The sequence below is a fragment of the Poecile atricapillus genome, chromosome 18 (assembly GCF_030490865.1).
Source record: "Poecile atricapillus isolate bPoeAtr1 chromosome 18, bPoeAtr1.hap1, whole genome shotgun sequence".
In the NCBI taxonomy this organism is placed as follows: domain Eukaryota; kingdom Metazoa; phylum Chordata; class Aves; order Passeriformes; family Paridae; genus Poecile; species Poecile atricapillus.
In genome coordinates this window covers 7956701-8201063 of record NC_081266.1, presented here as the reverse complement: position 1 = coordinate 8201063, position 244363 = coordinate 7956701, and the positions used below count along the sequence as shown (strand labels likewise).

General features: G+C 38.9%; 4 protein-coding genes across 4 annotated transcripts; 3 read left to right on the top strand and 1 right to left on the bottom strand.

Moving 5' to 3' along the window:
• Nucleotides 1–44592: 44592 nt before the first annotated feature.
• LOC131586072 (1-phosphatidylinositol 4,5-bisphosphate phosphodiesterase zeta-1-like) lies at nucleotides 44593–97254 on the top strand. The gene is made up of 16 exons (XM_058852810.1): nucleotides 44593–44636; nucleotides 44752–44931; nucleotides 52999–53149; nucleotides 57451–57685; nucleotides 64187–64388; nucleotides 65956–66100; nucleotides 67944–68099; nucleotides 75314–75416; nucleotides 75617–75631; nucleotides 77146–77174; nucleotides 77679–77835; nucleotides 79762–79878; nucleotides 88806–88978; nucleotides 91879–92011; nucleotides 93561–93710; nucleotides 97136–97254. The coding sequence occupies exons 1-16, from the start codon at nucleotides 44593–44595 to the stop codon at nucleotides 97219–97221; spliced, it is 2076 nt and encodes a 691-aa protein (XP_058708793.1). The 3' UTR covers nucleotides 97222–97254.
• Nucleotides 97255–123099: 25845 nt separating this feature from the next.
• LOC131586071 (F-actin-capping protein subunit alpha-3-like) lies at nucleotides 123100–123644 on the bottom strand. The gene is given in 4 exon segments (XM_058852809.1): nucleotides 123100–123215; nucleotides 123218–123366; nucleotides 123368–123542; nucleotides 123545–123644. Coding segments are annotated over 4 exon segments (540 nt in total).
• A 115-nt stretch (nucleotides 123645–123759) lies between these two features.
• Nucleotides 123760–169171, top strand: LOC131586070 (1-phosphatidylinositol 4,5-bisphosphate phosphodiesterase zeta-1-like). Its single transcript, XM_058852808.1, has 13 exons — nucleotides 123760–123914; nucleotides 124927–125077; nucleotides 129420–129654; nucleotides 136154–136355; nucleotides 137919–138063; nucleotides 139801–139956; nucleotides 147171–147398; nucleotides 149598–149754; nucleotides 151681–151797; nucleotides 160727–160899; nucleotides 163800–163932; nucleotides 165482–165631; nucleotides 169053–169171. Exons 1-13 carry the CDS (start codon nucleotides 123760–123762, stop codon nucleotides 169136–169138), a joined length of 2088 nt encoding a protein of 695 aa, XP_058708791.1. The 3' UTR covers nucleotides 169139–169171.
• A 26327-nt stretch (nucleotides 169172–195498) lies between these two features.
• Nucleotides 195499–242456, top strand: LOC131586069 (1-phosphatidylinositol 4,5-bisphosphate phosphodiesterase zeta-1-like). The gene is made up of 13 exons (XM_058852807.1): nucleotides 195499–195653; nucleotides 196584–196734; nucleotides 201095–201329; nucleotides 207830–208031; nucleotides 209595–209739; nucleotides 211583–211738; nucleotides 218949–219176; nucleotides 221376–221532; nucleotides 223459–223575; nucleotides 232508–232680; nucleotides 235580–235712; nucleotides 237261–237410; nucleotides 240836–242456. The coding sequence occupies exons 1-13, from the start codon at nucleotides 195499–195501 to the stop codon at nucleotides 240919–240921; spliced, it is 2088 nt and encodes a 695-aa protein (XP_058708790.1). The 3' UTR covers nucleotides 240922–242456.
• Nucleotides 242457–244363: the final 1907 nt, after the last annotated feature.

Below are 244363 nucleotides of genomic sequence, written 5' to 3'. Positions count from 1 at the left end.
AAATAGGATGATGATTAATCCAACTTTGTGATAATTGCTTTAAACTTCCATCCAGAATAGTAAGCTATTAACCATGAGCCAAATTCACTTAACTTAGTGAATTTACCTCAGAAATACATTTGACCTTATCTAGTTTATATAAAGAGATTCTACCTTAGAATCACGAGCTTAAGCTCGTGAAATCTGATTACCATTTTAAAATAAATTTGAAACCTGTCTTGAACAATGCTTGAGAAAAAAAAAAATCAGTATTCATAATTTTCCCTGTGAAAACTGGGAAAGATTGGACCCAGTTGAGCAAATGGAAGTTACTAAATTTAGATATATCTGATACTCCAGATGTGCTGTTGATACTTCTCCAAATAAATGAGATGTTTAAATGGTAGTTTAGCATGTCTTAAACAATTATTAATGTCTATAGATTTAAAATAGCTTTTAAATTACCTTAATATTGTGAGAACACACAGGGATAAAGTATGAAATTATAATGGTGTAGTTTCTGAATTTTAAAAAAACCCCAAATAATCTGGAGCAATAGCCTAACAAGAATAAATTGCACTTAGAACAAATTCCCATGCTTCAGTCCCTGCATTAATCAAAAACTGTTGAGCAAACTGCATGTGGGCTGATAAAAATATGAAGGAAAATGCTCTCAGAGCGGGCCTGAAAGGTAAGTTTGCTTAAGAGAAGCTCATTTAATCTAAAATTTGTATGGCTGGAAATGTTTTTGCTATTTCACTTGCAGTGGAAAAATGCTTTAAATTTTAATCTCTCTATGCCATTTAAAAAGCAAACGTGGCGACATTCTCTCACTTCAGGAGAATGGAAAACTGAAACTGCCTTAAAGTCATTTGCCTGCTTGGATTTTCCATGGAATCTGAATGCAGGCTGTTACCTATGGCACTGCTGAGGAAAAGGAGAGGCAGACTGAGCCCCTCTGGCTTGGACCTCTGTGGGCTGGACTGATAAACCCTCTCTGTATTTCCACTTGCAATTGCATTCATGGAATGGACAGGACACCAGGCGATCCTCACAGAAAGCACCAACAGGACACCAAGAAAGGTCTTACCAGGGGGTTAAAATTGCCTTTTCCATTTAGAAGCCTTTGGAAATAATAGATTGGGATGGCTGTCATGAAATTTGCACCTGGTGCTTTTTGGTTTTCATGTTTACTGTGCCTAATTTGCCAGACTGTCCATGAATTACAGATTCCACAGCTTCTCTTTTCCTCACCAAAATAAAAGTGAGATGATGAAGAAAATCTGAAAAGCAAGGACAGGCACAGTAAGCAGAATATAATTTAGAATAAGTCTGTGATCTGATGCTGAGGTGATGCTAATGCTATCAAAGAAAGCTGCCTTGTTTCTTTGCCAATGTATTAAAGGTACCAGCTGTTGCTTTAAATCACCAAAACCTACACATATCAGCTGTAAATGTTAAGCAACTGAACTGGGGTAATGAGCAACTTTCAATCTTTGGCCAAAAATAGGCTTTCATCTTTGAGCAATGACAGACTTTTGCAGTGCAGGGTAGGTGGTTTTCAAATTCTCCCAGTAAACTGTTTCTAAAATGGTATTGCAAATTCAGCTGGAGTAAGGATTATTATCAGGATGTAGGGACAGAAGAAAGGTCTGGAGAAAGCTGAATAAGGGTGTGGATAAAACAAATGACACGTTCCAGAATTTGGGAACAGTTAAATCCTGAAATGATTGTGCTGTGAGAATATTTGCCTGCCTTTTACACAGACAGATCCGATGGAGGTGAGTTATATGTGGCCATGCAGCAAATCAGTGGGACAGTTAGGGCTGGAATTCAACTATTGCTGGCTGCAAAAAGAGAAACACTGTTGACCTACAGGAGTCTAATGACATTTTAATCACAAATGAGGGACAGTTGCTTCTCCATAGGTAGCCATGGCACAGTTCCTAGATTTGGTAATTAATCCAAGGCAGTTTTGATGCATGGTGCTGGAGGGAGCAGCCGTGGCTCCTGGTGCAGTTCCCCTCCTCCCCTTTCATCAGACTGGCTGGGGCTGCTCTGCCTTCCTTTTCTCTTTACACTGCATTCCACTTTTCTGTGTTCCTTCTCCTCTTCTCTACCACCATTTCTTAATGCAATATAACATTAACTGCTATGAGTGCCACAAATTCCAAAATCCAAACACAGGCACAAGAGAAAAGAAGGATTTGTTTGCTAAAAGCAGCTCCACAACATTTGCTGTAACTCATTTTATTGTCAGCCCTCCTGGACTTTCACATCTTCACTCTCACACCCGAGTAAAAATCAAACATAAAAAGCAGTTTTGCAAGGTTGATAATTTGCTGTAGGCAGTCATAAGCAATAGAAGTACAAAACTAGAATCAAAAATACCCAAGAGAAGCACATTTCAGATTTTTCTCAGTCTGGAACAAAGAAGGAAATTAATATACAGCTTCCTTCCAGCCATTTGGCTTTAATAAAAACTTATGAACTCATAAAAAAGGCTACTACATTTCTGTACACGGTGTTTTGGACAGCAACTAACTTAAGAGACAGCTGACTTATATTTTTAGTAGTTTTGCTTCCCTGGGGCGGCTTCTGCCTCAGTCTACCAGCCTTGGACAAAAAAATGCATCCAGAATGACATCACATATGGAGCAGCAGAGCTGCTAAAGCACAGGCATCGGGTTGGAAGGGGCCAAGTTCAGTGGAACCATATGTCCCCACTGTGATTAGCACTTCCCAGTGAAAAAGATTGAGCATCTGGGAAGAAGGCTCTCCGTTTTGATTAAGGACATTAAAGCTTTCACGGGATTTCTTTTAACAGCAGCGGAATACTCGTGAACCACAATTAAATCTCCTCCCAGTGACTAGTGACTAACTGCAGACGGGATTTTGGATTTCCTTGCATTCAAAGGTTTCTAAGAGCAATTTGAAAGATAATTGTCTTCCAGTGTTGCTGGCTGGCTCTTATCTGTTGTCCATTTTGGATACCTTACAATGAATGTAATGATATAATCATATTATGTTTGTTTGCTTTAAATATCTTTCAAATGTAAAGGAATTTCTTTAGACAGATTAATTAGATTTATTCCACTCTGATAGCGAAAAAAGAAGGAAAGAACAGAAAAAATAAAGCCTAGTTTCTTGTTATTCCACTGCAGTACTGTAGGGAGGGAAATTTGTCTCAGCTGTGAGCAGCAATACTACTCAGGGAGCCTTCTTACAGAACGCTGGAAGTCATCAGTGTAAGCAGGCAACTTTTGTAATTAACAGATGTGGGAAAAGAGAAATATTACAACTCCAGGACTGAGAAACGAAGAGATAAGCACTGAGACTCTGCTGACTAACCTAACCTTCATCATATCTTATCTATGGAACAGGGTGGAGTGGTAATATTTTCCACACCTTCTACTTTATAGCCTGCTGAAAGAGCATTTGTAAATTGCTTTGAGATCTTTAGGAGATTTGTTACATGTAATAATTATAATCTCCAATCCCACCTACTGTTTCAATCTCATCTGCCCTTACAAATGAACACAGTTTATACCACTTCCCATTCTGCCATAAATGCTTCTCCATACAAATGTTTCCTTTCACCCCAGAGGCATGAGCACTTCAGTGGTGTGTGAAAGAATCATATATAGCTGTGAACTAATGGCATTTTAACATGAAAAGAACCTGGCTATTCATTCTTGTGTTATCATTTAGGACAGTGACAGCCAATTTTCAAATGTTAATTTGAATAACAGCATCCATTCAATTAATACTTTTCATGCTATTGTGCATAACTTCATTCAGAACTGCTGGGTTATGGTGCAATGATGCTTGATCTCATTTGGCTAACGTGTAACTGTGGTTATGGGGTAAGACAGGGCACTGTGAAAAATCCAACTGTTTTCCTGAACAGAGAGACATAAAAGACACTGTTTCACTTCTGAGAAAGATGCAAAGCAGACAGTCATCACCATTTGTGGTTCTCCTTATGGTACATTCCTTCTTCTTGGTCACCCTCATTGCAATGGCTCTAAAAATGTTGTATTGTTGTTTTGTTTCAAGAGAGGGCAAAGCAAATAGAACAAATTGCACCTGTGTGGGTTGTAGGTGACCTGCTGGGAAGGAGCTCTGCAGAGAAGGACCTGGGGGTTCTGGTGGACAATATGAGCCTGCAGTGTGCCCTCATGGCCAAAAAGGGACCCTGGGGTGCATCAAGAAAAGCACTGAGAGGAGGTTGAGGGAGGTGACCCTGCCTTTTTACTCAGCCCTAGTGAGGCACATCTGGAGTGCTGTGTTCAGTTCCAAGCTCAGCAGATGAAGAAAAGCAGGGAACCACTGGAGTGAGTCCAGTGAAGGGCTATGGAGATGGTGAGGGGACTGGGGCATGTCTCTCAAGAGAAAACTCTGAGTGAGCTGGGCTCACCCTGGAAAAGAGACAGCTGAGAGGGGACCTCATCCATGTCTGTCAGCATCTGCAGGAAGAGGTCAGGGAATGTACCAGGATCTGCTCCGTGAGGCCCAGAAATGGGACAAGAGGCAACAGGAGGAACAGATACCCAGGAAGCTCCACCTGAATGGGAGGAAGAACTTCCTTGTGCAGTGATTGAGCACTGGAGCAGATTGCCCAGAGAGGCTGTGGAGAATCCCTCAGCAGTGATATCCCAGAACCATCTGGACACAATCCTGTGCCACGTGCTCTGGGATGGCCCTGCTGGAGCTGGGAGGTGGCACCAGATGACCACTGTGGGCCCTTCCAGCCTGACCCATTCCATGATTCCATGAAACAAGAAAGGGTGGAAGAAAGTGAATGGTACTCACAAGTTCATTGTAAGTAGGGTCAGAGCCTCTTGGAGCTGTTCTTGTTTTCCTTCGACTGACCTCATAAGGATCTGGCAGAAGATAAAATTCAGCGTGTGCACTTGGGGCAGAGCCATCTGGGAGGTGCTGGAAAATAAGAAGGTCATAAATATGAGTGTCCATGTTCTAGCAAAGAAAACAAATAAAAAGTACCAAATGAAATCTGTGTTTTTAGCAGACATAAAAACATGTTGCATTTTCAGTATTCAGTATTCCACTGGAGCGCCAGTGGAATAACAAGCATTAGTAGAATTCAGCTTAAAATGGAATCAGGAAAATAAAAAATAAATAACACAAAGACAAGGTAAAATTATCTGTCTTTAATATTTTCATTCTGATGGAAAAAATCCTTAAGCCTCAATCTACTCTAACTCATCTTAATCTGATACAAAGTCTGGCCTTTCCACTTTCCAGAGCAAGGCATAGGAACTGGATTTTAGATGGCAAGCTCCTACTGATTTTAACCCCCAAGTATCTGTGCTGATATTGGGGAGACCGATGGTTTCTAAGGGTGTTTTGTAAAACATATTGCTATAGAAGAGACAGGAGCATTTCCTGCAGCAATATGGGCAGAACAGGATTCTTACAGCAGCCTTTCTGATCTCACCCATCACACAGCTGCAATCTCTAATTTTCCAGTTCAGGTTACTGAATGATATTCCAGATATTCCATCTTATACGGCAGCAACTCGAGATCAGAGACAATCTATTAACCAGGCTCAGTCATCAACACCAGCCAGTGCTGGTGGGTGGAGAATTTTTTGATAACTTCTGAGGAGCTGCAAAGTCATTCCTAAAGCAGATTACAATTACTCAGGAAACACATGATATTACTTGAGGCTTCAAAAGAACACACAAGAAACATAAAAATTAAAAACTACGGAGCAAGCACGTGCCATTTAATGCTTGGCTTATAATTAAATACAAACCCTTGTGTTGGTTACACAGTATACAGTCAGAAAGCACAAAATGGAGTGTATCAAAATATCAATAATTTTGATCATATAATCAGCATTTTAGACAGGAAGTTTGCCTGTCAGCACCCAAGCAATGCAGTGACATGATGCAAATGAGAATACAGGCAAAAAGAAGAGAACTTAAAACATTTGGAGCCAATGAACCCAAAGGATTATACAGGCACTTGCATTTCTATCTCCTGTTGTAGTTTTACACCTGGCTCAGGATGAAGAAATTTCTCAGATTTTGATTATTCACAGTATGTGTCTGGAAATGTGGGGCTTTCTACAGCATTACCAACATCATATCCCTGGGATAGAAGAAACTGCTGTCTCCTAGCAATAAATAATTTCTCTGTTGGGAAGGAAAACAGTGCTTGTGTGTGTGAACAACCAGTTCTTGCACAACAAACCTCTGGTTTTTGTTATCTGAAGTGATCCTTCAAGGCAAATGATGTGGTCTACTGCAAAGCTGATTCTTGCTACCATTAACATCATACAGCATCAAAGGATGCCCCACTCTGTCGTTCTAATTAGGAACGGCGGAAAGAACGACACAGACTCTCAAAGGAGTCAGAACAGGAGAGAATCTCTAGTTTATTGTTACAGCCATGTTATATAGACTAGTTCGTGAAGAGTACAGAAAGGAAACTCTTATTGGTTAGTAAAGTACTACATTACCATCATTGGTCAGTGGGGTTTACCACCCCCTGACCTTCTCCTGCAAGGAAAACACGGGAATCAGAAAACAGCACCTGCAGGCTGTTTTGTGTCTTTGAGGATTGTTTTGAATCCTCCCATGAATTTCCCAGGCTAGCTTCTCAGGCAGGGCTGGCAGGCCATGGGCCTACAGCCTGCTCCAAAGCTAGCCTCCATAACTCACCCTTTCGGTTTAGGAAAAAAAATAAAAAATGTACAGTGTTTGTAACATCCTGCTGGGCCCTTGCAGGAGAGAGAACAAACACGGCACAAGTGGTTTCTTTTGCTAGATATTGGAATGGATATTAATTTGGAATTTTGGTTTATGATGATGTTTAAAGATTGTTTTCCTTGCAAGGATTTGACGGTTGAGTCAAATATCTTTAACTCAGTGAACTAATACAAAACATTGTTAGTCTGTTCAAACTGACAGTCTAACTTGTCAATATAGTAGTTTAAAAGAACACTAAAGTGGTCATGACTTTGTTGCGGTTCACCCCCTGCAAGGCGGGGGGGAACGTGTGCTGGCCGGGGTCTCGAGCCCCGGCATCGTCTCGCGGGGCGGCTCGGGTTCGCAGGAGAAGAACCTGGCAGCACAAGGCTGGCAGAACCCAGCCCGGCGCCTGTAGCACGGTCTGCGCGCGCGCGGGCCACGCTGACGGGCGCGGGGGGAGCGACGTTCGCTCCCCGTCCTCCCCGCCGCTTCCCCGCTGGAGCGCGGGTGAGCGCGGGGCAGCGGGGGTGTTGTGCAGGTCCCGCGGCTCCGCGCCGACCCTCGCGGCTCGCTCCACGCGGGGCGCGCACGCGCGGGGGGAGCAGGGGCGTCCGCGCGGGTGCCGCGGTTTCGCGCTGCTTCCGGCGGCACAGAAGAAAGGAGCTCAGGGGGCGCGCGCGCGCGAGCGAAAGGGGGGCCTGGCTCTCCCCCCGCCTCCCCCGCCGCTTTTCGGCCGGCACTTTGGATGGGTGTGTGGGGGGGGAATGCTCGCCACGGCTCCGGCCCCGGCTCCAGATCTGGGCTTCGGCTCGGCTTTTAGGGGGTTTTTGCAGCAGACCGGAGCTAGGGGGCCCGGCTGGCCGCCCGGCCCGCGGCCGGTGGCGGCGGGCGGCGTCCTGAGTTAGCTTTTTCTTCCTTCTTTTCCACCTTTTCTCTCGTTTTTTTCTCGCCGCTGCTGCTGCCGCTGTGGGGATTTTACCGGTGGCTGCGGTTCTTTTGTGTGCTCGGGCGTCTGCCCTGGCTCCGCGGCGGCGGCGCCCCCCCGCCCCCTGGGCGCGGCGGGGGCTGAAGAGAGGGTTTTTCGCGGCCACACTGGCAGGCACTCGGGGCACCGGCGGAGGCTCCACGGCGGCCGCTGGCAGCAGTGCTCGCAGCGCCTGGGGGTGCGGTGAAGGTAGAGCTGCGCGATTTCTGCTCTTTTGTTGTTTTTCTGCTGGCAAAACTTGCGCGCTGAGCTCCGTGGAGGGCGGGCGCTCAAATTTTTTGGAGAGGGAGATCTCTGCTCTACGGATTGCTTCTGCCCGCTGCTAAAGTTCTCTAAGGGTCCGGGCAGAGCTGAAGGACTGCTACACAGTTCGGTTTCACTGTTTTTAGGCTGGCACTGTTCCAGTGCCTTAAAAATCACTCCCCAAGTTGCTGCTAAGCTGCACGCACTGGTATCTCCCGCAGCTAGCTTAGTCTACAGGTGGTCTCCCACTGACCACCAAATCTCAAGGTTAAACACATCATTCACAGTCACAGCAAACTCTTGCGCTTTCACCCAGTGGAACAAAGCGCATTTATCTTCTTCAGGAATACAGAGTCTCATGCTCAGCAAGGCGTCTTGCCATGCAAAGCTGACAAGTTGCTTGTCAGCTAAATCACAGTTCTCTATTATGAAAACTTTTTTTATCTTGGCGGCTCCGCGAATGCAATTATGCAAACGCTATCGGCTTGGACCCGGGATTTCAAGCTTTGCTTCACTAAGATAGGCCGTTCCAAGCTCGCTCTCCGGCAGGCTCCACTATCCCGTTGGTTAGAAACCAGCTTCCTCTTGGAAAGCCCGGGAGAATTCCACTTTCCCCTCTAGGGGGAAGGGCTGGTATTTTTCTCGCTCGCTGCTTACCCTCAGGGGATTAGCAGATGTCTTCACGTCGGTTGCTTTCTGACCTCGGGGGTCGGCTGCACATCACGTCGGGTTATCAGACCTCGGAGGGTCGGTCCGTCATCACGAGGGGTCACCAGATGTCGTTCTAATTAGGAACGGCGGAAAGAACGACACGGACTCTCAAAGGAGTCAGAACAGGAGAGAATCTCTAGTTTATTGTTACAGCCATGTTATATAGACTAGTTCGTGAAGAGTACAGAAAGGAAACTCTTATTGGTTAGTAAAGTACTACATTACCATCATTGGTCAGTGGGGTTTACCACCCCCTGACCTTCTCCTGCAAGGAAAACACGGGAATCAGAAAACAGCACCTGCAGGCTGTTTTGTGTCTTTGAGGATTGTTTTGAATCCTCCCATGAATTTCCCAGGCTAGCTTCTCAGGCAGGGCTGGCAGGCCATGGGCCTACAGCCTGCTCCAAAGCTAGCCTCCATACCACTCAAACCATTACATATTGTCAGCACTATGGGAGTGATTAATATTACTATTGCTAAGTTCCCCAAAGCACATCTGATTTAAAATTCCCATGGGATTTAGATAGATGGGATTCAATAGCCAATGTAAGAGAGCCATTAAAGGGCAATGGAACTAAAGGGTATTTTCCAATGTGGCCACATTGTTAATGCAGGATTTATAATTTACACTGTCCACTTGAAAGCCCATCTCTGTTGATTTAGGACTGTACTAAAACTTCATTGAGGATTACAAGTAACAGTAAACTGAGCATCTCTTAAAAATCAGGAGGGAGAATGAAACACAGCCCTAAGTCCCAGTCCAAGGAACCAGGATTCTAAGTGCAATCTAGATCTCCACTTCTCAATGAATAGGTAAACATCACTGTAACTTGAAGGTCAACTGATTTTAGTTGTTTCAGACAAAGGAAGGAACCAGGCTGAGGTGACAGGCTCCAAAGGTAATGTAGTTTAACAGGACATGGGTGTCCAGAAGTGGATGTGATTAACTGAAAAGGAGTCAGGTAAAACTGTCACTATGCTTTTGAACTGCTCTTTCTCATGTTACCTTGCCTTCAGCCAACTAACCTTCCTCTGTCAGCTGATTCCTCCCAAAATTTAAGGGAGGCACTTTGCAGCAGTGTTTTGGCTGTATGAGATGGACTGAAAACTACTTCCTCACTATCTCTTTGAATGTATTTAAATCTGTGTTCAAAGAGGTGAGTGGGAGGAGAGGGTCAAGAGAGAAAATTAAAAAAGAGAACATTTTAGAGATTCAGACGGGAAAACTCGACGGGGGAGCTGTTGCTCTGGATTATTTCAGAACTAAAATAAAGCCCCTTTTCATGAATAGTAGCAATCAGCAGTCAGACTGTTAGAGGTAATTTGATGTGCAGCCACCTGAATTCCAAGTAGACATTGTAGTTCTGATTATTGGTTTTTTTCTCCCCCACTTTAGAGGTGACATTTCCCCCCTTCCTCCTCTCTTGCTGAGGAAAGGCAAACAGGCTGCTCCAAACCCCACTATTGTCCCAGTTTTCCATCTGCAGAGGCACTGTTATGCCACCAAACAATCAAAAAAGCTCATATGATGAGTTTATGTCGGTTTCTCTTTTGATTGGCACAAGAGCTGAATTTCTTTTCTTGTGAAAAGCCTGTTTAACCATAGGATTTCTTGAGGCAAGACTTGCAATGGAAAGAGTTGTACTTTGCTAGACACTTCCTAGCAGGAACAAGGAGTGATAGTGGCAGTTTGACTGTAATAGTGCAAAAACAGGGCTTGGATTAACGTGGCAAAAAATCTCTTTTAAAATCATGAGTAGGTGGAATTTGAAGTAAACTGTTTTATTAAGACAACAGACATAGCAGGCAAAAAACCCCCAAGTTTTGGGCAAACTAATCCTCTCCTAGGGTTTCTGAGTTGAGCACTGAAATAAAGGAGAATGGAGAATAAAGGAAAAATGAAGGAAACATCAGAAATATTTTTCTTACTAAGGATTATGACTTCTGTCATATTACAGTATCACATTTAGTGATCACTTCTAACTCAGACTGCCCTGGCTTATTTATAAATTTAGGTTAACATGAGGAATACCTGACCAAAACCACAGAATCCCAGATGGGGTCAGGCTGGAAGGGCCCACAGCGGTCATCTGGCCCCACTTCCCTGCTCCAGCAGGGTCATCCCAGAGCATATGGCACAGCATTGCATCCAGATGGTTCTGGAACATCTCCAGTGAGGGATTCTCCACACCCTCTCTGGGCAATCTGTTCCAGAGTGTGGTCACCCACACAGGAAAGAAATTCTTCCTCATATTCAGGTGGAACTTTATGGAGGCTAGCTTCAGAGCAGGCTGTAGGCCCATGGCCTGCCAGACCTGCCTGAGAGCTAGCCTGGGAATTTCATGGGAGGATTTCAAACAATCCTCAAAGACAGAAAACAGCCTGCAGGTGCTGTTTGTCTGTTCTCTTGTTTTCCTTGCAGGAGAGGGTCAGGGTGGGTGGTGAACCCCACTGACCAATGATGGTAATGTAGTACTTTACTAACCAATAAGAGTTTCCTTTCTGTACTCTTCACGAACTAGTCTATATAACATGGCTGTAGCAATAAACTAGATTCTCTCCTGTTCTGACTCCCTTGAGAGTCCGTGTCATTCTTTCTGCCGTTCCCAATTAGAACGACATCTGGTGACCCCGCATGATGATGAACCGACCCTCCGAGGTCTGGTAACCCGACGTGATGTGCAGCCGACCCCCGAGGTCAGAAAGCAACCGACGTGACGACATCTGCTAATCCCTTGAGGGTAAGCAGCGAGCGAGGACAAAGCCAGCCCTTCCCCCTAGAGGGGTAAGTGGAATTCTCCCGGGTTCTCCTAGAGGGAACTGGTATTTTAACCAACGGGATAGTGGAGCCTACCAGAGAGCGGGCTTGGAACGGCTCATCTTGGTGAAGCAGAGCTCAAAAACCCGGGTCTGAGCCATTAGCGTTTGCATAATTGCATTCGCGGAGCCGCCAAGATAAAAAAATTTCATAATGGAGAACTTGTGATTTAGCTGACGAGCAACTTGTCAGCCTTGCATGGCAAGATGCCTTGCTGAGCATGAGACTCTGTATTCCTGAAGAAGATATACGCGCTTTGTTCCACTGGGTGAAAGCGCAAGAGTTTGCTATGACTGTGAATGATGTGTTTAACCTTGAGATTTTGTGGTCAGTGGGGGACCACCTGTGGACTAGGCTGGCTGCGGGAGATACCAGTGCATGCTGCTTGGCAGCAACCTGGGGAGTGATTTTTAAGGCACTGAAACAGCGCCAGCCTAAAAACAGTGAAACCGAACTGCGTGGCGGTCCTTCAGCTCTGCCCAGACCCTTAGAGAACTTCAGCAGCGGGCAGGAGTGTTATAAGTATTTATAGTGTTACGATTGTAATTGTTAGTCTGTTGGTATGTTCTTGTTCTCCCCTATTAACTGTATTGGTTTTGACCCCAGTTGTCAATTATGTAAACCCCTCCCCTTATTCCTGAACCTTCCCTGCCCATCACCCCGGCCTGCCCTAATCCCCCTATCCATCATTGTAAACCCGACCCTTTCTTCCAGAACCTTCCATGCTCCTCACCCCTAGTTCGGTTCGCGATTGGTTCCCTAGTTGCCGTCCCGCCCATGACATGTCCCTATTGGTTCCCAGTAGTGTAACCGCCTCCCCTCACTCCTCCTCCCCTGATCCCTCATTGGACCCTGAGTTGTACCATCCCCTGGGGCTCAAGCGGTATATAACCTTGTGCACAGCTGTGTTGGGGGAGGTCTCCTTGCTCCTCGGGTTGTGAGTTGCAGGGAGTCAGGCTAGCCTGTCTTCCTACTCCTGTTGGTATTTTTGCCATCGAATAAAGGTTTGGCTACTTCTTTTAACATCCAGAAGAGTCCAGACCCTTGTTTTTGAAAGGAGCAGTCCGTGAGCCAGAAATCTCCCTCCCCAAAAAAGTTTGTGCGCCCGCCATCCGCAGAGCTCGGCGCGCAGGCTTTGCCAGCAGAAAAACAACAACAGAGCAGAAGTCGCGCGGCTCTGCCTTTACCGCACCCGCAGGCGCCGCCATCGCCAGCGCCGCGAGAGCCGCTTCTGCCTGCGCCCTCCGCGGAGCCTCCGCCGGCCCCTCCAGGACCGGCGCTGCGGGCACTGCTGCCAGCGGCCGCCATGGAGCCTCCGCCGGTGCCCCAAATAGCTGCCAGCGCGGCCGCGAAAAACCCTCTCTTCAGCCCCCCCGCGCCCAGCGTGCAGGGCGCCGCCGCCGCCGAGAAACCCGAACACACAGAAGCGCCGCAGCCACCGGCAAAACCACCTCGGCGGCAGCGGCAGCAGCAGCGGCGAAAAAAAAACGAGAAAAAAAATGGAAAAGAGAAAAAAAACCAAGTTCGAAGCGCCGCTGGAACTGTCCGGGGCGCCCCTGCCCGCTGCCGCCGCCGCCACCGCCGCAGGGGAGCCCGGGCAACCGGTCCAGTCGCGGCCGCCAGCCGGCCGCGAGAGCCCTGTAGAAACCGAGCCCAATCCCGGGTCTGGGACCAGAACCAGATCCGTAACATGAGTGACAAACCCCCGTGTACCAACGCGGCGGAGCGCGCGGCTCCCCCCGGCAGAGAAGCGGTGGCGGGAGGGGCAGCAACAACCCCGTTCCCCCTGCGCCCGCCCGCCGCCGCCAGCCACGGGCCGGGCGGCCAGCCGGGCCCCCTAGCTCCGGCCGGCCGCAAAAACCCCGTAAAACCGAGCCCAAGCCCAGATCTGGAGCTGGGGCCGGGGCCGGGGCCGGGGCGAGCATTCCCTCCCCCCGCACCCATCCAAGGTGCCAGCCAAGAAGCGGCGGGGGAAGGGGGGGGAGCCCAAGCCCCCCTTTCGCTCGCGCGCGCGCGCCCTGTGAGCTCCTTTCTTCTGTGCCGCGGGAAGCGGCGCGAGACCGCGGAGCCCGCGCGGACGCCCCTGCTCCCCCCGCGCGTGCGCGCCCCGCGCGGAGCGAGCCGCGAGAAGCGGCACGGAACCACGGGGCCCACACAGCGCCCCGCGCTCGCTCGCGCTCCAGCGGGGAAGCGGAGGTGGGCGCGGAGAGCGAACTTTGCTCCCCCCCGCGCCCGTCAGCGTGGCCCGCGCGCGCGCGGACCGTGCTACGGGCGCCGGGCCGAGTTCTGCCAGCCTTGTGCTGCCGGGTTCTTCTCCTGCGAACCCGAGCTGCCCCGCGAGACGATGCCGGGGCTCGAGCAGTGCACCGGCCGGCACGCGTTCCCCCCCGCCTTGCAGGGGGTGAACCGCACCAAAGTCCTGCAATCCCTGCGAGACCCAAATTTGCTCACCTTGTACCACTTTAGTGTTCCTTTTAACTACTATATTGCCAAGTTAGACTGTTAGTTCGACCAGACTAGCAATGTTTTGTATTCGTTCACTGAGTTAAAGATATTTGACTCAACCGTCAAATCCTTGCAAGGAAAACAATCTTTAAACATCAAAATCATAAACCAAAATTCCAAATGAGTATCCGTTCCAATATCTAGTAAAAGAAACCACTTGTGCCGTGTTTGTTCTCCCTCCTGCAGGGCCCAGCAGGATGTTACAAACACTGTATATTTTTTATTTTTTTCCTAAACTGAAAGGGTGAATTCTGGAGGCTAGCTTCGGAGCAGGCTGTAGGCCCATGTCCTTAGTGGGCAACCCATCAGTGATTGCAAAGATTCCTGGTGAAGGCAGCAGCTATTCCTTAGGAAGAAAGAGCATCAGTGTTTGCCAAGCCACTGCTCTTCAGTATTTCAGGCTAGAACTTCTCTTGGGGCAAGGTGCTACAAGCACTGGAAAATATCAAAGCAAAGTGTGGGATTTGTGGGTTTTGATTTTTGGGGTGGTTGACAGGGGAATAAGAATCTCTTATGATGCTTAGGCCTTGTTATTGATTATATTGATTAATAAGAGTCAAATTAGCAACTAATTAACAAATTTTATTAATCATAGCAGCAAAACATGGAGGCAATGCAGCGCTGGGCGACAGGGGGTTCTCTGTTCCGCCACTGCCGCGCATACTGAGGTTTCAGTCAGTCTTTTTAAGATGTTCACGAGCCTTTTGCGCATGCTTCGGGGTTGTTGTTGAAACATCTTGCTTCACTTCTATTCTTCTTCCTGGAAAGTCCCACGCCTGGTCTGTATGAAAACAACCCCAACCACAACTTGCGAAAAGCTTTCCACATTAGCTTGCGAAGGAAAAGAGAGCAAAAAAAAAGAAAAAAAACCAACCAACCACATCCTGATTAACTGACGAACATCATCCCAATTAATCCCAGTTAATGAACAAACATAATTCATAACAGTCCCTCCCCTTTTTATCTAGGACAATTCTTTGCTTTGTTCATTAAACCTTTTTGTTCTTGTCTACTCCATTCTAACTCTTCTTCATCCGGGGCTAGGTTGATGGGTTCATATTTTGCCCGTATTAACATCAGATGAGCTGCTTCTAGTCTTTTTCTAACAATAGCTATTATTTTATTAAAGATGCAGGGACCAAGAGTTAATGCTAGAACAAATATAAGCACTGGTCCAGCTATTGTTGACAGAAGGGTGGTAAGCCAGGGAGACTGATTGAACCATTTGTGATACCAACTCTGGTGAGATTCTCTTTCACGTTCCCTTTGCTCAAGTTGCTTCCTGAGCTCAGCCATAGTGTCTACTGCCACCCCTGTCGAATCCACATAGGTACAACATTGTTCCTTCAAGGCTATACATAATCCTCCCTGTTGTATTAACAGAAGGTCTAATCCTCTCCTATTTTGTAGGACTACTTCTGATAAAGACCGTACTGATTTGGTAAGAGCATCAATAGCTCTTTCTATTTTTAGCAAATCTTCATCCACTGATTTTCTCAATGTTGTTAGCCCAGCTCCTTGGGATACTAGAGAAGCTATACCTGTTCCTGCTCCAGCTCCTCCTATTGTTAACAGTAATGCAATCGTAAGTGCTGTAAATGGTTCTCTTTTTACTAAATGATGTTTTTCTGCCTCGTGATGGTCTAGTACATATTCTTTGGGATGGTATATAATTCGAGGGACAATGATTACTTGTATACAGTATTCAGATTTTTCATCGAATACTGTGGTGGACAAGCATGGTGTTACCCCTAACTTGGAGCATATCCATTTATTATTATAAGCTGGCACTAACCAATTAGCGACCTCCTTCTTCTGTATTTTTATAGTTTTATTACACAAGTACTTTTGCTCTGGAGGGATAGCTCCTATACATAACCCCTGTCCGGTAACTTGCGTTATTGTAATCCCCGGGGTTCCTTTTTCCCGATTCCATAAACACTCTCTGGGATTAGTTCCGTTCCTCCTTCTTATATTAGCTACTGACCCTATTGCTTCATAAAATGGAGGATGAATGTCATAACATAGCCAGCATTCTTTAGTTAATTCAGGATGGGTTTGATTTAAAACACTAAAGCTAGCTTGCATAATCTTCCAAAAAGTATCATATGCTTCAGGGGGTGAATGTTCTGTGGGTAGCATCATGATATCTTTTTCTTTAGATATACTATAGGTGGTATTACCGCTAGATGCAGGCTTTCTCTTCTCGGTTTCTCCTTCGATTATGTTTTTCAAGGGTTCATTGGGTCCTATTGCCTCTGGTAAATTATGAGGAATCCTTTCTTTCTTTATAAGAAAGTGTCCTCCTCGATCTTTTCCAGGTTCCCACACTCGTATTCCCCATGTCTTCCCAATAAACCAACCGAGGTCTGCCAATGTTTGAGATTCCACTGTAATTCCTAACCTATCACAAATGCCCTCCTCTGTGCAGGGTAGCCACTTTACAGAAATATATGGATCTGGGCCCCCTCCGGGTGTAAATCCTAATGCCAGGGTCTCACAACCCCAATATCCACAATAGAATTCTCCGGGATAATTACAATATCCTTTCCCAGGATTCGAAGCTGGGCATATATAGATTGGTCGTCTTGGTGGACCTTTTGCAACTAACTCAAGAAACTGACTTGGCTGATCTATTGAAAGTAACTCAAAAAGCCGGCATTCGAAAGTGGGCGCCCCTGAACTGATTACCGATTGAATTACTCTCTGCTCTTCTTCCCTAATTAGGGACCACTCAAAGGGTTCATGCGTAACTCTATCATTCCCATAAACTCCCAATAGATTCCAAAACAATATCCAGGATAACAAAAGGCCCATGGCTTTCCCATTCCAGTAATGGGGATCCCACCTCTTAGAGAAGTTATTCCCACTCTTGGGGCATCTCCTGGACCATAATATTGTGATCCCATTGACAACCGGAGAATTCCCTCCACTGTTTACTTCCCCTCTGCCTCGCCCGTCGACTCGGTTGCTTTGAGCCACGGGGTGAGCCATCTTCTCGGCAGCAAGAGAATTCTTCAGGAGGGAACTGTCTCCCTGTCTGTGTGAGCCTCAGTCTATAAGACTGCCAGTTACAATTCTTCACCTCCGGGGCTTTGCAGCTCGCTGATGCCACCCTTCGGCGACACAGTCCTGCCACTAGCCGGGCCACAAAGGGTCGAGGCTCGTTCGGGTGATAACAGTATAGGTCCGGATTTACCCCCTTTGTAAATATATTCCACCACTCGGCCGATCCTTTTTCTAGGTCTCCTGTTTTGACTCTTTGAGCTAATACCCAATCAGTTAATTCTCGCTGGAATGTCCAGCACGGCCGGCACACTCCTCGAGGGGGATGTCCGTTTCTGCAATGGGTCCACCACTTTTCCTTACAAACTAAACAAATAAAACAAACAAATGGATAGCAATTTCCCCCACAACTAATATCGGTGCATGTTACACCCACATCTTTGTTATAAATGTTTCCTTGCTCATTAAATTTAAGTGCCTTAGACAGGTGTTTAATTACAAAAGTTCTATTTTGGTTGCTCTTGTTCATCAAATTCTGAAATTTTAATGTCCCTTATTATTGCCGCGGTCTCTTGGACAATTTAACCTTCAAGTCTCCCGCAGGACTAGTGACCATCCACTCTCTATTGCTCACTGGTCCTTTAATACGGCTGGCATGAGTCCATCCCTTCTCAGCAGTTCGGATAGCTGTGTTGGTGGTCAAAAGCACCAGGTACGGTCCTTCCCAGCGAGGTTGTAGAGTGGTCTCTTTCCACGTTTTTATAAGAACCCAATCCCCTGGCTTGACCTGATGTAATGTAATATCAAGAGGAGGTCTCTGGGTTAGTTGTCCTTTTCTCCAAAGTTCCTGGCGATACTGCATCAGTTTATGAATATACGTGTGAGTAATTTTATCTGAGATTCCCGGGTGGTTCATGGGGATTCCTGCATCATAGGGCATTCCATATAACATTTCAAAGGGAGATATTCCTATGTCAGCTCTGGGTTGGGCTCTAATATTCAGCAATGCTAAAGGAATACATTTAATCCATGAGAGTTTAGTCTCAAGCATTAATTTTGTTAATTGTTTCTTAAGTTCTCCATTCATTCGTTCTACTAGACCTGAACTTTGTGGATGCCACGGAGTGTGTTCTTCCCATCTTATTCCCAGGGCTTCCACCAGATTCTTTATGATTTTAGATGTAAAATGTGGTCCTTGATCCGAATCAATAACTTCGGTTATTCCATATCTGGGGATTATATGTTCTAATAAAACCTTTGTTACTGTCTGTGCGGTGGCCCTGATGGTTGGGAAGGCTTCTACGAAATGTGTAAGATGGTCTACAATGACTAGAATATATTTATACCTCCCTACTTTGGGGAGTTCTGTAAAATCGATTTGAACTTTAGAAAATGGTCTCACTGCTAAGGGTCTTCCCCCCATTGGCATTTGTCTCCGTACAGCTCTATTAACTTTTAGGCATGTGGGGCATCCCTGAGTAATATATTTTGCCAGATCATGTAGTCCTATACACATATATTTAGCCGCAAAATGGTCTATTAGGGCTTGGCTACCCCAATGTGTCTGTTTATGTAGATTGTCTAGAATCTGAAAAGCTATTGACTTTGGTAACACTTTTCTTCCATCAGGTAAATGCCAGTTCCCTTCTTTATTTTTAGTGCACCCCATTTGAGCAAGTTTCTGTTCCTCTTTTGGGGTGAGTACAAAAATTTTCAATTCGGGTACTGAGGGCCCCATTCCCTTTTCCTTTAACACTAGTTCTCGTAATGCTGCCTGTTTAGCTTCCTGATCTGCTGCATTATTTCCCCTTGTTTTGTAATCTACCCCCTTCTGGTGTCCTTTTAGGTGTACTACAGCTAGCTTTACAGGTCCTCGCAAAGCGACTAAAACTGCTTTTATTAACTCCTGATGGATCAAATCTTTCCCTTGTGAGTTGATTAATCCCCTTTCTTCCCAGATTTTTCTGAAAGTATGTATTACCCCATAACTATATTTAGAGTCCGTGTAAATTGTCCCAACCTTTCCCTTTAATCTCTTTAGAGCTCGTAGGACAGCATATAGTTCACAAGCTTGTGCTGACCAAGAACTGTTCAATGGTCCTGATTCTAGAATCTCCAATGTCTTCCCATCTATAACTGCGTATCCTGATTTTCTTTTCCCTTCAATCACTCTGGAAGAACCATCTACGAAGATTCTCTCCCCATCGTCTAATTCTTCTTCTTCCAGGTCGGGTCTAATCTTTGTCTGTTCTTCAATGGTCTGAAGACAATTATGTGTTAGTTCTGACTCTTCAGACCCTCCATATAGAAATTGGGCAGGGTTTTGGAGGCTCGTTGTTTCTAAAGTTAAATTCGGAGCTTCCAATAAAATTCCCTCATATTTAAGTAGACGGGAGTCTGATATCCATTTCTCAGCTTTCTGCTGCAACACACCCCGGATATTATGAGGGGACAACACTTTTATGCAGCTATTAAAGGTGATTTTTCTGGCCTCTTCTACTAATAAGGCACATCCTACGATCACTTGCAAACAGGTAGGCCATCCTCTGCTTACGGGATCTAATAACTTTGACAAATAGCCTACCGGCTTTTTCTTCCCAGCCCATTCTTGGGTCAGGACCCCATATGCTGTGCCATCACTCACATTTATAAATAAATAAAAAGGCCGATTCAGATCCGGCAGACTTAAAACTGGGGCGTTTATCAGATCTTCTCGTAATGCCTGAAGGTTCTCCTCATCTTGCTGAGTCCAAGTAATTAAACCCCCGAGAGTCAATTTATGATATAAAAATTTAACTTTACTACTGTAGTTTTCGATCCATTGCCGACAATATCCCATTAGACCTAGGATTTGTCTAATTTGCCTTTTATTTTTAGGAGGTGGTAATGACAAGATTCCTTTTATGCGTTCGGGGTCTATTTTCTTTTCTCCTTTGTTGATGTAATGTCCTAAATATCGTACTTCTTCTTCTACAAATTGTAGTTTGATTTTTGATACTTTGAGACCTTTTAATCCTAAGAAATTAAGGAGTTTGATACTTTCTCTTCTGACCTGTTCTTCCTCTTTCCCCGCAATTAATAAGTCATCTACATATTGAATAAGAGTAATACCTGAAGCAGGCTTGTATTCCTGCAAAATGTGTTCTAGTGCTTGTCCAAATAAATTGGGGGACTCAGTAAAGCCCTGAGGTAAAACCGTCCACCTCAGTTGTTGTTTTCTCCCAGTATCAGGATCCTCCCATTCAAATGCAAAGTAATCTCTGCATGTTTCATCTAAGGGACAGGCCCAAAATGCATCCTTTAAATCAATCACACTATACCATAGATTTTCAGGGCCTAATTTAGTTAGCAACGTATAGGGATTGGCCACTACGGGAAACCGAGAAATAGTTCTTTTATTTATTTCCCGCAAATCGTGTACTAATCGATACGTCCCATTAGGCTTCTTTACCGGCAAGATGGGAGTATTAAATGGGGACATGCAAGGTTCTAATAGTCCTTGATTTATAAGTCTCTCTATTTCTGGTTTTAATCCCTTCCTTCCTTCTAGTGAAATAGGGTATTGTTTGATTTTAATTGGAAGTTCCGGGTTTTTAATTTTTACCGTAAAAGGGGGTATCTCTAGTCGCCCTACAGTCTCCGGGGTATACCAAACCTCAGGGTTAATCATCTCTTCATCTTCTACTCTAAGGGGACAAAGCTTTATTTTTATTTCTTTATTCTCCACTTCCAAGTTTATTCCTAATTCAATTATTAAATCCCGACCTAATAAATTAAACTCTGCTTCAGGTACTACTAAAAGATTCCCTAACCCTATCTTATATTTAGTTTCTACCTCTACATCTTTAACAATTCCAACTTTAAAGGGTTCTCCCTTAGCTCCTACAACCAGGGCTGTCTCTCTGGATAGTTTACATCCAGAGGGCAATTTTTGTACGGTAGATCTCTCAGCCCCCGAGTCTACCAAAAATTCTATTTCTTCGCGGTGGGGACCCACTTTTAGTTTTATCAAGGGCTCACGATGTTTCTGGGTCCCCAACAAGTACAAATTGAGCCCCTGACATCCCTAATCTTCCTTGAACATCTTTTCATCCTGCACCTTAATCCTGCAATTTCTTTTAAGATGTCCCTTCCTCCCACAATAAAAACAATTCCTTTCTTCTCTTCTTTCTTCCACTCCTCTATTTCCCTCCCGGTTTGGGGGCTTCCCCCGAAATGGCCGTCTTTCCTGTTTATCCAATTCTCTACTTTCCCTGACTGCCGCAACCATCATTCTAACTTGTCTCTTATGACTCTCATCCTCCCTCCTAACATAAACTTTCTGCGCCTCTCTAAGAAGTTCATCTAATCCTCTATCTTGCCAGTTTTCAATTTTCTCTAATTTCTTACGTATGTCGTCCCAGGCCTTAGCAACAAACTGAGTCTTTAATAAAGCCTGACCTAACTGAGTGTCTGGATCCAAACCAGAATACATTTGCAAGTTTTTACGCAATCTTTCCAGCCACTCATTGGGAGATTCTTCCTTCTTTTGCCTCTCATTAAAGGCCCTATTGATATTCTGACCCCTAGGAACTGCTTCCCTAATTCCTTGAATAATTATAGTGCGCAAATCCTGCATATGCGTCCTATGATCTCCGTTCTGGTGGTCCCACTGAGGCCTCTGCAGGGGCCATTTTATGTCTGCCTGGGGTCCTTGTGCATGTTGAGCGTCCCAAATGCGCATCCCTGCAGTCCTTATCATATTCTTCTCTTCAGTGGTAAACAATATATTTAAGATGGACTGCAGTTCATCCCAAGTATAGATATTAGGTCCTAAAAATTGATCCACTCGCTCAGCGACCCCCAGAGGATCTTCTAAAATCTTTCCCATCTCCTTTTTAAAATCTCTCACATCCCCCGAACTGAGAGGTACTGAAATAAATCCCATCTGTGGATTAGGACCTCCCATGGGCACTTCTCTTAACGGAAACAAGTTTTGTTGCCGCACACGGCTCCTAGTTCTGGGTCCCTGATCTTGGCTTCCTTCCTGCTCATTTGGTCTTTCTTGCAGACCCCGATCTCCCTGATTATTTAACTCCGGCTCCGCCTGTGGCGGTGGGGGAGCCATCGGTTGCGGTGGGACATACGGTGGGGGTCTTACAGGAAGATCCTCTTCCTGTCGGGGTTTTTGTTTTTTACTTTCCGGGTCTATTTCTGATAATTTAAAAATTGAGACTCCCGGTCCTCCTGGGCGTGTAACCCAGACTGCTGCATACTCACTCTCCTCTTGATTGAATGGGATTTTATTATTTACCCAAATATTTAATTTTTGTTGCATCCAATCCTCAGTAGAACCGAACTTTGGCCACCATACTGCCTCATCAATTTGTTTTCCTCCCCACACTTTTACACAATAATAGATCACCTTGGCCTTATCTTTATTCCCAGTCCCAGGATAATACTTCCACATCTCCAACATAAATCCCAATGGGGAGTCCCTGGGTACTGGAGAACGCTTCATGGGTGAAAGGGGCTTGCTTCTCCCTTGTCCCATCTTCCGGAGTGCCTTCTCTCGATCGTGTGTGCGTTTCACTCGCTTCACTCACTTCCCCTTTTTCGTGACCCACGTCCTCGCGGACAATGGGAAATGCACTACTGAGGGTCCGCACTCGCTTGGGGAATCCGGCTGCCAGTTCCCCTCTCAAACACACAAACCACAATCGCCACACTCCGGGAACCCGACCCCGACCGAACGGAAACCCCTGCCAAACAGGCAGTAACTTACGCGTCCGCGTTCCGCGTCTTCGCCCGGACTTTTGTGCACAAAATTTAAGGGGTCGACCGGTCCTTCCTTGCCTCCCTGTTTTAATTTGGGTTCGTCGGTGGAAGTAGGGCAAGCAACCGAAGCTGGGGCCGCAAGTTACAGCGGGGCGCCTCCCCAAACCTCAATAGCTCACCAATATTCCCATCCGAGTCACGGCACCAATTGTTATTGATTATATTGATTAATAAGAGTCAAATTAGCAACTAATTAACAAATTTTATTAATCATAGCAGCAAAACATGGAGGCAATGCAGCGCTGGGCGACAGGGGGTTCTCTGTTCCGCCACTGCCGCGCATACTGAGGTTTCAGTCAGTCTTTTTAAGATGTTCACGAGCCTTTTGCGCATGCTTCGGGGTTGTTGTTGAAACATCTTGCTTCACTTCTATTCTTCTTCCTGGAAAGTCCCACGCCTGGTCTGTACGAAAACAACCCCGACCACAACTTGCGAAAAGCTTTCCACATTAGCTTGCGAAGGAAAAGAGAGCAAAAAAAAAGAAAAAAAAACAACCAACCACATCCTGATTAACTGACGAACATCATCCCAATTAATCCCAGTTAATGAACAAACATAATTCATAACAGGCCTGAGACCAGGATTGGGAGTCATATCTTTCACCTGGGCTTTCAGGCTTGTATATCTCTCTCAATACATGTTATATACTGATTCCTAAAAGGCTGATTACTGCACAGATGTTGACTCTTTCCTAGCTACCCTGAAATATAGATAAAAAGCAGACAAAGTTGTGACTTTCATAAATCCTGTCTTAGTCTGGGTGCCAGATTACAGGGCAGTCTGAGACAAAATTTCCTGGTTTTGGAAATTTTGGTCAAAACACATCAGGAAGCTCACTGAATGAAGAGTTTTTGTCTAATACTAAGGAATACTGTGCAAGAGATGAGGCACAGGTGAGGCAGTCTGCTACATACCCTGTAGCACAATGCTGATGTCACGGTGGGTCTTGATGCTGATCCTCTCCACACAGATTGGAATTCATGAGCTCGATAGCAGAAAATGTAAAAATCACTGTAGGCTGATTCCAATAGGATTATTTTGTACAGTAGCAAAATATAATTTTTATGTATAGCTATTGAATAAAAAAACCTGAAAATTATTGTTTAAAATATTATTTCAGTTATTTATTTATTTATTTATTTAAAAGAGGGTGGTGAAACACTGGCACAGGCAGCCCAGAGAGGTTATGTGTATCCCATCCCTCTAACCATTCAAGGTCAGTTTGGACTGGGCTCAGAGGAATCTGATCTAGTTAAAAAATGTTCCTAAACCACAATATTTCTAAAAAATTATATATAAAAAATTAAATTGGATGTGAAGCACCATATTCTTGATTCCACTGTGTTTATTACACCAGTTTATGACTAGCATATACTTAAAGTAATTTCTTTTGAAAGCTATTTCTATTATGGTGACTATATGGCTGTGGTGAATTAGTTCATTCTTACAGTTACTTCAATATAACTTTAATTTTCCAGCTCATCAGTGGCCATCAGTTACCACGCAGCAGCATGTCAAGGACCAACAAAGCTAACCCCATGGTACAGATAGAAATCTATGGTGTGCCAGAGGATCAAGCAAGAAAGAAAACTAGTATTGGTAGAATCTAGTAATGGTAGAATGTAGTAATTGGTAGAATCTAGTATTGGTAGAATCTAGTAATGGTGAGCATCAGTCTGCTTCTCTAGGCTGTGAACAAAGCACAACAACATTTTATAAGGAAACACCAATTATTTCTCTCTAGACTAGGATTTCCTGGCACAAAATCTGTAGCAGTTGTTCATGCTGTGTGTGCCATTTTTCTAGATTGGTAGATTAAGTAGATTGGTAGATTAAGTAGATTGGTAGATTAAGGAAGCACAAACACACAGCTGGGAGCACTCCCCCTTTCTAAAGGAAGGTGGAATTGTTTTTTTTGCACACTGCTGTGGGCTCATCCTGGACAGCAGCTCAGCTCCAAAGAGCTGCTTGCTTGTTCTCCTCTAGTTGGATGGGAAGAGGGCTGGAAAGGCCAAAATGAGAAAACCCTCGGGTAGAGAAGAAGACAGTTTGATAGATAAAGCAAAAGCTGCCCACACAAGCAAAGCAAAATAAGGAATTCATTCACCGCTTCCCATGGCAGGCAGGTGTAGAGCCATTCCCAGGGAAACAAGGCTTCATTTTGGAGCTCTGAGGTTACTTGGGAAGACAGACACTGCAATTCTGAATGCCCTCCCTTCCTCCTTCCCCCCAGCTGTGAGCATGACACCATTTGTAAGGAACATCCCCTTGGCCAGCTGGGGTCAGCTGTACCACTTGTGCCTCCTCCCAACTTCCTGGGTACCCCCAGCCCCCTCACTGGGATGGGGAGGCTGCTCTGCAGTGAGAAAGACAGAAATCTCGACACTGTGGAAGCCCTGTTCAGCAATAGCTCAAACACTGGGGTGTAGTCAGTGCTGTTTGAGTCAAAAATCCAAAATGCAGCACCATAGGGGTTGACATGAAGAAAGTTAACCCTATCCCAGCCTTAACCACTTAACTTAATGACGAGGTTTTCTTAAGAAATTGCTGTAACTTCATCACTCGTCTCATTTGAAGTCTCTGGTAGGAGTAATCCCTTAATTGCTTGACAGGTGAAGTGTGTACTCTTTGTAGCTGTCTTTGAGCACTCCCTTATCTTTATAATACAGATCTTCTTGATGTCTCAGACTACAAGCTTTCTGTGATCTCATTTTGTCTGTGCCTCTGTCTTCTATGCTTCCTTTTTCTTTTTTATAGATAGCTGCTGTTTTAAATCAGCCCCTGAATTTCTTTTCCCTGTATGAACATTGCTAAAGACCAGGCAAACCCCTCCTGTTCCACATTCTCTTTTTGTATTTCTGGTCAAGTGAACGTTCTACTACCTGAATTTATTCATTTCCAGCACTGTGAAAGGAGAAACTTTGACAAAAGCATGAAACTGGTATGGCTATAGGAAAATTTAAGCTGAGCAGAAGTTCTTAACCTGGCTATCCTTGTCTCATTTTTCTCTCTTTTAAGGGATGACACCAACTATCTTAGGCTTTTGCCCCACTACAGTCAGTGGGAGTTTAGTTATTTGTTTAAATGGGCACAGATACCTAGGGTAAAAGAAACTCTTTACCAGTTCAGACTAGTGATAGCAGCTTAGTTATAGAGTAGAAAAAAAAGAAATCATATTTTAATCCTGTTTCTTTTCTCCTTTAATTAGCTTTGAGCCCTAAATGGAACGAAACATTCTCTTTTAACATCCAAGTTCCAGAACTGGCAATGATACGCTTCTGCGTGCAGGATGAGATTTCTCTGTCTAACAACGAATTCCTTGGCCAATACACTTTACCTGTGATGAGCCTCAATAGAGGTAATACTTTTATGAGGTTCTCCGGACCACCCGGAAAGGTGATCGGAGAAATCTCAATCTCCGGAGGGGTGTGCTTGGTGTCCCCGATGGCGATGTACTTACTGTCACGTCCGGTGTCCATTGTCTTTTCCTCCAGCGGGTCCACAGCTACTACTGTCCAGTGCTGGGACCGGAAGAGGATGTCTCGTGTCGTTACCAAGTGTCTCGTCCAGTGAATAGGCCATGTCCGGTTGGTGTTTTTCCCCCCCACCGCGATACCTGCCCCATTTGTTGCTTCACGCGGGGCAGGTTCGCGCCGCGCTTTTAGTTTTTTTTATTAAAGACTCCCTCTCCCCCTTTTCCCCCCATATTGCCCCTCGCAGGTCCAGGGCAGGGATGCGCGGCAGGGCAATCCCTGGTCATATGCCCCAGCTGCCCACAGCGATAGCACTGCAGAGGTTTTCCAGACAGTGGTGGAGGTTGGCCTGGCGGGTGCTGGGCTATTGCTGCAGTCGGTGGTCTCGTGGCCGCCGGTGGTAGAGATGGCGCCCTGGACGTCCCCACTAATGGCACTTTCTTCTCGCATGCATCAATGAGGACATCCAAGGTTGGCGGTGGATACAAAGGCAGGCTGAAAATAACTTGTTTACAAATGTCATTACAATTTGTCTTTGCCATCTCCAGGATAAGCTGCTCCTGCAGCTCAGGTCTGTCAACCTGCCTCTCTATCTGTTCCTGTAATCGGTTGACAAAAATGGTAAAGGGCTCATTGGGCGACTGCTTGATATTTGAAAAGTTGGTCAGGGGTTCCCCTCCCGGCAAGATGTTAAATACCTTCTCAGCGGCCTCTGTTATTTTAATTAGGACAGGCCAAGGTAAAACCCTGGCGTGTTCTTCTGGCTTCCCCCAATTCCCTTCACCGCACAGGTGGTCTATCGAGAGGGGATTCTCGTCTGCGTCAACCGCAAGACTCCTCGCTGCGCAACAGCTCAGGAAGGATGGCCTCCAACGATTTCTTCCACCTTTGTTTCCACAGCCTATAGTCAGCTGGGGAAAGGAGGCAGGCAAACAGTTCTTTTAAATCGTGGGGAACCATCTCGTTCGCCGAGAAGGTGGCCTTTAATAAGCCCTTAAAATATTCACTTCTCCTGCTGAACTCCTCCTGGGCTTTGCACAGCTCCCTCTTTGTCTGGAAGGAGAAGGGTTCCCATTCTCGGTACCTCCCTCCCCTTCCTCGAAAACTGACTGGTGCGGCAAAGGGAATCACAACCTGTTCCGGGTTCTGGTCCTCAGGCCTGTCACTTCCGGTCCCCAAAGCATGGGGACCGGATGGGGCGGCACGGGAACTGGGAGAAGGGGCATGGGAACCAGGAGGAGGGGCGTGGGAACCAGGAGGAGGGGCGTGGGAACCAGGAGCCAGAAGAGGCGGGGCTGGAGGGCCGACTGAGGAGGAGGGTTGGAGGGAGGAGCCGCAGCCGGAAGAGGTGGGGTTTTGGGAGGTTACACTTTGGGGGCACGCCCCCGAGGAGGAGGAACCACCCAAGGAGAGGTGGGAGGAGTCAGGGTAGGATAGAAGGGAGGGGCTAGGGAAGAAGGGGTTGCACTTTGTGGGAAGAAAGGGGTTCTGGGAAGAAGGAGAACAAGGGAAGGGTCCGACCATGCGGTCCCCGCCATCTTGTGCCCCTTGGGGGCCATTTTGAGGGTCAGGCAGGGCATGGGGAGACATAGGAGAGCACTGGAGACAAGGGAAAATAGGGGATCCAGGGTTCTGGGAAAGTAACTGGGGATCATTAACTTTATTAAACTGGGGATTTGCAACTTGGAAAGGGGATAACTTTGGATTGTCAACTGGGGGAACAGGGGAATGGGTAAGGGCTCCGGCAGCTTGGCCAGGGCTACTGGGGCAAGGGTTCTGAGGGAGGCTTGGGGAGCCAGGGAGACTGCTGCCGACTTCGGAGCCCTGCGTTCTACGGGTTGCTCCGCAGGTCTCCCCCAACTTAGGAGCATGGGGATTGGGAAACTGGGGAAACTGAAGAAACTGGGGAAGGCTGCGTTGGCTGCCTCTGCATTCCCTTTCTTTCAATTAAGGCAGTCTGAATTAAAACGAAAAGTGGGATTAATTTGGCGGCTGTTTTGTCACCCTGAACCACCAAAGCCGTTAATTTGGACCCAACCGAATTCCAAAATATCACTGAGATAACATTTTCAGGGGACACATGGGGAAAATGCAGGAACAGCCAACGTACTAGCCTTTTGACCAACCCACGCGAAAATTTATGATTCCCACCCTCGAGGATACCCACAACTTGGAGGAAAATCCCCCTCTGCGGAGCCGACAAACATGCGCCCATCTCTGATTCCCCCCTGGCTCCGCAGTTCCACCGCCTCCCAGCAGCAAATGTAAACTTAACTGAAAATAAGGGTCAGGACCCAATTCACAACACACAAGGGGGACTCACACACACACACACCCCTCCTTCCCCCACTGGGGAAACTCACCAGGTCCTGACTTGGGCTGTGGAAGGCGTCCGAGCCCCAGAAGCGGTCTCCTGCACACCGGAGGTTGTCGCTTCTTCCCCGGGAGTGCCGCCAGACAAAAACCGACCTGCTACAACCGGGGTAACTGCCGCCCACAAGTCTTTGTAATCCACAGGGTCGACTCCTCCGGGGGTCTCCACAGGCTGCAGAGGCCCCACGTTGGGCGCCAGTTAACGCTGCTCCTTTCGCGGCCTTTCCAGCTCAGGCTAGCTCTGCCTCACTGACCGCTAGCAGCGTCAGGAGTGGGGAATGATCTGGGAGCTATTTGTCCCAGACCGAACCTTCAGAGCTCTTAAGCCCTCAGGCACTGTGGTCTCAGCACGTTGTGGATGCTCGGTGGAGGAACGGAGGAGGCTCAGAGTCCAATAATCTTCCCAGAAACCGGATTTATTGTAGGAGACAGGAACAGTAGACGGGGAAGGGACTGGAAAGGTCAAAGGTAGGACAAACTGAGCGAGCAGCACCTCTGTGCGCCGCAATTTAAGGTGGGGAGGGTACAAACTCAGGAACCAATCAGGGTATTTCACGGGAGGAGTTGGGGGGAGGGTTTACAATGTTGGGGGCCAATAGGGATAACACGTGGGAGGGGCGGCAGTCATAATGCCAATGGGGCTTCGAGTAAGGGATGAAAAGCAGGGAACTTGCTGGATCAAAGGGTTGGGTTTACATAGATTGATAGGGCTCGGGGGCAGGATCAGGGTAATGTATGAGGAACAATCTGGAAAAAGGGGCTAGGGTTTACAATAATTGACAAATGGGTGAAACCAACACAGAACCACGGGGGGGGGGACAACAGGAACAAACCAACTAATTGTGTAAATAAAATTAATTGACTGCCTGCAACAACAGGTAATACTTTTATGTCAACCACCTATAACAGCTCAAAAAAATCTGCAACATTCCAGGCTTTTTTTGTTACTATAGCATTGAGAGACTTCAGCACTACGTTTATTCTCTAGAGCACAATTTTGTAACAAAATGAATAAATGGCACTCTCTGTTTTTTGAAATAAACATATTCTCTGAATGCAAATCCGTGATGTTGAAATCAGAACAATATTAATGGCAGGTGATTCTTCCCACTGCAGTGTTCCATTCTAGATGGAAACTGCCCAGGTGGTATTTTAATTTTAATTAAGTTCTCTTAGTCTTTGTATCCTTTACCATCCTTATGTTTTTCTCTTACATACACTGCTGTAAGAATTTATTTACATGGCGAAGAAAGGACTACAAAATATTTCTTAATTTTTAATATCAAGATATTCATACACCTTTTGAAAGCAAATCAATATAGTAAGTGGTTAGGAAAAAACATTCAACAAGACAAAATATCTATATATTATATACAGACGTTAGTTGGATTTGATTATTATCCAATAAAGGAGGATTAGGAAAAAAATCCACAGAAGAAATCATCCTTGCACTGCAGCAACCTCTGTAAATTACTGGCTGCCTCTAGACTAAATTAAAACCAGTAAGGAACGTGGAAGAACCATCACTGCTGCTGCTTTTCACTTCCTCTGAGTCCCTGTGTAACTGAGCAGAGGAAGGCTAAACCCTGTCTGTCAAAGCTGCAGCTTAATTAGCAAATATAGCCTCTGCCTCAGGAAAAAGAGAACATCCTCTGGGCTACTTCTAAGCTTGCAGAGCTGAGAAATTAGTATTACAAAGCAAGAGGCTCCTTCAAAAACAGGATATATAAACATTAGGAAAAATGGGTGGTTATGGTTGCTTCCCAAATATTAATGTGGTACCAAGACCCTTCCTTCTTCTTCCTTTGAGCTATGCATATACCAAAGCATGAACACCTCTCTTCTACCCTGCTACTTTCATTTTCCTCTTGCAGAATAGACCCAAATTGCTTCAAAGAAAATTAAAAATAAAATCCCAACTGCAGTAATTCAGTAATAATTACAAAAGAAGATAACCCACTCTGTCACTACGATACACCCTGCACTGTCTGCTATCGGCAAGACAAAACTAGAAGGCAACTGGCCAAAAGTGATTGCAGAAATATGACATTTTTTTTCCTCCAAACAACCACCTTTTTTACCTAAAATTTGAAAATATTTAACTGCTTCTCTTCAGCAGCAGTTTCTTTTTTTGTTACATATCCTGATCCAAATTTTTTTGGGTTATCTGGGTATGTGCATGAAGACAGAAGACACACTGACAGAGATCACTGCCATGGAGGTCAGTGGCAAGGCAACCAAAGAAGAAATTGCATTTATCTCAACTTCATGCAGGAGAATAAAAATATTTTGCTGTCAGTGAAATTCTGGAGAGCATTTTTTTGAGCAGGCATTTTCTACCTTTCAGAAATCTGGCAGCGTCTGTGGAGCGAGCCTCCAGATGGCTTTGTCATTTACCATGCTAAAAATGTAAAGATGCTCTATGCACGTTATTGATGTGAATATCCAAATATAGCTTATGTCCAATACCTTCAGCATCCTCATCAACCTGCCCTCAGCAGAGTGGCCAGGACTGGAGCAGCCTGGCTGGAACAGCTGCTTATGCAGCATTCCTGAGGGGGAACAATTGTGCTGGCAAAAATATGTGCCCTCATGGCCAAAAAGGGATCCTGGGGTGCATCAAGAAAAGCATTGACAGGAGGTTGAGGGAGGTGACCCTGCCTTTTTACTCAGCCCTAGTGAGGCACATCTGGAGTGCTGTGTTCAGTTCCAAGCTCAGCAGATGAAGAAAAGCAGGGAACCACTGGAGTGAGTCCAGTGAAGGGCTATGGAGATGGTGAGGGGACTGGGGCATGTCTCTCAAGAGAAAACTCTGAGTGAGCTGGGCTCACCCTGGAAAAGAGACAGCTGAGAGGGGACCTCATCCATGTCTGTCAGCATCTGCAGGAAGAGGTCAGGGAATGTACCAGGATCTGCTCCATGAGGCCCAGAAATGGGACAAGAGGCAACAGGAGGAACAGATACCCAGGAAGCTCCACCTGAATGGGAGGAAGAACTTCCTTGTGCAGTGATTGAGCACTGGAGCAGATTGCCCAGAGAGGCTGTGGAGAATCCCTCACCGGTGATATCCCAGAACCATCTGGAAACAATCCTGTGCCACGTGCTCTGGGATGGCCCTGCTGGAGCTGGGAGGTGGCACCAGATGACCACTGTGGGCCCTTCCAGCCTGACCCCTTCCATGATTCCATGAAACAAGAAGGGGTGGAGGAAAGTGAACAGTACTCACAAGTTCATTGTAAGTAGGGTCAGAGCCTCTTGGAGCTGTTCTTGTTTTCCTTCGACTGACCTCATAAGGATCTGGCAGAAGATAAAATTCAGCGTGTGCACTTGGGGCAGAGCCATCTGGGAGGTGCTGGAAAACAAGAAGGTCATAAATATGAGTGTCCATGTTCTAGCAAAGAAAACAAATAAAAAGTACCAAATGAAATCTGTGTTTTTAGCAGACATAAAAACATGTTGCATTTTCAGTATTCTCTGGGCTAAACTGGAGTGCCAGTGGAATAACAAGCATTAGTAGAATTCAGCTTAAAATGGAATCAGGAAAATAAAAATTAAATAACACAGAGACAAGGTAAAATTATCTGTCTTTAATATTTTCATTCTGATGGAAAAAATCCTTAAGCCTCAATCTACTCTAACTCATCTTAATCTGATACAAAGTCTGGCCTTTCCACTTTCCAGAGCAAGGCATAGGAACTGGATTTTAGATGGCAAGCTCCTACTGATTTTAACCCCCAAGTATCTGTGCTGATATTGGGGAGACCGATGGTTTCTAAGGGTGTTTTGTAAAACATATTGCTATAGAAGAGCCAGGAGCATTTCCTGCAGCAATATGGGCAGAACAGGATTCTTACAGCAGCCTTTCTGATCTCACCCATCACACAGCTGCAATCTCTAATTTTCCAGTTCAGGTTACTGAATGATATTCCAGATATTCCATCTTATACGGCAGCAACTCGAGATCAGAGACAATCTATTAACCAGGCTCAGTCATCAACACCAGCCAGTGCTGGTGGGTGGAGAATTTTCTGATAACTTCTGAGGAGCTGTAAAGTCATTCCTAAAGCAGATTACAATTACTCAGGAAACACATTCTATTACTTGAGGCTTCAAAAGAACACACAAGAAACATAAAAATTAAAAACTACGGAGCAGGCACGTGTCACTTAATGCTTGGCTTATAATTAAATACAAACCCTTGTGTTGGTTACACAGTATACAGTCAGAAAGCACAAAATGGAGTGTATCAAAATATCAATAATTTTGATCATATAATCAGCATTTTAGACAGGAAGTTTGCCTGTCAGCAGCCAAGCAATGCAGTGACATGATGCAAATGAGAATACAGGCAAAAAGAAGAGAACTTAAAACATTTGGAGCCAATGAACCCAAAGGATTATACAGGCACTTGCATTTCTATCTCCTGTTGTAGTTTTACACCTGGCTCAGGATGAAGAAATTTCTCAGATTTTGATTATTCACAGTATGTGTCTGGAAATGTGGGGCTTTCTACAGCATTACCAACATCATATCCCTGGGACAGAAGAAACTGCTGTCTCCTAGCAATAAATAATTTCTCTGTTGGGAAGGAAAACAGTGCTTGTGTGTGTGAACAACCAGTTCTTGCACAACAAACCTCTGGTTTTTGTTATCTGAAGTGATCCTTCAAGGCAAATGATGTGGTCTACTGCAAAGCTGATTCTTGCTACCATTAACATCATACAGCATCAAAGGATGCCCCACTCAAACCATTACATATTGTCAGCACTATGGGAGTGATTAATATTGCTATTGCTAAGTTCCCCAAAGCACATCTGATTTAAAATTCCCATGGGATTTAGATAGATGGGATTCAATAGCCAACATAAGAGAGCCATTAAAGGGCAATGGAACTAAAGGGTATTTTCCAATGTGGCCACATTGTTAATGCAGGATTTATAATTTACACTGTCCACTTGAAAACCCACCTCTGTTGATTTAGGACTGTACTAAAACTTCATTGAGGATTACAAGTAACAGTAAACAGAGCATCTCTTAAAAATCAGGAGGGAGAATGAAATGCAGCCCTAAGTCCCAGTCCAAGGAACCAGGATCCTAAGTGCAATCTAGATCTGCACTTCTCAATGAATAGGTAAACATCACTGTAACTTGAAGGTCAACTGATTTTAGTTGTTTCAGACAAAGGAAGGAACCAGGCTGAGGTGACAGGCTCCAAAGGTAATGTAGTTTAACCGGACATGGGTGTCCAGAAGTGGATGTGATTAACTGAAAAGGAGTCAGGTAAAACTGTCACTATGCTTTTGAACTGCTCTTTCTCATGTTACCTTGCCTTCAGCCAACTAACCTTCCTCTGTCAGCTGATTCCTCCCAAAATTTAAGGGAGGCACTTTGCAGCAGTGTTTTGGCTGTATGAGATGGACTGAAAACTACTTCCTCACTATCTCTTTGAATGTATTTAAATCTGTGTTCAAAGAGGTGAGTGGGAGGAGAGGGTCAAGAGAGAAAATTAAAAAAGAGAACATTTTAGAGATTCAGACGGGAAAACTCGACGGGGGAGCTGTTGCTCTGGATTATTTCAGAACTAAAATAAAGCCCCTTTTCATGAATAGTAGCAATCAGCAGTCAGACTGTTAGAGGTAACTTGATGTGCAGCCACCTGAATTCCAAGTAGACATTGTAGTTCTGATTATTGTTTCTTTTCTCCCCCACTTTAGAGGTGACATTTCCCTCCTTCCTCCTCCCTTGCTGAGGAAAGGCAAACAGGCTGCTCCAAATCCCACTATTGTCCCAGTTTTCCATCTGCAGAGGCACTGTTATGCCACCAAACAATCAAAAAAGCTCATATGATGAGTTTATGTCGGTTTCTCTTTTGATTGGCACAAGAGCTGAATTTCTCTTCTTGTGAAGAGCCTGTTTAACCGTAGGATTTCTTGAGGCAAGACTTGCAATGGAAAGAGTTGTACTTTGCTAGACACTTCCTAGCAGGAACAAGGAGTGATAGTGGCAGTTTGACTGTAATAGTGCAAAAACAAGGCTTGGATTAACGTGGCAAAAAATCTCTTTTAAAATCATGAGTAGGTGGAATTTGAAGTAAACTGTTTTATTAAGACAACAGACATAGCAGGCAAAAAACCCCCAAGTTTTGGGCAAACTAATCCTCTCCTAGGGTTTCTGAGTTATAAATAAAGGAGAATGGAGAATAAAGGAAAAATGGAGGAAACATCAGAAATATTTTTCTTACTAAGGATTATGACTTCTGTCATATTACAGTATCACATTTAGTGATCACTTCTAACTCAGTCTGCCCTGGCTTATTTATAAATTTAGGTTAACATGAGGAATACCTGACCAAAACCACAGAATCCCAGATGGGGTCAGGCTGGAAGGGCCCACAGCGGTCATCTGGCCCCACTTCCCTGCTCCAGCAGGGTCATCCCAGAGCATATGGCACAGCATTGCATCCAGATGGTTCTGGAACATCTCCAGTGAGGGATTCTCCACACCCTCTCTGGGCAATCTGTTCCAGACTCTGGTCACCCACACAGGAAAGAAATTCTTCCTCATATTCAGGTGGAACTTCTCTCTTTGCAGCAAAGAGTACCTGCTCTGATAGTTCATGACAGAAACAGAGTAAGATTTCTAGCAGACTCATAAGTAGTTCTGAAATCCAGCAAATTCCCTCTTATTAAAAGTTTTTAAAAAATCAATTATTTTTGTCCATTGTCCAGGGCAGATGGAAAATCAAAGGGTACCTTGGGAAAGTAATTTTGCACTTTACAAAACCTTTATGGCTTGAATGGACTTGTGATCAAGGTAACAGAAAAATCCTAAAGTTTTAAAATTAATTCTATTTGTGTTTAATTCTGAAGTAATTTCATTAACCCAAAAATAAAGGCTTTTACTTCCTTAAGGAGAAGTTATTCCCAATTTAAATTACTGTCTTAAAACTTTCATTGTGTTAGTTTGCAAATAAATCCAAGCTATAAAAATCTGCAAGACTGTAAAGGTGTAACACCAAGCTCCCACCAAAAATGCCATAGGTTCTCTTGATATGCTTAGGGACAAAACTCCCACAAATCTGATGATTTTGATCTGCCAATAAAAAAACCTGAATTTAGAAGTTGGCTCAAATTGAATTTAGAAACTGGCTGTATTTTCTTTCTTCAACAGCCAGGTGATGATTGAACTGTCTTCTCAGAGAATGACCAGCCTACTTGACCTTGATAATGACAGATGTTTTTTAAGGAACTCAGTTACAATTGCCTGTATTTATGTGAAAAAACGAATTTACTTTGGAAACATTATTTTCTTCTAAAGTCAGGCAGAAGGTGCTGAAAATCTTTAAGAATGAGGGAGAATGAGGGAGAGAAAATAATACTCTGGATTTGCTTCTTTTCATATGTCTAATTCAATACTGAAAACCTAAAATACAGAGCCTGCATCTGTTATGACTGTTCCATTTTCCACTCCAGTTTTATTTTCCAAAACCAAAAAATGTTGATATTTGCTTACAGAAATCCACACAGATAGGTTACATCCTATATAACTTAATTTTAAAAATAGTAGCTGTGGCTGGGATATAATGGATGAAATTCAATTAATTTTTCCACAAGAAATATTTTATCCTAATGACTTTTCTCCCATGATCATTACTAATGATCCTCAGCTCTCCTAACATAAGCATTCTTTGTTAGCATTACTATAGGCATAACTACTGAAAAATTTGCCACATATTCAACTATTAAGTGATTTAGCACCCAATATGAATATTGAGCCATACTCACATGATTTTTAAAATATGCATTTTAAGGATTATTTATTGTAAAACTTTTTAAAACTCACGTCTTCCTAAGCAACGTAAAATTTTCTTTTTAGGAGACTTTTGCCTCAAATTTAAACCATGTCATCAGTTTCTGTTAGTGTTAGACATGCAGATCACCTTTTGTCCTAGAGATTGATGGCTCCTGAACATTTGATAGTTCCAGCTGCTGTTCTCTTTTTCCCATTTTTCATTTTCAACAATTTTGACAGTAAAAACAAATGATCAACTTGTATTAACCAATGACATCTTTCCTCCTCTATAAATAACTACTTTTCTTCCCTGAAAAATTAATTTCCTTGACATTTTTAAATCTCAGTTTCTCTCTTCCTTTTCTTCAATGGAAAAAGAAATAATATATATCTATATAAAGATATATATATATATATATGGATATATATATCCAGACATTAGAAAGACTCCCATTTCAGCTCCTGTCCTCAAATAAAAATAATTCACTGTGTTCAGTAGTTCTCTTAGTCTTCCTATCCTTTACCATCCTTATGTTCTTCTCTTACATACACTGCTGTAAGACTTTATTTACATAGCGAAGAAAGGACTACAAAATATTTCTTAATTTTTAATATCAAGATATTCATACACCTTTTGAAAGCAAATCAATATAGTAAGTGGTTAGGAAAAAACCTTCAACAAGACAAAATATCTATATATTATATACAGACATTAGTTGGATTTGATTATTATCCAATAAAGGAGGATTAGGAAAAAAAATCCACAGAAGAAATCATCCTTGCACTGCAGCAACCTCTGTAAATTACTGGCTGCCTCTAGACTAAATTAAAACCAGTAAGGAACGTGGAAGAACCATCACTGCTGCTGCTTTTCACTTCCTCTGAGTCCCTGTGTAACTGAGCAGAGGAAGGCTAAACCCTGTCTGTCAAAGCTGCAGCTTAATTAGCAAATATAGCCTCTGCCTCAGGAAAAAGAGAACATCCTCTGGGCTACTTCTAAGCTTGCAGAGCTGAGAAATTAGTATTACAAAGCAAGAGGCTCCTTCAAAAGCAGGAGCTATAAACTTTAGGAAAAATGGGTGGTTATGGTTGCTTCCCAAATACTAATGTGGTACCAAGACCCTTCCTTCTTCTTCCTTTGAGCATATACCAAGGCATGAACACCTCTCTTCTACCCTGCTACTTTCATTTTCCTCTTGCAGAATAGACCCAAATTGCTTCGAAGAAAATTAAAAATAAAATCCCAATCGCAGTAATTCAATAATAATTACAAAAGAAGATAACCCACTCTGTCACTACGGTACACCCTGCACTGTCTGCTATCGGCAAGACAAAACTGGAAGGCAACTGGCCAAAAGTGATTGCAGAAATATGGCATTTTTCTTCCCCCAAACAACTGCCTTTTTTACCTAAAATTTGAAAATATTTAACTGCTTCTCTTCAGCAGCAGTTTCTTTTTTTGTTACATTTCCTGATCCAATTTTTTTTGGGTTATCTGGGTATGTGCATGAAGACAGAAGACACACTGACAGAGATCACTGCCATGGAGGTCAGTGGCAAGGCAACCAAAGAAGAAATTGCATTTATCTCAACTTAATGCAGGACAATAGAAATATTTTACTGTCACGGAAATTCTGGAGAGCATTTTTTTGAGCAGGCATTTTCTACCTTTCAGAAATCTGACAGCGTCTGTGGAGCGAGCCTCCAGATGGCTTTGTCATTTACCATGCTAAAAATGTAAAGATGCTCTATGCACGTTATTGATGTGAATATCCAAATATAGCTTATGTCCAATACCTTCAGCATCCTCATCAACCTGCCCTCAGCAGAGTGGCCAGGACTGGAGCAGCCTGGCTGGAACAGCTGCTTATGCAGCATTCCTGAGGGGGAACAATTGTGCTGGCAAAAATAGGGTTAGAGCTGTCCTGAGACACAAAATTTCTAAAAAGTCAACCAACAATTTCCAAGGGGTCCTGGCTGTCAAATGGGGAAAAAGTAGCCCTGTCAAGGGGGAAACCAGCAAGAGGTTCACTCTGTCAAATTGGGGACATCTCCTGGCTTGGCTTGGTTGAATTGCCCCCACATTGGTGCCTGGCCCCAGCTGGTTTGTGCTGATCCTGCTGCTTTGTATCATCACCAGTGACAAAATGTGTGTATGGAACCAGAAACTGGAGGGAAAATGGTCCATTCTGGGGTGACCACTGGAGGTTAGGCAAGATAATTCATGGTGTTCAAAACAGCCGTGGTCAGGCAGGTGATCCATCACAATGAGATGGAAATGTGATTCCAGCGCATCTCAGTTTCAAACTGAGCCCAAGGCACAGAGATACTGGGATTTTCAAAATGAGCAGGAATTATTTGTTAAATATTTTAAAAAAACAAATTTTTGGTTTTGTTTTTTTAATTTTTTTAAAGGAGATGGTTCTGGAAAATGGACTGGATCCCAAAAGACCCAGAGTTTTATAAGAATTATGCAAAATGCTTCTCATCTGCTTCAGTCATTTATAGAGGACAGCCCATCTACCTCTGCTTAAATGAATTATATAAAATGAAAGCTGGCCTAGGATACCCAGAAGCTCACATGGGTTTCTCTCCCTTTATTCAAGCCTTTATTTCTATGGTGCTCTGAAACCAGAAAGTTGAAGAAATGCACTGAAATGTATCTCTGATGACCCATTTAAAAAGAATAATTTATTGTCCTGATGATCCACAAAGAGATAAGGAGAGACACAACCCCAACTTGATATAATGTCAATAAAATATAAATATAAATATAAATATAAATATATATATATATATATATATATATATATATATATATAAAATAATAGAATGGAATGGAATGGGGAAGAGTCTGTACATCCACAGGATCTTCACTGATGCCTGGGACTCGATCACTGTGTGCTCCACGTGGCACCATGAGGGCATAAAAAAGTTACCAAGGCTGAAAAAAAGAATATAAAACAGAAGTGGGAATGTATGGAATAAACGTACAACTCCCAGTGAAAGAGCTGAGTGAGAATCACATAGATTTTTTTTTTCCTGAAAGAAAAGGCAATGTGTTTGCATTGCTATCTTTGAGACAATTAACTCCACTGGTTTGGGTTTTTTTTGGTTTTTTGTTTGTTTTTTTCTAATAGGTGAGAGAAATCAAGAATCAAGGCTCAGTCATGCTCTATTATCCTGTGGATCAGCAATGTTGGTGCAGGGTGAAGAATGCAGAGAGTAGATTTCATAAAGAAGTCTTAGAAGCTTTTATTTCAGAATCACCACCAAGCCCATAAGGAAACTAAATTCCACTGCTTTCAGCCTTGTATTACTGCTGTGCTTGGAACATGTTACTTTCAGATGAACATTTAGTCACAAAGTCTATGACACTGGCTGAGATAAGAATGATCTTGTTTTGACCCTTAGAAACATAGATCCCAGAATTTCTTCTTTTGAATAAAACACAAAGGAGAACAAATACTTTAGACAAATCCCCGTTTCACTTTCTTTTTGAAATCACTCAGGATTAAGAGCACTGCTGCCTGTTAGAGGGCATGAAAATAAATTAGCCTTTGAGAAAAGAAACACAAGCAGAGGCTGTTGTTCTGTTTCTATCTCTCTGCCACATACAAATTCTTTTCTCTCCTTGCCTGGGCCCAGATAGTAAGTGAATATAAAAATGTGTAAAGAAACAGTGAGATTGTGATCTGTGTCTTCATTCTGCACTATTTTTCTTCTCAATTTCTTAATTAGTTACTAAAGTCTGTATGTGCCTATCTTTAATTTCTCCAACTGTACAATCTCTCTGCACTTTTCCTTCAATTATTCTACAGCATGCCATCTCCCTGTGTAAGAAAGCATTTCATTATATGAGGCTTGCAATTTCTGCTCCTTAATTAGCTCTCATTACTTCTACTTACGCTCTTGCTCAATGTTCTAAATAATTCCTCTTGAACCTTCCTGTCTTCTCCCTTAAATATTTGCACAATTGACTCGTGTCCTTGTTAGTCTGTCCTTAACTAAGTTTTAGTAACAATAAATCACTCCTGAAGAATCAATCACTCCCCAGCAACCCTACTGAGAACTGTTCTTTGAACTTGTATTCTAGTTAAGAAAACATCCTGAGAGAAATAGTTTATTATCAAAGCCTTATAAAGATGAACTACTTCATTTCTGCCCCATGACACCAGGATCTGGCCTTTCTCATTGGCATCTCTTGTAGCAACCTCATGTCTCACCATGGGCTTGTTTTATCTTCCCATTTCTCTGGGATATAGATCTCTCCCTCCCTGAGGAAATATTTTTCATTTGTCTAAGCCGGTCGTAGGGTTCTGGAAATTATTTTTATTCTCTTGATCTTGCTCTGTCTGCACTATTATTTTTAATGTTTTCTTCATTTGCAACCAGTGGCAAATCTAATTTTTGTTCACCTTCATCTCCCAGATCACTCCTATCATTAAACAGAACTCACTGTTTGTTGTCTTGTCTTTTTTTTTTTTTTTTTCTTATTCAACACATATCAACTATGTAGGGAATTACTTATTTAAAAATGAGCAGTTAGAATTTAGAGCTGAGGCAGTACTGTGACTGTGACAGATTAAAGTGTTTAACAAGAAATAATAACAGAACTTTCTGTACAACATATTTGTCAAACACCTTTCAAAACAAATATGTTTGAATCCAACAGTAATCCCTGTGCCACAAGAACAGACCTCATCTCTTTCCAATTTAAACTACTGCTGAGTTGTAGTACCCTTTGTTTAGAGGTGTTCAGCTAATTTTGAGTCTCAAGGAGAACATAGCTTATCAGAGCTAATTTCCTTTCACTTCAAAAGAATTTTCTATGAATATAAAATTAAATACAAATGCTTTATAAGCTATAGTTAGTATGAGAGCTTTTTTCCTATGGCTTTTTGTTTTGTTTTCCTGTGCCAGACTAAGGAGAACTTCACCTGAATGTTACCTCCCCTCTGTCAGCCAAGCTGCTGATTTAATTCTGTTACTGATACTCTCTGGATAACTTTGTTCAGCTCAAAGTGATATTTTTCCCACTTGTTTTCCATCCCTGCCTTGCCTACCTGTGCACCTCCATTCCCATCCCTGTTGGCTGCAGTAAGGAAAGCAGTACACATTCATAATATTCTGAAAGGATAATGTGGCTTTTTATTTCACTGGCAGGCACTGCGTTGTTGGCAGGTATTCTATATTTTCCATTTAAATCTATATCAGGATAATCATAAAGTGTAAAAGTTAGGGAGCCCATGAGAGGAACGATGGGAACCAGCTAAGACTGAACAACGATCTCCAACCCTTTCCCAGCTCAAGCTGAAAGAAATGCCAGAAAAGGCAGCAGAGAATCCACCTGTACTGTAGGTGGGAACATCCCTATAGCCCTGTGCTGCAGGCTTAGACTTCATCCCTTTGGATTGGGGAAAGATTGGCTTCCACCTTTCGTCCCAGCACATTTAAACCATCGCATCTCACAAACATTTTTGAAAGCAATTTGTACTCTCACGGCATAGGACACGAAATGGAAAGAGGCTGGATGTCTGTGTAAGCCTAAAGCTGATTACTCATTTGTCACCCACATATCAGCTATCCCAGAATCATTAATCACCAGGAGTGGTACATGACAGCTTCAGAGCTTTTATAAAAGGAAAGCTGGAAGTACTTTTGCACAGAACTGTAGGAGTTTCTTTTTCTTGCAGCAAATTTTCCCCCTGTAAAATTGGTTCTGAATTCATCGCCCACGCACGCTTTCCTGAATTCTAGTAATATTTTACATTTACTGGCATGACGTTCAGGATAACTTGGCTTTGTTTCTCCTCCCCTCTATCCCTGAGGAGTTACTCTGTCCACAAGAAGTAATGGGCAAATATGTTTATCAGTGAGGATTGAAAGTTTAGCTGCTTATCTAGGAAAACAGGGCATGCCTGAAGTCATGGCAATGAAGTCAGTGGCAAAAACAGGCTTCCTCCTGAGCCAATGCTGAGCCACTGTTCCCTTTTCTTCTCCGTGAAGCAGGCAAGGAAATATGCTAGAAACCTCTCTCTGGATGTCAGCAATGGCTGTTTCTCTTGTCTCTGGTATTTTTTGAGGAGTGAGCAAGCCCAGCAGTAGGAAGCCTGGCTGTTTCTGCCTGTGAGGAGCTAAACCAGCCCATAGCCAGCCCTGTGTGAGACCTGGTGGGCTCTGGATAGCTCCCACTCTCTGTGTTGGTTAATGAAGGTGAACAGAACTGGACTTGTTCAAGTTCAAAACCTACATGTATTTCAGTGTTCAGAAATTCATCTCCACATCTGCACAAGCCTACATTTTTACAGTAGAGCAGCATTCCCCCTGTGTTCTGTTCCTGCCTACTGCTGCTTTTCTGGGTATTGTGCTGCCACAGTCGGACTATTCTTGTTCTAAGCTAACAAATTCTTTCAGAGGCAAAAAAAAACCTCCTCTGGGGCTCCTTTATATTCCTCCTAAGACTATTCAGTGCACTTTGCCAGGTACTGTGCTATTGTCTTTAAAAAATAAACCTGCCCTGTCTCACCCCTCCACCTGCCACATCCTCCATGACTCCAGAGGCAAAATCTCCAGGCCTCCAGGGTTTTCACCCCTACACAAATGTTTCCTTCTAGCCCAGCCTCACTTTATTAAGGCAATATTGACCGTAAACCCTATGCATAAAGTGCCCAGTGTTGCACTGTTTGTATTTGAGAGGAGCGAGCAGTGCCCCAATAAGCTGACTTCAAGTTATGTAATACACGCTTGGAAAATTGCATTTTATTGGCATCATGGCTTTTCTATATTTGAAAATGGAATTTAAAGTTATTTTCCTCAGCAATCGTGGTGATGCCATTCAAATCATAAGCAGAAGCAGTGAGCCATCTGACTTACAGAATCTCAGGATTCAAATGAACCTATGAATTGCTGAGGGAAATCTTGAGACTGAAACATTTTTAGTATCTTATAAATATCTGTTTAACAGAACTTGTCTTCATTGTGCACCCACAGCCTTAAACTGTAGGCAAACATTACCAACCAGTCTTAACATCTCTGTGTTCAAACAGTTTCCTTGGCTGCAAGTATTGCCTTAGTGAAAAAATACAGCTTTTACTTTGCAGAGGGTTAGATCAGATTAATGGTCCTTTCCAGTCACAAAATCCATAGGGCTGTTCTCCGTTGTTTGTCTTTGCAGAAATTTTGGTAGAGTTTCCCTCAGTCAGGACTGGCTTTTTTCACACATGACTGAAATGTTGCAGCAGTGAGGGAGAGGACACTCTGAAGCTGATCCAGGGGTGAGAGTTGTGCATCAGCAGCAAATCTGGCACGTGTGGATGTGACGGATCCAAAGGTTTTTTCTCTAGGACACCCCACGTGAATGGGCAAATTCCCTTCAGGGAATTCCCTCTACAAGGGACGTGGATCTCCCAACAGAGTCAGCAGAAGAGCCAAAGCCTTGGGTGTAAATACAAGGGCTTAGTTTACTGCGGTTGCAAGCCTGCGCTGTGGGCTCGTCATTTGACCGCTTGCTCTGACCGGTGTCTGGATCAGTGCCGGAAGTTGACTGACTCCAGGTTTCCAGGCTGCGGTGCCTTTTTGTTGGGCTTCGCCCTCTCCCTTTTCCAGGGACGGGTTTGTCCCCTCCCTTTCTCCGCCTTCCTTCCAGCGGGCTCTTTTCCTTACTAGAGACACTCTAGAGCATGCTCTCCGGTTGGACCGTGAGCTCTCCTCCCCTTCACTCTCGGCGCTGTCCGCCCGCCTCCCCTTAGACTCCCGATCGCGTATGTCCGCGTGTGTTAGGCACCCTTCGCTCCGCCCCTTGCTCGTGTCCCCGGCGCCATTTCGCGGCGCATATGGCGGGGGCCTTTCCCCGACATCTCCAGGGCCCGCGGTGTCGGGTGCGCCCCGTGGCATCGGTACGCCCCGGCGGCAAAGTGTGTTCCGCGGCCAAACCTGCATTAGGACCGGGCAGGCGGGACGGCGACTTGGGTCGGCCGTCATCATTAGATGGCTCGTTAAAATCGGTGGGGTAATCAATACACGTGGTCTGAGTGGCAGCTCCTACCCCCACCCGTGGTGTAACCCTTAAACAGCTTTGAGCTGCCTTGCAAACTTTCTGCTCGTGAAGCGCTTTTCTCAGCGCTTGCGTAACTCTCACCCAGCTTTTAAGGCACTTGCTGGACTTAATGCGCAAGACGTCATTTGTGAGCGCCTCGGAACACCTATCCCAGCAATCTGGGAGAATAATATCTACGGGATCATCGGTAACACGATTCTAACAATCTGACAACCACGCATTCAAAATTCCTTGATTTTTTGCAATCTATACCGCTCTGCTTATGCAGCTGCGAATCTACCTTGCTGATCGACTGCATCTCGGCGGTACGGGAGCGTCCTCCCCGCTGGAGTCGGTCCTGCCGCTCCAGCCGTCACTCAGCGTCCGGCGAGACTCCTGAACTCCGGCCGCTCGAACCCGCGTGTATCGGGGAGCGGTCCCGGGTTTCGGCACCACTTGTCGCCTCGGGGTGAGGCGTAGCGACCCGGTTCGTGGGTGACACGACGGCTGAACTTACAGGCCTGTCTGGCAAATCACGCGCTAACACCAATCTGGTGGACGGTGAAAAAGCCGTTATTTCCGGTGAGCTAGGTTTTTATATCACCGAGATATGATGACGTAATCACCGTAGTATTATGGGTTATAGAACATTGTAGAAGGAGGGGCCCTATCTTCGCGTACAACGCGAGATCTTCCGATCGGCTTTCCCTGTCTATCCACAGCACCCTTTCCATAATGAAGTGAACTGAACCCTGGATTTTATGTTTGCACTACACAGCTATCTATGCTGTAATTTACTTTCATTTAATTAAATGACCAGAACTTCCTAAGAACACAGTTAGGAACCTACACATTTACAAAGATGGAAACAAGGAGAAACAAAGACTAATTCCAACACCTGCAAATTGTGTGCATCTCCACACCACCTGCTTGAAATCTCAATGATATCATCAGCATGGCAATCACTTTGATATGCCCCTCTCACCAATTAGAACTTTATCAGAAGTTTATCAAAGTCACTTAGATTTAGAAAGCTCAACACAAAAAATAAAGAGGGTCTTATGCTACATCCTGAAGGTAAAGTTTGTATAAATTGGGCCTGTCAGCAGAGGCTGATCTCACCTGTCAAAGTGACACACAGGACACAGAAAACAAGCCTCAGGACAGAGAAGTATTGAATGTTACAGACCAGAATGGAGATGCTTGAATTGCAAATGAGAAGCCAGAGTGGCCAGCAGAAAACAGTCAGAGCTATGTAAGCCTCATGTGCTTCATCCCACTAATTAAACCATCAGCCTCATTTTATTTCTGGCTGGTGCCCACATAAGCCCCTCAATCTGGCCCCATTTAGGAAAAGGATTGTAATCCAGTTTGGGATGGAGGTGGAATAGAGTATGCACTGAGAACCCACAATAGCTCATAACTGCTCTAATCCCCAGGCTAGACAAGTAAAGGCTCTCTTGCCACAGATATTGCTGGAGACGTGAGCCATGGGAATTCGAGAGCACATCTAGGCAGGGAATTCATTATGGAGCAGCTGACACGCTCCTGCACCGAGAGATCACACTTCACACACAGCCCCAGCTCCATCTCTGAAGTCACCCTCAGCAGCCAATTCCACCTGCAGGAATTCTGTGCTGCAGGAGCACTGCCAACTTCCCCTCCCGTAGCCTGGCTCCAGGAGCACTCAACATTTACCTCTCAGCCTCCTGACAGTGTTACAAAGCTGAGCATCACACCTCCAAATGACATTGCTCCTTAAAATTCACCACTGCTCCCTCTGCTGAGCTCTTCCCTCTTCATAGACAGGCTGGACTAGAAAGCAATGTCTGGATAATCAACCCAGAGCTCCAGGCTGAGGTGCTGCAAAAAGTCATGCTGCTGCACCATGCCTTATGTCTGACTGCTATCAAAATGTGTCTGCTGAGAGGGCCAAAACAGTATCAAAATTGGTTTTCTTGGAAAAGGCCATTACCAGCCATTAAGGAAACCCAGTTTCTGTATCTGTCTCACACCTGTAACCATACTGAGTGAGCTCAAAGGGAAAAACCAATTGTTAAATCATGACAGAGCAGCACTATCACTACTTTGAGTTGAAATTAGTTCTCCCAGAAAGGCTGTTTGAAGATTAATGTTTTCACAGTACTCTGCAAATGCAAGGACTTACAGGTTACACATTCTGATAAAAATACTCACAAGGTTCCTCATGTGTTTCAGCATTATTGTCAGACGGCTGTTCTCATAGGATATGACCAATTGTACTCCAGGATTGTGACCAGCTGACTGAGGACCTAAAAAAGGCCAGACAGCTTGATTTTTTTTAGTTAACAACTTAGAGGAAGCAGATCTGTAAAATATTGAAATACATGTTAGCTAACATATTAAAACCTGCTCCATGCTTAAATCAGGGATGAAATTAAAAAACACAGATAAGGAGTGTGATGGAAGAAAGTGGTCTGACATGCAGTGCTCATTTTCCTTCCTGTTTGTTAACTGCCAGTGAGATTTTCTGTTTACTAATTGCCATCAGTCTGACATTTAGTGGCAAATTAATGCTTGAGTGACAAATAATTGGGGTGTTTTTTTTTTGGCAGTCACTGATGACACTATTCACTATTGTTGCAGTTCTGTCTGGTCAAAAACACTGGATTTTATTTTTTTTTTCCTCCAGTTTCCAAGAGAAAGGGAAAAATAACAAAGGGAAAAAAGAGCAAGTTTCCTGACCAGCTCCAAAACAAGTTAGAGAAACAACATCACATATAAATTCTCTCTTCCTCTTTCTCTACTTTATGTATTCCAAGTTGGTTTTCATGCAACCCATTGCTTTCATAGATTTTTCTACTAAGATGCACTTTAGGAGCCTGATACAATTCCCACTGAAAAAAGCTATTTTTCATTTTCCAAGCAAGAAGAATCAGTCTCATAACGTGGAAGAAATGACTAAGCAAATCCTGCTCCATCTTTCTGCTGGAGGCACTGAGGCAGCTGTCTTCAGTGCCAGAAAGGTGTGTCCTTGAAGCTGGTAATGTGGTTTACCTGCCCTGCAGAGACAGCAGGGAATCACAGCAGGGAAAAGATGCCTTTTACCACTGTAAATCAGGTAATGGTGAGCAAAACCTCTCCTCAATATCCATCTGACCTCCTTATTTTGTGGTGTTTCACCTGAGCAGGGGATGAGGAGCTGGGCTTGAGCCATTTTGCACCACCTGGTCAGCGAGGACAGCCCAGACACTGCCCGTGTGAAGTTGCCTGGTTTTATTCAGGCAAATAGGGCTACATTTAACTAGACCAAAGCTGTATTACAACCACAATTTACCCAAAAAAGTAAGAACTCAATCCTGCAAGGCTTACAACACAACAAGGATGTCTCATGAGCTGGGCTCTGCTCTCCCTGCTCCCTGTTAAAACAGAGACCTGAGACAAAGAAGTGCTGCTCTCCTTCCTGCACCTTGGGATCTGTCCCTGACACAGCAGCCCTGAACCTGCTGCAGGGTGACATAACAACACAAGACAAGACAATAGAGTGGTAATTAATTCTTTAAATAGAAACACATCTTCTGAGAAGCAGAGGCAGTGGGAAAGGATGATGAGAACGTAAGAAGAGCCACCACGCGCCAGGGTCATGCACTGCCACAGGAGGCTTTTCAGGGAGTACCAGGACTGTTCCCCTGGGTAGCAGGAGGGTTCCCACCTGTCCCTTTCATCCTCAGCTGGCACCTGGGCACTCCCTGTCCTGCTCTTGTCCTCTCCTCCCCACATGTGCCCCAGAGCTCTTACAGCCAGGGCGGTGGCAGCAAGAAATGCAACTCCCTCTGCTCAGCCTTTGCTCTGTGGCTCAGCACAGGAGGCAGCATGAGGCTGTTCTAATGAATAAGCCACACTGGGTGTATTTTTCTGAAGAAACCAAATGTGTAACCTCTGGAGCGAACAGAGACTAAAATAACTGCTCAGCAGACACAATGACAGTGGTGTCATGTACTACTGACAGCCAGAGAGCCGCTGTAATTGCCATTTATCCTAAGGAAGGGAACTCGAATGAATTAGAAATAACACAGTGTGTACATGCAGCTGCCATAATATAATTTTTCCAGGCAGCCTGGATACCAGCACTGCTGAGTTTATGATGCTTGGAATGGAATCTCAGAATATGAATCCATCTCCAATGCCTCCCCTGTAGAGAGTACAAAAATACATTTTTAATCACATCCTGACTAGAGAAGGGCCCGAGACATTCTTGAAGAATTGAAATTTGTGTTCTGAAAAAAAGGTGTTCTGAACTCCTTACTGCAGTGGAAAACTTGAATTTTTGTTTTTGTTGTGTATATAAATATGCATATATTATACATGTCAATCCTTCATTAAATTTTAAAATACAGGGAACTGAAAAAAAAATAAAAGAGAGGGATTCACAAGCAGCTATAAGAATGTGAATGGTTTTCAAAGCATTAGAGAGAACAGGAGGCAATTTCAGGAATAAAAATAATGAAAGTTGGCATATTCCCTAAGCAACAAAAAATCACTTACAGACAAAAAAGGGAGCAGTTGCAACTAAGTCTCAAAGACATTCAGAGCCATAAAAATGTATAAATAAAAGTTCAGTGAAGTTTTCCATGGAGTTGTACACCTTTAGTTTCTTCTCATAATCTTTATTCTTTCTCAAATTTCCACTTTCCAAAAATAAAAAAAAAATAAATAAAATAAATAAAATAAAATAAAATAAAATAAAATAAAATAAAATAAAATAAAATAAAATAAAATAAAATAAAATAAAATAAATCAAAGCCCATCCTGGAGAATGTAGAGGGAAAATTGGCAAAGCCTGTTTTGTAATTACCTTCTTCAAATTAATTTCATAGCATTGCTAAAAATGAGTAGGCATTTTCAGTGACATCAGAACATTTATTCTGCTGAAATTTCATCCTTCTGAGCAGCTTTTGTTACAAATTCTGGTTTCATAGATTCCCTCTTTTCTAGAGAAAGGAAATTGAAAGAAAATGAGAAGTTCATAAAGGTAGACTGATACACTGATACTACAATATTAAATGCTTTTTATTATTGCACTCTTTGCTACAGTTTTTCTATATAGAAACAGCATTTTAAAGTTGACAGAATTTAATTCTACAGAACAAAACAATGTATTGCAAAATCATGTCTCATAAGGGATTGATCTGGTGGAATAAATCTTGAAACTGAAAGTCATTTAACTGTTCCATCTTTTTCATCATTCTTTGTTGTTCCTTATTATTTGTTCATGCTCAATATTTGTGAAAAAATGATTTTTTTCCAATCCAGAATTTCTAGTGTTATATCTGTTTCTGTGAGCACTTACATCTATGGCCAAAATTTCTTCTATTTTCTGGTACTGCAGATATAAAGATATAAACTACACTCCCAATAAGCCATCTTCACTATAGCAGCCCTGGATTGTATAACATTTTTAATAAAATTACTCCTACTTTCAATAAAGAAATAATCACTTTTTCAACCAAATTTCATGTAAAGACAGCTACTTGTTCATTGAATGGTCTCCAGCAGGAAATAGGCACTAAAGGGTTGGATTGGTGTTGGATGGATCTCAGTAGCAGCTGTGGGGTGAAAAGAGAATGACCCAAAGGTAATGCAGCTCTCTTTGAAGAACGGAGGGAGCACAGAAAATGCTCTCTGTGCTCCATCTTTCTCTCTATTCAACTGCATTGGTTTCTCTGGGATATTTATTATCATATCCAGATACATAGAGAAAGGAACCTCCCAAATCAGAGGGCAGTAAGTATGCAAAATCTTCATTTGTCATCAGAAGAGTAATCTGAAGATGCCTATTTTTGCACAGTTTTTTCTCCTTGAAACCATATCAATGCATAGTTCTTTATGACATTTTAAAACCAAGACAATGAGAGCAATCATGGTCAGTCAGCAGTGAATCTATAAAGCCACAAATGAGTATTTACAAAAGGGTGTGTTTGACCCATGTGGCACTGCAATTCCCACCAGCTGTGATGAACAACAGCAAAATCTTATGCTTACAATGAAAACATCTAATATGTGCAAGAATAATGCTTGAATGTTTACACCTTTTTTTTTTTAAAGTGTAGTATTTACAGTAGTTCTTGCAATTAAACTTTGTTTCTGTTGAAACTCTAATTAAAAGTTATGTTTACAGAAAACAGCAAGGATGGTAGGCATTTGTAATAATCTGTGATAAATGTTAGGAAATAATCACTATCATAGTTTGAAAGTAAACCAAAATCACACGCATTCCTTTGACCTTTGTAATAAATACTGGGAGAGAGGAATAGCATTTCTTTATTCTTTAATGCTGCAACACCCAGCCTACATCCCTGGTCAGTCCTGAAATATCTTCTGCACTAGCTATAAGAAATTTATTCCTCCAGTGTCCTGATCTTCTCTTTGTTCATGTATCTATATAAGGGATTGAGAGATATATGCACAAGCAAAGCCTGAAGGCTGAATTTACAAGGTTTCAGTAGCAATGAAAAAAAAAATCTAGATATAATGTCCCAATGTCTTTGCTGATCTTCCTTACTAGATTCCTTATAATCAATGGTTCATTTGGTGTGAAATTACAAAAATGAATATAATTTTGGTTAAAACTGCGAAGGAAAGTAAGAATTTGCTTGCTATCTCAGCTGGAGCACTCTGCTGCCTTTGACATTTTGACTATTCCTGGTAAAGTACTTAAAAAGTACATGAAGAAAGTGAAAAAAAAAAACCCAAACAAATTATTTCCAGTCACTGCAGACCTGAATTATTTTTAAAGTGGTGATTGACTGATGGAAGTCTCTGTACTCTCCTGAGTGATCCAGAAATAAATCAATTAAACAACTCCATTTTGTCTTTTTTCCCCCATTTTTTATTTAGGCCATTGTATCAAAGCTGGTATTTCAGTAAGCATTGAGGCACTTCAGCATAAAATCTGTGGCAAACTGCCTTTGGTCTGTCACATTTCGAGTCTCACTCAGGCTTGCTGACAGCTACACGGAAGCTGGCAACTTCGAAGCAGTTTGCCTGGGGAAGAATTCCTGTAAAACGAGTGGGAAATGGAGTCAGGGTGTAAGTCCAGCCTGATTTCCAAGGGCTGTCCCAGTGATTTGAAGGCTGATACTGGTGTGCCTCAAAGCAGGACATGGACAGCTGCTCTTGCCCAGGCTGGTTTTGAGGACAGAGAAGTTCCCAGCAGGAAAGTGGGAGCTTGGGTGGCCTCCCAGCACTTTGGGGTGGCATCCCACAACTCTCAACATCCACCATCACCCTGTGCCGTGAAGCCAGCTGGTTCCCCAAGGCCCAAAGAAGGGATTTCCCCCCAGGTCTCTGCAGTGGGTTGGTAGCACAGTGCTCCTGGTTATCTGGGGGAAGATGTTGTGCTGGCAGCCTCTGCCTCACCAGCTTGTCACCTCAGACCGGGACAGAGAGACCTCGGCCAAGCTGGCCAAGCTCCCCTGGAGGACATTGGCACGGCTGGCTGCAAAAGGCCTGCTCTGCCCCACACAGCTCCTGCCAGCACACGTGCTGTGGGTGTGGGATATCCTAAGGGTGGGAGACGGGCAGGGCCTGGAGACGCTTTGTGCTGGAAGGAAAAGGCACAGGATGGTGGCAGGGTGGTGGAGCAATGGGTGGGAGACAGGGGCAGGGCCTGGGGACACTTTGTGCTGGAAGGAAAAGGCACAGGATGGTGGCAGGGTGGTGGAGCAATGGGTGGGAGACGGGCAGGGCCTGGAGACGCTTTGTGCTGGAAGGAAAAGGCACAGGATGGTGGCAGGGTGGTGGAGCGGGGGCAGGAAGGGGCCTGTGCTGGGCGCCTGCAGTTTGTGACATCACCAGAGCAACACTGGAGCGACACTGGAAGGATGGGGGAGTGAACATTCCATGCCATTCTGTCAGGTCACAGTGGCATGAGGAGCCCACTGTGAGCCCAAGTGAGATCTCGGCTATGCCACTGCAGTGAGGGGCCTGGAGCAGGCGGTGCACAGCCACCATGGATGAGAACAGATATCCTTTTCTTCTTCTACCTTCTCCTCTTCCTCTGCTCTCCCTGCCCTGTGACAGCTGCCATTGGGATGCCCCTGACATGGCCCTTTCCCCTCAGGCCTGGGCACACAGGGGATGCCCTGGAGGGCCTGGGGCAGCCAGTCCTGTCAGCCAGGGCCGGTTGATAATGTTTGGGTGGGCACAATGCTGGGAGCACTCGTTCCCTGGTGTTTCTTGGCACTCCCCACCATTCCCTGAGCCTGCTGAATCCCCTCGGCTTCCCCACGTTTCCCTCCTCTCACTGCAGCCCTTTTTGCACCCTGACCACCCCTTGATCACACCCTCCCTTCGGCCCTTCTGTCACTGCTCTCTGGGACTTTGAGGACAGAGCAGAAATCTCTTCCTGCACACCTTGGGGCCTGCTGCATTCTCAGAGGGCAGAATGCAAGGATGTTCTAGAGTATGAAGAAAGGGAAGCACAATCTTCTTAGGTTTAATGAAATTAAACTTTTCCCCCTCATCCCCTCCATTAAAAGGCAATTTAATTGGCCAGAATCTTCCTTAACCTGACGTCTCATACGTGGTTTTGGAATACAATTCAGAATGATTTCAAGAATGGGAATGTTGATTTAGAGGGCTGCAGGAGGCTGCTTGAAAAAATGCAAATAAAATTTGATGAAGACCATTTAAAACATATTTTCAAGGTAAGGTGTATGTACATTAAGCAATGAATGGTTTAGAAGTTCAGTTACACACATCATATGTTTGCTGATTTTTTTCAAGTTAATTTTTTGGGAAATGTATTTCAAGCTAGTGTGGTGTGCAAAATCAGCAAAGAATTTTCCTCCTCCAGGTCTTTCATGTCTGTGTAAAATAGATAACCCAGGGTTTGAATTTGAATCATGAGCCTTTAGATTGGAAGGTATCTCTAAGATCACTGAGTCCAACCATTAATACATTGAAAAGTCCACCTCTGCAACTTGTCCCTAAGCACCACATCTGCAAGCATTTAAGTACTTTCAAGGAATGGTGACGCAGACACTTCCCTGGACAGCCTGTTCCAATGCTTGACAACACTTTCAGTGAAGAAATTTTTCCTAATAGCCTGGCACAACTTGAGTCCACTCCTGCTTGTCCTACTGCTTGTTACTCGGAGAGACTGACACCCACATAACTCTGTCTTTTCTCCACAACAAATTAGTGTAAGATGGAAAATATGTTGGTTTGGATTCCCAGGTTTTTTTTTGTAACATGTCTGCGCTTGAGAAAAGTTAAAGCATTCTGGTTTCATCCTATTCAGCTTCTCTGGTCAAGCTAATGAGCCCAGACATGTCTGTCTGATTCTGGACAGAGCCATGAGAGCAATCTTCTCAAAATCCTCTTTCCAGGAGGATAATTGGGATTTCTCTGAGCTGTCCAGGCTTTAGATCCAGCACACATTCATTCCTTTCTCCACTATACCTCTCCTGTAATATTTAAGAGGTGTGCCTGAATGGATGGGAATCGCTCTCTAACTCCCTGGGAATGGATTTGGCCTTGAGAGGTGGCAGTTTTTAAGATATTTCTGTGAAGATGACATGATACAGCTAGAAGCTGGACTTAAGTTCATTTAGTGTAGGCAAGCAAACTACTGCCAAGCAGATCTTGTCTCAGTGAGCAAATACTAACAAATGAGTACTGGATACATATTTTCTTCATGTAATGACTCAAAATATCTAAGATTTTCCCTTTACATCATTTCCCCCCCAAAAAACCCCATCTGTCTGGTAATGCTTTTTCCCTAAGGGAATGAAAACAAGTGTGTATATATATATAAATATATATATATATTTATATAAATACATGTATATTTACTTACTTTCACCTTTATAGATATGATTCTTTTGAGAATGTTGCAACCAGCTGGCAAATTTTGTCCTGATTTGGCAGAGACAATTAACTATGGCAAGTCAGAAAGGTCATAAGAAGGAAGGCACTAAGCTTTCCTCACCCTGTCTTCCTCTCTCATTGTTTGCCTTCTCAAACCAAGGTAGAACCAGCAGCATGAGCTCAACCCTGGCTGAAGAGGCTTCCTGTGGTTTTTTGAACTTTCACTGCATGGAGAAAGTTTCAAAGCTAGAGGATCTCTTGAGAACTTAAAGATATTTCTCGTTGTTTCCTCTATCTTCCCCCTACTTTGGTTTCTGGCAGGAATGTGAGAGATGGTCAGCTGTGGGAAGAGAAAAGGAGATTTGAGGGAAGTGACCTGCAAAGAAGAAGTCTGATCTAGTTGTATTTAACAACATATTATACCCAATAGCCTGATCTAGTTATTTATAGCAGTACTGTTAGGTGCCCTATGCTATTTGAGAAAGATTTACAGGGGTTCAGTAGTTTGGGGGGTTCAAATATTTCATCAGCGAAACAATATGTAAAAATCCAAAGCATTCTGGATGTTACTGACATCTTTGTAATTAACTGCACATCAGCAGTTAATCTAATGGTTCTACATAGCAAAATACATTTTATAGAAAGCTAATTTTAAGGAATAATCAGCTTTTTTCTTCTCTGTTCTCTTTGAGCTTATTTTACTGTAATACTCTTTTGAGCAGTATCAGAATTATGAACATTAAGGTTTTAAGGAATAATAAATTTTCATCTAATTTCTCTCAAGACTTTGTCTCTTCTTTTTCTGAACAGCAAAAATTTGATGTGCATTAATAAAAATAGGAATGATAAAAATCTACCCCAAAAATTTACAATATCTTTTTATAGTGACATGATTTTTATCACTTTAATTTGAAGAGTTCTTTTGTGTAGTATTATTGCCTGTATTTCACCAGGAGGCAGCTAAAATAGAAACTTTACTTTTTTGTCCAGCTTCTCTTTGTGCCAGTAACTAAGTGAACATCCTCCAAGTCCTGATAGACTGTTTATTTTCAAAAGAAGTTGGTATTTTCTTTTCCTGCTTAATGGTTATAAGCAAATTTGCAGCACTGTTAAGAACATTAAAAATTGGATGGAAGAAATCAACCTTAGATGGGGAATTTCTCAGCAGTAATGAAATGTGTATAATTAGCATTTGTACAGAAATATTTTCTTGCTGGTGATTTCTGTTAATAATGATCATTATTATTCTCTTTTGCAAACTCAAAGCAAACACTGAAGTACTCATTTGTAAGATTTTTTCACTAGAACTCCTCATGAAATTTAATTTTGTACTCGTTTCAGTTATTTAATATATTTTTACTCCTATTGTACTTATTCAGAAGTGCAGAAAGAACTTTACTGCATAGGAAGGAACTGGCACCAGATCTTTAAACTTTTGGCTTTCATGGTATGGCTTCAAAACCAATCTAATTTAGCAGTAATCCAATCTCTTGATCAAAGAGCAGCCAGAGCTCAAGTAAGCAATTTCCTGCTTCTAGACATTTCTGTGGAAGCCAAAGCAGCCATAGTAAGGGCCATGTTTGGATGTTTGGATGCTGGAACGTGGTGTCTTTGGCATCTCAGTTTAAGGAGACAACAACTGAGAATTTTCATCAGTTTACAGTCATAATCACTGAGGCAGTGGATTGCCATTTGTGGTTTTTGTGAGCAATTTTGTCAGAAGATTTCTCTTGATTTGGCAGGTTTTAAGCAAAAATCAGGCTAAAATGTTAGAAACATTTATATTTCTATATTGATATTAATTAATTAATCAGTACATAATTAACTAATATATAACATATATACAATATACAGCATATAGCATATACTATATTTTATATTTTATATTAATAAATAATATTAATATACATAGTATATAGTATATAGTTTATATAATAGAATATATGTTATATATTATTATATATATGCTATTATATCTTAATATACGTATTACATATTATATCTTATTATGGTTATATTATATTATATTATATTATATTATATTATATTATATTATATTATATTATATTAATGTTTTAATAAATTTATATTTATATTTATATTTATATTTATATTTATATTTATATTTATATTTATATTTATATTTATATTTATATAGAAATGCAATTTATATTTATATATTATATATATTATATTTATATTTTTATATATTATGTTTATATATATGCAAGACATATATTTATTTCTATGCTTATTTATATATATATATGCAGTTACTTATTTTAAGTAGAAAATTTTAAAGGAAAAATAGAATTGTTAAACCTGTGAAAAATGTAAAAAGCAGAAATGGTAAAAAAGCATTATTCTTCTCAAATTCTTTTGTGGCCTTTTAACTTTTCTAGTGACTTTTATACTGAAACACATAAATTAATTACTATGGTAACATTCTGTAAGCTGTATGAAAACAAGCTTACAATTCAAGAATTCTGAAAGTGTGAATAATTAATCTAAGTTAAACATTCTGGCTTGTTAAGATTAGAACATGGTGTCATAGGTTCTTACAAAATATCTTGTCTTCAAACTTGAATATTGTTTTGTTGTGAAACAATAAACTTCGTTTATTGAAGTGTTGAAAGGTTTGTATTTCTTGGTAATTTGGTCATCCTTATTTCATTTTTAAGATTACTGGTTGCTGATTTTGTGTGCAAATTTGACTGACAGTATTTACAATATGGTGTAAATAGCTGTTGGAGAGGTATTATACTAAATATATTTTCCACTTGATAAGTTTTATGCTGCACATTTATTTTAATGCATAGCATTTTAAAGATTTTCAACAATGTGTTTGAATATTAAAAATGCATTAAATCTAAATTTATTGCACTTATTTAGATGCTAATTGTGTCATATGGTCCATTTTACTTTACATAAAATATTTGTAGCACACAAAGTGTCATCTAAAAGTTGAGGAGTGTAATCTGATTGTAGTCACTGTTGCCTGAGGATTCTTCTATGATGCTCACTCTTATGGTCAGTTATAAAAGAGTGTTTGGTGCATAATTTGTATAATTGCATGTTGTTTCATTAATTTCTTTTTTTTTTTTTTTAATAAATTTTGGTTGCTTTTTTCCCTCAGAAAACTATTGACAAACAGTCAGGAAATATTATTAGCATGGACGACTTCAGAGCAATTTATCGAGCTCTTGTACACAGGCCTGAATTTGAAGAACTATTCAAGGCTTACTCGACAGATGGCAAAATTCTACCTGACAGCCAGCTCCTTAAATTTCTTATAAAAGAACAATTTCAAACTGAAGCTAATGAAACAACTGCCTTAGAAATTATTATGAAGTATGAACCCATTGATGAAGGTATGTACAGTTTAACTATTTGATATCTAGCTCTTATTTCTCGTGCTTCTCTCAATGACTGTGTTGTCCTAAACCTCATATATTTCTTTCTTTAAAAGCATGTCTTTTCATCTATTTATTATGTTTTCTTCCTGTGTTTTAATTTCTTTTTATGGTGCCCTCCTTTCTCTGCTCTGTTCTTTTTTCTGTCATTTCTTTATCTTTTTATTTCTAGTCCTTCTACAAATTCTGTTCTTCAGCTCATTACAAACCATTTTCAATTTGTTTTTCTTAAAGTCCATATCTACCATTTTTCTTCTCTGCTCGTTACACTGTCTTCTCTCCCTTGAGTCACTTAGTGAAAATTCAAGGCCTCAGACAAGACTTTTATGTCCTTCTGACTTCCTTGCAGGGGCACTGTGGAAAATTTTTGTAGGTGCCTGGTCACCTTTTGTGAATCACTAGAATGCTGAGATGAGGAGGGCTTCATAAATCTGTAACATGTTCTTCACCTATTTAAAGGTGCCTCAAGTTGGGGTGTAACACTTCTGCTGAGCGTCACTGGTTTCAACTTGTGGCAAAATTTACAGCTAGGAAAAGGATAGAACTGCATTTTGCTGCAAGCTGTTACTTTATTCAGTGGAATATGTTCAATTCTTTCGTTTCCTTGGTTCCCAGTCGTTGAAAACGGGTGGAATTGATAAGTGGTTAAGAAAAACAAACCCAAGGGGAAAATATTTCTTCTGGGATAATAGCACTGGATTTTCTATGGTGACCTGTGGTGGAAGAAGAAAATGGAAAATGCCACTTTTTCAATGAGAAACAGAAGAACATTGGGTGTTTCATTTAGAGGCACTTACTGTCCAGTAATAAAAACATGTGACTCCTTATGCCTTTACTCTTTAAGGTTGCCTTTCAAATTTAACTGTATTTTATTAAACATATTCTGCTCTTTCAGAGGAGCTAATGTTTACTAATTGTTCAAATTACCAGCTTAAAAGGTTCCTTTTATTTTGTGTTACCTGTTTTGATGGGAAAGTTCAAATCTATAGCACAGTTAAACAATGAATAATCTTCAGTCCATTAGAAAACACCTTTATAAATATCAACTGAAGTTTCTATAGGTTTAATTTAATGTCTGGTTGAAATTTCAGATGCTGAGACAAATTCTTGTTTGTTTCTTCACCTGTGATAAATTTGTTTGTCTTGTTATTGGAAATAATCTCGCTGAACAAAATAACCTCTGTATTGTTCATGCTCCTTTGAGTGAATTCATACTCCCACTCAAACATATTTCTTGAAAAGTTCCAGTTATGATTGACATGAGAGATGATTCATATGGTATTGTGATAGACCATTTTGTGTAAGTGTCGTTCTGAATTTGCTACAGAACATTATTCATCAGGATGATCTGTTGGACTCATCTGTCACCCTTGCCCTCCCTGTGTCTTACAAAAAGGGAAAAGGCCAGGCTTTGACATTTGATTGACAGGTTTGCTAATAGTAATGACCATTCTCTCATAAATGTGATAGCACTGCTATGTCAAGATTAGGATGAAAACAATGACTACATTTGACATCTAATTTAAATAAATCCATTTATAGCATCCAGTGCATCCCTAACATTTCTGCAGAGAGATTTTCAAAGCTATTGAGCCAGATAACTTTGAATTTATTCTCTGTAGGTACTGTAGCTAGCTCAGGACAGTATGGAATAAACTAATCTTTCATTCTTGTTATACAATTTAGATGCCTAATGTCAAAATACTACACTAACAGGTTTTTTCACGTGTGCGCTAAAACCTTGCATTTTTGGTAGAAAGAGCCATTTCTATGGAATTGATCACAAAATATGTGATTCACACCTGACAGTTGTGTCTTACTAGCACCCCAATGAGAGTTTTATTCTTCCCAAACATTCCATTATCTTCCCATTTTACTATTAGCTTTGAATAGAAGACTCAACTCATTAAATGAGATTAAAGAAAACATGCTAACTAAATAATTTTTTTTTAAGCTTGGTATATATGTCTTTTTTAAAAAAAATTCTTCTCATTTACATGGATAGGATTAGAGGCACAGTGAGGATAAGAAAGTGCATCCCAGTATTATTTACAATGTAGAGCCATTCAAGGACTCTATTCCTGCCTATTTTCCTGCTAGGCAATACAAAAACAGGGCAAAAATGCAATCCTGTCTTAAAAAAACCAGCTTGCTTTGTAAATAACAATATAAGCCTGGTGCATCTGTCAGACAAGGACTTTGAGTAATCCAGAATGTATTTGTGAAGCAAAAAAAAAACATTCGCAGTTTATTCCTAGTGCACACAGTCGTGAAGGTTTTTTTTGGATTTTTGATGTATGCGAGACAGAGCTGAATGTAGAGCATAAATTTACAGAAGAGAGCATTTGATCCCATTGGCCAAGGTAAATCAAACTTAATAAAGGAGACATCTCTGCCAAACTCCCACAGATTTCATAAAAAATCATGTGAAGTAAGAAAGATGGCTTAAAAATCTCAACAAAGACAATGGCTGTGGCTGGATTTGAGAGACACAATATATCAGATTATGAAAAGATGTGTAAAGGTCTAGTCTCGGGGAAAAAATTCAAGACAAGGTGATTATGAGATATAAACCCTTAGAAAACTGAACTGCTGTTCAGATAGATACTTTATTCCAGCATGCACCAGTTGTAAGTGTGGGTAAGGGAGAAAAAGCCTCCCTAGAATATAAACTGAGACTAGAAAAGAATTAAGTGTATTATAACTTTAGTCAAGGAAATACTTCTCTCTTTACTGTTCCCTTAGAGCATGAATGTTTCATACTGATGTAGTCAAATTTCATAGTATGAAATTCCATCTGATGATGTTTCTGCCTTTTAATGACTGAAAGATTCCTCCTTCCATTATAGCAGAGTAAAACCCTTGTCTGTGATTGCAAGTATTTCTCATGAGTTCACCCCTAAAATTCCCAGCAAATGTATCTGTACCCACTCCACTCTCTCTGTCCCAAGTACCATAGACATTTAATTACTCATTTAGCTCTCTGGAAGCAAAGAGCACTCACATACATTTAAAAACATGGGAAACATCTCTCTCTCCACATTTCCTAGTCTCACATTCCGTTCAGGCTCTTCTCCTCCCCACTCCTGAGTCTCTATTTCAGTCCAGACACCTCTCCCAGACCCTGGCAGGGCTGCAGGTTGTACTCAGTCCCTTCAGGAGGAAATGGGTCTTGCAGGAGGCTCTGGCCAGTGCAGAGTGATTTCTTGCTTGTTTTGTCTGCCTCATTGTGGGTACTCTAAAGGCCTTCAGGGCAACAAACATCTTGTGATAGTTTTCCATTTTTTCTTTCTGAAGAGAAACATTTTCAAAGAAATTCCAAGGTAAATAAGAAAAATGGAATGTAATAAACTCTGAAAATAATGTATAATGTAATCCAAGTTTTTCAAATACCCAGGTTCAAATATCCATAATTCCTCTCTGATATGACAGTATTTGTATATATGGCAGAGCTGGAGTTTACCCTAACAGGAGGAATGAGAAAAATAATTTTATCTTAAATCAGATTTAAAAAAACCCCAAACAATATAAAGGAATATTGTTAATAAAATGAATTGTACACTATCCAAAAGAGGAGGGCAAGACAAAAGAAATCATTGAACTTTGTGAACAAAAAGAGGCAACGAGAAGGCAGAAATCTTTTCTTGCCTTCCCTTTCTACAACAAATGGATATGTGTGTGCACACTAACTACTGCTAAAAGGTCCTAATGGAGAAAAAGACTGAGGTTCCTCCAGGGGAGGAATGTAAGGTCTTGATGAAAGTCTTTTCACTGTGGAATAGTTATGGAGATGAATTCCCATTTCCTTTAATGTAGAAGCAGAAAATGTCTGTAAGTGGTCAGAAAATAGCATGGCTGGGCTATTCCTCAGAAATGTAAGCTCTGTAAAAATACAAAGATTTTTAGTCTGTTGATTGGAGACATGAGCTGAATGTTTTACTGAAGTCTATGAGCTTACATCTTGACTAACAAAACAATGTTAGATGTTCATTTTTTGGGGATTATGGTCATTAGCATATTTGCTTGAACATTAATTTCTCTTGAAAATATTGCAGTTAACTTTTGTCGATGACAAGAACAGCCAGGAAAACATCATAAATAATTCAGAAAAAAAGCAAGACTGAAAAGCCAGTATTTTTTCACTAATTTAATAAATAAATGCAGAAAAGGTAGAACATAAAAGATGTACACACACACACACACAAATAGTTACTAGCTCTACTTGTAATTGCTCAGAGAAATCTATAGACCATGAAAAATAAAATAATCCAAAATGAAATCCAGACAGCTCATGTAATTCATTAGAGGCAAAACATACAGGATGAGTGTATTCTGTTTTGAGTAATGTGAAAAAATTCAAAATGTTTTTTAAAGATCCAGACAGTAGAAATTTAATCCAGTTGTTACAAGTATAGAACAATATACCACGTGCATATGGATAAATCTATAGGATTCACTTTTCAAGAGTCATCAAGGCTGCAAGAAGTCATCCTGCAAATCTCTCAGCTAAAAGAAGACCAAAGAAATTCCCGATGCAATAAGTACAGTCGGTTCTGTAATATTATTAATATTATTAATCTGAGTAAGATAGTCAAAAATATGGATGGAACAGGGTAGGACCTTCTTAAATGATGTAATCAGGTCAGTGAAGACAGGTTGACAAATCCAAGTTCTTAGAAAATTGTAACAAGCTTGACTAATACAAGTCAAAGGTTACTTTTGAAAACAGGGGGGAAATGAATGATGAATTGAAAGACTGGAAAAGATCAAATGTAATATTTGTTTTAGAAAGGGAACATCTAAAGAACTAGTCACTGTCAGTGACTAGAAAAAAAAAAGGAGAAAATAATAAATACGTAAACCCTTCTAAGATGGTAAAAGTGAGTTGCAGTTTGTCAGGACATTCCATGAAGAAATAGTATCCTGTTTTCTCCTATGAAAGATTAACAATACAGATGGATAGCAGAAAAACGAAAATTATCAGAAATCTGAAACAGAAAATGCCCTGGATTGGATTTTTTTTTGAGGAAAGGAGTGGAAAGTGGGAAGTGCCAAAGCAGTGTTCATAGGAGAAAAAGTGTGAAAAAAGAGGAGAGGAATAATACCAAACAGAACAAATATTTTGGACAGCAAGGAAGTTTCAGGGTAAATTTCTGTTTCCTAATTATGAAAAATTTCCTAACAAGGTTATTTAGCAGTTGAAATGCTTTTGTTGGGTTGTCTGTGGATTCTTCATCAATGGAAGACTGGAAGAATAACTTCAGAAAGACTTCTGTTAGGAATAAGTTGTTGGGTGAATGCATGTTTGATGTCTGGATGCCCTTCTGTTTTTCTTTATCATTGTAAAACATTGCAAGTTTTCTAGTTCAAAGACCTGTGTAATTGAGAAACAATTATTTTCTGTAAATTCTCATCCAGGTGTAAAACTTCCAGTCTGTCACACACCAAAGATGGATAATTGCAATTCTAACTTGTACATTCTGATTCTTATAGCTGCAGTAAGAATTACCAGGGCAGAAAAGGGGGTTTTCCTACTGGTATTTCCAGTCCCCAAGTTTGTATACATCGACTTCTAAACTATTATTAACATAAAATAATCTTGGATTATTTACTTATTGTTAACTGCTAGCCTAACGGTGACAATAAAATTATTTTAGAGTAAGAACTGAGCAAAATCCCTCACTAATTCAAACTATATTTTGAAGCAAATCTAACTTTTGAGATTATATCATTTGTAAAATGACTGCATTACAAACATGACATTGAGAGCAGTAGCTGGCAGTGTAATGGCTCTGTTTGCCATTAAATCAGTCAAAACCAAAACAAATGGGATGACTATCACTGGTATGGACTCAATTAGTTCATTTTGTTATAAATATAGTAGTGTAATAGGCTTGATTTGCAATTCATCTGTGTAGACAGTTATTTCTTTGGTTACAATGCTATTTTTATTTCAAATATTTCTAAACATGATTTGATCAATATTTATTTGGAATTTTCCACCCCTGGCAAAGACATTTGGTGCTAGAAGTCATAGTTTCTGCAAGATTATATTGAGAATTTCTGACTTTTTAGAGAACAATCCTGGTTCTTTTAAAAGAGAAGATTCCCTTAACACGTTGTCTGGCATGTTACTTTCCAAAGTAAATGACAAATATTTTATTTATATTTAATTAGGACTACTGAAAATTCTTCTTAGTGCTGTCCATAGAAGAATAAAAGTGTCAAAACACATTTTTTTCCTCTCAGAAGTTTGAACCACAGCAATTCAGCTCCAGAGTCACACGTATCTGATGTTTGTGTTGTTTATACATTTGGTATGAATTTTAAAATTGCAGGAAAGCTTTGTGCTGTATAACCTTCAGCAGTGTTCAGAATTGGCTATTAAAAATTTCAGAAAGTGCATCAGAGTGGCTTCACAACAGAGATTTATTTTTTTTTCCTTTTGTTTTTGTTCAGTGAGGAAGAAAAGGCAGTTGTCATTTGAAGGATTTATAAGATACATGAACTCAGACGAATGTTCAATATTTAAAAGCCAGCACAAGACCGTCTATCAAGATATGAACCAGCCATTATGTGACTATTTTATTTCATCTTCTCACAACACCTACTTGATAGCTGACCAGCTAATGGGACCCAGTCACTTATGGGGCTATATCAGGTATATAGACATAATTTTTAATATTTTAAACTTTCTTTGGCTTTTTTTTTTTTTTTTTTTTAAATTAATGCTAAGTCACATACAATCCTACTTGGAAATAAGGGACAAAGCCATCAAAGATACAAGTTGAAATGAGAGTGGTATTTTATTTTGTGTGTACACTTTTCAAGATATTTGCCAAACCATCTGTTCATAGTCTGGAAGCAATCTATTTTTTTCACTTACATCTCAGAAAATCAACCTTGCAGCAAATGGAATCTATAGTATATTGTACAGTACACGATTAAATCAGTTTTTAATCTCAACGTGCCATGCAAAAAATAAATAACTCCCTGAAAGAAATGTAAAATTCCTGGGCAAGCTGTGATCTGTTCAATGTAGAAGATGTGTGTTGGAGTATGTCTGTGTCAAGGGTATCTGTGTTCAGTGCATGTTGCAGTGTGGGCAGGTTAGAAACAACAAAAACAACAAAACATGGGCATTCAAGTAGGCAGCAGGGAGAGGAACCTGTGCAGTGTGTGACTCCAAGAGGATGATGACCAGGATGCCTTATTGCCAAGACAGGGAAGAAAGAAATTAATTGTGTAGTAAATGCAACTCTGAGAGGGCAGGATGTATTAAGAATTAGGAGGAGATGTGTCCAGAATTATTTGTACTACTTTAATGAAGAGAAAGCAGCAGGAATCATCATCTATCTGAACACTTTGTAATTTTTTTTTTGGTTGCTCTCTTGATGTTCTTTAGTGACTTGCAACCATCAGAAACAGTACTGAATTTCTAACAGTATTTAAAATTCCATTATGTTAATGCTGCCTTGCTGAAAGTAATTGCAAAGAAGGTATAACCCCCTCTCTCTTTATCTCCTGTATGTGTGAGGAAAATGCTAAAATCAGCTAAAGGCATATTTGACATATTGTTAATGTGTGAAAAGCAGGATGTAAAAGACAGCTTGGTAATTAAGTAAAACAGTTTATAAGAAATGTTTCAGTTAGTTGCAAGTCAAATATTAGAAACCTAAGAATTTAAGGGATGACACTAACATATTCAGATTAAAGCAGTAAAGTCAGGGTGTCTCAGAAACTTTAGCACTCTTAGAAATGTGGTCTGGGGAGAGGAACTGTTTTATGTAAAGACCAAGTGCAACCTGATTCTCCAAGTACTATAGATTTTTAAATATAGTGATTCTCAAAATTCTAAGCAAGTTTGGAATAGTAGCACAAAATAGCATTGAAAATATTTATTCTTTTATTTTAAGTGGCAATTTGCCTTTGTTCTAAAATTCCTTTATTGAAATCTTTGATTTTTAGCCTTTTAAGGAAGATAATGCAGGTAATCCCATATTCTTTAAAGGTCTAATAAAGTTTATTAAATAACACACACCTAAAACAGGCAGAAACAGAAAGTATGTCTGTCTCATATAATTCTGTAGGATTTCTATTTATGGTGAAAATGAGGTGTTTTTTCTGTAATTAATCCCTGTGCTTGTAATTAGAAACACAGCAACTTGTATAAAAAAGTTTGCTATCTTTCTTTTGGCTGCAAAATTGTTTCTCTTGTTCTTCTGAAGTGCTCTGTTAAAAGGATGCCGTTGCCTGGAGATTGACTGCTGGGATGGCACCAACAATGAACCTATTGTGTATCATGGTCACACTTTAACAAGCAAAATTCCATTTCGCTCTGTAATTCATGTGATTGACAAGTATGCATTTATGGTACGTACAGATCTGTGTGTGTATACATGAGTTGGTTAGAATGGGATGGTGGCTTTAACTAAGTGGGGACATGGCTCTTGTAAATTCTCCAGGGTAAAAAAATGCAACTGAGCAATGGGTATTTTAAAAATTAATTGCAGAGCAATTGTGCTATTTGTTCTTAATGTAGTTTAAAATCTAGTTAAAGGAATCATAATCATTTTTCCTGATAATGAATATAAACCAAACTTAGTGCAAAGGATTCAGGTGATCTCACTCAGCTTGTTAGGTGGAATTCTCACCTGACATAATTTAAACAAGGACTGAATCTATATTGAAGACCTAGTTCAGATTTTTTCTGATGTTTTCCTCCTTCTTTATATCCCTTAAAGGTTTTTTTGTCACTTACTCTTCTGCTGCTATGAGTCTGTCTTGTATCCTCTGTGTGAATTTATAAAATAGACAAAAATATTAGATAATAGATGAGTTTGAGACTTTGTTTTCCATTTCCTCTCTTTTGATTTTGAATGTTGACACTGATAAATGTTAGCAGCTACTGATGTTTTTTGGTCAGGTGACCCATCAGAGCAAAGTTCCTTTTACCTATCTCTAGAAAAACACTGAAATCTGGAGAGTTTTTGCACCGTCTCAGGCTTTTGTATAAGCTTCTGGTGAAACTCCTGCTCAAAGGAAGTGCTGAATGACTATTAAGATAAATCTCAGAATCAGGCCAGCATTATGTGTATGAATATATACATCCACAATCATAAATTTATGTGGATTTTCATGCATATGTATTTATAGCCTTCTCAGTGTTAATCAAAGCTGTGTTTTTTTTCTGTTTTCTATATAAAACTTAATTAATCTCTGATTTTAAAAGTGAAATTAAAAACATGATTTTATTCCACTGTTTTTCAAAACCCACTGGATAAAACTTTCCTCTTCTTGCTAACACACAGCATATTGTGCTTAACTCTAATTCAAACTTCAGTTCTCAAGCCCAAGTGCCAATGAGATGATAAAATCACAACAGGTCATGGTTGGTACCAGCTGTCCACGTAGGCTGAGCTTTTCTTCTCTTAAAAGTCAATAGCAAGTGCTCAGGAGACAAATGTAAAGACAGGAAAAACATAAAATGGTGTTTTCCTTATGGACAATTTAGGCTCTGCCTGAGCAAAGACTTCATTCAGACTATATTTTTGGTATCCACCAGTATTATTGGCAACTTATGAGATTTACTTATAAGTCTAGATGGATGCATTTCTTTTGAGTTCTTCTCTAATTTTTACTAATTTTCTCTTTTTCACCTTTTAGCTTTAATTTTTACTCAATTACCCTTGCTTGAGTAGTGTGATGAGAAAAGTGTATACTGTCCCTAGAAAAGTTTGTGGTATTATCAAAAATAAAAAATATCCATAGCTTGTTCATGTAAAGGAAATAATTTCTGAACAAGCTTTGGGGAGACTATCAGAGTCTTGATAGACTATTTGAAAAGTAGTCAAAAAATCTGTCATAAACTAAAGCAAAAGACATTTAATTCTGATTTATGCTTTCAATTTTAATTTTAGAATCTGATTTTAGCTTTTAAAACCAAAACAAAGCAGTCCTTTTTTCATATATGTCTAGCTCTGTTTTAACTTTCTGAAGGTGCATTTCTTTTTTCTTCTTCAATTGTGCTTTCTTTTTTCCACAAATGTTACCTGTTTTATTGTGTTACTAACCTGGAACAAGTGATCTATATTCTGAAGTTTTTGAAAATGAATGTAAATACAGATGGCCAAGGGGACTTTTGTAAGATATTTTGGAAAAGCAATTATTCATATTTTTATTTATTAATAATAAAATCCTAAAATTATATTTCCAGTCATCTGCCTATCCAGTTATACTGTCTCTGGAGAACCACTGCAGCCCTAAACAGCAGGAAGTAATGGCAGACTGCTTGAAAAGTATTCTAGGTGACAAACTTCTCACTACACCAATTGGTGGTGCAGTAGATATGACTGAACTGCCTTCTCCTGAGGTAATAAGTTTTCATTTTTCTCTGTGAAAGAAATGGAAATGATGGTGGGGTTCTTCATTATTTTTTTTTTTCAGTCCTCTGGGACTGAATTTATGGATCACATCTGTGTCAGAAATAGACTTCAGGTAGTAACAAAAATATTTAAACTGCACCAAAAAAACACATGGAAATACATCTGTTATTTGCTGATTTATTTTTTTGTTGCTTAAATTGAAGGAAATTCCTGAAATTTAAGCATGTTATTGAAATGGAAACCTGAGCCTACATTTTTTGCCAATAACAGTGATGATGGAGGTTTTTTTTGGTCCTCTGCTACTGCAAAGCCATTCTCTTTCTCAGTGTGTTTCTCCCTCAGACAGCGTTTCTCAGCGGATGGCCCGAGACCCCTGGGACATGAAGTCAGAAAAGGCAATTAGATGGGTGTTGAAAATTTTATTGCAAACTAAAACAAATACATTTCCTTTGTTCCAGTCTTTGCACATAATTTTCTTTCAAGGACAAAAACTTTTTTCAAGTCTTTTGTAGCACAAATACGTGCACACATACAAAATACTTATTTCAGCTTCTCGCTGTTGCCAGTATAGCCATATTTTATTCCTTGTGTTTTTACAGTAGCTAAAAAAATGCAAATGAAAATGTGGGAAGGAAGCACTGCCATAAGGAAAAACAACACACAAAAGGTGTTTAAAATAATTTTTTAAGGATTTGTCAAGGAAAAATATTTTTGAAGTGATCTGTGCAAGAAGATGTGCTGAAGTATTACCGTACTCTTATATTTCCATAACAATGTTGTAATATTTAATGTTCATGTTTCTCCACCCTTTTTTTTTTTTATTGTAGCAATATATTTTTTTGCATCATGGTTTCCAACATAATTTTGAAGCCTTGAAAACTGTTTTTTCAATTAGGAAAAAATCTAAACTCTATCAAACAGGAGGGCTTGTTGTAAAGCTTCTCAAATCACGGCTGGATTCAGTGTAGGAGATGTGCAAGGATCATATGTCCTCTGAAGCAAGCACAAAATCAGTGAAATGGAATCACTGAATCACACACTTAAAAATATTAATTTCTATGATATATGTCCCTTACCATATGGTTACTGTGATACAGGGAGTTCATACTTCATATTTCCACAGCTTAGAGTTTTCATGAGTCAGCTCTGTAGAGTTTTGCCTGAAAATGGATTGCTGGGTCTATGTATGGAAATGCTGTCAGCTGAGATTAATTCTCCTGAGCTTTTAACATATTAAAGTATTGTGAGACATATTTCCCATCTGTGCAAGGTGTAAGGATTACCTAAATAACGCCACTGTCGTCACCTGATTACAAAAGTTTTAATTCAGAAAATTATTATCTTGAGAATGAACACAAATGAGGATCTTCTCTGTTTCTCCTAGGTTTTCTGATCATGCATGTAAGAAAAGTCAGTAGGACTTTACTTAGCAATGGAAATATGTAGCTATGACTGAATTTGTAAATTCAGTTATAAGCTTGACTTTGGCTGGCATCTTTTTGAAGAGCCAAAAAAGGAGTTTAGTGACATCACATCTTTAAAGCTTGGGACCTTGTGCATTTTCAAGGCCTGGGTAAATTCATTGTCATTTGAGAAAACCAAATTCTGAATTTAGTCTTCAGACTGCTTTACTCAAGCTGTGCAAAAGAGATGTTACAGAACCACAAATGATGAATTTGAAATGCTCTTTGTTGGAAGGATCCTCAGTTAGTGTGAAAAAGAAAAAAGCTGTCACCTATATAAGTTGTTGGTCCACTTTTTTCAAGACGGAGCATTAGCAAGAAAAGGGAAAAAGCCACCTCAGTGTTCTTCAAGATCAGAATTGAATGGTTATTTTGTGGGTACATGAAGTGGGAAATCACATAGTTTCTCCAAACACTTCAAAGAAACATTAGACAATTACAGGTTCCTTTTAGGTTTTGGAGTTTTGGAGGCTTCCATCGAAATAATTTTCTTTTATATGGTCAATCTTCTACTTCTTTCTTTAAGTAGGTCTTGAACTATACCTTTGTCAACTGAGATGATTGTGTGTGTGTGGAAGGAGGTTAAAATGAGGAACACGCCCACTCTTAGGTGGTTCCTTGGACCACCTTGCAATGATGTCTCCTACCATTGTAATTCTAAGTGAAAATCACATGGAGGCGCAGGAAATAAAAGCGGAGGATCACTGAACACTTCCTCTCTCTGCTTTTCCCAACACTTGCTTCATCTGAAAAACAAACCCCAGAAAATTTCAGGACTAAAGGTTTTTTAATTCTTTGCCTTCAGTCATATATTCACACTTCCATCTGACTATATTGATATTATTAATTCCCTGCAATTCCTGTATTCTGTGGCATCTCAGCACACAATTCCTCCTCTACATATGGAGGAAGGAGAAGACTTTTGCACTACTTCTTTCTTTCCCACAAACTTTATCCCATGAGAAACTGAGGCTGCTTTTAAGCTTCACCTGTCCCATCTCTTTCCCAAGAAGATGTTTTGCCACCCAAAGCGACAGACCTGATACAATTCTCTGCTCCCAGTCTTGGCCATCATGGTGCTTCTAAAGAGACTTCATGAACTCCCTCTAATCTTCACTGGAATAACAGGTCCTTTGAGTCAGGTCCTGCATTAAATTAGATTTGACATCAGTGACGGGCGCCAGACATCTCTGCTGGTTGTACCAGCACTCGTGGTGATGTGCTGATAGAAAGTGAAGGAATGAAGTGCCTTATGCAGCAATTTGTAGATGAACTTAGAAAATATCAGGATGCTAGAAGAGATAAGGTTTTACTTACCCTGCTGTGTTCTTCCTCTCAAGAGATCTGACAGCAATTGAAAGGAGCATGTGGGCATCCAATATAACACAGAAAAGAATGTAAGCACATTGATGCTTTGATGAAAGTTTGTTCCTCAATTATTTTGCATTGTAGAGCATTGAACTGCCTTACACTGCTGACAGGATAGATATATCAGATAGTTAGGAATCTTTTATTATTTGCAGGTTTCCTGTCACAAAGCTGGAATGAGATATTGCTGTGTGATTAACTGAAAGTGAAGTGGCAACTACTGTGATTTTACAAGTTCTCTTTAATGTTTACCACACAGCTGCAAGATCAATTACTGCATTGTGATGTCTCAGAAGCATTTCTGGCCAGGATTGCCAAGGCTTCCCTATGGTTGTTAAACCTGTGGTGTCCAAATAAAAGGATCTGTTTAATGAGATCCTTGAGAAAGATCAATAGAAGGTCTCCAGTACAACTTCATGGGCTATGGATATTTTAAATTCTGCTATTATGGGGAAAACCAGCTAACTCCATAAGCCAGGACTCATCCTTCACACTTTTCTTCACCTTTATCTACTCAGTATAAAAAGGAGAGCTTTCTCTACACAGTGAGTGTTTTCAGTGAGAAATTCAAGATTAAGCACATCTAATTCTGTTGCTTCATTTATGAGATTAATTCCTATTTATTTTGACCAACACATTCACATATGCAAATGTCTTGACCAAGTCTTTGCATCAGAAATACTTTTGTTTCTTAGCAAGTCAAAATGTTTCTAGTCACTCTTATGCCTTTTGATCAGTCTATGGCATCTATTCTTTACAAAAAATATGAAAAAAAAAAAAAAAAGAATGTGGTATGTCTTGGTGATGACCTCAAAAATAATAATAAAAAAATCCATACTGTTTCTCATAAAATTTCAGGAATCTCTAGGCTGTAGTGAGTACATACAGAAGACTCATCTAATTCCTTCACTATTTTTAGGCATTGCACTCTTGAGGGAACATGATTTTCCCAGAAATGTGGTAAACATGTGACAGTCATTATCTGTTAATAGCTTCTTTGCATTGTAAAGCAACTTCAGGAGATAACTAAAAACAAGACATTGCCATATTTTATATCATTACCCAGGTAGGTCTTGGGTCAATGGCTTATTTGGTGTATAAAAATCATGTGGTTTGTTTGGTAAGGCATCTTCTTGGACCATTGAACTTTGGTAAGGAATCTGTGCAATGAAGACTCTGAGCCAACCTGTAACCATCTCATCTTTCTCTGCAATCATCTGGACTTATTTCCAATGCATGCAGAGATTTAGTTGCCCATGTAGAATATAGTTTCAGCTATAGCACAGCTATTTATCCTTAAGTAGACTTAAGGTAAGTAGACTTACCTGAAGTCTACTACAGAGCACAACACAGAAATGGAATTTTCAGGGTAGGGTGCTTCTCACTGGGTAAATGTGTTGTAGGAAAACTTGCTATGAGGTAGCTAAAATGCTGCTCCTGATATAATTAATATTTGTTTGCCTAGAGCTCAGACCTTGCTGGTGGTATTGATTAAAAATATCTGTATAATAAGTATACAGTATTGATATAAAGTATCTGTAGATGATAACTGTGATTTATAAGGCTGCCACAAAGACATCCATTCACACTTCACTAAGTGTGATTCGTTAAAGATAGCTGGTGTTGGGTTTTTTTAACAGTTGTACTTAACAAATCTTGTCATTGTCTCAAAACCTTTCCCTGTGTCAGACTTCACAGGAGGTGTTGTATCTTAACCCTATATCAGTATTTAAGGCAGCAGTATCATTCTTGAAATAGAATATTATGTAAAACTCAGAAGAGATTTTAACTTTGTTACTTAGCAAGATTTTCAAGGCTTGATATTCCTCTAACTGAGCACCTACAGCTGGTCAGGAGAGAAGAAGGGAGAACAACAAGCTCAATTTAAACAGGAGAAGCTATTCTGTCTTTAATACTTCTGTCTCAAATCCAGGGTTTGTTCCTTACATTTCTGGGCACTGAATTTTCACATTAATTGTAGTCATCAATAGGTGGGTTTGCCCGATCCAAAGTGCTTGTGATTTTTATCTTGGAAACTTGGCATTACTTCAGCTGATTTGTGTTATACATCCCATTAACCAGAATGCACAAGAAAAAGGTTTTGTTCATTTAATTATGTAAATATTTGTTCTAGTTGATTGCACTTCGAGGTTTTTGCTTATGCCAGTCTTGAAGTCCCACTATGCTCTAGGGAGGTCCTATGATGTTTTACATATTTGAATTTTTTAGTATGCTTGCAGTTTTTATAGAAGTAAACAGCAAATGTATTTTTAACATATTTTGCCTTTCATAATAAAACTAGAAAGGAGAAGTTATAGTGAATGCTCAGACTTTCAGCTCATTAAAAGGCTTTTCAGCTCTCTTAGAAGACCTGGACATGTAGAGAAAAAGGTGTCACATGTTTAGCAGTGCTGATTACCAATTAAAGAACTCAGATTTCACACAGTCACTGAATTTGTAACCATACATTTGTTATAAGTTTTTTTGAAGATGTGTGAAGTTCAGACAAAAGCCTATGCCATTTTTTCACTCTGTGTTTCACTTTCAGTGATTGGGGGTAACTATTATTGTCATTTGCTTCTGGCCAAAAAATAGCAAATTCTCTGGAGTATTTTTGTAACTGTTTCTGAAAAGAACCATGATTTTAGAATGTTACCTTTGTAGAAAACAAAGCAAACCTTAAAAAACTTCTCCTACCTCAGGATGTTTATGTTTTTGCTAACAGCTCGCAAACAGAATTTTAGAGACTGATTGACATCATGACCCATTTTTATATCATTACACACACACACTATTGTCTTTTTTTACTTAAAGTTATGTTTGCATATAGGAGGCAGTAATGTAACCATAGATAGTTTTTTCTTCCCTTGTATACCAGGTCTTTTTTTATTTTATTTTATTTTTTTTTATTTGTAGAATGAAGTCTTCCCATGAATAACAAAATACAAGATCAAAAGTGGATAGAATTGCTTTTAGATACTGGGAAATGTGAACATGCAAAGCAAAATTCAGAACTCTTAAAAAACATGAGTAGCATTAATCATATTAAAACTCTTCTAAAAATACCAGAGAAAAATAAAAAAAAGAGTGCATTAATAAGAAATGAAGGCAATGTTAAAGGGCATCCTTATCCTGAGTCACCAGTGCAGAGAGACTAATCAAACCTTCCAGCAGCATGGCATTGATAGATATTGGGCATAGGATGTCTCATTCCACTGGCACCCTGGCAAACTACCAACACGAGATCTGAAGCGATAGGGGGATTATGAGCAATGGAGCTTGCAATGGAAATAAATGGAATGTCTCTATCCTTGCCTATGGCTCTGGTTTCTACTAAAAAACTTTGGCTTTATATATTTCTGTTATCCATACCTTTCATATTTACTTCGTGGATACCTTAAAACACAGCATTTCAGTTACCTTTCATTTATTGTGAATTTTTTTGTTCCCTCTTCCCGCCACACTCCCAGTAGTGTAATCTTCCTTTCCACTAGAGCATAGGAAATTCAAAGAACATTTTTGTGGATCACTTTATTCAAGAGTGACAGTAAGTCCTGTTACTCCCTGACAGCTCCTGTGTACAGATGTACTGCTGCATAATAGAAGCTTTACTATTAATATAGTTTTGTAAATTGAAGTGAAATATATACTCATAGGATTCTGTTCCATAGATGAAAGCCATGCTGTTAGAATCAATATAATTCAATGATGTTTTTCTCCCTCTACATTACATATTATGGAGGTTGATACACGTCCATTTAAAAATAGAGAAACTGCTTAGGCAAAATCACCAAACTTTTGTTTCCCTGGCCAGGTAAGACCAGCATAAGGTTCTACTGTAAAATAACACAAGTTATAAACAAAAGTTTTCATTTGGTACACCAGAGAGATATGCACAAAGGCATTAATCAAATAACAAATTTCCTGCAGGCTTAGTGATAGATGAAAACATTCCAAATGAATAGCAGACACATCTTTAAGTGTGTATATACACATAGAAGTACATTTAGGCTTAAAATAGAAGTAAAAAAATAAGTAAAAAAATATACCTTCTATGTCTTGCCTGGCTATCACTTTTGGCTCTTACTTAGCTTTCTACTTTTATCTTTTCATAGTTTCAGCATCTGGGTTCCTGTGGAAGAGAGCCTTTTTTCCTGTCAGGGTGTTAGATAGGCTCATTCTGTTGTGTACATTGATCCCCAGATTCTGTTTGGTTTCTTTGGCTTTGGCTTCTGCCTCACTCTATTTTAATTCATTTTGCAACCTCACATCATTATATTTAATAAACAACTTTGAAGATTGGTTAAATAACACCAAGAGATGAAAACCTAAGTAATTCTAGTTACTATTGTTCAACCTCTTTTCTATAGGCATTAAAATTCAAAGTTCTGATAAAAAATAAAAAAGTTGGAACAATTGAGGAAGGTCTGCTCAGGATGGATGCTGAATATGGTGGTGAGACAGAGGAACTGAGTGACTCTGAATCTGAGTCTGAGGATGACGACGCACATGACACGTTACCTCTTCAGCCATCAAGGAGTCCCACCAGAAGAAGAAGAGATCATAGACTTTCACCCCCACCTCAAAAAAAACCAAAGGTAACTTTTGCTGCAATTGAATATAGAGAACACACAGATTTTTTTTTTTAAAGAAACTCGATTAGCTTAAAATAGAGACTAAACTGAAAAGTTGTTATAAATAAGTTATTTTAAAATAATTTATATTTTAAATTTAATTTAAAATTTAAAGAGAAAACTTTAAAATTACTAAGATCAGTGCATTTGGAAATTACATTTTTTAGCTCGAGGTTTCAGAGTTTTCCTACTCTTATAAGAAAAGTCAGACTGGACCACATTTTAGTACCCAACTCAAAATCAACCCCTTCCTGTGCTCCCATCTTGAACTTCAACATTTTCCTCTCTCAAAACTTGTGCTTGTCCCAGGCTCTCGGTCCCACAGTAGATTTAAGATGTGTTTTGTTGGTGCCATGGCTCTCCTGGAACTATGTATAGAGAACACTTACAGCAGTACCTGATGACAACAGGCAGAGTTAACCATTTCTTCCCCAGGTCTTCCAGTCTATTTTTAAGATAGATAAAGTCTCCTATTTTCTTCAGTTCTGGATTTTTTTGCATTAAATTAGGTGCACATTCCTGGTTGTGCTGGAACATTTTTCAGCACCTGGAGCTGAAGAGGTGTTTTTAGATTTATCATGCAGAGACTTAACTTTATTTCTGAAAAAAGTGTAAAAATTTGGTGTTTGAAAGTCAAATTGAACTTAGTTTTTTTAACCAACTATAACTCTCTACCACGGAAAATCTGTTGCTTCATCAAGGTTGAAACTGCCTTGTTCAGCTTTTTTAGGATGTCAGGCAGCACCTGGTGTACCCAGTCACTCTTGCACATCATGCTCTGATTGCCTGAATGTGGCTAAACCAGCAGTGCTCCTCAGAGCCCAGCACTCTCGCTGAGAAGCAGTGTCTCTTTTTTTTTATATGATTTGAAAGTTTTTTTCTTCTTTCTCATTCCAACTGACATGGAGAAATAGTAAGGAAAAATTCTGAGGAAGGATGGACTCTGACCAGGAAGGACCAGCTCTCTAGACAATAGGTTTCAAGAATATTTGTAGGACCATGTAACGGACTAGAATGAATTCCACAGACTCTTAAACAGCAGCAACAAAAAGGATCTGCTCATGTTTCCCAGGCAGAAGAGAAAGTGGTTTCCAGGGTCCCACTCTGTTGGAATATTTGCCTTGATGTCCCACTGTATTGCTTTATGGGAGGGTGGGAGAGCATTTGAATCCACAGCCAAGATACCCCAGTGATGCTGCTGGCTTTGCCTGCCTCCAGAGTTGTATTTTTCAGGATTTCCATGGCAGTAGACTCCTGGTGTCCTCATGGGACATAGCCCCAGAATAATTAATGCACTTGAACGTTGCATAGTTTAAGAGCCATGAGCAGGTAATCTCTATTATTTTGTGGGATGAGAATTTGCCTTCAAAAGCTTTAATGGAATGTAAACATGATTAGCATCAGCAGCTCTCTGCTGGCTACTGCCCCCAATTAGCTCAGAAGTTATGCTGAGGAAAATGAAGTGGTCACACAGTGCTTCTCTGTAAGAGAGAAGATCCTGGTAAAATTTCAGTCACTTTGGCTTATTTTGGTAATTGAGCAAGACTAAATTAAGATTTTGGTGAGAGAACTTTCAACCTTAATCAAGAAGAAAAGAGTTTTCCTAACTTCAGGGCAATGCTTAAAGGAATAGGCCTTTGATTAATTTTCTTGGCGCAATGTAATATTTTCCTGTTATTCTACATTTTATAGATGAGTTTATTCTGTTGGTCTTTTCTAGTACTTTATATATTTATGAATAGAAAGTTGGAGGTATATTTTTAAGGAGCAACATTAAAAGCCATGAAAAATTATATTATTTGCAAACCACTCTTAGGAGCAGGAAAACTGTAAAGCTATTGAGAAGAACATTCTGCTAGGAAGGATCTCTCCACTCACCCTATGATTGCTGTGATAAACGTGGGCACAATAACCTCAGTTTTCTCTCAGCAGATCAGATCTCACTATTAAAGGTCATATTTATTAGATTCATTAACTGTGACATATTTTTTCATGCTTTATGCATCCAAAATGATTGTTTCTCTGAATTATTAATATTAATAATAATGAAATACTCATCATTGTGACTTTTTTATTCCATTATTCATCTGATGATGTTTAGGTGAGAAAGGGAAAGATTGCCCTTGCATTGTCAGACCTCGTGGTTTATACCAAATCTCAGAAGTTTGTGAGCTTTGAGCATTCCCTGCAGCATCAGCAGTGTTATGAAAATAATTCAGTTGGAGAGAGTGCAGCACGAAAACTTTTAAGATCTTCAGGTAATTTCTTTTGAGTCAATCAGTTAAAAGTTACATTGGTGCTATGATTGCTTCACTGCTTAGGCATTGAAGGGTTAAAATTTTATGAAACACCTGCTGTCTGATTTTATTTGGTTCTTTGTATAACACTGTTTTAGATATGTCCTTTGCATAATATTTTTATTTCTGTTGGCTTTGGGAGGAAAACTGAAATTCAACTTTGCTTTAATTCCGTGTATTTTTATAAGAACAAATATTAACACAGTCTAAAAAATGTACGTCTGCCTTTCGATTCATTGTTTTCTGCATCAAGTAATTTAGGAATTGCAGTCAGCACTTGAAAAAGCGTGGAATAAATTTCACCACCTCCCTCCCCACCCCCATGTCTGGGCTGAGAACTGAGCGGAGTTGGCTCGGCAGTCGCCTGGCTTTGGTGACAAGTGCAGATAAGAGAGTCCTCATTAATGGGATGGATAAACCCCAGAGCAGGCAGCTTGCTCCACTGGAGCAGACCTTCCATCCCAGCCAAACTGAATTATCCAAACCATTCTGGGCTGGAGCAGCTCCATTTGGTGCAGCCTCTGCTGTTTGAGCTCCAGCTGCCTGCAGAGAGCCCCGAGGGAGCGTTAAAAGCAGAGATCACCGAGCATGACAGTGACAATGACAATGAAGGCTGCCACATGCCCACTCACTTTGTGGAGGTGATTCAGTGGCTGGCTGTTGCTAAAGGACACAAAATGATTCACATGAACACTTTCCAGTGGCAGAACAGGAAGGAAGGAACTTTATTTTCTGACTCCAGTATTTATAGATTCTCAACAATGACCAGGAATTGGATAATTAAGTTACACCTTCCCAAGCACACTGGTCGTGTGAAACGTCCATCAAAAGATGTTTCTTAGAAGGAATGTGATAAACAACTTCTGTTTATAGAACTTCCATGGGAAAGTAACTAAAGCTATGAAAACATTATCAGGTTTTAGTTTTCAGGGCAACAGCTGGCGAGGTGAATGATGCTGAACAGTGTCACAAAGTAGGATTTTCCAGCCACTGAGTCCTCTCTCTGGTTCCTCCAGCACTCTAGGAGATAGAAAAGTAGCTCTAGAACCTCTCCTCCCCCTCAATAAAACCACCCCCAAACAACAAAGCAAACCAAACTCTACCAAACAAAACCGCTAAACAAACAAAAAATGAGGTGAGAGGAAAATGGAGATCAGAGAGATGACCCTGGAAATGTAGATTTTTGTTTAATCACTAAAAAGGAATCGTGCAGATAGAAGTCATCTGAAGTTTCCCACATCCCTGCAGTCAATGCTTACATATGAGAAAGGAGGGAACACTGCCAGCAGAAGGAAAAACAATGTACATGATAGTTATCTTCTGAGGCTTATATAACAAGAATTTCAGTGGCTTTTGAAAACGTGCTCTTCCCTGGTCCTAATATTATTTAGCCATTTTATTTAAACCTCCAAACAACAAACAAGCCAAGATCATCTAAAGATGATTTTTTTTCCTTTTTTTTTCATTTTGAGCTATTATAGAAGGGGGAAACTTTTGTGCAGTTTCCTGTGTCTCAGTTTCCCATGAGAATACAGTAGGCTTTAGTGTAGAAATCATAAGGTTACCCTGCAAAAAGGTGAAGAAACAGAATATTTCAGGGAAGGGATGGTTTTTGGATAATGAACTTCTTACAAAGGAATATATATTTCTTTATACAGGAATACTGTCAGATTCAAATACACACAAAATATTAAGGTTTAAAAATTAATTATTAAATGAACAAATGAATATATTTCAAAATAAAATGATGTTAAAATAGAATAAATTGGCATAATATTGTGTAAAAATATTGCTGGATCAAATTACTGTATTTTTATTATTTGTTCAAATAGGATTTCTTTAATAACAAAGGTTTTCTTACCAAGATTTTATCCTTCTGTTTATCAGCTAAAGAGTTTATTTCACATACTACAAGATTTATTACAAGAATTTACCCCAAGGGAACAAGAATGAGCTCGTCAAATTATAATCCTCAGGAGTTCTGGAATGTAGGGTGTCAGATGGGTATGTATCCTTGCAGAAACTATTGCATTCTAGGCTTTACAGATAAAGGAGTTTCTTGCTTCCTATAGTATTCTGGTGTTATGTAGGTTACGTATTTTCCCCCAGTGGCATTATTTTAATTTTTGTTGTATAAAATTTTCCTTCAACCCACATATTCCACCAGTTTTTTCTCACTAGTAATTGTAAATATCACTTTGTGTTAAATAGCTGTTTCCTATGCCAGATATTCCATTTATTCTATTTTATTAATCTCTTTAAACTACCTCTTTGAATTGGACATTAAGAAAATCACTAATAACAAGCTCAGCATTTTTAAGTTTCCGTTACTCAGCAATGCAAGTTTCTTCTGAAGGGTCTGTGGGTTTTCAGTGGCACTCTGTGACTTGCTTAGGTGCAGATGTGAGCACAACAATTGATAGTAGTGCCAAAAATTCCCAGAACAGGATATGCTACACAAGGCAGCACTCAAACATTCCTGGTCAGCACAACATCCAGAGACAGCTGGGAGCTGCTGGGAGTCTCCAGTCTTTATTCAGATGAACATACATGTAGAATTTTAATTTCCAGTACAAAACATATTCGTTTCCTGGGCAACAAAAAAAGTGGTAACTTCTGCTTCTTCATTGAAAGTTATTTATTTGAATTTTTTCAAAATAAGCATGGCATGACTTCTGTACCCAGCAGGCTTTGGAAAACCTCTCACCTGTAAGCATTTTGTCCTTTTTAATGGCTTTAGAGACAATTTTACCTTCACGTGTTTATTCTTCAGTTTAAAAGATTCTCAGTTCCAGAACATATTTCTATGTTTGCCTGCTAAATTTTCTTCAGCCCTAGGTAAAGTAGAGCAGAATAGTTTTTGTACCCAGGTATATATTCTGTCTTTGAGTCTTTGCCAAGGCCACCTGAGGGAGACTGTGGGGTGAGCAGGGCACTTTGCCTTAGGCTCTCGGTTTTGAGAGGTGAGAGGTGTGGATTCACCTTGTTATGTTGAAATACACACTCATCCAAGGACAGGCACAGATTTCATTCTGTCTGTAGGGCCCTGGAGCTTATGTCACCCTTGTTCCAGGCTTCCTTTTCCACTTGTTTCCTTTCTCAGCTCTCCATATATCTTCTGTGACAAGTTACTTTCTCCATCCTGACTGTTATTTTACATAACTACATAAGGAGTACAAAAATTACTATTTAGTATAAATTTGACTTGCTTCTATGTCCTCATAAATGCTTATTTGCAGTACAGATTTGGACTTGTGCTGGACTATCCAAGTATCTTCTCATCACCATACTGTGTGAAATTGGTTTGATTATGTTGTGTCCTTGTGGTTCATCCACACTTAGTGCCATGTCTGGATTATTTACCCGGGGTGCTGCCCTCCCTGTGTGCTATCATTGCTATCTAAACTATACATTGCCATTAAAAACTAGGAAGTTTGTTTCATTCTTAGAGAAAGCACTCGCCAGAGGTCCTTAATTTAAAATTGAATTAATCTCCCAGTCTTATCATACTGCAATTTACTAGTTTTCTTTCTAGCCTGTGAATCTCCACACTTATCTCTGCAAAGGATAACCATTTGTTAGATCACAGACAGCGCCAAAATCTTTCAAAATTACTACACTGGCTGTTTACTCAGAGTGTGCCTTAATGAGAAGTCAGTCTAACCATTTATATGCAAAACATATGACTTTTGGTGCATAGGGGGTTTGGGCCCCTTCCTGGAAGAATTAAAAATCTGCAGGAAGTGGTTAGATTTGCCCTCTTGGTCACTTCATTTGCATCTTCACTTAAAAACCCCTCTATTTTTCACATGGGAATAGGCTGATTAAAAACAATTCTCCACATACATTATTTCCAAGCTATGTTAGATCTATTTATTCCCTAATCTGCTTTAGATAGCTGTTTGGCAGAAATATAGCAGCTCTTCACAATGCAACTCCCAAAGTGAGGGTATCTCAGTGAATCTTCTGCTGATGTCCTTTCACTGATTTAACACAGACTTTTGATTTTTATATCTGTCCCATGTCTGTATAATTCACACACCCCTCCTGTCTGCCTGCCTTTGTGCTTTACACCCCATGCACAGAAGTGAATCCTCTAGATCCCTTTTGCAATTCCCTGAAACTCTTCAAAGGACTCTTGGATTTCTCTTTGCCACCTATTCCCCTTCTTAACTCCCTTCTCCTCCCCACACCTGCAAGCTTACATTCCTTTAACATCCATAACCTTTCTGGCTGGGCAAAGAAAATATATTAGGTTTTGTTCAAACCTACACATAACACTGCCTTCCAGGCCTCTGCATCTTGTAATTATGAGAACTGAGTTACTCCTTCACTTCCCTTAGTGATTGACTCAAAACAGTGCTTTCTTCTGTACCTTGCCAGCAATTTTCTCTGAATTGCTTGGAACATATTAACTTGGAGCAGCCTGGCACTCAGCTAAAGCAGGATGAAATGGTCCAACAGGCTCAAGACTTTTTGGGGCTGAGGACAAGACATGTAATTGTGTAAACCTAATTTCCAGAGGAAGGCAAGTTAAAAAGCTCAGTAAAAAGTACAGAGTTTCCACAAAATAGCTTTTGGATATCACTGTGTACTCCCTGTCCATTCTCTGAAAATTGAGACTCATAAGAACAGGAGGTTTTGGGAAAAAAGAGGTCTTATGGAGAAAAACCCTCACTTTTCATAGTCTGTGAAAATTAGTATGCCTCCTGCATACAACTGCAGTGAGGCACTGGAAAGAACTGGTTTGATGTATCCATGTCTCCTTTTTATTTAGGAAATAAAATGAAATGGAAAGATTTATGCAGGGAAATAAAATTCAGGACATTTATTTAAATAAACTGATATCAGTTGTTTTATATAGACTGAAAAAAACAACAAAAATCCAAAATGAAAGAAAGCCTTGGTGAAAATCATAATAAAAAAAGACTTAAATAACCTTTTGAATGTGGCATTTGGAAATGTTCTACATGTACCAAAGCACTCTGCAGGAATGACCAAAACATGCCATAACTTACAGGAGAAAACCATGGTGTTGTAGGTTCAGAATTTTATTTCAGAATATCTCATATGTGCTTTTTGGGGTGTGCATAAATTTATATGCTGCTGTGAAAGTTGTACTTGTATGATGGGTTTTTTACTTTCTGTAGGTTTTATTTTGGACTGTGACACTGAAATGCAGCTTGGCAATTTTGTCACATCTGTTTTGTGGTTCAGTCTTGTGTGCAATAATATGACAAAATATGGTAAAAAATGATGCATGAAAAGAGGAGTGATAAGGAGCTCTCTAACTAGTTCTGATTTTAACCTCTGAAGCAACCAAGGGAAAAGAAACCAACTAATTTTGATCTTGGTATGCCTCACCTGTGGAAATTAAAATGACTCAAACCTGACCCTGCTTGGGTTCTGTGTCAATAACTATATTATTGCTCTCTTCTACTGGTTTTAATAGTCCAGAAATGCCTCCTTAGGAAGTGAAACCTAGAGGACTAATTTTTTTTTTAATGTTTTCCCTTGAATTTCACTGATTTAGTCTTCACAAAGAGTGAAGTGGTACTGCTAATTCAGGTGTAGACACCTGCAAGATAGGTGGGATAATATGATTCAACATCTGAAGCTCTCCAAATGCACTCAACTTTCCTTTGGAATGGCTCCAAATGCTGGGAGTGGTTTTGAATGAAGGTTTTATGTCTCTTCTGCAGAAATGCTTCTACTGCCAGGTTTATGAAAAAGCTCTTGGGCTATTCTGCTTCTTTTTAGGCAGTTTTTGGTGTGTGTCATAGATACTGGAATTTCACTTTAAAGCAAAGAAACACTGAAATTCCATTTTATCAGTTTTTCCAGCTGTCTTCACTGCAGACAACCAATAGAATAGTAAATAATTTATGTGAAGTCTAATAAATTTTAAAGGAAGATGGGAAAAAATTGCAGGAACACAATTGTTTCTGAAGTAGTTGCTGATCTTGTTCTAAAACCTGTCAGTGACTCCAGACTAAAACAGGAGAGGGAAGCTGATAATATTCACTTTTCTGCCAAGAATCACAAGTTAAGTAAATTTTAAAAATTATTTTGGAAACGTTTCAGGTGTAAAATTGGTCAAATGACAACCAAAAATACTCAGACTTACACTGAAGTGTGACTTTCAGACTGACACATTAATTAGACAGCAAAAATCAATTTAGATTTTTAGATCTGATAATTTATCAGAAATGCTTTAGGTACTTTTCCCATGAGAATCTCACAAGAGAGGATCTCTACTTAAACCCTTTGCAGATTTACTTGGACAATGGAGGACTCTTAATCACCTGACATCTCTTTTCCAGTAGGACCACCTGTAATGAAGTAGGAGCAATGTCAGCAGTTATGAACTGTGTGACTGGATTCTTCACATTTCTAATGACAGTGTCTTTAGAGCCACAGTATTAAACTGGCCCAAAGACCATACAAAAAAGACTGACTGCACATTTTAAGGATGTTATGTCATGCAGTTATGCATTTATTCAGCTCTCAGAGGAGCAGTCCCTCTTCCTACGGCAGAATCCCTCACATTGTAAGCCATAAATCAAGCTTCTGTAGAGTGAAAACAACCATTTCAAAATGTGCAGGTGAAAAATGAAGCCAGAAGTTATCATTAAGATTAATACAATTTGGAGTCTGTTAGGGAAGAGAAAAAATACAGTTTTACTGATTTTTTTTTTTTTGCCAGGAAGAGAGGTGATACTTTTTATGCCAAAATGTATATTGTCCATATAAGCTTGCTCTGTGTTGTAGGAAAATCAATCATTATATATTTTATTTTTTTTCTGGTAGAAAAAAAAGAGTTTTTTTTCTTTATTTTTGGTCTAATAGACCAAAGTCCTTGCTCATAAAGTTTGTGTGGGGTCTCACCTCTTCACGGGTTTATTCTCTTTCACTTTGAAGCTCTTCCCCCCTGTCCTGTTATGCCCCTGTAAATAGTCTCGCTCCATCTTTCCTGGACTTCTGAAATATTTCTGTAAATTTGGGCAGTGAAGGATTGAGTGCAGCTGTGACCTGCATGTGAGAAGAAAGCCTAGACAGTCTGTGCCCAGCTTGGAGTGCTGGTGTGGAATGAAAGCAGTGGCTTCAAATCCAATCACATTGATCATCTCATAAGCAATGGCAACATTCCAGAGCATTAGGATACGCTCCTGTTTGCAATAGCATTTCCCAGGCTGGGTGGAATTCAGCTCAGATTTGGGATATCTGAGGCACAGATTTTCGTTGCATTCATTGTGAGTGGCCCACTTTAAGAGCACAGACAACTGGAAAGAGCTGAGAGCAAGACAAGAAGGCTGATAAAAGTGTGATCTATTACATCTCTTTAGATTCAAATGAGTGAGGTAAACCATGGGGATAGGAACATTGGCACTGTGAGTGCTTTCTGAATATGAGTTTTTTTGAAAGGGCATAAAATTGATACATTTTGAGATGCATTTTTAAATGGCATAAAATGCAATTAAGTAACTCATTTCAAGAAAAAATGGTGACAAATGTGTCCTTATCTATTTTAAAATCTTCCCATTTAAATGGGAAAATGCATTAAACCTTATGGTTGTGATGTAGCTGATAGAACCAGGAAGCAAAGAACAAAAAATAAAAAATTACAATTTAAAAGTCCCACTGGGAATATTAATGAGAGGCAGGATCAAAAGATGTGCAGTTTTCCTCAATGCCTTCAAATCACAGTCACAATTCTCATTTTGGTTTTACAAAGCTTTTGCTTTTAGTCCACAAATCAATTATGTCTTGAATGGTGGCACCTATAGAAGGTGCTGTGTATGAATATTTAGAGTGTCTTTAGTTCTGCAATTAGTGGTGGAACTGACTTCAGTTAACTGCTTGTGATACAGAGGTTTGGGGTCAAAAATAATATTCTTCTGTGTATTATGGATTGGCTCATTTTTTGGAGCTAGTCTATTTCCTAACCTCAATTTGCCATATGAAGTTATTTACACCTGGGGCTTACTGGGACTGCCATGGCAGCTTTGGTACTTTGCAAGATGATTTGAGTATTCAATACTCTGATCTGAAGGGGATTTAGCCTCATGGTTCTAGGAATAGTTAAATCTGTTTTAGGTGCAGGAATCACAGTGAAGAATTGCTTTGCTCAGGTTGTTCCCCAAGCCCATGTTTTGCTGTGCTGCTTTGATTTTGATGTCAATATTAAAATTCTTCTGGTGCTTAATGAAAGGACCGAGGAGAAAATTTAATGTACACCGTGTTCAACTTCAGATGCCTTTACTTCCCCATGAAAACCATGCATTAAGATTATGTACTGCTCAGATGGTTTCATTGCAAGCTCATTTGGGTTTCTTTCCAAAATAAACTGTCAGTTTAAATCTCTCTTCATACATGCATTATATTTATACTGTTTCATAAAACAAAAGTACAAAGAATATTATTGAACAGTTCTGCTCTTGAATTCACCAAAGCTAAAATGAAACACTGGGTAGAAGTTCAGGATTGTTTGCAGAAAGATATTGCTCAGCCCAAGCTGCTGGGCATAGCTTTTAGTTTATGATCCTTGCCATTTCTCAAGAAGTGTTAGGGCTATACTGCACCTGATTAAAAAGAAAAATTGTACATCAATGCACCATAAAGTAGTGCCCTGGGAGGCTCCAAGCAGCTATGAGCCCTGTAAACAGTTTTAGTAGAGGTTTGCATCTCAGAGAATATGACACAAAATCTCACATTTGCTTAATCACCTTAAAACTTGCAATACAAAGAAACCAGTAAGTAAATTAAAACTACTGTTCCATGCGTTTCTTAACTTGTTCTTAAGGTCAAATTAAATTAAGTGAAAACACAGTGCTGATGTTTAGAGATATCAACCCATAATAACATTGCCCTTCACTTGTGTTGCAAAAGTAATTTTCCTAATGTGATAAAATATAAAGTATTCTCGTTTGCTTGTTGCTGCTGTTACATCAGATTTTCCTGCTTAGTCGCCTATAAAGCTTGGTAAATTTAGCAATAGTCTCATTATGTGCAATCATGTAATTTGGTTCATCATGTGGAAGCTGCTATTTGAAGCTGACTGTTCGATGTGCCTAATTTCAGTTGCACTTTTAAACCCACGTATCCTGAAAGTGTGGCCTAGGACTCACCTGAGGACTGAGAGATCCTGGCTTATCTGTAGTTCAGACTTCCAGGGGCCACAGGGTTGCAGCTCCTGTAGCATCCTCTGCACAGCTTGATTCAGTGCATTAAAATATACAAGGATCATATAGCACCAAATTTGGGGCTGTTTCTGGATGATGGGTTGAGTCATAAAGAGAAAATTTTGAACCGCTGCCAAAACCATACCAAGAAAATACCAACCCTGTTTAAAAAAGGCAATGGTGGGCAATGGGCAATATGAACACTCTGAAGTTTGGTTTCTGTTGTTAAAGGTAAAACAAAATTCCTGTGTATATTAACATAAAATCATGTCTTTACATTAACACTTAGATCAAAGCAGGAGTGCATGTTGTGTTTTGTTTTGGAGGCTTTTTTTGTTTTGTTTGAGGTTTTTCTAGACAAGGTTTCCAGTTATTCCTACTTGCTGCATGTTGGTTCATGATGCAGAGCAATTTTAGCTAGCACAGATGGGATTCCTTTCAGATTAAACAGATGATGCACTCTGGGAGCACTTCATGTATTCCACCCATTAATTGGTTTTGAGACTATGGAACCAGAGCTCTTCAGAAGTAACCCCACCAAAAACATGTGTTTATATATCATATTATAAATATCAGGTCCATTGTACCAGCTGCTTCATTCCTATTTGTGTTGTTTGCTTCAGAATATTTTAAAATGATCATCAAAGCAGTGAAGGAATGAGTAATTTTTGCAGTGAAAACAATTTTGTGTGTTTTCCACTTGCAATAAGGATTTTTGCATTATGTCAAATGTTCATTCAATGCATTCATATTATCTCCCAGGAAAATGTAATAAGGTCCTCTTTATGAATTATTATGAGTCACTTGAACTGCTTAAAGTCTTCTTTTTTCATTCCTACCAAACCATCCTTTTAAGTAAATGACTTCTTATCATTCTCTGTTTAACACATGTCATGGGTTCATAATGTCATAATTCATTGCTGATTTGACTTCTGCATTTTCTATTTGGAATGTGACAAGAAGCTCCAATGCACTGGAATAGGGGGAAATTTCATTAAACAGGTCTATTTCAATGTTGGCTTTATCTCATGAATTACAATATCCTGTTGATGAGAAGTGTGATATTTTATTATTGGTGCTGCAGCAAACTGAAAATGTTTTGAACTGCCAAGGAAAGGAAAAAATCTGTCAGGTGTATTCTTAGAATAATCACCAGTACTTGAGGATTAAGCTCCAAGAGAGTGTGTGCTCACATAAATTTAAGAACACTTTTAAAATTGCTTCTAGTTCTATAAATTTATATGTATTTTCACTGAGTATTCTAACTAAACTAAAGCTTCTTAATCTTCTGGGTGAGATGTTTTTGTGATGAATTCTGCACCATAACTAAGGTTAGATACAATCCTGAGGTTTTGACTTCTGCACCAGATCTTTGATAGCAGGTTTGGAGTGCAGGGTCTTGCTGCTGTAGAGAAACTAGGATGTGAATTCAGTTCTTGCAGAGAGAAGGATCTCTTATTTCATATTCTCCAAGGTCTAATTTAGAAAGAAAAGGGAAGAGAGGTATAGCAATGTAAAAAAGATCTATAGATTAGTTCTTAAAAGAGGGTGCAGTTCTAAAGAGTGTACTGTTTTTGTGCACAAATAATCCGTTATTGAGTATCACTTAATTTAAGGGAAATAACAGGATCCTACATATGAATTGAAAGATGTAGATATCTTAAGCTCATTTGAAATTTTTTTTAACTTTTTTTTATAAAATGATATCAAATCTAATTCACTAAAATCAATACTGATATAATTTTACAGTGGCCTTAAACTTCCAAACACCGGGAACACAAATGGAATTGCAAGATGGAAAATTCCTGGACAATGGTGGTTGTGGCTATGTGCTGAAACCTGTATTCTTGAGGGATTGCAATACCACATTTACACCCCGAAATGTGGGAGGATACAGCAAACCAATGTCTCTGTCAATAAGGGTAAGATGACTGAAGCGTTGTTTTGTTCCATGAAAATGGGAAAGCAAATTTTATGTATTTCAGATGCAATTATTATCTAATTTTTTTCCCCATTTTATTCCTATTCCTGTTTGTTGGGAACTAATGTTTTCAACAAGATGGTAAAACTCTCACAGAGTATCAACTGCTGCTTGGGTGCTTTCCCATCTGTATTTCACTTATGCTTGCTAAAAATATGTAGGGGTTCAGAGCCTCCAGGAGACTGTAAAAATACATGATTTTTAATGATGCTGTACAAATAAATATAAATAATGTAGCTGAAAAAGGGGCCAGACAATTGTGCATGTGGAAGCTGAACTGAAAACACAGAATTCAAATGTGCACTTTGGGTGTTATTTCTTTCACTATCAATAATACCACCTGTACTATTATAATGTTAATTGACAAATGGAAATTTTTAAAGATAAGATAGGAAGCTTTATGCTTCTTTTAAGTCTCATTATCTTTCTATGCATATATAAAAGACTATTTATAATCCTTAAATGGTATAAATAAGGGTGAAAGGAGGGATGAATTAGTAAGTCTTTGAATTATTTCTACTTCTCCCAAATTATAATGTGATTGACTTCCCAAAAATACTTGAAATGCATGCCATTTACAAATAAATGATTAGATAAGGCCTTTATTTTGAGGTCAAGTAGATTTGTTATAATTGTTCACTAATTAGAAAAGTCCCTTTTCCCAATGAAAAAGTAATATTTCTGATTACACAGAATACCACTTGCATAAATGCTATTTAATTAGCATATAATTAGTGTGTAATTGCTATTTTGTTTCTTTCAGAGTAATAAATAGCAGAGATAAAACAATAGTTAGTGACAATTATAAAATACTTACATAATGCACGCACCTAATCAAGAACATTCTAGTGTCCTGACAGTGAGCATACCAATTGTGAATAGACATTGCTGGATGATTTCAGGCAGCCAGGCAAATACATCACTTATTTTAGCCCTAATTTGTATGAAGCTGGAATTAGGATGAGGAGAAACCCTGAATTGTAATGCAGGAGACAGGCAAAACCATTGTCAATGCAGAGGAAGTGTCTGAGTTTGGAAGGAGCTGGAGAAGAGAAAGGCTGTGTTTAAGATTGAGGACTTTAGACTGAGACTTCAGGCTGGATAGTGCGGGCTGCAGAGAGGCAATGGCATCCCACTGGCTGAGGGAATGAAGGGCACAGAGAGCCCCATTCATAGCCAGCAGCAAAAACCAGGAAATTGTGGTTGAAGACAAAAGCAATTTGGAGCAGGAGTCAAAGGAAAAGCAGCTTCTGCTGAAAAAGTTACTAACCAGATGAATGCAGAAATGACAACAGAAAGCAAAGATAGAAAACATCTAAAGGGCAAATCTCTCTGAACGAATGAATGAATGAACGAATGAAGAATAGAAAAATCACATAGGGCCTGATGTTACTGAATTCCTTATCCTTAACCCAATGTGCCACAATTCCCATCAAGAGGCATAGAGCCTTTGAAGCAGAAATAGGGATGTTCAAGGTGCTTCCTAAATTTTTACATCACTCTGTATGTCTGCTTCACCTTGGATGTCAAAAATTGATTTGATTTATGGATTTGGGTCATGGTGTGCTTGAAAGAACTCACTCTTTTCCCATGCCAGGGGAGGCTTAGGCTAGGTCTAGCAGTGGGTCATGCAGGCCTTGGCAATGGCCCTCAGGAAATGGCAAGGAATCTCCCATGTCCTTAGTGGGCAGCCCATCAGTGATTGCAAAGATTCCTGGTGAAGGCAGCAGCTTTTCCTTAGGAAGAAAGAGCATCAGTGTTTGCCAAGCCACTGCTCTTCAGTATTTCAGGCTAGAACTTCTCTGGGGGCAAGGTGCTACAAGCACTGGAAAATATCAAAGCAAAGTGTGGGATTTGTGGGTTTTGATTTTTGGGGTGGTTGACAGGGGAATAAGAATCTCTTATGATGCTTAGGCCTGAGACCAGGATTGGGAGTCATATCTTTCACCTGTGCTTTCAGGCTTGTATATCTCTCTCAATACATGTTATATACTGATTCCTAAAAGGCTGATTACTGCACAGATGTTGACTCTTTCCTAGCTACCCTGAAATATAGATAAAAAGCAGACAAAGTTGTGACTTTCATAAATCCTGTCTTAGTCTGGGTGCCAGATTACAGGGCAGTCTGAGACAAAATTTCCTGTTTTTGGAAATTTTGGTCAAAACACATCAGGAAGCTCACTGAATGAAGAGTTTTTGTCTAATACTAAGGAACACTGTGCAAGAGATGAGGCACAGGTGAGGCAGTCTGCTACATATACCCTGTAGCACAATGCTGATGTCACGGTGGGTCTTGATGCTGATCCTCTCCACACAGATTGGAATTCATGAGCTCGATAGCAGAAAATGTAAAAATCACTGTAGGCTGATTCCAATAGGATTATTTTGTACAGTAGCAAAATATAATTTTTATGTATAGCTATTGAATAAAAAAACCTGAAAATTATTGTTTAAAATATTATTTCAGTTATTTATTTATCTATATATTTATTTATTTATAAAGAGGGTGGTGAAACACTGGCACAGGCAGCCCAGAGAGGTTATGTGTATCCCATCCCTCTAACCATTCAAGGTCAGTTTGGACTGGGCTCAGACCAATCTGATCTAGTTAAAACATGCTCCTATACCAGAATATTTCTAAAAAAAAAAAATATATATATATATAAGTAAATTAGATAGGAAGCACCATATTCTTGATTCCACTGTGTTTATTACACCAGTTTATGACTGGCATATACTTAAAGTAATTTCTTTTGAAAGCTATTTCTATTATGGTGACTATATGGCTGTGGTGAATTAGTTCGTTCTTACAGTTATTTCAATATAACTTTAATTTTCCAGCTGATCAGTGGCCATCAGTTACCACCCAGCAGCATCTCTAGGACCAACAAAGCTGACCCCACAGTGCAGATAGAAATCTATGGTGTACCAGAGGACCAAACAAGAAAGAAATCTAGTATTGTAAGAAGCAATGGTGAGCATCAGTCTGCTCCTCGAGGCTGTGAACAAAGCACAACAACATTTTATAAGGAAACACCAACTTTGCATCCCAAGGAGTTATAGAAAATGCAATTATTTCTCTCTAGACTAGGATTTCCTGGCACAAAATCTGTAGCAGAAGTTCATGCTGTGTGTGCCATGTTTCTAGACTGATAGATTAAGGAAGCACAAACACACAGCTGGGAGCACTCCCCCTTTCTAAAGGAAGGTGGAATTTTTTTTTTTTGCACACTGCTGTGGGCTCATCCTGGACAGCAGCTCAGCTCCAAAGAGCTGCTTGGTTGTTCTCCTCTAGTTGGATGGGAAGAGGGCTGGAAAGGCCAAAATGAGAAAACCCTCGGGTAGAGAAGAAGACAGTTTGATAGATAAAGCAAAAGCTGCCCACACAAGCAAAGCAAAATAAGGAATTCATTCACCACTTCCCATGGGCAGGCAGGTGTAGAGCCATTCCCAGGGAAACAAGGCTTCATTTTGGAGCTCTGAGGTTACTTGGGAAGACAGACACTGCAATTCTGAATGCCCTCCCTTCCTCCTTCCCCCCAGCTGTGAGCATGACACCATTTGTAAGGAACATCCCCTTGGCCAGCTGGGGTCAGCTGTACCACTTGTGCCTCCTCCCAACTTCCTGGGTACCCCCAGCCCCCTCACTGGGATGGGGAGGCTGCTCTGCAGTGAGAAAGACAGAAATCTCGACACTGTGGAAGCCCTGTTCAGCAATAGCTCAAACACTGGGGTGTAGTCAGTGCTGTTTGAGTCAAAAATCCAAAATGCAGCACCATAGGGGTTGACATGAAGAAAGTTAACCCTATCCCAGCCTTAACCACTTAACTTAACTTAATGACGAGGTTTTCTTAAGAAATTGCTGTAACTTCATCACTCGTCTCATTTGAAGTCTCTGGTAGGAGTAATCCCTTAATTGCTTGACAGGTGAAGTGTGTACTCTTTGTAGCTGTCTGTGAGCACTCCCTTATCTTTATAATACAGATCTTCTTGATGTCTCAGACTACAAGCTTTCTGTGATCTCATTTTGTCTGTGCCTCTGTCTTCTATGCTTCCTTTTTCTTTTTTATAGATAGCTGCTGTTTAAAATCAGCCCCTGAATTTCTTTTCCCTGTATGAACATTGCTAAAGACCAGGCAAACCCCTCCTGTTCCACATTCTCTTTTTGTATTTCTGGTCAAGTGAACGTTCTACTACCTGAATTTATTCATTTCCAACACTGTGAAAGGAGAAACTTTGACAAAAGCATGAAACTGGTATGGCTATAGGAAAATTTAAGCTGAGCAGAAGTTCTTAACCTGGCTATCCTTGTCTCATTTTTCTCTCTTTTAAGGGATGACACCAACTATCTTAGGCTTTTGCCCCACTACAGTCAGTGGGAGTTTAGTTATTTGTTTAAATGGGCACAGATATCTAGGGTAAAAGAAACTCTTTACCAGTTCAAACTAGTGATAGCAGCTTAGTTATAGAGTAGAAAAAAAAGAAATCATATTTTAATCCTGTTTCTTTTCTCCTTTAATTAGCTTTGAGCCCTAAATGGAATGAAACATTCTCTTTTAACATCCAAGTTCCAGAACTGGCAATGATACGCTTCTGCGTTCAGGATGAGATTTCTCTGTGTAACAACGAATTCCTTGGCCAGTACACTTTACCTGTGATGAGCCTGAATACAGGTAATATTTTTATGTCAACCACCTATAACAGCTCAAAAAAATCTGCAACATTCCAGGCTTTTTTTGTTACTGTAGCATTGAGAGACTTCAGCACTATGTTTATTTTCTAGAGCACGATTTTGTAACAAAATGAATAAATGGCACTCTCTGTTTTTGAAATAAACATATTCTCTGAATGCAAATCCATGATGTTGAAATCAGAACAATATTAATGGCAGGTGATTCTTCCCACTGCAGTGTTCCATTCTAGATGGAAACTGCCCAGGTGGTATTTTAATTCATTGCAAGAAGTGAGACTAGTCAGAGCTGCTATGAAGACAGTGGTTTTGTGCACTTAGATAAGTTCAAAACCCAATACCAAATTAAAACAAAATCAACCACCAAAACCCCCTCAGGTAACCTATCTGCAACTTTTCAGAGTGGAGCACAATGGTTAAAAATAGGGCAAAATATTCATGGTATTTTTCTTGCTGGAGTTTCTTTTGTTAAGCCAGTAGAGTTCCTGGAACTTTTGTAATGAAAAGGCTGCTCATAAAGAGCAGACACAGAAGCCAATAGGCCAAGGAGAAAGGCTTATGTAAAATGGCTGTTTACTACACTGGCTTTCCAAAGCCATTTCTGACAAAACAAACAGCTTTTATTAGTGAATAAAGACGGCAAGGCAAAACACTGGAGCTGGCAACAGGCACCACACCTTTTTTATTAAGCTTAACAGGATTTGAAATGGTGCATTTTTTTTCCCTCATGTTTGGAAGTCATAAAGCTGCTTGTGATTCTTAGTTGAGGCTGAGGAGTTATACAAGAAAAATGACATTACTCTTAGAGCTCAGTTGTTTTTCTACAACATGAATTTTTACACTGATAACCTTTTCGTTTCCTTTTATTTGTATACTTCAGGATAATGAAAGAACACTCAACCTAACAATTCGCAATATCTGAGACAAATTCAAATATCAGGCACTGCTGCTTACAAGTACTTGCAAAATTATTGATTGAGGCTTTTTTAGATACAAATTTTCAGTGAGGCTTAATGTCTTTATAATTTTGGTTACAAATGAGGGATTCATATTTTGGAAAAGTAAGAGCAGTAGATTTCTGAAGAAACATTTTCAGTGCAATAATTAAAATTCTAGGGAGTGAGTCTAGGTACAAAAATTATAAATGATGCCAAACAAATTACCCCAATCCCCACTTAACACAATATAAAAAAAGTAATTTGCTATCAGAATGCCCAGAGGCCATAAATAAAATGCTTCTAAGAGGTAAAGTGATAAATAATTTCAAAATTTATTACAAGCATTCATTGCAATGCTTAACATTGAGATCTCTGAAAGCAGGTCTGGAACGATGGTTTTGCTTTAGGTACCCAAGTACTCTCTAAACAGTGAAATAGGAAAATAATGTTCTTGCAGAGGGAGTCACAACAAGCAGAAGACAAGGCAAGAACTGCCTAATATGCTGGAGAGTGAGCATGGATTTCAGTCTTAGTCTTCAGCATTCCAATTGCTTAAATCTGTACTACAGGACTGTCCCCAGGTCCCTAGGATTCATATCCCTGAGGTTTCCCTGAGGGCAAGTTGCTTCCAAAAGCTGAGCAGTGCTTACATCTTTTATTTTCTTTGACAGCCAGAGGGGCAAAGTTGTGCCATTTCCTCCCTCCTCTGCATTTTCTTTTGAAAGGATTCAAATCTATATCCACACTGCCTTCCTTTCCCCAGCAGCAGACTCCCAACTACCTGTAGACTCCACTGGGGAGGAATGCTCGCTGTCCAGCTGCAGCAGAATTTGATTTTCCATGTAGTGATTCTGTAGCTATACTCAGAGGGGCTGAAATTGAGAAAAATTCTCTACCTGGGTGGTTAAAGGCAAATAGGAGGGGGGAGTCCTCTCTTACAGTCCCTGTGCCAATGAATCTGCCATGGTGAATACTAATACAGGACAGGAACTCAATTTTTAACTCTATTATCATGGGATCCAAGAGTAGTTAATCATTTAATGCAAATTGGGGCAATTTCAATAACAAAAAAGAAGTTTTACTTCTCTCAGGAAACTTTGTAGAATCTTCTGTAGGTAGGGGCTAGAACACAAGTCTTCAGAAATTAGTCTTAGTCTTTGAAGTGTATCTTCGGATAAGAAATCAACCAAGCCTTCCACATATTGTGTGCATGCCTTAAAAACTGATCTCAAATGTAAATTGCCTACAACCAGCTTTAATATTTGCTGCCTAGAATCTGAACCTTAAATACCAGAGGAACTTATGTGTAGTGTGACAGAACAAGGGGAAATGGCTCAAGCTGTGCCAGGGAAGGTTCAGTTGGACATCAGGGAGAATTTTGTCACTGGTAGGGTTGTCCATTATTAGAAAGAGCTGCTCAGACAGGAGGTGGAACCACCATCTCTGAAGGTGCTCAAGAAACAATTGGATGTGGCACTCAGTGCCATGCCCTGGTTCACAAGGAGGTGTTCAGTCAAAGGCTGGACTTGATGATCTTAGAGCTCTTTTCCAATCTAAACAATTCTATGATTCTGTATGAAAGAAGCAAGAAATTCCAAACCCAGGTAAATGTGGCTCCCAAAGACTCCACAGGCATCCACACACACCTAAAGAGGGATTTTGAAAACTACTGTTCAGAACATGGATACTTCTACAAAACAGACTTACTTAAATAGCTGGAATTATTTACATATATACATAGAAAAAATACAGAATTTTTTTTAACCATAAGTGACATTGTCACTTGTTATTAAATAAGGGACATTTAGTCATATAAAGCAGTACAGGCCGGGATTTTTAAGAAAAAGTTGTTTTGTTTTCTAAGCAGGTAAGTGAATTATGTTTGAAATTGAGAACTATGGCTTTTCCAAATGCTTCAACAACCAGATGAACACATAGTTTCATGATGGCATGACTTATCTCTGATAAAGTGAATTACTCATATGAAATTAACATTTAAGAAGTCATGGTAGGAAGTCTTACACTTCACTTTTTTCTGCCTCAGCTGCACAGTGCATGGCTGCTGCAGCACCGTTCTGTAGGTGCTATCACTGCTGATTCACAAGTTCTTTCATTTGCTCTCAAAACAATGTGTGCAGCACATAACCTGGGATGTTACAATGTAAGTTTGCCCATGTTTAAATATCACTGGGCTGAAAGTCTTCCATTTGAAAAAATATCACATCCTGCAAAACACTGGGCTTTTTCACTCTGACACCAAAAATACCAGAATTGAAATACTATATATATATATAAATGAGAAAAACCAGCACAAATGATATTCAGTTCTAGTATAATTTCATTTTATTTTAAAGAGCTACTTACAGAATCATAAATTATGCCTTGTTTGCATTGGTGATCATAAAAACACTCCATCATAATATTTGTGCTTGTGGTTAATACACTAATAAAGGTGTCATTATATTTACAGGTTACCGTAACATTCCATTGATATCCAAAGAAGGCATCAAGCTGGAACCTGCATCACTCTTTATTCATATTTCATATTATCGATGATATTCTGCAGAAGAAATCATTAAAATAACATCTGTGGCTTTGCGACAGCCCCAGTGGCCTGATTCCCAGAGAGGCACATTCACAATGATTTTGTGAAGCCAGAGGGAATATTATGGAGGGGGTATCCCAAATAAGGGCTGCTGTCCTTGGCCCTACTGCTGTTTTTCTGTAGGAGAAGACTGGGTCTGAGAAAACCTAAGGAGCCTTGAGGTGCACAGGTCCATGGGACGTGATGAGAAACATCCACAGGTCCTGAGGAAACTGGCCTGAGCCGCGATCCCTCACTTGGGAAGTCAGGGCAGGTTGGGGAAGTTCCCACTGATGGAAAAAGTGGAAACATAGCCCACATCTGCTATCAAAATCAGCGTTGAGGGAGGTGATTTTACCCTCCTAGTCTGCTCTCAGGAGGTCCCACTTGGGAAGTTGCATTTAGCTTTGGGGCCTCCAACACAAGAAAGAGGTTGATCTTTTGGAGAGAGTCTAGAGGAGGGTCATGAAAATGATCATAATTAGCATCTGTGAACTTAAAGGAACCACTCATGTTAATTATTTAATATATAAATATATATTTATAGCTCTAAGTCTATTCAATGCATGTATTGACTTGAACCCCTTATGCAGCATAGGACTGCAATGTGGGAAGACTGCTGAACAAATATCTGTGGCATCATGAGCTTAAATAAATCCCCCCTGAAAGCTCACACTCAATATAATCTCTTTATTCATGAACATCAGCTTCTCCCTCCTCTCTTCACACAAATGACCAGTTATATCTGCCTCTTGGATGTCAGAATAAAAGAAACAATGATACATATTGTTGACAAATTAATGTCCTGGATTAAATGTGACATTGTATCAAAACTTCTAACATTCTTTAAAAAACCCAAAGTATTGATTGGATAAGATTTAATATGAAATTTGCTGGACATCTGCAGGGAAATGTATTGTCAGGGAACCATCCCATGGTCCTCTGGTGAACTCATCACATGCAATGATGATAAATTACATCATTACCAGCATTGTTTCAACACCATCAGTGGAATTAATGGGCAAAGAATGCGGCCCCACACACTGAGAATTTAGTATTTTTACTGTACTATTTAATATTAACAAAACCAAGCCCTTCATTGCTGTCATAAGAACTTCTGCATATTGCTACAAGTCCTTAGCACGTGATTCCTTAAACTCACGCTGTCAGGAATCTGTGGCAGGAACATGGTAGCACATTTAAGACAACAGCATTATGAAATGTTAGGATATGTGCTCAGCAGATGACTGCCTATTCTCAAGGGCAACTGAGACAAAATGTACCGTGGGAAATGGGATAAAGAAACATTAGTGAGTGGGCAAATAATTGAATCATCTCGGAGAGCATTTAAATTACACTGTTTCCCAGGGAGTACCACTTTTCTTCATTGAACTGGACACTGCTCAGCTGAATGTTAACAGCTCCCACAAATGTTCCTTTGCTTTTCACAACAAGCTTCAGTACACGGCCTTGGAGCTCTGGGACTCTGTCATATACAATCTGCAATAATATATAGTGAAATAGAAAAAAAAATACAAGTTTGTTAATCTATTTGACAGGCAAAGCACTTCAAATAGGATGATGATTAATCCAACTTTGTGATAATTGCTTTAAACTTCCATCCAGAATAGTAAGCTATTAACCATGAGCCAAATTCACTTAACTTAGTGAATTTACCTCAGAAATACATTTGACCTTATCTAGTTTATATAAAGAGATTCTACCTTAGAATCACGAGCTTAAGCTCATGAAATCTGATTACCATTTTAAAATAAATTTGAAACCTGTCTTGAACAATGCTTGAGAAAAAAAAAAAATCAGTATTCATAATTTTCCCTGTGAAAACTGGGAAAGATTGGACCCAGTTGAGCAAATGGAAGTTACTAAATTTAGATATATCTGATACTCCAGATGTGCTGTTGATACTTCTCCAAATAAATGAGATGGTAGTTTAGCATGTCTTAAACAATTATTAATGTCTATAGATTTAAAATAGCTTTTAAATTACCTTAATATTGTGAGAACACACAGGGATAAAGTATGAAATTATAATGGTGTAGTTTCTGAATTTTAAAAAAACCCCAAATAATCTGGAGCAATAGCCTAACAAGAATAAATTGCACTTAGAACAAATTCCCATGCTTCAGTCCCTGCATTAATCAAAAACTGTTGAGCAAACTGCATGTGGGCTGATAAAAATATGAAGGAAAATGCTCTCAGAGCGGGCCTGAAAGGTAAGTTTGCTTAAGAGAAGCTCATTTAATCTAAAATTGGTATGGCTGGAAATGTTTTTGCTATTTCACTTGCAGTGGAAAAATGCTTTAAATTTTAATCTCTCTATGCCATTTAAAAAGCAAACGTGGCGACATTCTCTCACTTCAGGAGAATGGAAAACTGAAACTGCCTTAAAGTCATTTGCCTGCTTGGATTTTCCATGGAATCTGAATGCAGGCTGTTACCTATGGCACTGCTGAGGGAAAGGAGAGGCAGACTGAGCCCCTCTGGCTTGGACCTCTGTGGGCTGGACTGATAAACCCTCTCTGTATTTCCACTTGCAATTGCATTCATGGAATGGACAGGACATCAGGTGACCCTCACAGAAAGCACCAACAGGACACCAAGAAAGGTCTTACCAGGGGGTTAAAATTCCCTTTTCCATTTAGAAGCCTTTGGAAATAATAGCTTGGGATGGCTGTCATGAAATTTGCACCTGGTGCTTTTTGGTTTTCATGTTTACTGTGCCTAATTTGCCAGATTGCCCATGAATTACAGATTCCACAGCTTCTCTTTTCCTCACCAAAATAAAAGTGAGATGATGAAGAAAATCTGAAAAGCAAGGACAGGCACAGTAAGCAGAATATAATTTAGAGTAAGTCTGTGATCTGATGCTGAGGTGATGCTAATGCTATCAAAGAAAGCTGCCTTGTTTCTTTGCCAATGTATTAAAGGTACCAGCTGTTGCTTTAAATCACCAAAACCTACACATATCAGCTGTAAATGTTAAGAAACTGAACTGGGGTAATGAGCAACTTTCAATCTTTGGCCAAAAATAGGCTTTCATCTTTGAGCAATGACAGACTTTTGCAGTGCAGGGTAGGTGGTTTTCAAATTCTCCCAGTAAACTGTTTCTAAAATGGTATTGCAAATTCAGCTGGAGTAAGGATTATTATCAGGATGTAGGGACAGAAGAAAGGTCTGGAGAAAGCTGAATAAGGGTGTGGATAAAACAAATGACACGTTCCAGAATTTGGGAACAGTTAAATCCTGAAATGATTGTGCTGTGAGAATATTTGCCTGCCTTTTACACAGACAGATCCGATGGAGGTGAGTTATATGTGGCCATGCAGCAAATCAGTGGGACAGTTAGGGCTGGAATTCAACTATTGCTGGCTGCAAAAAGAGAAACACTGTTGACCTACAGGAGTCTAATGACATTTTAATCACAAATGAGGGACAGTTGCTTCTCCATAGGTAGCCATGGCACAGTTCCTAGATTTGGTAATTAATCCAAGGCAGTTTTGATGCATGGTGCTGGAGGGAGCAGCCGTGGCTCCTGGTGCAGTTCCCCTCCTCCCCTTTCATCAGACTGGCTGGGGCTGCTCTGCCTTCCTTTTCTCTTTACACTGCATTCCACTTTTCTGTGTTCCTTCTCCTCTTCTCTACCACCATTTCTTAATGCAATATAACATTAACTGCTATGAGTGCCACAAATTCCAAAATCCAAACACAGGCACAAGAGAAAAGAAGGATTTGTTTGCTAAAAGCAGCTCCACAACATTTGCTGTAACTCATTTTATTGTCAGCCCTCCTGGACTTTCACATCTTCACTCTCACACCCGAGTAAAAATCAAACATAAAAAGCAGTTTTGCAAGGTTGATAATTTGCTGTAGGCAGTCATAAGCAATAGAAGTACAAAACTAGAATCAAAAATACCCAAGAGAAGCACATTTCAGATTTTTCTCAGTCTGGAACAAAGAAGGAAATTAATATACAGCTTCCTTCCAGCCATTTGGCTTTAATAAAAACTTATGAACTCATAAAAAAGGCTACTACATTTCTGTACACGGTGTTTTGGACAGCAACTAACTTAAGAGACAGCTGACTTATATTTTTAGTAGTTTTGCTTCCCTGGGGCGGCTTCTGCCTCAGTCTACCAGCCTTGGACAAAAAAATGCATCCAGAATGACATCACATATGGAGCAGCAGAGCTGCTAAAGCACAGGCATCGGGTTGGAAGGGGCCAAGTTCAGTGGAACCATATGTCCCCACTGTGATTAGCACTTCCCAGTGAAAAAGATTGAGCATCTGGGAAGAAGGCTCTCCGTTTTGATTAAGGACATTAAAGCTTTCACGGGATTTCTTTTAACAGCAGCGGAATACTCGTGAACCACAATTAAATCTCCTCCCAGTGACTAGTGACTAACTGCAGACGGGATTTTGGATTTCCTTGCATTCAAAGGTTTCTAAGAGCAATTTGAAAGATAATTGTCTTCCAGTGTTGCTGGCTGGCTCTTATCTGTTGTCCATTTTGGATACCTTACAATGAATGTAATGATATAATCATATTATGTTTGTTTGCTTTAAATATCTTTCAAATGTAAAGGAATTTCTTTAGACAGATTAATTAGATTTATTCCACTCTGATAGCGAAAAAAGAAGGAAAGAACAGAAAAAATAAAGCCTAGTTTCTTGTTATTCCACTGCAGTACTGTAGGGAGGGAAATTTGTCTCAGCTGTGAGCAGCAATACTACTCAGGGAGCCTTCTTACAGAACGCTGGAAGTCATCAGTGTAAGCAGGCAACTTTTGTAATTAACAGATGTGGGAAAAGAGAAATATTACAACTCCAGGACTGAGAAACGAAGAGATAAGCACTGAGACTCTGCTGACTAACCTAACCTTCATCATATCTTATCTATGGAACAGGGTGGAGTGGTAATATTTTCCACACCTTCTACTTTATAGCCTGCTGAAAGAGCATTTGTAAATTGCTTTGAGATCTTTAGGAGATTTGTTACATGTAATAATTATAATCTCCAATCCCACCTACTGTTTCAATCTCATCTGCCCTTACAAATGAACACAGTTTATACCACTTCCCATTCTGCCATAAATGCTTCTCCATACAAATGTTTCCTTTCACCCCAGAGGCATGAGCACTTCAGTGGTGTGTGAAAGAATCATATATAGCTGTGAACTAATGGCATTTTAACATGAAAAGAACCTGGCTATTCATTCTTGTGTTATCATTTAGGACAGTGACAGCCAATTTTCAAATGTTAATTTGAATAACAGCATCCATTCAATTAATACTTTTCATGCTACTGTGCATATCTTCATTCAGAACTGCTGGGTTATGGTGCAATGATGCTTGATCTCATTTGGCTAACGTGTAACTGTGGTTATGGGGTAAGACAGGGCACTGTGAAAAATCCAACTGTTTTCCTGAACAGAGAGACATAAAAGACGCTGTTTCACTTCTGAGAAAGATGCAAAGCAGACAGTCATCACCATTTGTGGTTCTCCTTATGGTACATTCCTTCTTCTTGGTCACCCTCATTGCAATGGCTCTAAAAATGTTGTATTGTTGTTTTGTTTCAAGAGAGGGCAAAGCAAATAGAACAAATTGCACCTGTGTGGGTTGTAGGTGACCTGCTGGGAAGGAGCTCTGCAGAGAAGGACCTGGGGGTTCTGGTGGACAATATGAGCCTGCAGTGTGCCCTCATGGCCAAAAAGGGATCCTGGGGTGCATCAAGAAAAGCATTGACAGGAGGTTGAGGGAGGGGACCCTGCCTTTTTACTCAGCCCTAGTGAGGCACATCTGGAGTGCTGTGTTCAGTTCCAAGCTCAGCAGATGAAGAAAAGCAGGGAACCACTGGAGTGAGTCCAGTGAAGGGCTATGGAGATGGTGAGGGGACTGGGGCATGTCTCTCAAGAGAAAACTCTGAGTGAGCTGGGCTCACCCTGGAAAAGAGACAGCTGAGAGGGGACCTCATCCATGTCTGTCAGCATCTGCAGGAAGAGGTCAGGGAATGTACCAGGATCTGCTCCATGAGGCCCAGAAATGGGACAAGAGGCAACAGGAGGAACAGATACCCAGGAAGCTCCACCTGAATGGGAGGAAGAACTTCCTTGTGCAGTGATTGAGCACTGGAGCAGATTGCCCAGAGAGGCTGTGGAGAATCCCTCACCGGTGATATCCCAGAACCATCTGGACACAATCCTGTGCCATGTGCTCTGGGATGGCCCTGCTGGAGCTGGGAGGTGGCACCAGATGACCACTGTGGGCCCTTCCAGCCTGACCCATTCCATGATTCCATGAAACAAGAAGGGGTGGAAGAAAGTGAATGGTACTCACAAGTTCATTGTAAGTAGGGTCAGAGCCTCTTGGAGCTGTTCTTGTTTTCCTTCGACTGACCTCATAAGGATCTGGCAGAAGATAAAATTCAGCGTGTGCACTTGGGGCAGAGCCATCTGGGAGGTGCTGGAAAACAAGAAGGTCATAAATATGAGTGTCCATGTTCTAGCAAAGAAAACAAATAAAAAGTACCAAATGAAATCTGTGTTTTTAGCAGACATAAAAACATGTTGCATTTTCAGTATTCTCTGGGCTAAACTGGAGTGCCAGTGGAATAACAAGCATTAGTAGAATTCAGCTTAAAATGGAATCAGGAAAATAAAAATTAAATAACACAGAGACAAGGTAAAATTATCTGTCTTTAATATTTTCATTCTGATGGAAAAAATCCTTAAGGCTCAATCTACTCTAACTCATCTTAATCTGATACAAAGTCTGGCCTTTCCACTTTCCAGAGCAAGGCATAGGAACTGGATTTTAGATGGTAAGCTCCTACTGATTTTAACCCCCAAGTATCTGTGCTGATATTGGGGAGACCGATGGTTTCTAAGGGTGTTTTGTAAAACATATTGCTATAGAAGAGCCAGGAGCATTTCCTGCAGCAATATGGGCAGAACAGGATTCTTACAGCAGCCTTTCTGATCTCACCCATCACACAGCTGCAATCTCTAATTTTCCAGTTCAGGTTACTGAATGATATTCCAGATATTCCATCTTATACGGCAGCAACTCGAGATCAGAGACAATCTATTAACCAGGCTCAGTCATCAACACCAGCCAGTGCTGGTGGGTGGAGAATTTTCTGATAACTTCTGAGGAGCTGTAAAGTCATTCCTAAAGCAGATTACAATTACTCAGGAAACACATTCTATTACTTGAGGCTTCAAAAGAACACACAAGAAACATAAAAATTAAAAACTACGGAGCAGGCACGTGTCACTTAATGCTTGGCTTATAATTAAATACAAACCCTTGTGTTGGTTACACAGTATACAGTCAGAAAGCACAAAATGGAGTGTATCAAAATATCAATAATTTTGATCATATAATCAGCATTTTAGACAGGAAGTTTGCCTGTCAGCACCCAAGCAATGCAGTGACATGATGCAAATGAGAATACAGGCAAAAAGAAGAGAACTTAAAACATTTGGAGCCAATGAACCCAAAGGATTATACAGGCACTTGCATTTCTATCTCCTGTTGTAGTTTTACACCTGGCTCAGGATGAAGAAATTTCTCAGATTTTGATTATTCACAGTATGTGTCTGGAAATGTGGGGCTTTCTACAGCATTACCAACATCATATCCCTGGGATAGAAGAAACTGCTGTCTCCTAGCAATAAATAATTTCTCTGTTGGGAAGGAAAACAGTGCTTGTGTGTGTGAACAACCAGTTCTTGCACAACAAACCTCTGGTTTTTGTTATCTGAAGTGATCCTTCAAGGCAAATGATGTGGTCTACTGCAAAGCTGATTCTTGCTACCATTAACATCATACAGCATCAAAGGATGCCCCACTCAAACCATTACATATTGTCAGCACTATGGGAGTGATTAATATTGCTATTGCTAAGTTCCCCAAAGCACATCTGATTTAAAATTCCCATGGGATTTAGATAGATGGGATTCAATAGCCAACATAAGAGAGCCATTAAAGGGCAATGGAACTAAAGGGTATTTTCCAATGTGGCCACATTGTTAATGCAGGATTTATAATTTACACTGTCCACTTGAAAACCCACCTCTGTTGATTTAGGACTGTACTAAAACTTCAATTGAGGATTACAAGTAACAGTAAACAGAGCATCTCTTAAAAATCAGGAGGGAGAATGAAATGCAGCCCTAAGTCCCAGTCCAAGGAACCAGGATCCTAAGTGCAATCTAGATCTCCACTTCTCAATGAATAGGTAAACATCCCTGTAACTTGAAGGTCAACTGATTTTAGTTGTTTCAGACAAAGGAAGGAACCAGGCTGAGGTGACAGGCTCCAAAGGTAATGTAGTTTAACAGGACATGGGTGTCCAGAAGTGGATGTGATTAACTGAAAAGGAGTCAGGTAAAACTGTCACTGTGCTTTTGAACTGCTCTTTCTCATGTTACCTTGCCTTCAGCCAACTAACCTTCCTCTGTCAGCTGATTCCTCCCAAAATTTAAGGGAGGCACTTTGCAGCAGTGTTTTGGCTGTATGAGATGGACTGAAAACTACTTCCTCACTATCTCTTTGAATGTATTTAAATCTGTGTTCAAAGAGGTGAGTGGGAGGAGAGGGTCAAGAGAGAAAATTAAAAAAGAGAACATTTTAGAGATTCAGACGGGAAAACTCGACGGGGGAGCTGTTGCTCTGGATTATTTCAGAACTAAAATAAAGCCCCTTTTCATGAATAGTAGCAATCAGCAGTCAGACTGTTAGAGGTAACTTGATGTGCAGCCACCTGAATTCCAAGTAGACATTGTAGTTCTGATTATTGTTTCTTTTCTCCCCCACTTTAGAGGTGACATTTCCCTCCTTCCTCCTCCCTTGCTGAGGAAAGGCAAACAGGCTGCTCCAAATCCCACTATTGTCCCAGTTTTCCATCTGCAGAGGCACTGTTATGCCACCAAACAATCAAAAAAGCTCATATGATGAGTTTATGTCGGTTTCTCTTTTGATTGGCACAAGAGCTGAATTTCTCTTCTTGTGAAGAGCCTGTTTAACCGTAGGATTTCTTGAGGCAAGACTTGCAATGGAAAGAGTTGTACTTTGCTAGACACTTCCTAGCAGGAACAAGGAGTGATAGTGGCAATTTGACTGTAATAGTGCAAAAACAGGGCTTGGATTAACGTGGCAAAAAATCTCTTTTAAAATCATGAGTAGGTGGAATTTGAAGTAAACTGTTTTATTAAGACAACAGACATAGCAGGCAAAAAACCCCCAAGTTTTGGGCAAACTAATCCTCTCCTAGGGTTTCTGAGTTATAAATAAAGGAGAATGGAGAATAAAGGAAAAATGGAGGAAACATCAGAAATATTTTTCTTACTAAGGATTATGACTTCTGTCATATTACAGTATCACATTTAGTGATCACTTCTAACTCAGTCTGCCCTGGCTTATTTATAAATTTAGGTTAACATGAGGAATACCTGACCAAAACCACAGAATCCCAGATGGGGTCAGGCTGGAAGGGCCCACAGCGGTCATCTGGCCCCACTTCCCTGCTCCAGCAGGGTCATCCCAGAGCATATGGCACAGCATTGCATCCAGATGGTTCTGGAACATCTCCAGTGAGGGATTCTCCACACCCTCTCTGGGCAATCTGTTCCAGACTCTGGTCACCCACACAGGAAAGAAATTCTTCCTCATATTCAGGTGGAACTTCTCTCTTTGCAGCAAAGAGTACCTGCTCTGATAGTTCAGGACAGAAACAGAGTAAGATTTCTAGCAGACTCATAAGTAGTTCTGAAATCCAGCAAATTCCCTCTTATTAAAAGTTTTTAAAAAATCAATTATTTTTGTCCATAGTCCAGGGCAGATGGAAAATCAAAGGGTACCTTGGGAAAGTAATTTTGCACTTTACAAAACCTTTATGGCTTGAATGGACTTGTGATCAAGGTAACAGAAAAATCCTAAAGTTTTAAAATGAATTCTATTTGTGTTTAATTCTGAAGTAATTTCATTAACCCAAAAATAAAGGCTTTTACTTCCTTAAGGAGAAGTTATTCCCAATTTAAATTACTGTCTTAAAACTTTCATTGTGTTAGTTTGCAAATAAATCCAAGCTATAAAAATCTGCAAGACTGTAAAGGTGTAACACCAAGCTCCCACCAAAAATGCCATAGGTTCTCTTGATATGCTTAGGGACAAAACTCCCACAAAACTGATGATTTTGATCTGCCAATAAAAAAACCTGAATTTAGAAGTTGGCTCAAATTGAATTTAGAAACTGGCTGTATTTTCTTTCTTCAACAGCCAGGTGATGATTGAACTGTCTTCTCAGAGAATGACCAGCCTACTTGACCTTGATAATGACAGATGTTTTTTAAGGAACTCAGTTACAATTGCCTGTATTTATGTGAAAAAACGAATTTACTTTGGAAACATTATTTTCTTCTAAAGTCAGGCAGAAGGTGCTGAAAATCTTTAAGAATGAGGGAGAATGAGGGAGAGAAAATAATACTCTGGATTTGCTTCTTTTCATATGTCTAATTCAATACTGAAAACCTAAAATACAGAGCCTGCATCTGTTATGACTGTTCCATTTTCCACTCCAGTTTTATTTTCCAAAACCAAAAAATGTTGATATTTGCTTACAGAAATCCACACAGATAGGTTACATCCTATATAACTTAATTTTAAAAATAGTAGCTGTGGCTGGGATATAATGGATGAAATTCAATTAATTTTTCCACAAGAAATATTTTATCCTAATGACTTTTCTCCCATGATCATTACTAATGATCCTCAGCTCTCCTAACATAAGCATTCTTTGTTAGCATTACTATAGGCATAACTACTGAAAAATCTGCCACATATTCAACTATTAAGTGATTTAGCACCCAATATGAATATTGAGCCATACTCACATGATTTTTAAAATATGCATTTTAAGGATTATTTATTGTAAAACTTTTTAAAACTCACGTCTTCCTAAGCAACGTAAAATTTTCTTTTTAGGAGACTTTTGCCTCAAATTTAAATCATGTCATCAGTTTCTGTTAGTGTTAGACATGCAGATCACCTTTTGTCCTAGAGATTGATGGCTCCTGAACATTTGATAGTTCCAGCTGCTGTTCTCTTTTTCCCATTTTTCATTTTCAACAATTTTGACAGTAAAAACAAATGATCAACTTGTATTAACCAATGACATCTTTCCTCCTCTATAAATAACTACTTTTCTTCCCTGAAAAATTAATTTCCTTGACATTTTTAAATCTCAGTTTCTCTCTTCCTTTTCTTCAATGGAAAAAGAAATAATATATATCTATATAAAGATATATATATATATATATGGATATATATATCCAGACATTAGAAAGACTCCCATTTCAGCTCCTGTCCTCAAATAAAAATAATTCACTTTGTTCAGTAGTTCTCTTAGTCTTCCTATCCTTTACCATCCTTATGTTCTTCTCTTACATACACTGCTGTAAGACTTTATTTACATAGCGAAGAAAGGACTACAAAATATTTCTTAATTTTTAATATCAAGATATTCATACACCTTTTGAAAGCAAATCAATATAGTAAGTGGTTAGGAAAAAACCTTCAACAAGACAAAATATCTATATATTATATACAGACATTAGTTGGATTTGATTATTATCCAATAAAGGAGGATTAGGAAAAAAAATCCACAGAAGAAATCATCCTTGCACTGCAGCAACCTCTGTAAATTACTGGCTGCCTCTAGACTAAATTAAAACCAGTAAGGAACGTGGAAGAACCATCACTGCTGCTGCTTTTCACTTCCTCTGAGTCCCTGTGTAACTGAGCAGAGGAAGGCTAAACCCTGTCTGTCAAAGCTGCAGCTTAATTAGCAAATATAGCCTCTGCCTCAGGAAAAAGAGAACATCCTCTGGGCTACTTCTAAGCTTGCAGAGCTGAGAAATTAGTATTACAAAGCAAGAGGCTCCTTCAAAAGCAGGATATATAAACTTTAGGAAAAATGGGTGGTTATGGTTGCTTCCCAAATACTAATGTGGTACCAAGACCCTTCCTTCTTCTTCCTTTGAGCATATACCAAGGCATGAACACCTCTCTTCTACCCTGCTACTTTCATTTTCCTCTTGCAGAATAGACCCAAATTGCTTCGAAGAAAATTAAAAATAAAATCCCAATCGCAGTAATTCAATAATAATTACAAAAGAAGATAACCCACTCTGTCACTACGGTACACCCTGCACTGTCTGCTATCGGCAAGACAAAACTGGAAGGCAACTGGCCAAAAGTGATTGCAGAAATATGGCATTTTTCTTCCCCCAAACAACTGCCTTTTTTACCTAAAATTTGAAAATATTTAACTGCTTCTCTTCAGCAGCAGTTTCTTTTTTTGTTACATTTCCTGATCCAATTTTTTTTGGGTTATCTGGGTATCTGCATGAAGACAGAAGACACACTGACAGAGATCACTGCCATGGAGGTCAGTGGCAAGGCAACCAAAGAAGAAATTGCATTTATCTCAACTTAATGCAGGACAATAGAAATATTTTGCTGTCAGGGAAATTCTGGAGAGCATTTTTTTGAGCAGGCATTTTCTACCTTTCAGAAATCTGACAGCGTCTGTGGAGCGAGCCTCCAGATGGCTTTGTCATTTACCATGCTAAAAATGTAAAGATGCTCTATGCACGTTATTGATGTGAATATCCAAATATAGCTTATGTCCAATACCTTCAGCATCCTCATCAACCTGCCCTCAGCAGAGTGGCCAGGACTGGAGCAGCCTGGCTGGAACAGCTGCTTATGCAGCATTCCTGAGGGGGAACAATTGTGCTGGCAAAAATAGGGTTAGAGCTGTCCTGAGACACAAAATTTCTAAAAAGTCAACCAACAATTTCCAAGGGGTCCTGGCTGTCAAATGGGGAAAAAGTAGCCCTGTCAAGGGGGAAACCAGCAAGAGGTTCACTCTGTCATATTGGGGACATCTCCTGGCTTGGCTTGGTTGAATTGCCCCCACATTGGTGCCTGGCCCCAGCTGGTTTGTGCTGATCCTGCTGCTTTGTATCATCACCAGTGACAAAATGTGTGTATGGAACCAGAAACTGGAGGGAAAATGGTCCATTCTGGGGTGACCACTGGAGGTTAGGCAAGATAATTCATGGTGTTCAAAACAGCCGTGGTCAGGCAGGTGATCCATCACAATGAGATGGAAATGTGATTCCAGCGCATCTCAGTTTCAAACTGAGCCCAAGGCACAGAGATACTGGGATTTTCAAAATGAGCAGGAATTATTTGTTAAATATTTTAAAAAAACAAATTTTTGGTTTTGTTTTTTTAATTTTTTTAAAGGAGATGGTTCTGGAAAATGGACTGGATCCCAAAAGACCCAGAGTTTTATAAGAATTATGCAAAATGCTTCTCATCTGCTTCAGTCATTTATAGAGGACAGCCCATCTACCTCTGCTTAAATGAATTATATAAAATGAAAGCTGGCCTAGGATACCCAGAAGCTCACATGGGTTTCTCTCCCTTTATTCAAGCCTTTATTTCTATGGTGCTCTGAAACCAGAAAGTTGAAGAAATGCACTGAAATGTATCTCTGATGACCCATTTAAAAAGAATAATTTATTGTCCTGATGATCCACAAAGAGATAAGGAGAGACACAACCCCAACTTGATATAATGTCAATAAAATATAAATATAAATATAAATATAAATATATATATATATATATATATATATATATATATATAAAAAATAATAGAATGGAATGGAATGGGGAAGAGTCTGTACATCCACAGGATCTTCACTGATGCCTGGGACTCGATCACTGTGTGCTCCACGTGGCACCATGAGGGCATTAAAAAGTTACCAAGGCTGAAAAAAAGAATATAAAACAGAAGTGGGAATGTATGGAATAAACGTACAACTCCCAGTGAAAGAGCTGAGTGAGAATCACATAGATTTTTTTTTTCCTGAAAGAAAAGGCAATGTGTTTGCATTGCTATCTTTGAGACAATTAACTCCACTGGTTTGGGTTTTTTTTGGTTTTTTGTTTGTTTTTTTCTAATAGGTGAGAGAAATCAAGAATCAAGGCTCAGTCATGCTCTATTATCCTGTGGATCAGCAATGTTGGTGCAGGGTGAAGAATGCAGAGAGTAGATTTCATAAAGAAGTCTTAGAAGCTTTTATTTCAGAATCACCACCAAGCCCATAAGGAAACTAAATTCCACTGCTTTCAGCCTTGTATTACTGCTGTGCTTGGAACATGTTACTTTCAGATGAACATTCAGTCACAAAGTCTATGACACTGGCTGAGATAAGAATGATCTTGTTTTGACCCTTAGAAACATAGATCCCAGAATTTCTTCTTTTGAATAAAACACAAAGGAGAACAAATACTTTAGACAAATCCCCGTTTCACTTTCTTTTTGAAATCACTCAGGATTAAGAGCACTGCTGCCTGTTAGAGGGCATGAAAATAAATTAGCCTTTGAGAAAAGAAACACAAGCAGAGGCTGTTGTTCTGTTTCTATCTCTCTGCCACATACAAATTCTTTTCTCTCCTTGCCTGGGCCCAGATAGTAAGTGAATATAAAAATGTGTAAAGAAACAGTGAGATTGTGATCTGTGTCTTCATTCTGCACTATTTTTCTTCTCAATTTCTTAATTAGTTACAAAAGTCTGTATGTGCCTATCTTTAATTTCTCCAACTGTACAATCTCTCTGCACTTTTCCTTCAATTATTCTACAGCATGCCATCTCCCTGTGTAAGAAAGCATTTCATTATATGAGGCTTGCAATTTCTGCTCCTTAATTAGCTCTCATTACTTCTACTTACGCTCTTGCTCAATGTTCTAAATAATTCCTCTTGAACCTTCCTGTCTTCTCCCTTAAATATTTGCACAATTGACTCGTGTCCTTGTTAGTCTGTCCTTAACTAAGTTTTAGTAACAATAAATCACTCCTGAAGAATCAATCACTCCCCAGCAACCCTACTGAGAACTGTTCTTTGAACTTGTATTCTAGTTAAGAAAACATCCTGAGAGAAATAGTTTATTATCAAAGCCTTATAAAGATGAACTACTTCATTTCTGCCCCATGACACCAGGATCTGGCCTTTCTCATTGGCATCTCTTGTAGCAACCTCATGTCTCACCATGGGCTTGTTTTATCTTCCCATTTCTCTGGGATATAGATCTCTCCCTCCCTGAGGAAATATTTTTCATTTGTCTAAGCCGGTCGTAGGGTTCTGGAAATTATTTTTATTCTCTTGATCTTGCTCTGTCTGCACTATTATTTTTAATGTTTTCTTCATTTGCAACCAGTGGCAAATCTAATTTTTGTTCACCTTCATCTCCCAGATCACTCCTATCATTAAACAGAACTCACTGTTTGTTGTCTTGTCTTTTTTTTTTTTTTTTTCTTATTCAACACATATCAACTATGTAGGGAATTACTTATTTAAAAATGAGCAGTTAGAATTTAGAGCTGAGGCAGTACTGTGACTGTGACAGATTAAAGTGTTTAACAAGAAATAATAACAGAACTTTCTGTACAACATATTTGTCAAACACCTTTCAAAACAAATATGTTTGAATCCAACAGTAATCCCTGTGCCACAAGAACAGACCTCATCTCTTTCCAATTTAAACTACTGCTGAGTTGTAGTACCCTTTGTTTAGAGGTGTTCAGCTAATTTTGAGTCTCAAGGAGAACATAGCTTATCAGAGCTAATTTCCTTTCACTTCAAAAGAATTTTCTATGAATATAAAATTAAATACAAATGCTTTATAAGCTATAGTTAGTATGAGAGCTTTTTTCCTATGGCTTTTTGTTTTGTTTTCCTGTGCCAGACTAAGGAGAACTTCACCTGAATGTTACCTCCCCTCTGTCAGCCAAGCTGCTGATTTAATTCTGTTACTGATACTCTCTGGATAACTTTGTTCAGCTCAAAGTGATATTTTTCCCACTTGTTTTCCATCCCTGCCTTGCCTACCTGTGCACCTCCATTCCCATCCCTGTTGGCTGCAGTAAGGAAAGCAGTACACATTCATAATATTCTGAAAGGATAATGTGGCTTTTTATTTCACTGGCAGGCACTGCGTTGTTGGCAGGTATTCTATATTTTCCATTTAAATCTATATCAGGATAATCATAAAGTGTAAAAGTTAGGGAGCCCATGAGAGGAACGATGGGAACCAGCTAAGACTGAACAACGATCTCCAACCCTTTCCCAGCTCAAGCTGAAAGAAATCCCAGAAAAGGCAGCAGAGAATCCACCTGTACTGTAGGTGGGAACATCCCTATAGCCCTGTGCTGCAGGCTTAGACTTCATCCCTTTGGATTGGGGAAAGATTGGCTTCCACCTTTCGTCCCAGCACATTTAAACCATCGCATCTCACAAACATTTTTGAAAGCAATTTCTACTCTCACGGCATAGGACACGAAATGGAAAGAGGCTGGATGTCTGTGTAAGCCTAAAGCTGATTACTCATTTGTCACCCACATATCAGCTATCCCAGAATCATTAATCACCAGGAGTGGTACATGACAGCTTCAGAGCTTTTATAAAAGGAAAGCTGGAAGTACTTTTGCACAGAACTGTAGGAGTTTATTTTTCTTGCAGCAAATTTTCCCCCTGTAAAATTGGTTCTGAATTCATCGCCCACGCACGCTTTCCTGAATTCTAGTAACATTTTACATTTACTGGCATGACGTTCAGGATAACTTGGCTTTGTTTCTCCTCCCCTCTACCCCTGAGGAGTTACTCTGTCCACAAGAAGTAATGGGCAAAAATGTTTATCAGTGAGGATTGAAAGTTTAGCTGCTTATCTAGGAAAACAGGGCATGCCTGAAGTCATGGCAATGAAGTCAGTGGCAAAAACAGGCTTCCTCCTGAGCCAATGCTGAGCCACTGTTCCCTTTTCTTCTCCGTGAAGCAGGCAAGGAAATATGCTAGAAACCTCTCTCTGGATGTCAGCAATGGCTGTTTCTCTTGTCTCTGGTATTTTTTGAGGAGTGAGCAAGCCCAGCAGTAGGAAGCCTGGCTGTTTCTGCCTGTGAGGAGCTAAACCAGCCCATAGCCAGCCCTGTGTGAGACCTGGTGGGCTCTGGATAGCTCCCACTCTCTGTGTTGGTTAATGAAGGTGAACAGAACTGGACTTGTTCAAGTTCAAAACCTACATGTATTTCAGTGTTCAGAAATTCATCTCCACATCTGCACAAGCCTACATTTTTACAGTAGAGCAGCATTCCCCCTGTGTTCTGTTCCTGCCTACTGCTGCTTTTCTGGGTATTGTGCTGCCACAGTCGGACTATTCTTGTTCTAAGCTAACAAATTCTTTCAGAGGCAAAAAAAAACCTCCTCTGGGGCTCCTTTATATTCCTCCTAAGACCATTCAGTGCACTTTGCCAGGTACTGTGCTATTGTCTTTAAAAAATAAACCTGCCCTGTCTCACCCCTCCACCTGCCACATCCTCCATGACTCCAGAGGCAAAATCTCCAGGCCTCCAGGGTTTTCACCCCTACACAAATGTTTCCTTCTAGCCCAGCCTCACTTTATTAAGGCAATATTGACTGTAAACCCTATGCATAAAGTGCCCAGTGTTGCACTGTTTGTATTTGAGAGGAGCGAGCAGTGCCCCAATAAGCTGACTTCAAGTTATGTAATACACGCTTGGAAAATTGCATTTTATTGGCATCATGGCTTTTCTATATTTGAAAATGGAATTTAAAGTTATTTTCCTCAGCAATCGTGGTGATGCCATTCAAATCATAAGCAGAAGCAGTGAGCCATCTGACTTACAGAATCTCAGGATTCAAATGAACCTATGAATTGCTGAGGGAAATCTTGAGACTGAAACATTTTTAGTATCTTCTAAATATCTGTTTAACAGAACTTGTCTTCATTGTGCACCCACAGCCTTAAACTGTAGGCAAACATTACCAACCAGTCTTAACATCTCTGTGTTCAAACAGTTTCCTTGGCTGCAAGTATTGCCTTAGTGAAAAAATACAGCTTTTACTTTGCAGAGGGTTAGATCAGATTAATGGTCCTTTCCAGTCACAAAATCCATAGGGCTGTTCTCCGTTGTTTGTCTTTGCAGAAATTTTGGTAGAGTTTCCCTCAGTCAGGACTGGCTTTTTTCACACATGACTGAAATGTTGCAGCAGTGAGGGAGAGGACACTCTGAAGCTGATCCAGGGGTGAGAGTTGTGCATCAGCAGCAAATCTGGCACGTGTGGATGTGACGGATCCAAAGGTTTTTTTCTCTAGGACACCCCACGTGAATGGGCAAATTCCCTTCAGGGAATTCCCTCTACAAGGGACGTGGATCTCCCAACAGAGTCAGCAGAGGAGCCAAAGCCTTGGGTGTAAATACAAGGGCTTAGTTTACTGCGGTTGCAAGCCTGCGCTGTGGGCTCGTCATTTGACCGCTTGCTCTGACCGGTGTCTGGATCAGTGCCGCAAGTTGACTGACTCCAGGTTTCCAGGCTGCGGTGCCTTTTTGTTGGGCTTCGCCCTCTCCCTTTTCCAGGGACGGGTTTGTCCCCTCCCTTTCTCCGCCTTCCTTCCAGCGGGCTCTTTTCCTTACTAGAGACACTCTAGAGCATGCTCTCCGGTTGGACCGTGAGCTCTCCTCCCCTTCACTCTCGGCGCTGTCCGCCCGCCTCCCCTTAGACTCCCGATCGCGTATGTCCGCGTGTGTTAGGCACCCTTCGCTCCGCCCCTTGCTCGTGTCCCCGGCGCCATTTCGCGGCGCATATGGCGGGGGCCTTTCCCCGACATCTCCAGGGCCCGCGGTGTCGGGTGCGCCCCGTGGCTCCGTGGCATCGGTACGCCCCGGCGGCAAAGTGTGTTCCGCGGCCAAACCTGCATTAGGACCGGGCAGGCGGGACGGCGACTTGGGTCGGCCGTCATCATTAGATGGCTCGTTAAAATCGGTGGGGTAATCAATACACGTGGTCTGAGTGGCAGCTCCTACCCCCACCCGTGGTGTAACCCTTAAACAGCTTTGAGCTGCCTTGCAAACTTTCTGCTCGTGAAGCGCTTTTCTCAGCGCTTGCGTAACTCTCACCCAGCTTTTAAGGCACTTGCTGGACTTAATGCGCAAGACGTCATTTGTGAGCGCCTCGGAACACCTATCCCAGCAATCTGGGAGAATAATATCTACGGGATCATCGGTAACACGATTCTAACAATCTGACAACCACGCATTCAAAATTCCTTGATTTTTTGCAGTCTATACCGCTCTGCTTATGCAGCTGCGAATCTACCTTGCTGATCGACTGCATCTCGGCGGTACGGGAGCGTCCTCCCCGCTGGAGTCGGTCCTGCCGCTCCAGCCGTCACTCAGCGTCCGGCGAGACTCCTGAACTCCGGCCGCTCGAACCCGCGTGTATCGGGGAGCGGTCCCGGGTTTCGGCACCACTTGTCGCCTCGGGGTGAGGCGTAGCGACCCGGTTCGTGGGTGACACGACGGCTGAACTTACAGGCCTGTCTGGCAAATCACGCGCTAACACCAATCTGGTGGACGGTGAAAAAGCCGTTATTTCCGGTGAGCTAGGTTTTTATATCACCGAGATATGATGACGTAATCACCGTAGTATTATGGGTTATAGAACATTGTAGAAGGAGGGGCCCTATCTTCGCGTACAACGCGAGATCTTCCGATCGGCTTTCCCTGTCTATCCACAGCACCCTTTCCATAATGAAGTGAACTGAACCCTGGATTTTATGTTTGCACTACACAGCTATCTATGCTGTAATTTACTTTCATTTAATTAAATGACCAGAACTTCCTAAGAACACAGTTAGGAACCTACACATTTACAAAGATGGAAACAAGGAGAAACAAAGACTAATTCCAACACCTGCAAATTGTGTGCATCTCCACACCACCTGCTTGAAATCTCAATGATATCATCAGCATGGCAATCACTTTGATATGCCCCTCTCACCAATTAGAACTTTATCAGAAGTTTATCAAAGTCACTTAGATTTAGAAAGCTCAACACAAAAAATAAAGAGGGTCTTATGCTACATCCTGAAGGTAAAGTTTGTATAAATTGGGCCTGTCAGCAGAGGCTGATCTCACCTGTCAAAGTGACACACAGGACACAGAAAACAAGCCTCAGGACAGAGAAGTATTGAATGTTACAGACCAGAATGGAGATGCTTGAATTGCAAATGAGAAGCCAGAGTGGCCAGCAGAAAACAGTCAGAGCTATGTAAGCCTCATGTGCTTCATCCCACTAATTAAACCATCAGCCTCATTTTATTTCTGGCTGGTGCCCACATAAGCCCCTCAATCTGGCCCCATTTAGGAAAAGGATTGTAATCCAGTTTGGGATGGAGGTGGAATAGAGTATGCACTGAGAACCCACAATAGCTCATAACTGCTCTAATCCCCAGGCTAGACAAGTAAAGGCTCTCTTGCCACAGATATTGCTGGAGACGTGAGCCATGGGAATTCGAGAGCACATCTAGGCAGGGAATTCATTATGGAGCAGCTGACACGCTCCTGCACCGAGAGATCACACTTCACACACAGCCCCAGCTCCATCTCTGAAGTCACCCTCAGCAGCCAATTCCACCTGCAGGAATTCTGTGCTGCAGGAGCACTGCCAGCTTCCCCTCCCGTAGCCTGGCTCCAGGAGCACTCAACATTTACCTCTCAGCCTCCTGACAGTGTTACAAAGCTGAGCATCACACCTCCAAATGACATTGCTCCTTAAAATTCACCACTGCTCCCTCTGCTGAGCTCTTCCCTCTTCATAGACAGGCTGGACTAGAAAGCAATGTCTGGATAATCAACCCAGAGCTCCAGGCTGAGGTGCTGCAAAAAGTCATGCTGCTGCACCATGCCTTATGTCTGACTGCTATCAAAATGTGTCTGCTGAGAGGGCCAAAACAGTATCAAAATTGGTTTTCTTGGAAAAGGCCATTACCAGCCATTAAGGAAACCCAGTTTCTGTATCTGTCTCACACCTGTAACCATACTGAGTGATCTCAAAGGGAAAAACCAATTGTTAAATCATGACAGAGCAGCACTATCACTACTTTGAGTTGAAATTAGTTCTCCCAGAAAGGCTGTTTGAAGATTAATGTTTTCACAGTACTCTGCAAATGCAAGGACTTACAGGTTACACATTCTGATAAAAATACTCACAAGGTTCCTCATGTGTTTCAGCATTATTGTCAGACGGCTGTTCTCATAGGATATGACCAATTGTACTCCAGGATTGTGACCAGCTGACTGAGGACCTAAAAAAGGCCAGACAGCTTGATTATTTTTAGTTAACAACTTAGAGGAAGCAGATCTGTAAAATATTGAAATACATGTTAGCTAACATATTAAAACCTGCTCCATGCTTAAATCAGGGATGAAATTAAAAAACACAGATAAGGAGTGTGATGGAAGAAAGTGGTCTGACATGCAGTGCTCATTTTCCTTCCTGTTTGTTAACTGCCAGTGAGATTTTCTGTTTACTAATTGCCATCAGTCTGACATTTAGTGGCAAATTAATGCTTGAGTGACAAATAATTGGGGTGTTTTTTTTTTGGCAGTCACTGATGACACTATTCACTATTGTTGCAGTTCTGTCTGGTCAAAAACACTGGATTTTATTTTTTTTTTCCTCCAGTTTCCAAGAGAAAGGGAAAAATAACAAAGGGAAAAAAGAGCAAGTTTCCTGACCAGCTCCAAAACAAGTTAGAGAAACAACATCACATATAAATTCTCTCTTCCTCTTTCTCTACTTTATGTATTCCAAGTTGGTTTTCATGCAACCCATTGCTTTCATAGATTTTTCTACTAAGATGCACTTTAGGAGTCTGATACAATTCCCACTGAAAAAAGCTATTTTTCATTTTCCAAGCAAGAAGAATCAGTCTCATAACGTGGAAGAAATGACTAAGCAAATCCTGCTCCATCTTTCTGCTGGAGGCACTGAGGCAGCTGTCTTCAGTGCCAGAAAGGTGTGTCCTTGAAGCTGGTAATGTGGTTTACCTGCCCTGCAGAGACAGCAGGGAATCACAGCAGGGAAAAGATGCCTTTTACCACTGTAAATCAGGTAATGGTGAGCAAAACCTCTCCTCAATATCCATCTGACCTCCTTATTTTGTGGTGTTTCACCTGAGCAGGGGATGAGGAGCTGGGCTTGAGCCATTTTGCACCACCTGGTCAGCGAGGACAGCCCAGACACTGCCCGTGTGAAGTTGCCTGGTTTTATTCAGGCAAATAGGGCTACATTTAACTAGACCAAAGCTGTATTACAACCACAATTTACCCAAAAAAGTAAGAACTCAATCCTGCAAGGCTTACAACACAACAAGGATGTCTCATGAGCTGGGCTCTGCTCTCCCTGCTCCCTGTTAAAACAGAGACCTGAGACAGAGAAGTGCTGCTCTCCATCCTGCACCTTGGGATCTGTCACTGACACAGCAGCCCTGAACCTGCTGCAGGGTGACATAACAACACAAGACAAGACAATAGAGTGGTAATTAATTCTTTAAATAGAATCACATCTTCTGAGAAGCAGAGGCAGTGGGAAAGGATGATGAGAACGTAAGAAGAGCCACCACGCGCCAGGGTCATGCACTGCCACAGGAGGCTTTTCAGGGAGTACCAGGACTGTTCCCCTGGGTAGCAGGAGGGTTCCCACCTGTCCCTTTCATCCTCAGCTGACACCTGGGCACTCCCTGTCCTGCTCTTGTCCTCTCCTCCCCACATGTGCCCCAGAGCTCTTACAGCCAGGGCGGTGGCAGCAAGAAATGCAACTCCCTCTGCTCAGCCTTTGCTCTGTGGCTCAGCACAGGAGGCAGCATGAGGCTGTTCTAATGAATAAGCCACACTGGGTGTATTTTTCTGAAGAAACCAAATGTGTAACCTCTGGAGCGAACAGAGACTAAAATAACTGCTCAGCAGACACAATGACAGTGGTGTCATGTACTACTGACAGCCAGAGAGCCGCTGTAATTGCCATTTATCCTAAGGAAGGGAACTCGAATGAATTAGAAATAACACAGTGTGTACATGCAGCTGCCATAATATAATTTTTCCAGGCAGCCTGGATACCAGCACTGCTGAGTTTATGATGCTTGGAATGGAATCTCAGAATATGAATCCATCTCCAATGCCTCCCCTGTAGAGACTACAAAAATACATTTTTAATCACATCCTAACTAGAGAAGGGCCCGAGACATTCTTGAAGAATTGAAATTTGTGTTCTGAAAAAAAGGTGTTCTGAACTCCTTACTGCAGTGGAAAACTTGAATTTTTGTTTTTGTTGTGTATATAAATATGCATATATTATACATGTCAATCCTTCATTAAATTTTAAAATACAGGGAACTGAAAAAAAAAATAAAAGAGAGGGGTTCACAAGCAGCTATAAGAATGTGAATGGTTTTCAAAGCATTAGAGAGAACAGGAGGCAATTTCAGGAATAAAAATAATGAAAGTTGGCATATTCCCTAAGCAACAAAAAATCACTTACAGACAAAAAAGGGAGCAGTTGCAACTAAGTCTCAAAGACATTCAGAGCCATAAAAATGTATAAATAAAAGTTCAGTGAAGTTTTCCATGGAGTTGTACACCTTTAGTTTCTTCTCATAATCTTTATTCTTTCTCAAATTTCCACTTTCCAAAAATAAAAAAAAAATAAATAAATAAAATAAAATAAAATAAAATAAAATAAAATAAAATAAAATAAAATAAAATAAAATAAAATAAAATAAAATAAAATAAATCAAAGCCCATCCTGGAGAATGTAGAGGGAAAATTGGCAAAGCCTGTTTTGTAATTACCTTCTTCAAATTAATTTCATAGCATTGCTAAAAATGAGTAGGCATTTTCAGTGACATCAGAACATTTATTCTGCTGAAATTTCATCCTTCTGAGCAGCTTTTGTTACAAATTCTGGTTTCATAGATCCCCTCTTTTCTAGAGAAAAGAAATTGAAAGAAAATGAGAAGTTCATAAAGGTAGGCTGATAGACTGATACTACAATATTAAATGCTTTTTATTATTGCACTCTTTGCTACAGTTTTTCTATATAGAAACAGCATTTTAAAGTTGACAGAATTTAATTCTACAGAACAAAACAATGTATTGCAAAATCATATCTCATAAGGGATTGATCTGGTGGAATAAATCTTGAAACTGAAAGTCATTTAACTGTTCCATCTTTTTCATCATTCTTTGTTGTTCCTTATTATTTGTTCATGCTCAATATTTGTGAAAAAGTGATTTTTTTCCAATCCAGAATTTCTAGTGTTATATCTGTTTCTGTGAGCACTTACATCTATGGCCAAAATTTTGTCTATTTTCTGGTACTGCAGATATAAAGATATAAACTACACTCCCAATAAGCCATCTTCACTATAGCAGCCCTGGATTGTATAACATTTTTAATAAAATTACTTCTACTTTCAATAAAGAAATAATCACTTATTCAACCAAATTTCATGTAAAGACAGCTGCTTGTTCATTGAATGGTCTCCAGCAGGAAATAGGCACTAAAGGGTTGGATTGGTGTTGGATGGATCTCAGTAGCAGCTGTGGGGTGAAAAGAGAATGACCCAAAGGTAATGCAGCTCTCTTTGAAGAACGGAGGGAGCACAGAAAATGCTCTCTGTGCTCCATCTTTCTCTCTATTCAACTGCATTGGTTTCTCTGGGATATTTATTATCATATCCAGATACATAGAGAAAGGAACCTCCCAAATCAGAGGGCAGTAAGTATGCAAAATCTTCATTTGTCATCACAAGAGTAATCTGAAGATGCCTATTTTTACACAGTTTTTTCTCCTTGAAACCATATCAATGCATAGTTCTTTATGACATTTTAAAACCAAGACAATGAGAGCAATCATGGCCAGTCAGCAGTGAATCTATAAAGCCACAAATGAGTATTTACAAAAGGGTGTGTTTGACCCATGTGGCACTGCAATTCCCACCAGCTGTGATGAACAACAGCAAAATCTTATGCTTACAATGAAAACATCTAATATGTGCAAGAATAATGCTTGAATGTTTACACCTTTTGTTTTTAAAGTGTAGTATTTACAGTAGTTCTTGCAATTAAACTTTGTTTCTGTTGAAACTCTAATTAAAAGTTATGTTTACAGAAAACAGCAAGGATGGTAGGCATTTGTAATAATCTGTGATAAATGTTAGGAAATAATCACTATTATAGTTTGAAAGTAAACCAAAATCACATGCATTCCTTTGACCTTTGTAATAAATACTGGGAGAGAGGAATAGCATTTCTTTATTCTTTAATGCTGCAACACCCAGCCTACATCCCTGGTCAGTCCTGAAATATCTTCTGCACTAGCTATAAGAAATTTATTCCTCCAGTGTCCTGATCTTCTCTTTGTTCATGTATCTATATAAGGGATTCAGAGATATATGCACAAGCAAAGCCTGAAGGCTGAATTTACAAGGTTTCAGTAGCAATGAAAAAAAAAATCTAGATATAATGTCCCAATGTCTTTGCTGATCTTCCTTACTAGATTCCTTATAATCAATGGTTCATTTGGTGTGAAATTACAAAAGTGAATATAATTTTGGTTAAAACTGCGAAGGAAAGTAAGAATTTGCTTGCTATCTCAGCTGGAGCACTGTGCTGCCTTTGACATCTTGACCATCCCTGGTAAAGTACTTGAAAAGTACATGAAGAAAGTGAAAAAAAAAACCAAATTATTTCCAGTCACCGCAGACCTGAATTATTTTTAAAGTGGTGATTGACTGATGGAAGTCTCTGTACTCTCCTGAGTGATCCAGAAATAAATCAATTAAACAACTCCATTTTGTCTTTTTTCCCCCATTTTTTATTTAGGCCATCGTATCAAAGCTGGTATTTCAGTAAGCATTGAGGCACTTCAGCACTGGAGACCTTGGTGTTCAGATGCTGATTGTTCCATAGTTTATTCCACTTCATAAAAGTGTGAGTAACAGGGAATTCCTCGACAGATTTTCGTCCCATACATCCTCTGACAAAACCTGAATGTTTTCCAGAATGTCAATACAAAACTTGGTGTCCTCAGCTTTCACAAGTTTCATAAAATCTGTGGCAAACTGCCTTTGGTCTGTCACATTTCGAGTCTCACTCAGGCTTGCTGACAGCTACACGGAAGCTGGCAACTTCGAAGCAGTTTGCCTGGGGAAGAATTCCTGTAAAACGAGTGGGAAATGGAGTCAGGGTGTAAGTCCAGCCTGATTTCCAAGGGCTGTCCCAGTGATTTGAAGGCTGATACTGGTGTGCCTCAAAGCAGGACATGGACAGCTGCTCTTGCCCAGGCTGGTTTTGAGGACAGAGAAGTTCCCAGCAGGAAAGTGGGAGCTTGGGTGGCCTCCCAGCACTTTGGGGTGGCATCCCACAACTCTCAACATCCACCATCACCCTGTGCCGTGAAGCCAGCTGGTTCCCCAAGGCCCAAAGAAGGGATTTCCCCCCAGGTCTCTGCAGTGGGTTGGTAGCACAGTGCTCCTGGTTATCTGGGGGAAGATGTTGTGCTGGCAGCCTCTGCCTCACCAGCTTGTCACCTCGGACCGGGACAGAGAGACCTCGGCCAAGCTGGCCAAGCTCCCCTGGAGGACATTGGCACGGCTGGCTGCAAAAGGCCTGCTCTGCCCCACACAGCTCCTGCCAGCACACGTGCTGTGGGTGTGGGATATCCTAAGGGTGGGAGACGGGCAGGGCCTGGAGACGCTTTGTGCTGGAAGGAAAAGGCACAGGATGGTGGCAGGGTGGTGGAGCAATGGGTGGGAGACAGGGGCAGGGCCTGGGGACACTTTGTGCTGGAAGGAAAAGGCACAGGATGGTGGCAGGGTGGTGGAGCAATGGGTGGGAGACAGGGGCAGGGCCTGGAGACACTTTGTGCTGGAAGGAAAAGGCACAGGATGGTGGCAGGGTGGTGGAGCGGGGGCAGGAAGGGGCCTGTGCTGGGCGCCTGCAGTTTGTGACATCACCAGAGCAACACTGGAGCGACACTGGAAGGATGGGGGAGTGAACATTCCATGCCATTCTGTCAGGTCACAGTGGCATGAGGAGCCCACTGTGAGCCCAAGTGAGATCTCGGCTATGCCACTGCAGTGAGGGGCCTGGAGCAGGCGGTGCACAGCCACCATGGATGAGAACAGATATCCTTTTCTTCTTCTACCTTCTCCTCTTCCTCTGCTCTCCCTGCCCTGTGACAGCTGCCATTGGGATGCCCCTGACATGGCCCTTTCCCCTCAGGCCTGGGCACACAGGGGATGCCCTGGAGGGCCTGGGGCAGCCAGTCCTGTCAGCCAGGGCCGGTTGATAATGTTTGGGTGGGCACAGTGCTGGGAGCACTCGTTCCCTGGTGTTTCTTGGCACTCCCCACCATTCCCTGAGCCTGCTGAATCCCCTCGGCTTCCCCACGTTTCCCTCCTCTCACTGCAGCCCTTTTTGCACCCTGACCACCCCTTGATCACACCCTCCCTTCGGCCCTTCTGTCACTGCTCTCTGGGACTTTGAGGACAGAGCAGAAATCTCTTCCTGCACACCTTGGGGCCTGCTGCATTCTCAGAGGGCAGAATGCAAGGATGTTCTAGAGTATGAAGAAAGGGAAGCACAATCTTCTTAGGTTTAATGAAATTAAACTTTTCCCCCTCATCCCCTCCATTAAAAGGCAATTTAATTGGCCAGAATCTTCCTTAACCTGACGTCTCATACGTGGTTTTGGAATACAATTCAGAATGATTTCAAGAATGGGAATGTTGATTTAGAGGGCTGCAGGAGGCTGCTTGAAAAAATGCAAATAAAATTTGATGAAGACCATTTAAAACATATTTTCAAGGTAAGGTGTATGTACATTAAGCAATGAATGGTTTAGAAGTTCAGTTACACACATCATATGTTTGCTGATTTTTTTCAAGTTAATTTTTTGGGAAATGTATTTCAAGCTAGTGTGGTGTGCAAAATCAGCAAAGAATTTTCCTCCTCCAGGTCTTTCATGTCTGTGTAAAATAGATAACCCAGGGTTTGAATTTGAATCATGAGCCTTTAGATTGGAAGGTATCTCTAAGATCACTGAGTCCAACCATTAATACATTGAAAAGTCCACCTCTGCAACTTGTCCCTAAGCACCACACCTGCAAGCATTTAAGTACTTTCAAGGAATGGTGACGCAGACACTTCCCTGGACAGCCTGTTCCAATGCTTGACAACACTTTCAGTGAAGAAATTTTTCCTAATAGCCTGGCACAACTTGAGTCCACTCCTGCTTGTCCTACTGCTTGTTACTCGGAGAGACTGACACCCACATAACTCTGTCTTTTCTCCACAACAAATTAGTGTAAGATGGAAAATATGTTGGTTTGGATTCCCAGGTTTTTTTTTGTAACATGTCTGCGCTTGAGAAAAGTTAAAGCATTCTGGTTTCATCCTATTCAGCTTCTCTGGTCAAGCTAATGAGCCCAGACATGTCTGTCTGATTCTGGACAGAGCCATGAGAGCAATCTTCTCAAAATCCTCTTTCCAGGAGGACAATTGGGATTTCTCTGAGCTGTCCAGGCTTTAGATCCAGCACACATTCATTCCTTTCTCCACTATACCTCTCCTGTAATATTTAAGAGGTGTGCCTGAATGGATGGGAATCGCTCTCTAACTCCCTGGGAATGGATTTGGCCTTGAGAGGTGGCAGTTTTAAAGATATTTCTGTGAAGATGACATGATACAGCTAGAAGCTGGACTTAAGTTCATTTAGTGTAGGCAAGCAAACTACTGCCAAGCAGATCTTGTCTCAGTGAGCAAATACTAACAAATGAGTACTGGATACATATTTTCTTCATGTAATGACTCAAAATATCTAAGATTTTCCCTTTACATCATTTCCCCCCCAAAAAACCCCATCTGTCTGGTAATGCTTTTTCCCTAAGGGAATGAAAACAAGTGTGTATATATATATAAATATATATATATTTATTTATATAAATACATGTATATTTACTTACTTTCACCTTTATAGATATGATTCTTTTGAGAATGTTGCAACCAGCTGGCAAATTTTGTCCTGATTTGGCAGAGACAATTAACTATGGCAAGTCAGAAAGGTCATAAGAAGGAAGGCACTAAGCTTTCCTCACCCTGTCTTCCTCTCTCATTGTTTGCCTTCTCAAGCCAAGGTAGAACCAGCAGCATGAGCTCAACCCTGGCTGAAGAGGCTTCCTGTGGTTTTTTGAACTTTCACTGCATGGAGAAAGTTTCAAAGCTAGAGGATCTCTTGAGAACTTAAAAATATTTCTCGTTGTTCCCTCTATCTTCCCCCTACTTTGGTTTCTGGCAGGAATGTGAGAGATGGTCAGCTGTGGGAAGAGAAAAGGAGATTTGAGGGAAGTGACCTGCAAAGAAGAAGTCTGATCTAGTTGTATTTAACAACATATTATACCCAATAGCCTGATCTAGTTATTTATAGCAGTACTGTTAGGTGCCCTATGATATTTGAGAAAGATTTACAGGGGTTCAGTAGTTTGGGGGGTTCAAATATTTCATCAGCGAAACAATATGTAAAAATCCAAAGCATTCTGGATGTTACTGACATCTTTGTAATTAACTGCACATCAGCAGTTAATCTAATGGTTCTACATAGCAAAATACATTTTATAGAAAGCTAATTTTAAGGAATAATCAGCTTTTTTTCTTCTCTGTTCTCTTTGAGCTTATTTTACTGTAATACTCTTTTGAGCAGTATCAGAATTATGAACATTAAGGTTTTAAGGAATAATAAATTTTCATCTAATTTCTCTCAAGACTTTGTCTCTTCTTTTTCTGAACAGCAAAAATTTGATATGCATTAATAAAAATAGGAATGATAAAAATCTACCCCAAAAATTTACAATATCTTTTTATAGTGACATGATTTTTATCACTTTAATTTGAAGAGTTCTTTGTGTAGTATTATTGCCTGTATTTCACCAGGAGGCAGCTAAAATAGAAACTTTACTTTTTTGTCCAGCTTCTCTTTGTGCCAGTAACTAAGTGAACATCCTCCAAGTCCTGATAGACTGTTTATTTTCAAAAGAAGTTGGTATTTTCTTTTCCTGCTTAATGGTTATAAGCAAATTTGCAGCATTGTTAAGAACATTAAAAATTGGATGGAAGAAATCAACCTTAGATGGGGAATTTCTCAGCAGTAATGAAATGTGTATAATTAGCATTTGTACAGAAATATTTTCTTGCTGGTGATTTCTGTTAATAATGATCATTATTATTCTCTTTTGCAAACTCAAAGCAAATACTGAAGTACTCATTTGTAAGATTTTTTCACTAGAACTCCTCATGAAATTTAATTTTGTACTCGTTTCAGTTATTTAATATATTTTTACTCCTATTGTACTTATTCAGAAGTGCAGAAAGAACTTTACTGCATAGGAAGGAACTGGCACCAGATCTTTAAACTTTTGGCTTTCATGGTATGGCTTCAAAACCAATCTAATTTAGCAGTAATCCAATCTGTTGATCAAAGAGCAGCCAGAGCTCAAGTAAGCAATTTCCTGCTTCTAGACATTTCTGTGGAAGCCAAAGCAGCCATAGTAAGGGCCATGTTTGGATGTTTGGATGCTGGAACGTGGTGTCTTTGGCATCTCAGTTTAAGGAGCCAACAACTGAGAATTTTCATCAGTTTACAGTCATAAGCACTGAGGCAGTGGATTGCCATTTGTGGTTTTTGTGAGCAATTTTGTCAGAAGATTTCTCTTGATTTGGCAGGTTTTAAGCAAAAATCAGGCTAAAATGATAGAAACATTTATATTTCTATATTGATATTAATTAATTAATCAGTACATAATTAACTAATATATAACATATATACAATATACAGCATATAGCATATACTATATTTTATATTATATATTAATAAATAATATTAATATACGTAGTATATAGTATATAGTTTATATAATAGAATATATGTTATATATTATTATATATATGCTATTATATCTTAATATATGTATTACATATTATATCTTATTATGGTTATATTATATTATATTATATTATATTATATTATATTATATTATATTATATTATATTATATTATATTATATTATATTATATTATATTATATTATATTATATTATATTATATTATATTAATGTTTTAATAAATTTATATTTATATTTATATTTATATTTATATTTATATTTATATTTATATTTATATAGAAATGCAATTTATATTTATATATTATATATATTATATTTATATTTTTATATATTATGTTTATATATATGCAAGACATATATTTATTTCTATGCTTATTTATATATATATGCAGTTACTTATTTTAAGTAGAAAATTTTAAAGGAAAAATAGAATTGTTAAACCTGTGAAAAATGTAAAAAGCAGAAATGGTAAAAAAGCATTATTCTGCTCAAATTCTTTTGTGGCCTTTTAACTTTTCTAGTGACTTTTATACTGAAACACAGAAATTAATTACTATGCTAACATTCTGTAAGCTGTATGAAAACAAGCTTACAATTCAAGAATTCTGAAAGTGTGAATAATTAATCTAAGTTAAACATTCTGGCTTGTTAAGATTAGAACATGGTGTCATAGGTTATTACAAAATATCTTGTCTTCAAACTTGAATATTGTTTTGTTGTGAAACAATAAACTTCGTTTATTGAAGTGTTGAAAGGGTTGTATTTCTTGGTAATTTGGTCATCCTTATTTCATTTTTAAGATTACTGGTTGCTGATTTTGTGTGCAAATTTGACTGACATTATTTACAATATGGTGTAAATAGCTGTTGGAGAGGTATTATACTAAATATATTTTCCACTTGATAAGTTTTATGCTGCACATTTATTTTAATGCATAGCATTTTAAAGATTTTCAACAATGTGTTTGAATATTAAAAATGCATTAAATCTAAATTTATTGCACTTATTTAGATGCTAATTGTGTCATATGGTCCATTTTACTTTACATAAAATATTTGTAGCACACAAAGTGTCATCTAAAAGTTGAGGAGTGTAATCTGATTGTAGTCACTGTTGCCTGAGGATTCTTCTATGATGCTCACTCTTATGGTCAGTTATAAAAGAGTGTTTGGTGCATAATTTGTATAATTGCATGTTGTTTCATTAATTTCTTTTTTTTTTTTTTAATAAATTTTGCTTGCTTTTTTCCCTCAGAAAACTATTGACAAACAGTCAGGAAATATTATTAGCATGGACGACTTCAGAGCAATTTATCGAGCTCTTGTACACAGGCCTGAATTTGAAGAACTATTCAAGGCTTACTCGACAGATGGCAAAATTCTACCTGACAGCCAGCTCCTTAAATTTCTTATAAAAGAACAATTTCAAACTGAAGCTAATGAAACAACTGCCTTAGAAATTATTATGAAGTATGAACCCATTGATGAAGGTATGTACAGTTTAACCATTTGATATCTAGCTCTTATTTCTCGTGCTTCTCTCAATGACTGTGTTGTCCTAAACCTCATATATTTCTTTCTTTAAAAGCATGTCTTTTCATCTATTTATTATGTTTTCTTCCTGTGTTTTAATTTCTTTTTATGGTGCCCTCCTTTCTCTGCTCTGTTCTTTTTTCTGTCATTTCTTTATCTTTTTATTTCTAGTCCTTCTACAAATTCTGTTCTTCAGCTCATTAGAAACCATTTTCAATTTGTTTTTCTTAAAGTCCATATCTGCCATTTTTCTTCTCTGCTCGTTACACTGTCTTCTCTCCCTTGAGTCACTTAGTGAAAATTCAAGGCCTCAGACAAGACTTTTATGTCCTTCTGACTTCCTTGCAGGGGCACTGTGGAAAATTTTTGTAGGTGCCTGGTCACCTTTTGTGAATCACTAGAATGCTGAGATGAGGAGGGCTTCATAAATCTGTAACATGTTCTTCACCTATTTAAAGGTGCCTCAAGTTGGGGTGTAACACTTCTGCTGAGCGTCACTGATTTCAACTTGTGGCAAAATTTACAGCTAGGAAAAGGATAGAACTGCATTTTGCTGCAAGCTGTTACTTTATTCAGTGGAATATGTTCAATTCTTTCGTTTCCTTGGTTCCCAGTCGTTGAAAACGGGTGGAATTGATAAGTGGTTAAGAAAAACAAACCCAAGGGGAAAATATTTCTTCTGGGATAATAGCACTGGATTTTCTATGCTGACCTGTGGTGGAAGAAGAAAATGGAAAATGCCACTTTTTCAATGAGAAACAGAAGAACATTGGGTGTTTCATTTAGAGGCACTTACTGTCCAGTAATAAAAACATGTGACTCCTTATGCCTTTACTCTTTAAGGCTGCCTTTCAAATTTAACTGTATTTTATTAAACATATTCTGCTCTTTCAGAGGAGCTAATGTTTACTAATTGTTCAAATTACCAGCTTAAAAGGTTCCTTTTATTTTGTGTTACCTGTTTTGATGGGAAAGTTCAAATCTATAGCACAGTTAAACAATGAATAATCTTCAGTCCATTAGAAAACACCTTTATAAATATGAACTGAAGTTTCTATAGGTTTAATTTAATGTCTGGTTGAAATTTCAGATGCTGAGACAAATTCTTGTTTGTTTCTTCACCTGTGATAAATTTGTTTGTCTTGTTATTGGAAATAATCTCGCTGAACAAAATAACCTCTGTATTGTTCATGCTCCTTTGAGTGAATTCATACTCCCACTCAAACATATTTCTTGAAAAGTTCCAGTTATGATTGACATGAGAGATGATTCATATGGTATTGTGATAGACCATTTTGTGTAAGTGTCGTTCTGAATTTGCTACAGAACATTATTCATCAGGATGATCTGTTGGACTCATCTGTCACCCTTGCCCTCCCTGTGTCTTACAAAAAGGGAAAAGGCCAGGCTTTGACATTTGATTGACAGGTTTGCTAATAGTAATGACCATTCTCTCATAAATGTGATAGCACTGCTATGTCAAGATTAGGATGAAAACAATGACTACATTTGACATCTAATTTAAATAAATCCATTTATAGCATCCAGTGCATCCCTAACATTTCTGCAGAGAGATTTTCAAAGCTATTGAGCCAGATAACTTTGAATTTATTCTCTGTAGGTACTGTAGCTAGCTCAGGACAGTATGGAATAAACTAATCTTTCATTCTTGTTATACAATTTAGATGCCTAATGTCAAAATACTACACTAACAGGTTTTTTCACGTGTGCGCTAAAACCTTGCATTTTTGGTAGAAAGAGCCATTTCTATGGAATTGATCACAAAATATGTGATTCACACCTGACAGTTGTGTCTTACTAGCACCCCAATGAGAGTTTTATTCTTCCCAAACATTCCATTATCTTCCCATTTTACTATTAGCTTTGAATAGAAGACTCAACTCATTAAATGAGATTAAAGAAAACATGCTAACTAAATAATTTTTTTTTAAGCTTGGTATATATGTCTTTTTTAAAAAAAATTCTGCTCATTTACATGGATAGGATTAGAGGCACAGTGAGGATAAGAAAGTGCATCCCAGTATTATTTACAATGTAGAGCCATTCAAGGACTCTATTCCTGCCTATTTTCCTGCTAGGCAATACAAAAACAGGGCAAAAATGCAATCCTGTCTTAAAAAAAACAGCTTGCTTTGTAAATAACAATATAAGCCTGGTGCATCTGTCAGACAAGGACTTTGAGTAATCCAGAATGTATTTGTGAAGCAAAAAAAAAACATTCGCAGTTTATTCCTAGTGCACACAGTCGTGAAGGTTTTTTTTGGATTTTTGATGTATGCGAGACAGAGCTGAATGTAGAGCACAAATTTGCAGAAGAGAGCATTTGATCCCATTGGCCAAGGTAAATCAAACTTAATAAAGGAGACATCTCTGCCAAACTCCCACAGATTTCATAAAAAATCATGTGAAGTAAGAAAGATGGCTTAAAAATCTCAACTAAGACAATGGCTGTGGCTGGATTTGAGAGACACAATATATCAGATTATGAAAAGATGTGTAAAGGTCTAGTCTCAGGGAAAAAATTCAAGACAAGGTGATTATGAGATATAAACCCTTAGAAAACTGAACTGCTGTTCAGATAGATACTTTATTCCAGCATGCACCAGTTGTAAGTGTGGGTAAGGGAGAAAAAGCCTCCCTAGAATATAAACTGAGACTAGAAAAGAATTAAGTGTATTATAACTTTAGTCAAGGAAATACTTCTCTCTTTACTGTTCCCTTAGAGCATGAATGTTTCATACTGATGTAGTCAAATTTCATAGTATGAAATTCCATCTGATGATGTTTCTGCCTTTTAATGACTGAAAGATTCCTCCTTCCATTATAGCAGAGTAAAACCCTTGTCTGTGATTGCAAGTATTTCTCATGAGTTCACCCCTAAAATTCCCAGCAAATGTATCTGTACCCACTCCACTCTCTCTGTCCCAAGTACCATAGACATTTAATTACTCATTTAGCTCTCTGGAAGCAAAGAGCACTCACATACATTTAAAAACATGGGAAACATCTCTCTCTCCACATTTCCTAGTCTCACATTCCGTTCAGGCTCTTCTCCTCCCCACTCCTGAGTCTCTATTTCAGTCCAGACACCTCTCCCAGACCCTGGCAGGGCTGCAGGTTGTACTCAGTCCCTTCAGGAGGAAATGGGTCTTGCAGGAGGCTCTGGCCAGTGCAGAGTGATTTCTTGCTTGTTTTGTCTGCCTCATTGTGGGTACTCTAAAGGCCTTCAGGGCAACAAACATCTTGTGATAGTTTTCCATTTTTTCTTTCTGAAGAGAAACATTTTCAAAGAAATTCCAAGGTAAATAAGAAAAATGGAATGTAATAAACTCTGAAAATAATGTATAATGTAATCCAAGTTTTTCAAATACCCAGGTTCAAATATCCATAATTCCTCTCTGATATGACAGTATTTGTATATATGGCAGAGCTGGAGTTTACCCTAACAGGAGGAATGAGAAAAATAATTTTATCTTAAATCAGATTTTAAAAAACCCCAAACAATATAAAGGAATATTGTTAATAAAATGAATTGTACACTATCCAAAAGAGGAGGGCAAGACAAAAGAAATCATTGAACTTTGTGAACAAAAAGAGGCAAGGAGAAGGCAGAAATCTTTTCTTGCCTTCCCTTTCTACAACAAATGGATATGTGTGTGCACACTAACTACTGCTAAAAGGTCCTAATGGAGAAAAAGACTGAGGTTCCTCCAGGGGAGAAATGTAAGGTCTTGATGAAAGTCTTTTCACTGTGGAATAGTTATGGAGATGAATTCCCATTTCCTTTAATGTAGAAGCAGAAAATGTCTGTAAGTGGTCAGAAAATAGCATGGCTGGGCTATTCCTCAGAAATGTAAGCTCTGTAAAAATACAAAGATTTTTAGTCTGTTGATTGGAGACATGAGCTGAATGTTTTACTGAAGTCTATGAGCTTACATCTTGACTAACAAAACAATGTTAGATGTTCATTTTTTGGGGATTATGGTCATTAGCATATTTGCTTGAACATTAATTTCTCTTGAGAATATTGCAGTTAACTTTTGTCGATGACAAGAACAGCCAGGAAAACATCATAAATAATTCAGAAAAAAAGCAAGACTGAAAAGCCAGTATTTTTTCACTAATTTAATAAATAAATGCAGAAAAGGTAGAACATAAAAGATGTACACACACACACACACAAATAGTTACTAGCTCTACTTGTAATTGCTCAGAGAAATCTATAGACCATGAAAAATAAAATAATCCAAAATGAAATCCAGACAGCTCATGTAATTCATTAGAGGCAAAACATACAGGATGAGTGTATTCTGTTTTGAGTAATGTGAAAAAATTCAAAATGTTTTTTAAAGATCCAGACAGTAGAAATTTAATCCAGTTGTTACAAGTATAGAACAATATACCACGTGCATGTGGATAAATCTATAGGATTCACTTTTCAAGAGTCATCAAGGCTGCAAGAAGTCATCCTGCAAATCTCTCAGCTAAAAGAAGACCAAAGAAATTCCCGATGCAATAAGTACAGTCGGTTCTGTAATATTATTAATATTATTAATCTGAGTAAGATAGTCAAAAATATGGATGGAACAGGGTAGGACCTTCTTAAATGATGTAATCAGGTCAGTGAAGACAGGTTGACAAATCCAAGTTCTTAGAAAATTGTAACAAGCTTGACTAATACAAGTCAAAGGTTACTTTTGAAAACAGGGGGGAAATGAATGATGAATTGAAAGACTGGAAAAGATCAAATGTAATATTTGTTTTAGAAAGGGAACATCTAAAGAACTAGTCACTGTCAGTGACTAGAAAAAAAAAAGGAGAAAATAATAAATACGTAAACCCTTCTAAGACGGTAAAAGTGAGTTGCAGTTTGTCAGGACATTCCATGAAGAAATAGTATCCTGTTTTCTCCTATGAAAGATTAACAATACAGATGGATAGCAGAAAAACGAAAATTATCAGAAATCTGAAACAGAAAATGCCCTGGATTGGATTTTTTTTTGAAGAAAGGAGTGGAAAGTGGGAAGTGCCAAAGCAGTGTTCATAAGAGAAAAAGTGTGAAAAAAGAGGAGAGGAATAATACCAAACAGAACAAATATTTTGGACAGCAAGGAAGTTTCAGGGTAAATTTCTGTTTCCTAATTATGAAAAATTTCCTAACAAATTTATTTAGCTGTTGAAATGGTTTTATTGGGTTGTCTGTGGATTCTTCATCAATGGAAGACTGGAAGAATAAGTTCAGAAAGACTTCTGTTAGGAATAAGTTGTTGGGTGAATGTATGTTTGATGTCTGGATGCCCTTCTGTTTTTCTTTATCATTGTAAGATTGCAAGTTTTCTAGTTCAAAGACCTGTGTAATTGAGAAACAATTATTTTCTGTAAATTCTCATCCAGGTGTAAAACTTCCAGTCTGTCACACACCAAAGATGGATAATTGCAATTCTAACTTGTACATTCTGATTCTTATAGCTGCAGTAAGAATTACCAGGGCAGAAAAGGGGGTTTTCCTACAGGTATTTCCAGTCCCCAAGTTTGTATACATCGACTTCTAAACTATTATTAACATAAAATAATCTTGGATTATTTACTTATTGTTAACTACTAGCCTAACGGTGACAATAAAATTATTTTAGAGTAAGAACTGAGCAAAATCCCTCACTAATTCAAACTATATTTTGAAGCAAATCTAACTGTTGAGATTATATCATTTGTAAAATGACTGCATTACAAACATGACATTGAGAGCAGTAGCTGGCAGTGTAATGGCTCTGTTTGCCATTAAATCAGTCAAAACCAAAACAAATGGGATGACTATCACTGGTATGGACTCAATTAGTTCATTTTGTTATAAATATAGTAGTGTAATAGGCTTGATTTGCAATTCATCTGTGTAGACAGTTATTTCTTTGGTTACAATGCTATTTTTATTTCAAATATTTCTAAACATGATTTGATCAATATTTATTTGGAATTTTCCACCCCTGGCAAAGACATTTGGTGCTAGAAGTCATAGTTTCTGCAAGATTATATTGAGAATTTCTGACTTTTTAGAGAACAATCCTGGTTCTTTTAAAAGAGAAGATTCCCTTAACACGTTGTCTGGCATGTTACTTTCCAAAGTAAATGACAAATATTTTATTTATATTTAATTAGGACTACTGAAAATTCTTCTTAGTGCTGTCCATAGAAGAATAAAAGTGTCAAAACACATTTTTTTCCTCTCAGAAGTTTGAACCACAGCAATTCAGCTCCAGAGTCACACGTATCTGATGTTTGTGTTGTTTATACATTTGGTATGAATTTTAAAATTGCAGGAAAGCTTTGTGCTGTATAACCTTTAGCAGTGTTCAGAATTGGCTATTAAAAATTTCAGAAAGTGCATCAGAGTGGCTTCACAACAGAGATTTATTTTTTTTTCCTTTTGTTTTTGTTCAGTGAGGAAGAAAAGGCAGTTGTCATTTGAAGGATTTATAAGATACATGAACTCAGACGAATGTTCAATATTTAAAAGCCAGCACAAGACCGTCTATCAAGATATGAACCAGCCATTATGTGACTATTTTATTTCATCTTCTCACAACACCTACTTGATAGCTGACCAGCTAATGGGACCCAGTCACTTATGGGGCTATACCAGGTATATAGACATAATTTTTAATATTTTAAACTTTCTTTGGCTTTTTTTTTTTTTTTTTAATTAATGCTAAGTCACATACAATCCTACTTGGAAATAAGGGACAAAGCCATCAAAGATACAAGTTGAAATGAGAGTGGTATTTTATTTTGTGTGTACACTTTTCAATATATTTGCCAAACCATCTGTTCATAGTCTGGAAGCAATCTATTTTTTTCACTTACATCTCAGAAAATCAACCTTGCAGCAAATGGAATCTATAGTATATTGTACAGTACACGATTAAATCAGTTTTTAATCTCAACGTGCCATGCAAAAAATAAATAACTCCCTGAAAGAAATGTAAAATTCCTGGGCAAGCTGTGATCTGTTCAATGTAGAAGATGTGTGTTGGAGTATGTCTGTGTCAAGGATATCTGTGTTCAGTGCATGTTGCAGTGTGGGCAGGTTAGAAACAACAAAAACAACAAAACATGGGCATTCAAGTAGGCAGCAGGGAGAGGAACCTGTGCAGTGTGTGACTCCAAGAGGATGATGACCAGGATGCCTTATTGCCAAGACAGGGAAGAAAGAAATTAATTGTGTAGTAAATGCAACTCTGAGAGGGCAGGATGTATTAAGAATTAGGAGGAGATGTGTCCAGAATTATTTGTACTACTTTAATGAAGAGAAAGCAGCAGGAATCATCATCTATCTGAACACTTTGTAATTTTTTTTTTGGTTGCTCTCTTGATGTTCTTTAGTGACTTGCAACCATCAGAAACAGTACTGAATTTCTAACAGTATTTAAAATTCCATTATGTTAATGCTGCCTTGCTGAAAGTAATTGCAAAGAAGGTATAACCCCCTCTCTCTTTATCTCCTGTATGTGTGAGGAAAATGCTAAAATCAGCTAAAGGCATATTTGACATATTGTTAATGTGTGAAAAGCAGGATGTAAAAGACAGCTTGGTAATTAAGTAAAACAGTTTATAAGAAATGTTTCAGTTAGTTGCAAGTCAAATATTAGAAACCTAAGAATTTAAGGGATGACACTAACATATTCAGATTAAAGCAGTAAAGTCAGGGTGTCTCAGAAACTTTAGCACTCTTAGAAATGTGGTCTGGGGAGAGGAACTGTTTTATGTAAAGACCAAGTGCAACCTGATTCTCCAAGTACTATAGATTTTTAAATATAGTGATTCTCAAAATTCTAAGCAAGTTTGGAATAGTAGCACAAAATAGCATTGAAAATATTTATTCTTTTATTTTAAGTGGCAATTTGCCTTTGTTCTAAAATTCCTTTATTGAAATCTTTGATTTTTAGCCTTTTAAGGAAGATAATGCAGGTAATCCCATATTCTTTAAAGGTCTAATAAAGTTTATTAAATAACACACACCTAAAACAGGCAGAAACAGAAAGTATGTCTGTCTCATATAATTCTGTAGGATTTCTATTTATGGTGAAAATGAGGTGTTTTTTCTGTAATTAATCCCTGTGCTTGTAATTAGAAACACAGCAACTTGTATAAAAAAGTTTGCTATCTTTCTTTTGGCTGCAAAATTGTTTCTCTTGTTCTTCTGAAGTGCTCTGTTAAAAGGATGCCGTTGCCTGGAGATTGACTGCTGGGATGGCACCAACAATGAACCTATTGTGTATCATGGTCACACTTTAACAAGCAAAATTCCATTTCGCTCTGTAATTCATGTGATTGACAAGTATGCATTTATGGTACGTACAGATCTGTGTGTGTATACATGAGTTGGTTAGAATGGGATGGTGGCTTTAACTAAGTGGGGACATGGCTCTTGTAAATTCTCCAGGGTAAAAAAATGCAACTGAGCAATGGGTATTTTAAAAATTAATTGCAGAGCAATTGTGCTATTTGTTCTTAATGTAGTTTAAAATCTAGTTAAAGGAATCATAATCATTTTTCCTGATAATGAATATAAACCAAACTTAGTGCAAAGGATTCAGGTGATCTCACTCAGCTTGTTAGGTGGAATTCTCACCTGACATAATTTAAACAAGGACTGAATCTATATTGAAGACCTAGTTCAGATTTTTTCTGATGTTTTCCTCCTTCTTTATATCCCTTAAAGGTTTTTTTGTCACTTACTCTTCTGCTGCTATGAGTCTGTCTTGTATCCTCTGTGTGAATTTATAAAATAGACAAAAATATTAGATAATAGATGAGTTTGAGACTTTGTTTTCCATTTCCTCTCTTTTGATTTTGAATGTTGACACTGATAAATGTTAGCAGCTACTGATGTTTTTTGGTCAGGTGACCCATCAGAGCAAAGTTCCTTTTACCTATCTCTAGAAAAACACTGAAATCTGGAGAGTTTTTGCACCGTCTCAGGCTTTTGTATAAGCTTCTGGTGAAACTCCTGCTCAAAGGAAGTGCTGAATGACTATTAAGATAAATCTCAGAATCAGGCCAGCATTATGTGTGTGAATATATACATCCACGATCATAAATTTATGTGGATTTTCATGCATATGTATTTATAGCCTTCTCAGTGTTAATCAAAGCTGTGTTTTTTTTCTGTTTTCTATATAAAACTTAATTAATCTCTGATTTTAAAAGTGAAATTAAAAACATGATTTTATTCCACTGTTTTTCAAAACCCACTGGATAAAACTTTCCTCTTCTTGCTAACACACAGCATATTGTGCTTAACTCTAATTCAAACTTCAGTTCTCAAGCCCAAGTGCCAATGAGATGATAAAATCACAACAGGTCATGGTTGGTACCAGCTGTCCATGCAGGCTGAGCTTTTCTTCTCTTAAAAGTCAATAGCAAGTGCTCAGGAGACAAATGTAAAGACAGGAAAAACATAAAATGGTGTTTTCCTTATTGACAATTTAGGCTCTGCCTGAGCAAAGATTTCATTCAGACTATATTTTTGGTATCCACCAGTATTATTGGCAACTTATGAGATTTACTTATAAGTCTAGATGGATGCATTTCTTTTGAGTTCTTCTCTAATTTTTACTAATTTTCTCTTTTTCACCTTTTAGCTTTAATTTTTACTCAATTACCCTTGCTTGAGTAGTGTGATGAGAAAAGTGTATACTGTTCCTAGAAAAGTTTGTGGTATTATCAAAAATAAAAAATATCCATAGCTTGTTCATGTAAAGGAAATAATTTCTGAACAAGCTTTGGGGAGACTATCAGAGTCTTGATAGACTATTTGAAAAGCAGTCCTTTTTTCATATATGTCTAGCTCTGTTTTAACTTTCTGAAGGTGCATTTCTTTTTTCTTCTTCAATCGTGCTTTCTTTTTTCCACAAATGTTACCTGTTTTATTGTGTTACTAACCTGGAACAAGTGATCTATATTCTGAAGTTTTTGAAAATGAATGTAAATACAGATGGCCAAGGGGACTTTTGTAAGATATTTTGGAAAAGCAATTATTCATATTTTTATTTATTAATAATAAAATCCTAAAATTATATTTCCAGTCATCTGCCTATCCAGTTATACTGTCTCTGGAGAACCACTGCAGCCCTAAACAGCAGGAAGTAATGGCAGACTGCTTGAAAAGTATTCTAGGTGACAAACTTCTCACTACACCAATTGGTGGTGCAGTAGATATGACTGAACTGCCTTCTCCTGAGGTAATAAGTTTTCATTTTTCTCTGTGAAAGAAATGGAAATGATGGTGGGGTTCTTCATTATTTTTTTTTTTCAGTCCTCTGGGACTGAATTTATGGATCACATCTGTGTCAGAAATAGACTTCAGGTAGTAACAAAAATATTTAAACTGCACCAAAAAAACACATGGAAATACATCTGTTATTTGCTGATTTATTTTTTTGTTGCTTAAATTGAAGGAAATTCCTGAAATTTAAACATGTTATTGAAATGGAAACCTGAGCCTACATTTTTTGTCAATAACAGTGATGATGGAGGTTTTTTTTGGTCCTCTGCTACTGCAAAGCCATTCTCTTTCTCAGTGTGTTTCTCCCTCAGACAGCGTTTCTCAGCGGATGGCCCGAGACCCCTGGGACATGAAGTCAGAAAAGGCAATTAGATGGGTGTTGAAAATTTTATTGCAAACTAAAACAAATACATTTCCTTTGTTCCAGTCTTTGCACATAATTTTCTTTCAAGGACAAAAACTTTTTTCAAGTCTTTTGTAGCACAAATACGTGCACACATACAAAATACTTATTTCAGCTTCTCGCTGTTGCCAGTATAGCCATATTTTATTCCTTGTGTTTTTACAGTAGCTAAAAAAATGCAAATGAAAATGTGGGAAGGAAGCACTGTCATAAGGAAAAACAACACACAAAAGGTGTTTAAAATAATTTTTTAAGGATTTGTCAAGGAAAAATATTTTTGAAGTGATCTGTGCAAGAAGATGTGCTGAAGTATTACCGTACTCTTATATTTCCATGACAATGTTGTAATATTTAATGTTCATGTTTCTCCACCCTTTTTTTTTTTTATTGTAGCAATATATTTTTTTGCATCATGGTTTCCAACATAATTTTGAAGCCTTGAAAACTGTTTTTTCAATTAGGAAAAAATCTAAACTCTATCAAACAGGAGGGCTTGTTGTAAAGCTTCTCAAATCACGGCTGGATTCAGTGTAGGAGATGTGCAAGGATCATATGTCCTCTGAAGCAAGCACAAAATCAGTGAAATGGAATCACTGAATCACACACTTAAAAATATTAATTTCTATGATATATGTCCCTTACCATATGGTTACTGTGATACAGGGAGTTCATACTTCATATTTCCACAGCTTAGAGTTTTCATGAGTCAGCTCTGTAGAGTTTTGCCTGAAAATGGATTGCTGGGTCTATGTATGGAAATGCTGTCAGCTGAGATTAATTCTCCTGAGCTTTTAACATATTAAAGTATTGTGAGACATATTTCCCATCTGTGCAAGGTGTAAGGATTACCTAAATAACGCCACTGTCGTCACCTGATTACAAAAGTTTTAATTCAGAAAATTATTATCTTGAGAATGAACACAAATGAGGATCTTCTCTGTTTCTCCTAGGTTTTCTGATCATGCATGTAAGAAAAGTCAGTAGGACTTTACTTAGCAATGGAAATATGTAGCTATGACTGAATTTGTAAATTCAGTTATAAGCTTGACTTTGGCTGGCATCTTTTTGAAGAGCCAAAAAAGGAGTTTAGTGACATCACATCTTTAAAGCTTGGGACCTTGTGCATTTTCAAGGCCTGGGTAAATTCATTGTCATTTGAGAAAACCAAATTCTGAATTTAGTCTTCAGACTGCTTTACTCAAGCTGTGCAAAAGAGATGTTACAGAACCACAAATGATGAATTTGAAATGCTCTTTGTTGGAAGGATCCTCAGTTAGTGTGAAAAAGAAAAAAGCTGTCACCTATATAAGTTGTTGGTCCACTTTTTTCAAGATGGAGCATTAGCAAGAAAAGGGAAAAAGCCACCTCAGTGTTCTTCAAGATCAGAATTGAATGGTTATTTTGTGGGTACATGAAGTGGGAAATCACATAGTTTCTCCAAACACTTCAAAGAAACATTAGACAACTACAGGTTCCTTTTAGGTTTTGGAGTTTTGGAGGCTTCCATCGAAATAATTTTCTTTTATATGGTCAATCTTCTACTTCTTTCTTTAAGTAGGTCTTGAACTATACCTTTGTCAACTGAGATGATTGTGTGTGTGTGGAAGGAGGTTAAAATGAGGAACACGCCCACTCTTAGGTGGTTCCTTGGACCACCTTGCAATGATGTCTCCTACCATTGTAATTCTAAGTGAAAATCACATGGAGGCGCAGGAAATAAAAGCGGAGGATCACTGAACACTTCCTCTCTCTGCTTTTCCCAACACTTGCTTCATCTGAAAAACAAACCCCAGAAAATTTCAGGACTAAAGGTTTTTTAATTCTTTGCCTTCAGTCATATATTCACACTTCCATCTGACTATATTGATATTATTAATTCCCTGCAATTCCTGTATTCTGTGGCATCTCAGCACACAATTCCTCCTCTACATATGGAGGAAGGAGAAGACTTTTGCACTACTTCTTTCTTTCCCACAAACTTTATCCCATGAGAAACTGAGGCTGCTTTTAAGCTTCACCTGTCCCATCTCTTTCCCAAGAAGATGTTTTGCCACCCAAAGCGACAGACCTGATACAATTCTCTGCTCCCAGTCTTGGCCATCATGGTGCTTCTAAAGAGACTTCATGAACTCCCTCTAATCTTCACTGGAATAACAGGTCCTTTGAGTCAGGTCCTGCATTAAATTAGATTTGACATCAGTGACGGGCGCCAGACATCTCTGCTGGTTGTACCAGCACTCGTGGTGATGTGCTGATAGAAAGTGAAGGAATGAAGTGCCTTATGCAGCAATTTGTAGATGAACTTAGAAAATATCAGGATGCTAGAAGAGATAAGGTTTTACTTACCCTGCTGTGTTCTTCCTCTCAAGAGATCTGACAGCAATTGAAAGGAGCATGTGGGCATCCAATATAACACAGAAAAGAATGTAAGCACATTGATGCTTTGATGAAAGTTTGTTCCTCAATTATTTTGCATTGTAGAGCATTGAACTGCCTTACACTGCTGACAGGATAGATATATCAGATAGTTAGGAATCTTTTATTATTTGCAGGTTTCCTGTCACAAAGCTGGAATGAGATATTGCTGTGTGATTAACTGAAAGTGAAGTGGCAACTACTGTGATTTTACAAGTTCTCTTTAATGTTTACCACACAGCTGCAAGATCAATTACTGCATTGTGATGTCTCAGAAGCATTTCTGGCCAGGATTGCCAAGGCTTCCCTATGGTTGTTAAACCTGTGGTGTCCAAATAAAAGGATCTGTTTAATGAGATCCTTGAGAAAGATCAATAGAAGGTCTCCAGTACAACTTCATGGGCTATGGATATTTTAAATTCTGCTATTATGGGGAAAACCAGCTAACTCCATAAGCCAGGACTCATCCTTCACACTTTTCTTCACCTTTATCTACTCAGTATAAAAAGGAGAGCTTTCTCTACACAGTGAGTGTTTTCAGTGAGAAATTCAAGATTAAGCACATCTAATTCTGTTGCTTCATTTATGAGATTAATTCCTATTTATTTTGACCAACACATTCACATATGCAAATGTCTTGACCAAGTCTTTGCATCAGAAATACTTTTGTTTCTTAGCAAGTCAAAATGTTTCTAGTCACTCTTATGCCTTTTGATCAGTCTATGGCATCTATTCTTTACAAAAAATATGAAAAAAAAAAAAAAAAGAATGTGGTATGTCTTGGTGATGACCTCAAAAATAATAATAAAAAAATCCATACTGTTTCTCATAAAATTTCAGGAATCTCTAGGCTGTAGTGAGTACATACAGAAGACTCATCTAATTCCTTCACTATTTTTAGGCATTGCACTCTTGAGGGAACATGATTTTCCCAGAAATGTGGTAAACATGTGACAGTCATTATCTGTTAATAGCTTCTTTGCATTGTAAAGCAACTTCAGGAGGTAACTAAAAACAAGACATTGCCATATTTTATATCATTACCCAGGTAGGTCTTGGGTCAATGGCTTATTTGGTGTATAAAAATCATGTGGTTTGTTTGGTAAGGCATCTTCTTGGACCATTGAACTTTGGTAAGGAATCTGTGCAATGAAGACTCTGAGCCAACCTGTAACCATCTCATCTTTCTCTGCAATCATCTGGACTTATTTCCAATGCATGCAGAGATTTAGTTGCCCATGTAGAATATAGTTTCAGCTATAGCACAGCTATTTATCCTTAAGTAGACTTAAGGTAAGTAGACTTACCTGAAGTCTACTACAGAGCACAACACAGAAATGGAATTTTCAGGGTAGGGTGCTTCTCACTGGGTAAATGTGTTGTAGGAAAACGTGCTATGAGGTAGCTAAAATGCTGCTCCTGATATAATTAATATTTGTTTGCCTAGAGCTCAGACCTTGCTGGTGGTATTGATTAAAAATATCTGTATAATAAGTATACAGTATTGATATAAAGTATCTGTAGATGATAACTGTGATTTATAAGGCTGCCACAAAGACATCCATTCACACTTCACTAAGTGTGATTCGTTAAAGATAGCTGGTGTTGGGTTTTTTTAACAGTTGTACTTAACAAATCTTGTCATTGTCTCAAAACCTTTCCCTGTGTCAGACTTCACAGGAGGTGTTGTATCTTAACCCTATATCAGTATTTAAGGCAGCAGTATCATTCTTGAAATAGAATATTATGTAAAACTCAGAAGAGATTTTAACTTTGTTACTTAGCAAGATTTTCAAGGCTTGATATTCCTCTAACTGAGCACCTACAGCTGGTCAGGAGAGAAGAAGGGAGAACAACAAGCTCAATTTAAACAGGAGAAGCTATTCTGTCTTTAATACTTCTGTCTCAAATCCAGGGTTTGTTCCTTACATTTCTGGGCACTGAATTTTCACATTAATTGTAGTCATCAATAGGTGGGTTTGCCCGATCCAAAGTGCTTGTGATTTTTATCTTGGAAACTTGGCATTACTTCAGCTGATTTGTGTTATACATCCCATTAACCAGAATGCACAAGAAAAAGGTTTTGTTCATTTAATTATGTAAATATTTGTTCTAGTTGATTGCACTTCGAGGTTTTTGCTTATGCCAGTCTTGAAGTCCCACTATGCTCTAGGGAGGTCCTATGATGTTTTACATATTTGAATTTTTTAGTATGCTTGCAGTTTTTATAGAAGTAAACAGCAAATGTATTTTTAACATATTTTGCCTTTCATAATAAAACTAGAAAGGAGAAGTTATAGTGAATGCTCAGACTTTCAGCTCATTAAAAGGCTTTTCAGCTCTCTTAGAAGACCTGGACATGTAGAGAAAAAGGTGTCACATGTTTAGCAGTGCTGATTACCAATTAAAGAACTCAGATTTCACACAGTCACTGAATTTGTAACCATACATTTGTTATAAGTTTTTTTGAAGATGTGTGAAGTTCAGACAAAAGCCTATGCCATTTTTTCACTCTGTGTTTCACTTTCAGTGATTGGGGGTAACTATTATTGTCATTTGCTTCTGGCCAAAAAATAGCAAATTCTCTGGAGTATTTTTGTAACTGTTTCTGAAAAGAACCATGATTTTAGAATGTTACCTTTGTAGAAAACAAAGCAAACCTTAAAAAACTTCTCCTACCTCAGGATGTTTATGTTTTTGCTAACAGCTCGCAAACAGAATTTTAGAGACTGATTGACATCATGACCCATTTTTATATCATTACACACACACACTATTGTCTTTTTTTACTTAAAGTTATGTTTGCATATAGGAGGCAGTAATGTAACCATAGATAGTTTTTTCTTCCCTTGTATACCAGGTCTTTTTTTATTTTATTTTATTTTTTTTTATTTGTAGAATGAAGTCTTCCCATGAATAACAAAATACAAGATCAAAAGTGGATAGAATTGCTTTTAGATACTGGGAAATGTGAACATGCAAAGCAAAATTCAGAACTCTTAAAAAACATGAGTAGCATTAATCATATTAAAACTCTTCTAAAAATACCAGAGAAAAATAAAAAAAAGAGTGCATTAATAAGAAATGAAGGCAATGTTAAAGGGCATCCTTATCCTGAGTCACCAGTGCAGAGAGACTAATCAAACCTTCCAGCAGCATGGCATTGATAGATATTGGGCATAGGATGTCTCATTCCACTGGCACCCTGGCAAACTACCAACACGAGATCTGAAGCGATAGGGGGATTATGAGCAATGGAGCTTGCAATGGAAATAAATGGAATGTCTCTATCCTTGCCTATGGCTCTGGTTTCTACTAAAAAACTTTGGCTTTATATATTTCTGTTATCCATACCTTTCATATTTACTTCGTGGATACCTTAAAACACAGCATTTCAGTTACCTTTCATTTATTGTGAATTTTTTTGTTCCCTCTTCCCGCCACACTCCCAGTAGTGTAATCTTCCTTTCCACTAGAGCATAGGAAATTCAAAGAACATTGTTGTGGATCACTTTATTCAAGAGTGACAGTAAGTCCTGTTACTCCCTGACAGCTCCTGTGTACAGATGTACTGCTGCATAATAGAAGCTTTACTATTAATATAGTTTTGTAAATTGAAGTGAAATATATACTCATAGGATTCTGTTCCATAGATGAAAGCCATGCTGTTAGAATCAATATAATTCAATGATGTTTTTCTCCCTTTACATTACATATTATGGAGGTTGATACACGTCTATTTAAAAATAGAGAAACTGCTTAGGCAAAATCACCAAACTTTTGTTTCCCTGGCCAGGTAAGACCAGCATAAGGTTCTACTGTAAAATAACACAAGTTATAAACAAAAGTTTTCATTTGGTACACCAGAGAGATATGCACAAAGGCATTAATCAAATAACAAATTTCCTGCAGGCTTAGTGATAGATGAAAACATTCCAAATGAATAGCAGACACATCTTTAAGTGTGTATATACACATAGAAGTACATTTAGGCTTAAAATAGAAGTAAAAAAATAAGTAAAAAAATATACCTTCTATGTCTTGCCTGGCTATCACTTTTGGCTCTTACTTAGCTTTCTACTTTTATCTTTTCATAGTTTCAGCATCTGGGTTCCTGTGGAAGAGAGCCTTTTTTCCTGTCATGGTGTTAGATAGGCTCATTCTGTTGTGTACATTGATCCCCAGATTCTGTTTGGTTTCTTTGGCTTTGGCTTCTGCCTCACTCTATTTTAATTCATTTTGCAACCTCACATCATTATATTTAATAAACAACTTTGAAGATTGGTTAAATAACACCAAGAGATGAAAACCTAAGTAATTCTAGTTACTATTGTTCAACCTCTTTTCTATAGGCATTAAAATTCAAAGTTCTGATAAAAAATAAAAAAGTTGGAACAATTGAGGAAGGTCTGCTCAGGATGGATGCTGAATATGGTGGTGAGACAGAGGAACTGAGTGACTCTGAATCTGAGTCTGAGGATGATGACGCAGATGACACGTTACCTCTTCAGCCATCAAGGAGTCCCACCAGAAGAAGAAGAGATCATAGACCTTCACCCCCACCTCAAAAAAAACCAAAGGTAACTTTTGCTGCAATTGAATATAGAGAACACACAGATTTTTTTTTTTTAAAGAAACTCGATTATCTTAAAATAGAGACTAAACTGAAAAGTTGTTATAAATAAGTTATTTTAAAATAATTTATATTTTAAATTTAATTTAAAATTTAAAGAGAAAACTTTAAAATTACTAAGATCAGTGCATTTGGAAATTACATTTTTTAGCTCGAGGTTTCAGAGTTTTCCTACTCTTATAAGAAAAGTCAGACTGGACCACATTTTAGTATCCAACTAAAAAACAACCCCTTCCTGTGCTCCCATCTTGAACTTCAACATTTTCCTCTCTCAAAACTTGTGCTTGTCCCAGGCTCTCGGTCCCACAGTAGATTTAAGATGTGTTTTGTTGGTGCCATGGCTCTCCTGGAACTATGTATAGAGAACACTTACAGCAGTACCTGATGACAACAGGCAGAGTTAACCATTTCTTCCCCAGGTCTTCCAGTCTATTTTTAAGATAGATAAAGTCTCCTATTTTCTTCAGTTCTGGATTTTTTTGCATTAAATTAGGTGCACATTCCTGGTTGTGCTGGAACATTTTTCAGCACCTGGAGCTGAAGAGGTGTTTTTAGATTTATCATGCAGAGACTTAACTTTATTTCTGAAAAAAGTGTAAAAATTTGGTGTTTGAAAGTCAAATTGAACTTAGTTTTTTTAACCAACTATAACTCTCTACCACGGAAAATCTGTTGCTTCATCAAGGTTGAAACTGCCTTGTTCAGCTTTTTTAGGATGTCAGGCAGCACCTGGTGTACCCAGTCACTCTTGCACATCATGCTCTGATTGCCTGAATGTGGCTAAACCAGCAGTGCTCCTCAGAGCCCAGCACTCTCGCTGAGAAGCAGTGTCTCTTTTTTTTTATATGATTTGAAAGTTTTTTTCTTCTTTCTCATTCCAACTGACATGGAGAAATAGTAAGGAAAAATTCTGAGGAAGGATGGACTCTGACCAGGAAGGACCAGCTCTCTAGACAATAGGTTTCAAGAATATTTGTAGGACCATGTAACGGACTAGAATGAATTCCACAGACTCTTAAACAGCAGCAACAAAAAGGATCTGCTCATGTTTCCCAGGCAGAAGAGAAAGTGGTTTCCAGGGTCCCACTCTGTTGGAATATTTGCCTTGATGTCCCACTGTATTGCTTTATGGGAGGGTGGGAGAGCATTTGAATCCACAGCCAAGATACCCCAGTGATGCTGCTGGCTTTGCCTGCCTCCAGAGTTGTATTTTTCAGGATTTCCATGGCAGTAGACTCCTGGTGTCCTCATGGGACATAGCCCCAGAATAATTAATGCACTTGAACGTTGCATAGTTTAAGAGCCATGAGCAGGCAATCTCTATTATTTTGTGGGATGAGAATTTGCCTTCAAAAGCTTTAATGGAATGTAAACATGATTAGCATCAGCAGCTCTCTGCTGGCTACTGCCCCCAATTAGCTCAGAAGTTATGCTGAGGAAAATGAAGTGGTCACACAGTGCTTCTCTGTAAGAGAGAAGATCCTGGTAAAATTTCAGTCACTTTGGCTTATTTTGGTAATTGAGCAAGACTAAATTAAGATTTTGGTGAGAGAACTTTCAACCTTAATCAAGAAGAAAAGAGTTTTCCTAACTTCAGGGCAATGCTTAAAGGAATAGGCCTTTGATTAATTTTCTTGGCGCAATGTAATATTTTCCTGTTATTCTACATTTTATAGATGAGTTTATTCTGTTGGTCTTTTCTAGTACTTTATATATTTATGAATAGAAAGTTGGAGGTATATTTTTAAGGAGCAACATTAAAAGCCATGAAAAATTATATTATTTGCAAACCACTCTTAGGAGCAGGAAAACTGTAAAGCTATCGAGAAGAACATTCTGCTAGGAAGGATTTCTCCACTCACCCTATGATTGCTGTGATAAACGTGGGCACAATAACCTCAATTTTCTCTCAGCAGATCAGATCTCACTATTAAAGGTCATATTTATTAGATTCATTAACTGAGACGTTTTTTCATGCTTTATGCATCCAAAATGATTGTTTCTCTGAATTATTAATATTAATAATAATTCATATTAATTTATTAATATTAATTATATTTATTAATATATAAATATTAATATTAATAATAATGAAATACTCATCATTGTGACTTTTTTATTCCATTATTCATCTGATGATGTTTAGGTGAGAAAGGGAAAGATTGCCCTTGCATTGTCAGACCTTGTGGTTTATACCAAATCTCAGAAGTTTGTGAGCTTTGAGCATTCCCTGCAGCATCAGCAGTGTTATGAAAATAATTCAGTTGGAGAGAGTGCAGCACGAAAACTTTTAAGATCTTCAGGTAATTTCTTTTGAGTCAATCAGTTAAAAGTTACATTGGTGCTATGATTGCTTCACTGCTTAGGCATTGAAGGGTTAAAATTTTATGAAACACCTGCTGTCTGATTTTATTTGGTTCTTTGTATAACACTGTTTTAGATATGTCCTTTGCATAATATTTTTATTTCTGTTGGCTTTGGGAGGAAAACTGAAATTCAACTTTGCTTTAATTCCGTGTATTTTTATAAGAACAAATATTAACACAGTCTAAAAAATGTACGTCTGCCTTTCGATTCATTGTTTTCTGCATCAAGTAATTTAGGAATTGCAGTCAGCACTTGAAAAAGCGTGGAATAAATTTCACCACCTCCCTCCCCACCCCCATGTCTGGGCTGAGAACTGAGCGGAGTTGGCTCGGCAGTCGCCTGGCTTTGGTGACAAGTGCAGATAAGAGAGTCCTCATTAATGGGATGGATAAACCCCAGAGCAGGCAGCTTGCTCCACTGGAGCAGACCTTCCATCCCAGCCAAACTGAATTATCCAAACCATTCTGGGCTGGAGCAGCTCCATTTGGTGCAGCCTCTGCTGTTTGAGCTCCAGCTGCCTGCAGAGAGCCCCGAGGGAGCGTTAAAAGCAGAGATCACCGAGCATGACAGTGACAATGACAATGAAGGCTGCCACATGCCCACTCACTTTGTGGAGGTGATTCAGTGGCTGGCTGTTGCTAAAGGACACAAAATGATTCACATGAACACTTTCCAGTGGTAGAACAGGAAAGAAGGAACTTTATTTTCTGACCCCAGTATTTATAGATTCTCAACAATGACCAGGAATTGGATAATTAAGTTACACCTTCCCAAGCACACTGGTCGTGTGAAACGTCCATCAAAAGATGTTTCTTAGAAGGAATGTGATAAACAACTTCTGTTTATAGAACTTCCATGGGAAAGTAACTAAAGCTATGACAACATTATCAGGTTTTAGTTTTCAGGGCAACAGCTGGCGAGGTGAATGATGCTGAACAGTGTCACAAAGTAGGATTTTCCAGCCACTGAGTCCTCTCTCTGGTTCCTCCAGCACTCTAGGAGATAGAAAAGTAGCTCTAGAACCTCTCCTCCCCCTCAATAAAACCACCCCCAAACAACAAAGCAAACCAAACTCTACCAAACAAAACCGCTAAACAAACAAAAAATGAGGTGAGAGGAAAATGGAGATCAGAGAGATGACCCTGGAAATGTAGATTTTTGTTTAATCACTAAAAAGGAATCGTGCAGATAGAAGTCATCTGAAGTTTCCCACATCCCTGCAGTCAATGCTTACATATGAGAAAGGAGGGAACACTGCCAGCAGAAGGAAAAACAATGTACATGATAGTTATCTTCTGAGGCTTATATAACAAGAATTTCAGTGGCTTTTGAAAACGTGCTCTTCCCTGGTCCTAATATTATTTAGCCATTTTATTTAAACCTCCAAACAACAAACAAGCCAAGATCATCTAAAGATGATTTTTTTTCCTTTTTTTTTCATTTTGAGCTATTATAGAAGGGGGAAACTTTTGTGCAGTTTCCTGTGTCTCAGTTTCCCATGAGAATACAGTAGGCTTTAGTGTAGAAATCATAAGGTTACCCTGCAAAAAGGTGAAGAAACAGAATATTTCAGGGAAGGGATGGTTTTTGGATAATGAACTTCTTACAAAGGAATATATATTTCTTTATACAGGAATACTGTCAGATTCAAATACACACAAAATATTAAGGTTTAAAAATTAATTATTAAATGAACAAATGAATATATTTCAAAATAAAATGATGTTAAAATAGAATAAATTGGCATAATATTGTGTAAAAATATTGCTGGATCAAATTACTGTATTTTTATTATTTGTTCAAATAGGATTTCTTTAATAACAAAGGTTTTCTTACCAAGATTTTATCCTTCTGTTTATCAGCTAAAGAGTTTATTTCACATACTACAAGATTTATTACAAGAATTTACCCCAAGGGAACAAGAATGAGCTCGTCAAATTATAATCCTCAGGAGTTCTGGAATGTAGGGTGTCAGATGGGTATGTATCCTTGCAGAAACTATTGCATTCTAGGCTTTACAGATAAAGGAGTTTCTTGCTTCCTATAGTATTCTGGTGTTATGTAGGTTACGTAATTTTCCCCCAGTGGCATTATTTTAATTTTTGTTGTATAAAATTTTCCTTCAACCCACATATTCCACCAGTTTTTTCTCACTAGTAATTGTAAATATCACTTTGTGTTAAATAGCTGTTTCCTATGCCAGATATTCCATTTATTCTATTTTATTAATCTCTTTAAACTACCTCTTTGAATTGGATATTAAGAAAATCACTAATAACAAGCTCAGCATTTTTAAGTTTCCGTTACTCAGCAATGCAAGTTTCTTCTGAAGGGTCTGTGGGTTTTCAGTGGCACTCTGTGACTTGCTTAGGTGCAGATGTGAGCACAACAATTGATAGTAGTGCCAAAAATTCCCAGAACAGGATATGCTACACAAGGCAGCACTCAAACATTCCTGGTCAGCACAACATCCAGAGACAGCTGGGAGCTGCTGGGAGTCTCCAGTCTTTATTCAGATGAACATACATGTAGAATTTTAATTTCCAGTACAAAACATATTCGTTTCCTGGGCAACAAAAAAAAGTGCTAACTTCTGCTTCTTCATTGAAAGTTATTTATTTGAATTTTTTCAAAATAAGCATGGCATGACTTCTGTACCCAGCAGGCTTTGGAAAACCTCTCACCTGTAAGCATTTTGTCCTTTTTAATGGCTTTAGAGACAATTTTACCTTCACGTGTTTATTCTTCAGTTTAAAAGATTCTCAGTTCCAGAACATATTTCTATGTTTGCCTGCTAAATTTTCTTCAGCCCTAGGTAAAGTAGAGCAGAATAGTTTTTGTACCCAGGTATATATTCTGTCTTTGAGTCTTTGCCAAGGCCACCTGAGGGAGACTGTGGGGTGAGCAGGGCACTTTGCCTTAGGCTCTCGGTTTTGAGAGGTGAGAGGTGTGGATTCACCTTGTTATGTTGAAATACACACTCATCCAAGGACAGGCACAGATTTCATTCTGTCTGTAGGGCCCTGGAGCTTATGTCACCCTTGTTCCAGGCTTCCTTTTCCACTTGTTTCCTTTCTCAGCTCTCCATATATCTTCTGTGACAAGTTACTTTCTCCATCCTGACTGTTATTTTACATAACTACATAAGGAGTACAAAAATTACTATTTAGTATAAATTTGACTTGCTTCTATGTCCTCATAAATGCTTATTTGCAGTACAGATTTGGACTTGTGCTGGACTATGCAAGTATCTTCTCATCACCATACTGTGTGAAATTGGTTTGATTATGTTGTGTCCTTGTGGTTCATCCACACTTAGTGCCATGTCTGGATTATTTACCTGGGGTGCTGCCCTCCCTGTGTGCTATCATTGCTATCTAAACTATACATTGCCATTAAAAACTAGGAAGTTTGTTTCATTCTTAGAGAAAGCACTCGCCAGAGGTCCTTAATTTAAAATTGAATTAATCTCCCAGTCTTATCATACTGCAATTTACTAGTTTTCTTTCTAGCCTGTGAATCTCCACACTTATCTCTGCAAAGGATAACCATTTGTTAGATCACAGACAGCGCCAAAATCTTTCAAAATTACTACACTGGCTGTTTACTCAGAGTGTGCCTTAATGAGAAGTCAGTCTAACCATTTATATGCAAAACATATGACTTTTGGTGCATAGGGGGTTTGGGCCCCTTCCTGGAAGAATTAAAAATCTGCAGGAAGTGGTTAGATTTGCCCTCTTGGTCACTTCATTTGCATCTTCACTTAAAAACCCCTCTATTTTTCACATGGGAATAGGCTGATTAAAAACAATTCTCCACATACATTATTTCCAAGCTATGTTAGATCTATTTATTCCCTAATCTGCTTTAGATAGCTGTTTGGCAGAAATATAGCAGCTCTTCACAATGCAACTCCCAAAGTGAGGGTATCTCAGTGAATCTTCTGCTGATGTCCTTTCACTGATTTAACACAGACTTTTGATTTTTATATCTGTCCCATGTCTGTATAATTCACACACCCCTCCTGTCTGCCTGCCGTTGTGCTTTACACCCCATGCACAGAAGTGAATCCTCTAGATCCCTTTTGCAATTCCCTGAAACTCTTCAAAGGACTCTTGGATTTCTCTTTGCCACCTATTCCCCTTCTTAACTCCCTTCTCCTCCCCACACCTGCAAGCTTACATTCCTTTAACATCCATAACCTTTCTGGCTGGGCAAAGAAAATATATTAGGTTTTGTTCAAACCTACACATAACACTGCCTTCCAGGCCTCTGCATCTTGTAATTATGAGAACTGAGTTACTCCTTCACTTCCCTTAGTGATTGACTCAAAACAGTGCTTTCTTCTGTACCTTGCCAGCAATTTTCTCTGAATTGCTTGGAACATATTAACTTGGAGCAGCCTGGCACTCAGCTAAAGCAGGATGAAATGGTCCAACAGGCTCAAGACTTTTTGGGGCTGAGGACAAGACATGTAATTGTGTAAACCTAATTTCCAGAGGAAGGCAAGTTAAAAAGCTCAGTAAAAAGTACAGAGTTTCCACAAAATAGCTTTTGGATATCACTGTGTACTCCCTGTCCATTCTCTGAAAATTGAGACTCATAAGAACAGGAGGTTTTGGGAAAAAAGAGGTCTTATGGAGAAAAACCCTCACTTTTCATAGTCTGTGAAAATTAGTATGCCTCCTGCATACAACTGCAGTGAGGCACTGGAAAGAACTGGTTTGATGTATCCATGTCTCCTTTTTATTTAGGAAATAAAATGAAATGGAAAGATTTATGCAGGGAAATAAAATTCAGGACATTTATTTAAATAAACTGATATCAGTTGTTTTATATAGACTGAAAAAAACAACAAAAATCCAAAATGAAAGAAAGCCTTGGTGAAAATCATAATAAAAAAAGACTTAAATAACCTTTTGAATGTGGCATTTGGAAATGTTCTACATGTACCAAAGCACTCTGCAGGAATGACCAAAACATGCCATAACTTACAGGAGAAAACCATGGTGTTGTAGGTTCAGAATTTTATTTCAGAATATCTCATATGTGCTTTTTGGGGTGTGCATAAATTTATATGCTGCTGTGAAAGTTGTACTTGTATGATGGGTTTTTTACTTTCTGTAGGTTTTATTTTGGACTGTGACACTGAAATGCAGCTTGGCAATTTTGTCACATCTGTTTTGTGGTTCAGTCTTGTGTGCAATAATATGACAAAATATGGTAAAAAATGATGCATGAAAAGAGGAGTGATAAGGAGCTCTCTAACTAGTTCTGATTTTAACCTCTGAAGCAACCAAGGGAAAAGAAACCAACTAATTTTGATCTTGGTATGCCTCACCTGTGGAAATTAAAATGACTCAAACCTGACCCTGCTTGGGTTCTGTGTCAATAACTATATTATTGCTCTCTTCTACTGGTTTTAATAGTCCAGAAATGCCTCCTTAGGAAGTGAAACCTAGAGGACTAATTTTTTTTTTAATGTTTTCCCTTGAATTTCACTGATTTAGTCTTCACAAAGAGTGAAGTGGTACTGCTAATTCAGGTGTAGACACCTGCAAGATAGGTGGGATAATATGATTCAACATCTGAAGCTCTCCAAATGCACTCAACTTTCCTTTGGAATGGCTCCAAATGCTGGGAGTGGTTTTGAATGAAGGTTTTATGTCTCTTCTGCAGAAATGCTTCTACTGCCAGGTTTATGAAAAAGCTCTTGGGCTATTCTGCTTCTTTTTAGGCAGTTTTTGGTGTGTGTCATAGATACTGGAATTTCACTTTAAAGCAAAGAAACACTGAAATTCCATTTTATCAGTTTTTCCAGCTGTCTTCACTGCAGACAACCAATAGAATAGTAAATAATTTATGTGAAGTCTAATAAATTTTAAAGGAAGATGGGAAAAAATTGCAGGAACACAATTGTTTCTGAAGTAGTTGCTGATCTTGTTCTAAAACCTGTCAGTGACTCCAGACTAAAACAGGAGAGGGAAGCTGATAATATTCACTTTTCTGCCAAGAATCACAAGTTAAGTAAATTTTAAAAATTATTTTGGAAACGTTTCAGGTGTAAAATTGGTCAAATGACAACCAAAAATACTCAGACTTACACTGAAGTGTGACTTTCAGACTGACACATTAATTAGACAGCAAAAATCAATTTAGATTTTTAGATCTGATAATTTATCAGAAATGCTTTAGGTACTTTTCCCATGAGAATCTCACAAGAGAGGATCTCTACTTAAACCCTTTGCAGATTTACTTGGACAATGGAGGACTCTTAATCACCTGACATCTCTTTTCCAGTAGGACCACCTGTAATGAAGTAGGAGCAATGTCAGCAGTTATGAACTGTGTGACTGGATTCTTCACATTTCTAATGACAGTGTCTTTAGAGCCACAGTATTAAACTGGCCCAAAGACCATACAAAAAAGACTGACTGCACATTTTAAGGATGTTATGTCATGCAGTTATGCATTTATTCAGCTCTCAGAGGAGCAGTCCCTCTTCCTACGGCAGAATCCCTCACATTGTAAGCCATAAATCAAGCTTCTGTAGAGTGAAAACAACCATTTCAAAATGTGCAGGTGAAAAATGAAGCCAGAAGTTATCATTAAGATTAATACAATTTGGAGTCTGTTAGGGAAGAGAAAAAATACAGTTTTACTGATTTTTTTTTTTTTGCCAGGAAGAGAGGTGATACTTTTTATGCCAAAATGTATATTGTCCATATAAGCTTGCTCTGTGTTGTAGGAAAATCAATCATTATATATTTTATTTTTTTTCTGGTAGAAAAAAAAGAGTTTTTTTTCTTTATTTTTGGTCTAATAGACCAAAGTCCTTGCTCATAAAGTTTGTGTGGGGTCTCACCTCTTCACGGGTTTATTCTCTTTCACTTTGAAGCTCTTCCCCCCTGTCCTGTTATGCCCCTGTAAATAGTCTCGCTCCATCTTTCCTGGACTTCTGAAATATTTCTGTAAATTTGGGCAGTGAAGGATTGAGTGCAGCTGTGACCTGCATGTGAGAAGAAAGCCTAGACAGTCTGTGCCCAGCTTGGAGTGCTGGTGTGGAATGAAAGCAGTGGCTTCAAATCCAATCACATTGATCATCTCATAAGCAATGGCAACATTCCAGAGCATTAGGATACGCTCCTGTTTGCAATAGCATTTCCCAGGCTGGGTGGAATTCAGCTCAGATTTGGGATATCTGAGGCACAGATTTTCGTTGCATTCATTGTGAGTGGCCCACTTTAAGAGCACAGACAACTGGAAAGAGCTGAGAGCAAGACAAGAAGGCTGATAAAAGTGTGATCTATTACATCTCTTTAGATTCAAATGAGTGAGGTAAACCATGGGGATAGGAACATTGGCACTGTGAGTGCTTTCTGAATATGAGTTTTTTTGAAAGGGCATAAAATTGATACATTTTGAGATGCATTTTTAAATGGCATAAAATGCAATTAAGTAACTCATTTCAAGAAAAAATGGTGACAAATGTGTCCTTATCTATTTTAAAATCTTCCCATTTAAATGGGAAAATGCATTAAACCTTATGGTTGTGATGTAGCTGATAGAACCAGGAAGCAAAGAACAAAAAATAAAAAATTACAATTTAAAAGTCCCACTGGGAATATTAATGAGAGGCAGGATCAAAAGATGTGCAGTTTTCCTCAATGCCTTCAAATCACAGTCACAATTCTCATTTTGGTTTTACAAAGCTTTTGCTTTTAGTCCACAAATCAATTATGTCTTGAATGGTGGCACCTATAGAAGGTGCTGTGTATGAATATTTAGAGTGTCTTTAGTTCTGCAATTAGTGGTGGAACTGACTTCAGTTAACTGCTTGTGATACAGAGGTTTGGGGTCAAAAATAATATTCTTCTGTGTATTATGGATTGGCTCATTTTTTGGAGCTAGTCTATTTCCTAACCTCAATTTGCCATATGAAGTTATTTACACCTGGGGCTTACTGGGACTGCCATGGCAGCTTTGGTACTTTGCAAGATGATTTGAGTATTCAATACTCTGATCTGAAGGGGATTTAGCCTCATGGTTCTAGGAATAGTTAAATCTGTTTTAGGTGCAGGAATCACAGTGAAGAATTGCTTTGCTCAGGTTGTTCCCCAAGCCCATGTTTTGCTGTGCTGCTTTGATTTTGATGTCAATATTAAAATTCTTCTGGTGCTTAATGAAAGGACCGAGGAGAAAATTTAATGTACACCGTGTTCAACTTCAGATGCCTTTACTTCCCCATGAAAACCATGCATTAAGATTATGTACTGCTCAGATGGTTTCATTGCAAGCTCATTTGGGTTTCTTTCCAAAATAAACTGTCAGTTTAAATCTCTCTTCATACATGCATTATATTTATACTGTTTCATAAAACAAAAGTACAAAGAATATTATTGAACAGTTCTGCTCTTGAATTCACCAAAGCTAAAATGAAACACTGGGTAGAAGTTCAGGATTGTTTGCAGAAAGATATTGCTCAGCCCAAGCTGCTGGGCATAGCTTTTAGTTTATGATCCTTGCCATTTCTCAAGAAGTGTTAGGGCTATACTGCACCTGATTAAAAAGAAAAATTGTACATCAATGCACCATAAAGTAGTGCCCTGGGAGGCTCCAAGCAGCTATGAGCCCTGTAAACAGTTTTAGTAGAGGTTTGCATCTCAGAGAATATGACACAAAATCTCACATTTGCTTAATCACCTTAAAACTTGCAATACAAAGAAACCAGTAAGTAAATTAAAACTACTGTTCCATGCGTTTCTTAACTTGTTCTTAAGGTCAAATTAAATTAAGTGAAAACACAGTGCTGATGTTTAGAGATATCAACCCATAATAACATTGCCCTTCACTTGTGTTGCAAAAGTAATTTTCCTAATGTGATAAAATATAAAGTATTCTCGTTTGCTTGTTGCTGCTGTTACATCAGATTTTCCTGCTTAGTCGCCTATAAAGCTTGGTAAATTTAGCAATAGTCTCATTATGTGCAATCATGTAATTTGGTTCATCATGTGGAAGCTGCTATTTGAAGCTGACTGTTCGATGTGCCTAATTTCAGTTGCACTTTTAAACCCACGTATCCTGAAAGTGTGGCCTAGGACTCACCTGAGGACTGAGAGATCCTGGCTTATCTGTAGTTCAGACTTCCAGGGGCCACAGGGTTGCAGCTCCTGTAGCATCCTCTGCACAGCTTGATTCAGTGCATTAAAATATACAAGGATCATATAGCACCAAATTTGGGGCTGTTTCTGGATGATGGGTTGAGTCATAAAGAGAAAATTTTGAACCGCTGCCAAAACCATACCAAGAAAATACCAACCCTGTTTAAAAAAGGCAATGGTGGGCAATGGGCAATATGAACACTCTGAAGTTTGGTTTCTGTTGTTAAAGGTAAAACAAAATTCCTGTGTATATTAACATAAAATCATGTCTTTACATTAACACTTAGATCAAAGCAGGAGTGCATGTTGTGTTTTGTTTTGGAGGCTTTTTTTGTTTTGTTTGAGGTTTTTCTAGACAAGGTTTCCAGTTATTCCTACTTGCTGCATGTTGGTTCATGATGCAGAGCAATTTTAGCTAGCACAGATGGGATTCCTTTCAGATTAAACAGATGATGCACTCTGGGAGCACTTCATGTATTCCACCCATTAATTGGTTTTGAGACTATGGAACCAGAGCTCTTCAGAAGTAACCCCACCAAAAACATGTGTTTATATATCATATTATAAATATCAGGTCCATTGTACCAGCTGCTTCATTCCTATTTGTGTTGTTTGCTTCAGAATATTTTAAAATGATCATCAAAGCAGTGAAGGAATGAGTAATTTTTGCAGTGAAAACAATTTTGTGTGTTTTCCACTTGCAATAAGGATTTTTGCATTATGTCAAATGTTCATTCAATGCATTCATATTATCTCCCAGGAAAATGTAATAAGGTCCTCTTTATGAATTATTATGAGTCACTTGAACTGCTTAAAGTCTTCTTTTTTCATTCCTACCAAACCATCCTTTTAAGTAAATGACTTCTTATCATTCTCTGTTTAACACATGTCATGGGTTCATAATGTCATAATTCATTGCTGATTTGACTTCTGCATTTTCTATTTGGAATGTGACAAGAAGCTCCAATGCACTGGAATAGGGGGAAATTTCATTAAACAGGTCTATTTCAATGTTGGCTTTATCTCATGAATTACAATATCCTGTTGATGAGAAGTGTGATATTTTATTATTGGTGCTGCAGCAAACTGAAAATGTTTTGAACTGCCAAGGAAAGGAAAAAATCTGTCAGGTGTATTCTTAGAATAATCACCAGTACTTGAGGATTAAGCTCCAAGAGAGTGTGTGCTCACATAAATTTAAGAACACTTTTAAAATTGCTTCTAGTTCTATAAATTTATATGTATTTTCACTGAGTATTCTAACTAAACTAAAGCTTCTTAATCTTCTGGGTGAGATGTTTTTGTGATGAATTCTGCACCATAACTAAGGTTAGATACAATCCTGAGGTTTTGACTTCTGCACCAGATCTTTGATAGCAGGTTTGGAGTGCAGGGTCTTGCTGCTGTAGAGAAACTAGGATGTGAATTCAGTTCTTGCAGAGAGAAGGATCTCTTATTTCATATTCTCCAAGGTCTAATTTAGAAAGAAAAGGGAAGAGAGGTATAGCAATGTAAAAAAGATCTATAGATTAGTTCTTAAAAGAGGGTGCAGTTCTAAAGAGTGTACTGTTTTTGTGCACAAATAATCCGTTATTGAGTATCACTTAATTTAAGGGAAATAACAGGATCCTACATATGAATTGAAAGATGTAGATATCTTAAGCTCATTTGAAATTTTTTTTAACTTTTTTTTATAAAATGATATCAAATCTAATTCACTAAAATCAATACTGATATAATTTTACAGTGGCCTTAAACTTCCAAACACCGGGAACACAAATGGAATTGCAAGATGGAAAATTCCTGGACAATGGTGGTTGTGGCTATGTGCTGAAACCTGTATTCTTGAGGGATTGCAATACCACATTTACACCCCGAAATGTGGGAGGATACAGCAAACCAATGTCTCTGTCAATAAGGGTAAGATGACTGAAGCGTTGTTTTGTTCCATGAAAATGGGAAAGCAAATTTTATGTATTTCAGATGCAATTATTATCTAATTTTTTTCCCCATTTTATTCCTATTCCTGTTTGTTGGGAACTAATGTTTTCAACAAGATGGTAAAACTCTCACAGAGTATCAACTGCTGCTTGGGTGCTTTCCCATCTGTATTTCACTTATGCTTGCTAAAAATATGTAGGGGTTCAGAGCCTCCAGGAGACTGTAAAAATACATGATTTTTAATGATGCTGTACAAATAAATATAAATAATGTAGCTGAAAAAGGGGCCAGACAATTGTGCATGTGGAAGCTGAACTGAAAACACAGAATTCAAATGTGCACTTTGGGTGTTATTTCTTTCACTATCAATAATACCACCTGTACTATTATAATGTTAATTGACAAATGGAAATTTTTAAAGATAAGATAGGAAGCTTTATGCTTCTTTTAAGTCTCATTATCTTTCTATGCATATATAAAAGACTATTTATAATCCTTAAATGGTATAAATAAGGGTGAAAGGAGGGATGAATTAATAAGTCTTTGAATTATTTCTACTTCTCCCAAATTATAATGTGATTGACTTCCCAAAAATACTTGAAATGCATGCCATTTACAAATAAATGATTAGATAAGGCCTTTATTTTGAGGTCAAGTAGATTTGTTATAATTGTTCACTAATTAGAAAAGTCCCTTTTCCCAATGAAAAAGTAATATTTCTGATTACACAGAATACCACTTGCATAAATGCTATTTAATTAGCATATAATTAGTGTGTAATTGCTATTTTGTTTCTTTCAGAGTAATAAATAGCAGAGATAAAACAATAGTTAGTGACAATTATAAAATACTTACATAATGCACGCACCTAATCAAGAACATTCTAGTGTCCTGACAGTGAGCATACCAATTGTGAATAGACATTGCTGGATGATTTCAGGCAGCCAGGCAAATACATCACTTATTTTAGCCCTAATTTGTATGAAGCTGGAATTAGGATGAGGAGAAACCCTGAATTGTAATGCAGGAGACAGGCAAAACCATTGTCAATGCAGAGGAAGTGTCTGAGTTTGGAAGGAGCTGGAGAAGAGAAAGGCTGTGTTTAAGATTGAGGACTTTAGACTGAGACTTCAGGCTGGATAGTGCGGGCTGCAGAGAGGCAATGGCATCCCACTGGCTGAGGGAATGAAGGGCACAGAGAGCCCCATTCATAGCCAGCAGCAAAAACCAGGAAATTGTGGTTGAAGACAAAAGCAATTTGGAGCAGGAGTCAAAGGAAAAGCAGCTTCTGCTGAAAAAGTTACTAACCAGATGAATGCAGAAATGACAACAGAAAGCAAAGATAGAAAACATCTAAAGGGCAAATCTCTCTGAACGAATGAATGAATGAACGAATGAAGAATAGAAAAATCACATAGGGCCTGATGTTACTGAATTCCTTATCCTTAACCCAATGTGCCACAATTCCCATCAAGAGGCATAGAGCCTTTGAAGCAGAAATAGGGATGTTCAAGGTGCTTCCTAAATTTTTACATCACTCTGTATGTCTGCTTCACCTTGGATGTCAAAAATTGATTTGATTTATGGATTTGGGTCATGGTGTGCTTGAAAGAACTCACTCTTTTCCCATGCCAGGGGAGGCTTAGGCTAGGTCTAGCAGTGGGTCATGCAGGCCTTGGCAATGGCCCTCAGGAAATGGCAAGGAATCTCCCATGTCCTTAGTGGGCAGCCCATCAGTGATTGCAAAGATTCCTGGTGAAGGCAGCAGCTTTTCCTTAGGAAGAAAGAGCATCAGTGTTTGCCAAGCCACTGCTCTTCAGTATTTCAGGCTAGAACTTCTCTGGGGGCAAGGTGCTACAAGCACTGGAAAATATCAAAGCAAAGTGTGGGATTTGTGGGTTTTGATTTTTGGGGTGGTTGACAGGGGAATAAGAATCTCTTATGATGCTTAGGCCTGAGACCAGGATTGGGAGTCATATCTTTCACCTGTGCTTTCAGGCTTGTATATCTCTCTCAATACATGTTATATACTGATTCCTAAAAGGCTGATTACTGCACAGATGTTGACTCTTTCCTAGCTACCCTGAAATATAGATAAAAAGCAGACAAAGTTGTGACTTTCATAAATCCTGTCTTAGTCTGGGTGCCAGATTACAGGGCAGTCTGAGACAAAATTTCCTGTTTTTGGAAATTTTGGTCAAAACACATCAGGAAGCTCACTGAATGAAGAGTTTTTGTCTAATACTAAGGAACACTGTGCAAGAGATGAGGCACAGGTGAGGCAGTCTGCTACATATACCCTGTAGCACAATGCTGATGTCACGGTGGGTCTTGATGCTGATCCTCTCCACACAGATTGGAATTCATGAGCTCGATAGCAGAAAATGTAAAAATCACTGTAGGCTGATTCCAATAGGATTATTTTGTACAGTAGCAAAATATAATTTTTATGTATAGCTATTGAATAAAAAAACCTGAAAATTATTGTTTAAAATATTATTTCAGTTATTTATTTATCTATATATTTATTTATTTATAAAGAGGGTGGTGAAACACTGGCACAGGCAGCCCAGAGAGGTTATGTGTATCCCATCCCTCTAACCATTCAAGGTCAGTTTGGACTGGGCTCAGACCAATCTGATCTAGTTAAAACATGCTCCTATACCAGAATATTTCTAAAAAAAAAAAATATATATATATATAAGTAAATTAGATAGGAAGCACCATATTCTTGATTCCACTGTGTTTATTACACCAGTTTATGACTGGCATATACTTAAAGTAATTTCTTTTGAAAGCTATTTCTATTATGGTGACTATATGGCTGTGGTGAATTAGTTCGTTCTTACAGTTATTTCAATATAACTTTAATTTTCCAGCTGATCAGTGGCCATCAGTTACCACCCAGCAGCATCTCTAGGACCAACAAAGCTGACCCCACAGTGCAGATAGAAATCTATGGTGTACCAGAGGACCAAACAAGAAAGAAATCTAGTATTGTAAGAAGCAATGGTGAGCATCAGTCTGCTCCTCGAGGCTGTGAACAAAGCACAACAACATTTTATAAGGAAACACCAACTTTGCATCCCAAGGAGTTATAGAAAATGCAATTATTTCTCTCTAGACTAGGATTTCCTGGCACAAAATCTGTAGCAGAAGTTCATGCTGTGTGTGCCATGTTTCTAGACTGATAGATTAAGGAAGCACAAACACACAGCTGGGAGCACTCCCCCTTTCTAAAGGAAGGTGGAATTTTTTTTTTTTGCACACTGCTGTGGGCTCATCCTGGACAGCAGCTCAGCTCCAAAGAGCTGCTTGGTTGTTCTCCTCTAGTTGGATGGGAAGAGGGCTGGAAAGGCCAAAATGAGAAAACCCTCGGGTAGAGAAGAAGACAGTTTGATAGATAAAGCAAAAGCTGCCCACACAAGCAAAGCAAAATAAGGAATTCATTCACCACTTCCCATGGGCAGGCAGGTGTAGAGCCATTCCCAGGGAAACAAGGCTTCATTTTGGAGCTCTGAGGTTACTTGGGAAGACAGACACTGCAATTCTGAATGCCCTCCCTTCCTCCTTCCCCCCAGCTGTGAGCATGACACCATTTGTAAGGAACATCCCCTTGGCCAGCTGGGGTCAGCTGTACCACTTGTGCCTCCTCCCAACTTCCTGGGTACCCCCAGCCCCCTCACTGGGATGGGGAGGCTGCTCTTCAGTGAGAAAGACAGAAATCTCGACACTGTGGAAGCCCTGTTCAGCAATAGCTCAAACACTGGGGTGTAGTCAGTGCTGTTTGAGTCAAAAATCCAAAATGCAGCACCATAGGGGTTGACATGAAGAAAGTTAACCCTATCCCAGCCTTAACCACTTAACTTAACTTAATGACGAGGTTTTCTTAAGAAATTGCTGTAACTTCATCACTCGTCTCATTTGAAGTCTCTGGTAGGAGTAATCCCTTAATTGCTTGACAGGTGAAGTGTGTACTCTTTGTAGCTGTCTGTGAGCACTCCCTTATCTTTATAATACAGATCTTCTTGATGTCTCAGACTACAAGCTTTCTGTGATCTCATTTTGTCTGTGCCTCTGTCTTCTATGCTTCCTTTTTCTTTTTTATAGATAGCTGCTGTTTAAAATCAGCCCCTGAATTTCTTTTCCCTGTATGAACATTGCTAAAGACCAGGCAAACCCCTCCTGTTCCACATTCTCTTTTTGTATTTCTGGTCAAGTGAACGTTCTACTACCTGAATTTATTCATTTCCAACACTGTGAAAGGAGAAACTTTGACAAAAGCATGAAACTGGTATGGCTATAGGAAAATTTAAGCTGAGCAGAAGTTCTTAACCTGGCTATCCTTGTCTCATTTTTCTCTCTTTTAAGGGATGACACCAACTATCTTAGGCTTTTGCCCCACTACAGTCAGTGGGAGTTTAGTTATTTGTTTAAATGGGCACAGATATCTAGGGTAAAAGAAACTCTTTACCAGTTCAAACTAGTGATAGCAGCTTAGTTATAGAGTAGAAAAAAAAGAAATCATATTTTAATCCTGTTTCTTTTCTCCTTTAATTAGCTTTGAGCCCTAAATGGAATGAAACATTCTCTTTTAACATCCAAGTTCCAGAACTGGCAATGATACGCTTCTGCGTTCAGGATGAGATTTCTCTGTGTAACAACGAATTCCTTGGCCAGTACACTTTACCTGTGATGAGCCTGAATACAGGTAATATTTTTATGTCAACCACCTATAACAGCTCAAAAAAATCTGCAACATTCCAGGCTTTTTTTGTTACTGTAGCATTGAGAGACTTCAGCACTATGTTTATTTTCTAGAGCACGATTTTGTAACAAAATGAATAAATGGCACTCTCTGTTTTTGAAATAAACATATTCTCTGAATGCAAATCCATGATGTTGAAATCAGAACAATATTAATGGCAGGTGATTCTTCCCACTGCAGTGTTCCATTCTAGATGGAAACTGCCCAGGTGGTATTTTAATTCATTGCAAGAAGTGAGACTAGTCAGAGCTGCTATGAAGACAGTGGTTTTGTGCACTTAGATAAGTTCAAAACCCAATACCAAATTAAAACAAAATCAACCACCAAAACCCCCTCAGGTAACCTATCTGCAGCTTTTCAGAGTGGAGCACAATGGTTAAAAATAGGGCAAAATATTCATGGTATTTTTCTTGCTGGAGTTTCTTTTGTTAAGCCAGTACAGTTCCTGGAACTTTTGTAATGAAAAGGCTGCTCATAAAGAGCAGACACAGAAGCCAATAGGCCAAGGAGAAAGGCTTATGTAAAATGGCTGTTTACTACACTGGCTTTCCAAAGCCATTTCTGACAAAACAAACAGCTTTTATTAGTGAATAAAGACGGCAAGGCAAAACACTGGAGCTGGCAACAGGCACCACACCTTTTTTATTAAGCTTAACAGGATTTTAAATGGTGCATTTTTTTTCCCTCATGTTTGGAAGTCATAAAGCTGCTTGTGATTCTTAGTTGAGGCTGAGGAGTTATACAAGAAAAATGACATTACTCTTAGAGCTCAGTTGTTTTTCTACAACATGAATTTTTACACTGATAACCTTTTCGTTTCCTTTTATTTGTATACTTCAGGATAATGAAAGAACACTCAACCTAACAATTCGCAATATCTGAGACAAATTCAAATATCAGGCACTGCTGCTTACAAGCACTTGCAAAATTATTGAGGCTTTTTTAGATACAAATTTTCAGTGAGGCTTAATGTCTTTATAATTTTGGTTACAAATGAGGGATTCATATTTTGGAAAAGTAAGAGCAGTAGATTTCTGAAGAAACATTTTCAGTGCAATAATTAAAATTCTAGGGAGTGAGTCTAGGTACAAAAATTATAAATGATGCCAAACAAATTACCCCAATCCCCACTTAACACAATATAAAAAAAGTAATTTGCTATCAGAATGCCCAGAGGCCATAAATAAAATGCTTCTAAGAGGTAAAGTGATAAATAATTTCAAAATTTATTACAAGCATTCATTGCAATGCTTAACATTGAGATCTCTGAAAGCAGGTCTGGAACGATGGTTTTGCTTTAGGTACCCAAGTACTCTCTAAACAGTGAAATAGGAAAATAATGTTCTTGCAGAGGGAGTCACAACAAGCAGAAGACAAGGCAAGAACTGCCTAATATGCTGGAGAGTGAGCATGGATTTCAGTCTTAGTCTTCAGCATTCCAATTGCTTAAATCTGTACTACAGGACTGTCCCCAGGTCCCTAGGATTCATATCCCTGAGGTTTCCCTGAGGGCAAGTTGCTTCCAAAAGCTGAGCAGTGCTTACATCTTTTATTTTCTTTGACAGCCAGAGGGGCAAAGTTGTGCCATTTCCTCCCTCCTCTGCATTTTCTTTTGAAAGGATTCAAATCTATATCCACACTGCCTTCCTTTCCCCAGCAGCAGACTCCCAACTACCTGTAGACTCCACTGGGGAGGAATGCTCGCTGTCCAGCTGCAGCAGAATTTGATTTTCCATGTAGTGATTCTGTAGCTATACTCAGAGGGGCTGAAATTGAGAAAAATTCTCTACCTGGGTGGTTAAAGGCAAATAGGAGGGGGGAGTCCTCTCTTACAGTCCCTGTGCCAATGAATCTGCCATGGTGAATACTAATACAGGACAGGAACTCAATTTTTAACTCTATTATCATGGGATCCAAGAGTAGTTAATCATTTAATGCAAATTGGGGCAATTTCAATAACAAAAAAGAAGTTTTACTTCTCTCAGGAAACTTTGTAGAATCTTCTGTAGGTAGGGGCTAGAACACAAGTCTTCAGAAATTAGTCTTAGTCTTTGAAGTGTATCTTCGGATAAGAAATCAACCAAGCCTTCCACATATTGTGTGCATGCCTTAAAAACTGATCTCAAATGTAAATTGCCTACAACCAGCTTTAATATTTGCTGCCTAGAATCTGAACCTTAAATACCAGAGGAACTTATGTGTAGTGTGACAGAACAAGGGGAAATGGCTCAAGCTGTGCCAGGGAAGGTTCAGTTGGACATCAGGGAGAATTTTGTCACTGGTAGGGTTGTCCATTATTAGAAAGAGCTGCTCAGACAGGAGGTGGAACCACCATCTCTGAAGGTGCTCAAGAAACAATTGGATGTGGCACTCAGTGCCATGCCCTGGTTCACAAGGAGGTGTTCAGTCAAAGGCTGGACTTGATGATCTTAGAGCTCTTTTCCAATCTAAACAATTCTATGATTCTGTATGAAAGAAGCAAGAAATTCCAAACCCAGGTAAATGTGGCTCCCAAAGACTCCACAGGCATCCACACACACCTAAAGAGGGATTTTGAAAACTACTGTTCAGAACATGGATACTTCTACAAAACAGACTTACTTAAATAGCTGGAATTATTTACATATATACATAGAAAAAATACAGAATTTTTTTTAACCATAAGTGACATTGTCACTTGTTATTAAATAAGGGACATTTAGTCATATAAAGCAGTACAGGCCGGGATTTTTAAGAAAAAGTTGTTTTGTTTTCTAAGCAGGTAAGTGAATTATGTTTGAAATTGAGAACTATGGCTTTTCCAAATGCTTCAACAACCAGATGAACACATAGTTTCATGATGGCATGACTTATCTCTGATAAAGTGAATTACTCATATGAAATTAACATTTAAGAAGTCATGGTAGGAAGTCTTACACTTCACTTTTTTCTGCCTCAGCTGCACAGTGCATGGCTGCTGCAGCACCGTTCTGTAGGTGCTATCACTGCTGATTCACAAGTTCTTTCATTTGCTCTCAAAACAATGTGTGCAGCACATAACCTGGGATGTTACAATGTAAGTTTGCCCATGTTTAAATATCACTGGGCTGAAAGTCTTCCATTTGAAAAAATATCACATCCTGCAAAACACTGGGCTTTTTCACTCTGACACCAAAAATACCAGAATTGAAATACTATATATATATATAAATGAGAAAAACCAGCACAAATGATATTCAGTTCTAGTATAATTTCATTTTATTTTAAAGAGCTACTTACAGAATCATAAATTATGCCTTGTTTGCATTGGTGATCATAAAAACACTCCATCATAATATTTGTGCTTGTGGTTAATACACTAATAAAGGTGTCATTATATTTACAGGTTACCGTAACATTCCATTGATATCCAAAGAAGGCATCAAGCTGGAACCTGCATCACTCTTTATTCATATTTCATATTATCGATGATATTCTGCAGAAGAAATCATTAAAATAACATCTGTGGCTTTGCGACAGCCCCAGTGGCCTGATTCCCAGAGAGGCACATTCACAATGATTTTGTGAAGCCAGAGGGAATATTATGGAGGGGGTATCCCAAATAAGGGCTGCTGTCCTTGGCCCTACTGCTGTTTTTCTGTAGGAGAAGACTGGGTCTGAGAAAACCTAAGGAGCCTTGAGGTGCACAGGTCCATGGGACGTGATGAGAAACATCCACAGGTCCTGAGGAAACTGGCCTGAGCCGCGATCCCTCACTTGGGAAGTCAGGGCAGGTTGGGGAAGTTCCCACTGATGGAAAAAGTGGAAACATAGCCCACATCTGCTATCAAAATCAGCGTTGAGGGAGGTGATTTTACCCTCCTAGTCTGCTCTCAGGAGGTCCCACTTGGGAAGTTGCATTTAGCTTTGGGGCCTCCAACACAAGAAAGAGGTTGATCTTTTGGAGAGAGTCTAGAGGAGGGTCATGAAAATGATCATAATTAGCATCTGTGAACTTAAAGGAACCACTCATGTTAATTATTTAATATATAAATATATATTTATAGCTCTAAGTCTATTCAATGCATGTATTGACTTGAACCCCTTATGCAGCATAGGACTGCAATGTGGGAAGACTGCTGAACAAATATCTGTGGCATCATGAGCTTAAATAAATCCCCCCTGAAAGCTCACACTCAATATAATCTCTTTATTCATGAACATCAGCTTCTCCCTCCTCTCTTCACACAAATGACCAGTTATATCTGCCTCTTGGATGTCAGAATAAAAGAAACAATGATACATATTGTTGACAAATTAATGTCCTGGATTAAATGTGACATTGTATCAAAACTTCTAACATTCTTTAAAAAACCCAAAGTATTGATTGGATAAGATTTAATATGAAATTTGCTGGACATCTGCAGGGAAATGTATTGTCAGGGAACCATCCCATGGTCCTCTGGTGAACTCATCACATGCAATGATGATAAATTACATCATTACCAGCATTGTTTCAACACCATCAGTGGAATTAATGGGCAAAGAATGCGGCCCCACACACTGAGAATTTAGTATTTTTACTGTACTATTTAATATTAACAAAACCAAGCCCTTCATTGCTGTCATAAGAACTTCTGCATATTGCTACAAGTCCTTAGCACGTGATTCCTTAAACTCACGCTGTCAGGAATCTGTGGCAGGAACATGGTAGCACATTTAAGACAACAGCATTATGAAATGTTAGGATATGTGCTCAGCAGATGACTGCCTATTCTCAAGGGCAACTGAGACAAAATGTACCGTGGGAAATGGGATAAAGAAACATTAGTGAGTGGGCAAATAATTGAATCATCTCGGAGAGCATTTAAATTACACTGTTTCCCAGGGAGTACCACTTTTCTTCATTGAACTGGACACTGCTCAGCTGAATGTTAACAGCTCCCACAAATGTTCCTTTGCTTTTCACAACAAGCTTCAGTACACGGCCTTGGAGCTCTGGGACTCTGTCATATACAATCTGCAATAATATATAGTGAAATAGAAAAAAAAATACAAGTTTGTTAATCTATTTGACAGGCAAAGCACTTCAAATAGGATGATGATTAATCCAACTTTGTGATAATTGCTTTAAACTTCCATCCAGAATAGTAAGCTATTAACCATGAGCCAAATTCACTTAACTTAGTGAATTTACCTCAGAAATACATTTGACCTTATCTAGTTTATATAAAGAGATTCTACCTTAGAATCACGAGCTTAAGCTCATGAAATCTGATTACCATTTTAAAATAAATTTGAAACCTGTCTTGAACAATGCTTGAGAAAAAAAAAAAATCAGTATTCATAATTTTCCCTGTGAAAACTGGGAAAGATTGGACCCAGTTGAGCAAATGGAAGTTACTAAATTTAGATATATCTGATACTCCAGATGTGCTGTTGATACTTCTCCAAATAAATGAGATGGTAGTTTAGCATGTCTTAAACAATTATTAATGTCTATAGATTTAAAATAGCTTTTAAATTACCTTAATATTGTGAGAACACACAGGGATAAAGTATGAAATTATAATGGTGTAGTTTCTGAATTTTAAAAAAACCCCAAATAATCTGGAGCAATAGCCTAACAAGAATAAATTGCACTTAGAACAAATTCCCATGCTTCAGTCCCTGCATTAATCAAAAACTGTTGAGCAAACTGCATGTGGGCTGATAAAAATATGAAGGAAAATGCTCTCAGAGCGGGCCTGAAAGGTAAGTTTGCTTAAGAGAAGCTCATTTAATCTAAAATTGGTATGGCTGGAAATGTTTTTGCTATTTCACTTGCAGTGGAAAAATGCTTTAAATTTTAATCTCTCTATGCCATTTAAAAAGCAAACGTGGCGACATTCTCTCACTTCAGGAGAATGGAAAACTGAAACTGCCTTAAAGTCATTTGCCTGCTTGGATTTTCCATGGAATCTGAATGCAGGCTGTTACCTATGGCACTGCTGAGGGAAAGGAGAGGCAGACTGAGCCCCTCTGGCTTGGACCTCTGTGGGCTGGACTGATAAACCCTCTCTGTATTTCCACTTGCAATTGCATTCATGGAATGGACAGGACATCAGGTGACCCTCACAGAAAGCACCAACAGGACACCAAGAAAGGTCTTACCAGGGGGTTAAAATTCCCTTTTCCATTTAGAAGCCTTTGGAAATAATAGCTTGGGATGGCTGTCATGAAATTTGCACCTGGTGCTTTTTGGTTTTCATGTTTACTGTGCCTAATTTGCCAGATTGCCCATGAATTACAGATTCCACAGCTTCTCTTTTCCTCACCAAAATAAAAGTGAGATGATGAAGAAAATCTGAAAAGCAAGGACAGGCACAGTAAGCAGAATATAATTTAGAGTAAGTCTGTGATCTGATGCTGAGGTGATGCTAATGCTATCAAAGAAAGCTGCCTTGTTTCTTTGCCAATGTATTAAAGGTACCAGCTGTTGCTTTAAATCACCAAAACCTACACATATCAGCTGTAAATGTTAAGAAACTGAACTGGGGTAATGAGCAACTTTCAATCTTTGGCCAAAAATAGGCTTTCATCTTTGAGCAATGACAGACTTTTGCAGTGCAGGGTAGGTGGTTTTCAAATTCTCCCAGTAAACTGTTTCTAAAATGGTATTGCAAATTCAGCTGGAGTAAGGATTATTATCAGGATGTAGGGACAGAAGAAAGGTCTGGAGAAAGCTGAATAAGGGTGTGGGTAAAACAAATGACACGTTCCAGAATTTGGGAACAGTTAAATCCTGAAATGATTGTGCTGTGAGAATATTTGCCTGCCTTTTACACAGACAGATCCGATGGAGGTGAGTTATATGTGGCCATGCAGCAAATCAGTGGGACAGTTAGGGCTGGAATTCAACTATTGCTGGCTGCAAAAAGAGAAACACTGTTGACCTACAGGAGTCTAATGACATTTTAATCACAAATGAGGGACAGTTGCTTCTCCATAGGTAGCCATGGCACAGTTCCTAGATTTGGTAATTAATCCAAGGCAGTTTTGATGCATGGTGCTGGAGGGAGCAGCCGTGGCTCCTGGTGCAGTTCCCCTCCTCCCCTTTCATCAGACTGGCTGGGGCTGCTCTGCCTTCCTTTTCTCTTTACACTGCATTCCACTTTTCTGTGTTCCTTCTCCTCTTCTCTACCACCATTTCTTAATGCAATATAACATTAACTGCTATGAGTGCCACAAATTCCAAAATCCAAACACAGGCACAAGAGAAAAGAAGGATTTGTTTGCTAAAAGCAGCTCCACAACATTTGCTGTAACTCATTTTATTGTCAGCCCTCCTGGACTTTCACATCTTCACTCTCACACCCGAGTAAAAATCAAACATAAAAAGCAGTTTTGCAAGGTTGATAATTTGCTGTAGGCAGTCATAAGCAATAGAAGTACAAAACTAGAATCAAAAATACCCAAGAGAAGCACATTTCAGATTTTTCTCAGTCTGGAACAAAGAAGGAAATTAATATACAGCTTCCTTCCAGCCATTTGGCTTTAATAAAAACTTATGAACTCATAAAAAAGGCTACTACATTTCTGTACACGGTGTTTTGGACAGCAACTAACTTAAGAGACAGCTGACTTATATTTTTAGTAGTTTTGCTTCCCTGGGGCGGCTTCTGCCTCAGTCTACCAGCCTTGGACAAAAAAATGCATCCAGAATGACATCACATATGGAGGAGCAGAGCTGCTAAAGCACAGGCATCGGGTTGGAAGGGGCCAAGTTCAGTGGAACCATATGTCCCCACTGTGATTAGCACTTCCCAGTGAAAAAGATTGAGCATCTGGGAAGAAGGCTCTCCGTTTTGATTAAGGACATTAAAGCTTTCACGGGATTTCTTTTAACAGCAGCGGAATACTCGTGAACCACAATTAAATCTCCTCCCAGTGACTAGTGACTAACTGCAGACGGGATTTTGGATTTCCTTGCATTCAAAGGTTTCTAAGAGCAATTTGAAAGATAATTGTCTTCCAGTGTTGCTGGCTGGCTCTTATCTGTTGTCCATTTTGGATACCTTACAATGAATGTAATGATATAATCATATTATGTTTGTTTGCTTTAAATATCTTTCAAATGTAAAGGAATTTCTTTAGACAGATTAATTAGATTTATTCCACTCTGATAGCGAAAAAAGAAGGAAAGAACAGAAAAAATAAAGCCTAGTTTCTTGTTATTCCACTGCAGTACTGTAGGGAGGGAAATTTGTCTCAGCTGTGAGCAGCAATACTACTCAGGGAGCCTTCTTACAGAACGCTGGAAGTCATCAGTGTAAGCAGGCAACTTTTGTAATTAACAGATGTGGGAAAAGAGAAATATTACAACTCCAGGACTGAGAAACGAAGAGATAAGCACTGAGACTCTGCTGACTAACCTAACCTTCATCATATCTTATCTATGGAACAGGGTGGAGTGGTAATATTTTCCACACCTTCTACTTTATAGCCTGCTGAAAGAGCATTTGTAAATTGCTTTGAGATCTTTAGGAGATTTGTTACATGTAATAATTATAATCTCCAATCCCACCTACTGTTTCAATCTCATCTGCCCTTACAAATGAACACAGTTTATACCACTTCCCATTCTGCCATAAATGCTTCTCCATACAAATGTTTCCTTTCACCCCAGAGGCATGAGCACTTCAGTGGTGTGTGAAAGAATCATATATAGCTGTGAACTAATGGCATTTTAACATGAAAAGAACCTGGCTATTCATTCTTGTGTTATCATTTAGGACAGTGACAGCCAATTTTCAAATGTTAATTTGAATAACAGCATCCATTCAATTAATACTTTTCATGCTATTGTGCATATCTTCATTCAGAACTGCTGGGTTATGGTGCAATGATGCTTGATCTCATTTGGCTAACGTGTAACTGTGGTTATGGGGTAAGACAGGGCACTGTGAAAAATCCAACTGTTTTCCTGAACAGAGAGACATAAAAGACGCTGTTTCACTTCTGAGAAAGATGCAAAGCAGACAGTCATCACCATTTGTGGTTCTCCTTATGGTACATTCCTTCTTCTTGGTCACCCTCATTGCAATGGCTCTAAAAATGTTGTATTGTTGTTTTGTTTCAAGAGAGGGCAAAGCAAATAGAACAAATTGCACCTGTGTGGGTTGTAGGTGACCTGCTGGGAAGGAGCTCTGCAGAGAAGGACCTGGGGGTTCTGGTGGACAATATGAGCCTGCAGTGTGCCCTCATGGCCAAAAAGGGATCCTGGGGTGCATCAAGAAAAGCATTGACAGGAGGTTGAGGGAGGTGACCCTGCCTTTTTACTCAGCCCTAGTGAGGCACATCTGGAGTGCTGTGTTCAGTTCCAAGCTCAGCAGATGAAGAAAAGCAGGGAACCACTGGAGTGAGTCCAGTGAAGGGCTATGGAGATGGTGAGGGGACTGGGGCATGTCTCTCAAGAGAAAACTCTGAGTGAGCTGGGCTCACCCTGGAAAAGAGACAGCTGAGAGGGGACCTCATCCATGTCTGTCAGCATCTGCAGGAAGAGGTCAGGGAATGTACCAGGATCTGCTCCGTGAGGCCCAAAAATGGGACAAGAGGCAACAGGAGGAACAGATACCCAGGAAGCTCCACCTGAATGGGAGGAAGAACTTCCTTGTGCAGTGATTGAGCACTGGAGCAGATTGCCCAGAGAGGCTGTGGAGAATCCCTCAGCAGTGATATCCCAGAACCATCTGGACACAATCCTGTGCCACGTGCTCTGGGATGGCCCTGCTGGAGCTGGGAGGTGGCACCAGATGACCACTGTGGGCCCTTCCAGCCTGACCCATTCCATGATTCCATGAAACAAGAAGGGGTGGAAGAAAGTGAATGGTACTCACAAGTTCATTGTAAGTAGGGTCAGAGCCTCTTGGAGCTGTTCTTGTTTTCCTTCGACTGACCTCATAAGGATCTGGCAGAAGATAAAATTCAGCGTGTGCACTTGGGGCAGAGCCATCTGGGAGGTGCTGGAAAACAAGAAGGTCATAAATATGAGTGTCCATGTTCTAGCAAAGAAAACAAATAAAAAGTACCAAATGAAATCTGTGTTTTTAGCAGACATAAAAACATGTTGCATTTTCAGTATTCTCTGGGCTAAACTGGAGTGCCAGTGGAATAACAAGCATTAGTAGAATTCAGCTTAAAATGGAATCAGGAAAATAAAAATTAAATAACACAGAGACAAGGTAAAATTATCTGTCTTTAATATTTTCATTCTGATGGAAAAAATCCTTAAGGCTCAATCTACTCTAACTCATCTTAATCTGATACAAAGTCTGGCCTTTCCACTTTCCAGAGCAAGGCATAGGAACTGGATTTTAGATGGCAAGCTCCTACTGATTTTAACCCCCAAGTATCTGTGCTGATATTGGGGAGACCGATGGTTTCTAAGGGTGTTTTGTAAAACATATTGCTATAGAAGAGCCAGGAGCATTTCCTGCAGCAATATGGGCAGAACAGGATTCTTACAGCAGCCTTTCTGATCTCACCCATCACACAGCTGCAATCTCTAATTTTCCAGTTCAGGTTACTGAATGATATTCCAGATATTCCATCTTATACGGCAGCAACTCGAGATCAGAGACAATCTATTAACCAGGCTCAGTCATCAACACCAGCCAGTGCTGGTGGGTGGAGAATTTTCTGATAACTTCTGAGGAGCTGTAAAGTCATTCCTAAAGCAGATTACAATTACTCAGGAAACACATTCTATTACTTGAGGCTTCAAAAGAACACACAAGAAACATAAAAATTAAAAACTACGGAGCAGGCACGTGTCACTTAATGCTTGGCTTATAATTAAATACAAACCCTTGTGTTGGTTACACAGTATACAGTCAGAAAGCACAAAATGGAGTGTATCAAAATATCAATAATTTTGATCATATAATCAGCATTTTAGACAGGAAGTTTGCCTGTCAGCACCCAAGCAATGCAGTGACATGATGCAAATGAGAATACAGGCAAAAAGAAGAGAACTTAAAACATTTGGAGCCAATGAACCCAAAGGATTATACAGGCACTTGCATTTCTATCTCCTGTTGTAGTTTTACACCTGGCTCAGGATGAAGAAATTTCTCAGATTTTGATTATTCACAGTATGTGTCTGGAAATGTGGGGCTTTCTACAGCATTACCAACATCATATCCCTGGGATAGAAGAAACTGCTGTCTCCTAGCAATAAATAATTTCTCTGTTGGGAAGGAAAACAGTGCTTGTGTGTGTGAACAACCAGTTCTTGCACAACAAACCTCTGGTTTTTGTTATCTGAAGTGATCCTTCAAGGCAAATGATGTGGTCTACTGCAAAGCTGATTCTTGCTACCATTAACATCATACAGCATCAAAGGATGCCCCACTCAAACCATTACATATTGTCAGCACTATGGGAGTGATTAATATTGCTATTGCTAAGTTCCCCAAAGCACATCTGATTTAAAATTCCCATGGGATTTAGATAGATGGGATTCAATAGCCAACATAAGAGAGCCATTAAAGGGCAATGGAACTAAAGGGTATTTTCCAATGTGGCCACATTGTTAATGCAGGATTTATAATTTACACTGTCCACTTGAAAACCCACCTCTGTTGATTTAGGACTGTACTAAAACTTCAATTGAGGATTACAAGTAACAGTAAACAGAGCATCTCTTAAAAATCAGGAGGGAGAATGAAATGCAGCCCTAAGTCCCAGTCCAAGGAACCAGGATCCTAAGTGCAATCTAGATCTCCACTTCTCAATGAATAGGTAAACATCCCTGTAACTTGAAGGTCAACTGATTTTAGTTGTTTCAGACAAAGGAAGGAACCAGGCTGAGGTGACAGGCTCCAAAGGTAATGTAGTTTAACAGGACATGGGTGTCCAGAAGTGGATGTGATTAACTGAAAAGGAGTCAGGTAAAACTGTCACTGTGCTTTTGAACTGCTCTTTCTCATGTTACCTTGCCTTCAGCCAACTAACCTTCCTCTGTCAGCTGATTCCTCCCAAAATTTAAGGGAGGCACTTTGCAGCAGTGTTTTGGCTGTATGAGATGGACTGAAAACTACTTCCTCACTATCTCTTTGAATGTATTTAAATCTGTGTTCAAAGAGGTGAGTGGGAGGAGAGGGTCAAGAGAGAAAATTAAAAAAGAGAACATTTTAGAGATTCAGACGGGAAAACTCGACGGGGGAGCTGTTGCTCTGGATTATTTCAGAACTAAAATAAAGCCCCTTTTCATGAATAGTAGCAATCAGCAGTCAGACTGTTAGAGGTAACTTGATGTGCAGCCACCTGAATTCCAAGTAGACATTGTAGTTCTGATTATTGTTTCTTTTCTCCCCCACTTTAGAGGTGACATTTCCCTCCTTCCTCCTCCCTTGCTGAGGAAAGGCAAACAGGCTGCTCCAAATCCCACTATTGTCCCAGTTTTCCATCTGCAGAGGCACTGTTATGCCACCAAACAATCAAAAAAGCTCATATGATGAGTTTATGTCGGTTTCTCTTTTGATTGGCACAAGAGCTGAATTTCTCTTCTTGTGAAGAGCCTGTTTAACCGTAGGATTTCTTGAGGCAAGACTTGCAATGGAAAGAGTTGTACTTTGCTAGACACTTCCTAGCAGGAACAAGGAGTGATAGTGGCAATTTGACTGTAATAGTGCAAAAACAGGGCTTGGATTAACGTGGCAAAAAATCTCTTTTAAAATCATGAGTAGGTGGAATTTGAAGTAAACTGTTTTATTAAGACAACAGACATAGCAGGCAAAAAACCCCCAAGTTTTGGGCAAACTAATCCTCTCCTAGGGTTTCTGAGTTATAAATAAAGGAGAATGGAGAATAAAGGAAAAATGGAGGAAACATCAGAAATATTTTTCTTACTAAGGATTATGACTTCTGTCATATTACAGTATCACATTTAGTGATCACTTCTAACTCAGTCTGCCCTGGCTTATTTATAAATTTAGGTTAACATGAGGAATACCTGACCAAAACCACAGAATCCCAGATGGGGTCAGGCTGGAAGGGCCCACAGCGGTCATCTGGCCCCACTTCCCTGCTCCAGCAGGGTCATCCCAGAGCATATGGCACAGCATTGCATCCAGATGGTTCTGGAACATCTCCAGTGAGGGATTCTCCACACCCTCTCTGGGCAATCTGTTCCAGACTCTGGTCACCCACACAGGAAAGAAATTCTTCCTCATATTCAGGTGGAACTTCTCTCTTTGCAGCAAAGAGTACCTGCTCTGATAGTTCAGGACAGAAACAGAGTAAGATTTCTAGCAGACTCATAAGTAGTTCTGAAATCCAGCAAATTCCCTCTTATTAAAAGTTTTTAAAAAATCAATTATTTTTGTCCATAGTCCAGGGCAGATGGAAAATCAAAGGGTACCTTGGGAAAGTAATTTTGCACTTTACAAAACCTTTATGGCTTGAATGGACTTGTGATCAAGGTAACAGAAAAATCCTAAAGTTTTAAAATGAATTCTATTTGTGTTTAATTCTGAAGTAATTTCATTAACCCAAAAATAAAGGCTTTTACTTCCTTAAGGAGAAGTTATTCCCAATTTAAATTACTGTCTTAAAACTTTCATTGTGTTAGTTTGCAAATAAATCCAAGCTATAAAAATCTGCAAGACTGTAAAGGTGTAACACCAAGCTCCCACCAAAAATGCCATAGGTTCTCTTGATATGCTTAGGGACAAAACTCCCACAAAACTGATGATTTTGATCTGCCAATAAAAAAACCTGAATTTAGAAGTTGGCTCAAATTGAATTTAGAAACTGGCTGTATTTTCTTTCTTCAACAGCCAGGTGATGATTGAACTGTCTTCTCAGAGAATGACCAGCCTACTTGACCTTGATAATGACAGATGTTTTTTAAGGAACTCAGTTACAATTGCCTGTATTTATGTGAAAAAACGAATTTACTTTGGAAACATTATTTTCTTCTAAAGTCAGGCAGAAGGTGCTGAAAATCTTTAAGAATGAGGGAGAATGAGGGAGAGAAAATAATACTCTGGATTTGCTTCTTTTCATATGTCTAATTCAATACTGAAAACCTAAAATACAGAGCCTGCATCTGTTATGACTGTTCCATTTTCCACTCCAGTTTTATTTTCCAAAACCAAAAAATGTTGATATTTGCTTACAGAAATCCACACAGATAGGTTACATCCTATATAACTTAATTTTAAAAATAGTAGCTGTGGCTGGGATATAATGGATGAAATTCAATTAATTTTTCCACAAGAAATATTTTATCCTAATGACTTTTCTCCCATGATCATTACTAATGATCCTCAGCTCTCCTAACATAAGCATTCTTTGTTAGCATTACTATAGGCATAACTACTGAAAAATTTGCCACATATTCAACTATTAAGTGATTTAGCACCCAATATGAATATTGAGCCATACTCACATGATTTTTAAAATATGCATTTTAAGGATTATTTATTGTAAAACTTTTTAAAACTCACGTCTTCCTAAGCAACGTAAAATTTTCTTTTTAGGAGACTTTTGCCTCAAATTTAAACCATGTCATCAGTTTCTGTTAGTGTTAGACATGCAGATCACCTTTTGTCCTAGAGATTGATGGCTCCTGAACATTTGATAGTTCCAGCTGCTGTTCTCTTTTTCCCATTTTTCATTTTCAACAATTTTGACAGTAAAAACAAATGATCAACTTGTATTAACCAATGACATCTTTCCTCCTCTATAAATAACTACTTTTCTTCCCTGAAAAATTAATTTCCTTGACATTTTTAAATCTCAGTTTCTCTCTTCCTTTTCTTCAATGGAAAAAGAAATAATATATATCTATATAAAGATAGATATATATATATGGATATATATATCCAGACATTAGAAAGACTCCCATTTCAGCTCCTGTCCTCAAATAAAAATAATTCACTTTGTTCAGTAGTTCTCTTAGTCTTCCTATCCTTTACCATCCTTATGTTCTTCTCTTACATACACTGCTGTAAGACTTTATTTACATAGCGAAGAAAGGACTACAAAATATTTCTTAATTTTTAATATCAAGATATTCATACACCTTTTGAAAGCAAATCAATATAGTAAGTGGTTAGGAAAAAACCTTCAACAAGACAAAATATCTATATATTATATACAGACATTAGTTGGATTTGATTATTATCCAATAAAGGAGGATTAGGAAAAAAAATCCACAGAAGAAATCATCCTTGCACTGCAGCAACCTCTGTAAATTACTGGCTGCCTCTAGACTAAATTAAAACCAGTAAGGAACGTGGAAGAGCCATCACTGCTGCTGCTTTTCACTTCCTCTGAGTCCCTGTGTAACTGAGCAGAGGAAGGCTAAACCCTGTCTGTCAAAGCTGCAGCTTAATTAGCAAATACAGCCTCTGCCTCAGGAAAAAGAGAACATCCTCTGGGCTACTTCTAAGCTTGCAGAGCTGAGAAATTAGTATTACAAAGCAAGAGGCTCCTTCAAAAGCAGGATATATAAACTTTAGGAAAAATGGGTGGTTATGGTTGCTTCCCAAATACTAATGTGGTACCAAGACCCTTCCTTCTTCTTCCTTTGAGCATATACCAAGGCATGAACACCTCTCTTCTACCCTGCTACTTTCATTTTCCTCTTGCAGAATAGACCCAAATTGCTTCGAAGAAAATTAAAAATAAAATCCCAATCGCAGTAATTCAATAATAATTACAAAAGAAGATAACCCACTCTGTCACTACGGTACACCCTGCACTGTCTGCTATCGGCAAGACAAAACTGGAAGGCAACTGGCCAAAAGTGATTGCAGAAATATGGCATTTTTCTTCCCCCAAACAACTGCCTTTTTTACCTAAAATTTGAAAATATTTAACTGCTTCTCTTCAGCAGCAGTTTCTTTTTTTGTTACATTTCCTGATCCAATTTTTTTTGGGTTATCTGGGTATGTGCATGAAGACAGAAGACACACTGACAGAGATCACTGCCATGGAGGTCAGTGGCAAGGCAACCAAAGAAGAAATTGCATTTATCTCAACTTAATGCAGGACAATAGAAATATTTTGCTGTCAGGGAAATTCTGGAGAGCATTTTTTTGAGCAGGCATTTTCTACCTTTCAGAAATCTGGCAGCGTCTGTGGAGCGAGCCTCCAGATGGCTTTGTCATTTACCATGCTAAAAATGTAAAGATGCTCTATGCACGTTATTGATGTGAATATCCAAATATAGCTTATGTCCAATACCTTCAGCATCCTCATCAACCTGCCCGTAGCAGAGTGGCCAGGACTGGAGCAGCCTGGCTGGAACAGCTGCTTATGCAGCATTCCTGAGGGGGAACAATTGTGCTGGCAAAAATAGGGTTAGAGCTGTCCTGAGACACAAAATTTCTAAAAAGTCAACCAACAATTTCCAAGGGGTCCTGGCTGTCAAATGGGGAAAAAGTAGCCCTGTCAAGGGGGAAACCAGCAAGAGGTTCACTCTGTCATATTGGGGACATCTCCTGGCTTGGCTTGGTTGAATTGCCCCCACATTGGTGCCTGGCCCCAGCTGGTTTGTGCTGATCCTGCTGCTTTGTATCATCACCAGTGACAAAATGTGTGTATGGAACCAGAAACTGGAGGGAAAATGGTCCATTCTGGGGTGACCACTGGAGGTTAGGCAAGATAATTCATGGTGTTCAAAACAGCCGTGGTCAGGCAGGTGATCCATCACAATGAGATGGAAATGTGATTCCAGCGCATCTCAGTTTCAAACTGAGCCCAAGGCACAGAGATACTGGGATTTTCAAAATGAGCAGGAATTATTTGTTAAATATTTTAAAAAAACAAATTTTTGGTTTTGTTTTTTTAATTTTTTTAAAGGAGATGGTTCTGGAAAATGGACTGGATCCCAAAAGACCCAGAGTTTTATAAGAATTATGCAAAATGCTTCTCATCTGCTTCAGTCATTTATAGAGGACAGCCCATCTACCTCTGCTTAAATGAATTATATAAAATGAAAGCTGGCCTAGGATACCCAGAAGCTCACATGGGTTTCTCTCCCTTTATTCAAGCCTTTATTTCTATGGTGCTCTGAAACCAGAAAGTTGAAGAAATGCACTGAAATGTATCTCTGATGACCCATTTAAAAAGAATAATTTATTGTCCTGATGATCCACAAAGAGATAAGGAGAGACACAACCCCAACTTGATATAATGTCAATAAAATATAAATATAAATATAAATATAAATATAAATATAAATATAAATATATATATAAAAATATAAATATATATATATTATATATATAAATAAATATATATATATATATATATATATATATATAAAATAATAGAATGGAATGGAATGGGGAAGAGTCTGTACATCCACAGGATCTTCACTGATGCCTGGGACTCGATCACTGTGTGCTCCACGTGGCACCATGAGGGCATAAAAAAGTTACCAAGGCTGAAAAAAAGAATATAAAACAGAAGTGGGAATGTATGGAATAAACGTACAACTCCCAGTGAAAGAGCTGAGTGAGAATCACATAGATTTTTTTTTTTCCTGAAAGAAAAGGCAATGTGTTTGCATTGCTATCTTTGAGACAATTAACTCCACTGGTTTGGGTTTTTTTCTAATAGGTGAGAGAAATCAAGAATCAAGGCTCAGTCATGCTCTATTATCCTGTGGATCAGCAATGTTGGTGCAGGGTGAAGAATGCAGAGAGTAGATTTCATAAAGAAGTCTTAGAAGCTTTTATTTCAGAATCACCACCAAGCCCATAAGGAAACTAAATTCCACTGCTTTCAGCCTTGTATTACTGCTGTGCTTGGAACATGTTACTTTCAGATGAACATTTAGTCACAAAGTCTATGACACTGGCTGAGATAAGAATGATCTTGTTTTGACCCTTAGAAACATAGATCCCAGAATTTCTTCTTTTGAATAAAACACAAAGGAGAACAAATACTTTAGACAAATCCCCGTTTCACTTTCTTTTTGAAATCACTCAGGATTAAGAGCACTGCTGCCTGTTAGAGGGCATGAAAATAAATTAGCCTTTGAGAAAAGAAACACAAGCAGAGGCTGTTGTTCTGTTTCTATCTCTCTGCCACATACAAATTCTTTTCTCTCCTTGCCTGGGCCCAGATAGTAAGTGAATATAAAAATGTGTAAAGAAACAGTGAGATTGTGATCTGTGTCTTCATTCTGCACTATTTTTCTTCTCAATTTCTTAATTAGTTACTAAAGTCTGTATGTGCCTATCTTTAATTTCTCCAACTGTACAATCTCTCTGCACTTTTCCTTCAATTATTCTACAGCATGCCATCTCCCTGTGTAAGAAAGCATTTCATTATATGAGGCTTGCAATTTCTGCTCCTTAATTAGCTCTCATTACTTCTACTTACGCTCTTGCTCAATGTTCTAAATAATTCCTCTTGAACCTTCCTGTCTTCTCCCTTAAATATTTGCACAATTGACTCGTGTCCTTGTTAGTCTGTCCTTAACTAAGTTTTAGTAACAATAAATCACTCCTGAAGAATCAATCACTCCCCAGCAACCCTACTGAGAACTGTTCTTTGAACTTGTATTCTAGTTAAGAAAACATCCTGAGAGAAATAGTTTATTATCAAAGCCTTATAAAGATGAACTACTTCATTTCTGCCCCATGACACCAGGATCTGGCCTTTCTCATTGGCATCTCTTGTAGCAACCTCATGTCTCACCATGGGCTTGTTTTATCTTCCCATTTCTCTGGGATATAGATCTCTCCCTCCCTGAGGAAATATTTTTCATTTGTCTAAGCCGGTCGTAGGGTTCTGGAAATTATTTTTATTCTCTTGATCTTGCTCTGTCTGCACTATTATTTTTAATGTTTTCTTCATTTGCAACCAGTGGCAAATCTAATTTTTGTTCACCTTCATCTCCCAGATCACTCCTATCATTAAACAGAACTCACTGTTTGTTGTCTTGTCTTTTTTTTTTTTTTCTTATTCAACACATATCAACTATGTAGGGAATTACTTATTTAAAAATGAGCAGTTAGAATTTAGAGCTGAGGCAGTACTGTGACTGTGACAGATTAAAGTGTTTAACAAGAAATAATAACAGAACTTTCTGTACAACATATTTGTCAAACACCTTTCAAAACAAATATGTTTGAATCCAACAGTAATCCCTGTGCCACAAGAACAGACCTCATCTCTTTCCAATTTAAACTACTGCTGAGTTGTAGTACCCTTTGTTTAGAGGTGTTCAGCTAATTTTGAGTCTCAAGGAGAACATAGCTTATCAGAGCTAATTTCCTTTCACTTCAAAAGAATTTTCTATGAATATAAAATTAAATACAAATGCTTTATAAGCTATAGTTAGTATGAGAGCTTTTTTCCTATGGCTTTTTGTTTTGTTTTCCTGTGCCAGACTAAGGAGAACTTCACCTGAATGTTACCTCCCCTCTGTCAGCCAAGCTGCTGATTTAATTCTGTTACTGATACTCTCTGGATAACTTTGTTCAGCTCAAAGTGATATTTTTCCCACTTGTTTTCCATCCCTGCCTTGCCTACCTGTGCACCTCCATTCCCATCCCTGTTGGCTGCAGTAAGGAAAGCAGTACACATTCATAATATTCTGAAAGGATAATGTGGCTTTTTATTTCACTGGCAGGCACTGCGTTGTTGGCAGGTATTCTATATTTTCCATTTAAATCTATATCAGGATAATCATAAAGTGTAAAAGTTAGGGAGCCCATGAGAGGAACGATGGGAACCAGCTAAGACTGAACAACGATCTCCAACCCTTTCCCAGCTCAAGCTGAAAGAAATGCCAGAAAAGGCAGCAGAGAATCCACCTGTACTGTAGGTGGGAACATCCCTATAGCCCTGTGCTGCAGGCTTAGACTTCATCCCTTTGGATTGGGGAAAGACTGGCTTCCACCTTTCGTCCCAGCACATTTAAACCATCGCATCTCACAAACATTTTTGAAAGCAATTTGTACTCTCACGGCATAGGACACGAAATGGAAAGAGGCTGGATGTCTGTGTAAGCCTAAAGCTGATTACTCATTTGTCACCCACATATCAGCTATCCCAGAATCATTAATCACCAGGAGTGGTACATGACAGCTTCAGAGCTTTTATAAAAGGAAAGCTGGAAGTACTTTTGCACAGAACTGTAGGAGTTTCTTTTTCTTGCAGCAAATTTTCCCCCTGTAAAATTGGTTCTGAATTCATCGCCCACGCACGCTTTCCTGAATTCTAGTAATATTTTACATTTACTGGCATGACGTTCAGGATAACTTGGCTTTGTTTCTCCTCCCCTCTACCCCTGAGGAGTTACTCTGTCCACAAGAAGTAATGGGCAAAAATGTTTATCAGTGAGGATTGAAAGTTTAGCTGCTTATCTAGGAAAACAGGGCATGCCTGAAGTCATGGCAATGAAGTCAGTGGCAAAAACAGGCTTCCTCCTGAGCCAATGCTGAGCCACTGTTCCCTTTTCTTCTCCGTGAAGCAGGCAAGGAAATATGCTAGAAACCTCTCTCTGGATGTCAGCAATGGCTGTTTCTCTTGTCTCTGGTATTTTTTGAGGAGTGAGCAAGCCCAGCAGTAGGAAGCCTGGCTGTTTCTGCCTGTGAGGAGCTAAACCAGCCCATAGCCAGCCCTGTGTGAGACCTGGTGGGCTCTGGATAGCTCCCACTCTCTGTGTTGGTTAATGAAGGTGAACAGAACTGGACTTGTTCAAGTTCAAAACCTACATGTATTTCAGTGTTCATAAATTCATCTCCACATCTGCACAAGCCTACATTTTTACAGTAGAGCAGCATTCCCCCTGTGTTCTGTTCCTGCCTACTGCTGCTTTTCTGGGTATTGTGCTGCCACAGTCGGACTATTCTTGTTCTAAGCTAACAAATTCTTTCAGAGGCAAAAAAAAACCTCCTCTGGGGCTCCTTTATATTCCTCCTAAGACCATTCAGTGCACTTTGCCAGGTACTGTGCTATTGTCTTTAAAAAATAAACCTGCCCTGTCTCACCCCTCCACCTGCCACATCCTCCATGACTCCAGAGGCAAAATCTCCAGGCCTCCAGGGTTTTCACCCCTACACAAATGTTTCCTTCTAGCCCAGCCTCACTTTATTAAGGCAATATTGACTGTAAACCCTATGCATAAAGTGCCCAGTGTTGCACTGTTTGTATTTGAGAGGAGCGAGCAGTGCCCCAATAAGCTGACTTCAAGTTATGTAATACACGCTTGGAAAATTGCATTTTATTGGCATCATGGCTTTTCTATATTTGAAAATGGAATTTAAAGTTATTTTCCTCAGCAATCGTGGTGATGCCATTCAAATCATAAGCAGAAGCAGTGAGCCATCTGACTTACAGAATCTCAGGATTCAAATGAACCTATGAATTGCTGAGGGAAATCTTGAGACTGAAACATTTTTAGTATCTTCTAAATATCTGTTTAACAGAACTTGTCTTCATTGTGCACCCACAGCCTTAAACTGTAGGCAAACATTACCAACCAGTCTTAACATCTCTGTGTTCAAACAGTTTCCTTGGCTGCAAGTATTGCCTTAGTGAAAAAATACAGCTTTTACTTTGCAGAGGGTTAGATCAGATTAATGGTCCTTTCCAGTCACAAAATCCAGAGGGCTGTTCTCCGTTGTTTGTCTTTGCAGAAATTTTGGTAGAGTTTCCCTCAGTCAGGACTGGCTTTTTTCACACATGACTGAAATGTTGCAGCAGTGAGGGAGAGGACACTCTGAAGCTGATCCAGGGGTGAGAGTTGTGCATCAGCAGCAAATCTGGCACGTGTGGATGTGACGGATCCAAAGGTTTTTTCTCTAGGACACCCCACGTGAATGGGCAAATTCCCTTCAGGGAATTCCCTCTACAAGGGACGTGGATCTCCCAACAGAGTCAGCAGAGGAGCCAAAGCCTTGGGTGTAAATACAAGGGCTTAGTTTACTGCGGTTGCAAGCCTGCGCTGTGGGCTCGTCATTTGACCGCTTGCTCTGACCGGTGTCTGGATCAGTGCCGGAAGTTGACTGACTCGAGGTTTCCAGGCTGCGGTGCCTTTTTGTTGGGCTTCGCCCTCTCCCTTTTCCAGGGACGGGTTTGTCCCCTCCCTTTCTCCGCCTTCCTTCCAGCGGGCTCTTTTCCTTACTAGAGACACTCTAGAGCATGCTCTCCGGTTGGACCGTGAGCTCTCCTCCCCTTCACTCTCGGCGCTGTCCGCCCGCCTCCCCTTAGACTCCCGATCGCGTATGTCCGCGTGTGTTAGGCACCCTTCGCTCCGCCCCTTGCTCGTGTCCCCGGCGCCATTTCGCGGCGCATATGGCGGGGGCCTTTCCCCGACATCTCCAGGGCCCGCGGTGTCGGGTGCGCCCCGTGGCTCCGTGGCATCGGTACGCCCCGGCGGCAAAGTGTGTTCCGCGGCCAAACCTGCATTAGGACCGGGCAGGCGGGACGGCGACTTGGGTCGGCCGTCATCATTAGATGGCTCGTTAAAATCGGTGGGGTAATCAATACACGTGGTCTGAGTGGCAGCTCCTACCCCCACCCGTGGTGTAACCCTTAAACAGCTTTGAGCTGCCTTGCAAACTTTCTGCTCGTGAAGCGCTTTTCTCAGCGCTTGCGTAACTCTCACCCAGCTTTTAAGGCACTTGCTGGACTTAATGCGCAAGACGTCATTTGTGAGCGCCTCGGAACACCTATCCCAGCAATCTGGGAGAATAATATCTACGGGATCATCGGTAACACGATTCTAACAATCTGACAACCACGCATTCAAAATTCCTTGATTTTTTGCAGTCTATACCGCTCTGCTTATGCAGCTGCGAATCTACCTTGCTGATCGACTGCATCTCGGCGGTACGGGAGCGTCCTCCCCGCTGGAGTCGGTCCTGCCGCTCCAGCCGTCACTCAGCGTCCGGCGAGACTCCTGAACTCCGGCCGCTCGAACCCGCGTGTATCGGGGAGCGGTCCCGGGTTTCGGCAGCACTTGTCGCCTCGGGGTGAGGCGTAGCGACCCGGTTCGTGGGTGACACGACGGCTGAACTTACAGGCCTGTCTGGCAAATCACGCGCTAACACCAATCTGGTGGACGGTGAAAAAGCCGTTATTTCCGGTGAGCTAGGTTTTTATATCACCGAGATATGATGACGTAATCACCGTAGTATTATGGGTTATAGAACATTGTAGAAGGAGGGGCCCTATCTTCGCGTACAACGCGAGATCTTCCGATCGGCTTTCCCTGTCTATCCACAGCACCCTTTCCATAATGAAGTGAACTGAACCCTGGATTTTATGTTTGCACTACACAGCTATCTATGCTGTAATTTACTTTCATTTAATTAAATGACCAGAACTTCCTAAGAACACAGTTAGGAACCTACACATTTACAAAGATGGAAACAAGGAGAAACAAAGACTAATTCCAACACTTGCAAATTGTGTGCATCTCCACACCACCTACTTGAAATCTCAATGATATCATCAGCATGGCAATCACTTTGATATGCCCCTCTCACCAATTAGAACTTTATCAGAAGTTTATCAAAGTCACTTAGATTTAGAAAGCTCAACACAAAAAATAAAGAGGGTCTTATGCTACATCCTGAAGGTAAAGTTTGTATAAATTGGGCCTGTCAGCAGAGGCTGATCTCACCTGTCAAAGTGACACACAGGACACAGAAAACAAGCCTCAGGACAGAGAAGTATTGAATGTTACAGACCAGAATGGAGATGCTTGAATTGCAAATGAGAAGCCAGAGTGGCCAGCAGAAAACAGTCAGAGCTATGTAAGCCTCATGTGCTTCATCCCACTAATTAAACCATCAGCCTCATTTTATTTCTGGCTGGTGCCCACATAAGCCCCTCAATCTGGCCCCATTTAGGAAAAGGATTGTAATCCAGTTTGGGATGGAGGTGGAATAGAGTATGCACTGAGAACCCACAATAGCTCATAACTGCTCTAATCCCCAGGCTAGACAAGTAAAGGCTCTCTTGCCACAGATATTGCTGGAGACGTGAGCCATGGGAATTCGAGAGCACATCTAGGCAGGGAATTCATTATGGAGCAGCTGACACGCTCCTGCACCGAGAGATCACACTTCACACACAGCCCCAGCTCCATCTCTGAAGTCACCCTCAGCAGCCAATTCCACCTGCAGGAATTCTGTGCTGCAGGAGCACTGCCAGCTTCCCCTCCCGTAGCCTGGCTCCAGGAGCACTCAACATTTACCTCTCAGCCTCCTGACAGTGTTACAAAGCTGAGCATCACACCTCCAAATGACATTGCTCCTTAAAATTCACCACTGCTCCCTCTGCTGAGCTCTTCCCTCTTCATAGACAGGCTGGACTAGAAAGCAATGTCTGGATAATCAACCCAGAGCTCCAGGCTGAGGTGCTGCAAAAAGTCATGCTGCTGCACCATGCCTTATGTCTGACTGCTATCAAAATGTGTCTGCTGAGAGGGCCAAAACAGTATCAAAATTGGTTTTCTTGGAAAAGGCCATTACCAGCCATTAAGGAAACCCAGTTTCTGTATCTGTCTCACACCTGTAACCATACTGAGTGAGCTCAAAGGGAAAAACCAATTGTTAAATCATGACAGAGCAGCACTATCACTACTTTGAGTTGAAATTAGTTCTCCCAGAAAGGCTGTTTGAAGATTAATGTTTTCACAGTACTCTGCAAATGCAAGGACTTACAGGTTACACATTCTGATAAAAATACTCACAAGGTTCCTCATGTGTTTCAGCATTATTGTCAGACGGCTGTTCTCATAGGATATGACCAATTGTACTCCAGGATTGTGACCAGCTGACTGAGGACCTAAAAAAGGCCAGACAGCTTGATTTTTTTTAGTTAACAACTTAGAGGAAGCAAATCTGTAAAATATTGAAATACATGTTAGCTAACATATTAAAACCTGCTCCATGCTTAAATCAGGGATGAAATTAAAAAACACAGATAAGGAGTGTGATGGAAGAAAGTGGTCTGACATGCAGTGCTCATTTTCCTTCCTGTTTGTTAACTGCCAGTGAGATTTTCTGTTTACTAATTGCCATCAGTCTGAAATTCAGTGGCAAATTAATGCTTGAGTGACAAATAATTGAGGTGTTTTTTTTTTGGCAGTCACTGATGACACTATTCACTATTGTTGCAGTTCTGTCTGGTCAAAAACACTGGATTTTATTTTTTTTTTCCTCCAGTTTCCAAGAGAAAGGGAAAAATAACAAAGGGAAAAAAGAGCAAGTTTCCTGACCAGCTCCAAAACAAGTTAGAGAAACAACATCACATATAAATTCCCTCTTCCTCTTTCTCTACTTTATGTATTCCAAGTTGGTTTTCATGCAACCCATTGCTTTCATAGATTTTTCTACTAAGATGCACTTTAGGAGTCTGATACAATTCCCACTGAAAAAAAGCTATTTTTCATTTTCCAAGCAAGAAGAATCAGTCTCATAACGTGGAAGAAATGACTAAGCAAATCCTGCTCCATCTTTCTGCTGGAGGCACTGAGGCAGCTGTCTTCAGTGCCAGAAAGGTGTGTCCTTGAAGCTGGTAATGTGGTTTACCTGCCCTGCAGAGACAGCAGGGAATCACAGCAGGGAAAAGATGCCTTTTACCACTGTAAATCAGGTAATGGTGAGCAAAACCTCTCCTCAATATCCATCTGACCTCCTTATTTTGTGGTGTTTCACCTGAGCAGGGGATGAGGAGCTGGGCTTGAGCCATTTTGCACCACCTGGTCAGCGAGGACAGCCCAGACACTGCCCGTGTGAAGTTGCCTGGTTTTATTCAGGCAAATAGGGCTACATTTAACTAGACCAAAGCTGTATTACAACCACAATTTACCCAAAAAAGTAACTCAATCCTGCAAGGCTTACAACACAACAAGGATGTCTCATGAGCTGGGCTCTGCTCTCCCTGCTCCCTGTTAAAACAGAGACCTGAGACAGAGAAGTGCTGCTCTCCATCCTGCACCTTGGGATCTGTCACTGACACAGCAGCCCTGAACCTGCTGCAGGGTGACATAACAACACAAGACAAGACAATAGAGTGGTAATTAATTCTTTAAATAGAATCACATCTTCTGAGAAGCAGAGGCAGTGGGAAAGGATGATGAGAACGTAAGAAGAGCCACCACGCGCCAGGGTCATGCACTGCCACAGGAGGCTTTTCAGGGAGTACCAGGACTGTTCCCCTGGGTAGCAGGAGGGTTCCCACCTGTCCCTTTCATCCTCAGCTGACACCTGGGCACTCCCTGTCCTGCTCTTGTCCTCTCCTCCCCACATGTGCCCCAGAGCTCTTACAGCCAGGGCGGTGGCAGCAAGAAATGCAACTCCCTCTGCTCAGCCTTTGCTCTGTGGCTCAGCACAGGAGGCAGCATGAGGCTGTTCTAATGAATAAGCCACACTGGGTGTATTTTTCTGAAGAAACCAAATGTGTAACCTCTGGAGCGAACAGAGACTAAAATAACTGCTCAGCAGACACAATGACAGTGGTGTCATGTACTACTGACAGCCAGAGAGCCGCTGTAATTGCCATTTATCCTGAGGAAGGGAACTCGAATGAATTAGAAATAACACAGTGTGTACATGCAGCTGCCATAATATAATTTTTCCAGGCAGCCTGGATACCAGCACTGCTGAGTTTATGATGCTTGGAATGGAATTTCAGAATATGAATCCATCTCCAATGCCTCCCCTGTAGAGAGTACAAAAATACATTTTTAATCACATCCTAACTAGAGAAGGGCCCGAGACATTCTTGAAGAATTGAAATTTGTGTTCTGAAAAAAAGGTGTTCTGAACTCCTTACTGCAGTGGAAAACTTGAATTTTTGTTTTTGTTGTGTATATAAATATGCATATATTATACATGTCAATCCTTCATTAAATTTTAAAATACAGGGAACTGAAAAAAAAAATAAAAGAGAGGGATTCACAAGCAGCTATAAGAATGTGAATGGTTTTCAAAGCATTAGAGAGAACAGGAGGCAATTTCAGGAATAAAAATAATGAAAGTTGGCATATTCCCTATGCAACAAAAAATCACTTACAGACAAAAAAGGGAGCAGTTGCAACTAAGTCTCAAAGACATTCAGAGCCATAAAAATGTATAAATAAAAGTTCAGTGAAGTTTTCCATGGAGTTGTACACCTTTAGTTTCTTCTCATAACCTTTATTCTTTCTCAAATTTCCAAGTTCCAAAAATAAAAAAAAAATAAATAAAATAAATAAAATAAAATAAAATAAAATGAAATAAAATAAATCAAAGCCCATCCTGGAGAATGTAGAGGGAAAATTGGCAAAGCCTGTTTTGTAATTACCTTCTTCAAATTAATTTCATAGCATTGCTAAAAATGAGTAGGCATTTTCAGTGACATCAGAACATTTATTCTGCTGAAATTTCATCCTTCTGAGCAGCTTTTGTTACAAATTCTGGTTTCATAGATCCCCTCTTTTCTAGAGAAAGGAAATTGAAAGAAAATGAGAAGTTCATAAAGGTAGGCTGATAGACTGATACTACAATATTAAATGCTTTTTATTATTGCACTCTTTGCTACAGTTTTTCTATATAGAAACAGCATTTTAAAGTTGACAGAATTTAATTCTACAGAACAAAACAATGTATTGCAAAATCATGTCTCATAAGGGATTGATCTGGTGGAATAAATCTTGAAACTGAAAGTCATTTAACTGTTCCATCTTTTTCATCATTCTTTGTTGTTCCTTATTATTTGTTCATGCTCAATATTTGTGAAAAAGTGATTTTTTTCCAATCCAGAATTTCTAGTGTTATATCTGTTTCTGTGAGCACTTACATCTATGGCCAAAATTTCTTCTATTTTCTGGTACTGCAGATATAAAGACATAAACTACACGCCCAATAAGCCATCTTCACTATAGCAGCCCTGGATTGTATAACATTTTTAATAAAATTACTCCTACTTTCAATAAAGAAATAATCACTTTTTCAACCAAATTTCATGTAAAGACAGCTACTTGTTCATTGAATGGTCTCCAGCAGGAAATAGGCACTAAAGGGTTGGATTGGTGTTGGATGGATCTCAGTAGCAGCTGTGGGGTGAAAAGAGAATGACCCAAAGGTAATGCAGCTCTCTTTGAAGAACGGAGGGAGCACAGAAAATGCTCTCTGTGCTCCATCTTTCTCTCTATTCAACTGCATTGGTTTCTCTGGGATATTTATTATCATATCCAGATACATAGAGAAAGGAACCTCCCAAATCAGAGGGCAGTAAGTATGCAAAATCTTCATTTGTCATCAGAAGAGTAATCTGAAGATGCCCATTTTTGCACAGTTTTTTCTCCTTGAAACCATATCAATGCATAGTTCTTTATGACATTTTAAAACCAAGACAATGAGAGCAATCATGGTCAGTCAGCAGTGAATCTATAAAGCCACAAATGAGTATTTACAAAAGGGTGTGTTTGACCCATGTGGCACTGCAATTCCCACCAGCTATGATAAACAACAGCAAAATCTTATGCTTACAATGAAAACATCTAATATGTGCAAGAATAATGCTTGAATGTTTACACCTTTTGTTTTTAAAGTGTAGTATTTACAGTAGTTCTTGCAATTAAACTTTGTTTCTGTTGAAACTCTAATTAAAAGTTATGTTTACAGAAAACAGCAAGGATGGTAGGCATTTGTAATAATCTGTGATAAATGTTAGGAAATAATCACTATCATAGTTTGAAAGTAAACCAAAATCACATGCATTCCTTTGACCTTTGTAATAAATACTGGGAGAGGGGAATGGCATTTCTTTATTCTATAATGCTGCAACACCCAGCCTACATCCCTGGTCAGTCCTGAAATATCTTCTGCACTAGCTATAAGAAATTTATTCCTCCAGTGTCCTGATCTTTTCTTTGTTCATGTATCTATATAAGGGATTCAGAGATATATGCACAAGCAAAGCCTGAAGGCTGAATTTACAAGGTTTCACTAGCAATAAAAAAAAAAAATCTAGATATAATGTCCCAATGTCTTTGCTGATCTTCCTTACTAGATTCCTTATAATCAATGCTTCATTTGGTGTGAAATTACAAAAATGAATATAATTTTGGTTAAAACTGCGAAGGAAAGTAAGAATTTGCTTGCTATCTCAGCTGGAGCACTCTGCTGCCTTTGACATTTTGACTATTCCTGGTAAAGTACTTAAAAAGTACATGAAGAAAGTGAAAAAAAAAAACCCAAACAAATTATTTCCAGTCACTGCAGACCTGAATTATTTTTAAAGTGGTGATTGACTGATGGAAGACTCTGTACTCTCCTGAGTGATCCAGAAATAAATCAATTAAATAACTCCATTTTGTCTTTTTTCCCCCATTTTTTATTTAGGCCATCGTATCAAAGCTGGTATTTCAGTAAGCATTGAGGCACTTCAGCATAAAATCTGTGGCAAACTGCCTTTGGTCTGTCACATTTCGAGTCTCACTCAGGCTTGCTGACAGCTACACGGAAGCTGGCAACTTCGAAGCAGTTTGCCTGGGGAAGAATTCCTGTAAAACGAGTGGGAAATGGAGTCAGGGTGTAAGTCCAGCCTGATTTCCAAGGGCTGTCCCAGTGATTTGAAGGCTGATACTGGTGTGCCTCAAAGCAGGACATGGACAGCTGCTCTTGCCCAGGCTGGTTTTGAGGACAGAGAAGTTCCCAGCAGGAAAGTGGGAGCTTGGGTGGCCTCCCAGCACTTTGGGGTGGCATCCCACAGCTCTCAACATCCACCATCACCCTGTGCCGTGAAGCCAGCTGGTTCCCCAAGGCCCAAAGAAGGGATTTCCCCCCAGGTCTCTGCAGTGGGTTGGTAGCACAGTGCTCCTGGTTATCTGGGGGAAGATGTTGTGCTGGCAGCCTCTGCCTCACCAGCTTGTCACCTCGGACCGGGACAGAGAGACCTCGGCCAAGCTGGCCAAGCTCCCCTGGAGGACATTGGCACGGCTGGCTGCAAAAGGCCTGCTCTGCCCCACACAGCTCCTGCCAGCACACGTGCTGTGGGTGTGGGATATCCTAAGGGTGGGAGACGGGCAGGGCCTGGAGACGCTTTGTGCTGGAAGGAAAAGGCACAGGATGGTGGCAGGGTGGTGGAGCAATGGGTGGGAGACAGGGGCAGGGCCTGGGGACACTTTGTGCTGGAAGGAAAAGGCACAGGATGGTGGCAGGGTGGTGGAGCGGGGGCAGGAAGGGGCCTGTGCTGGGCGCCTGCAGTTTGTGACATCACCAGAGCAACACTGGAGCGACACTGGAAGGATGGGGGAGTGAACATTCCATGCCATTCTGTCAGGTCACAGTGGCATGAGGAGCCCACTGTGAGCCCAAGTGAGATCTCGGCTATGCCACTGCAGTGAGGGGCCTGGAGCAGGCGGTGCACAGCCACCATGGATGAGAACAGATATCCTTTTCTTCTTCTACCTTCTCCTCTTCCTCTGCTCTCCCTGCCCTGTGACAGCTGCCATTGGGATGCCCCTGACATGGCCCTTTCCCCTCAGGCCTGGGCACACAGGGGATGCCCTGGAGGGCCTGGGGCAGCCAGTCCTGTCAGCCAGGGCCGGTTGATAATGTTTGGGTGGGCACAATGCTGGGAGCACTCGTTCCCTGGTGTTTCTTGGCACTCCCCACCATTCCCTGAGCCTGCTGAATCCCCTCGGCTTCCCCACGTTTCCCTCCTCTCACTGCAGCCCTTTTTGCACCCTGACCACCCCTTGATCACACCCTCCCTTCGGCCCTTCTGTCACTGCTCTCTGGGACTTTGAGGACAGAGCAGAAATCTCTTCCTGCACACCTTGGGGCCTGCTGCATTCTCAGAGGGCAGAATGCAAGGATGTTCTAGAGTATGAAGAAAGGGAAGCACAATCTTCTTAGGTTTAATGAAATTAAACTTTTCCCCCTCATCCCCTCCATTAAAAGGCAATTTAATTGGCCAGAATCTTCCTTAACCTGACGTCTCATACGTGGTTTTGGAATACAATTCAGAATGATTTCATGAATGGGAATGTTGATTTAGAGGGCTGCAGGAGGCTGCTTGAAAAAATGCAAATAAAATTTGATGAAGACCATTTAAAACATATTTTCAAGGTAAGGTGTATGTACATTAAGCAATGAATGGTTTAGAAGTTCAGTTACACACATCATATGTTTGCTGATTTTTTTCAAGTTAATTTTTTGGGAAATGTATTTCAAGCTAGTGTGGTGTGCAAAATCAGCAAAGAATTTTCCTCCTCCAGGTCTTTCATGTCTGTGTAAAATAGATAACCCAGGGTTTGAATTTGAATCATGAGCCTTTAGATTGGAAGGTATCTCTAAGATCACTGAGTCCAACCATTAATACATTGAAAAGTCCACCTCTGCAACTTGTCCCTAAGCACCACATCTGCAAGCATTTAAGTACTTTCAAGGAATGGTGACGCAGACACTTCCCTGGACAGCCTGTTCCAATGCTTGACAACACTTTCAGTGAAGAAATTTTTCCTAATAGCCTGGCACAACTTGAGTCCACTCCTGCTTGTCCTACTGCTTGTTACTCGGAGAGACTGACACCCACATAACTCTGTCTTTTCTCCACAACAAATTAGTGTAAGATGGAAAATATGTTGGTTTGGATTCCCAGGGTTTTTTTTGTAACATGTCTGCGCTTGAGAAAAGTTAAAGCATTCTGGTTTCATCCTATTCAGCTTCTCTGGTCAAGCTAATGAGCCCAGACATGTCTGTCTGATTCTGGACAGAGCCATGAGAGCAATCTTCTCAAAATCCTCTTTCCAGGAGGACAATTGGGATTTCTCTGAGCTGTCCAGGCTTTAGATCCAGCACACATTCATTCCTTTCTCCACTATACCTCTCCTGTAATATTTAAGAGGTGTGCCTGAATGGATGGGAATCGCTCTCTAACTCCCTGGGAATGGATTTGGCCTTGAGAGGTGGCAGTTTTTAAGATATTTCTGTGAAGATGACATGATACAGCTAGAAGCTGGACTTAAGTTCATTTAGTGTAGGCAAGCAAACTACTGCCAAGCAGATCTTGTCTCAGTGAGCAAATACTAACAAATGAGTACTGGATACATATTTTCTTCATGTAATGACTCAAAATATCTAAGATTTTCCCTTTACATCATTTCCCCCCCAAAAAACCCCATCTGTCTGGTAATGCTTTTTCCCTAAGGGAATGAAAACAAGTGTGTATATATATATAAATATATATATATATTTATATAAATACATGTATATTTACTTACTTTCACCTTTATAGATATGATTCTTTGGAGAATGTTGCAACCAGCTGGCAAATTTTGTCCTGATTTGGCAGAGACAATTAACTATGGCAAGTCAGAAAGGTCATAAGAAGGAAGGCACTAAGCTTTCCTCACCCTGTCTTCCTCTCTCATTGTTTGCCTTCTCAAACCAAGGTAGAACCAGCAGCATGAGCTCAACCCTGGCTGAAGAGGCTTCCTGTGGTTTTTTGAACTTTCACTGCATGGAGAAAGTTTCAAAGCTAGAGGATCTCTTGAGAACTTAAAGATATTTCTCGTTGTTTCCTCTATCTTCCCCCTACTTTGGTTTCTGGCAGGAATGTGAGAGATGGTCAGCTGTGGGAAGAGAAAAGGAGATTTGAGGGAAGTGACCTGCAAAGAAGAAGTCTGATCTAGTTGTATTTAACAACATATTATACCCAATAGCCTGATCTAGTTATTTATAGCAGTACTGTTAGGTGCCCTATGCTATTTGAGAAAGATTTACAGGGGTTCAGTAGTTTGGGGGGTTCAAATATTTCATCAGCGAAACAATATGTAAAAATCCAAAGCATTCTGGATGTTACTGACATCTTTGTAATTAACTGCACATCAGCAGTTAATCTAATGGTTCTACATAGCAAAATACATTTTATAGAAAGCTAATTTTAAGGAATAATCAGCTTTTTTCTTCTCTGTTCTCTTTGAGCTTATTTTACTGTAATACTCTTTTGAGCAGTATCAGAATTATGAACATTAAGGTTTTAAGGAATAATAAATTTTCATCTAATTTCTCTCAAGACTTTGTCTCTTCTTTTTCTGAACAGCAAAAATTTGATGTGCATTAATAAAAATAGGAATGATAAAAATCTACCCCAAAAATTTACAATATCTTTTTATAGTGACATGATTTTTATGACTTTAATTTGAAGAGTTCTTTTGTGTAGTATTATTGCCTGTATTTCACCAGGAGGCAGCTAAAATAGAAACTTTACTTTTTTGTCCAGCTTCTCTTTGTGCCAGTAACTAAGTGAACATCCTCCAAGTCCTGATAGACTGTTTATTTTCAAAAGAAGTTGGTATTTTCTTTTCCTGCTTAATGGTTATAAGCAAATTTGCAGCACTGTTAAGAACATTAAAAATTGGATGGAAGAAATCAACCTTAGATGGGGAATTTCTCAGCAGTAATGAAATGTGTATAATTAGCATTTGTACAGAAATATTTTCTTGCTGGTGATTTCTGTTAATAATGATCATTATTATTCTCTTTTGCAAACTCAAAGCAAACACTGAAGTACTCATTTGTAAGATTTTTTCACTAGAACTCCTCATGAAATTTAATTTTGTACTCGTTTCAGTTATTTAATATATTTTTACTCCTATTGTACTTATTCAGAAGTGCAGAAAGAACTTTACTGCATAGGAAGGAACTGGCACCAGATCTTTAAACTTTTGGCTTTCATGGTATGGCTTCAAAACCAATCTAATTTAGCAGTAATCCAATCTGTTGATCAAAGAGCAGCCAGAGCTCAAGTAAGCAATTTCCTGCTTCTAGACATTTCTGTGGAAGCCAAACCAGCCATAGTAAGGGCCATGTTTGGATGTTTGGATGCTGGAACGTGGTGTCTTTGGCATCTCAGTTTAAGGAGCCAACAACTGAGAATTTTCATCAGTTTACAGTCATAAGCACTGAGGCAGTGGATTGCCATTTGTGGTTTTTGTGAGCAATTTTGTCAGAAGATTTCTCTTGATTTGGCAGGTTTTAAGCAAAAATCAGGCTAAAATGTTAGAAACATTTATATTTCTATATTGATATTAATTAATTAATCAGTACATAATTAACTAATATATAACATATATACAATATACAGCATATAGCATATACTATATTTTATATTATATATTAATAAATAATATTAATATACATAGTATATAGTATATAGTTTATATAATAGAATATATGTTATATATTATTATATATATGCTATTATATCTTAATATACGTATTACATATTATATCTTATTATGGTTATATTATATTATATTATATTATATTATATTATATTATATTATATTATATTATATTATATTATATTATATTAATGTTTTAATAAATTTATATTTATATTAATATTAATATTAATATTTATATTTATATTTATATTTATATTTATATTTATATTTATATTTATATTTATATTTATATTTATATTTATATTTATATTTATATTTATATAGAAATGCAATTTATATTTATATATTATATATATTATATTTATATTTTTATATATTATGTTTATATATATGCAAGACATATATTTATTTCTATGCTTATTTATATATATATGCAGTTACTTATTTTAAGTAGAAAATTTTAAAGGAAAAATAGAATTGTTAAACCTGTGAAAAATGTAAAAAGCAGAAATGGTAAAAAAGCATTATTCTGCTCAAATTCTTTTGTGGCCTTTTAACTTTTCTAGTGACTTTTATACTGAAACACAGAAATTAATTACTATGCTAACATTCTGTAAGCTGTATGAAAACAAGCTTACAATTCAAGAATTCTGAAAGTGTGAATAATTAATCTAAGTTAAACATTCTGGCTTGTTAAGATTAGAACATGGTGTCATAGGTTATTACAAAATATCTTGTCTTCAAACTTGAATATTGTTTTGTTGTGAAACAATAAACTTCGTTTATTGAAGTGTTGAAAGGTTTGTATTTCTTGGTAATTTGGTCATCCTTATTTCATTTTTAAGATTACTGGTTGCTGATTTTGTGTGCAAATTTGACTGACAGTATTTACAATATGGTGTAAATAGCTGTTGGAGAGGTATTATACTAAATATATTTTCCACTTGATAAGTTTTATGCTGCACATTTATTTTAATGCGTAGCATTTTAAAGATTTTCAACAATGTGTTTGAATATTAAAAATGCATTAAATCTAAATTTATTGCACTTATTTAGATGCTAATTGTGTCATATGGTCCATTTTACTTTACATAAAATATTTGTAGCACACAAAGTGTCATCTAAAAGTTGAGGAGTGTAATCTGATTGTAGTCACTGTTGCCTGAGGATTCTTCTATGATGCTCACTCTTATGGTCAGTTATAAAAGAGTGTTTGGTGCATAATTTGTATAATTGCATGTTGTTTCATTAATTTCTTTTTTTTTTTTTAATAAATTTTGCTTGCTTTTTTCCCTCAGAAAACTATTGACAAACAGTCAGGAAATATTATTAGCATGGACGACTTCAGAGCAATTTATCGAGCTCTTGTACACAGGCCTGAATTTGAAGAACTATTCAAGGCTTACTCGACAGATGGCAAAATTCTACCTGACAGCCAGCTCCTTAAATTTCTTATAAAAGAACAATTTCAAACTGAAGCTAATGAAACAACTGCCTTAGAAATTATTATGAAGTATGAACCCATTGATGAAGGTATGTACAGTTTAACTATTTGATATCTAGCTCTTATTTCTCGTGCTTCTCTCAATGACTGTGTTGTCCTAAACCTCATATATTTCTTTCTTTAAAAGCATGTCTTTTCATCTATTTATTATGTTTTCTTCCTGTGTTTTAATTTCTTTTTATGGTGCCCTCCTTTCTCTGCTCTGTTCTTTTTTCTGTCATTTCTTTATCTTTTTATTTCTAGTCCTTCTACAAATTCTGTTCTTCAGCTCATTACAAACCATTTTCAATTTGTTTTTCTTAAAGTCCATATCTGCCATTTTTCTTCTCTGCTCGTTACACTGTCTTCTCTCCCTTGAGTCACTTAGTGAAAATTCAAGGCCTCAGACAAGACTTTTATGTCCTTCTGACTTCCTTGCAGGGGCACTGTGGAAAATTTTTGTAGGTGCCTGGTCACCTTTTGTGAATCACTAGAATGCTGAGATGAGGAGGGCTTCATAAATCTGTAACATGTTCTTCACCTATTTAAAGGTGCCTCAAGTTGGGGTGTAACACTTCTGCTGAGCGTCACTGATTTCAACTTGTGGCAAAATTTACAGCTAGGAAAAGGATAGAACTGCATTTTGCTGCAAGCTGTTACTTTATTCAGTGGAATATGTTCAATTCTTTCGTTTCCTTGGTTCCCAGTCGTTGAAAACGGGTGGAATTGATAAGTGGTTAAGAAAAACAAACCCAAGGGGAAAATATTTCTTCTGGGATAATAGCACTGGATTTTCTATGGTGACCTGTGGTGGAAGAAGAAAATGGAAAATGCCACTTTTTCAATGAGAAACAGAAGAACATTGGGTGTTTCATTTAGAGGCACTTACTGTCCAGTAATAAAAACATGTGATTCCTTATGCCTTTACTCTTTAAGGCTGCCTTTCAAATTTAACTGTATTTTATTAAACATATTCTGCTCTTTCAGAGGAGCTAATGTTTACTAATTGTTCAAATTACCAGCTTAAAAGGTTCCTTTTATTTTGTGTCACCTGTTTTGATGGGAAAGTTAAAATCTATAGCACAGTTAAACAATGAATAATCTTCAGTCCATTAGAAAACACCTTTAAAAATATGAACTGAAGTTTCTATAGGTTTAATTTAATGTCTGGTTGAAATTTCAGATGCTGAGACAAATTCTTGTTTGTTTCTTCACCTGTGATAAATTTGTTTGTCTTGTTATTGGAAATAATCTCGCTGAACAAAATAACCTCTGTATTGTTCATGCTCCTTTGAGTGAATTCATACTCCCACTCAAACATATTTATTGAAAAGTTCCAGTTATGATTGACATGAGAGATGATTCATATGGTATTGTGATAGACCATTTTGTGTAAGTGTCGTTCTGAATTTGCTACAGAACATTATTCATCAGGATGATCTGTTGGACTCATCTGTCACCCTTGCCCTCCCTGTGTCTTACAAAAAGGGAAAAGGCCAGGCTTTGACATTTGATTGACAGGTTTGCTAATAGTAATGACCATTCTCTCATAAATGTGATAGCACTGCTATGTCAAGATTAGGATGAAAACAATGACTACATTTTACATCTAATTTAAATAAATCCATTTATAGCATCCAGTGCATCCCTAACATTTCTGCAGAGAGATTTTCAAAGCTATTGAGCCAGATAACTTTGAATTTATTCTCTGTAGGTACTGTAGCTAGCTCAGGACAGTATGGAATAAACTAATCTTTCATTCTTGTTATACAATTTAGATGCCTAATGTCAAAATACTACACTAACAGGTTTTTTCACGTGTGTGCTAAAACCTTGCATTTTTGGTAGAAAGAGCCATTTCTATGGAATTGATCACAAAATATGTGATTCACACCTGACAGTTGTGTCTTACTAGCACCCCAATGAGAGTTTTATTCTTCCCAAACATTCCATTATCTTCCCATTTTACTATTAGCTTTGAATAGAAGACTCAACTCATTAAATGAGATTAAAGAAAACATGCTAACTAAATAATTTTTTTTTAAGCTTGGTATATATGTCTTTTTTAAAAAAAATTCTGCTCATTTACATGGATAGGATTAGAGGCACAGTGAGGATAAGAAAGTGCATCCCAGTATTATTTACAATGTAGAGCCATTCAAGGACTCTATTCCTGCCTATTTTCCTGCTAGGCAATACAAAAACAGGGCAAAAATGCAATCCTGTCTTAAAAAAACAGCTTGCTTTGTAAATAACAATATAAGCCTGGTGCATCTGTCAGACAAGGACTTTGAGTAATCCAGAATGTATTTGTGAAGCAAAAAAAAAACATTCGCAGTTTATTCCTAGTGCACACAGTCGTGAAGGTTTTTTTTGGATTTTTGATGTATGTGAGACAGAGCTGAATGTAGAGCACAAATTTGCAGAAGAGAGCATTTGATCCCATTGGCCAAGGTAAATCAAACTTAATAAAGGAGACATCTCTGCCAAACTCCCACAGATTTCATAAAAAATCATGTGAAGTAAGAAAGATGGCTTAAAAATCTCAACAAAGACAATGACTGTGGCTGGATTTGAGAGACACAATATATCAGATTATGAAAAGATGTGTAAAGGTCTAGTCTCAGGGAAAAAATTCAAGACAAGGTGATTATGAGATATAAACCCTTAGAAAACTGAACTGCTGTTCAGATAGATACTTTATTCCAGCATGCACCAGTTGTAAGTGTGGGTAAGGGAGAAAAAGCCTCCCTAGAATATAAACTGAGACTAGAAAAGAATTAAGTGTATTATAACTTTAGTCAAGGAAATACTTCTCTCTTTACTGTTCCCTTAGAGCATGAATGTTTCATACTGATGTAGTCAAATTTCATAGTATGAAATTCCATCTGATGATGTTTCTGCCTTTTAATGACTGAAAGATTCCTCCTTCCATTATAGCAGAGTAAAACCCTTGTCTGTGATTGCAAGTATTTCTCATGAGTTCACCCCTAAAATTCCCAGCAAATGTATCTGTACCCACTCCACTCTCTCTGTCCCAAGTACCATAGACATTTAATTACTCATTTAGCTCTCTGGAAGCAAAGAGCACTCACATACATTTAAAAACATGGGAAACATCTCTCTCTCCACATTTCCTAGTCTCACATTCCGTTCAGGCTCTTCTCCTCCCCACTCCTGAGTCTCTATTTCAGTCCAGACACCTCTCCCAGACCCTGGCAGGGCTGCAGGTTGTACTCAGTCCCTTCAGGAGGAAATGGGTCTTGCAGGAGGCTCTGGCCAGTGCAGAGTGATTTCTTGCTTGTTTTGTCTGCCTCATTGTGGGTACTCTAAAGGCCTTCAGGGCAACAAACATCTTGTGATAGTTTTCCATTTTTTCTTTCTGAAGAGAAACATTTTCAAAGAAATTCCAAGGTAAATAAGAAAAATGGAATGTAATAAACTCTGAAAATAATGTATAATGTAATCCAAGTTTTTCAAATACCCAGGTTCAAATATCCATAATTCCTCTCTGATATGACAGTATTTGTATATATGGCAGAGCTGGAGTTTACCCTAACAGGAGGAATGAGAAAAATAATTTTATCTTAAATCAGATTTAAAAAAACCCCAAACAATATAAAGGAATATTGTTAATAAAATGAATTGTACACTATCCAAAAGAGGAGGGCAAGACAAAAGAAATCATTGAACTTTGTGAACAAAAAGAGGCAACGAGAAGGCAGAAATCTTTTCTTGCCTTCCCTTTCTACAACAAATGGATAGGTGTGTGCACACTAACTACTGCTAAAAGGTCCTAATGGAGAAAAAGACTGAGGTTCCTCCAGGGGAGAAATGTAAGGTCTTGATGAAAGTCTTTTCACTGTGGAATAGTTATGGAGATGAATTCCCATTTCCTTTAATGTAGAAGCAGAAAATGTCTGTAAGTGGTCAGAAAATAGCATGGCTGGGCTATTCCTCAGAAATGTAAGCTCTGTAAAAATACAAAGATTTTTAGTCTGTTGATTGGAGACATGAGCTGAATGTTTTACTGAAGTCTATGAGCTTACATCTTGACTAACAAAACAATGTTAGATGTTCATTTTTTGGGGATTATGGTCATTAGCATATTTGCTTGAACATTAATTTCTCTTGAGAATATTGCAGTTAACTTTTGTCGATGACAAGAACAGCCAGGAAAACATCATAAATAATTCAGAAAAAAAGCAAGACTGAAAAGCCAGTATTTTTTCACTAATTTAATAAATAAATGCAGAAAAGGTAGAACATAAAAGATGTACACACACACACACACAAATAGTTACTAGCTCTACTTGTAATTGCTCAGAGAAATCTATAGACCATGAAAAATAAAATAATCCAAAATGAAATCCAGACAGCTCATGTAATTCATTAGAGGCAAAACATACAGGATGAGTGTATTCTGTTTTGAGTAATGTGAAAAAATTCAAAATGTTTTTTAAAGATCCAGACAGTAGAAATTTAATCCAGTTGTTACAAGTATAGAACAATATACCACGTGCATGTGGATAAATCTATAGGATTCACTTTTCAAGAGTCATCAAGGCTGCAAGAAGTCATCCTGCAAATCTCTCAGCTAAAAGAAGACCAAAGAAATTCCCGATGCAATAAGTACAGTCGGTTCTGTAATATTATTAATATTATTAATCTGAGTAAGATAGTCAAAAATATGGATGGAACAGGGTAGGACCTTCTTAAATGATGTAATCAGGTCAGTGAAGACAGGTTGACAAATCCAAGTTCTTAGAAAATTGTAACAAGCTTGACTAATACAAGTCAAAGGTTACTTTTGAAAACAGGGGGGAAATGAATGATGAATTGAAAGACTGGAAAAGATCAAATGTAATATTTGTTTTAGAAAGGGAACATCTAAAGAACTAGTCACTGTCAGTGACTAGAAAAAAAAAGGAGAAAATAATAAATACGTAAACCCTTCTAAGATGGTAAAAGTGAGTAGCAGTTTGTCAGGACATTCCATGAAGAAATAGTATCCTGTTTTCTCCTATGAAAGATTAACAATACAGATGGATAGCAGAAAAACGAAAATTATCAGAAATCTGAAACAGAAAATGCCCTGGATTGGATTTTTTTTTTGAGGAAAGGAGTGGAAAGTGGGAAGTGCAAAAGCAGTGTTCATAGGAGAAAAAGTGTGAAAAAAGAGGAGAGGAATAATACCAAACAGAACAAATATTTTGGACAGCAAGGAAGTTTCAGGGTAAATTTCTGTTTCCTAATTATGAAAAATTTCCTAACAAGGTTATTTAGCAGTTGAAATGCTTTTGTTGGGTTGTCTGTGGATTCTTCATCAATGGAAGACTGGAAGAATAACTTCAGAAAGACTTCTGTTAGGAATAAGTTGTTGGGTGAATGCATGTTTGATGTCTGGATGCCCTTCTGTTTTTCTTTATCATTGTAAAACATTGCAAGTTTTCTAGTTCAAAGACCTGTGTAATTGAGAAACAATTATTTTCTGTAAATTCTCATCCAGGTGTAAAACTTCCAGTCTGTCACACACCAAAGATCGATAATTGCAATTCTAACTTGTACATTCTGATTCTTATAGCTGCAGTAAGAATTACCAGGGCAGAAAAGGGGGTTTTCCTACTGGTATTTCCAGTCCCCAAGTTTGTATACATCGACTTCTAAACTATTATTAACATAAAATAATCTTGGATTATTTACTTATTGTTAACTACTAGCCTAACGGTGACAATAAAATTATTTTAGAGTAAGAACTGAGCAAAATCCCTCACTAATTCAAACTATATTTTGAAGCAAATCTAACTTTTGAGATTATATCATTTGTAAAATGACTGCATTACAAACATGACATTGAGAGCAGTAGCTGGCAGTGTAATGGCTCTGTTTGCCATTAAATCAGTCAAAACCAAAACAAATGGGATGACTATCACTGGTATGGACTCAATTAGTTCATTTTGTTATAAATATAGTAGTGTAATAGGCTTGATTTGCAATTCATCTGTGTAGACAGTTATTTCTTTGGTTACGATGCTATTTTTATTTCAAATATTTCTAAACATGATTTGATCAATATTTATTTGGAATTTTCCACCCCTGGCAAAGACATTTGGTGCTAGAAGTCATAGTTTCTGCAAGATTATATTGAGAATTTCTGACTTTTTAGAGAACAATCCTGGTTCTTTTAAAAGAGAAGATTCCCTTAACACGTTGTCTGGCATGTTACTTTCCAAAGTAAATGACAAATATTTTATTTATATTTAATTAGGACTACTGAAAATTCTTCTTAGTGCTGTCCATAGAAGAATAAAAGTGTCAAAACACATTTTTTTCCTCTCAGAAGTTTGAACCACAGCAATTCAGCTCCAGAGTCACACGTATCTGATGTTTGTGTTGTTTATACATTTGGTATGAATTTTAAAATTGCAGGAAAGCTTTGTGCTGTATAACCTTCAGCAGTGTTCAGAATTGGCTATTAAAAATTTCAGAAAGTGCATCAGAGTGGCTTCACAACAGAGATTTATTTTTTTTTCCTTTTGTTTTTGTTCAGTGAGGAAGAAAAGGCAGTTGTCATTTGAAGGATTTATAAGATACATGAACTCAGACGAATGTTCAATATTTAAAAGCCAGCACAAGACCGTCTATCAAGATATGAACCAGCCATTATGTGACTATTTTATTTCGTCTTCTCACAACACCTACTTGATAGCTGACCAGCTAATGGGACCCAGTCACTTATGGGGCTATACCAGGTATATAGACATAATTTTTAATATTTTAAACTTTCTTTGGCTTTTTTTTTTTTTTTAAAATTAATGCTAAGTCACATACAATCCTACTTGGAAATAAGGGACAAAGCCATCAAAGATACAAGTTGAAATGAGAGTGGTATTTTATTTTGTGTGTACACTTTTCAATATATTTGCCAAACCATCTGTTCAAAGTCTGGAAGCAATCTATTTTTTTCACTTACATCTCAGAAAATCAACCTTGCAGCAAATGGAATCTATAGTATATTGTACAGTACACGATTAAATCAGTTTTTAATCTCAACGTGCCATGCAAAAAATAAATAACTCCCTGAAAGAAATGTAAAATTCCTGGGCAAGCTGTGATCTGTTCAATGTAGAAGATGTGTGTTGGAGTATGTCTGTGTCAAGGGTATCTGTGTTCAGTGCATGTTGCAGTGTGGGCAGGTTAGAAACAACAAAAACAACAAAACATGGGCATTCAAGTAGGCAGCAGGGAGAGGAACCTGTGCAGTGTGTGACTCCAAGAGGATGATGACCAGGATGCCTTATTGCCAAGACAGGGAAGAAAGAAATTAATTGTGTAGTAAATGCAACACTGAGAGGGCAGGATGTATTAAGAATTAGGAGGAGATGTGTCCAGAATTATTTGTACTACTTTAATGAAGAGAAAGCAGCAGGAATCATCATCTATCTGAACACTTTGTAATTTTTTTTTTGGTTGCTCTCTTGATGTTCTTTAGTGACTTGCAACCATCAGAAACAGTACTGAATTTCTAACAGTATTTAAAATTCCATTATGTTAATGCTGCCTTGCTGAAAGTAATTGCAAAGAAGGTATAACCCCCTCTCTCTTTATCTCCTATATGTGTGAGGAAAATGCTAAAATCAGCTAAAGGCATATTTGACATATTGTTAATGTGTGAAAAGCAGGATGTAAAAGACAGCTTGGTAATTAAGTAAAACAGTTTATAAGAAATGTTTCAGTTAGTTGCAAGTCAAATATTAGAAACCTAAGAATTTAAGGGATGACACTAACATATTCAGATTAAAGCAGTAAAGTCAGGGTGTCTCAGAAACTTTAGCACTCTTAGAAATGTGGTCTGGGGAGAGGAACTGTTTTATGTAAAGACCAAGTGCAACCTGATTCTCCAAGTACTATAGATTTTTAAATATAGTGATTCTCAAAATTCTAAGCAAGTTTGGAATAGTAGCACAAAATAGCATTGAAAATATTTATTCTTTTATTTTAAGTGGCAATTTGCCTTTGTTCCAAAATTCCTTAATTGAAATCTTTGATTTTTAGCCTTTTAAGGAAGATAATGCAGGTAATCCCATATTCTTTAAAGGTCTAATAAAGTTTATTAAATAACACACACCTAAAATAGGCAGAAACAGAAAGTATGTCTGTCTCATATAATTCTGTAGGATTTCTATTTATGGTGAAAATGAGGTGTTTTTTCTGTAATTAATCCCTGTGCTTGTAATTAGAAACACAGCAACTTGTATAAAAAAGTTTGCTATCTTTCTTTTGGCTGCAAAATTGTTTCTCTTGTTCTTCTGAAGTGCTCTGTTAAAAGGATGCCGTTGCCTGGAGATTGACTGCTGGGATGGCACCAACAACGAACCTATTGTGTATCATGGTCACACTTTAACAAGCAAAATTCCATTTCGCTCTGTAATTCATGTGATTGACAAGTATGCATTTATGGTACGTACAGATCTGTGTGTGTATACATGAGTTGGTTAGAATGGGATGGTGGCTTTAACTAAGTGGGGACATGGCTCTTGTAAATTCTCCAGGGTAAAAAAATGCAACCGAGCAATGGGTATTTTAAAAATTAATTGCAGAGCAATTGTGCTATTTGTTCTTAATGTAGTTTAAAATCTAGTTAAAGGAATCATAATCATTTTTCCTGATAATGAATATAAACCAAACTTAGTGCAAAGGATTCAGGTGATCTCACTCAGCTTGTTAGGTGGAATTCTCACCTGACATAATTTAAACAAGGACTGAATCTATATTGAAGACCTAGTTCAGATTTTTTCTGATGTTTTCCTCCTTCTTTATATCCCTTAAAGGTTTTTTTGTCACTTACTCTTCTGCTGCTATGAGTCTGTCTTGTATCCTCTGTGTGAATTTATAAAATAGACAAAAATATTAGATAATAGATGAGTTTGAGACTTTGTTTTCCATTTCCTCTCTTTTGATTTTGAATGTTGACACTGATAAATGTTAGCAGCTACTGATGTTTTTTGGTCAGGTGACCCATCAGAGCAAAGTTCCTTTTACCTATCTCTAGAAAAACACTGAAATCTGGAGAGTTTTTGCACCGTCTCAGGCTTTTGTATAAGCTTCTGGTGAAACTCCTGCTCAAAGGAAGTGCTGAATGACAATTAAGATAAATCTCAGAATCAGGCCAGCATTATGTGTGTGAATATATACATCCACAATCATAAATTTATGTGGATTTTCATGCATATGTATTTATAGCCTTCTCAGTGTTAATCAAAGCTGTGTTTTTTTTCTGTTTTCTATATAAAACTTAATTAATCTCTGATTTTAAAAGTGAAATTAAAAACATGATTTTATTCCACTGTTTTTCAAAACCCACTGGATAAAACTTGCCTCTTCTTGCTAACACACAGCATATTGTGCTTAACTCTAATTCAAACTTCAGTTCTCAAGCCCAAGTGCCAATGAGATGATAAAATCACAACAGGTCATGGTTGGTACCAGCTGTCCATGCAGGCTGAGCTTTTCTTCTCTTAAAAGTCAATAGCAAGTGCTCAGGAGACAAATGTAAAGACAGGAAAAACATAAAATGGTGTTTTCCTTATTGACAATTTAGGCTCTGCCTGAGCAAAGATTTCATTCAGACTATATTTTTGGTATCCACCAGTATTATTGGCAACTTATGAGATTTACTTATAAGTCTAGATGGATGCATTTCTTTTGAGTTCTTCTCTAATTTTTACTAATTTTCTCTTTTTCACCTTTTAGCTTTAATTTTTACTCAATTACCCTTGCTTGAGTAGTGTGATGAGAAAAGTGTATACTGTCCCTAGAAAAGTTTGTGGTATTATCAAAAATAAAAAATATCCATAGCTTGTTCATGTAAAGGAAATAATTTCTGAACAAGCTTTGGGGAGACTATCAGAGTCTTGATAGACTATTTGAAAAGTAGTCAAAAAATCTGTCATAAACTAAAGCAAAAGACATTTAATTCTGATTTATGCTTTCAATTTTAATTTTAGAATCTGATTTTAGCTTTTAAAACCAAAACAAAGCAGTCCTTTTTTCATATATGTCTAGCTCTGTTTTAACTTTCTGAAGGTGCATTTCTTTTTTCTTCTTCAATTGTGCTTTCTTTTTTCCACAAATGTTACCTGTTTTATTGTGTTACTAACCTGGAACAAGTGATCTATATTCTGAAGTTTTTGAAAATGAATGTAAATACAGATGGCCAAGGGGACTTTTGTAAGATATTTTGGAAAAGCAATTATTCATATTTTTATTTATTAATAATAAAATCCTAAAATTATATTTCCAGTCATCTGCCTATCCAGTTATACTGTCTCTGGAGAACCACTGCAGCCCTAAACAGCAGGAAGTAATGGCAGACTGCTTGAAAAGTATTCTAGGTGACAAACTTCTCACTACACCAATTGGTGGTGCAGTAGATATGACTGAACTGCCTTCTCCTGAGGTAATAAGTTTTCATTTTTCTCTGTGAAAGAAATGGAAATGATGGTGGGGTTCTTCATTATTTTTTTTTTTCAGTCCTCTGGGACTGAATTTATGGATCACATCTGTGTCAGAAATAGACTTCAGGTAGTAACAAAAATATTTAAACTGCACCAAAAAAACACATGGAAATACATCTGTTATTTGCTGATTTATTTTTTTGTTGCTTAAATTGAAGGAAATTCCTGAAATTTAAACATGTTATTGAAATGGAAACCTGAGCCTACATTTTTTGTCAATAACAGTGATGATGGAGGTTTTTTTTGGTCCTCTGCTACTGCAAAGCCATTCTCTTTCTCAGTGTGTTTCTCCCTCAGACAGCGTTTCTCAGCGGATGGCCCGAGACCCCTGGGACATGAAGTCAGAAAAGGCAATTAGATGGGTGTTGAAAATTTTATTGCAAACTAAAACAAATACATTTCCTTTGTTCCAGTCTTTGCACATAATTTTCTTTCAAGGACAAAAACTTTTTTCAAGTCTTTTGTAGCACAAATACGTGCACACATACAAAATACTTATTTCAGCTTCTCGCTGTTGCCAGTATAGCCATATTTTATTCCTTGTGTTTTTACAGTAGCTAAAAAAATGCAAATGAAAATGTGGGAAGGAAGCACTGTCATAAGGAAAAACAACACACAAAAGGTGTTTAAAATAATTTTTTAAGGATTTGTCAAGGAAAAATATTTTTGAAGTGATCTGTGCAAGAAGATGTGCTGAAGTATTACCGTACTCTTATATTTCCATAACAATGTTGTAATATTTAATGTTCATGTTTCTCCACCCTTTTTTTTTTTTATTGTAGCAATATATTTTTTTGCATCATGGTTTCCAACATAATTTTGAAGCCTTGAAAACTGTTTTTTCAATTAGGAAAAAATCTAAACTCTATCAAACAGGAGGGCTTGTTGTAAAGCTTCTCAAATCACGGCTGGATTCAGTGTAGGAGATGTGCAAGGATCATATGTCCTCTGAAGCAAGCACAAAATCAGTGAAATGGAATCACTGAATCACACACTTAAAAATATTAATTTCTATGATATATGTCCCTTACCATATGGTTACTGTGATACAGGGAGTTCATACTTCATATTTCCACAGCTTAGAGTTTTCATGAGTCAGCTCTGTAGAGTTTTGCCTGAAAATGGATTGCTGGGTCTATGTATGGAAATGCTGTCAGCTGAGATTAATTCTCCTGAGCTTTTAACATATTAAAGTATTGTGAGACATATTTCCCATCTGTGCAAGGTGTAAGGATTACCTAAATAACGCCACTGTCGTCACCTGATTACAAAAGTTTTAATTCAGAAAATTATTATCTTGAGAATGAACACAAATGAGGATCTTCTCTGTTTCTCCTAGGTTTTCTGATCATGCATGTAAGAAAAGTCAGTAGGACTTTACTTAGCAATGGAAATATGTAGCTATGACTGAATTTGTAAATTCAGTTATAAGCTTGACTTTGGCTGGCATCTTTTTGAAGAGCCAAAAAAGGAGTTTAGTGACATCACATCTTTAAAGCTTGGGACCTTGTGCATTTTCAAGGCCTGGGTAAATTCATTGTCATTTGAGAAAACCAAATTCTGAATTTAGTCTTCAGACTGCTTTACTCAAGCTGTGCAAAAGAGATGTTACAGAACCACAAATGATAAATTTGAAATGCTCTTTGTTGGAAGGATCCTCAGTTAGTGTGAAAAAGAAAAAAGCTGTCACCTATATAAGTTGTTGGTCCACTTTTTTCAAGATGGAGCATTAGCAAGAAAAGGGAAAAAGCCACCTCAGTGTTCTTCAAGATCAGAATTGAATGGTTATTTTGTGGGTACATGAAGTGGGAAATCACATAGTTTCTCCAAACACTTCAAAGAAACATTAGACAACTACAGGTTCCTTTTAGGTTTTGGAGTTTTGGAGGCTTCCATCGAAATAATTTTCTTTTATATGGTCAATCTTCTACTTCTTTCTTTAAGTAGGTCTTGAACTATACCTTTGTCAACTGAGATGATTGTGTGTGTGTGGAAGGAGGTTAAAATGAGGAACACGCCCACTCTTAGGTGGTTCCTTGGACCACCTTGCAATGATGTCTCCTACCATTGTAATTCTAAGTGAAAATCACATGGAGGCGCAGGAAATAAAAGCGGAGGATCACTGAACACTTCCTCTCTCTGCTTTTCCCAACACTTGCTTCATCTGAAAAACAAACCCCAGAAAATTTCAGGACTAAAGGTTTTTTAATTCTTTGCCTTCAGTCATATATTCACACTTCCATCTGACTATATTGATATTATTAATTCCCTGCAATTCCTGTATTCTGTGGCATCTCAGCACACAATTCCTCCTCTACATATGGAGGAAGGAGAAGACTTTTGCACTACTTCTTTCTTTCCCACAAACTTTATCCCATGAGAAACTGAGGCTGCTTTTAAGCTTCACCTGTCCCATCTCTTTCCCAAGAAGATGTTTTGCCACCCAAAGCGACAGACCTGATACAATTCTCTGCTCCCAGTCTTGGCCATCATGGTGCTTCTAAAGAGACTTCATGAACTCCCTCTAATCTTCACTGGAATAACAGGTCCTTTGAGTCAGGTCCTGCATTAAATTAGATTTGACATCAGTGACGGGCGCCAGACATCTCTGCTGGTTGTACCAGCACTCGTGGTGATGTGCTGATAGAAAGTGAAGGAATGAAGTGCCTTATGCAGCAATTTGTAGATGAACTTAGAAAATATCAGGATGCTAGAAGAGATAAGGTTTTACTTACCCTGCTGTGTTCTTCCTCTCAAGAGATCTGACAGCAATTGAAAGGAGCAGGTGGGCATCCAATATAACACAGAAAAGAATGTAAGCACATTGATGCTTTGATGAAAGTTTGTTCCTCAATTATTTTGCATTGTAGAGCATTGAACTGCCTTACACTGCTGACAGGATAGATATATCAGATAGTTAGGAATCTTTCATTATTTGCAGGTTTCCTGTCACAAAGTTGGAATGAGATATTGCTGTGTGATTAACTGAAAGTGAAGTGGCAACTACTGTGATTTTACAAGTTCTCTTTAATGTTTACCACACAGCTGCAAGATCAATTACTGCATTGTGATGTCTCAGAAGCATTTCTGGCCAGGATTGCCAAGGCTTCCCTATGGTTGTTAAACCTGTGGTGTCCAAATAAAAGGATCTGTTTAATGAGATCCTTGAGAAAGATCAATAGAAGGTCTCCAGTACAACTTCATGGGCTATGGATATTTTAAATTCTGCTATTATGGGGAAAACCAGCTAACTCCATAAGCCAGGACTCATCCTTCACACTTTTCTTCACCTTTATCTACTCAGTATAAAAAGGAGAGCTTTCTCTACACAGTGAGTGTTTTCAGTGAGAAATTCAAGATTAAGCACATCTAATTCTGTTGCTTCATTTATGAGATTAATTCCTATTTATTTTGACCAACACATTCACATATGCAAATGTCTTGACCAAGTCTTTGCATCAGAAATACTTTTGTTTCTTAGCAAGTCAAAATGTTTCTAGTCACTCTTATGCCTTTTGATCAGTCTATGGCATCTATTCTTTACAAAAAATATGAAAAAAAAAAAGAGAATGTGGTATGTCTTGGTGATGACCTCAAAAATAATAATAAAAAAATCCATACTGTTTCTCATAAAATTTCAGGAATCTCTAGGCTGTAGTGAGTACATACAGAAGACTCATCTAATTCCTTCACTATTTTTAGGCATTGCACTCTTGAGGGAACATGATTTTCCCAGAAATGTGGTAAACATGTGACAGTCATTATCTGTTAATAGCTTCTTTGCATTGTAAAGCAACTTCAGGAGGTAACTAAAAACAAGACATTGCCATATTTTATATCATTACCCAGGTAGGTCTTGGGTCAATGGCTTATTTGGTGTATAAAAATCATGTGGTTTGTTTGGTAAGGCATCTTCTTGGACCATTGAACTTTGGTAAGGAATCTGTGCAATGAAGACTCTGAGCCAACCTGTAACCATCTCATCTTTCTCTGCAATCATCTGGACTTATTTCCAATGCATCCAGAGATTTAGTTGCCCATGTAGAATATAGTTTCAGCTATAGCACAGCTATTTATCCTTAAGTAGACTTAAGGTAAGTAGACTTACCTGAAGTCTACTACAGAGCACAACACAGAAATGGAATTTTCAGGGTAGGGTGCTTCTCACTGGGTAAATGTGTTGTAGGAAAACTTGCTATGAGGTAGCTAAAATGCTGCTCCTGATATAATTAATATTTGTTTGCCTAGAGCTCAGACCTTGCTGGTGGTATTGATTAAAAATATCTGTATAATAAGTATACAGTATTGATATAAAGTATCTGTAGATGATAACTGTGATTTATAAGGCTGCCACAAAGACATCCATTCACACTTCACTAAGTGTGATTCGTTAAAGATAGCTGGTGTTGGGTTTTTTTAACAGTTGTACTTAACAAATCTTGTCATTGTCTCAAAACCTTTCCCTGTGTCAGACTTCACAGGAGGTGTTGTATCTTAACCCTATATCAGTATTTAAGGCAGCAGTATCATTCTTGAAATAGAATATTATGTAAAACTCAGAAGAGATTTTAACTTTGTTACTTAGCAAGATTTTCAAGGCTTGATATTCCTCTAACTGAGCACCTACAGCTGGTCAGGAGAGAAGAAGGGAGAACAACAAGCTCAATTTAAACAGGAGAAGCTATTCTGTCTTTAATACTTCTGTCTCAAATCCAGGGTTTGTTCCTTACATTTCTGGGCACTGAATTTTCACATTAATTGTAGTCATCAATAGGTGGGTTTGCCCGATCCAAAGTGCTTGTGATTTTTATCTTGGAAACTTGGCATTACTTCAGCTGATTTGTGTTATACATCCCATTAACCAGAATGCACAAGAAAAAGGTTTTGTTCATTTAATTATGTAAATATTTGTTCTAGTTGATTGCACTTCGAGGTTTTTGCTTATGCCAGTCTTGAAGTCCCACTATGCTCTAGGGAGGTCCTATGATGTTTTACATATTTGAATTTTTTAGTATGCTTGCAGTTTTTATAGAAGTAAACAGCAAATGTATTTTTAACATATTTTGCCTTTCATAATAAAACTAGAAAGGAGAAGTTATAGTGAATGCTCAGACTTTCAGCTCATTAAAAGGCTTTTCAGCTCTCTTAGAAGACCTGGACATGTAGAGGAAAAGGTGTCACATGTTTAGCAGTGCTGATTACCAATTAAAGAACTCAGATTTCACACAGTCACTGAATTTGTAACCATACATTTGTTATAAGTTTTTTTGAAGATGTGTGAAGTTCAGACAAAAGCCTATGCCATTTTTTCACTCTGTGTTTCACTTTCAGTGATTGGGGGTAACTATTATTGTCATTTGCTTCTGGCCAAAAAATAGCAAATTCTCTGGAGTATTTTTGTAACTGTTTCTGAAAAGAACCATGATTTTAGAATGTTACCTTTGTAGAAAACAAAGCAAACCTTAAAAAACTTCTCCTACCTCAGGATGTTTATGTTTTTGCTAACAGCTCGCAAACAGAATTTTAGAGACTGATTGACATCATGACCCATTTTTATATCATTACACACACACACTATTGTCTTTTTTTACTTAAAGTTATGTTTGCATATAGGAGGCAGTAATGTAACCATAGATAGTTTTTTCTTCCCTTGTATACCAGGTCTTTTTTTATTTTATTTTATTTTTTTTATTTGTAGAATGAAGTCTTCCCATGAATAACAAAATACAAGATCAAAAGTGGATAGAATTGCTTTTAGATACTGGGAAATGTGAACATGCAAAGCAAAATTCAGAACTCTTAAAAAACATGAGTAGCATTAATCATATTAAAACTCTTCTAAAAATACCAGAGAAAAATAAAAAAAAGAGTGCATTAATAAGAAATGAAGGCAATGTTAAAGGGCATCCTTATCCTGAGTCACCAGTGCAGAGAGACTAATCAAACCTTCCAGCAGCATGGCATTGATAGATATTGGGCATAGGATGTCTCATTCCACTGGCACCCTGGCAAACTACCAACACGAGATCTGAAGCGATAGGGGGATTATGAGCAATGGAGCTTGCAATGGAAATAAATGGAATGTCTCTATCCTTGCCTATGGCTCTGGTTTCTACTAAAAAACTTTGGCTTTATATATTTCTGTTATCCATACCTTTCATATTTACTTCGTGGATACCTTAAAACACAGCATTTCAGTTACCTTTCATTTATTGTGAATTTTTTTGTTCCCTCTTCCCGCCACACTCCCAGTAGTGTAATCTTCCTTTCCACTAGAGCATAGGAAATTCAAAGAACATTGTTGTGGATCACTTTATTCAAGAGTGACAGTAAGTCCTGTTACTCCCTGACAGCTCCTGTGTACAGATGTACTGCTGCATAATAGAAGCTTTACTATTAATATAGTTTTGTAAATTGAAGTGAAATATATACTCATAGGATTCTGTTCCATAGATGAAAGCCATGCTGTTAGAATCAATATAATTCAATGATGTTTTTCTCCCTTTACATTACATATTATGGAGGTTGATACACGTCTATTTAAAAATAGAGAAACTGCTTAGGCAAAATCACCAAACTTTTGTTTCCCTGGCCAGGTAAGACCAGCATAAGGTTCTACTGTAAAATAACACAAGTTATAAACAAAAGTTTTCATTTGGTACACCAGAGAGATATGCACAAAGGCATTAATCAAATAACAAATTTCCTGCAGGCTTAGTGATAGATGAAAACATTCCAAATGAATAGCAGACACATCTTTAAGTGTGTATATACACATAGAAGTACATTTAGGCTTAAAATAGAAGTAAAAAAATAAGTAAAAAAATATACCTTCTATGTCTTGCCTGGCTATCACTTTTGGCTCTTACTTAGCTTTCTACTTTTATCTTTTCATAGTTTCAGCATCTGGGTTCCTGTGGAAGAGAGCCTTTTTTCCTGTCATGGTGTTAGATAGGCTCATTCTGTTGTGTACATTGATCCCCAGATTCTGTTTGGTTTCTTTGGCTTTGGCTTCTGCCTCACTCTATTTTAATTCATTTTGCAACCTCACATCATTATATTTAATAAACAACTTTGAAGATTGGTTAAATAACACCAAGAGATGAAAACCTAAGTAATTCTAGTTACTATTGTTCAACCTCTTTTCTATAGGCATTAAAATTCAAAGTTCTGATAAAAAATAAAAAAGTTGGAACAATTGAGGAAGGTCTGCTCAGGATGGATGCTGAATATGGTGGTGAGACAGAGGAACTGAGTGACTCTGAATCTGAGTCTGAGGATGATGACGCAGATGACACGTTACCTCTTCAGCCATCAAGGAGTCCCACCAGAAGAAGAAGAGATCATAGACCTTCACCCCCACCTCAAAAAAAACCAAAGGTAACTTTTGCTGCAATTGAATATAGAGAACACACAGATTTTTTTTTTTTAAAGAAACTCGATTATCTTAAAATAGAGACTAAACTGAAAAGTTGTTATAAATAAGTTATTTTAAAATAATTTATATTTTAAATTTAATTTAAAATTTAAAGAGAAAACTTTAAAATTACTAAGATCAGTGCATTTGGAAATTACATTTTTTAGCTCGAGGTTTCAGAGTTTTCCTACTCTTATAAGAAAAGTCAGACTGGACCACATTTTAGTATCCAACTAAAAAACAACCCCTTCCTGTGCTCCCATCTTGAACTTCAACATTTTCCTCTCTCAAAACTTGTGCTTGTCCCAGGCTCTCGGTCCCACAGTAGATTTAAGATGTGTTTTGTTGGTGCCATGGCTCTCCTGGAACTATGTATAGAGAACACTTACAGCAGTACCTGATGACAACAGGCAGAGTTAACCATTTCTTCCCCAGGTCTTCCAGTCTATTTTTAAGATAGATAAAGTCTCCTATTTTCTTCAGTTCTGGATTTTTTTGCATTAAATTAGGTGCACATTCCTGGTTGTGCTGGAACATTTTTCAGCACCTGGAGCTGAAGAGGTGTTTTTAGATTTATCATGCAGAGACTTAACTTTATTTCTGAAAAAAGTGTAAAAATTTGGTGTTTGAAAGTCAAATTGAACTTAGTTTTTTTAACCAACTATAACTCTCTACCACGGAAAATCTGTTGCTTCATCAAGGTTGAAACTGCCTTGTTCAGCTTTTTTAGGATGTCAGGCAGCACCTGGTGTACCCAGTCACTCTTGCACATCATGCTCTGATTGCCTGAATGTGGCTAAACCAGCAGTGCTCCTCAGAGCCCAGCACTCTCGCTGAGAAGCAGTGTCTCTTTTTTTTTATATGATTTGAAAGTTTTTTTCTTCTTTCTCATTCCAACTGACATGGAGAAATAGTAAGGAAAAATTCTGAGGAAGGATGGACTCTGACCAGGAAGGACCAGCTCTCTAGACAATAGGTTTCAAGAATATTTGTAGGACCATGTAACGGACTAGAATGAATTCCACAGACTCTTAAACAGCAGCAACAAAAAGGATCTGCTCATGTTTCCCAGGCAGAAGAGAAAGTGGTTTCCAGGGTCCCACTCTGTTGGAATATTTGCCTTGATGTCCCACTGTATTGCTTTATGGGAGGGTGGGAGAGCATTTGAATCCACAGCCAAGATACCCCAGTGATGCTGCTGGCTTTGCCTGCCTCCAGAGTTGTATTTTTCAGGATTTCCATGGCAGTAGACTCCTGGTGTCCTCATGGGACATAGCCCCAGAATAATTAATGCACTTGAACGTTGCATAGTTTAAGAGCCATGAGCAGGCAATCTCTATTATTTTGTGGGATGAGAATTTGCCTTCAAAAGCTTTAATGGAATGTAAACATGATTAGCATCAGCAGCTCTCTGCTGGCTACTGCCCCCAATTAGCTCAGAAGTTATGCTGAGGAAAATGAAGTGGTCACACAGTGCTTCTCTGTAAGAGAGAAGATCCTGGTAAAATTTCAGTCACTTTGGCTTATTTTGGTAATTGAGCAAGACTAAATTAAGATTTTGGTGAGAGAACTTTCAACCTTAATCAAGAAGAAAAGAGTTTTCCTAACTTCAGGGCAATGCTTAAAGGAATAGGCCTTTGATTAATTTTCTTGGCGCAATGTAATATTTTCCTGTTATTCTACATTTTATAGATGAGTTTATTCTGTTGGTCTTTTCTAGTACTTTATATATTTATGAATAGAAAGTTGGAGGTATATTTTTAAGGAGCAACATTAAAAGCCATGAAAAATTATATTATTTGCAAACCACTCTTAGGAGCAGGAAAACTGTAAAGCTATCGAGAAGAACATTCTGCTAGGAAGGATTTCTCCACTCACCCTATGATTGCTGTGATAAACGTGGGCACAATAACCTCAATTTTCTCTCAGCAGATCAGATCTCACTATTAAAGGTCATATTTATTAGATTCATTAACTGAGACGTTTTTTCATGCTTTATGCATCCAAAATGATTGTTTCTCTGAATTATTAATATTAATAATAATTCATATTAATTTATTAATATTAATTATATTTATTAATATATAAATATTAATATTAATAATAATGAAATACTCATCATTGTGACTTTTTTATTCCATTATTCATCTGATGATGTTTAGGTGAGAAAGGGAAAGATTGCCCTTGCATTGTCAGACCTTGTGGTTTATACCAAATCTCAGAAGTTTGTGAGCTTTGAGCATTCCCTGCAGCATCAGCAGTGTTATGAAAATAATTCAGTTGGAGAGAGTGCAGCACGAAAACTTTTAAGATCTTCAGGTAATTTCTTTTGAGTCAATCAGTTAAAAGTTACATTGGTGCTATGATTGCTTCACTGCTTAGGCATTGAAGGGTTAAAATTTTATGAAACACCTGCTGTCTGATTTTATTTGGTTCTTTGTATAACACTGTTTTAGATATGTCCTTTGCATAATATTTTTATTTCTGTTGGCTTTGGGAGGAAAACTGAAATTCAACTTTGCTTTAATTCCGTGTATTTTTATAAGAACAAATATTAACACAGTCTAAAAAATGTACGTCTGCCTTTCGATTCATTGTTTTCTGCATCAAGTAATTTAGGAATTGCAGTCAGCACTTGAAAAAGCGTGGAATAAATTTCACCACCTCCCTCCCCACCCCCATGTCTGGGCTGAGAACTGAGCGGAGTTGGCTCGGCAGTCGCCTGGCTTTGGTGACAAGTGCAGATAAGAGAGTCCTCATTAATGGGATGGATAAACCCCAGAGCAGGCAGCTTGCTCCACTGGAGCAGACCTTCCATCCCAGCCAAACTGAATTATCCAAACCATTCTGGGCTGGAGCAGCTCCATTTGGTGCAGCCTCTGCTGTTTGAGCTCCAGCTGCCTGCAGAGAGCCCCGAGGGAGCGTTAAAAGCAGAGATCACCGAGCATGACAGTGACAATGACAATGAAGGCTGCCACATGCCCACTCACTTTGTGGAGGTGATTCAGTGGCTGGCTGTTGCTAAAGGACACAAAATGATTCACATGAACACTTTCCAGTGGTAGAACAGGAAAGAAGGAACTTTATTTTCTGACCCCAGTATTTATAGATTCTCAACAATGACCAGGAATTGGATAATTAAGTTACACCTTCCCAAGCACACTGGTCGTGTGAAACGTCCATCAAAAGATGTTTCTTAGAAGGAATGTGATAAACAACTTCTGTTTATAGAACTTCCATGGGAAAGTAACTAAAGCTATGACAACATTATCAGGTTTTAGTTTTCAGGGCAACAGCTGGCGAGGTGAATGATGCTGAACAGTGTCACAAAGTAGGATTTTCCAGCCACTGAGTCCTCTCTCTGGTTCCTCCAGCACTCTAGGAGATAGAAAAGTAGCTCTAGAACCTCTCCTCCCCCTCAATAAAACCACCCCCAAACAACAAAGCAAACCAAACTCTACCAAACAAAACCGCTAAACAAACAAAAAATGAGGTGAGAGGAAAATGGAGATCAGAGAGATGACCCTGGAAATGTAGATTTTTGTTTAATCACTAAAAAGGAATCGTGCAGATAGAAGTCATCTGAAGTTTCCCACATCCCTGCAGTCAATGCTTACATATGAGAAAGGAGGGAACACTGCCAGCAGAAGGAAAAACAATGTACATGATAGTTATCTTCTGAGGCTTATATAACAAGAATTTCAGTGGCTTTTGAAAACGTGCTCTTCCCTGGTCCTAATATTATTTAGCCATTTTATTTAAACCTCCAAACAACAAACAAGCCAAGATCATCTAAAGATGATTTTTTTTCCTTTTTTTTTCATTTTGAGCTATTATAGAAGGGGGAAACTTTTGTGCAGTTTCCTGTGTCTCAGTTTCCCATGAGAATACAGTAGGCTTTAGTGTAGAAATCATAAGGTTACCCTGCAAAAAGGTGAAGAAACAGAATATTTCAGGGAAGGGATGGTTTTTGGATAATGAACTTCTTACAAAGGAATATATATTTCTTTATACAGGAATACTGTCAGATTCAAATACACACAAAATATTAAGGTTTAAAAATTAATTATTAAATGAACAAATGAATATATTTCAAAATAAAATGATGTTAAAATAGAATAAATTGGCATAATATTGTGTAAAAATATTGCTGGATCAAATTACTGTATTTTTATTATTTGTTCAAATAGGATTTCTTTAATAACAAAGGTTTTCTTACCAAGATTTTATCCTTCTGTTTATCAGCTAAAGAGTTTATTTCACATACTACAAGATTTATTACAAGAATTTACCCCAAGGGAACAAGAATGAGCTCGTCAAATTATAATCCTCAGGAGTTCTGGAATGTAGGGTGTCAGATGGGTATGTATCCTTGCAGAAACTATTGCATTCTAGGCTTTACAGATAAAGGAGTTTCTTGCTTCCTATAGTATTCTGGTGTTATGTAGGTTACGTAATTTTCCCCCAGTGGCATTATTTTAATTTTTGTTGTATAAAATTTTCCTTCAACCCACATATTCCACCAGTTTTTTCTCACTAGTAATTGTAAATATCACTTTGTGTTAAATAGCTGTTTCCTATGCCAGATATTCCATTTATTCTATTTTATTAATCTCTTTAAACTACCTCTTTGAATTGGATATTAAGAAAATCACTAATAACAAGCTCAGCATTTTTAAGTTTCCGTTACTCAGCAATGCAAGTTTCTTCTGAAGGGTCTGTGGGTTTTCAGTGGCACTCTGTGACTTGCTTAGGTGCAGATGTGAGCACAACAATTGATAGTAGTGCCAAAAATTCCCAGAACAGGATATGCTACACAAGGCAGCACTCAAACATTCCTGGTCAGCACAACATCCAGAGACAGCTGGGAGCTGCTGGGAGTCTCCAGTCTTTATTCAGATGAACATACATGTAGAATTTTAATTTCCAGTACAAAACATATTCGTTTCCTGGGCAACAAAAAAAAGTGGTAACTTCTGCTTCTTCATTGAAAGTTATTTATTTGAATTTTTTCAAAATAAGCATGGCATGACTTCTGTACCCAGCAGGCTTTGGAAAACCTCTCACCTGTAAGCATTTTGTCCTTTTTAATGGCTTTAGAGACAATTTTACCTTCACGTGTTTATTCTTCAGTTTAAAAGATTCTCAGTTCCAGAACATATTTCTATGTTTGCCTGCTAAATTTTCTTCAGCCCTAGGTAAAGTAGAGCAGAATAGTTTTTGTACCCAGGTATATATTCTGTCTTTGAGTCTTTGCCAAGGCCACCTGAGGGAGACTGTGGGGTGAGCAGGGCACTTTGCCTTAGGCTCTCGGTTTTGAGAGGTGAGAGGTGTGGATTCACCTTGTTATGTTGAAATACACACTCATCCAAGGACAGGCACAGATTTCATTCTGTCTGTAGGGCCCTGGAGCTTATGTCACCCTTGTTCCAGGCTTCCTTTTCCACTTGTTTCCTTTCTCAGCTCTCCATATATCTTCTGTGACAAGTTACTTTCTCCATCCTGACTGTTATTTTACATAACTACATAAGGAGTACAAAAATTACTATTTAGTATAAATTTGACTTGCTTCTATGTCCTCATAAATGCTTATTTGCAGTACAGATTTGGACTTGTGCTGGACTATGCAAGTATCTTCTCATCACCATACTGTGTGAAATTGGTTTGATTATGTTGTGTCCTTGTGGTTCATCCACACTTAGTGCCATGTCTGGATTATTTACCTGGGGTGCTGCCCTCCCTGTGTGCTATCATTGCTATCTAAACTATACATTGCCATTAAAAACTAGGAAGTTTGTTTCATTCTTAGAGAAAGCACTCGCCAGAGGTCCTTAATTTAAAATTGAATTAATCTCCCAGTCTTATCATACTGCAATTTACTAGTTTTCTTTCTAGCCTGTGAATCTCCACACTTATCTCTGCAAAGGATAACCATTTGTTAGATCACAGACAGCGCCAAAATCTTTCAAAATTACTACACTGGCTGTTTACTCAGAGTGTGCCTTAATGAGAAGTCAGTCTAACCATTTATATGCAAAACATATGACTTTTGGTGCATAGGGGGTTTGGGCCCCTTCCTGGAAGAATTAAAAATCTGCAGGAAGTGGTTAGATTTGCCCTCTTGGTCACTTCATTTGCATCTTCACTTAAAAACCCCTCTATTTTTCACATGGGAATAGGCTGATTAAAAACAATTCTCCACATACATTATTTCCAAGCTATGTTAGATCTATTTATTCCCTAATCTGCTTTAGATAGCTGTTTGGCAGAAATATAGCAGCTCTTCACAATGCAACTCCCAAAGTGAGGGTATCTCAGTGAATCTTCTGCTGATGTCCTTTCACTGATTTAACACAGACTTTTGATTTTTATATCTGTCCCATGTCTGTATAATTCACACACCCCTCCTGTCTGCCTGCCGTTGTGCTTTACACCCCATGCACAGAAGTGAATCCTCTAGATCCCTTTTGCAATTCCCTGAAACTCTTCAAAGGACTCTTGGATTTCTCTTTGCCACCTATTCCCCTTCTTAACTCCCTTCTCCTCCCCACACCTGCAAGCTTACATTCCTTTAACATCCATAACCTTTCTGGCTGGGCAAAGAAAATATATTAGGTTTTGTTCAAACCTACACATAACACTGCCTTCCAGGCCTCTGCATCTTGTAATTATGAGAACTGAGTTACTCCTTCACTTCCCTTAGTGATTGACTCAAAACAGTGCTTTCTTCTGTACCTTGCCAGCAATTTTCTCTGAATTGCTTGGAACATATTAACTTGGAGCAGCCTGGCACTCAGCTAAAGCAGGATGAAATGGTCCAACAGGCTCAAGACTTTTTGGGGCTGAGGACAAGACATGTAATTGTGTAAACCTAATTTCCAGAGGAAGGCAAGTTAAAAAGCTCAGTAAAAAGTACAGAGTTTCCACAAAATAGCTTTTGGATATCACTGTGTACTCCCTGTCCATTCTCTGAAAATTGAGACTCATAAGAACAGGAGGTTTTGGGAAAAAAGAGGTCTTATGGAGAAAAGCCCTCACTTTTCATAGTCTGTGAAAATTAGTATGCCTCCTGCATACAACTGCAGTGAGGCACTGGAAAGAACTGGTTTGATGTATCCATGTCTCCTTTTTATTTAGGAAATAAAATGAAATGGAAAGATTTATGCAGGGAAATAAAATTCAGGACATTTATTTAAATAAACTGATATCAGTTGTTTTATATAGACTGAAAAAAACAACAAAAATCCAAAATGAAAGAAAGCCTTGGTGAAAATCATAATAAAAAAAAGACTTAAATAACCTTTTGAATGTGGCATTTGGAAATGTTCTACATGTACCAAAGCACTCTGCAGGAATGACCAAAACATGCCATAACTTACAGGAGAAAACCATGGTGTTGTAGGTAGAGAATTTTATTTCAGAATATCTCATATGTGCTTTTTGGGGTGTGCATAAATTTATATGCTGCTGTGAAAGTTGTACTTGTATGATGGGTTTTTTACTTTCTGTAGGTTTTATTTTGGACTGTGACACTGAAATGCAGCTTGGCAATTTTGTCACATCTGTTTTGTGGTTCAGTCTTGTGTGCAATAATATGACAAAATATGGTAAAAAATGATGCATGAAAAGAGGAGTGATAAGGAGCTCTCTAACTAGTTCTGATTTTAACCTCTGAAGCAACCAAGGGAAAAGAAACCAACTAATTTTGATCTTGGTATGCCTCACCTGTGGAAATTAAAATGACTCAAACCCGACCCTGCTTGGGTTCTGTGTCAATAACTATATTATTGCTCTCTTCTACTGGTTTTAATAGTCCAGAAATGCCTCCTTAGGAAGTGAAACCTAGAGGACTAATTTTTTTTTTAATGTTTTCCCTTGAATTTCACTGATTTAGTCTTCACAAAGAGTGAAGTGGTACTGCTAATTCAGGTGTAGACACCTGCAAGATAGGTGGGATAATATGATTCAACATCTGAAGCTCTCCAAATGCACTCAACTTTCCTTTGGAATGGCTCCAAATGCTGGGAGTGGTTTTGAATGAAGGTTTTATGTCTCTTCTGCAGAAATGCTTCTACTGCCAGGTTTATGAAAAAGCTCTTGGGCTATTCTGCTTCTTTTTAGGCAGTTTTTGGTGTGTGTCATAGATACTGGAATTTCACTGTAAAGCAAAGAAACACTGAAATTCCATTTTATCAGTTTTTCCAGCTGTCTTCACTGCAGACAACCAATAGAATAGTAAATAATTTATGTGAAGTCTAATAAATTTTAAAGGAAGATGGGAAAAAATTGCAGGAACACAATTGTTTCTGAAGTAGTTGCTGATCTTGTTCTAAAACTTGTCAGTGACTCCAGACTAAAACAGGAGAGGGAAGCTGATAATATTCACTTTTCTGCCAAGAATCACAAGTTAAGTAAATTTTAAAAATTATTTTGGAAACATTTCAGGTGTAAAATTGGTCAAATGACAACCAAAAATACTCAGACTTACACTGAAGTGTGACTTTCAGACTGACACATTAATTAGACAGCAAAAATCAATTTAGATTTTCAGATCTGATAATTTATCAGAAATGCTTTAGGTACTTTTCCCATGAGAATCTCACAAGAGAGGATCTCTACTTAAACCCTTTGCAGATTTACTTGGACAATGGAGGACTCTTAATCACCTGACATCTCTTTTCCAGTAGGACCACTTGTAATGAAGTAGGAGCAATGTCAGCAGTTATGAACTGTGTGACTGGATTCTTCACATTTCTAATGACAGTGTCTTTAGAGCCACAGTATTAAACTGGCCCAAAGACCATACAAAAAAGACTGACTGCACATTTTAAGGATGTTATGTCATGCAGTTATGCATTTATTCAGCTCTCAGAGGAGCAGTCCCTCTTCCTACGGCAGAATCCCTCACATTGTAAGCCATAAATCAAGCTTCTGTAGAGTGAAAACAACCATTTCAAAATGTGTAGGTGAAAAATAAAGCCAGAAGTTATCATTAAGATTAATATAATTTGGAGTCTGTTAGGGAAGAGAAAAAATACAGTTTTACTGATTTTTTTTTTTTTTGCCAGGAAGAGAGGTGATACTTTTTATGCCAAAATGTATATTGTCCATATAAGCTTGCTCTGTGTTGTAGGAAAATCAATCATTATATATTTTATTTTTTTTCTGGTAGAAAAAAAAGAGGTTTTTTTTCTTTATTTTTGGTCTAGTAGACCAAAGTCCTTGCTCATAAAGTTTGTGTGGGGTCTCACCTATTCACAGGTTTATTCTCTTTCACTTTGAAGCTCTTCCCCCCTGTCCTGTTATGCCCCTGTAAATAGTCTCGCTCCATCTTTCCTGGACTTCTGAAATATTTCTGTAAATTTGGGCAGTGATGGATTGAGTGCAGCTGTGACCTGCATGTGAGAAGAAAGCCTAGACAGTCTGTGCCCAGCTTGGAGTGCTGGTGTGGAATGAAAGCAGTGGCTTCAAATCCAATCACATTGATCATCTCATAAGCAATGGCAACATTCCAGAGCATTAGGATACGCTCCTGTTTGCAATAGCATTTCCCAGGCTGGGTGGAATTCAGCTCAGATTTGGGATATCTGAGGCACAGATTTTCGTTGCATTCATTGTGAGTGGCCCACTTTAAGAGCACAGACAACTGGAAAGAGCTGAGAGCAAGACAAGAAGGCTGATAAAAGTGTGATCTATTACATCTCTTTAGATTCAAATGAGTGAGGTAAACCATGGAGATAGGAACATTGGCACTGTGAGTGCTTTCTGAATATGAGTTTTTTTGAAAGGGCATAAAATTGATACATTTTGAGATGCATTTTTAAATGGCATAAAATGCAATTAAGTAACCCATTTCAAGAAAAAATGGTGACAAATGTGTCCTTATCTATTTTAAAATCTTCCCATTTAAATGGGAAAATGCATTAAACCTTATGGTTGTGATGTAGCTGATAGAACCAGCAAGCAAAGAACAAAAAATAAAAAATTACAATTTAAAAGTCCCACTGGGAATATTAATGAGAGGCAGGATCAAAAGATGTGCAGTTTTCCTCAATGCCTTCAAATCACAGTCACAATTCTCATTTTGGTTTTACAAAGCTTTTGCTTTTAGTCCACAAATCAATTATGTCTTGAATGGTGGCACCTATAGAAGGTGCTGTGTATGAATATTTAGAGTGTCTTTAGTTCTGCAATTAGTGGTGGAACTGACTTCAGTTAACTGCTTGTGATACAGAGGTTTGGGGTCAAAAATAATATCCTTCTGTGTATTATGGATTGGCTCATTTTTTGGAGCTAGTCTATTTCCTAACCTCAATTTGCCATATGAAGTTATTTACACCTGGGGCTTACTGGGACTGCCATGGCAGCTTTGGTACTTTGCAAGATGATTTGAGTATTCAATACTCTGATCTGAAGGGGATTTAGCCTCATGGTTCTAGGAATAGTTAAATCTGTTTTAGGTGCAGGAATCACAGTGAAGAATTGCTTTGCTCAGGTTGTTCCCCAAGCCCATGTTTTGCTGTGCTGCTTTGATTTTGATGTCAATATTAAAATTCTTCTGGTGCTTAATGAAAGGACTGAGGAGAAAATTTAATGTACACCGTGTTCAACTTCAGATGCCTTTACTTCCCCATGAAAACCATGCATTAAGATTATGTACTGCTCAGATGGTTTCATTGCAAGCTCATTTGGGTTTCTTTCCAAAATAAACTGTCAGTTTAAATCTCTCTTCATACATGCATTATATTTATACTGTTTCATAAAACAAAAGTACAAAGAATATTATTGAACAGTTCTGCTCTTGAATTCACCAAAGCTAAAATGAAACACTGGGTAGAAGTTCAGGATTGTTTGCAGAAAGATATTGCTCAGCCCAAGCTGCTGGGCATAGCTTTTAGTTTATGATCCTTGCCATTTCTCAAGAAGTGTTAGGGCTATACTGCACCTGTTTAAAAAGAAAAATTGTACATCAATGCACCATAAAGTAGTGCCCTGGGAGGCTCCAAGCAGCTATGAGCCCTGTAAACAGTTTTAGTAGAGGTTTGCATCTCAGAGAATATGACACAAAATCTCACATTTGCTTAATCACCTTAAAACTTGCAATACAAAGAAACCAGTAAGTAAATTAAAACTACTGTTCCATGCGTTTTTTAACTTGTTCTTAAGGTCAAATTAAATTAAGTGAAAACACAGTGCTGATGTTTAGAGATATCAACCCATAATAACATTGCCCTTCACTTGTGTTGCAAAAGTAATTTTCCTAATGTGATAAAATATAAAGTATTCTCGTTTGCTTGTTGCTGTTGTTACATCAGATTTTCCTGCTTAGTCGCCTATAAAGCTTGGTAAATTTAGCAATAGTCTCATTATGTGCAATCATGTAATTTGGTTCATCATGTGGAAGCTGCTATTTGAAGCTGACTGTTCGATGTGCCTAATTTCAGTTGCACTTTTAAACCCACGTATCCTGAAAGTGTGGCCTAGGACTCACCTGAGGAGTGAGAGATCCTGGCTTATCTGTAGTTCAGACTTCCAGGGGCCACAGGGTTGCAGCTCCTGTAGCATCCTCTGCACAGCTTGATTCAGTGCATTAAAATATACAAGCATCATATAGCACCAAATTTGGGGCTGTTTCTGGATGATGGGTTGAGTCATAAAGAGAAAATTTTGAACCGCTGCCAAAACCATACCAAGAAAATACCAACCCTGTTTAAAAAAGGCAATGGTGGGCAATGGGCAATATGAACACTCTGAAGTTTGGTTTCTGTTGTTAAAGGTAAAACAAAATTCCTGTGTATATTAACATAAAATCATGTCTTTACATTAACACTTAGATCAAAGCAGGAGTGCATGTTGTGTTTTGTTTTGGAGGCTTTTTTTGTTTTGTTTGAGGTTTTTCTAGACAGGGTTTCCAGTTATTCCTACTTGCTGCATGTTGGTTCATGATGCAGAGCAATTTTAGCTAGCACAGATGGGATTCCTTTCAGATTAAACAGATGATGCACTCTGGGAGCACTTCATGTATTCCACCCATTCATTGGTTTTGAGGCTATGGAACCAGAGCTCTTCAGAAGTAACCCCACCAAAAACATGTGTTTATATATCATATTATAAATATCAGGTCCATTGTACCAGCTGCTTCATTCCTATTTGTGTTGTTTGCTTCAGAATATTTTAAAATGATCATCAAAGCAGTGAAGGAACGAGTAATTTTTGCAGTGAAAACAATTTTGTGTGTTTTCCACTTGCAATAAGGATTTTTGCATTATGTCAAATGTTCATTCAATGCATTCATATTATCTCCCAGGAAAATGTAATAAGGTCCTCTTTATGAATTATTATGAGTCACTTGAACTGCTTAAAGTCTTCTTTTTTCATTCCTACCAAACCATCCTTTTAAGTAAATGACTTCTTATCATTCTCTGTTTAACACATGTCATGGGTTCATAATGTCATAATTCATTGCTGATTTGACTTCTGCATTTTCTATTTGGAATGTGACAAGAAGCTCCAATGCACTGGAATAGGGGGAAATTTCATTAAACAGGTCTATTTCAATGTTGGCTTTATCTCATGAATTACAATATCCTGTTGATGAGAAGTGTGATATTTTATTATTGGTGCTGCAGCAAACTGAAAATGTTTTGAACTGCCAAGGAAAGGAAAAAATCTGTCAGGTGTATTCTTAGAATAATCACCAGTACCTGAGGATTAAGCTCCAAGAGAGTGTGTGCTCACATAAATTTAAGAACACTTTTAAAATTGCTTCTAGTTCTATAAATTTATATGTATTTTCACTGAGTATTCTAACTAAACTAAAGCTTCTTAATCTTCTGGGTGAGATGTTTTTGTGATGAATTCTGCACCATAACTAAGGTTAGATACAATCCTGAGGTTTTGACTTCTGCACCAGATCTTTGATAGCAGGTTTGGAGTGCAGGGTCTTGCTGCTGTAGAGAAACTAGGATGTGAATTCAGTTCTTGCAGAGAGAAGGATCTCTTATTTCATATTCTCCAAGGTCTAATTTAGAAAGAAAAGGGAAGAGAGGTATAGCAATGTAAAAAAGATCTATAGATTAGTTCTTAAAAGAGGGTGCAGTTCTAAAGAGTGTACTGTTTTTGTGCACAAATAATTCGTTATTGAGTATCACTTAATTTAAGGGAAATAACAGGATCCTACATATGAATTGAAAGATGTAGATATCTTAAGCTCATTTGAAATTTTTTTTAACTTTTTTTTATAAAATGTTATCAAATCTAATTCACTAAAATCAATACTGATATAATTTTACAGTGGCCTTAAACTTCCAAACACCGGGAACACAAATGGAATTGCAAGATGGAAAATTCCTGGACAATGGTGGTTGTGGCTATGTGCTGAAACCTGTATTCTTGAGGGATCGCAATACCACATTTACACCCCGAAATGTGGGAGGATACAGCAAACCAATGTCTCTGTCAATAAGGGTAAGATGACTGAAGTGTTGTTTTGTTCCATGAAAATGGGAAAGCAAATTTTATGTATTTCAGATGCAATTATTATCTAATTTTTTTCCCCATTTTATTCCTATTCCTGTTTGTTGGGAACTAATGTTTTCAACAAGATGGTAAAACTCTCACAGAGTATCAACTGCTGCTTGGGTGCTTTCCCATCTGTATTTCACTTATGCTTGCTAAAAATATGTAGGGGTTCAGAGCCTCCAGGAGACTGTAAAAATACATGATTTTTAATGATGCTGTACAAATAAATATAAATAATGTAGCTGAAAAAGGGGCCAGACAATTGTGCATGTGGAAGCTGAACTGAAAGCACAGAATTCAAATGTGCACTTTGGGTGTTATTTCTTTCACTATCAATAATACCACCTGTACTATTATAATGTTAATTGACAAATGGAAATTTTTAAAGATAAGATAGGAAGCTTTATGCTTCTTTTAAGTCTCATTATCTTTCTATGCATATATAAAAGACTATTTATAATCCTTAAATGGTATAAATAAGGGTGAAAGGAGGGATGAATTAATAAGTCTTTGAATTATTTCTACTTCTCCCAAATTATAATGTGATTGACTTCCCAAAAATACTTGAAATGCATGCCATTTACAAATAAATGATTAGATAAGGCCTTTATTTTGAGGTCAAGTAGATTTGTTATAATTGTTCACTAATTAGAAAAGTCCCTTTTCCCAATGAAAAAGTAATATTTCTGATTACACAGAATACCACTTGCATAAATGCTATTTAATTAGCATATAATTAGTGTGTAATTGCTATTTTGTTTCTTTCAGAGTAATAAATAGCAGAGATAAAACAATAGTTAGTGACAATTATAAAATACTTACATAATGCACGCACCTAATCAAGAACATTCTAGTGTCCTGACAGTGAGCATACCAATTGTGAATAGACATTGCTGGATGATTTCAGGCAGCCAGGCAAATACATCACTTATTTTAGCCCTAATTTGTATGAAGCTGGAATTAGGATGAGGAGAAACCCTGAATTGTAATGCAGGAGACAGGCAAAACCATTGTCAATGCAGAGGAAGTGTCTGAGTTTGGAAGGAGCTGGAGAAGAGAAAGGCTGTGTTTAAGATTGAGGACTTTAGACTGAGACTTCAGGCTGGATAGTGCGGGCTGCAGAGAGGCAATGGCATCCCACTGGCTGAGGGAATGAAGGGCACAGAGAGCCCCATTCATAGCCAGCAGCAAAAACCAGGAAATTGTGGTTGAAGACAAAAGCAATTTGGAGCAGGAGTCAAAGGAAAAGCAGCTTCTGCTGAAAAAGTTACTAACCAGATGAATGCAGAAATGACAACAGAAAGCAAAGATAGAAAACATCTAAAGGGCAAATCTCTCTGAACGAATGAATGAATGAACGAATGAAGAATAGAAAAATCACATAGGGCCTGATGTTACTGAATTCCTTATCCTTAACCCAATGTGCCACAATTCCCATCAAGAGGCATAGAGCCTTTGAAGCAGAAATAGGGATGTTCAAGGTGCTTCCTAAATTTTTACATCACTCTGTATGTCTGCTTCACCTTGGATGTCAAAAATTGATTTGATTTATGGATTTGGGTCATGGTGTGCTTGAAAGAACTCACTCTTTTCCCATGCCAGGGGAGGCTTAGGCTAGGTCTAGCAGTGGGTCATGCAGGCCTTGGCAATGGCCCTCAGGAAATGGCAAGGAATCTCCCATGTCCTTAGTGGGCAGCCCATCAGTGATTGCAAAGATTCCTGGTGAAGGCAGCAGCTTTTCCTTAGGAAGAAAGAGCATCAGTGTTTGCCAAGCCACTGCTCTTCAGTATTTCAGGCTAGAACTTCTCTGGGGGCAAGGTGCTACAAGCACTGGAAAATATCAAAGCAAAGTGTGGGATTTGTGGGTTTTGATTTTTGGGGTGGTTGACAGGGGAATAAGAATCTCTTATGATGCTTAGGCCTGAGACCAGGGTCAGGAGTCATATCTTTCACCTGGACTTTCAGGCTTGTATATCTCTCTCAATACATGTTATATACTGATTCCTAAAAGGCTGATTACTGCACAGATGTTGACTCTTTCCTAGCTACCCTGAAATATAGATAAAAAGCAGACAAAGTTGTGACTTTCATAAATCCTGTCTTAGTCTGGGTGCCAGATTACAGGGCAGTCTGAGACAAAATTTCCTGTTTTTGGAAATTTTGGTCAAAACACATCAGGAAGCTCACTGAATGAAGAGTTTTTATCTAATACTAAGGAACACTGTGCAAGAGATGAGGCACAGGTGAGGCAGTCTGCTACATACCCTGTAGCACAATGCTGATGTCACGGTGGGTCTTGATGCTGATCCACTCCACACAGATTGGAATTCATGAGCTCGATAGCAGAAAATGTAAAAATCACTGTAGGCTGATTCCAATAGGATTATTTTGTACAGTAGCAAAATATAATTTTTATGTATAGCTATTGAATAAAAAAACCTGAAAATTATTGTTTAAAATATTATTTCAGTTATTTATTTATCTATATATTTATTTATTTATAAAGAGGGTGGTGAAACACTGGCACAGGCAGCCCAGAGAGGTTATGTGTATCCCATCCCTCTAACCATTCAAGGTCAGTTTGGACTGGGCTCAGACCAATCTGATCTAGTTAAAACATGCTCCTATACCACAATATTTCTAAAAAAAAAAAAATATATATATATATAAGTAAATTAGATAGGAAGCACCATATTCTTGATTCCACTGTGTTTATTACACCAGTTTATGACTGGCATATACTTAAAGTAATTTCTTTTGAAAGCTATTTCTATTATGGTGACTATATGGCTGTGGTGAATTAGTTCGTTCTTACAGTTATTTCAATATAACTTTAATTTTCCAGCTGATCAGTGGCCATCAGTTACCACCCAGCAGCATCTCTAGGACCAACAAAGCTGACCCCACAGTGCAGATAGAAATCTATGGTGTACCAGAGGACCAAACAAGAAAGAAATCTAGTATTGTAAGAAGCAATGGTGAGCATCAGTCTGCTCCTCGAGGCTGTGAACAAAGCACAACAACATTTTATAAGGAAACACCAACTTTGCATCCCAAGGAGTTATAGAAAATGCAATTATTTCTCTCTAGACTAGGATTTCCTGGCACAAAATCTGTAGCAGAAGTTCATGCTGTGTGTGCCATGTTTCTAGACTGATAGATTAAGGAAGCACAAACACACAGCTGGGAGCACTCCCCCTTTCTAAAGGAAGGTGGAATTGTTTTTTTTGCACACTGCTGTGGGCTCATCCTGGACAGCAGCTCAGCTCCAAAGAGCTGCTTGGTTGTTCTCCTCTAGTTGGATGGGAAGAGGGCTGGAAAGGCCAAAATGAGAAAACCCTCGGGTAGAGAAGAAGACAGTTTGATAGATAAAGCAAAAGCTGCCCACACAAGCAAAGCAAAATAAGGAATTCATTCACCACTTCCCATGGGCAGGCAGGTGTAGAGCCATTCCCAGGGAAACAAGGCTTCATTTTGGAGCTCTGAGGTTACTTGGGAAGACAGACACTGCAATTCTGAATGCCCTCCCTTCCTCCTTCCCCCCAGCTGTGAGCATGACACCATTTGTAAGGAACATCCCCTTGGCCAGCTGGGGTCAGCTGTACCACTTGTGCCTCCTCCCAACTTCCTGGGTACCCCCAGCCCCCTCACTGGGATGGGGAGGCTGCTCTGCAGTGAGAAAGACAGAAATCTCGACACTGTGGAAGCCCTGTTCAGCAATAGCTCAAACACTGGGGTGTAGTCAGTGCTGTTTGAGTCAAAAATCCAAAATGCAGCACCATAGGGGTTGACATGAAGAAAGTTAACCCTATCCCAGCCTTAACCACTTAACTTAACTTAATTACGAGGTTTTCTTAAGAAATTGCTGTAACTTCATCACTCGTCTCATTTGAAGTCTCTGGTAGGAGTAATCCCTTAATTGCTTGACAGGTGAAGTGTGTACTCTTTGTAGCTGTCTGTGAGCACTCCCTTATCTTTATAATACAGATCTTCTTGATGTCTCAGACTACAAGCTTTCTGTGATCTCATTTTGTCTGTGCCTCTGTCTTCTATGCTTCCTTTTTCTTTTTTATAGATAGCTGCTGTTTAAAATCAGCCCCTGAATTTCTTTTCCCTGTATGAACATTGCTAAAGACCAGGCAAACCCCTCCTGTTCCACATTCTCTTTTTGTATTTCTGGTCAAGTGAACGTTCTACTACCTGAATTTATTCATTTCCAACACTGTGAAAGGAGAAACTTTGACAAAAGCATGAAACTGGTATGGCTATAGGAAAATTTAAGCTGAGCAGAAGTTCTTAACCTGGCTATCCTTGTCTCATTTTTCTCTCTTTTAAGGGATGACACCAACTATCTTAGGCTTTTGCCCCACTACAGTCAGTGGGAGTTTAGTTATTTGTTTAAATGGGCACAGATACCTAGGGTAAAAGAAACTCTTTACCAGTTCAAACTAGTGATAGCAGCTTAGTTATAGAGTAGAAAAAAAAGAAATCATATTTTAATCCTGTTTCTTTTCTCCTTTAATTAGCTTTGAGCCCTAAATGGAATGAAACATTCTCTTTTAACATCCAAGTTCCAGAACTGGCAATGATACGCTTCTGCGTTCAGGATGAGATTTCTCTGTGTAACAACGAATTCCTTGGCCAGTACACTTTACCTGTGATGAGCCTGAATACAGGTAATATTTTTATGTCAACCACCTATAACAGCTCAAAAAAATCTGCAACATTCCAGGCTTTTTTTGTTACTGTAGCATTGAGAGACTTCAGCACTATGTTTATTTTCTAGAGCACGATTTTGTAACAAAATGAATAAATGGCACTCTCTGTTTTTGAAATAAACATATTCTCTGAATGCAAATCCATGATGTTGAAATCAGAACAATATTAATGGCAGGTGATTCTTCCCACTGCAGTGTTCCATTCTAGATGGAAACTGCCCAGGTGGTATTTTAATTCATTGCAAGAAGTGAGACTAGTCAGAGCTGCTATGAAGACAGTGGTTTTGTGCACTTAGATAAGTTCAAAACCCAATACCAAATTAAAACAAAATCAACCACCAAAACCCCCTCAGGTAACCTATCTGCAACTTTTCAGAGTGGAGCACAATGGTTAAAAATAGGGCAAAATATTCATGGTATTTTTCTTGCTGGAGTTTCTTTTGTTAAGCCAGTAGAGTTCCTGGAACTTTTGTAATGAAAAGGCTGCTCATAAAGAGCAGACACAGAAGCCAATAGGCCAAGGAGAAAGGCTTATGTAAAATGGCTGTTTACTACACTGGCTTTCCAAAGCCATTTCTGACAAAACAAACAGCTTTTATTAGTGAATAAAGACGGCAAGGCAAAACACTGGAGCTGGCAACAGGCACCACACCTTTTTTATTAAGCTTAACAGGATTTTAAATGGTGCATTTTTTTTCCCTCATGTTTGGAAGTCATAAAGCTGCTTGTGATTCTTAGTTGAGGCTGAGGAGTTATACAAGAAAAATGACATTACTCTTAGAGCTCAGTTGTTTTTCTACAACATGAATTTTTACACTGATAACCTTTTCGTTTCCTTTTATTTGTATACTTCAGGATAATGAAAGAACACTCAACCTAACAATTCGCAATATCTGAGACAAATTCAAATATCAGGCACTGCTGCTTACAAGTACTTGCAAAATTATTGATTGAGGCTTTTTTAGATACAAATTTTCAGTGAGGCTTAATGTCTTTATAATTTTGGTTACAAATGAGGGATTCATATTTTGGAAAAGTAAGAGCAGTAGATTTCTGAAGAAACATTTTCAGTGCAATAATTAAAATTCTAGGGAGTGAGTCTAGGTACAAAAATTATAAATGATGCCAAACAAATTACCCCAATCCCCACTTAACACAATATAAAAAAAGTAATTTGCTATCAGAATGCCCAGAGGCCATAAATAAAATGCTTCTAAGAGGTAAAGTGATAAATAATTTCAAAATTTATTACAAGCATTCATTGCAATGCTTAACATTGAGATCTCTGAAAGCAGGTCTGGAACGATGGTTTTGCTTTAGGTACCCAAGTACTCTCTAAACAGTGAAATAGGAAAATAATGTTCTTGCAGAGGGAGTCACAACAAGCAGAAGACAAGGCAAGAACTGCCTAATATGCTGGAGAGTGAGCATGGATTTCAGTCTTAGTCTTCAGCATTCCAATTGCTTAAATCTGTACTACAGGACTGTCCCCAGGTCCCTAGGATTCATATCCCTGAGGTTTCCCTGAGGGCAAGTTGCTTCCAAAAGCTGAGCAGTGCTTACATCTTTTATTTTCTTTGACAGCCAGAGGGGCAAAGTTGTGCCATTTCCTCCCTCCTCTGCATTTTCTTTTGAAAGGATTCAAATCTATATCCACACTGCCTTCCTTTCCCCAGCAGCAGACTCCCAACTACCTGTAGACTCCACTGGGGAGGAATGCTCGCTGTCCAGCTGCAGCAGAATTTGATTTTCCATGTAGTGATTCTGTAGCTATACTCAGAGGGGCTGAAATTGAGAAAAATTCTCTACCTGGGTGGTTAAAGGCAAATAGGAGGGGGGAGTCCTCTCTTACAGTCCCTGTGCCAATGAATCTGCCATGGTGAATACTAATACAGGACAGGAACTCAATTTTTAACTCTATTATCATGGGATCCAAGAGTAGTTAATCATTTAATGCAAATTGGGGCAATTTCAATAACAAAAAAGAAGTTTTACTTCTCTCAGGAAACTTTGTAGAATCTTCTGTAGGTAGGGGCTAGAACACAAGTCTTCAGAAATTAGTCTTAGTCTTTGAAGTGTATCTTTGGATAGGAAATCAACCAAGCCTTCCACATATTGTGTGCATGCCTTAAAAACTGATCTCAAATGTAAATTGCCTACAACCAGCTTTAATATTTGCTGCCTAGAATCTGAACCTTAAATACCAGAGGAACTTATGTGTAGTGTGACAGAACAAGGGGAAATGGCTCAAGCTGTGCCAGGGAAGGTTCAGTTGGACATCAGGGAGAATTTTGTCACTGGTAGGGTTGTCCATTATTAGAAAGAGCTGCTCAGACAGGAGGTGGAACCACCATCTCTGAAGGTGCTCAAGAAACAATTGGATGTGGCACTCAGTGCCATGCCCTGGTTCACAAGGAGGTGTTCAGTCAAAGGCTGGACTTGATGATCTTAGAGCTCTTTTCCAATCTAAACAATTCTATGATTCTGTATGAAAGAAGCAAGAAATTCCAAACCCAGGTAAATGTGGCTCCCAAAGACTCCACAGGCATCCACACACACCTAAAGAGGGATTTTGAAAACTACTGTTCAGAACATGGATACTTCTACAAAACAGACTTACTTAAATAGCTGGAATTATTTACATATATACATAGAAAAAATACAGAATTTTTTTTAACCATAAGTGACATTGTCACTTGTTATTAAATAAGGGACATTTAGTCATATAAAGCAGTACAGGCCGGGATTTTTAAGAAAAAGTTGTTTTGTTTTCTAAGCAGGTAAGTGAATTATGTTTGAAATTGAGAACTATGGCTTTTCCAAATGCTTCAACAACCAGATGAACACATAGTTTCATGATGGCATGACTTATCTCTGATAAAGTGAATTACTCATATGAAATTAACATTTAAGAAGTCATGGTAGGAAGTCTTACACTTCACTTTTTTCTGCCTCAGCTGCACAGTGCATGGCTGCTGCAGCACCGTTCTGTAGGTGCTATCACTGCTGATTCACAAGTTCTTTCATTTGCTCTCAAAACAATGTGTGCAGCACATAACCTGGGATGTTACAATGTAAGTTTGCCCATGTTTAAATATCACTGGGCTGAAAGTCTTCCATTTGAAAAAATATCACATCCTGCAAAACACTGGGCTTTTTCACTCTGACACCAAAAATACCAGAATTGAAATACTATATATATATATAAATGAGAAAAACCAGCACAAATGATATTCAGTTCTAGTATAATTTCATTTTATTTTAAAGAGCTACTTACAGAATCATAAATTATGCCTTGTTTGCATTGGTGATCATAAAAACACTCCATCATAATATTTGTGCTTGTGGTTAATACACTAATAAAGGTGTCATTATATTTACAGGTTACCGTAACATTCCATTGATATCCAAAGAAGGCACCAAGCTGGAACCTGCATCACTCTTTATTCATATTTCATATTATCGATGATATTCTGCAGAAGAAATCATTAAAATAACATCTGTGGCTTTGCAACAGCCCCAGTGGCCTGATTCCCAGAGAGGCACATTCACAATGATTTTGTGAAGCCAGAGGGAATATTATGGAGGGGGTATCCCAAATAAGGGCTGCTGTCCTTGGCCCTACTGCTGTTTTTCTGTAGGAGAAGACTGGGTCTGAGAAAACCTAAGGAGCCTTGAGGTGCACAGGTCCATGGGACGTGATGAGAAACATCCACAGGTCCTGAGGAAACTGGCCTGAGCCGCGATCCCTCACTTGGGAAGTCAGGGCAGGTTGGGGAAGTTCCCACTGATGGAAAAAGTGGAAACATAGCCCACATCTGCTATCAAAATCAGCGTTGAGGGAGGTGATTTTACCCTCCTAGTCTGCTCTCAGGAGGTCCCACTTGGGAAGTTGCATTTAGCTTTGGGGCCTCCAACACAAGAAAGAGGTTGATCTTTTGGAGAGAGTCTAGAGGAGGGTCATGAAAATGATCATAATTAGCATCTGTGAACTTAAAGGAACCACTCATGTTAATTATTTAATATATAAATATATATTTATAGCTCTAAGTCTATTCAATGCATGTATTGACTTGAACCCCTTATGCAGCATAGGACTGCAATGTGGGAAGACTGCTGAACAAATATCTGTGGCATCATGAGCTTAAATAAATCCCCCCTGAAAGCTCACACTCAATATAATCTCTTTATTCATGAACATCAGCTTCTCCCTCCTCTCTTCACACAAATGACCAGTTATATCTGCCTCTTGGATGTCAGAATAAAAGAAACAATGATACATATTGTTGACAAATTAATGTCCTGGATTAAATGTGACATTGTATCAAAACTTCTAACATTCTTTAAAAAACCCAAAGTATTGATTGGATAAGATTTAATATGAAATTTGCTGGACATCTGCAGGGAAATGTATTGTCAGGGAACCATCCCATGGTCCTCTGGTGAACTCATCACATGCAATGATGATAAATTACATCATTACCAGCATTGTTTCAACACCATCAGTGGAATTAATGGGCAAAGAATGCGGCCCCACACACTGAGAATTTAGTATTTTTACTGTACTATTTAATATTAACAAAACCAAGCCCTTCATTGCTGTCATAAGAACTTCTGCATATTGCTACAAGTCCTTAGCACGTGATTCCTTAAACTCACGCTGTCAGGAATCTGTGGCAGGAACATGGTAGCACATTTAAGACAATAGCATTATGAAATGTTAGGATATGTGCTCAGCAGATGACTGCCTATTCTCAAGGGCAACTGAGACAAAATGTACCGTGGGAAATGGGATAAAGAAACATTAGTGAGTGGGCAAATAATTGAATCATCTCGGAGAGCATTTAAATTACACTGTTTCCCAGGGAGTACCACTTTTCTTCATTGAACTGGACACTGCTCAGCTGAATGTTAACAGCTCCCACAAATGTTCCTTTGCTTTTCACAACAAGCTTCAGTACACGGCCTTGGAGCTCTGGGACTCTGTCATATACAATCTGCAATAATATATAGTGAAATAGAAAAAAAAATACAAGTTTGTTAATCTATTTGACAGGCAAAGCACTTCAAATAGGATGATGATTAATCCAACTTTGTGATAATTGCTTTAAACTTCCATCCAGAATAGTAAGCTATTAACCATGAGCCAAATTCACTTAACTTAGTGAATTTACCTCAGAAATACATTTGACCTTATCTAGTTTATATAAAGAGATTCTACCTTAGAATCACGAGCTTAAGCTCATGAAATCTGATTACCATTTTAAAATAAATTTGAAACCTGTCTTGAACAATGCTTGAGAAAAAAAAAAAATCAGTATTCATAATTTTCCCTGTGAAAACTGGGAAAGATTGGACCCAGTTGAGCAAATGGAAGTTACTAAATTTAGATATATCTGATACTCCAGATGTGCTGTTGATACTTCTCCAAATAAATGAGATGGTAGTTTAGCATGTCTTAAACAATTATTAATGTCTATAGATTTAAAATAGCTTTTAAATTACCTTAATATTGTGAGAACACACAGGGATAAAGTATGAAATTATAATGGTGTAGTTTCTGAATTTTAAAAAAACCCCAAATAATCTGGAGCAATAGCCTAACAAGAATAAATTGCACTTAGAACAAATTCCCATGCTTCAGTCCCTGCATTAATCAAAAACTGTTGAGCAAACTGCATGTGGGCTGATAAAAATATGAAGGAAAATGCTCTCAGAGCGGGCCTGAAAGGTAAGTTTGCTTAAGAGAAGCTCATTTAATCTAAAATTGGTATGGCTGGAAATGTTTTTGCTATTTCACTTGCAGTGGAAAAATGCTTTAAATTTTAATCTCTCTATGCCATTTAAAAAGCAAACGTGGCGACATTCTCTCACTTCAGGAGAATGGAAAACTGAAACTGCCTTAAAGTCATTTGCCTGCTTGGATTTTCCATGGAATCTGAATGCAGGCTGTTACCTATGGCACTGCTGAGGGAAAGGAGAGGCAGACTGAGCCCCTCTGGCTTGGACCTCTGTGGGCTGGACTGATAAACCCTCTCTGTATTTCCACTTGCAATTGCATTCATGGAATGGACAGGACACCAGGCGATCCTCACAGAAAGCACCAACAGGACACCAAGAAAGGTCTTACCAGGGGGTTAAAATTCCCTTTTCCATTTAGAAGCCTTTGGAAATAATAGATTGGGATGGCTGTCATGAAATTTGCACCTGGTGCTTTTTGGTTTTCATGTTTACTGTGCCTAATTTGCCAGATTGCCCATGAATTACAGATTCCACAGCTTCTCTTTTCCTCACCAAAATAAAAGTGAGATGATGAAGAAAATCTGAAAAGCAAGGACAGGCACAGTAAGCAGAATATAATTTAGAGTAAGTCTGTGATCTGATGCTGAGGTGATGCTAATGCTATCAAAGAAAGCTGCCTTGTTTCTTTGCCAATGTATTAAAGGTACCAGCTGTTGCTTTAAATCACCAAAACCTACACATATCAGCTGTAAATGTTAAGAAACTGAACTGGGGTAATGAGCAACTTTCAATCTTTGGCCAAAAATAGGCTTTCATCTTTGAGCAATGACAGACTTTTGCAGTGCAGGGTAGGTGGTTTTCAAATTCTCCCAGTAAACTGTTTCTAAAATGGTATTGCAAATTCAGCTGGAGTAAGGATTATTATCAGGATGTAGGGACAGAAGAAAGGTCTGGAGAAAGCTGAATAAGGGTGTGGATAAAACAAATGACACGTTCCAGAATTTGGGAACAGTTAAATCCTGAAATGATTGTGCTGTGAGAATATTTGCCTGCCTTTTACACAGACAGATCCGATGGAGGTGAGTTATATGTGGCCATGCAGCAAATCAGTGGGACAGTTAGGGCTGGAATTCAACTATTGCTGGCTGCAAAAAGAGAAACACTGTTGA

Excerpts from the sequence above, each read along its gene's own strand:
- LOC131586070 (XM_058852808.1), top strand. The coding sequence starts at position 123,760 with ATGTTGTGCTGGCAGCCTCTGCCTCACCAGCTTGTCACCTCGGACCGG. Across the intron at positions 136,356-137,918 it reads CACTTATGGGGCTATACCAG|TGCTCTGTTAAAAGGATGCC; the intron begins GTATATAGACAT and ends GTTCTTCTGAAG. Across the intron at positions 163,933-165,481 it reads TAGTATTGTAAGAAGCAATG|CTTTGAGCCCTAAATGGAAT; the intron begins GTGAGCATCAGT and ends TCCTTTAATTAG.
- LOC131586072 (XM_058852810.1), top strand. The coding sequence starts at position 44,593 with ATGCGCAAGACGTCATTTGTGAGCGCCTCGGAACACCTATCCCA. Across the intron at positions 44,637-44,751 it reads GCCTCGGAACACCTATCCCA|CTGCGAATCTACCTTGCTGA; the intron begins GCAATCTGGGAG and ends CTGCTTATGCAG. Across the intron at positions 64,389-65,955 it reads CACTTATGGGGCTATATCAG|TGCTCTGTTAAAAGGATGCC; the intron begins GTATATAGACAT and ends GTTCTTCTGAAG.
- LOC131586069 (XM_058852807.1), top strand. The coding sequence starts at position 195,499 with ATGTTGTGCTGGCAGCCTCTGCCTCACCAGCTTGTCACCTCGGACCGG. Across the intron at positions 211,739-218,948 it reads CTGAACTGCCTTCTCCTGAG|GCATTAAAATTCAAAGTTCT; the intron begins GTAATAAGTTTT and ends TCTTTTCTATAG. Across the intron at positions 223,576-232,507 it reads GAATGTAGGGTGTCAGATGG|TGGCCTTAAACTTCCAAACA; the intron begins GTATGTATCCTT and ends ATAATTTTACAG.